Source organism: Elephas maximus, chromosome 19, assembly GCF_024166365.1.
Source record: "Elephas maximus indicus isolate mEleMax1 chromosome 19, mEleMax1 primary haplotype, whole genome shotgun sequence".
NCBI classification, from domain to species: Eukaryota; Metazoa; Chordata; class Mammalia; order Proboscidea; family Elephantidae; genus Elephas; species Elephas maximus.
In genome coordinates, this window is record NC_064837.1 from 84,893,948 (window position 1) to 85,172,825 (window position 278,878).

A 278,878-nucleotide genomic window follows, 5' to 3' on the forward strand; every position below is an offset into this window, starting at 1 on the left:
TAGTGTTGTTTGTTGTTAGTGGGTTAGGGTTTTTTGTTGTTTGGTTAGGATTGTTTGTTGTTAGGTGGTTAGTGTTGTTTGTTGTTAGGGGTTTAGGGTTGTTTCTTGTTGGGGTTTAGTGGTTTTTGTTGTTAGGGTGTTAGTGTTGTTTGTTGTTACGGTGTTAGTGTTTTGTGTTGTTAGGGGGTTAGTGTTGTTTGATGTTAGGGGTTTAGGGTTGTTTGTTGTTAGGGGGTTAGTGTTGTTTGTTGTTAGGGTGTTAGGGTTGTTTGTTGTTAGTGGTTTAGGGTTGTTTGTTGTTAGTGGGTTAGTGTTTTTGGTTTTTAGGGGTTAGGGTTGTTTGTTGTTTGGGGTTAGTGTTTGTTGTTAGGGGTTAGGGTTGTTTCTTGTTAGGGTGTTAGTGTTCTTTGATGTTAGGGGTTTACTGTTGTTTGTTGTTAGGGGGTTAGTGTTGTTCGTTGTTAGGGGGTTAGGGTTGTTTCTTGTTACGGGGTTAGTGTTGTTTGTTGTTACGGGGTTAGGGTAGTTTCTTGTTCGGGGTTTAGTGTTGTTTTTTGTTAGGGGGTTAGTGTTTGTTGTTAGGGGTTTAGGGTTGTTTCTTGTTGGGGTTTAGGGGTTTTTGTTGTTAGGGTGTTAGTGTTGTTTCTTGTTAGGGTGTTAGTGTTTTGTGTTGTTAGGGGGTTAGTGTTGTTTGATGTTAGGGGTTTAGGGTTGTTTGTTGTTAGGGGGTTAGTGTTGTTTGTTGTTAGGGGGTTAGGGTTGTTTGTTGTTAGGGTGTTAGTGTTGTTTGTTGTTAGGGAGTTAGGGTTCTTTGTTGTTAAGGTGTTAGTGTTGTTTGTTGTTGGTGGGTTAGGGTTTTTTGTTGTTTGGTTAGGGTTGTTTTTTGTTAGGGGGTTAGTGTTGTTTGTTGTTAGGGGTTTAGGGCTGTTTCTTATTGGGGTTTAGTGGTTTTTGTTGTTAGGGTGTTAGTGTTTATTGTGGTTAGGGGGTTAGTGTTGTTGGTTGTTCGGGGGGTTAGGATTGTTTGTTGTTAAGGGGTTAGGGTTGTTTGTTGTTTGGGGTTTAGGGTTGTTTGTTGTTTGGAGGTTAAGTTTGTTTGTTGTTACGGTTTAGTGTTGTTTGTTGTTACGGGGTTAGGGTATTTTCTTGTTAGGGGTTCAGTGTTGTTTGTTGTTAGGGGGTTAGTGTTTGTTGTTACGGTGTTAGGGTTGTTTCTTGTTAGTGGGTTAGGTTTGTTTCTTGTTAGTGGGTTAGTGTTTTTGTTTTTAGGGGTTAGGGTTGTTTGTTGTTTGGGGGTTAGTGTTTGTTGTTAGGGTGTTAGGGTTGTTTGTTGTTAGGGTGTTAGTGTTCTTTGATGTTAGGGGTTTAGGGTTGTTTGTTGTTAGGGGGTTAGTGTTGTTTGTTGTTAGGGGGTTAGGGTTGTTTGTTGTTAGGGTGTTAGTGTTGTTTGTTGTTAGGGGGTTAGGGTTGTTTGTTGTTAGGGTGTTAGTGTTGTTTGTTGTTAGTGGGTTAGGGTTTTTTGTTGTTTGCTTAGGATTGTTTGTTGTTAGGTGGTTAGTGTTGTTTGTTGTTAGGGGTTTAGGGTTGTTTCTTGTTGGGGTTTAGGGGTTTTTGTTGTTAGGGTGTTAGTGTTGTTTCTTGTTAGGGTGTTAGTGTTTTGTGTTGTGAGGGGGTTAGTGTTGTTTGATGTTAGGGGTTTAGGGTTGTTTGTTGTTAGGGGGTTAGTGTTGTTTGTTGTTAGGTGGTTAGGGTTGTTTGTTGTCAGGGTGTTAGTGTTGTTTGTTGTTAGGGGGTTAGGGTTGTTTGTTGTTAGGGTGTTAGTGTTGTTTGTTGGTAGGGAGTTAGGGTTGTTTGTTGTTAAGGTGTTAGTGTTGTTTGTTGTTGGTGGGTTAGGGTTTTTTGTTGTTTGGTTAGGGTTGTTTCTTGTTAGGGCGTTAGTGTTGTTCGTTGTTAGGGGTTTAGGGTTGTTTCTTGTTGGGGTTTAGTGGTTTTTGTTGTTAGGGTGTTAGTGTTCATTGTGGTTAGGGGGTTAGTGTTGTTGGTTGTTCGGGGGGTTAGCATTGTTTGTTCTTAAGGGGTTAGGGTTGTTTGTTGTTTGGGGTTTAGGGTTGTTTGTTGTTTGGGGGTTAGGGTTGTTTGTTGTTACGGTGTAGTGTTGTTTGTTGTTACGGGGTTAGGGTATTTTCTTGTTAGGGGTTCAGTGTTGTTTGTTGTTAGGGGGTTAGTGTTTTTTGTTAGGGGTTTAGGGTTGTTTCTTGTTGGGGTTTAGTGGTTTCTGTTGTTAGGGTGTTAGTGTTGTTTGTTGTTAGGGTGTTAGTGTTTTGTGTTGTTAGGGGGTTAGTGTTGTTTGATGTTAGGGGGTAAGTGTTGTTTGTTGTTAGGGGGTTAGTGTTGTTTGTTGTTAGGGTGTTAGGGTTGTTTGTTGTTAGTGGGTTAGGGTTGTTTGTTGTTAGTGGGTTAGTTTTTTTGGTTTTTAGGGGTTAGGGTTGTTTGTTGTTTGGGGGTTAGTGTTTGTTGTTAGGGGGTTAGGGTTGTTTGTTGTTAGGGTGTTAGTGTTCTTTGATGTTAGGGGTTTAGGGTTGTTTGTTGTTAAGGGGTTAGTGTTGTTCGTTGTTAGGGGGTTGGGGTTGTTTCTTGTTACGGGGTTAGTGTTGTTTGTTGTTAAGGGGTTACGGTAGTTTCTTGTTCGGGGTTTAGTGTTGTTTTTTGTTAGGGGATTAGTGTTTGTTGTTAGGGGTTTAGGGTTGTTTGTTGTTAGGGTGTTAGTGTTGTTGTTAGGGAGTTAGGGTTGTTTGTTGTTAGCGTGTTAGTGTTGTTTGTTGTTAGTGGGTTAGGGTTTTTTGTTGTTTGGTTAGGGTTGTTTTTTGTTAGGGGGTTAGTGTTGTTTGTTGTTAGGGGTTTAGGGTTGTTTCTTGTTGGGGTTTAGTGGTTTTTGTTGTTAGGGTGTTAGTGTTTATTGTGGTTCGGGGGTTAGTGTTGTTTGGTTGTTCGGGGGGTTAGGATTGTTTGTTGTTAAGTGGTTAGGGTTGTTTGTTGTTTGGGGGTTAGGGTTGTTTGTTGTTTGGGGGTTAGGGTTGTTTGTTGTTATGGGTTAGTGTTGTTTGTTGTTACGGGGTTAGGGTAGTTTCTTGTTAGGGGTTCAGTGTTGTTTGTTGTTAGGGGGTTAGTGTTTGTTGTTAGGGGTTTCAGGTTGTTTCTTGTTGGGGTTTAGTTGTTTTTGTTGTTAGAGTGTTAGTGTTGTTTGTTGTTAGGGTGTTAGTGTTTTGTGTCGTTAGGGGGTTAGTGTTGTTTGATGTTAGGGGTTACGGGTTGTTTGTTGTTAGGGGGTTAGTGTTGTTTGTTGTTAGGGTGTTAGGGTTGTTTGTTGTTAGTGGGTTAGGGTTGTTTGTTGTTAGTGGGTTAGTGTTTTTGGTTTTTAGGGGTTAGGGTTGTTTGTTGTTAGGGGGTTAGTGTTTGTTGTTAGGGTGTTAGGGTTGTTTCTTGTTAGTGGGTTAGGGTTGTTTGTTGTTAGTGGGTTAGTGTTTTTGTTTTTAGGGGTTAGAGTTGTTTGTTGTTTGGGGGTTAGTGTTTGTTGTTAGGGGGTTAGGGTTGTTTGTTGTTAGGGTGTTAGTGTTCTTTGATGTTAGGGGTTTAGGGTTGTTTGTTGTTAGGGGGTTAGTGTTGTTTGTTGTTAGTGGGTTAGGGTTTTTTGTTGTTTGGTTAGGATTGTTTGTTGTTAGGTGGTTAGTGTTGTTTGTTGTTAGGGGTTTAGGGTTGTTTCTTGTTGGGGTTTAGTGGTTTTTGTTGTTAGGGTGTTAGTGTTGTTTGTTGTTACGGTGTTAGTGTTTTGTGTTGTTAGGGGGTTAGTGTTGTTTGATTTTAGGGGTTTAGGGTTGTTTGTTGTTAGGGGGTTAGTGTTGTTTGTTGTTAGGGTGTTAGGGTTGTTTGTTGTTAGTGGTTTAGGGTTTTTTGTGTTAGTGGGTTAGTGTTTTTGGTTTTTAGGGGTTAGGGTTGTTTGTTGTTTGGGGGTTAGTGTTTGTTGTTAGGGGGTTAGGGTTGTTTGTTGTTAGGGTGTTAGTGTTCTTTGATGTTAGGGGTTTAGTGTTTGTTGTTAGGCGGTTAGTGTTGTTCGTTGTTAGGGGGTTAGGGTTGTTTCTTGTTACGGGGTTAGTGTTGTTTGTTGTTACGGGGTTAGGGTAGTTTCTTGTTCGGGGTTTAGTGTTGTTTTTTGTTAGGGCGTTAGTGTTTGTTGTTAGGGGTTTAGGGTTGTTTCTTGTTGGGGTTTAGGGGTTTTTGTTGTTAGGGTGTTAGTGTTCTTTCTTGTTAGGGTGTTAGTGTTTTGTGTTGTGAGGGGGTTAGTGTTGTTTGATGTTAGGGGTTTAGGGTTGTTTGTTGTTAGGGGGTTAGTGTTGTTTGTTGTTAGGGGGTTAGGGTTGTTTGTTGTTAGGGTGTTAGTGTTGTTTGTTGTTAGGGAGTTAGGGTTGTTTGTTGTTAAGGTGTTAGTGTTGTTTGTTGTTGGTGGGTTAGGGTTTTTTGTTGTTTGGTTAGGGTTGTTTTTTGTTAGGGGGTTAGTGTTGTTCGTTGTTAGGGGTTTAGGGTTGTTTCTTGTTGGGGTTTAGTGGTTTTTGTTGTTAGGGTGTTAGTGTTCATTGTGGTTAGGGGGTTAGTGTTGTTGGTTGTTCGGGGGGTTAGCATTGTTTGTTCTTAAGGGGTTAGGGTTGTTTGTTGTTTGGGGTTTAGGGTTGTTTGTTGTTTGGGGGTTAGGGTTGTTTGTTGTTACGGTGTAGTGTTGTTTGTTGTTACGGGGTTAGGGTATTTTCTTGTTAGGGGTTCAGTGTTGTTTGTTGTTAGGGCGTTAGTGTTTTTTGTTAGGGGTTTAGGGTTGTTTCTTGTTGGGGTTTAGTGGTTTCTGTTGTTAGGGTGTTAGTGTTGTTTGTTGTTAGGGTGTTAGTGTTTTGTGTTGTTAGGGGGTTAGTGTTGTTTGATGTTAGGGGGTAAGTGTTGTTTGTTGTTAGGGGGTTAGTGTTGTTTGTTGTTAGGGTGTTAGGGTTGTTTGTTGTTAGTGGGTTAGGGTTGTTTGTTGTTAGTGGGTTAGTGTTTTTGGTTTTTAGGGGTTAGGGTTGTTTGTTGTTTGGGGGTTAGTGTTTGTTGTTAGGGGGTTAGGGTTGTTTGTTGTTAGGGTGTTAGTGTTCTTTGATGTTAGGGGTTTAGGGTTGTTTGTTGTTAAGGGGTTAGTGTTGTTCGTTGTTAGGGGGTTGGGGTTGTTTCTTGTTACGGGGTTAGTGTTGTTTGTTGTTAAGGGGTTACGGTAGTTTCTTGTTCGGGGTTTAGTGTTGTTTTTTGTTAGGGGATTAGTGTTTGTTGTTAGGGGTTTAGGGTTGTTTGTTGTTAGGGTGTTAGTGTTGTTTGTTGTTAGGGAGTTAGGGTTGTTTGTTGTTAGGGTGTTAGTGTTGTTTGTTGTTAGTGGCTTAGGGTTTTTTTTGTTTGGTTAGGGTTGTTTTTTGTTAGGGGGTTAGTGTTGTTTGTTGTTAGGGGTTTAGGGTTGTTTCTTGTTGGGGTTTAGTGGTTTTTGTTGTTAGGGTGTTAGTGTTTATTGTGGTTAGGGGGTTAGTGTTGTTTGGTTTTTCGGGGGGTTAGGATTGTTTGTTGTTAAGGGGTTAGGGTTGTTTGTTGTTTGGGGGTTAGGGTTGTTTGTTGTTTGGGGGTTAGGGTTGTTTGTTGTTATGGGTTAGTGTTGTTTGTTGTTACGGGGTTAGGGTAGTTTCTTCTTAGGGGTTCAGTGTTCTTTGTTGTTAGGGGGTTAGTGTTTGTTGTTAGGGGTTTCGGGTTGTTTCTTCTTGGGGTTTAGTTGTTTTTGTTGTTAGAGTGTTAGTGTTGTTTGTTGTTAGGGTGTTAGTGTTTTGTGTCGTTAGGGGGTTAGTGTTGTTTGATGTTAGGGGTTATGGGTTGTTTGTTGTTAGGGGGTTAGTGTTGTTTGTTGTTAGGGTGTTAGGGTTGTTTGTTGTTAGTGGGTTAGGTTTGTTTGTTGTTAGTGGGTTAGTGTTTTTGGTTTTTAGGGGTTAGGGTTGTTTGTTGTTTGGGGGTTAGTGTTTGTAGTTAGGGGGTTAGGGTTGTTTGTTGTTAGGTGGTTAGTGTTGTTTGTTGTTAGGGGTTTAGGGTTGTTTCTTGCTGGGGTTTAGTGGTTTTTGTTGTTAGGGTGTTAGTGTTTATTGTGGTTAGGGGGTTAGTGTTGTTGGTTGTTCGGGGGGTTAGGATTGTTTGTTGTTAAGGGGTTAGGGTTGTTTGTTGTTTGGGGTTTAGGGTTGTTTGTTGTTTGGGGGTTAGGTTTGTTTGTTGTTACGGTTTAGTGTTGTTTGTTGTTACGGGGTTAGGGTATTTTCTTGTTAGGGGTTCAGTGTTGTTTGTTGTTAGGGGGTTAGTGTTTGTTGTTAGGGTGTTAGGGTTGTTTCTTGTTAGTGGGTTAGGGTTGTTTGTTGTTAGTGGGTTAGTGTTTTTGTTTTTAGGGGTTAGGGTTGTTTGTTGTTTGGGGGTTAGTGTTTGTTGTTAGGGGGTTAGGGTTGTTTGTTGTTAGGGTGTTAGTGTTCTTTGATGTTAGGGGTTTAGGGTTGTTTGTTGTTAGGGGGTTAGTGTTGTTTGTTTTTAGGGGGTTAGGGTTGTTTGTTGTTAGGGTATTAGTGTTGTTTGTTGTTAGGGGGTTAGGGTTGCTTGTTGTTAGGGTGTTAGTGTTGTTTGTTGTTAGTGGGTTAGGGTTTTTTGTTTTTTTGGTTAGGATTGTTTGTTGTTAGGTGGTTAGTGTTGTTTGTTGTTAGGGGTTTAGGGATGTTTCTTGTTGGGGTTTAGTGGTTTTTGTTGTTAGGGTGTTAGTGTTGTTTGTTGTTACGGTGTTAGTGTTTTGTGTTGTTAGGGGGTTAGTGTTGTTTGATGTTAGGGGTTTAGGGTTGTTTGTTGTTAGGGGGTTAGTGTTGTTTGTTGTTAGGGTGTTAGGGTTGTTTGTTGTTAGTGGTTTAGGGTTGTTTGTTGTTAGTGGGTTAGTGTTTTTGGTTTTTAGGGGTTAGGGTTGTTTGTTGTTTGGGGGTTAGTGTTTGTTGTTAGGGGTTAGGGTTGTTTGTTGTTAGGGTGTTAGTGTTCTTTGATGTTAGGGGTTTAGTGTTGTTTGTTGTTAGGGGGTTAGTGTTGTTCGTTGTTAAGGGGTTAGGGTTGTTTCTTGTTACGGGGTTAGTGTTGTTTGTTGTTACGGGGTTAGGGTAGTTTCTTGTTCGGGGTTTAGTGTTGTTTTTTGTTAGGGGGTTAGTGTTTGTTGTTAGGGGTTTAGGGTTGTTTCTTGTTGGGGTTTAGGGGTTTTTGTTGTTAGGGTGTTAGTGTTGTTTCTTGTTAGGGTGTTAGTGTTTTGTGTTGTGAGGGGGTTAGTGTTGTTTGATGTTAGGGGTTTAGGGTTGTTTGTTGTTAGGGGGTTAGTGTTGTTTGTTGTTAGGGTCTTAGGGTTGTTTTTTGTCAGGGTGTTAGTGTTGTTTGTTGTTAGGGAGTTAGGGTTGTTTGTTGTTAAGGTGTTAGTGTTGTTTGTTGTTGGTGGGTTAGGGTTTTTTGTTGTTTGGTTTGGGTTGTTTTTTGTTAGGGGGTTAGTGTTGTTCGTTGCTAGGGGTTTAGGGTTGTTTCTTGTTGGGGTTTAGTGGTTTTTGTTGTTAGAGTGTTAGTGTTCATTGTGGTTAGGGGGTTAGTGTTGTTGGTTGTTTGGGGGGTTAGCATTGTTTGTTCTTAAGGGGTTAGGGTAGTTTGTTGTTTGGGGTTTAGGGTTGTTTGTTGTTTGGGGGTTAGGGTTGTTTGTTGTTACGGTGTAGTGTTGTTTGTTGTTACGGGGTTAGGGTATTTTCTTGTTAGGGGTTCAGTGTTGTTTGTTGTTAGGGGGTTAGTGTTTTTTGTTAGGGGTTTAGGGTTGTTTCTTGTTGGGGTTTAGTGGTTTCTGTTGTTAGGGTGTTAGTGTTGTTTGTTGTTAGGGTGTTAGTGTTTTGTGTTGTTAGGGGGTTAGTGTTGTTTGATGTTAGGGGGTAAGTGTTGTTTGTTGTTAGGGGGTTAGTGTTGTTTGTTGTTAGGGTGTTAGGGTTGTTTGTTGTTAGTGGGTTAGGGTTGTTTGTTGTTAGTGGGTTAGTTTTTTTGGTTTTTAGGGGTTAGGGTTGTTTGTTGTTTGGGGGTTAGTGTTTGTTGTTAGGGGGTTAGGGTTGTTTGTTGTTAGGGTGTTAGTGTTCTTTGATGTTAGGGGTTTAGGGTTGTTTGTTGTTAAGGGGTTAGTGTTGTTCGTTGTTAGGGGGTTGGGGTTGTTTCTTGTTACGGGGTTAGTGATGTTTGTTGTTAGGGTGTTAGGGTTGTTTGTTGTTAGTGGGTTAGGGTTGTTTGTTGTTAGTGGGTTAGTGTTTTTGGTTTTTAGGGGTTAGGGTTGTTTGTTGTTAGGGGGTTAGTGTTTGTTGTTAGGGTGTTAGGGTTGTTTCTTGTTAGTGGGTTAGGGTTGTTTGTTGTTAGTGGGTTAGTGTTTTTGTTTTTAGGGGTTAGAGTTGTTTGTTGTTTGGGGGTTAGTGTTTGTTGTTAGGGGGTTAGGGTTGTTTGTTGTTAGGGTGTTAGTGTTCTTTGATGTTAGGGGTTTAGGGTTGTTTGTTGTTAGGGGGTTAGTGTTGTTTGTTGTTAGTGGGTTAGGGTTTTTTGTTGTTTGGTTAGGATTGTTTGTTGTTAGGTGGTTAGTGTTGTTTGTTGTTAGGGGTTTAGGGTTGTTTCTTGTTGGTGTTTAGTGGTTTTTGTTGTTAGGGTGTTAGTGTTGTTTGTTGTTACGGTGTTAGTGTTTTGTGTTGTTAGGGGGTTAGTGTTGTTTGATTTTAGGGGTTTAGGGTTGTTTGTTGTTAGGGGGTTAGTGTTGTTTGTTGTTAGGGTGTTAGGGTTGTTTGTTGTTGGTGGTTTAGGGTTTTTTGTGTTAGTGGGTTAGTGTTTTTGGTTTTTAGGGGTTAGGGTTGTTTGTTGTTTGGGGGTTAGTGTTTGTTGTTAGGGGGTTAGGGTTGTTTGTTGTTAGGGTGTTAGTGTTCTTTGATGTTAGGGGTTTAGTGTTTGTTGTTAGGCGGTTAGTGTTGTTCGTTGTTAGGGGGTTAGGGTTGTTTCTTGTTACGGGGTTAGTGTTGTTTGTTGTTACGGGGTTAGGGTAGTTTCTTGTTCGGGGTTTAGTGTTGTTTTTTGTTAGGGCGTTAGTGTTTGTTGTTAGGGGTTTAGGGTTGTTTCTTGTTGGGGTTTAGGGGTTTTTGTTGTTAGGGTGTTAGTGTTCTTTCTTGTTAGGGTGTTAGTGTTTTGTGTTGTGAGGGGGTTAGTGTTGTTTGATGTTAGGGGTTTAGGGTTGTTTGTTGTTAGGGGGTTAGTGTTGTTTGTTGTTAGGGGGTTAGGGTTGTTTGTTGTTAGGGTGTTAGTGTTGTTTGTTGTTAGGGAGTTAGGGTTGTTTGTTGTTAAGGTGTTAGTGTTGTTTGTTGTTGGTGGGTTAGGGTTTTTTGTTGTTTGGTTAGGGTTGTTTTTTGTTAGGGGGTTAGTGTTGTTCGTTGTTAGGGGTTTAGGGTTGTTTCTTGTTGGGGTTTAGTGGTTTTTGTTGTTAGGGTGTTAGTGTTCATTGTGGTTAGGGGGTTAGTGTTGTTGGTTGTTCGGGGGGTTAGCATTGTTTGTTCTTAAGGGGTTAGGGTTGTTTGTTGTTTGGGGTTTAGGGTTGTTTGTTGTTTGGGGGTTAGGGTTGTTTGTTGTTACGGTGTAGTGTTGTTTGTTGTTACGGGGTTAGGGTATTTTCTTGTTAGGGGTTCAGTGTTGTTTGTTGTTAGGGGGTTAGTGTTTTTTGTTAGGGGTTTAGGGTTGTTTCTTGTTGGGGTTTAGTGGTTTCTGTTGTTAGGGTGTTAGTGTTGTTTGTTGTTAGGGTGTTAGTGTTTTGTGTTGTTAGGGGGTTAGTGTTGTTTGATGTTAGGGGGTAAGTGTTGTTTGTTGTTAGGGGGTTAGTGTTGTTTGTTGTTAGGGTGTTAGGGTTGTTTGTTGTTAGTGGGTTAGGGTTGTTTGTTGTTAGTGGGTTAGTGTTTTTGGTTTTTAGGGGTTAGGGTTGTTTGTTGTTTGGGGGTTAGTGTTTGTTGTTAGGGGGTTAGGGTTGTTTGTTGTTAGGGTGTTAGTGTTCTTTGATGTTAGGGGTTTAGGGTTGTTTGTTGTTAAGGGGTTAGTGTTGTTCGTTGTTAGGGGGTTGGGGTTGTTTCTTGTTACGGGGTTAGTGTTGTTTGTTGTTAAGGGGTTACGGTAGTTTCTTGTTCGGGGTTTAGTGTTGTTTTTTGTTAGGGGATTAGTGTTTGTTGTTAGGGGTTTAGGGTTGTTTGTTGTTAGGGTGTTAGTGTTGTTTGTTGTTAGGGAGTTAGGGTTGTTTGTTGTTAGGGTGTTAGTGTTGTTTGTTGTTAGTGGCTTAGGGTTTTTTTTGTTTGGTTAGGGTTGTTTTTTGTTAGGGGGTTAGTGTTGTTTGTTGTTAGGGGTTTAGGGTTGTTTCTTGTTGGGGTTTAGTGGTTTTTGTTGTTAGGGTGTTAGTGTTTATTGTGGTTAGGGGGTTAGTGTTGTTTGGTTTTTCGGGGGGTTAGGATTGTTTGTTGTTAAGGGGTTAGGGTTGTTTGTTGTTTGGGGGTTAGGGTTGTTTGTTGTTTGGGGGTTAGGGTTGTTTGTTGTTATGGGTTAGTGTTGTTTGTTGTTACGGGGTTAGGGTAGTTTCTTCTTAGGGGTTCAGTGTTCTTTGTTGTTAGGGGGTTAGTGTTTGTTGTTAGGGGTTTCGGGTTGTTTCTTCTTGGGGTTTAGTTGTTTTTGTTGTTAGAGTGTTAGTGTTGTTTGTTGTTAGGGTGTTAGTGTTTTGTGTCGTTAGGGGGTTAGTGTTGTTTGATGTTAGGGGTTATGGGTTGTTTGTTGTTAGGGGGTTAGTGTTGTTTGTTGTTAGGGTTTATGGGTTGTTTGTTGTTAGTGGGTTAGGGTTGTTTGTTGTTAGTGGGTTAGTGTTTTTGGTTTTTAGGGGTTAGGGTTGTTTGTTGTTTGGGGGTTAGTGTTTGTAGTTAGGGGGTTAGGGTTGTTTGTTGTTAGGTGGTTAGTGTTGTTTGTTGTTAGGGGTTTAGGGTTGTTTCTTGCTGGGGTTTAGTGGTTTTTGTTGTTAGGGTGTTAGTGTTTATTGTGGTTAGGGGGTTAGTGTTGTTGGTTGTTCGGGGGGTTAGGATTGTTTGTTGTTAAGGGGTTAGGGTTGTTTGTTGTTTGGGGTTTAGGGTTGTTTGTTGTTTGGGGGTTAGGTTTGTTTGTTGTTACGGTTTAGTGTTGTTTGTTGTTACGGGGTTAGGGTATTTTCTTGTTAGGGGTTCAGTGTTGTTTGTTGTTAGGGGGTTAGTGTTTGTTGTTAGGGTGTTAGGGTTGTTTCTTGTTAGTGGGTTAGGGTTGTTTGTTGTTAGTGGGTTAGTGTTTTTGTTTTTAGGGGTTAGGGTTGTTTGTTGTTTGGGGGTTAGTGTTTGTTGTTAGGGGGTTAGGGTTGTTTGTTGTTAGGGTGTTAGTGTTCTTTGATGTTAGGGGTTTAGGGTTGTTTGTTGTTAGGGGGTTAGTGTTGTTTGTTGTTAGGGGGTTAGGGTTGTTTGTTGTTAGGGTATTAGTGTTGTTTGTTGTTAGGGGGTTAGGGTTGCTTGTTGTTAGGGTGTTAGTGTTGTTTGTTGTTAGTGGGTTAGGGTTTTTTGTTTTTTGGTTAGGATTGTTTGTTGTTAGGTGGTTAGTGTTGTTTGTTGTTAGGGGTTTAGGGATGTTTCTTGTTGGGGTTTAGTGGTTTTTGTTGTTAGGGTGTTAGTGTTGTTTGTTGTTACGGTGTTAGTGTTTTGTGTTGTTAGGGGGTTAGTGTTGTTTGATGTTAGGGGTTTAGGGTTGTTTGTTGTTAGGGGGTTAGTGTTGTTTGTTGTTAGGGTGTTAGGGTTGTTTGTTGTTAGTGGTTTAGGGTTGTTTGTTGTTAGTGGGTTAGTGTTTTTGGTTTTTAGGGGTTAGGGTTGTTTGTTGTTTGGGGGTTAGTGTTTGTTGTTAGGGGTTAGGGTTGTTTGTTGTTAGGGTGTTAGTGTTCTTTGATGTTAGGGGTTTAGTGTTGTTTGTTGTTAGGGGGTTAGTGTTGTTCGTTGTTAAGGGGTTAGGGTTGTTTCTTGTTACGGGGTTAGTGTTGTTTGTTGTTACGGGGTTAGGGTAGTTTCTTGTTCGGGGTTTAGTGTTGTTTTTTGTTAGGGGGTTAGTGTTTGTTGTTAGGGGTTTAGGGTTGTTTCTTGTTGGGGTTTAGGGGTTTTTGTTGTTAGGGTGTTAGTGTTGTTTCTTGTTAGGGTGTTAGTGTTTTGTGTTGTGAGGGGGTTAGTGTTGTTTGATGTTAGGGGTTTAGGGTTGTTTGTTGTTAGGGGGTTAGTGTTGTTTGTTGTTAGGGTCTTAGGGTTGTTTTTTGTCAGGGTGTTAGTGTTGTTTGTTGTTAGGGAGTTAGGGTTGTTTGTTGTTAAGGTGTTAGTGTTGTTTGTTGTTGGTGGGTTAGGGTTTTTTGTTGTTTGGTTTGGGTTGTTTTTTGTTAGGGGGTTAGTGTTGTTCGTTGCTAGGGGTTTAGGGTTGTTTCTTGTTGGGGTTTAGTGGTTTTTGTTGTTAGAGTGTTAGTGTTCATTGTGGTTAGGGGGTTAGTGTTGTTGGTTGTTTGGGGGGTTAGCATTGTTTGTTCTTAAGGGGTTAGGGTAGTTTGTTGTTTGGGGTTTAGGGTTGTTTGTTGTTTGGGGGTTAGGGTTGTTTGTTGTTACGGTGTAGTGTTGTTTGTTGTTACGGGGTTAGGGTATTTTCTTGTTAGGGGTTCAGTGTTGTTTGTTGTTAGGGGGTTAGTGTTTTTTGTTAGGGGTTTAGGGTTGTTTCTTGTTGGGGTTTAGTGGTTTCTGTTGTTAGGGTGTTAGTGTTGTTTGTTGTTAGGGTGTTAGTGTTTTGTGTTGTTAGGGGGTTAGTGTTGTTTGATGTTAGGGGGTAAGTGTTGTTTGTTGTTAGGGGGTTAGTGTTGTTTGTTGTTAGGGTGTTAGGGTTGTTTGTTGTTAGTGGGTTAGGGTTGTTTGTTGTTAGTGGGTTAGTTTTTTTGGTTTTTAGGGGTTAGGGTTGTTTGTTGTTTGGGGGTTAGTGTTTGTTGTTAGGGGGTTAGGGTTGTTTGTTGTTAGGGTGTTAGTGTTCTTTGATGTTAGGGGTTTAGGGTTGTTTGTTGTTAAGGGGTTAGTGTTGTTCGTTGTTAGGGGGTTGGGGTTGTTTCTTGTTACGGGGTTAGTGTTGTTTGTTGTTAAGGGGTTACGGTAGTTTCTTGTTCGGGGTTTAGTGTTGTTTTTTGTTAGGGGATTAGTGTTTGTTGTTAGGGGTTTAGGGTTGTTTGTTGTTAGGGTGTTAGTGTTGTTTGTTGTTAGGGAGTTAGGGTTGTTTGTTGTTAGGGTGTTAGTGTTGTTTGTTGTTAGTGGGTTAGGGTTTTTTGTTGTTTGGTTAGGGTTGTTTTTTGTTAGGGGGTTAGTGTTGTTTGTTGTTAGGGGTTTAGGGTTGTTTCTTGTTGGGGTTTAGTGGTTTTTGTTGTTAGGGTGTTAGTGTTTATTGTGGTTAGGGGGTTAGTGTTGTTTGGTTGTTCGGGGGGTTAGGATTGTTTGTTGTTAAGGGGTTAGGGTTGTTTGTTGTTTGGGGGTTAGGGTTGTTTGTTGTTTGGGGGTTAGGGTTGTTTGTTGTTATGGGTTAGTGTTGTTTGTTGTTACGGGGTTAGGGCAGTTTCTTGTTAGGGGTTCAGTGTTGTTTGTTGTTAGGGGTTTAGTGTTTGTTGTTAGGGGTTTCAGGTTGTTTCTTGTTGGGGTTTAGTTGTTTTTGTTGTTAGAGTGTTAGTGTTGTTTGTTGTTAGGGTGTTAGTGTTTTGTGTCGTTATGGGGTTAGTGTTGTTTGATGTTAGGGGTTACGGGTTGTTTGTTGTTAGGGGGTTAGTGTTGTTTGTTGTTAGGGTGTTAGGGTTGTTTGTTGTTAGTGGGTTAGGGTTGTTTGTTGTTAGTGGGTTAGTGTTTTTGGTTTTTAGGGGTTAGGGTTGTTTGTTGTTAGGGGGTTAGTGTTTGTTGTTAGGGTGTTAGGGTTGTTTCTTTTTAGTGGGTTAGGGTTGTTTGTTGTTAATGGGTTAGTGTTTTTGTTTTTAGGGGTTAGGGTTGTTTGTTGTTTGGGGGTTAGTTTTTGTAGTTAGGGGTTTAGGGTTGTTTGTTGTTAGGGTGTTAGTGTTCTTTGATGTTAGGGGTTTAGGGTTGTTTGTTGTTAGGGTGTTAGTGTTGTTTTTTGTTAGTGGGTTAGGGTTTTTTGTTGTTTGGTTAGGGTTGTTTGCTGTTAGGGGGTTAGTGTTGTTTGTTGTTAGGGGGTTAGTGTTGTTTCCTGTTATTGGGTTACTGTTGTTTCTTGTTAGGGGGTTAGTGTTGTTTGTTGTTAGTCAGTTAGGGCTTTTTGTTGTTTGGTTAGGGTTGTTTGTTGTTAGGGGGTTAGGGTTGTTTGTTCTTAGGGTGTTAGGGTTGTTTGCTGTTAGTGGTTTAGGGTTGTTTGTTGTTAGTGGGTTAGTGTTTTTGATTTTTAGGGGTTTGGGTTGTTTGTTGTTTGGGGGTTAGGGTTTGTTGTTAGGGGGTTAGGGTTGTTTGTTGTTAGGGTGTTAGTGTTCTTTGATGTTAGGGGTTTAGGGTTGTTTGTTGTTAGGGGGTTAATGTTGTTTGTTGTTAGGGGGTTAGGGTAGTTTCTTGTTAGGGGTTTAGTGTTGTTTTTTGTTAGGGGGTTAGTGTTTGTTGTTAGGGGTTTAGTGTTGTTTCTTGTTAGGGTTTAGTGGTTTTTTTTGTTAGGGTGTTAGTGTTGTTTGTTGTTAGGGTGTTATTGTTTTATGTTGTTGGGGGTTAGTGTTGTTTGTTTTTAGTGGGTTAGGGTTGTTTGTTGTTAGTGGGTTAGTGTTTTTGGTTTTCAGGGGTTAGGGTTGTTTGTTGTTTGGGGGTTAGGGTTGTTTGTTGTTAGGGTGTTAGTGTTGTTTGTTGTTAGGGGGTTAGGGTTGCTTGTTGTTAGGGTGTTTGTGTTGTTTGTTGTTAGGGAGTTAGGGTTGTTTGTTGTTAGGGTGTTAGTGTTGTTTGTTGTTGGTGGGTTAGGGTTTTTTGTTGTTTGGTTAGGGTTGTTTTTTGTTAGGGGGTTAGTGTTGTTTGTTGTTAGGGGTTTAGGGTTGTTTCTTGTTGGGGTTTAGTGGTTTTTGTTGTTAGGGTGTTAGTGTTTATTGTGGTTAGGGGGTTAGTGTTGTTTGGTTGTTCGGGGGGTTAGGATTGTTTGTTGTTAAGGGGTTAGGGTTGTTTGTTGTTTGGGGGTTAGGGTTGTTTGTTGTTTGGGGGTTAGGGTTGTTTGTTGTTATGGGTTAGTGTTGTTTGTTGTTACGGGGTTAGGGTAGTTTCTTGTTAGGGGTTCAGTGTTGTTTGTTGTTAGGGGGTTAGTGTTTGTTGTTAGGGGTTTCAGGTTGTTTCTTGTTGGGGTTTAGTTGTTTTTGTTGTTAGAGTGTTAGTGTTGTTTGTTGTTAGGGTGTTAGTGTTTTGTGTCGTTAGGGGGTTAGTGTTGTTTGATGTTAGGGGTTACGGGTTGTTTGTTGTTAGGGGGTTAGTGTTGTTTGTTGTTAGGGTGTTAGGGTTGTTTGTTGTTAGTGGCTTAGGGTTGTTTGTTGTTAGTGGGTTAGTGTTTTTGGTTTTTAGGGGTTAGGGTTGTTTGTTGTTAGGGGGTTAGTGTTTGTTGTTAGGGTGTTAGGGTTGTTTCTTGTTAGTGGGTTAGGGTTGTTTGTTGTTAGTGGGTTAGAGTTTTTGTTTTTAGGGGTTAGAGTTGTTTGTTGTTTGGGGGTTAGTGTTTGTTGTTAGGGGTTTAGGGTTGTTTGTTGTTAGGGTGTTAGTGTTCTTTGATGTTAGGGGTTTAGGGTTGTTTGTTGTTAGGGGGTTAGTGTTGTTTGTTGTTAGTGGGTTAGGGTTTTTTGTTGTTTGGTTACGATTGTTTGTTGTTAGGTGGTTAGTGTTGTTTGTTGTTAGGGGTTTAGGGTTGTTTCTTGTTGGGGTTTAGTGGTTTTTGTTGTTAGGGTGTTAGTGTTGTTTGTTGTTACGGTGTTAGTGTTTTGTGTTGTTAGGGGGTTAGTGTTGTTTGATTTTAGGGGTTTAGGGTTGTTTGTTGTTAGGGGGTTAGTGTTGTTTGTTGTTAGGGTGTTAGGGTTCTTTGTTGTTAGTGGGTTAGGGTTGTTTGTTGATAAGAGGTTAGGTTTTGTGTTGTTAGGGGGTTAGTATTGTTCGTTTCTGGGGGTTAGTGTTGTTTGTTCTTACGGCGTTAGTGTTGTTTGTTCTTAGGGGTTAGGGTTGGTTGTTGTTAGGGTGTTAGTGTTGTTTGTTGTTAGGGGGTTAGTGTTGTTTCTTGTTAGGGGTTTAGGGTTGTTTCTTGTTGGGGTTTAGTGGTTTTTGTTTTTAGGGTGTTAGTCTTTATTGTGGTTAGGGGGTTAGTGTTGTTGGTTGTTCGGGGGTTAGGATTGTTTGTTGTTAGGGGGTTAGGGTTGTTTGTTGTTTGGGGGTTAGTGTTTGTTGTTAGGGGGTTAGGGTTGTTTGTTGTTAGGATGTTAGTGTTGTTTGTTGTTAGTGGGTTAGGGTTTTTTGTTGTTTGGTTAGGGTTGTTTGTTGTTAGGGGGTTAGTGCTGTTTGTTCTTAGGGGTTTAGGGTTGTTTCTTGTTGGGGTTTAGTGGTTTTTGTTGTTAGGGTGTTAGTGTAGTTTGTTGTTAGGGTGTTAGTGTTTTGTGATGTTAGGGGGTTAGTGTTGTTTGATGTTAGGGGTTTAGGGTTGTTTGTTGTTAGGGGGTGAGTGTTGTTTGTTGTTAGCGTGTTAGGGTTGTTTGTTGTTAGTGGGTTAGGGTTGTTTGTTGTTAGTGGATTAGTGTTTTTGGTTTTTAGGGGTTAGGGTTGTTTGTTGTTTGGGGGTTAGTGTTTGTTGTTAGGGGGTTAGGGTTGTTTGTTGTTAGGGTGTTAGTGTTCTTTGATGCTAGGGGTTTAGGGTTGTTTGTTGTTAGGGGGATAGTGTTGTTTGTTGTTAGGGAGTTAGGGTTGTTTGTTGTTAGGGTGTTAGTGTTGTTTGTTGTTAGGGGGTTAGGGTTGTTTGTTGTTATGGTGTTAGTGTTGTTTGTTGATAGTGGGTTAGGGTTTTTTGTTGTTTGGTTAGGATTGTTTGTTGTTAGGGGTTAGTGTTGTTTGTTGTTAGGGGGTAGTGTTGTTTGTTGTTAGGGGTTTAGGGTTGTTTCTTGTTGGGGTTTAGTGGTTTTATTTTGTTAGGGTGTTAGTCTTTATTGTGGTTAGGGGGTTAGTGTTGTTGGTTGTTCGGGGGTTAGGATTGTTTGTTGTTAGTTGGTTAGGGTTGTTAGTTGTTTGGGGGTTAGGGCTGTTTGTTGTTACGGGGTTAGTGTTGTTTGTTGTTATGGGGTTAGGGTAGTTTCTTGTTAGGGGTTTAGTGTTGTTTGTTGTTAGGGGGTTAGTGTTTGTTGTTAGGGGTTTCGGGTTGTTTCTTTTTGGGGTTTAGTGGTTTTTGCTGTTAGGGTGTTAGTGTTGTTTGTTGTTAGGGTGTTAGTGTTCATTGTGGTTAGGGGGTTATTGTTGTTGGTTGTTCGGGGGGTTAGCATTGTTTGTTCTTAAGGGTTTAGGGTTGTTTGTTGTTTGGGGTTTAGGGTTGTTTGTTGTTTGGGGGTTAGGGTTGTTTGTTGTTACGGTGTAGTGTTGTTTGTTGTTACGGGGTTAGGGTATTTTCTTGTTAGGGGTTCAGTGTTGTTCGTTGTTAGGGGGTTAGGGTTGTTTCTTGTTACGGGGTTAGTGTTGTTTGTTCTTACGGGGTTAGGGTAGTTTCTTGTTCGGGGTTTAGGGTTGTTTTTTGTTAGGGGTTAGTGTTTGTTGTTAGGGGTTTAGGGTTGTTTGTTGTTAGGGTGTTAGTGTTTGTTGTTAGGGAGTTAGGGTTGTTTGTTGTTAGGGTGTTAGTGTTGTTTGTTGTTAGTGGGTTAGGGTTTTTTGTTGTTTGGTTAGGGTTGTTTTTTGTTAGGGGGTTAGTGTTGTTTGTTTTTAGGGGTTTAGGGCTGTTTCTTGTTGGGGTTTAGTGGTTTCTGTTGTTAGGGTGTTAGTGTTGTTTGTTGTTAGGGTGTTAGTGTTTTGTGTTGTTAGGGGGTTAGTGTTGTTTGATGTTAGGGGTTTACGGTAGTTTGTTGTTAGGGGGTAAGTGTTGTTTGTTGTTAGGGTGTTAGGGTTGTTTGTTGTTAGTGGGTTAGGGTTGTTTGTTGTTAGTGGGTTAGACTTTTTGGTTTTTAGGGGTTAGGGTTGTTTGTTGTTTGGGGGTTAGTGTTTGTTGTTAGGGCGTTAGGGTTGTTTGTTGTTAGGGTGTTAGTGTTCTTTGATGTTAGGTGTTTAGGGTTGTTTGTTGTTAGGGGGTTAGTGTTGTTTGTTGTTAGGGGTTAGGGTTGTTTGTTGTTAGGGTGTTAGTGTTGTTTGTTGTTAGGGTGTTAGTGTTTTGTGTTGTTAGGGGGTTAGTGTTGTTTGATGTTAGGGGTTTAGGGTTGTTTGTTGTTAGGGGGTTAGTGTTGTTTGTTGTTAGCGTGTTAGGGTTGTTTGTTGTTAGATGTTTAGGGTTGTTTGTTTTTAGTGGGTTAGTGTTTTTGGTTTTTAGGGGTTAGGGTTGTTTGTTGTTTGGGGGTTAGTGTTTGTTGTTAGGGGTTAGGGTTGTTTGTTGTTAGGGTGTTAGTGTTCTTTGATGTTAGGGGTTTAGGGTTGTTTGTTGTTAGGGGGTTAGTGTTGTTCGTTGTTAGGGGGTTAGGGTTGTTTCTTGTTACGGGGTTAGTGTTGTTTGTTGTTACGGGGTTAGGGTAGTTTCTTGTTAGGGGTTTAGTGTTGTTTTTTGATAGGGGGTTAGTGTTTGTTGTTAGGGGTTTTGGGTTGTTTCTTGTTGGGGTTTAGGGGTTTTTGTTGTTAGGGTATTAGTGTTGTTTGTTGTTAGGGTGTTAGTGTTTTGTGTTGTTAGGGGGTTAGTGTTGTTTGATGTTAGGGGTTTAGGGTTGTTTGTTGTTAGGGGGTTAGTGTTGTTTGTTGTTAGGGGGTTAGGGTTGTTTGTTGTTAGGGTGTTTGTGTTGTTTGTTGTTAGGGAGTTAGGGTTGTTTGTTGTAAGGGTGTTAGTGTTGTTTGTTGTTGGTGGGTTAGGGTTTTTTGTTGTTTGGTTAGGGTTGTTTTTTGTTAGGGGGTTAGTGTTGTTTGTTGTTAGGGGTTTAGGGTTGTTTCTTGTTGGGGTTTAGTGGTTTTTGTTGTTAGGGTGTTAGTGTTTATTGTGGTTAGGGGGTTAGTGTTGTTGGTTGTTCGGGGGGTTAGGATTGTTTGTTGTTAAGGGGTTAGGGTTGTTTGTTGTTTGGGGTTTAGGGTTGTTGGTTGTTTGGGGGTTAGGTTTGTTTGTTGTTACGGTTTAGTGTTGTTTGTTGTTACGGGGTTAGGGTATTTTCTTGTTAGGGGTTCAGTGTTGTTTGTTGTTAGGGGGTTAGTGTTTGTTGTTAGGGTGTTAGGGTTGTTTCTTGTTAGTGGGTTAGGGTTGTTTGTTGTTAGTGGGTTAGTGTTTTTGTTTTTAGGGGTTAGGGTTGTTTGTTGTTTGGGGGTTAGTGTTTGTTGTTAGGGGGTTAGGGTTTTTTGTTGTTAGGGTGTTAGTGTTCTTTGATATTAGGGGTTTAGGGTTGTTTGTTGTTAGGGGGTTAGGGTTGTTTGTTGTTAGGGTGTTAGTGTTGTTTGTTGTTAGGGGGTTAGGGTTGCTTGTTGTTAGGGTGTTAGTGTTGTTTGTTGTTAGTGGGTTAGGGTTTTTTGTTGTTTGGTTAGGATTGTTTGTTGTTAGGTGGTTAGTGTTGTTTGTTGTTAGGGGTTTAGGGTTGTTTCTTGTTGGGGTTTAGTGGTTTTTGTTGTTAGGGTGTTAGTGTTGTTTGTTGTTACGGTGTTAGTGTTTTGTGTTGTTAGGGGGTTAGTGTTGTTTGATGTTAGGGGTTTAGGGTTGTTTGTTGTTAGGGGGTTAGTGTTGTTTGTTGTTAGGGTGTTAGGGTTGTTTTTTGTTAGTGGGGTAGGGTTGTTTGTTGATAAGGGGTTAGGTTTTGTGTTGTTAGGGGGTTAGTATTGTTCGTTTCTGGGGGTTAGTGTTGTTTGTTCTTACGGCGTTAGTGTTGTTTGTTCTTAGGGGTTAGGGTTGGTTGTTGTTAGGGTGTTAGTGTTGTTTGTTGTTAGGGGGTTAGTGTTGTTTCTTGTTAGGGGTTTAAGGTTGTTTCTTGTTGGGGTTTAGTGGTTTTTGTTTTTAGGGTGTTAGTCTTATTGTGGTTAGGGGGTTAGTGTTGTTGGTTGTTCGGGGGTTAGGATTGTTTGTTGTTAGGGGGTTAGGGTTGTTTGTTGTTTGGGGGTTAATGATTGTTGTTAGGGGGTTAGGGTTGTTTGTTGTTAGGATGTTAGTGTTGTTTGTTGTTAGTGGGTTAGGGTTCTTTGTTGTGTGGTTAGGGTTGTTTGTTGTTAGGGGGTTAGTGCTGTTTGTTCTTAGGGGTTTAGGGTTGTTTCTTGTTGGGGTTTAGTGGTTTTTGTTGTTAGGGTGTTAGTGTAGTTTGTTGTTAGGGTGTTAGTGTTTTGTGATGTTAGGGGGTTAGTGTTGTTTGATGTTAGGGGTTTAGGGTTGTTTGTTGTTAGGGGGTGAGTGTTGTTTGTTGTTAGGGTGTTAGGGTTGTTTGTTGTTAGAGGTTTAGGGTTGTTTGTTTTTAGTGGGTTAGTGTTTTTGGTTTTTAGGGGTTAGGGTTGTTTGTTGTTTGGGGGTTAGTGTTTGTTGTTAGGGGGTTAGGGTTGTTTGTTGTTAGGGTGTTAGTGTTCTTTGATGCTAGGGGTTTAGGGTTGTTTGTTGTTAGGGGGAAAGTGTTGTTTGTTGTTAGGGAGTTAGGGTTGTTTGTTGTTAGGGTGTTAGTGTTGTTTGTTGTTAGGGGGTTAGGGTTGTTTGTTGTTAGGGTGTAAGTGTTGTTTGTTGATAGTGGGTTAGGGTTTTTTGTTGTTTGGTTAGGATTGTTTGTTGTTAGGGGTTAGTGTTGTTTGTTGTTGGGGTTTAGTGGTTTTATTTTGTTAGGGTGTTAGTCTTTATTGTGGTTAGGGGGTTAGGGTTGTTTGTTGTTTGGGGGTTAGTGTTTGTTGTTAGGGGGTTAGGGTTGTTTGTTGTTAGGGTGTTAGTGTTCTTTGATGCTAGGGGTTTAGGGTTGTTTGTTGTTAGGGGGATAGTGTTGTTTGTTGTTAGGGAGTTAGGGTTGTTTGTTGTTAGGGTGTTAGTGTTGTTTGTTGATAGTGGGTTAGGGTTTTTTGTTGTTTGGTTAGGATTGTTTGTTGTTAGGGGTTAGTGTTGTTTGTTGTTGGGGTTTAGTGGTTTTATTTTGTTAGGGTGTTAGTCTTTATTGTGGTTAGGGGGTTAGTGTTGTTGGTTGTTCGGGGGTTAGGATTGTTTGTTGTTAGTTGGTTAGGGTTGTTAGTTGTTTGGGGGTTAGGGCTGTTTGTTGTTACGGGGTTAGTGTTGCTTGTTGTTACGCGGTTAGGGTAGTTTCTTGTTAGGGGTTTAGTGTTGTTTGTTGTTAGGGGGTTAGTGTTTGTTGTTAGGGGTTTCGGGTTGTTTCTTGTTGGGGTTTAGAGGTTTTTGTTGTTAGGGTGTTAGTGTTGTTTGTTGTGACGGTGTTAGTGTTTTGTGTTGTTAGGGGGTTAGTGTTGTTTGATGTTAGGGGTTTAGGGTTGTTTGTTGTTAGGGGGTTAGTGTTGTTTGTTGTTAGGGTGTTAGGGTTGTTTGTTGTTAGTGGTTTAGGGTTGTTTGTTGTTAGTGGGTTAGTGTTTTTGGTTTTGAGGGGTTAGGGTTGTTTGTTCTTTGGGGGTTAGTGTTTGTTGTTAGGGGGTTAGGGTTGTTTGTTGTTAGGGTGTTAGTGTTGTTTGTTGTTGGTGGGTTAGGGTTTTTTGTTGTTTGGTTAGGGTTGTTTTTTGTTAGGGGGTTAGTGTTGTTTGTTGTTAGGGGTTTAGGGCTGTTTCTTGTTGGGGTTTAGTGGTTTCTGTTGTTAGGGGGTTAGTGTTGTTCGTTGTTAGGGTGTTAGGGTTGTTTCTTGTTACGGGGTTAGTGTTGTTTGTTGTTACGGGGTTAGGGTAGTTTCTTGTTAGGGGTTTAGTGTTGTTTTTTGATAGGGGGTTAGTGTTTGTTGTTAGGGGTTTTGGGTTGTTTCTTGTTGGGGTTTAGGGGTTTTTGTTGTTAGGGTATTAGTGTTGTTTGTTGTTAGGGTGTTAGTGTTTTGTGTTGTTAGGGGGTTAGTGTTGTTTGATGTTAGGGGTTTAGGGTTGTTTGTTGTTAGGGGGTTAGTGTTGTTTGTTGTTAGGGGGTTAGGGTTGTTTGTTGTTAGGGTGTTTGTGTTGTTTGTTGTTAGGGAGTTAGGGTTGTTTGTTGTAAGGGTGTTAGTGTTGTTTGTTGTTGGTGGGTTAGGGTTTTTTGTTGTTTGGTTAGGGTTGTTTTTTGTTAGGGGGTTAGTGTTGTTTGTTGTTAGGGGTTTAGGGTTGTTTCTTGTTGGGGTTTAGTGGTTTTTGTTGTTAGGGTGTTAGTGTTTATTGTGGTTAGGGGGTTAGTGTTGTTGGTTGTTCGGGGGGTTAGGATTGTTTGTTGTTAAGGGGTTAGGGTTGTTTGTTGTTTGGGGTTTAGGGTTGTTTGTTGTTTGGGGGTTAGGTTTGTTTGTTGTTACGGTTTAGTGTTGTTTGTTGTTACGGGGTTAGGGTATTTTCTTGTTAGGGGTTCAGTGTTGTTTGTTGTTAGGGGGTTAGTGTTTGTTGTTAGGGTGTTAGGGTTGTTTCTTGTTAGTGGGTTAGGGTTGTTTGTTGTTAGTGGGTTAGTGTTTTTGTTTTTAGGGGTTAGGGTTGTTTGTTGTTTGGGGGTTACTGTTTGTTGTTAGGGGGTTAGGGTTGTTTGTTGTTAGGGTGTTAGTGTTCTTTGATGTTAGGGGTTTAGGGTTGTTTGTTGTTAGGGGGTTAGTGTTGTTTGTTGTTAGGGGGTTAGGGTTGTTTGTTGTTAGGGTGTTAGTGTTGTTTGTTGTTAGGCGGTTAGGGTTGCTTGTTGTTAGGGTGTTAGTGTTGTTTGTTGTTAGTGGGTTAGGGTTTTTTGTTGTTTGGTTAGGATTGTTTGTTGTTAGGTGGTTTGTGTTGTTTGTTGTTAGGGGTTTAGGGTTGTTTCTTGTTGGGGTTTAGTGGTTTTTGTTGTTAGGGTGTTAGTGTTGTTTGTTGTTACGGTGTTAGTGTCTTGTGTTGTTAGGGGGTTAGTGTTGTTTGATGTTAGGGGTTTAGGGTTGTTTGTTGTTAGGGGGTTAGTGTTGTTTGTTGTTAGGGTGTTAGGGTTGTTTGTTGTTAGTGGTTTAGGGTTGTTTGTTGTTAGTGGGTTAGTGTTTTTGGTTTTTAGGGGTTAGGGTTGTTTGTTGTTTGGGGGTTAGTGTTTGTTGTTAGGGGGTTAGGGTTGTTTGTTGTTAGGGTGTTAGTGTTCTTTGATGTTAGGGGTTTAGTGTTGTTTGTTGTTAGGGGGTTAGTGTTGTTCGTTGTTAGGGGGTTAGGGTTGTTTCTTGTTATGGGGTTAGTGTTGTTTGTTGTTACGGGGTTAGGGTAGTTTCTTGTTCGGGGTTTAGTGTTGTTTTTTGTTAGGGGGTTAGTGTTTGTTGTTAGGGGTTTAAGGTTGTTTCTTGTTGGGGTTTAGGGGTTTTTGTTGTTAGGGTGTTAGTGTTGTTTCTTGTTAGGGTGTTAGTGTTTTGTGTTGTGAGGGGGTTAGTGTTGTTTGATGTTAGGGGTTTAGGGTTGTTTGTTGTTAGGGGGTTAGTGTTGTTTGTTGTTAGGGGGTTAGGGTTGTTTGTTGTCAGGGTGTTAGTGTTGTTTGTTGTTAGGGAGTTAGGGTTGTTTGTTGTTAAGGTGTTAGTGTTGTTTGTTGTTGGTGGTTTAGTTTTTTTGGTTTTTAGGGGTTAGGGTTGTTTGTTGTTTGGGGGTTAGTGTTTGTTGTTAGGGGGTTAGGGTTGTTTGTTGTTAGGGTGTTAGTGTTCTTTGATGTTAGGGGTTTAGGGTTGTTTGTTGTTAAGGGGTTAGTGTTGTTCCATGTTAGGGGGTTGGGGTTGTTTCTTGTTACGGGGTTAGTGTTGTTTGTTGTTAAGGGGTTACGGTAGTTTCTTGTTCGGGGTTTAGTGTTGTTTTTTGTTAGGGGATTAGTGTTTGTTGTTAGGGGTTTAGGGTTGTTTGTTGTTAGGGTGTTAGTGTTGTTTGTTGTTAGTGGGTTAGGGTTTTTTGTTGTTTGGTTAGGGTTGTTTTTTGTTAGGGGGTTAGTGTTGTTTGTTGTTAGGGGTTTAGGGTTGTTTCTTGTTGGGGTTTAGTGGTTTTTGTTGTTAGGGTGTTAGTGTTTATTGTGGTTAGGGGGTTAGTGTTGTTTGGTTGTTCGGGGGGTTAGGATTGTTTGTTGTTAAGGGGTTAGGGTTGTTTGTTGTTTGGGGGTTAGGGTTGTTTGTTGTTTGGGGGTTAGGGTTGTTTGTTGTTATGGGTTAGTGTTGTTTGTTGTTACGGGGTTAGGGTAGTTTCTTGTTAGGGGTTCAGTGTTGTTTGTTGTTAGGGGGTTAGTGTTTGTTGTTAGGGGTTTCAGGTTGTTTCTTGTTGGGGTTTAGTTGTTTTTGTTGTTAGAGTGTTAGTGCTGTTTGTTGTTAGGGTGTTAGTGTTTTGTGTCATTAGGGGGTTAGTGTTGTTTGATGTTAGGGGTTACGGGTTGTTTGTTGTTAGGGGCTTAGTGTTGTTTGTTGTTAGGGTGTTAGGGTTGTTTGTTGTTAGTGGGTTAGGGTTGTTTGTTATTAGTGGGTTAGTGTTTTTGGTTTTTAGGGGTTAGGGTTGTTTGTTGTTAGGGGGTTAGTGTTTGTTGTTAGGGTGTTAGGGTTGTTTCTTGTTAGTGGGTTAGGGTTGTTTGTTGTTAGTGGGTTAGTGTTTTTGTTTTTAGGGGTTAGGGTTGTTTGTTGTTTGGGGGTTAGTGTTTGTTGTTAGGGTGTTAGTGTTCTTTGATGTTAGGGGTTTAGGGTTGTTTGTTGTTAGGGGGTTAGTGTTGTTTGTTGTTAGGGGGTTAGGGTTGTTTGTTGTTAGGGTGTTAGTGTTGTTTGTTGTTAGGGGGTTAGGGTTTTTTGTTGTTTTTTTAGGATTGTTTGTTGTTAGGGGGTTAGTGTTGTTTGTTGTTAGGGGTTTAGGGTTGTTTCTTGTTGGGGTTTAGTGGTTTTTGTTGTTAGGTGTTAGTGTTTATTGTGGTTAGGGAGTTAGTGTTGTTGGTTGTTCGGGGGTTAGGATTGTTTGTTGTTAGGGGGTTAGGGTTGTTTGTTGTTTGGGGGTTAGTGTTTGTTGTTAGGGGGTTAGGGTTGTTTGTTGTTAGGGTGTTAGTCTTCTTTGATGTTAGGGGTTCAGTGTTGTTTGTTGTTAGGGGGTTAGTGTTTGTTGTTAGGGTGTTAGGGTTGTTTCTTGTTAGTGGGTTACGTTTGTTTGTTGTTAGTGGGTTCGTGTTTTTGTTTTTAGGGGTTAGGGTTGTTTGTTGTTTGGGGGTTAGTGTTTGTTGTTAGGGGGTTAGGGTTGTTTGTTGTTAGGGTGTTAGTGTTCTTTGATGTTAGGTGTTTAGGGTTGTTTGTTGTTAGGGGGTTAGTGTTGTTTGTTGTTAGGGGGTTAGGGTTGTTTGTTGTTAGGGTGTTAGTGTTGTTTGTTGTTAGGGGGTTAGGGTTGTTTGTTGTTAGGGTGTTAGTGTTGTTTGTTGTTAGTGGGTTAGGGTTTTTTGTTGTTTGGTTAGGATTGTTTGTTGTTAGGTGGTTAGTGTTGTTTGTTGTTAGGGGTTTAGGGTTGTTTCTTGTTGGGGTTTAGTGGTTTTTGTTGTTAGGGTGTTAGTGTTGTTTGTTGTTACGGTGTTAGTGTTTTGTGTTGTTAGGGGGTTAGTGTTGTTTGATGTTAGGGGTTTAGGGTTGTTTGTTGTTAGGGGGTTAGTGTTGTTTGTTGTTAGGGTGTTAGGGTTGTTTGTTGTTAGTGGTTTAGGGTTGTTTGTTGTTAGTGGGTTAGTGTTTTTGGTTTTTAGGGGTTAGGGTTGTTTGTTGTTTGGGGTTAGTGTTTGTTGTTAGGGGTTAGGGTTGTTTGTTGTTAGGGTGTTAGTGTTCTTTGATGTTAGGGGTTTAGTGTTGTTTGTTGTTAGGGGGTTAGTGTTGTTCGTTGTTAGGGGGTTAGGGTTGTTTCTTGTTACGGGGTTAGTGTTGTTTGTTGTTACGGGGTTAGGGTAGTTTCTTGTTCGGGGTTTAGTGTTGTTTTTTGTTAGGGGGTTAGTGTTTGTTGTTAGGGGTTTAGGGTTGTTTCTTGTTGGGGTTTAGGGGTTTTTGTTGTTAGGGTGTTAGTGTTGTTTCTTGTTAGGGTGTTAGTGTTTTGTGTTGTTAGGGGGTTAGTGTTGTTTGATGTTAGGGGTTTAGGGTTGTTTGTTGTTAGGGGGTTAGTGTTGTTTGTTGTTAGGGGGTTAGGGTTGTTTGTTGTTAGGGTGTTAGTGTTGTTTGTTGTTAGGGAGTTAGGGTTCTTTGTTGTTAAGGTGTTAGTGTTGTTTGTTGTTGGTGGGTTAGGGTTTTTTGTTGTTTGGTTAGGGTTGTTTTTTGTTAGGGCGTTAGTGTTGTTTGTTGTTAGGGGTTTAGGGCTGTTTCTTATTGGGGTTTAGTGGTTTTTGTTGTTAGGGTGTTAGTGTTTATTGTGGTTAGGGGGTTAGTGTTGTTGGTTGTTCGGGGGGTTAGGATTGTTTGTTGTTAAGGGGTTAGGGTTGTTTGTTGTTTGGGGTTTAGGGTTGTTTGTTGTTTGGGGGTTAAGTTTGTTTGTTGTTACGGTTTAGTGTTGTTTGTTGTTACGGGGTTAGGGTATTTTCTTGTTAGGGGTTCAGTGTTGTTTGTTGTTAGGGGGTTAGTGTTTGTTGTTACGGTGTTAGGGTTGTTTCTTGTTAGTGGGTTAGGTTTGTTTCTTGTTAGTGGGTTAGTGTTTTTGTTTTTAGGGGTTAGGGTTGTTTGTTGTTTGGGGGTTAGTGTTTGTTGTTAGGGGGTTAGGGTTGTTTGTTGTTAGGGTGTTAGTGTTCTTTGATGTTAGGGGTTTAGGGTTGTTTGTTGTTAGGGGGTTAGTGTTGTTTGTTGTTAGGGGGTTAGGGTTGTTTGTTGTTAGGGTGTTAGTGTTGTTTGTTGTTAGGGGGTTAGGGTTGTTTGTTGTTAGGGTGTTAGTGTTGTTTGTTGTTAGTGGGTTAGGGTTTTTTGTTGTTTGGTTAGGATTGTTTGTTGTTAGGTGGTTAGTGTTGTTTGTTGTTAGGGGTTTAGGGTTGTTTCTTGTTGGGGTTTAGTGGTTTTTGTTGTTAGGGTGTTAGTGTTGTTTGTTGTTACGTGGTTAGGGTAGTTTCTTGTTCGGGGTTTAGTGTTGTTTTTTGTTAGGGGGTTAGTGTTTGTTGTTAGGGGTTTAGGGTTGTTTCTTGTTGGGGTTTAGGGGTTTTTGTTGTTAGGGTGTTAGTGTTGTTTCTTGTTAGGGTGTTAGTGTTTTGTGTTGTGAGGGGGTTAGTGTTGTTTGATGTTAGGGGTTTAGGGTTGTTTGTTGTTAGGGGGTTAGTGTTGTTTGTTGTTAGGGGGTTAGGGTTGTTTGTTGTCAGGGTGTTAGTGTTGTTTGTTGTTGGTGGGTTAGGGTTTTTTGTTGTTTGGTTAGGGTTGTTTCTTGTTAGGGGGTTAGTGTTGTTCGTTGTTAGGGGTTTAGGGTTGTTTCTTGTTGGGGTTTAGTGGTTTTTGTTGTTAGGGTGTTAGTGTTCATTGTGGTTAGGGGGTTAGTGTTGTTGGTTGTTCGGGGGGTTAGCATTGTTTGTTCTTAAGGGGTTAGGGTTGTTTGTTGTTTGGGGTTTAGGGTTGTTTGTTGTTTGGGGGTTAGGGTTGTTTGTTGTTACGGTGTAGTGTTGTTTGTTGTTACGGGGTTAGGGTATTTTCTTGTTAGGGGTTCAGTGTTGTTTGTTGTTAGGGGGTTAGTGTTTTTTGTTAGGGGTTTAGGGTTGTTTCTTGTTGGGGTTTAGTGGTTTCTGTTGTTAGGGTGTTAGTGTTGTTTGTTGTTAGGGTGTTAGTGTTTTGTGTTGTTAGGGGGTTAGTGTTGTTTGATGTTAGGGGGTAAGTGTTGTTTGTTGTTAGGGGGTTAGTGTTGTTTGTTGTTAGGGTGTTAGGGTTGTTTGTTGTTAGTGGGTTAGGGTTGTTTGTTGTTAGTGGGTTAGTTTTTTTGGTTTTTAGGGGTTAGGGTTGTTTGTTGTTTGGGGGTTAGTGTTTGTTGTTAGGGGGTTAGGGTTGTTTGTTGTTAGGGTGTTAGTGTTCTTTGATGTTAGGGGTTTAGGGTTGTTTGTTGTTAAGGGGTTAGTGTTGTTCGTTGTTAGGGGGTTGGGGTTGTTTCTTGTTACGGGGTTAGTGCTGTTTGTTGTTAAGGGGTTACGGTAGTTTCTTGTTCGGGGTTTAGTGTTGTTTTTTGTTAGGGGATTAGTGTTTGTTGTTAGGGGTTTAGGGTTGTTTGTTGTTAGGGTGTTAGTGTTGTTGTTAGGGAGTTAGGGTTGTTTGTTGTTAGGGTGTTAGTGTTGTTTGTTGTTAGTGGGTTAGGGTTTTTTGTTGTTTGGTTAGGGTTGTTTTTTGTTAGGGGGTTAGTGTTGTTTGTTGTTAGGGGTTTAGGGTTGTTTCTTGTTGGGGTTTATTGGTTTTTGTTGTTAGGGTGTTAGTGTTTATTGTGGTTAGGGGGTTAGTGTTGTTTGGTTGTTCGGGGGGTTAGGATTGTTTGTTGTTAAGGGGTTAGGGTTGTTTGTTGTTTGGGGGTTAGGGTTGTTTGTTGTTTGGGGGTTAGGGTTGTTTGTTGTTATGGGTTAGTGTTGTTTGTTGTTACGGGGTTAGGGTAGTTTCTTGTTAGGGGTTCAGTGTTGTTTGTTGTTAGGGGGTTAGTGTTTGTTGTTAGGGGTTTCGGGTTGTTTCTTGTTGGGGTTTAGTTGTTTTTGTTGTTAGAGTGTTAGTGTTGTTTGTTGTTAGGGTGTTAGTGTTTTGTGTCGTTAGGGGGTTAGTGTTGTTTGATGTTAGGGGTTACGGGTTGTTTGTTGTTAGGGGGTTAGTGTTGTTTGTTGTTAGGGTGTTAGGGTTGTTTGTTGTTAGTGGGTTAGGGTTGTTTGTTGTTAGTGGGTTAGTGGTTTTGGTTTTTAGGGGTTAGGGTTGTTTGTTGTTTGGGGGTTAGTGTTTGTAGTTAGGGGGTTAGGGTTGTTTGTTGTTAGGGTGTTAGTGTTCTTTGATGTTAGGGTTTTAGGGTTGTTTCTTGTTAGGGTGTTAGTGTTGTTTGTTGTTAGTGGGTTAGGGTTTTTTGTTGTTTGGTTAGGATTGTTTGTTGTTAGGGGGTTAGTGTTGTTTGTTGTTAGGGGGTTAGTGTTGTTTCTTGTTATTGGGTTACTGTTGTTTCTTGTTAGGGGGTTAGTGTTGTTTGTTGTTAGTCAGTTAGGGCTTTTTGTTGTTTGGTTAGGGTTGTTTGTTGTTAGGGGGTTAGGGTTGTTTGTTCTTAGGGTGTTAGGGTTGTTTGCTCTTAGTGGTTTAGGGTTGTTTGTTGTTAGTGGGTTAGTGTTTTTGGTTTTTAGGGGTTTGGGTTGTTTGTTGTTTGGGGGTTAGGGTTTGTTGTTAGGGGGTTAGGGTTGTTTGTTGTTAGGGTGTTAGTGTTCTTTGATGTTAGGGGTTTAGGGTTGTTTGTTGTTTGGGGGTTAAGTTTGTTTGTTGTTACGGTTTAGTGTTGTTTGTTGTTACGGGGTTAGGGTATTTTCTTGTTAGGGGTTCAGTGTTGTTTGTTGTTAGGGGGTTAGTGTTTGTTGTTACGGTGTTAGGGTTGTTTCTTGTTAGTGGGTTAGGTTTGTTTCTTGTTAGTGGGTTAGTGTTTTTGTTTTTAGGGGTTAGGGTTGTTTGTTGTTTGGGGGTTAGTGTTTGTTGTTAGGGGGTTAGGGTTGTTTGTTGTTAGGGTGTTAGTGTTCTTTGATGTTAGGGGTTTAGGGTTGTTTGTTGTGAGGGGGTTAGTGTTGTTTGTTGTTAGGGGGTTAGGGTTGTTTGTTGTTAGGGTGTTAGTGTTGTTTGTTGTTAGGGGGTTAGGGTTGTTTGTTGTTAGGGTGTTAGTGTTGTTTGTTGTTAGTGGGTTAGGGTTTTTTGTTGTTTGGTTAGGATTGTTTGTTGTTAGGTGGTTAGTGTTGTTTGTTGTTAGGGGTTTAGGGTTGTTTCTTGTTGGGGTTTAGTGGTTTTTGTTGTTAGGGTGTTAGTGTTGTTTGTTGTTACGGGGTTAGGGTAGTTTCTTGTTCGGGGTTTAGTGTTGTTTTTTGTTAGGGGGTTAGTGTTTGTTGTTAGGGGTTTAGGGTTGTTTCTTGTTGGGGTTTAGGGGTTTTTGTTGTTAGGGTGTTAGTGTTGTTTCTTGTTAGGGTGTTAGTGTTTTGTGTTGTGAGGGGGTTAGTGTTGTTTGATGTTAGGGGTTTAGGGTTGTTTGTTGTTAGGGGGTTAGTGTTGTTTGTTGTTAGGTGGTTAGGGTTGTTTGTTGTCAGGGTGTTAGTGTTGTTTGTTGTTAGGGGGTTAGGGTTGTTTGTTGTTAGTGGGTTAGTGTTTTTGGTTTTTAGGGGTTAGGGTTGTTTGTTGTTAGGGGGTTAGTGTTTGTTGTTAGGGTGTTAGGGTTGTTTCTTGTTAGTGGGTTAGGGTTGTTTGTTGTTAGTGGGTTAGTGTTTTTGTTTTTAGGGGTTAGAGTTGTTTGTTGTTTGGGGGTTAGTGTTTGTTGTTAGGGGGTTAGGGTTGTTTGTTGTTAGGGTGTTAGTTTTCTTTGATGTTAGGGGTTTAGGGTTGTTTGTTGTTAGGGGGTTAGTGTTGTTTGTTGTTAGGGGGTTAGTGTTGTTTGTTGTTAGGGGGTTAGTTTTGTTTGTTGTTAGGGGGTTAGGGTTGTTTGTTGTTAGGGTGTTAGTGTTGTTTGTTGTTAGTGGGTTAGGGTTTGTTGTTGTTTGGTTAGGATTGTTTGTTGTTAGGTGGTTAGTGTTGTTTGTTGTTAGGGTTTTAGGGTTGTTTCTTGTTGGGGTTTAGTGGTTTTTGTTGTTAGGGTGTTAGTGTTGTTTGTTGTTACGGTGTTAGTGTTTTGTGTTGTTAGGGGGTTAGTGTTGTTTGATTTTAGGGGTTTAGGGTTGTTTGTTGTTAGGGGGTTAGTGTTGTTTGTTGTTAGGGTGTTAGGGTTGTTTGTTGTTAGTGGTTTAGGGTTTTTTGTGTTAGTGGGTTAGTGTTTTTGGTTTTTAGGGGTTAGGGTTGTTTGTTGTTTGGGGGTTAGTGTTTGTTGTTAGGGGGTTAGGGTTGTTTGTTGTTAGGGTGTTAGTGTTCTTTGATGTTAGGGGTTTAGTGTTTGTTGTTAGGCGGTTAGTGTTGTTCGTTGTTAGGGGGTTAGGGTTGTTTCTTGTTACGGGGTTAGTGTTGTTTGTTGTTACGGGGTTAGGGTAGTTTCTTGTTCGGGGTTTAGTGTTATTTTTTGTTAGGGCGTTAGTGTTTGTTGTTAGGGGTTTAGGGTTGTTTCTTGTTGGGGTTTAGGGGTTTTTGTTGTTAGGGTGTTAGTGTTCTTTCTTGTTAGGGTGTTAGTGTTTTGTGTTGTGAGGGGGTTAGTGTTGTTTGATGTTAGGGGTTTAGGGTTGTTTGTTGTTAGGGTGTTAGTGTTCTTTGATGTTAGGTGTTTAGGGTTGTTTGTTGTTAGGGGGTTAGTGTTGTTTGTTGTTAGGGGGTTAGGGTTGTTTGTTGTTAGGGTGTTAGTGTTGTTTGTTGTTAGGGGGTTAGGGTTTTTTGTTGTTTTTTTAGGATTGTTTGTTGTTAGGGGGTTAGTGTTGTTTGTTGTTAGGGGTTTAGGGTTGTTTCTTGTTGGGGTTTAGTGGTTTTTGTTGTTAGGTGTTAGTGTTTATTGTGGTTAGGGAGTTAGTGTTGTTGGTTGTTCGGGGGTTAGGATTGTTTGTTGTTAGGGGGTTAGGGTTGTTTGTTGTTTGGGGGTTAGGGCTGTTTGTTGTTACGGGGTTAGTGTTGTTTGTTGTTACGGGGTTAGGGTAGTTTCTTGTTAGGGGTTTAGTGTTGTTTGTTGTTAGGGGGTTAGTGTTTGTTGTTAGGGGTTTCGGGTTGTTTCTTCTTGGGGTTTAGTGGTTTTTGTTGTTAGGGTGTTAGTGTTGTTTGTTGTTAGGGTGTTAGTGTTTTGTGTTGTTAGGGGGTTAGTGTTGTTTGATGTTAGGGGTTTAGGGTTGTTTGTTGTTAGGGGCTTAGTGTTGTTTGTTGTTAGGGTGTTAGGGTTGTTTGTTGTTAGAGGTTTAGGGTTGTTTGTTGTTAGTGGGTTAGTGTTTTTGGTTTTTAGGGGTTAGTGTTGTTTCTTGTTTGGGGGTTAGTGTTTGTTGTTAGGGGGTTAGGGTTGTTTGTTGTTAGGGTGTTAGTCTTCTTTGATGTTAGGGGTTTAGGGTTGTTTGTTGTTAGGGGGTTAGTGTTGTTCGTTGTTAGGGGGTTAGGGTTGTTTCTTGTTACGGGGTTAGTGTTGTTTGTTGTTACGGGGTTAGGGTAGTTTCTTGTTCGGGGTTTAGTGTTGTTTTTTGATGGGGGTTAGTGTTTGTTGTTAGGGGTTATGGGTTGTTTCTTGTTGGGGTTTAGGGGTTTTTGTTGTTAGGGTGTTAGTGTTTGTTGTTACGGTGTTAGTGTTTTGTGTTGTTAGGGGGTTAGTGTTGTTTGTTGTTAGGGGGTTAGGGTTGTTTGTTGTTAGGGTGTTAGTGTTGTTTGTTGTTAGGGAGTTTGGGTTGTTTGTTGTTAGGGTGTTAGTGTTGTTTGTTGTTGGTGGGTTAGGGTTTTTTGTTGTTTGGTTAGGGTTGTTTTTTGTTAGGGTTTAGTGTTGTTTGTTGTTAGGGGTTTAGGGTTGTTTCTTGTTGGGGTTTAGTGGTTTTTGTTGTTAGGGTGTTAGTGTTTATTGTGGTTAGGGGGTTAGTGTTGTTGGTTGTTCGCGGGGTTAGGATTGTTTGCTGTTAAGGGGTTAGGGTTGTTTGTTGTTTGGGGTTTAGGGTTGTTTGTTGTTTGGGGGTTAGGTTTGTTTGTTGTTACGGTTTAGTGTTGTTTGTTGTTACGGGGTTAGGGTATTTTCTTGTTAGGGGTTCAGTGTTGTTTGTTGTTAGGGGGTTAGTGTTTGTTGTTAGGGTGTTAGGGTTGTTTCTTGTTAGTGGGTTAGGTTTGTTTGTTGTTAGTGGGTTAGTGTTTTTGTTTTTAGGGGTTAGGGTTGTTTGTTGTTTGGGGGTTACTGTTTGTTGTTAGGGGGTTAGGGTTGTTTGTTGTTAGGGTGTTAGTGTTCTTTGATGTTAGGGGTTTAGGGTTGTTTGTTGTTAGGGGGTTAGTGTTGTTTGTTGTTAGGGGGTTAGGGTTGTTTGTTGTTAGGGTGTTAGTGTTGTTTGTTGTTAGGGGGTTAGGGTTGTTTGTTGTTAGGGTGTTAGTGTTGTTTGTTGTTAGTGGGTTAGGGTTTTTTGTTGTTTGGTTAGGATTGTTTGTTGTTAGGTGGTTAGTGTTGTTTGTTGTTAGGGGTTTAGGGTTGTTTCTTGTTGGGGTTTAGTGGTTTTTGTTGTTAGGGTGTTAGTGTTGTTTGTTGTTACGGTGTTAGTGTTTTGTGTTGTTAGGGGGTTAGTGTTGTTTGATGTTAGGGGTTTAGGGTTGTTTGTTGTTAGGGGGTTAGTGTTGTTTGTTGTTAGGGTGTTAGGGTTGTTTGTTGTTAGTGGTTTAGGGTTGTTTGTTGTTAGTGGGTTAGTGTTTTTGGTTTTTAGGGGTTAGGGTTGTTTGTTGTTTGGGGTTAGTGTTTGTTGTTAGGGGTTAGGGTTGTTTCTTGTTAGGGTGTTAGTGTTCTTTGATGTTAGGCGTTTACTGTTGTTTGTTGTTAGGGGGTTAGTGTTGTTCGTTGTTAGGGGGTTAGGGTTGTTTCTTGTTACGGGGTTAGTGTTGTTTGTTGTTACGGGGTTAGGGTAGTTTCTTGTTCGGGGTTTAGTGTTGTTTTTTGTTAGGGGGTTAGTGTTTGTTGTTAGGGGTTTAGGGTTGTTTCTTGTTGGGGTTTAGGGGTTTTTGTTGTTAGGGTGTTAGTGTTGTTTCTTGTTAGGGTGTTAGTGTTTTGTGTTGTTAGGGGGTTAGTGTTGTTTGATGTTAGGGGTTTAGGGTTGTTTGTTGTTAGGGGGTTAGTGTTGTTTGTTGTTAGGGGGTTAGGGTTGTTTGTTGTTAGGGTGTTAGTGTTGTTTGTTGTTAGGGAGTTAGGGTTCTTTGTTGTTAAGGTGTTAGTGTTGTTTGTTGTTGGTGGGTTAGGGTTTTTTGTTGTTTGGTTAGGGTTGTTTTTTGTTAGGGGGTTAGTGTTGTTTGTTGTTAGGGGTTTAGGGCTGTTTCTTATTGGGGTTTAGTGGTTTTTGTTGTTAGGGTGTTAGTGTTTATTGTGGTTAGGGGGTTAGTGTTGTTGGTTGTTCGGGGGGTTAGGATTGTTTGTTGTTAAGGGGTTAGGGTTGTTTGTTGTTTGGGGTTTAGGGTTGTTTGTTGTTTGGAGGTTAAGTTTGTTTGTTGTTACGGTTTAGTGTTGTTTCTTGTTACGGGGTTAGGGTATTTTCTTGTTAGGGGTTCAGTGTTGTTTGTTGTTAGGGGGTTAGTGTTTGTTGTTACGGTGTTAGGGTTGTTTCTTGTTAGTGGGTTAGGTTTGTTTCTTGTTAGTGGGTTAGTGTTTTTGTTTTTAGGGGTTAGGGTTGTTTGTTGTTTGGGGGTTAGTGTTTGTTGTTAGGGTGTTAGGGTTGTTTGTTGTTAGGGTGTTAGTGTTCTTTGATGTTAGGGGTTTAGGGTTGTTTGTTGTTAGGGGGTTAGTGTTGTTTGTTGTTAGGGGGTTAGGGTTGTTTGTTGTTAGGGTGTTAGTGTTGTTTGTTGTTAGGGGGTTAGTGTTGTTTGTTGTTAGGGTGTTAGTGTTGTTTGTTGTTAGTGGGTTAGGGTTTTTTGTTGTTTGCTTAGGATTGTTTGTTGTTAGGTGGTTAGTGTTGTTTGTTGTTAGGGGTTTAGGGTTGTTTCTTGTTGGGGTTTAGGGGTTTTTGTTGTTAGGGTGTTAGTGTTGTTTCTTGTTAGGGTGTTAGTGTTTTGTGTTGTGAGGGGGTTAGTGTTGTTTGATGTTAGGGGTTTAGGGTTGTTTGTTGTTAGGGGGTTAGTGTTGTTTGTTGTTAGGTGGTTAGGGTTGTTTGTTGTCAGGGTGTTAGTGTTGTTTGTTGTTAGGGGGTTAGGGTTGTTTGTTGTTAGGGTGTTAGTGTTGTTTGTTGGTAGGGAGTTAGGGTTGTTTGTTGTTAAGGTGTTAGTGTTGTTTGTTGTTGGTGGGTTAGGGTTTTTTGTTGTTTGGTTAGGGTTGTTTCTTGTTAGGGCGTTAGTGTTGTTCGTTGTTAGGGGTTTAGGGTTGTTTCTTGTTGGGGTTTAGTGGTTTTTGTTGTTAGGGTGTTAGTGTTCATTGTGGTTAGGGGGTTAGTGTTGTTGGTTGTTCGGGGGGTTAGCATTGTTTGTTCTTAAGGGGTTAGGGTTGTTTGTTGTTTGGGGTTTAGGGTTGTTTGTTGTTTGGGGGTTAGGGTTGTTTGTTGTTACGGTGTAGTGTTGTTTGTTGTTACGGGGTTAGGGTATTTTCTTGTTAGGGGTTCAGTGTTGTTTGTTGTTAGGGGGTTAGTGTTTTTTGTTAGGGGTTTAGGGTTGTTTCTTGTTGGGGTTTAGTGGTTTCTGTTGTTAGGGTGTTAGTGTTGTTTGTTGTTAGGGTGTTAGTGTTTTGTGTTGTTAGGGGGTTAGTGTTGTTTGATGTTAGGGGATAAGTGTTGTTTGTTGTTAGGGGGTTAGTGTTGTTTGTTGTTAGGGTGTTAGGGTTGTTTGTTGTTAGTGGGTTAGGGTTGTTTGTTGTTAGTGGGTTAGTTTTTTTGGTTTTTAGGGGTTAGGGTTGTTTGTTGTTTGGGGGTTAGTGTTTGTTGTTAGGGGGTTAGGGTTGTTTGTTGTTAGGGTGTTAGTGTTCTTTGATGTTAGGGGTTTAGGGTTGTTTGTTGTTAAGGGGTTAGTGTTGTTCGTTGTTAGGGGGTTGGGGTTGTTTCTTGTTACGGGGTTAGTGTTGTTTGTTGTTAAGGGGTTACGGTAGTTTCTTGTTCGGGGTTTAGTGTTGTTTTTTGTTAGGGGATTAGTGTTTGTTGTTAGGGGTTTAGGGTTGTTTGTTGTTAGGGTGTTAGTGTTGTTGTTAGGGAGTTAGGGTTGTTTGTTGTTAGCGTGTTAGTGTTGTTTGTTGTTAGTGGGTTAGGGTTTTTTGTTGTTTGGTTAGGGTTGTTTTTTGTTAGGGGGTTAGTGTTGTTTGTTGTTAGGGGTTTAGGGTTGTTTCTTGTTGGGGTTTAGTGGTTTTTGTTGTTAGGGTGTTAGTGTTTATTGTGGTTAGGGGGTTAGTGTTGTTTGGTTGTTCGGGGGGTTAGGATTGTTTGTTGTTAAGTGGTTAGGGTTGTTTGTTGTTTGGGGGTTAGGGTTGTTTGTTGTTTGGGGGTTAGGGTTGTTTGTTGTTATGGGTTAGTGTTGTTTGTTGTTACGGGGTTAGGGTAGTTTCTTGTTAGGGGTTCAGTGTTGTTTGTTGTTAGGGGGTTAGTGTTTGTTGTTAGGGGTTTCAGGTTGTTTCTTGTTGGGGTTTAGTTGTTTTTGTTGTTAGAGTGTTAGTGTTGTTTGTTGTTAGGGTGTTAGTGTTTTGTGTCGTTAGGGGGTTAGTGTTGTTTGATGTTAGGGGTTACGGGTTGTTTGTTGTTAGGGGGTTAGTGTTGTTTGTTGTTAGGGTGTTAGGGTTGTTTGTTGTTAGTGGGTTAGGGTTGTTTGTTGTTAGTGGGTTAGTGTTTTTGGTTTTTAGGGGTTAGGGTTGTTTGTTGTTAGGGGGTTAGTGTTTGTTGTTAGGGTGTTAGGGTTGTTTCTTGTTAGTGGGTTAGGGTTGTTTGTTGTTAGTGGGTTAGTGTTTTTGTTTTTAGGGGTTAGAGTTGTTTGTTGTTTGGGGGTTAGTGTTTGTTGTTAGGGGGTTAGGGTTGTTTGTTGTTAGGGTGTTAGTGTTCTTTGATGTTAGGGGTTTAGGGTTGTTTGTTGTTAGGGGGTTAGTGTTGTTTGTTGTTAGTGGGTTAGGGTTTTTTGTTGTTTGGTTATGATTGTTTGTTGTTAGGTGGTTAGTGTTGTTTGTTGTTAGGGGTTTAGGGTTGTTTCTTGTTGGGGTTTAGTGGTTTTTGTTGTTAGGGTGTTAGTGTTGTTTGTTGTTACGGTGTTAGTGTTTTGTGTTGTTAGGGGGTTAGTGTTGTTTGATTTTAGGGGTTTAGGGTTGTTTGTTGTTAGGGGGTTAGTGTTGTTTGTTGTTAGGGTGTTAGGGTTGTTTGTTGTTAGTGGTTTAGGGTTTTTTGTGTTAGTGGGTTAGTGTTTTTGGTTTTTAGGGGTTAGGGTTGTTTGTTGTTTGGGGGTTAGTGTTTGTTGTTAGGGGGTTAGGGTTGTTTGTTGTTAGGGTGTTAGTGTTCTTTGATGTTAGGGGTTTAGTGTTTGTTGTTAGGCGGTTAGTGTTGTTCGTTGTTAGGGGGTTAGGGTTGTTTCTTGTTACGGGGTTAGTGTTGTTTGTTGTTACGGGGTTAGGGTAGTTTCTTGTTCGGGGTTTAGTGTTGTTTTTTGTTAGGGCGTTAGTGTTTGTTGTTAGGGGTTTAGGGTTGTTTCTTGTTGGGGTTTAGGGGTTTTTGTTGTTAGGGTGTTAGTGTTCTTTCTTGTTAGGGTGTTAGTGTTTTGTGTTGTGAGGGGGTTAGTGTTGTTTGATGTTAGGGGTTTAGGGTTGTTTGTTGTTAGGGGGTTAGTGTTGTTTGTTGTTAGGGGGTTAGGGTTGTTTGTTGTTAGGGTGTTAGTGTTGTTTGTTGTTAGGGAGTTAGGGTTGTTTGTTGTTAAGGTGTTAGTGTTGTTTGTTGTTGGTGGGTTAGGGTTTTTTGTTGTTTGGTTAGGGTTGTTTTTTGTTAGGGGGTTAGTGTTGTTCGTTGTTAGGGGTTTAGGGTTGTTTCTTGTTGGGGTTTAGTGGTTTTTGTTGTTAGGGTGTTAGTGTTCATTGTGGTTAGGGGGTTAGTGTTGTTGGTTGTTCGGGGGGTTAGCATTGTTTGTTCTTAAGGGGTTAGGGTTGTTTGTTGTTTGGGGTTTAGGGTTGTTTGTTGTTTGGGGGTTAGGGTTGTTTGTTGTTACGGTGTAGTGTTGTTTGTTGTTACGGGGTTAGGGTATTTTCTTGTTAGGGGTTCAGTGTTGTTTGTTGTTAGGGCGTTAGTGTTTTTTGTTAGGGGTTTAGGGTTGTTTCTTGTTGGGGTTTAGTGGTTTCTGTTGTTAGGGTGTTAGTGTTGTTTGTTGTTAGGGTGTTAGTGTTTTGTGTTGTTAGGGGGTTAGTGTTGTTTGATGTTAGGGGGTAAGTGTTGTTTGTTGTTAGGGGGTTAGTGTTGTTTGTTGTTAGGGTGTTAGGGTTGTTTGTTGTTAGTGGGTTAGGGTTGTTTGTTGTTAGTGGGTTAGTGTTTTTGGTTTTTAGGGGTTAGGGTTGTTTGTTGTTTGGGGGTTAGTGTTTGTTGTTAGGGGGTTAGGGTTGTTTGTTGTTAGGGTGTTAGTGTTCTTTGATGTTAGGGGTTTAGGGTTGTTTGTTGTTAAGGGGTTAGTGTTGTTCGTTGTTAGGGGGTTGGGGTTGTTTCTTGTTACGGGGTTAGTGTTGTTTGTTGTTAAGGGGTTACGGTAGTTTCTTGTTCGGGGTTTAGTGTTGTTTTTTGTTAGGGGATTAGTGTTTGTTGTTAGGGGTTTAGGGTTGTTTGTTGTTAGGGTGTTAGTGTTGTTTGTTGTTAGGGAGTTAGGGTTGTTTGTTGTTAGGGTGTTAGTGTTGTTTGTTGTTAGTGGCTTAGGGTTTTTTTTGTTTGGTTAGGGTTGTTTTTTGTTAGGGGGTTAGTGTTGTTTGTTGTTAGGGGTTTAGGGTTGTTTCTTGTTGGGGTTTAGTGGTTTTTGTTGTTAGGGTGTTAGTGTTTATTGTGGTTAGGGGGTTAGTGTTGTTTGGTTTTTCGGGGGGTTAGGATTGTTTGTTGTTAAGGGGTTAGGGTTGTTTGTTGTTTGGGGGTTAGGGTTGTTTGTTGTTTGGGGGTTAGGGTTGTTTGTTGTTATGGGTTAGTGTTGTTTGTTGTTACGGGGTTAGGGTAGTTTCTTCTTAGGGGTTCAGTGTTCTTTGTTGTTAGGGGGTTAGTGTTTGTTGTTAGGGGTTTCGGGTTGTTTCTTCTTGGGGTTTAGTTGTTTTTGTTGTTAGAGTGTTAGTGTTGTTTGTTGTTAGGGTGTTAGTGTTTTGTGTCGTTAGGGGGTTAGTGTTGTTTGATGTTAGGGGTTATGGGTTGTTTGTTGTTAGGGGGTTAGTGTTGTTTGTTGTTAGGGTGTTAGGGTTGTTTGTTGTTAGTGGGTTAGGTTTGTTTGTTGTTAGTGGGTTAGTGTTTTTGGTTTTTAGGGGTTAGGGTTGTTTGTTGTTTGGGGGTTAGTGTTTGTAGTTAGGGGGTTAGGGTTGTTTGTTGTTAGGTGGTTAGTGTTGTTTGTTGTTAGGGGTTTAGGGTTGTTTCTTGCTGGGGTTTAGTGGTTTTTGTTGTTAGGGTGTTAGTGTTTATTGTGGTTAGGGGGTTAGTGTTGTTGGTTGTTCGGGGGGTTAGGATTGTTTGTTGTTAAGGGGTTAGGGTTGTTTGTTGTTTGGGGTTTAGGGTTGTTTGTTGTTTGGGGGTTAGGTTTGTTTGTTGTTACGGTTTAGTGTTGTTTGTTGTTACGGGGTTAGGGTATTTTCTTGTTAGGGGTTCAGTGTTGTTTGTTGTTAGGGGGTTAGTGTTTGTTGTTAGGGTGTTAGGGTTGTTTCTTGTTAGTGGGTTAGGGTTGTTTGTTGTTAGTGGGTTAGTGTTTTTGTTTTTAGGGGTTAGGGTTGTTTGTTGTTTGGGGGTTAGTGTTTGTTGTTAGGGGGTTAGGGTTGTTTGTTGTTAGGGTGTTAGTGTTCTTTGATGTTAGGGGTTTAGGGTTGTTTGTTGTTAGGGGGTTAGTGTTGTTTGTTGTTAGGGGGTTAGGGTTGTTTGTTGTTAGGGTATTAGTGTTGTTTGTTGTTAGGGGGTTAGGGTTGCTTGTTGTTAGGGTGTTAGTGTTGTTTGTTGTTAGTGGGTTAGGGTTTTTTGTTTTTTGGTTAGGATTGTTTGTTGTTAGGTGGTTAGTGTTGTTTGTTGTTAGGGGTTTAGGGATGTTTCTTGTTGGGGTTTAGTGGTTTTTGTTGTTAGGGTGTTAGTGTTGTTTGTTGTTACGGTGTTAGTGTTTTGTGTTGTTAGGGGGTTAGTGTTGTTTGATGTTAGGGGTTTAGGGTTGTTTGTTGTTAGGGGGTTAGTGTTGTTTGTTGTTAGGGTGTTAGGGTTGTTTGTTGTTAGTGGTTTAGGGTTGTTTGTTGTTAGTGGGTTAGTGTTTTTGGTTTTTAGGGGTTAGGGTTGTTTGTTGTTTGGGGGTTAGTGTTTGTTGTTAGGGGTTAGGGTTGTTTGTTGTTAGGGTGTTAGTGTTCTTTGATGTTAGGGGTTTAGTGTTGTTTGTTGTTAGGGGGTTAGTGTTGTTCGTTGTTAAGGGGTTAGGGTTGTTTCTTGTTACGGGGTTAGTGTTGTTTGTTGTTACGGGGTTAGGGTAGTTTCTTGTTCGGGGTTTAGTGTTGTTTTTTGTTAGGGGGTTAGTGTTTGTTGTTAGGGGTTTAGGGTTGTTTCTTGTTGGGGTTTAGGGGTTTTTGTTGTTAGGGTGTTAGTGTTGTTTCTTGTTAGGGTGTTAGTGTTTTGTGTTGTGAGGGGGTTAGTGTTGTTTGATGTTAGGGGTTTAGGGTTGTTTGTTGTTAGGGGGTTAGTGTTGTTTGTTGTTAGGGTCTTAGGGTTGTTTTTTGTCAGGGTGTTAGTGTTGTTTGTTGTTAGGGAGTTAGGGTTGTTTGTTGTTAAGGTGTTAGTGTTGTTTGTTGTTGGTGGGTTAGGGTTTTTTGTTGTTTGGTTTGGGTTGTTTTTTGTTAGGGGGTTAGTGTTGTTCGTTGCTAGGGGTTTAGGGTTGTTTCTTGTTGGGGTTTAGTGGTTTTTGTTGTTAGAGTGTTAGTGTTCATTGTGGTTAGGGGGTTAGTGTTGTTGGTTGTTTGGGGGGTTAGCATTGTTTGTTCTTAAGGGGTTAGGGTAGTTTGTTGTTTGGGGTTTAGGGTTGTTTGTTGTTTGGGGGTTAGGGTTGTTTGTTGTTACGGTGTAGTGTTGTTTGTTGTTACGGGGTTAGGGTATTTTCTTGTTAGGGGTTCAGTGTTGTTTGTTGTTAGGGGGTTAGTGTTTTTTGTTAGGGGTTTAGGGTTGTTTCTTGTTGGGGTTTAGTGGTTTCTGTTGTTAGGGTGTTAGTGTTGTTTGTTGTTAGGGTGTTAGTGTTTTGTGTTGTTAGGGGGTTAGTGTTGTTTGATGTTAGGGGGTAAGTGTTGTTTGTTGTTAGGGGGTTAGTGTTGTTTGTTGTTAGGGTGTTAGGGTTGTTTGTTGTTAGTGGGTTAGGGTTGTTTGTTGTTAGTGGGTTAGTTTTTTTGGTTTTTAGGGGTTAGGGTTGTTTGTTGTTTGGGGGTTAGTGTTTGTTGTTAGGGGGTTAGGGTTGTTTGTTGTTAGGGTGTTAGTGTTCTTTGATGTTAGGGGTTTAGGGTTGTTTGTTGTTAAGGGGTTAGTGTTGTTCGTTGTTAGGGGGTTGGGGTTGTTTCTTGTTACGGGGTTAGTGATGTTTGTTGTTAGGGTGTTAGGGTTGTTTGTTGTTAGTGGGTTAGGGTTGTTTGTTGTTAGTGGGTTAGTGTTTTTGGTTTTTAGGGGTTAGGGTTGTTTGTTGTTAGGGGGTTAGTGTTTGTTGTTAGGGTGTTAGGGTTGTTTCTTGTTAGTGGGTTAGGGTTGTTTGTTGTTAGTGGGTTAGTGTTTTTGTTTTTAGGGGTTAGAGTTGTTTGTTGTTTGGGGGTTAGTGTTTGTTGTTAGGGGGTTAGGGTTGTTTGTTGTTAGGGTGTTAGTGTTCTTTGATGTTAGGGGTTTAGGGTTGTTTGTTGTTAGGGGGTTAGTGTTGTTTGTTGTTAGTGGGTTAGGGTTTTTTGTTGTTTGGTTAGGATTGTTTGTTGTTAGGTGGTTAGTGTTGTTTGTTGTTAGGGGTTTAGGGTTGTTTCTTGTTGGTGTTTAGTGGTTTTTGTTGTTAGGGTGTTAGTGTTGTTTGTTGTTACGGTGTTAGTGTTTTGTGTTGTTAGGGGGTTAGTGTTGTTTGATTTTAGGGGTTTAGGGTTGTTTGTTGTTAGGGGGTTAGTGTTGTTTGTTGTTAGGGTGTTAGGGTTGTTTGTTGTTGGTGGTTTAGGGTTTTTTGTGTTAGTGGGTTAGTGTTTTTGGTTTTTAGGGGTTAGGGTTGTTTGTTGTTTGGGGGTTAGTGTTTGTTGTTAGGGGGTTAGGGTTGTTTGTTGTTAGGGTGTTAGTGTTCTTTGATGTTAGGGGTTTAGTGTTTGTTGTTAGGCGGTTAGTGTTGTTCGTTGTTAGGGGGTTAGGGTTGTTTCTTGTTACGGGGTTAGTGTTGTTTGTTGTTACGGGGTTAGGGTAGTTTCTTGTTCGGGGTTTAGTGTTGTTTTTTGTTAGGGCGTTAGTGTTTGTTGTTAGGGGTTTAGGGTTGTTTCTTGTTGGGGTTTAGGGGTTTTTGTTGTTAGGGTGTTAGTGTTCTTTCTTGTTAGGGTGTTAGTGTTTTGTGTTGTGAGGGGGTTAGTGTTGTTTGATGTTAGGGGTTTAGGGTTGTTTGTTGTTAGGGGGTTAGTGTTGTTTGTTGTTAGGGGGTTAGGGTTGTTTGTTGTTAGGGTGTTAGTGTTGTTTGTTGTTAGGGAGTTAGGGTTGTTTGTTGTTAAGGTGTTAGTGTTGTTTGTTGTTGGTGGGTTAGGGTTTTTTGTTGTTTGGTTAGGGTTGTTTTTTGTTAGGGGGTTAGTGTTGTTCGTTGTTAGGGGTTTAGGGTTGTTTCTTGTTGGGGTTTAGTGGTTTTTGTTGTTAGGGTGTTAGTGTTCATTGTGGTTAGGGGGTTAGTGTTGTTGGTTGTTCGGGGGGTTAGCATTGTTTGTTCTTAAGGGGTTAGGGTTGTTTGTTGTTTGGGGTTTAGGGTTGTTTGTTGTTTGGGGGTTAGGGTTGTTTGTTGTTACGGTGTAGTGTTGTTTGTTGTTACGGGGTTAGGGTATTTTCTTGTTAGGGGTTCAGTGTTGTTTGTTGTTAGGGGGTTAGTGTTTTTTGTTAGGGGTTTAGGGTTGTTTCTTGTTGGGGTTTAGTGGTTTCTGTTGTTAGGGTGTTAGTGTTGTTTGTTGTTAGGGTGTTAGTGTTTTGTGTTGTTAGGGGGTTAGTGTTGTTTGATGTTAGGGGGTAAGTGTTGTTTGTTGTTAGGGGGTTAGTGTTGTTTGTTGTTAGGGTGTTAGGGTTGTTTGTTGTTAGTGGGTTAGGGTTGTTTGTTGTTAGTGGGTTAGTGTTTTTGGTTTTTAGGGGTTAGGGTTGTTTGTTGTTTGGGGGTTAGTGTTTGTTGTTAGGGGGTTAGGGTTGTTTGTTGTTAGGGTGTTAGTGTTCTTTGATGTTAGGGGTTTAGGGTTGTTTGTTGTTAAGGGGTTAGTGTTGTTCGTTGTTAGGGGGTTGGGGTTGTTTCTTGTTACGGGGTTAGTGTTGTTTGTTGTTAAGGGGTTACGGTAGTTTCTTGTTCGGGGTTTAGTGTTGTTTTTTGTTAGGGGATTAGTGTTTGTTGTTAGGGGTTTAGGGTTGTTTGTTGTTAGGGTGTTAGTGTTGTTTGTTGTTAGGGAGTTAGGGTTGTTTGTTGTTAGGGTGTTAGTGTTGTTTGTTGTTAGTGGCTTAGGGTTTTTTTTGTTTGGTTAGGGTTGTTTTTTGTTAGGGGGTTAGTGTTGTTTGTTGTTAGGGGTTTAGGGTTGTTTCTTGTTGGGGTTTAGTGGTTTTTGTTGTTAGGGTGTTAGTGTTTATTGTGGTTAGGGGGTTAGTGTTGTTTGGTTTTTCGGGGGGTTAGGATTGTTTGTTGTTAAGGGGTTAGGGTTGTTTGTTGTTTGGGGGTTAGGGTTGTTTGTTGTTTGGGGGTTAGGGTTGTTTGTTGTTATGGGTTAGTGTTGTTTGTTGTTACGGGGTTAGGGTAGTTTCTTCTTAGGGGTTCAGTGTTCTTTGTTGTTAGGGGGTTAGTGTTTGTTGTTAGGGGTTTCGGGTTGTTTCTTCTTGGGGTTTAGTTGTTTTTGTTGTTAGAGTGTTAGTGTTGTTTGTTGTTAGGGTGTTAGTGTTTTGTGTCGTTAGGGGGTTAGTGTTGTTTGATGTTAGGGGTTATGGGTTGTTTGTTGTTAGGGGGTTAGTGTTGTTTGTTGTTAGGGTGTTAGGGTTGTTTGTTGTTAGTGGGTTAGGGTTGTTTGTTGTTAGTGGGTTAGTGTTTTTGGTTTTTAGGGGTTAGGGTTGTTTGTTGTTTGGGGGTTAGTGTTTGTAGTTAGGGGGTTAGGGTTGTTTGTTGTTAGGTGGTTAGTGTTGTTTGTTGTTAGGGGTTTAGGGTTGTTTCTTGCTGGGGTTTAGTGGTTTTTGTTGTTAGGGTGTTAGTGTTTATTGTGGTTAGGGGGTTAGTGTTGTTGGTTGTTCGGGGGGTTAGGATTGTTTGTTGTTAAGGGGTTAGGGTTGTTTGTTGTTTGGGGTTTAGGGTTGTTTGTTGTTTGGGGGTTAGGTTTGTTTGTTGTTACGGTTTAGTGTTGTTTGTTGTTACGGGGTTAGGGTATTTTCTTGTTAGGGGTTCAGTGTTGTTTGTTGTTAGGGGGTTAGTGTTTGTTGTTAGGGTGTTAGGGTTGTTTCTTGTTAGTGGGTTAGGGTTGTTTGTTGTTAGTGGGTTAGTGTTTTTGTTTTTAGGGGTTAGGGTTGTTTGTTGTTTGGGGGTTAGTGTTTGTTGTTAGGGGGTTAGGGTTGTTTGTTGTTAGGGTGTTAGTGTTCTTTGATGTTAGGGGTTTAGGGTTGTTTGTTGTTAGGGGGTTAGTGTTGTTTGTTGTTAGGGGGTTAGGGTTGTTTGTTGTTAGGGTATTAGTGTTGTTTGTTGTTAGGGGGTTAGGGTTGCTTGTTGTTAGGGTGTTAGTGTTGTTTGTTGTTAGTGGGTTAGGGTTTTTTGTTTTTTGGTTAGGATTGTTTGTTGTTAGGTGGTTAGTGTTGTTTGTTGTTAGGGGTTTAGGGATGTTTCTTGTTGGGGTTTAGTGGTTTTTGTTGTTAGGGTGTTAGTGTTGTTTGTTGTTACGGTGTTAGTGTTTTGTGTTGTTAGGGGGTTAGTGTTGTTTGATGTTAGGGGTTTAGGGTTGTTTGTTGTTAGGGGGTTAGTGTTGTTTGTTGTTAGGGTGTTAGGGTTGTTTGTTGTTAGTGGTTTAGGGTTGTTTGTTGTTAGTGGGTTAGTGTTTTTGGTTTTTAGGGGTTAGGGTTGTTTGTTGTTTGGGGGTTAGTGTTTGTTGTTAGGGGTTAGGGTTGTTTGTTGTTAGGGTGTTAGTGTTCTTTGATGTTAGGGGTTTAGTGTTGTTTGTTGTTAGGGGGTTAGTGTTGTTCGTTGTTAAGGGGTTAGGGTTGTTTCTTGTTACGGGGTTAGTGTTGTTTGTTGTTACGGGGTTAGGGTAGTTTCTTGTTCGGGGTTTAGTGTTGTTTTTTGTTAGGGGGTTAGTGTTTGTTGTTAGGGGTTTAGGGTTGTTTCTTGTTGGGGTTTAGGGGTTTTTGTTGTTAGGGTGTTAGTGTTGTTTCTTGTTAGGGTGTTAGTGTTTTGTGTTGTGAGGGGGTTAGTGTTGTTTGATGTTAGGGGTTTAGGGTTGTTTGTTGTTAGGGGGTTAGTGTTGTTTGTTGTTAGGGTCTTAGGGTTGTTTTTTGTCAGGGTGTTAGTGTTGTTTGTTGTTAGGGAGTTAGGGTTGTTTGTTGTTAAGGTGTTAGTGTTGTTTGTTGTTGGTGGGTTAGGGTTTTTTGTTGTTTGGTTTGGGTTGTTTTTTGTTAGGGGGTTAGTGTTGTTCGTTGCTAGGGGTTTAGGGTTGTTTCTTGTTGGGGTTTAGTGGTTTTTGTTGTTAGGGTGTTAGTGTTCATTGTGGTTAGGGGGTTAGTGTTGTTGGTTGTTCGGGGGGTTAGCATTGTTTGTTCTTAAGGGGTTAGGGTTGTTTGTTGTTTGGGGTTTAGGGTTGTTTGTTGTTTGGGGGTTAGGGTTGTTTGTTGTTACGGTGTAGTGTTGTTTGTTGTTACGGGGTTAGGGTATTTTCTTGTTAGGGGTTCAGTGTTGTTTGTTGTTAGGGGGTTAGTGTTTTTTGTTAGGGGTTTAGGGTTGTTTCTTGTTGGGGTTTAGTGGTTTCTGTTGTTAGGGTGTTAGTGTTGTTTGTTGTTAGGGTGTTAGTGTTTTGTGTTGTTAGGGGGTTAGTGTTGTTTGATGTTAGGGGGTAAGTGTTGTTTGTTGTTAGGGGGTTAGTGTTGTTTGTTGTTAGGGTGTTAGGGTTGTTTGTTGTTAGTGGGTTAGGGTTGTTTGTTGTTAGTGGGTTAGTTTTTTTGGTTTTTAGGGGTTAGGGTTGTTTGTTGTTTGGGGGTTAGTGTTTGTTGTTAGGGGGTTAGGGTTGTTTGTTGTTAGGGTGTTAGTGTTCTTTGATGTTAGGGGTTTAGGGTTGTTTGTTGTTAAGGGGTTAGTGTTGTTCGTTGTTAGGGGGTTGGGGTTGTTTCTTGTTACGGGGTTAGTGTTGTTTGTTGTTAAGGGGTTACGGTAGTTTCTTGTTCGGGGTTTAGTGTTGTTTTTTGTTAGGGGATTAGTGTTTGTTGTTAGGGGTTTAGGGTTGTTTGTTGTTAGGGTGTTAGTGTTGTTTGTTGTTAGGGAGTTAGGGTTGTTTGTTGTTAGGGTGTTAGTGTTGTTTGTTGTTAGTGGGTTAGGGTTTTTTGTTGTTTGGTTAGGGTTGTTTTTTGTTAGGGGGTTAGTGTTGTTTGTTGTTAGGGGTTTAGGGTTGTTTCTTGTTGGGGTTTAGTGGTTTTTGTTGTTAGGGTGTTAGTGTTTATTGTGGTTAGGGGGTTAGTGTTGTTTGGTTGTTCGGGGGGTTAGGATTGTTTGTTGTTAAGGGGTTAGGGTTGTTTGTTGTTTGGGGGTTAGGGTTGTTTGTTGTTTGGGGGTTAGGGTTGTTTGTTGTTATGGGTTAGTGTTGTTTGTTGTTACGGGGTTAGGGCAGTTTCTTGTTAGGGGTTCAGTGTTGTTTGTTGTTAGGGGTTTAGTGTTTGTTGTTAGGGGTTTCAGGTTGTTTCTTGTTGGGGTTTAGTTGTTTTTGTTGTTAGAGTGTTAGTGTTGTTTGTTGTTAGGGTGTTAGTGTTTTGTGTCGTTATGGGGTTAGTGTTGTTTGATGTTAGGGGTTACGGGTTGTTTGTTGTTAGGGGGTTAGTGTTGTTTGTTGTTAGGGTGTTAGGGTTGTTTGTTGTTAGTGGGTTAGGGTTGTTTGTTGTTAGTGGGTTAGTGTTTTTGGTTTTTAGCGGTTAGGGTTGTTTGTTGTTAGGGGGTTAGTGTTTGTTGTTAGGGTGTTAGGGTTGTTTCTTTTTAGTGGGTTAGGGTTGTTTGTTGTTAATGGGTTAGTGTTTTTGTTTTTAGGGGTTAGGGTTGTTTGTTGTTTGGGGGTTAGTTTTTGTAGTTAGGGGTTTAGGGTTGTTTGTTGTTAGGGTGTTAGTGTTCTTTGATGTTAGGGGTTTAGGGTTGTTTGTTGTTAGGGTGTTAGTGTTGTTTTTTGTTAGTGGGTTAGGGTTTTTTGTTGTTTGGTTAGGGTTGTTTGCTGTTAGGGGGTTAGTGTTGTTTGTTGTTAGGGGGTTAGTGTTGTTTCCTGTTATTGGGTTACTGTTGTTTCTTGTTAGGGGGTTAGTGTTGTTTGTTGTTAGTCAGTTAGGGCTTTTTGTTGTTTGGTTAGGGTTGTTTGTTGTTAGGGGGTTAGGGTTGTTTGTTCTTAGGGTGTTAGGGTTGTTTGCTGTTAGTGGTTTAGGGTTGTTTGTTGTTAGTGGGTTAGTGTTTTTGATTTTTAGGGGTTTGGGTTGTTTGTTGTTTGGGGGTTAGGGTTTGTTGTTAGGGGGTTAGGGTTGTTTGTTGTTAGGGTGTTAGTGTTCTTTGATGTTAGGGGTTTAGGGTTGTTTGTTGTTAGGGGGTTAATGTTGTTTGTTGTTAGGGGGTTAGGGTAGTTTCTTGTTAGGGGTTTAGTGTTGTTTTTTGTTAGGGGGTTAGTGTTTGTTGTTAGGGGTTTAGTGTTGTTTCTTGTTAGGGTTTAGTGGTTTTTTTTGTTAGGGTGTTAGTGTTGTTTGTTGTTAGGGTGTTATTGTTTTATGTTGTTGGGGGTTAGTGTTGTTTGTTTTTAGTGGGTTAGGGTTGTTTGTTGTTAGTGGGTTAGTGTTTTTGGTTTTCAGGGGTTAGGGTTGTTTGTTGTTTGGGGGTTAGGGTTGTTTGTTGTTAGGGTGTTAGTGTTGTTTGTTGTTAGGGGGTTAGGGTTGCTTGTTGTTAGGGTGTTTGTGTTGTTTGTTGTTAGGGAGTTAGGGTTGTTTGTTGTTAGGGTGTTAGTGTTGTTTGTTGTTGGTGGGTTAGGGTTTTTTGTTGTTTGGTTAGGGTTGTTTTTTGTTAGGGGGTTAGTGTTGTTTGTTGTTAGGGGTTTAGGGTTGTTTCTTGTTGGGGTTTAGTGGTTTTTGTTGTTAGGGTGTTAGTGTTTATTGTGGTTAGGGGGTTAGTGTTGTTTGGTTGTTCGGGGGGTTAGGATTGTTTGTTGTTAAGGGGTTAGGGTTGTTTGTTGTTTGGGGGTTAGGGTTGTTTGTTGTTTGGGGGTTAGGGTTGTTTGTTGTTATGGGTTAGTGTTGTTTGTTGTTACGGGGTTAGGGTAGTTTCTTGTTAGGGGTTCAGTGTTGTTTGTTGTTAGGGGGTTAGTGTTTGTTGTTAGGGGTTTCAGGTTGGTTCTTGTTGGGGTTTAGTTGTTTTTGTTGTTAGAGTGTTAGTGTTGTTTGTTGTTAGGGTGTTAGTGTTTTGTGTCGTTAGGGGGTTAGTGTTGTTTGATGTTAGGGGTTACGGGTTGTTTGTTGTTAGGGGGTTAGTGTTGTTTGTTGTTAGGGTGTTAGGGTTGTTTGTTGTTAGTGGCTTAGGGTTGTTTGTTGTTAGTGGGTTAGTGTTTTTGGTTTTTAGGGGTTAGGGTTGTTTGTTGTTAGGGGGTTAGTGTTTGTTGTTAGGGTGTTAGGGTTGTTTCTTGTTAGTGGGTTAGGGTTGTTTGTTGTTAGTGGGTTAGAGTTTTTGTTTTTAGGGGTTAGAGTTGTTTGTTGTTTGGGGGTTAGTGTTTGTTGTTAGGGGTTTAGGGTTGTTTGTTGTTAGGGTGTTAGTGTTCTTTGATGTTAGGGGTTTAGGGTTGTTTGTTGTTAGGGGGTTAGTGTTGTTTGTTGTTAGTGGGTTAGGGTTTTTTGTTGTTTGGTTACGATTGTTTGTTGTTAGGTGGTTAGTGTTGTTTGTTGTTAGGGGTTTAGGGTTGTTTCTTGTTGGGGTTTAGTGGTTTTTGTTGTTAGGGTGTTAGTGTTGTTTGTTGTTACGGTGTTAGTGTTTTGTGTTGTTAGGGGGTTAGTGTTGTTTGATTTTAGGGGTTTAGGGTTGTTTGTTGTTAGGGGGTTAGTGTTGTTTGTTGTTAGGGTGTTAGGGTTGTTTGTTGTTAGTGGTTTAGGGTTTTTTGTGTTAGTGGGTTAGTGTTTTTGGTTTTTAGGGGTTAGGGTTGTTTGTTGTTTGGGGGTTAGTGTTTGTTGTTAGGGGGTTAGGGTTGTTTGTTGTTAGGGTGTTAGTGTTCTTTGATGTTAGGGGTTTAGTGTTTGTTGTTAGGCGGTTAGTGTTGTTCGTTGTTAGGGGGTTAGGGTTGTTTCTTGTTGGGGTTTAGGGGTTTTTGTTGTTAGGGTGTTAGTGTTCTTTCTTGTTAGGGTGTTAGTGTTTTGTGTTGTTAGGGGGTTAGTGTTGTTTGATTTTAGGGGTTTAGGGTTGTTTGTTGTTAGGGGGTTAGTGTTGTTTGTTGTTAGGGTGTTAGGGTTGTTTGTTGTTAGTGGGTTAGGGTTGTTTGTTGTTAGTGGGTTAGTGTTTTTGGTTTTTAGGGGTTAGGGTTGTTTGTTGTTTGGGGGTTAGTGTTTGTAGTTAGGGGGTTAGGGTTGTTTGTTGTTAGGTGGTTAGTGTTGTTTGTTGTTAGGGGTTTAGGGTTGTTTCTTGCTGGGGTTTAGTGATTTTTGTTGTTAGGGTGTTAGTGTTTATTGTGGTTAGGGGGTTAGTGTTGTTGGTTGTTCGGGGGGTTAGGATTGTTTGTTGTTAAGGGGTTAGGGTTGTTTGTTGTTTGGGGTTTAGGGTTGTTTGTTGTTTGGGGGTTAGGTTTGTTTGTTGTTACGGTTTAGTGTTGTTTGTTGTTACGGGGTTAGGGTATTTTCTTGTTAGGGGTTCAGTGTTGTTTGTTGTTAGGGGGTTAGTGTTTGTTGTTAGGGTGTTAGGGTTGTTTCTTGTTAGTGGGTTAGGGTTGTTTGTTGTTAGTGGGTTAGTGTTTTTGTTTTTAGGGGTTAGGGTTGTTTGTTGTTTGGGGGTTAGTGTTTGTTGTTAGGGGGTTAGGGTTGTTTGTTGTTAGGGTGTTAGTGTTCTTTGATGTTAGGGGTTTAGGGTTGTTTGTTGTTAGGGGGTTAGTGTTGTTTGTTGTTAGGGGGTTAGGGTTGTTTGTTGTTAGGGTATTAGTGTTGTTTGTTGTTAGGGGGTTAGGGTTGCTTGTTGTTAGGGTGTTAGTGTTGTTTGTTGTTAGTGGGTTAGGGTTTTTTGTTTTTTGGTTAGGATTGTTTGTTGTTAGGTGGTTAGTGTTGTTTGTTGTTAGGGGTTTAGGGATGTTTCTTGTTGGGGTTTAGTGGTTTTTGTTGTTAGGGTGTTAGTGTTGTTTGTTGTTACGGTGTTAGTGTTTTGTGTTGTTAGGGGGTTAGTGTTGTTTGATGTTAGGGGTTTAGGGTTGTTTGTTGTTAGGGGGTTAGTGGTGTTTGTTGTTAGGGTGTTAGGGTTGTTTGTTGTTAGTGGTTTAGGGTTGTTTGTTGTTAGTGGGTTAGTGTTTTTGGTTTTTAGGGGTTAGGGTTGTTTGTTGTTTGGGGGTTAGTGTTTGTTGTTAGGGGTTAGGGTTGTTTGTTGTTAGGGTGTTAGTGTTCTTTGATGTTAGGGGTTTAGTGTTGTTTGTTGTTAGGGGGTTAGTGTTGTTCGTTGTTAAGGGGTTAGGGTTGTTTCTTGTTACGGGGTTAGTGTTGTTTGTTGTTACGGGGTTAGGGTAGTTTCTTGTTCGGGGTTTAGTGTTGTTTTTTGTTAGGGGGTTAGTGTTTGTTGTTAGGGGTTTAGGGTTGTTTCTTGTTGGGGTTTAGGGGTTTTTGTTGTTAGGGTATTAGTGTTGTTTCTTGTTAGGGTGTTAGTGTTTTGTGTTGTGAGGGGGTTAGTGTTGTTTGATGTTAGGGGTTTAGGGTTGTTTGTTGTTAGGGGGTTAGTGTTGTTTGTTGTTAGGGTCTTAGGGTTGTTTTTTGTCAGGGTGTTAGTGTTGTTTGTTGTTAGGGAGTTAGGGTTGTTTGTTGTTAAGGTGTTAGTGTTGTTTGTTGTTGGTGGGTTAGGGTTTTTTGTTGTTTGGTTTGGGTTGTTTTTTGTTAGGGGGTTAGTGTTGTTCGTTGTTAGGGGTTTAGGGTTGTTTCTTGTTGGGGTTTAGTGGTTTTTGTTGTTAGGGTGTTAGTGTTGTTTGTTGTTAGGGGGTTAGGGTTGTTTGTTGTTATGGTGTTAGTGTTGTTTGTTGATAGTGGGTTAGGGTTTTTTGTTGTTTGGTTAGGATTGTTTGTTGTTAGGGGTTAGTGTTGTTTGTTGTTACGGTGTAGTGTTGTTTGTTGTTACGGGGTTAGGGTATTTTCTTGTTAGGGGTTCAGTGTTGTTTGTTGTTAGGGGGTTAGTGTTTTTTGTTAGGGGTTTAGGGTTGTTTCTTGTTGGGGTTTAGTGGTTTCTGTTGTTAGGGTGTTAGTGTTGTTTGTTGTTAGGGTGTTAGTGTTTTGTGTTGTTAGGGGGTTAGTGTTGTTTGATGTTAGGGGGTAAGTGTTGTTTGTTGTTAGGGGGTTAGTGTTGTTTGTTGTTAGGGTGTTAGGGTTGTTTGTTGTTAGTGGGTTAGGGTTCTTTGTTGTTAGTGGGTTAGTTTTTTTGGTTTTTAGGGGTTAGGGTTGTTTGTTGTTTGGGGGTTAGTGTTTGTTGTTAGGGGGTTAGGGTTGTTTGTTGTTAGGGTGTTAGTGTTCTTTGATGTTAGGGGTTTAGGGTTGTTTGTTGTTAAGGGGTTAGTGTTGTTCGTTGTTAGGGGGTTGGGGTTGTTTCTTGTTACGGGGTTAGTGTTGTTTGTTGTTAAGGGGTTACGGTAGTTTCTTGTTCGGGGTTTAGTGTTGTTTTTTGTTAGGGGATTAGTGTTTGTTGTTAGGGGTTTAGGGTTGTTTGTTGTTAGGGTGTTAGTGTTGTTTGTTGTTAGGGAGTTAGGGTTGTTTGTTGTTAGGGTGTTAGTGTTGTTTGTTGTTAGTGGGTTAGGGTTTTTTTTGTTTGGTTAGGGTTGTTTTTTGTTAGGGGGTTAGTGTTGTTTGTTGTTAGGGGTTTAGGGTTGTTTCTTGTTGGGGTTTAGTGGTTTTTGTTGTTAGGGTGTTAGTGTTTATTGTGGTTAGGGGGTTAGTGTTGTTTGGTTGTTCGGGGGGTTAGGATTGTTTGTTGTTAAGGGGTTAGGGTTGTTTGTTGTTTGGGGGTTAGGGTTGTTTGTTGTTTGGGGGTTAGGGTTGTTTGTTGTTATGGGTTAGTGTTGTTTGTTGTTACGGGGTTAGGGCAGTTTCTTGTTAGGGGTTCAGTGTTGTTTGTTGTTAGGGGGTTAGTGTTTGTTGGTAGGGGTTTCAGGTTGTTTCTTGTTGGGGTTTAGTTGTTTTTGTTGTTAGAGTGTTAGTGTTGTTTGTTGTTAGGGTGTTAGTGTTTTGTGTCGTTATGGGGTTAGTGTTGTTTGATGTTAGGGGTTACGGGTTGTTTGTTGTTAGGGGGTGAGTGTTGTTTGTTGTTAGGGTGTTAGGGTTGTTTGTTGTTAGTGGGTTAGGGTTGTTTGTTGTTAGTGGGTTAGTGTTTTTGGTTTTTAGGGGTTAGGGTTGTTTGTTGTTAGGGGGTTAGTGTTTGTTGTTAGGGTGTTAGGGTTGTTTCTTTTTAGTGGGTTAGGGTTGTTTGTTGTTAATGGGTTAGTGTTTTTGTTTTTAGGGGTTAGGGCTGTTTGTTGTTTGGGGGTTAGTTTTTGTAGTTAGGGGTTTAGGGTTGTTTGTTGTTAGGGTGTTAGTGTTCTTTGATGTTAGGGGTTTAGGGTTGTTTGTTGTTAGGGTGTTAGTGTTGTTTTTTGTTAGTGGGTTAGGGTTTTTTGTTGTTTGGTTAGGATTGTTTGTTGTTAGGGGGTTAGTGTTGTTTGTTGTTAGGGGGTTAGTGTTGTTTCCTGTTATTGGGTTACTGTTGTTTCTTGTTAGGGGGTTAGTGTTGTTTGTTGTTAGTCAGTTAGGGCTTTTTGTTGTTTGGTTAGGGTTGTTTGTTGTTAGGGGGTTAGGGTTGTTTGTTCTTAGGGTGTTAGGGTTGTTTGCTGTTAGTGGTTTAGGGTTGTTTGTTGTTAGTGGGTTAGTGTTTTTGATTTTTAGGGGTTTGGGTTGTTTGTTGTTTGGGGGTTAGGGTTTGTTGTTAGGGGGTTAGGGTTGTTTGTTGTTAGGGTGTTAGTGTTCTTTGATGTTAGGGGTTTAGGGTTGTTTGTTGTTAGGGGGTTAGTGTTGTTTGTTGTTAGGGGGTTAGGGTAGTTTCTTGTTAGGGGTTTAGTGTTGTTTTTTGTTAGGGGGTTAGTGTTTGTTGTTAGGGGTTTAGTGTTGTTTCTTGTTAGGGTTTAGTGGTTTTTTTTGTTAGTGTGTTAGTGTTGTTTGTTGTTAGGGTGTTATTGTTTTATGTTGTTGGGGGTTAGTGTTGTTTGTTTTTAGTGGGTTAGGGTTGTTTGTTGTTAGTGGGTTAGTGTTTTTGGTTTTTAGGGGTTAGGGTTGTTTGTTGTTTGGGGGTTAGTGTTTGTTGTTAGGGGTTAGGGTTGTTTGTTGTTAGGGTGTTAGTGTTCTTTGATGTTAGGGGTTTAGTGTTGTTTGTTGTTAGGGGGTTAGTGTTGTTCGTTGTTAGGGGGTTAGGGTTGTTTCTTGTTACGGGGTTAGTGTTGTTTGTTGTTACGGGGTTAGGGTAGTTTCTTGTTCGGGGTTTAGTGTTGTTTTTTGTTAGGGGGTTAGTGTTTGTTTTTAGGGGTTTAGGGTTGTTTCTTGTTGGGGTTTAGGGGTTTTTGTTGTTAGGGTGTTAGTGTTGTTTCTTGTTAGGGTGTTAGTCTTTTGTGTTGTGAGGGGGTTAGTGTTGTTTGATGTTAGGGGTTTAGGGTTGTTTGTTGTTAGGGGGTTAGTGTTGTTTGTTGTTAGGGTCTTAGGGTTGTTTTTTGTCAGGGTGTTAGTGTTGTTTGTTGTTAGGGAGTTAGGGTTGTTTGTTGTTAAGGTGTTAGTGTTGTTTGTTGTTGGTGGGTTAGGGTTTTTTGTTGTTTGGTTAGGGTTGTTTTTTGTTAGGGGGTTAGTGTTGTTCGTTGTTAGGGGTTTAGGGTTATTTCTTGTTGGGGTTTAGTGGTTTTTGTTGTTAGGGTGTTAGTGTTCATTGTGGTTAGGGGGTTAGTGTTGTTGGTTGTTTGGGGGGTTAGCATTGTTTGTTCTTAAGGGGTTAGGGTAGTTTGTTGTTTGGGGTTTAGGGTTGTTTGTTGTTTGGGGGTTAGGGTTGTTTGTTGTTACGGTGTAGTGTTGTTTGTTGTTACGGGGTTAGGGTATTTTCTTGTTAGGGGTTCAGTGTTGTTTGTTGTTAGGGGGTTAGTGTTTTTTGTTAGGGGTTTAGGGTTGTTTCTTGTTGGGGTTTAGTGGTTTCTGTTGTTAGGGTGTTAGTGTTGTTTGTTGTTAGGGTGTTAGTGTTTTGTGTTGTTAGGGGGTTAGTGTTGTTTGATGTTAGGGGGTAAGTGTTGTTTGTTGTTAGGGGGTTAGTGTTGTTTGTTGTTAGGGTGTTAGGGTTGTTTGTTGTTAGTGGGTTAGGGTTGTTTGTTGTTAGTGGGTTAGTTTTTTTGGTTTTTAGGGGTTAGGGTTGTTTGTTGTTTGGGGGTTAGTGTTTGTTGTTAGGGGGTTAGGGTTGTTTGTTGTTAGGGTGTTAGTGTTCTTTGATGTTAGGGGTTTAGGGTTGTTTGTTGTTAAGGGGTTAGTGTTGTTCGTTGTTAGGGGGTTGGGGTTGTTTCTTGTTACGGGGTTAGTGTTGTTTGTTGTTAAGGGGTTACGGTAGTTTCTTGTTCGGGGTTTAGTGTTGTTTTTTGTTAGGGGATTAGTGTTTGTTGTTAGGGGTTTAGGGTTGTTTGTTGTTAGGGTGTTAGTGTTGTTTGTTGTTAGGGAGTTAGGGTTGTTTGTTGTTAGGGTGTTAGTGTTGTTTGTTGTTAGTGGGTTAGGGTTTTTTGTTGTTTGGTTAGGGTTGTTTTTTGTTAGGGGGTTAGTGTTGTTTGTTGTTAGGGGTTTAGGGTTGTTTCTTGTTGGGGTTTAGTGGTTTTTGTTGTTAGGGTGTTAGTGTTTATTGTGGTTAGGGGGTTAGTGTTGTTTGGTTGTTCGGGGGGTTAGGATTGTTTGTTGTTAAGGGGTTAGGGTTGTTTGTTGTTTGGGGGTTAGGGTTGTTTGTTGTTTGGGGGTTAGGGTTGTTTGTTGTTATGGGTTAGTGTTGTTTGTTGTTACGCGGTTAGGGCAGTTTCTTGTTAGGGGTTCAGTGTTGTTTGTTGTTAGGGGGTTAGTGTTTGTTGTTAGGGGTTTCAGGTTGTTTCTTGTTGGGGTTTAGTTGTTTTTGTTGTTAGAGTGTTAGTGTTGTTTGTTGTTAGGGTGTTAGTGTTTTGTGTCGTTATGGGGTTAGTGTTGTTTGATGTTAGGGGTTACGGGTTGTTTGTTGTTAGGGGGTTAGTGTTGTTTGTTGTTAGGGTGTTAGGGTTGTTTGTTGTTAGTGGGTTAGGGTTGTTTGTTGTTAGTGGGTTAGTGTTTTTGGTTTTTAGGTGTTAGGGTTGTTTGTTGTTAGGGGGTTAGTGTTTGTTGTTAGGGTGTTAGGGTTGTTTCTTTTTAGTGGGTTAGGGTTGTTTGTTGTTAATGGGTTAGTGTTTTTGTTTTTAGGGGTTAGGGTTGTTGTTTGGGGGTTAGTTTTTGTAGTTAGGGGTTTAGGGTTGTTTGTTGTTAGGGTGTTAGTGTTCTTTGATGTTAGGGGTTTAGGGTTGTTTGTTGTTAGGGTGTTAGTGTTGTTTTTTGTTAGTGGGTTAGGGTTTTTTGTTGTTTGGTTAGGATTGTTTGTTGTTAGGGGGTTAGTGTTGTTTGTTGTTAGGGGGTTAGTGTTGTTTCCTGTTATTGGGTTACTGTTGTTTCTTGTTAGGGGGTTAGTGTTGTTTGTTGTTAGTCAGTTAGGGCTTTTTGTTGTTTGGTTAGGGTTGTTTGTTGTTAGGGGGTTAGGGTTGTTTGTTCTTAGGGTGTTAGGGTTGTTTGCTGTTAGTGGTTTAGGGTTGTTTGTTGTTAGTGGGTTAGTGTTTTTGATTTTTAGGGGTTTGGGTTGTTTGTTGTTTGGGGGTTAGGGTTTGTTGTTAGGGGGTTAGGGTTGTTTGTTGTTAGGGTGTTAGTGTTCTTTGATGTTAGGGGTTTAGGGTTGTTTGTTGTTAGGGGGTTAGTGTTGTTTGTTGTTAGGGGGTTAGGGTAGTTTCTTGTTAGGGGTTTAGTGTTGTTTTTTGTTAGGGGGTTAGTGTTTGTTGTTAGGGGTTTAGTGTTGTTTCTTGTTAGGGTTTAGTGGTTTTTTTTGTTAGGGTGTTAGTGTTGTTTGTTGTTAGGGTGTTATTGTTTTATGTTGTTGGGGGTTAGTGTTTGTTTTTAGTGGGTTAGGGTTGTTTGTTTTTAGTGGGTTAGTGTTTTTGGTTTTCAGGGGTTAGGGTTGTTTGTTGTTTGGGGGTTAGTGTTTGTTGTTAGGGGGTTAGGGTTGTTTGTTGTTAGGGTGTTAGTGTTCTTTGATGTTAGGGGTTTAGGGTTGTTTGTTGTTAGGGGGTTAGTGTTGTTTGTTGTTAGGGGGTTAGGGTTGTTTCTGGTTAGGGTGTTACTGTTGTTTGTTGTTAGGGGGTTAGGGTTGTTTGTTGTTAGGGTGTTAGTGTTGTTTTTTGTTAGTGGGTTAGAGTTGTTTGTTGTTTGGTTAGGGTTGTTTGTTGTTAGGGGGTTAGTGTTGTTTGTTGTTACGGGTTCAGGGTTGTTTCTTGTTGGGGTTTAGTGGTTTTTGTTGTTAGGGTGTTAGTGTTTATTGTGGTTAGGGGTTAGTGTTGTTGGTTGTTCGGGGGTTAGGATTGTTTGTTGTTAGGGGGTTAGGGTTGTTTGTTGTTTGGGGGTTAGGGTTGTTTGTTGTTCCGGGGTTAGTGTTGTTTGTTGTTACGGGGTTACGGTAGTTTCTTGTTAGGGGTTTAGTGTTGTTTGTTGTTAGGGGGTTAGTGTTTGTTGTTAGGGGTTTAGGGTTGTTTCTTGTTGGGGTTTAGTGGCTTTTGTTGTTAGGGTGTTAGTGTTGTTTGTTGTTAGGGTGTTAGTGTTTTGTGTTGTTAGGGGGATAGTGTTGTTTGATGTTAGGCGTTTAGGGTTGTTTGTTGTTAGGGGGTTAGGGTTGTTTGTTGTTAGTGGGTTAGGGTTGTTTGTTGTTAGTGGGTTAGTGTTTTTGGTTTTTAGGGGTTAGGGTTGTTTGTTGTTTGGGGGTTAGTGTTTGTTGTTAGGGGGCTAGGGTTGTTTGTTGTTAGGGTGTTAGTGTTCTTTGATGTTAGGGGTTTAGGGTTGTTTGTTGTTAGGCGGTTAGTGTTGTTTGTTGTTAGGGTGTTAGGGTTGTTTGTTGTTAGTGGGTTAGGGTTGTTTGTTGATAAGAGGTTAGGTTTTGTGTTGTTAGGGGGTTAGTATTGTTCGTTTCTGGGGGTTAGTGTTGTTTGTTCTTACGGCGTTAGTGTTGTATGTTCTTAGGGGTTAGGGTTGGTTGTTGTTAGGGTGTTAGTGTTGTTTGTTGTTAGGGGGTTAGTGTTGTTTCTTGTTAGGGGTTTAGGGTTGTTTCTTGTTGGGGTTTAGTGGTTTTTGTTTTTAGGGTGTTAGTCTTTATTGTGGTTAGGGGGTTAGTGTTGTTGGTTGTTCGGGGGTTAGGATTGTTTGTTGTTAGGGGGTTAGGGTTGTTTGTTGTTTGGGGGTTAGTGTTTGTTGTTAGGGGGTTAGGGTTGTTTGTTGTTAGGATGTTAGTGTTGTTTGTTGTTAGTGGGTTAGGGTTTTTTGTTGTTTGGTTAGGGTTGTTTGTTGTTAGGGGGTTAGTGCTGTTTGTTCTTAGGGGTTTAGGGTTGTTTCTTGTTGGGGTTTAGTGGTTTTTGTTGTTAGGGTGTTAGTGTAGTTTGTTGTTAGGGTGTTAGTGTTTTGTGATGTTAGGGGGTTAGTGTTGTTTGATGTTAGGGGTTTAGGGTTGTTTGTTGTTAGGGGGTGAGTGTTGTTTGTTGTTAGCGTGTTAGGGTTGTTTGTTGTTAGTGGGTTAGGGTTGTTTGTTGTTAGTGGATTAGTGTTTTTGGTTTTTAGGGGTTAGGGTTGTTTGTTTTTTGGGGGTTAGTGTTTGTTGTTAGGGGGTTAGGGTTGTTTGTTGTTAGGGTGTTAGTGTTCTTTGATGCTAGGGGTTTAGGGTTGTTTGTTGTTAGGGGGATAGTGTTGTTTGTTGTTAGGGAGTTAGGGTTGTTTGTTGTTAGGGTGTTAGTGTTGTTTGTTGTTAGGGGGTTAGGGTTGTTTGTTGTTATGGTGTTAGTGTTGTTTGTTGATAGTGGGTTAGGGTTTTTTGTTGTTTGGTTAGGATTGTTTGTTGTTAGGGGTTAGTGTTGTTTGTTGTTAGGGGGTAGTGTTGTTTGTTGTTAGGGGTTTAGGGTTGTTTCTTGTTGGGGTTTAGTGGTTTTATTTTGTTAGGGTGTTAGTCTTTATTGTGGTTAGGGGGTTAGTGTTGTTGGTTGTTCGGGGGTTAGGATTGTTTGTTGTTAGTTGGTTAGGGTTGTTAGTTGTTTGGGGGTTAGGGCTGTTTGTTGTTACGGGGTTAGTGTTGTTTGTTGTTATGGGGTTAGGGTAGTTTCTTGTTAGGGGTTTAGTGTTGTTTGTTGTTAGGGGGTTAGTGTTTGTTGTTAGGGGTTTCGGGTTGTTTCTTTTTGGGGTTTAGTGGTTTTTGCTGTTAGGGTGTTAGTGTTGTTTGTTGTTAGGGTGTTAGTGTTCATTGTGGTTAGGGGGTTATTGTTGTTGGTTGTTCGGGGGGTTAGCATTGTTTGTTCTTAAGGGTTTAGGGTTGTTTGTTGTTTGGGGTTTAGGGTTGTTTGTTGTTTGGGGGTTAGGGTTGTTTGTTGTTACGGTGTAGTGTTGTTTGTTGTTACGGGGTTAGGGTATTTTCTTGTTAGGGGTTCAGTGTTGTTCGTTGTTAGGGGGTTAGGGTTGTTTCTTGTTACGGGGTTAGTGTTGTTTGTTGTTACGGGGTTAGGGTAGTTTCTTGTTCGGGGTTTAGGGTTGTTTTTTGTTAGGGGTTAGTGTTTGTTGTTAGGGGTTTAGGGTTGTTTGTTGTTAGGGTGTTAGTGTTTGTTGTTAGGGAGTTAGGGTTGTTTGTTGTTAGGGTGTTAGTGTTGTTTGTTGTTAGTGGGTTAGGGTTTTTTGTTGTTTGGTTAGGGTTGTTTTTTGTTAGGGGGTTAGTGTTGTTTGTTTTTAGGGGTTTAGGGCTGTTTCTTGTTGGGGTTTAGTGGTTTCTGTTGTTAGGGTGTTAGTGTTGTTTGTTGTTAGGGTGTTAGTGTTTTGTGTTGTTAGGGGGTTAGTGTTGTTTGATGTTAGGGGTTTACGGTAGTTTGTTGTTAGGGGGTAAGTGTTGTTTGTTGTTAGGGTGTTAGGGTTGTTTGTTGTTAGTGGGTTAGGGTTGTTTGTTGTTAGTGGGTTAGACTTTTTGGTTTTTAGGGGTTAGGGTTGTTTGTTGTTTGGGGGTTAGTGTTTGTTGTTAGGGCGTTAGGGTTGTTTGTTGTTAGGGTGTTAGTGTTCTTTGATGTTAGGTGTTTAGGGTTGTTTGTTGTTAGGGGGTTAGTGTTGTTTGTTGTTAGGGGTTAGGGTTGTTTGTTGTTAGGGTGTTAGTGTTGTTTGTTGTTAGGGTGTTAGTGTTTTGTGTTGTTAGGGGGTTAGTGTTGTTTGATGTTAGGGGTTTAGGGTTGTTTGTTGTTAGGGGGTTAGTGTTGTTTGTTGTTAGCGTGTTAGGGTTGTTTGTTGTTAGATGTTTAGGGTTGTTTGTTTTTAGTGGGTTAGTGTTTTTGGTTTTTAGGGGTTAGGGTTGTTTGTTGTTTGGGGGTTAGTGTTTGTTGTTAGGGGTTAGGGTTGTTTGTTGTTAGGGTGTTAGTGTTCTTTGATGTTAGGGGTTTAGGGTTGTTTGTTGTTAGGGGGTTAGTGTTGTTCGTTGTTAGGGGGTTAGGGTTGTTTCTTGTTACGGGGTTAGTGTTGTTTGTTGTTACGGGGTTAGGGTAGTTTCTTGTTAGGGGTTTAGTGTTGTTTTTTGATAGGGGGTTAGTGTTTGTTGTTAGGGGTTTTGGGTTGTTTCTTGTTGGGGTTTAGGGGTTTTTGTTGTTAGGGTATTAGTGTTGTTTGTTGTTAGGGTGTTAGTGTTTTGTGTTGTTAGGGGGTTAGTGTTGTTTGATGTTAGGGGTTTAGGGTTGTTTGTTGTTAGGGGGTTAGTGTTGTTTGTTGTTAGGGGGTTAGGGTTGTTTGTTGTTAGGGTGTTTGTGTTGTTTGTTGTTAGGGAGTTAGGGTTGTTTGTTGTAAGGGTGTTAGTGTTGTTTGTTGTTGGTGGGTTAGGGTTTTTTGTTGTTTGGTTAGGGTTGTTTTTTGTTAGGGGGTTAGTGTTGTTTGTTGTTAGGGGTTTAGGGTTGTTTCTTGTTGGGGTTTAGTGGTTTTTGTTGTTAGGGTGTTAGTGTTTATTGTGGTTAGGGGGTTAGTGTTGTTGGTTGTTCGGGGGGTTAGGATTGTTTGTTGTTAAGGGGTTAGGGTTGTTTGTTGTTTGGGGTTTAGGGTTGTTGGTTGTTTGGGGGTTAGGTTTGTTTGTTGTTACGGTTTAGTGTTGTTTGTTGTTACGGGGTTAGGGTATTTTCTTGTTAGGGGTTCAGTGTTGTTTGTTGTTAGGGGGTTAGTGTTTGTTGTTAGGGTGTTAGGGTTGTTTCTTGTTAGTGGGTTAGGGTTGTTTGTTGTTAGTGGGTTAGTGTTTTTGTTTTTAGGGGTTAGGGTTGTTTGTTGTTTGGGGGTTAGTGTTTGTTGTTAGGGGGTTAGGGTTTTTTGTTGTTAGGGTGTTAGTGTTCTTTGATATTAGGGGTTTAGGGTTGTTTGTTGTTAGGGGGTTAGGGTTGTTTGTTGTTAGGGTGTTAGTGTTGTTTGTTGTTAGGGGGTTAGGGTTGCTTGTTGTTAGGGTGTTAGTGTTGTTTGTTGTTAGTGGGTTAGGGTTTTTTGTTGTTTGGTTAGGATTGTTTGTTGTTAGGTGGTTAGTGTTGTTTGTTGTTAGGGGTTTAGGGTTGTTTCTTGTTGGGGTTTAGTGGTTTTTGTTGTTAGGGTGTTAGTGTTGTTTGTTGTTACGGTGTTAGTGTTTTGTGTTGTTAGGGGGTTAGTGTTGTTTGATGTTAGGGGTTTAGGGTTGTTTGTTGTTAGGGGGTTAGTGTTGTTTGTTGTTAGGGTGTTAGGGTTGTTTGTTGTTAGTGGTTTAGGGTTGTTTGTTGTTAGTGGGTTAGTGTTTTTGGTTTTTAGGGGTTAGGGTTGTTTGTTGTTTGGGGGTTAGTGTTTGTTGTTAGGGGGTTAGGGTTGTTTGTTGTTAGGGTGTTAGTGTTCTTTGATGTTAGGGGTTTAGTGTTGTTTGTTGTTAGGGGGTTAGTGTTGTTCGTTGTTAGGGGGTTAGGGTTGTTTCTTGTTACGGGGTTAGTGTTGTTTGTTGTTACGGGGTTAGGGTAGTTTCTTGTTCGGGGTTTAGTGTTGTTTTTTGTTAGGGGGTTAGTGTTTGTTGTTAGGGGTTTAGGGTTGTTTCTTGTTGGGGTTTAGGGGTTTTTGTTGTTAGGGTGTTAGTGTTGTTTCTTGTTAGGGTGTTAGTGTTTTGTGTTGTGAGGGGGTTAGTGTTGTTTGATGTTAGGGGTTTAGGGTTGTTTGTTGTTAGGGGGTTAGTGTTGTTTGTTGTTAGGGGGTTAGGGTTGTTTGTTGTCAGGGTGTTAGTGTTGTTTGTTGTTAGGGAGTTAGGGTTGTTTGTTGTTAAGGTGTTAGTGTTGTTTGTTGTTGGTGGGTTAGGGTTTTTTTTGTTTGGTTAGGGTTGTTTTTTGTTAGGGGGTTAGTGTTGTTTGTTGTTAGGGGTTTAGGGTTGTTTCTTGTTGGGGTTTAGTGGTTTTTGTTGTTAGGGTGTTAGTGTTCATTGTGGTTAGGGGGTTAGTGTTGTTGGTTGTTCGGGGGGTTAGGATTGTTTGTTGTTAAGGGGTTAGGGTTGTTTGTTGTTTGGGGTTTAGGGTTGTTTGTTGTTTGGGGGTTAGGTTTGTTTGTTGTTACGGTTTAGTGTTGTTTGTTGTTACGGGGTTAGGGTATTTTCTTGTTAGGGGTTCAGTGTTGTTTGTTGTTAGGGGGTTAGTGTTTGTTGTTAGGGTGTTAGGGTTGTTTCTTGTTAGTGGGTTAGGGTTGTTTGTTGTTAGTGGGTTAGTGTTTTTGTTTTTAGGGGTTAGGGTTTTTTGTTGTTTGGGGGTTAGTGTTTGTTGTTAGGGGGTTAGGGTTGTTTGTTGTTAGGGTGTTAGTGTTCTTTGATGTTAGGGGTTTAGGGTCGTTTGTTGTTAGGGGGTTAGTGTTGTTTGTTGTTAGGGGGTTAGGGTTGTTTGTTGTTAGGGTGTTAGTGTTGTTTGTTGTTAGGGGGTTATGGTTGTTTGTTGTTAGGGTGTTAGTGTTGTTTGTTGTTAGGGGGTTAGGGTTGTTTTTTGTTAGGGGGTTAGTGTTGTTTGTTGTTAGGGGTTTAGGGTTGTTTCTTGTTGGGGTTTAGTGGTTTTTGTTGTTAGGGTGTTAGTGTTTATTGTGGTTAGGGGGTTAGTGTTGTTGGTTGTTCGTGGGGTTAGGATTGTTTGTTGTTAAGGGGTTAGGGTTGTTTGTTGTTTGGGGTTTATGGTTGTTTGTTGTTTGGGGGTTAGGGTTGTTTGTTGTTACGGTTTAGTGTTGTTTGTTGTTACGGGGTTAGGGTATTTTCTTGTTAGGGGTTCAGTGTTGTTTGTTGTTAGGGGGTTAGTGTTTGTTGTTAGGGGTTTAGGGTTGTTTCTTGTTGGGGTTTAGTGGTTTCTGTTGTTAGGCGGTTAGTGTTGTTTGATGTTAGGGGTTTAGGGTTGTTTGTTGTTAGGGTGTTAGGGTTGTTCGTTGTTAGTGGATTAGGGTTGTTTGTTGTTAGTGGGTTAATGTTTTTGGTTTTTAGGGGTTAGGGTTGTTTGTTTGGAGGTGAGTGTGTGTCGTTAGGGGGTTAGGGTTGTTTTTTGTTAGGGTGTTAGTGTTCTTTGATGTTAGGGGTTTAGGGTTGTTTGTTGTTAGAGGGTTAGTGTTGTTTGTTGTTAGGGGTTTAGGGTTGTTTGTTGTTAGGGAGTTAGTGTTGTTTGTTGTTAGGGTGTTAGTGTTGTTTGTTGTTAGGGTGTTAGGGTTTTGTGTTGTTAGGGGGTTAGTGTTGTTTGATGTTAGGGGTTTAGGGTTGTTTGTTGTTAGGGGGTTAGTGTTGTTTGTTGTTAGGGGGTTAGGGTTGTTTGTTGTTAGGGTGCTAGTGTTTTGTGTTGTTAGGGGGTTAGTGTTGTTTGATGTTAGGGGTTTACGGTAGTTTGTTGTTAGGGGGTAAGTGTTGTTTGTTGTTAGGGTGGTAGGGTTGTTTGTTGTTAGTGGGTTAGGGTTGTTTGTTGTTAGTGGGTTAGACTTTTTGGTTTTTAGGGGTTAGGGTTGTTTGTTGTTTGGGGGTTAGTGTTTGTTGTTAGGGCGTTAGGGTTGTTTGTTGTTAGGGTGTTAGTGTTCTTTGATGTTAGGTGTTTAGGGTTGTTTGTTGTTAGGGGGTTAGTGCTGTTTGTTGTTAGGGGTTAGGGTTGTTTGTTGTTAATGGGTTAGTGTTTTTGTTTTTAGGGGTTAGGGTTGTTGTTTGGGGGTTAGTTTTTGTAGTTAGGGGTTTAGGGTTGTTTGTTGTTAGGGTGTTAGTGTTCTTTGATGTTAGGGGTTTAGGGTTGTTTGTTGTTAGGGTGTTAGTGTTGTTTTTTGTTAGTGGGTTAGGGTTTTTTGTTGTTTGGTTAGGATTGTTTGTTGTTAGGGGGTTAGTGTTGTTTGTTGTTAGGGGGTTAGTGTTGTTTCCTGTTATTGGGTTACTGTTGTTTCTTGTTAGGGGGTTAGTGTTGTTTGTTGTTTGTCAGTTAGGGCTTTTTGTTGTTTGGTTAGGGTTGTTTGTTGTTAGGGGGTTAGGGTTGTTTGTTCTTAGGGTGTTAGGGTTGTTTGCTGTTAGTGGTTTAGGGTTGTTTGTTGTTAGTGGGTTAGTGTTTTTGATTTTTAGGGGTTTGGGTTGTTTGTTGTTTGGGGGTTAGGGTTTGTTGTTAGGGGGTTAGGGTTGTTTGTTGTTAGGGTGTTAGTGTTCTTTGATGTTAGGGGTTTAGGGTTGTTTGTTGTTAGGGGGTTAGTGTTGTTTGTTGTTAGGGGGTTAGGGTAGTTTCTTGTTAGGGGTTTAGTGTTGTTTTTTGTTAGGGGGTTAGTGTTTGTTGTTAGGGGTTTAGTGTTGTTTCTTGTTAGGGTTTAGTGGTTTTTTTTGTTAGGGTGTTAGTGTTGTTTGTTGTTAGGGTGTTATTGTTTTATGTTGTTGGGGGTTAGTGTTGTTTGTTTTTAGTGGGTTAGGGTTGTTTGTTTTTAGTGGGTTAGTGTTTTTGGTTTTCAGGGGTTAGGGTTGTTTGTTGTTTGGGGGTTAGTGTTTGTTGTTAGGGGGTTAGGGTTGTTTGTTGTTAGGGTGTTAGTGTTCTTTGATGTTAGGGGTTTAGGGTTGTTTGTTGTTAGGGGGTTAGTGTTGTTTGTTGTTAGGGGGTTAGGGTTGTTTCTGGTTAGGGTGTTACTGTTGTTTGTTGTTAGGGGGTTAGGGTTGTTTGTTGTTAGGGTGTTAGTGTTGTTTTTTGTTAGTGGGTTAGAGTTGTTTGTTGTTTGGTTAGGGTTGTTTGTTGTTAGGGGGTTAGTGTTTGTTGTTAGGGGTTTAGGGTTGTTTCTTGTTGGGGTTTAGTGGTTTCTGTTGTTAGGCGGTTAGTGTTGTTTGATGTTAGGGGTTTAGGGTTGTTTGTTGTTAGGGTGTTAGGGTTGTTCGTTGTTAGTGGATTAGGGTTGTTTGTTGTTAGTGGGTTAATGTTTTTGGTTTTTAGGGGTTAGGGTTGTTTGTTTGGAGGTGAGTGTGTGTCGTTAGGGGGTTAGGGTTGTTTTTTGTTAGGGTGTTAGTGTTCTTTGATGTTAGGGGTTTAGGGTTGTTTGTTGTTAGAGGGTTAGTGTTGTTTGTTGTTAGGGGTTTAGGGTTGTTTGTTGTTAGGGAGTTAGTGTTGTTTGTTGTTAGGGTGTTAGTGTTGTTTGTTGTTAGGGTGTTAGGGTTTTGTGTTGTTAGGGGGTTAGTGTTGTTTGATGTTAGGGGTTTAGGGTTGTTTGTTGTTAGGGGGTTAGTGTTGTTTGTTGTTAGGGGGTTAGGGTTGTTTGTTGTTAGGGTGCTAGTGTTTTGTGTTGTTAGGGGGTTAGTGTTGTTTGATGTTAGGGGTTTACGGTAGTTTGTTGTTAGGGGGTAAGTGTTGTTTGTTGTTAGGGTGGTAGGGTTGTTTGTTGTTAGTGGGTTAGGGTTGTTTGTTGTTAGTGGGTTAGACTTTTTGGTTTTTAGGGGTTAGGGTTGTTTGTTGTTTGGGGGTTAGTGTTTGTTGTTAGGGCGTTAGGGTTGTTTGTTGTTAGGGTGTTAGTGTTCTTTGATGTTAGGTGTTTAGGGTTGTTTGTTGTTAGGGGGTTAGTGCTGTTTGTTGTTAGGGGTTAGGGTTGTTTGTTGTTAATGGGTTAGTGTTTTTGTTTTTAGGGGTTAGGGTTGTTGTTTGGGGGTTAGTTTTTGTAGTTAGGGGTTTAGGGTTGTTTGTTGTTAGGGTGTTAGTGTTCTTTGATGTTAGGGGTTTAGGGTTGTTTGTTGTTAGGGTGTTAGTGTTGTTTTTTGTTAGTGGGTTAGGGTTTTTTGTTGTTTGGTTAGGATTGTTTGTTGTTAGGGGGTTAGTGTTGTTTGTTGTTAGGGGGTTAGTGTTGTTTCCTGTTATTGGGTTACTGTTGTTTCTTGTTAGGGGGTTAGTGTTGTTTGTTGTTTGTCAGTTAGGGCTTTTTGTTGTTTGGTTAGGGTTGTTTGTTGTTAGGGGGTTAGGGTTGTTTGTTCTTAGGGTGTTAGGGTTGTTTGCTGTTAGTGGTTTAGGGTTGTTTGTTGTTAGTGGGTTAGTGTTTTTGATTTTTAGGGGTTTGGGTTGTTTGTTGTTTGGGGGTTAGGGTTTGTTGTTAGGGGGTTAGGGTTGTTTGTTGTTAGGGTGTTAGTGTTCTTTGATGTTAGGGGTTTAGGGTTGTTTGTTGTTAGGGGGTTAGTGTTGTTTGTTGTTAGGGGGTTAGGGTAGTTTCTTGTTAGGGGTTTAGTGTTGTTTTTTGTTAGGGGGTTAGTGTTTGTTGTTAGGGGTTTAGTGTTGTTTCTTGTTAGGGTTTAGTGGTTTTTTTTGTTAGGGTGTTAGTGTTGTTTGTTGTTAGGGTGTTATTGTTTTATGTTGTTGGGGGTTAGTGTTGTTTGTTTTTAGTGGGTTAGGGTTGTTTGTTTTTAGTGGGTTAGTGTTTTTGGTTTTCAGGGGTTAGGGTTGTTTGTTGTTTGGGGGTTAGTGTTTGTTGTTAGGGGGTTAGGGTTGTTTGTTGTTAGGGTGTTAGTGTTCTTTGATGTTAGGGGTTTAGGGTTGTTTGTTGTTAGGGGGTTAGTGTTGTTTGTTGTTAGGGGGTTAGGGTTGTTTCTGGTTAGGGTGTTACTGTTGTTTGTTGTTAGGGGGTTAGGGTTGTTTGTTGTTAGGGTGTTAGTGTTGTTTTTTGTTAGTGGGTTAGAGTTGTTTGTTGTTTGGTTAGGGTTGTTTGTTGTTAGGGGGTTAGTGTTGTTTGTTGTTACGGGTTCAGGGTTGTTTCTTGTTGGGGTTTAGTGGTTTTTGTTGTTAGGGTGTTAGTGTTTATTGTGGTTAGGGGGTTAGTGTTGTTGGTTGTTCGGGGGTTAGGATTGTTTGTTGTTAGGGGGTTAGGGTTGTTTGTTGTTTGGGGGTTAGGGTTGTTTGTTGTTCCGGGGTTAGTGTTGTTTGTTGTTACGGGGTTACGGTAGTTTCTTGTTAGGGGTTTAGTGTTGTTTGTTGTTAGGGGGTTAGTGTTTGTTGTTAGGGGTTTAGGGTTGTTTCTTGTTGGGGTTTAGTGGTTTTTGTTGTTAGGGTGTTAGTGTTGTTTGTTGTTAGGGTGTTAGTGTTTTGTGTTGTTAGGGGGATAGTGTTGTTTGATGTTAGGCGTTTAGGGTTGTTTGTTGTTAGGGGGTTAGGGTTGTTTGTTGTTAGTGGGTTAGGGTTGTTTGTTGTTAGTGGGTTAGTGTTTTTGGTTTTTAGGGGTTAGGGTTGTTTGTTGTTTGGGGGTTAGTGTTTGTTGTTAGGGGGCTAGGGTTGTTTGTTGTTAGGGTGTTAGTGTTCTTTGATGTTAGGGGTTTAGGGTTGTTTGTTGTTAGGCGGTTAGTGTTGTTTGTTGTTAGGGTGTTAGGGTTGTTTGTTGTTAGTGGGTTAGGGTTGTTTGTTGATAAGGGGTTAGGTTTTGTGTTGTTAGGGGGTTAGTATTGTTCGTTTCTGGGGGTTAGTGTTGTTTGTTCTTACGGCGTTAGTGTTGTTTGTTCTTAGGGGTTAGGGTTGGTTGTTGTTAGGGTGTTAGTGTTGTTTGTTGTTAGGGGGTTAGTGTTGTTTCTTGTTAGGGGTTTAGGGTTGTTTCTTGTTGGGGTTTAGTGGTTTTTGTTTTTAGGGTGTTAGTCTTTATTGTGGTTAGGGGGTTAGTGTTGTTGGTTGTTCGGGGGTTAGGATTGTTTGTTGTTAGGGGGTTAGGGTTGTTTGTTGTTTGGGGGTTAGTGTTTGTTGTTAGGGGGTTAGGGTTGTTTGTTGTTAGGATGTTAGTGTTGTTTGTTGTTAGTGGGTTAGGGTTTTTTGTTGTTTGGTTAGGGTTGTTTGTTGTTAGGGGGTTAGTGCTGTTTGTTCTTAGGGGTTTAGGGTTGTTTCTTGTTGGGGTTTAGTGGTTTTTGTTGTTAGGGTGTTAGTGTAGTTTGTTGTTAGGGTGTTAGTGTTTTGTGATGTTAGGGGGTTAGTGTTGTTTGATGTTAGGGGTTTAGGGTTGTTTGTTGTTAGGGGGTGAGTGTTGTTTGTTGTTAGCGTGTTAGGGTTGTTTGTTGTTAGTGGGTTAGGGTTGTTTGTTGTTAGTGGGTTAGTGTTTTTGGTTTTTAGGGGTTAGGGTTGTTTGTTGTTTGGGGGTTAGTGTTTGTTGTTAGGGGGTTAGGGTTGTTTGTTGTTAGGGTGTTAGTGTTCTTTGATGCTAGGGGTTTAGGGTTGTTTGTTGTTAGGGGGATAGTGTTGTTTGTTGTTAGGGAGTTAGGGTTGTTTGTTGTTAGGGTGTTAGTGTTGTTTGTTGTTAGGGGGTTAGGGTTGTTTGTTGTTAGGGTGTTAGTGTTGTTTGTTGATAGTGGGTTAGGGTTTTTTGTTGTTTGGTTAGGATTGTTTGTTGTTAGGGGTTAGTGTTGTTTGTTGTTAGGGGGTAGTGTTGTTTGTTGTTAGGGGTTTAGGGTTGTTTCTTGTTGGGGTTTAGTGGTTTTATTTTGTTAGGGTGTTAGTCTTTATTGTGGTTAGGGGGTTAGTGTTGTTGGTTGTTCGGGGGTTAGGATTGTTTGTTGTTAGTTGGTTAGTGTTGTTCGTTGTTAGGGGGTTAGGGTTGTTTCTTGTTATGGGGTTAGTGTTGTTTGTTGTTACGGGGTTAGGGTAGTTTCTTGTTCGGGGTTTAGTGTTGTTTTTTGTTAGGGGGTTAGTGTTTGTTGTTAGGGGTTTAAGGTTGTTTCTTGTTGGGGTTTAGGGGTTTTTGTTGTTAGGGTGTTAGTGTTGTTTCTTGTTAGGGTGTTAGTGTTTTGTGTTGTGAGGGGGTTAGTGTTGTTTGATGTTAGGGGTTTAGGGTTGTTTGTTGTTAGGGGGTTAGTGTTGTTTGTTGTTAGGGGGTTAGGGTTGTTTGTTGTCAGGGTGTTAGTGTTGTTTGTTGTTAGGGAGTTAGGGTTGTTTGTTGTTAAGGTGTTAGTGTTGTTTGTTGTTGGTGGTTTAGTTTTTTTGGTTTTTAGGGGTTAGGGTTGTTTGTTGTTTGGGGGTTAGTGTTTGTTGTTAGGGGGTTAGGGTTGTTTGTTGTTAGGGTGTTAGTGTTCTTTGATGTTAGGGGTTTAGGGTTGTTTGTTGTTAAGGGGTTAGTGTTGTTCCATGTTAGGGGGTTGGGGTTGTTTCTTGTTACGGGGTTAGTGTTGTTTGTTGTTAAGGGGTTACGGTAGTTTCTTGTTCGGGGTTTAGTGTTGTTTTTTGTTAGGGGATTAGTGTTTGTTGTTAGGGGTTTAGGGTTGTTTGTTGTTAGGGTGTTAGTGTTGTTTGTTGTTAGTGGGTTAGGGTTTTTTGTTGTTTGGTTAGGGTTGTTTTTTGTTAGGGGGTTAGTGTTGTTTGTTGTTAGGGGTTTAGGGTTGTTTCTTGTTGGGGTTTAGTGGTTTTTGTTGTTAGGGTGTTAGTGTTTATTGTGGTTAGGGGGTTAGTGTTGTTTGGTTGTTCGGGGGGTTAGGATTGTTTGTTGTTAAGGGGTTAGGGTTGTTTGTTGTTTGGGGGTTAGGGTTGTTTGTTGTTTGGGGGTTAGGGTTGTTTGTTGTTATGGGTTAGTGTTGTTTGTTGTTACGGGTTTAGGGTAGTTTCTTGTTAGGGGTTCAGTGTTGTTTGTTGTTAGGGGGTTAGTGTTTGTTGTTAGGGGTTTCAGGTTGTTTCTTGTTGGGGTTTAGTTGTTTTTGTTGTTAGAGTGTTAGTGCTGTTTGTTGTTAGGGTGTTAGTGTTTTGTGTCATTAGGGGGTTAGTGTTGTTTGATGTTAGGGGTTACGGGTTGTTTGTTGTTAGGGGGTTAGTGTTGTTTGTTGTTAGGGTGTTAGGGTTGTTTGTTGTTAGTGGGTTAGGGTTGTTTGTTATTAGTGGGTTAGTGTTTTTGGTTTTTAGGGGTTAGGGTTGTTTGTTGTTAGGGGGTTAGTGTTTGTTGTTAGGGTGTTAGGGTTGTTTCTTGTTAGTGGGTTAGGGTTGTTTGTTGTTAGTGGGTTAGTGTTTTTGTTTTTAGGGGTTAGGGTTGTTTGTTGTTTGGGGGTTAGTGTTTGTTGTTAGGGTGTTAGTGTTCTTTGATGTTAGGGGTTTAGGGTTGTTTGTTGTTAGGGGGTTAGTGTTGTTTGTTGTTAGGGGGTTAGGGTTGTTTGTTGTTAGGGTGTTAGTGTTGTTTGTTGTTAGGGGGTTAGGGTTTTTTGTTGTTTTTTTAGGATTGTTTGTTGTTAGGGGGTTAGTGTTGTTTGTTGTTAGGGGTTTAGGGTTGTTTCTTGTTGGGGTTTAGTGGTTTTTGTTGTTAGGTGTTAGTGTTTATTGTGGTTAGGGAGTTAGTGTTGTTGGTTGTTCGGGGGTTAGGATTGTTTGTTGTTAGGGGGTTAGGGTTGTTTGTTGTTTGGGGGTTAGTGTTTGTTGTTAGGGGGTTAGGGTTGTTTGTTGTTAGGGTGTTAGTCTTCTTTGATGTTAGGGGTTTAGGGTTGTTTGTTGTTAGGGGGTTAGTGTTGTTCGTTGTAGGGGGTTAGGGTTGTTTCTTGTTACGGGGTTAGTGTTGTTTGTTGTTACGGGGTTAGGGTAGTTTCTTGTTCGGGGTTTAGTGTTGTTTTTTGATAGGGGGTTAGTGTTTGTTGTTAGGGGTTATGGGTTGTTTCTTGTTGGGGTTTAGGGGTTTTTGTTGTTAGGGTGTTAGTGTTGTTTGTTGTTACGGTGTTAGTGTTTTGTGTTGTTAGGGGGTTAGTGTTGTTTGTTGTTAGGGGGTTAGGGTTGTTTGTTGTTAGGGTGTTAGTGTTGTTTGTTGTTAGGGAGTTAGGGTTGTTTGTTGTTAGGGTGTTAGTGTTGTTTGTTGTTGGTGGGTTAGGGTTTTTTGTTGTTTGGTTAGGGTTGTTTTTTGTTAGGGTTTAGTGTTCTTTGTTGTTAGGGGTTTAGGGTTGTTTCTTGTTGGGGTTTAGTGGTTTTTGTTGTTAGGGTGTTAGTGTTTATTGTGGTTAGGGGGTTAGTGTTGTTGGTTGTTCGCGGGGTTAGGATTGTTTGCTGTTAAGGGGTTAGGGTTGTTTGTTGTTTGGGGTTTAGGGTTGTTTGTTGTTTGGGGGTTAGGTTTGTTTGTTGTTACGGTTTAGTGTTGTTTGTTGTTACGGGGTTAGGGTATTTTCTTGTTAGGGGTTCAGTGTTGTTTGTTGTTAGGGGGTTAGTGTTTGTTGTTAGGGTGTTAGGGTTGTTTCTTGTTAGTGGGTTACGTTTGTTTGTTGTTAGTGGGTTCGTGTTTTTGTTTTTAGGGGTTAGGGTTGTTTGTTGTTTGGGGGTTAGTGTTTGTTGTTAGGGGGTTAGGGTTGTTTGTTGTTAGGGTGTTAGTGTTCTTTGATGTTAGGTGTTTAGGGTTGTTTGTTGTTAGGGGGTTAGTGTTGTTTGTTGTTAGGGGGTTAGGGTTGTTTGTTGTTAGGGTGTTAGTGTTGTTTGTTGTTAGGGGGTTAGGGTTGTTTGTTGTTAGGGTGTTAGTGTTGTTTGTTGTTAGTGGGTTAGGGTTTTTTGTTGTTTGGTTAGGATTGTTTGTTGTTAGGTGGTTAGTGTTGTTTGTTGTTAGGGGTTTAGGGTTGTTTCTTGTTGGGGTTTAGTGGTTTTTGTTGTTAGGGTGTTAGTGTTGTTTGTTGTTACGGTGTTAGTGTTTTGTGTTGTTAGGGGGTTAGTGTTGTTTGATGTTAGGGGTTTAGGGTTGTTTGTTGTTAGGGGGTTAGTGTTGTTTGTTGTTAGGGTGTTAGGGTTGTTTGTTGTTAGTGGTTTAGGGTTGTTTGTTGTTAGTGGGTTAGTGTTTTTGGTTTTTAGGGGTTAGGGTTGTTTGTTGTTTGGGGTTAGTGTTTGTTGTTAGGGGTTAGGGTTGTTTGTTGTTAGGGTGTTAGTGTTCTTTGATGTTAGGGGTTTAGTGTTGTTTGTTGTTAGGGGGTTAGTGTTGTTCGTTGTTAGGGGGTTAGGGTTGTTTCTTGTTACGGGGTTAGTGTTGTTTGTTGTTACGGGGTTAGGGTAGTTTCTTGTTCGGGGTTTAGTGTTGTTTTTTGTTAGGGGGTTAGTGTTTGTTGTTAGGGGTTTAGGGTTGTTTCTTGTTGGGGTTTAGGGGTTTTTGTTGTTAGGGTGTTAGTGTTGTTTCTTGTTAGGGTGTTAGTGTTTTGTGTTGTTAGGGGGTTAGTGTTGTTTGATGTTAGGGGTTTAGGGTTGTTTGTTGTTAGGGGGTTAGTGTTGTTTGTTGTTAGGGGGTTAGGGTTGTTTGTTGTTAGGGTGTTAGTGTTGTTTGTTGTTAGGGAGTTAGGGTTCTTTGTTGTTAAGGTGTTAGTGTTGTTTGTTGTTGGTGGGTTAGGGTTTTTTGTTGTTTGGTTAGGGTTGTTTTTTGTTAGGGCGTTAGTGTTGTTTGTTGTTAGGGGTTTAGGGCTGTTTCTTATTGGGGTTTAGTGGTTTTTGTTGTTAGGGTGTTAGTGTTTATTGTGGTTAGGGGGTTAGTGTTGTTGGTTGTTCGGGGGGTTAGGATTGTTTGTTGTTAAGGGGTTAGGGTTGTTTGTTGTTTGGGGTTTAGGGTTGTTTGTTGTTTGGGGGTTAAGTTTGTTTGTTGTTACGGTTTAGTGTTGTTTGTTGTTACGGGGTTAGGGTATTTTCTTGTTAGGGGTTCAGTGTTGTTTGTTGTTAGGGGGTTAGTGTTTGTTGTTACGGTGTTAGGGTTGTTTCTTGTTAGTGGGTTAGGTTTGTTTCTTGTTAGTGGGTTAGTGTTTTTGTTTTTAGGGGTTAGGGTTGTTTGTTGTTTGGGGGTTAGTGTTTGTTGTTAGGGGGTTAGGGTTGTTTGTTGTTAGGGTGTTAGTGTTCTTTGATGTTAGGGGTTTAGGGTTGTTTGTTGTTAGGGGGTTAGTGTTGTTTGTTGTTAGGGGGTTAGGGTTGTTTGTTGTTAGGGTGTTAGTGTTGTTTGTTGTTAGGGGGTTAGGGTTGTTTGTTGTTAGGGTGTTAGTGTTGTTTGTTGTTAGTGGGTTAGGGTTTTTTGTTGTTTGGTTAGGATTGTTTGTTGTTAGGTGGTTAGTGTTGTTTGTTGTTAGGGGTTTAGGGTTGTTTCTTCTTGGGGTTTAGTGGTTTTTGTTGTTAGGGTGTTAGTGTTGTTTGTTGTTACGGGGTTAGGGTAGTTTCTTGTTCGGGGTTTAGTGTTGTTTTTTGTTAGGGGGTTAGTGTTTGTTGTTAGGGGTTTAGGGTTGTTTCTTGTTGGGGTTTAGGGGTTTTTGTTGTTAGGGTGTTAGTGTTGTTTCTTGTTAGGGTGTTAGTGTTTTGTGTTGTGAGGGGGTTAGTGTTGTTTGATGTTAGGGGTTTAGGGTTGTTTGTTGTTAGGGGGTTAGTGTTGTTTGTTGTTAGGGGGTTAGGGTTGTTTGTTGTCAGGGTGTTAGTGTTGTTTGTTGTTAGGGGGTTAGGGTTGTTTGTTGTTAGGGTGTTAGTGTTGTTTGTTGTTAGGGAGTTAGGGTTGTTTGTTGTTAAGGTGTTAGTGTTGTTTGTTGTTGGTGCGTTAGGGTTTTTTGTTGTTTGGTTAGGGTTGTTTCTTGTTAGGGGGTTAGTGTTGTTCGTTGTTAGGGGTTTAGGGTTGTTTCTTGTTGGGGTTTAGTGGTTTTTGTTGTTAGGGTGTTAGTGTTCATTGTGGTTAGGGGGTTAGTGTTGTTGGTTGTTCGGGGGGTTAGCATTGTTTGTTCTTAAGGGGTTAGGGTTGTTTGTTGTTTGGGGTTTAGGGTTGTTTGTTGTTTGGGGGTTAGGGTTGTTTGTTGTTACGGTGTAGTGTTGTTTGTTGTTACGGGGTTAGGGTATTTTCTTGTTAGGGGTTCAGTGTTGTTTGTTGTTAGGGGGTTAGTGTTTTTTGTTAGGGGTTTAGGGTTGTTTCTTGTTGGGGTTTAGTGGTTTCTGTTGTTAGGGTGTTAGTGTTGTTTGTTGTTAGGGTGTTAGTGTTTTGTGTTGTTAGGGGGTTAGTGTTGTTTGATGTTAGGGGGTAAGTGTTGTTTGTTGTTAGGGGGTTAGTGTTGTTTGTTGTTAGGGTGTTAGGGTTGTTTGTTGTTAGTGGGTTAGGGTTGTTTGTTGTTAGTGGGTTAGTTTTTTTGGTTTTTAGGGGTTAGGGTTGTTTGTTGTTTGGGGGTTAGTGTTTGTTGTTAGGGGGTTAGGGTTGTTTGTTGTTAGGGTGTTAGTGTTCTTTGATGTTAGGGGTTTAGGGTTGTTTGTTGTTAAGGGGTTAGTGTTGTTCGTTGTTAGGGGGTTGGGGTTGTTTCTTGTTACGGGGTTAGTGCTGTTTGTTGTTAAGGGGTTACGGTAGTTTCTTGTTCGGGGTTTAGTGTTGTTTTTTGTTAGGGGATTAGTGTTTGTTGTTAGGGGTTTAGGGTTGTTTGTTGTTAGGGTGTTAGTGTTGTTGTTAGGGAGTTAGGGTTGTTTGTTGTTAGGGTGTTAGTGTTGTTTGTTGTTAGTGGGTTAGGGTTTTTTGTTGTTTGGTTAGGGTTGTTTTTTGTTAGGGGGTTAGTGTTGTTTGTTGTTAGGGGTTTAGGGTTGTTTCTTGTTGGGGTTTAGTGGTTTTTGTTGTTAGGGTGTTAGTGTTTATTGTGGTTAGGGGGTTAGTGTTGTTTGGTTGTTCGGGGGGTTAGGATTGTTTGTTGTTAAGGGGTTAGGGTTGTTTGTTGTTTGGGGGTTAGGGTTGTTTGTTGTTTGGGGGTTAGGGTTGTTTGTTGTTATGGGTTAGTGTTGTTTGTTGTTACGGGGTTAGGGTAGTTTCTTGTTAGGGGTTCAGTGTTGTTTGTTGTTAGGGGGTTAGTGTTTGTTGTTAGGGGTTTCGGGTTGTTTCTTGTTGGGGTTTAGTTGTTTTTGTTGTTAGAGTGTTAGTGTTGTTTGTTGTTAGGGTGTTAGTGTTTTGTGTCGTTAGGGGGTTAGTGTTGTTTGATGTTAGGGGTTACGGGTTGTTTGTTGTTAGGGGGTTAGTGTTGTTTGTTGTTAGGGTGTTAGGGTTGTTTGTTGTTAGTGGGTTAGGGTTGTTTGTTGTTAGTGGGTTAGTGGTTTTGGTTTTTAGGGGTTAGGGTTGTTTGTTGTTTGGGGGTTAGTGTTTGTAGTTAGGGGGTTAGGGTTGTTTGTTGTTAGGGTGTTAGTGTTCTTTGATGTTAGGGTTTTAGGGTTGTTTCTTGTTAGGGTGTTAGTGTTGTTTGTTGTTAGTGGGTTAGGGTTTTTTGTTGTTTGGTTAGGATTGTTTGTTGTTAGGGGGTTAGTGTTGTTTGTTGTTAGGGGGTTAGTGTTGTTTCTTGTTATTGGGTTACTGTTGTTTCTTGTTAGGGGGTTAGTGTTGTTTGTTGTTAGTCAGTTAGGGCTTTTTGTTGTTTGGTTAGGGTTGTTTGTTGTTAGGGGGTTAGGGTTGTTTGTTCTTAGGGTGTTAGGGTTGTTTGCTCTTAGTGGTTTAGGGTTGTTTGTTGTTAGTGGGTTAGTGTTTTTGGTTTTTAGGGGTTTGGGTTGTTTGTTGTTTGGGGGTTAGGGTTTGTTGTTAGGGGGTTAGGGTTGTTTGTTGTTAGGGTGTTAGTGTTCTTTGATGTTAGGGGTTTAGGGTTGTTTGTTGTTTGGGGGTTAAGTTTGTTTGTTGTTACGGTTTAGTGTTGTTTGTTGTTACGGGGTTAGGGTATTTTCTTGTTAGGGGTTCAGTGTTGTTTGTTGCTAGGGGGTTAGTGTTTGTTGTTACGGTGTTAGGGTTGTTTCTTGTTAGTGGGTTAGGTTTGTTTCTTGTTAGTGGGTTAGTGTTTTTGTTTTTAGGGGTTAGGGTTGTTTGTTGTTTGGGGGTTAGTGTTTGTTGTTAGGGGGTTAGGGTTGTTTGTTGTTAGGGTGTTAGTGTTCTTTGATGTTAGGGGTTTAGGGTTGTTTGTTGTGAGGGGGTTAGTGTTGTTTGTTGTTAGGGGGTTAGGGTTGTTTGTTGTTAGGGTGTTAGTGTTGTTTGTTGTTAGGGGGTTAGGGTTGTTTGTTGTTAGGGTGTTAGTGTTGTTTGTTGTTAGTGGGTTAGGGTTTTTTGTTGTTTGGTTAGGATTGTTTGTTGTTAGGTGGTTAGTGTTGTTTGTTGTTAGGGGTTTAGGGTTGTTTCTTGTTGGGGTTTAGTGGTTTTTGTTGTTAGGGTGTTAGTGTTGTTTGTTGTTACGGGGTTAGGGTAGTTTCTTGTTCGGGGTTTAGTGTTGTTTTTTGTTAGGGGGTTAGTGTTTGTTGTTAGGGGTTTAGGGTTGTTTCTTGTTGGGGTTTAGGGGTTTTTGTTGTTAGGGTGTTAGTGTTGTTTCTTGTTAGGGTGTTAGTGTTTTGTGTTGTGAGGGGGTTAGTGTTGTTTGATGTTAGGGGTTTAGGGTTGTTTGTTGTTAGGGGGTTAGTGTTGTTTGTTGTTAGGTGGTTAGGGTTGTTTGTTGTCAGGGTGTTAGTGTTGTTTGTTGTTAGGGGGTTAGGGTTGTTTGTTGTTAGTGGGTTAGTGTTTTTGGTTTTTAGGGGTTAGGGTTGTTTGTTGTTAGGGGGTTAGTGTTTGTTGTTAGGGTGTTAGGGTTGTTTCTTGTTAGTGGGTTAGGGTTGTTTGTTGTTAGTGGGTTAGTGTTTTTGTTTTTAGGGGTTAGAGTTGTTTGTTGTTTGGGGGTTAGTGTTTGTTGTTAGGGGGTTAGGGTTGTTTGTTGTTAGGGTGTTAGTGTTCTTTGATGTTAGGGGTTTAGGGTTGTTTGTTGTTAGGGGGTTAGTGTTGTTTGTTGTTAGGGGGTTAGTGTTGTTTGTTGTTAGGGGGTTAGTTTTGTTTGTTGTTAGGGGGTTAGGGTTGTTTGTTGTTAGGGTGTTAGTGTTGTTTGTTGTTAGTGGGTTAGGGTTTTTTGTTGTTTGGTTAGGATTGTTTGTTGTTAGGTGGTTAGTGTTGTTTGTTGTTAGGGTTTTAGGGTTGTTTCTTGTTGGGGTTTAGTGGTTTTTGTTGTTAGGGTGTTAGTGTTGTTTGTTGTTACGGTGTTAGTGTTTTGTGTTGTTAGGGGGTTAGTATTGTTTGATTTTAGGGGTTTAGGGTTGTTTGTTGTTAGGGGGTTAGTGTTGTTTGTTGTTAGGGTGTTAGGGTTGTTTGTTGTTAGTGGTTTAGGGTTTTTTGTGTTAGTGGGTTAGTGTTTTTGGTTTTTAGGGGTTAGGGTTGTTTGTTGTTTGGGGGTTAGTGTTTGTTGTTAGGGGGTTAGGGTTGTTTGTTGTTAGGGTGTTAGTGTTCTTTGATGTTAGGGGTTTAGTGTTTGTTGTTAGGCGGTTAGTGTTGTTCGTTGTTAGGGGGTTAGGGTTGTTTCTTGTTACGGGGTTAGTGTTGTTTGTTGTTACGGGGTTAGGGTAGTTTCTTGTTCGGGGTTTAGTGTTATTTTTTGTTAGGGCGTTAGTGTTTGTTGTTAGGGGTTTAGGGTTGTTTCTTGTTGGGGTTTAGGGGTTTTTGTTGTTAGGGTGTTAGTGTTCTTTCTTGTTAGGGTGTTAGTGTTTTGTGTTGTGAGGGGGTTAGTGTTGTTTGATGTTAGGGGTTTAGGGTTGTTTGTTGTTAGGGTGTTAGTGTTCTTTGATGTTAGGTGTTTAGGGTTGTTTGTTGTTAGGGGGTTAGTGTTGTTTGTTGTTAGGGGGTTAGGGTTGTTTGTTGTTAGGGTGTTAGTGTTGTTTGTTGTTAGGGGGTTAGGGTTTTTTGTTGTTTATTTAGGATTGTTTGTTGTTAGGGGGTTAGTGTTGTTTGTTGTTAGGGGTTTAGGGTTGTTTCTTGTTGGGGTTTAGTGGTTTTTGTTGTTAGGTGTTAGTGTTTATTGTGGTTAGGGAGTTAGTGTTGTTGGTTGTTCGGGGGTTAGGATTGTTTGTTGTTAGGGGGTTAGGGTTGTTTGTTGTTTGGGGGTTAGGGCTGTTTGTTGTTACGGGGTTAGTGTTGTTTGTTGTTACGGGGTTAGGGTAGTTTCTTGTTAGGGGTTTAGTGTTGTTTGTTGTTAGGGGGTTAGTGTTTGTTGTTAGGGGTTTCGGGTTGTTTCTTCTTGGGGTTTAGTGGTTTTTGTTGTTAGGGTGTTAGTGTTGTTTGTTGTTAGGGTGTTAGTGTTTTGTGTTGTTAGGGGGTTAGTGTTGTTTGATGTTAGGGGTTTAGGGTTGTTTGTTGTTAGGGGCTTAGTGTTGTTTGTTGTTAGGGTGTTAGGGTTGTTTGTTGTTAGAGGTTTAGGGTTGTTTGTTGTTAGTGGGTTAGTGTTTTTGGTTTTTAGGGGTTAGTGTTGTTTCTTGTTTGGGGGTTAGTGTTTGTTGTTAGGGGGTTAGGGTTGTTTGTTGTTAGGGTGTTAGTCTTCTTTGATGTTAGGGGTTTAGGGTTGTTTGTTGTTAGGGGGTTAGTGTTGTTCGTTGTTAGGGGGTTAGGGTTGTTTCTTGTTACGGGGTTAGTGTTGTTTGTTGTTACGGGGTTAGGGTAGTTTCTTGTTCGGGGTTTAGTGTTGTTTTTTGATGGGGGTTAGTGTTTGTTGTTAGGGGTTATGGGTTGTTTCTTGTTGGGGTTTAGGGGTTTTTGTTGTTAGGGTGTTAGTGTTTGTTGTTACGGTGTTAGTGTTTTGTGTTGTTAGGGGGTTAGTGTTGTTTGTTGTTAGGGGGTTAGGGTTGTTTGTTGTTAGGGTGTTAGTGTTGTTTGTTGTTAGGGAGTTAGGGTTGTTTGTTGTTAGGGTGTTAGTGTTGTTTGTTGTTGGTGGGTTAGGGTTTTTTGTTGTTTGGTTAGGGTTGTTTTTTGTTAGGGTTTAGTGTTGTTTGTTGTTAGGGGTTTAGGGTTGTTTCTTGTTGGGGTTTAGTGGTTTTTGTTGTTAGGGTGTTAGTGTTTATTGTGGTTAGGGGGTTAGTGTTGTTGGTTGTTCGCGGGGTTAGGATTGTTTGCTGTTAAGGGGTTAGGGTTGTTTGTTGTTTGGGGTTTAGGGTTGTTTGTTGTTTGGGGGTTAGGTTTGTTTGTTGTTACGGTTTAGTGTTGTTTGTTGTTACGGGGTTAGGGTATTTTCTTGTTAGGGGTTCAGTGTTGTTTGTTGTTAGGGGGTTAGTGTTTGTTGTTAGGGTGTTAGGGTTGTTTCTTGTTAGTGGGTTAGGTTTGTTTGTTGTTAGTGGGTTAGTGTTTTTGTTTTTAGGGGTTAGGGTTGTTTGTTGTTTGGGGGTTACAGTTTGTTGTTAGGGGGTTAGGGTTGTTTGTTGTTAGGGTGTTAGTGTTCTTTGATGTTAGGGGTTTAGGGTTGTTTGTTGTTAGGGGGGTAGTGTTGTTTGTTGTTAGGGGGTTAGGGTTGTTTGTTGTTAGGGTGTTAGTGTTGTTTGTTGTTAGGGGGTTAGGGTTGTTTGTTGTTAGGGTGTTAGTGTTGTTTGTTGTTAGTGGGTTAGGGTTTTTTGTTGTTTGGTTAGGATTGTTTGTTGTTAGGTGGTTAGTGTTGTTTGTTGTTAGGGGTTTAGGGTTGTTTCTTGTTGGGGTTTAGTGGTTTTTGTTGTTAGGGTGTTAGTGTTGTTTGTTGTTACGGTGTTAGTGTTTTGTGTTGTTAGGGGGTTAGTGTTGTTTGATGTTAGGGGTTTAGGGTTGTTTGTTGTTAGGGGGTTAGTGTTGTTTGTTGTTAGGGTGTTAGGGTTGTTTGTTGTTAGTGTTTTAGGGTTGTTTGTTGTTAGTGGGTTAGTGTTTTTGGTTTTTAGGGGTTAGGGTTGTTTGTTGTTTGGGGTTAGTGTTTGTTGTTAGGGGTTAGGGTTGTTTCTTGTTAGGGTGTTAGTGTTCTTTGATGTTAGGGGTTTACTGTTGTTTGTTGTTAGGGGGTTAGTGTTGTTCGTTGTTAGGGGGTTAGGGTTGTTTCTTGTTACGGGGTTAGTGTTGTTTGTTGTTACGGGGTTAGGGTAGTTTCTTGTTCGGGGTTTAGTGTTGTTTTTTGTTAGGGGGTTAGTGTTTGTTGTTAGGGGTTTAGGGTTGTTTCTTGTTGGGGTTTAGGGGTTTTTGTTGTTAGGGTGTTAGTGTTGTTTCTTGTTAGGGTGTTAGTGTTTTGTGTTGTTAGGGGGTTAGTGTTGTTTGATGTTAGGGGTTTAGGGTTGTTTGTTGTTAGGGGGTTAGTGTTGTTTGTTGTTAGGGGGTTAGGGTTGTTTGTTGTTAGGGTGTTAGTGTTGTTTGTTGTTAGGGAGTTAGGGTTCTTTGTTGTTAAGGTGTTAGTGTTGTTTGTTGTTGGTGGGTTAGGGTTTTTTGTTGTTTGGTTAGGGTTGTTTTTTGTTAGGGGGTTAGTGTTGTTTGTTGTTAGGGGTTTAGGGCTGTTTCTTATTGGGGTTTAGTGGTTTTTGTTGTTAGGGTGTTAGTGTTTATTGTGGTTAGGGGGTTAGTGTTGTTGGTTGTTCGGGGGGTTAGGATTGTTTGTTGTTAAGGGGTTAGGGTTGTTTGTTGTTTGGGGTTTAGGGTTGTTTGTTGTTTGGAGGTTAAGTTTGTTTGTTGTTACGGTTTAGTGTTGTTTGTTGTTACGGGGTTAGGGTATTTTCTTGTTAGGGGTTCAGTGTTGTTTGTTGTTAGGGGGTTAGTGTTTGTTGTTACGGTGTTAGGGTTGTTTCTTGTTAGTGGGTTAGGTTTGTTTCTTGTTAGTGGGTTAGTGTTTTTGTTTTTAGGGGTTAGGGTTGTTTGTTGTTTGGGGGTTAGTGTTTGTTGTTAGGGTGTTAGGGTTGTTTGTTGTTAGGGTGTTAGTGTTCTTTGATGTTAGGGGTTTAGGGTTGTTTGTTGTTAGGGGGTTAGTGTTGTTTGTTGTTAGGGGGTTAGGGTTGTTTGTTGTTAGGGTGTTAGTGTTGTTTGTTGTTAGGGGGTTAGGGTTGTTTGTTGTTAGGGTGTTAGTGTTGTTTGTTGTTAGTGGGTTAGGGTTTTTTGTTGTTTGCTTAGGATTGTTTGTTGTTAGGTGGTTAGTGTTGTTTGTTGTTAGGGGTTTAGGGTTGTTTCTTGTTGGGGTTTAGGGGTTTTTGTTGTTAGGGTGTTAGTGTTGTTTCTTGTTAGGGTGTTAGTGTTTTGTGTTGTGAGGGGGTTAGTGTTGTTTGATGTTAGGGGTTTAGGGTTGTTTGTTGTTAGGGGGTTAGTGTTGTTTGTTGTTAGGTGGTTAGGGTTGTTTGTTGTCAGGGTGTTAGTGTTGTTTGTTGTTAGGGGGTTAGGGTTGTTTGTTGTTAGGGTGTTAGTGTTGTTTGTTGGTAGGGAGTTAGGGTTGTTTGTTGTTAAGGTGTTAGTGTTGTTTGTTGTTGGTGGGTTAGGGTTTTTTGTTGTTTGGTTAGGGTTGTTTCTTGTTAGGGCGTTAGTGTTGTTCGTTGTTAGGGGTTTAGGGTTGTTTCTTGTTGGGGTTTAGTGGTTTTTGTTGTTAGGGTGTTAGTGTTCATTGTGGTTAGGGGGTTAGTGTTGTTGGTTGTTCGGGGGGTTAGCATTGTTTGTTCTTAAGGGGTTAGGGTTGTTTGTTGTTTGGGGTTTAGGGTTGTTTGTTGTTTGGGGGTTAGGGTTGTTTGTTGTTACGGTGTAGTGTTGTTTGTTGTTACGGGGTTAGGGTATTTTCTTGTTAGGGGTTCAGTGTTGTTTGTTGTTAGGGGGTTAGTGTTTTTTGTTAGGGGTTTAGGGTTGTTTCTTGTTGGGGTTTAGTGGTTTCTGTTGTTAGGGTGTTAGTGTTGTTTGTTGTTAGGGTGTTAGTGTTTTGTGTTGTTAGGGGGTTAGTGTTGTTTGATGTTAGGGGGTAAGTGTTGTTTGTTGTTAGGGGGTTAGTGTTGTTTGTTGTTAGGGTGTTAGGGTTGTTTGTTGTTAGTGGGTTAGGGTTGTTTGTTGTTAGTGGGTTAGTTTTTTTGGTTTTTAGTGGTTAGGGTTGTTTGTTGTTTGGGGGTTAGTGTTTGTTGTTAGGGGGTTAGGGTTGTTTGTTGTTAGGGTGTTAGTGTTCTTTGATGTTAGGGGTTTAGGGTTGTTTGTTGTTAAGGGGTTAGTGTTGTTCGTTGTTAGGGGGTTGGGGTTGTTTCTTGTTACGGGGTTAGTGTTGTTTGTTGTTAAGGGGTTACGGTAGTTTCTTGTTCGGGGTTTAGTGTTGTTTTTTGTTAGGGGATTAGTGTTTGTTGTTAGGGGTTTAGGGTTGTTTGTTGTTAGGGTGTTAGTGTTGTTGTTAGGGAGTTAGGGTTGTTTGTTGTTAGCGTGTTAGTGTTGTTTGTTGTTAGTGGGTTAGGGTTTTTTGTTGTTTGGTTAGGGTTGTTTTTTGTTAGGGGGTTAGTGTTGTTTGTTGTTAGGGGTTTAGGGTTGTTTCTTGTTGGGGTTTAGTGGTTTTTGTTGTTAGGGTGTTAGTGTTTATTGTGGTTAGGGGGTTAGTGTTGTTTGGTTGTTCGGGGGGTTAGGATTGTTTGTTGTTAAGTGGTTAGGGTTGTTTGTTGTTTGGGGGTTAGGGTTGTTTGTTGTTTGGGGGTTAGGGTTGTTTGTTGTTATGGGTTAGTGTTGTTTGTTGTTACGGGGTTAGGGTAGTTTCTTGTTAGGGGTTCAGTGTTGTTTGTTGTTAGGGGGTTAGTGTTTGTTGTTAGGGGTTTCAGGTTGTTTCTTGTTGGGGTTTAGTTGTTTTTGTTGTTAGAGTGTTAGTGTTGTTTGTTGTTAGGGTGTTAGTGTTTTGTGTCGTTAGGGGGTTAGTGTTGTTTGATGTTAGGGGTTACGGGTTGTTTGTTGTTAGGGGGTTAGTGTTGTTTGTTGTTAGGGTGTTAGGGTTGTTTGTTGTTAGTGGGTTAGGGTTGTTTGTTGTTAGTGGGTTAGTGTTTTTGGTTTTTAGGGGTTAGGGTTGTTTGTTGTTAGGGGGTTAGTGTTTGTTGTTAGGGTGTTAGGGTTGTTTCTTGTTAGTGGGTTAGGGTTGTTTGTTGTTAGTGGGTTAGTGTTTTTGTTTTTAGGGGTTAGAGTTGTTTGTTGTTTGGGGGTTAGTGTTTGTTGTTAGGGGGTTAGGGTTGTTTGTTGTTAGGGTGTTAGTGTTCTTTGATGTTAGGGGTTTAGGGTTGTTTGTTGTTAGGGGGTTAGTGTTGTTTGTTGTTAGTGGGTTAGGGTTTTTTGTTGTTTGGTTAGGATTGTTTGTTGTTAGGTGGTTAGTGTTGTTTGTTGTTAGGGGTTTAGGGTTGTTTCTTGTTGGGGTTTAGTGGTTTTTGTTGTTAGGGTGTTAGTGTTGTTTGTTGTTACGGTGTTAGTGTTTTGTGTTGTTAGGGGGTTAGTGTTGTTTGATTTTAGGGGTTTAGGGTTGTTTGTTGTTAGGGGGTTAGTGTTGTTTGTTGTTAGGGTGTTAGGGTTGTTTGTTGTTAGTGGTTTAGGGTTTTTTGTGTTAGTGGGTTAGTGTTTTTGGTTTTTAGGGGTTAGGGTTGTTTGTTGTTTGGGGGTTAGTGTTTGTTGTTAGGGGGTTAGGGTTGTTTGTTGTTAGGGTGTTAGTGTTCTTTGATGTTAGGGGTTTAGTGTTTGTTGTTAGGCGGTTAGTGTTGTTCGTTGTTAGGGGGTTAGGGTTGTTTCTTGTTACGGGGTTAGTGTTGTTTGTTGTTACGGGGTTAGGGTAGTTTCTTGTTCGGGGTTTAGTGTTGTTTTTTGTTAGGGCGTTAGTGTTTGTTGTTAGGGGTTTAGGGTTGTTTCTTGTTGGGGTTTAGGGGTTTTTGTTGTTAGGGTGTTAGTGTTCTTTCTTGTTAGGGTGTTAGTGTTTTGTGTTGTGAGGGGGTTAGTGTTGTTTGATGTTAGGGGTTTAGGGTTGTTTGTTGTTAGGGGGTTAGTGTTGTTTGTTGTTAGGGGGTTAGGGTTGTTTGTTGTTAGGGTGTTAGTGTTGTTTGTTGTTAGGGAGTTAGGGTTGTTTGTTGTTAAGGTGTTAGTGTTGTTTGTTGTTGGTGGGTTAGGGTTTTTTGTTGTTTGGTTAGGGTTGTTTTTTGTTAGGGGGTTAGTGTTGTTCGTTGTTAGGGGTTTAGGGTTGTTTCTTGTTGGGGTTTAGTGGTTTTTGTTGTTAGGGTGTTAGTGTTCATTGTGGTTAGGGGGTTAGTGTTGTTGGTTGTTCGGGGGGTTAGCATTGTTTGTTCTTAAGGGGTTAGGGTTGTTTGTTGTTTGGGGTTTAGGGTTGTTTGTTGTTTGGGGGTTAGGGTTGTTTGTTGTTACGGTGTAGTGTTGTTTGTTGTTACGGGGTTAGGGTATTTTCTTGTTAGGGGTTCAGTGTTGTTTGTTGTTAGGGCGTTAGTGTTTTTTGTTAGGGGTTTAGGGTTGTTTCTTGTTGGGGTTTAGTGGTTTCTGTTGTTAGGGTGTTAGTGTTGTTTGTTGTTAGGGTGTTAGTGTTTTGTGTTGTTAGGGGGTTAGTGTTGTTTGATGTTAGGGGGTAAGTGTTGTTTGTTGTTAGGGGGTTAGTGTTGTTTGTTGTTAGGGTGTTAGGGTTGTTTGTTGTTAGTGGGTTAGGGTTGTTTGTTGTTAGTGGGTTAGTGTTTTTGGTTTTTAGGGGTTAGGGTTGTTTGTTGTTTGGGGGTTAGTGTTTGTTGTTAGGGGGTTAGGGTTGTTTGTTGTTAGGGTGTTAGTGTTCTTTGATGTTAGGGGTTTAGGGTTGTTTGTTGTTAAGGGGTTAGTGTTGTTCGTTGTTAGGGGGTTGGGGTTGTTTCTTGTTACGGGGTTAGTGTTGTTTGTTGTTAAGGGGTTACGGTAGTTTCTTGTTCGGGGTTTAGTGTTGTTTTTTGTTAGGGGATTAGTGTTTGTTGTTAGGGGTTTAGGGTTGTTTGTTGTTAGGGTGTTAGTGTTGTTTGTTGTTAGGGAGTTAGGGTTGTTTGTTGTTAGGGTGTTAGTGTTGTTTGTTGTTAGTGGCTTAGGGTTTTTTTTGTTTGGTTAGGGTTGTTTTTTGTTAGGGGGTTAGTGTTGTTTGTTGTTAGGGGTTTAGGGTTGTTTCTTGTTGGGGTTTAGTGGTTTTTGTTGTTAGGGTGTTAGTGTTTATTGTGGTTAGGGGGTTAGTGTTGTTTGGTTTTTCGGGGGGTTAGGATTGTTTGTTGTTAAGGGGTTAGGGTTGTTTGTTGTTTGGGGGTTAGGGTTGTTTGTTGTTTGGGGGTTAGGGTTGTTTGTTGTTATGGGTTAGTGTTGTTTGTTGTTACGGGGTTAGGGTAGTTTCTTCTTAGGGGTTCAGTGTTCTTTGTTGTTAGGGGGTTAGTGTTTGTTGTTAGGGGTTTCGGGTTGTTTCTTCTTGGGGTTTAGTTGTTTTTGTTGTTAGAGTGTTAGTGTTGTTTGTTGTTAGGGTGTTAGTGTTTTGTGTCGTTAGGGGGTTAGTGTTGTTTGATGTTAGGGGTTATGGGTTGTTTGTTGTTAGGGGGTTAGTGTTGTTTGTTGTTAGGGTGTTAGGGTTGTTTGTTGTTAGTGGGTTAGGTTTGTTTGTTGTTAGTGGGTTAGTGTTTTTGGTTTTTAGGGGTTAGGGTTGTTTGTTGTTTGGGGGTTAGTGTTTGTAGTTAGGGGGTTAGGGTTGTTTGTTGTTAGGTGGTTAGTGTTGTTTGTTGTTAGGGGTTTAGGGTTGTTTCTTGCTGGGGTTTAGTGGTTTTTGTTGTTAGGGTGTTAGTGTTTATTGTGGTTAGGGGGTTAGTGTTGTTGGTTGTTCGGGGGGTTAGGATTGTTTGTTGTTAAGGGGTTAGGGTTGTTTGTTGTTTGGGGTTTAGGGTTGTTTGTTGTTTGGGGGTTAGGTTTGTTTGTTGTTACGGTTTAGTGTTGTTTGTTGTTACGGGGTTAGGGTATTTTCTTGTTAGGGGTTCAGTGTTGTTTGTTGTTAGGGGGTTAGTGTTTGTTGTTAGGGTGTTAGGGTTGTTTCTTGTTAGTGGGTTAGGGTTGTTTGTTGTTAGTGGGTTAGTGTTTTTGTTTTTAGGGGTTAGGGTTGTTTGTTGTTTGGGGGTTAGTGTTTGTTGTTAGGGGGTTAGGGTTGTTTGTTGTTAGGGTGTTAGTGTTCTTTGATGTTAGGGGTTTAGGGTTGTTTGTTGTTAGGGGGTTAGTGTTGTTTGTTGTTAGGGGGTTAGGGTTGTTTGTTGTTAGGGTATTAGTGTTGTTTGTTGTTAGGGGGTTAGGGTTGCTTGTTGTTAGGGTGTTAGTGTTGTTTGTTGTTAGTGGGTTAGGGTTTTTTGTTTTTTGGTTAGGATTGTTTGTTGTTAGGTGGTTAGTGTTGTTTGTTGTTAGGGGTTTAGGGATGTTTCTTGTTGGGGTTTAGTGGTTTTTGTTGTTAGGGTGTTAGTGTTGTTTGTTGTTACGGTGTTAGTGTTTTGTGTTGTTAGGGGGTTAGTGTTGTTTGATGTTAGGGGTTTAGGGTTGTTTGTTGTTAGGGGGTTAGTGTTGTTTGTTGTTAGGGTGTTAGGGTTGTTTGTTGTTAGTGGTTTAGGGTTGTTTGTTGTTAGTGGGTTAGTGTTTTTGGTTTTTAGGGGTTAGGGTTGTTTGTTGTTTGGGGGTTAGTGTTTGTTGTTAGGGGTTAGGGTTGTTTGTTGTTAGGGTGTTAGTGTTCTTTGATGTTAGGGGTTTAGTGTTGTTTGTTGTTAGGGGGTTAGTGTTGTTCGTTGTTAAGGGGTTAGGGTTGTTTCTTGTTACGGGGTTAGTGTTGTTTGTTGTTACGGGGTTAGGGTAGTTTCTTGTTCGGGGTTTAGTGTTGTTTTTTGTTAGGGGGTTAGTGTTTGTTGTTAGGGGTTTAGGGTTGTTTCTTGTTGGGGTTTAGGGGTTTTTGTTGTTAGGGTGTTAGTGTTGTTTCTTGTTAGGGTGTTAGTGTTTTGTGTTGTGAGGGGGTTAGTGTTGTTTGATGTTAGGGGTTTAGGGTTGTTTGTTGTTAGGGGGTTAGTGTTGTTTGTTGTTAGGGTCTTAGGGTTGTTTTTTGTCAGGGTGTTAGTGTTGTTTGTTGTTAGGGAGTTAGGGTTGTTTGTTGTTAAGGTGTTAGTGTTGTTTGTTGTTGGTGGGTTAGGGTTTTTTGTTGTTTGGTTTGGGTTGTTTTTTGTTAGGGGGTTAGTGTTGTTCGTTGCTAGGGGTTTAGGGTTGTTTCTTGTTGGGGTTTAGTGGTTTTTGTTGTTAGAGTGTTAGTGTTCATTGTGGTTAGGGGGTTAGTGTTGTTGGTTGTTTGGGGGGTTAGCATTGTTTGTTCTTAAGGGGTTAGGGTAGTTTGTTGTTTGGGGTTTAGGGTTGTTTGTTGTTTGGGGGTTAGGGTTGTTTGTTGTTACGGTGTAGTGTTGTTTGTTGTTACGGGGTTAGGGTATTTTCTTGTTAGGGGTTCAGTGTTGTTTGTTGTTAGGGGGTTAGTGTTTTTTGTTAGGGGTTTAGGGTTGTTTCTTGTTGGGGTTTAGTGGTTTCTGTTGTTAGGGTGTTAGTGTTGTTTGTTGTTAGGGTGTTAGTGTTTTGTGTTGTTAGGGGGTTAGTGTTGTTTGATGTTAGGGGGTAAGTGTTGTTTGTTGTTAGGGGGTTAGTGTTGTTTGTTGTTAGGGTGTTAGGGTTGTTTGTTGTTAGTGGGTTAGGGTTGTTTGTTGTTAGTGGGTTAGTTTTTTTGGTTTTTAGGGGTTAGGGTTGTTTGTTGTTTGGGGGTTAGTGTTTGTTGTTAGGGGGTTAGGGTTGTTTGTTGTTAGGGTGTTAGTGTTCTTTGATGTTAGGGGTTTAGGGTTGTTTGTTGTTAAGGGGTTAGTGTTGTTCGTTGTTAGGGGGTTGGGGTTGTTTCTTGTTACGGGGTTAGTGATGTTTGTTGTTAGGGTGTTAGGGTTGTTTGTTGTTAGTGGGTTAGGGTTGTTTGTTGTTAGTGGGTTAGTGTTTTTGGTTTTTAGGGGTTAGGGTTGTTTGTTGTTAGGGGGTTAGTGTTTGTTGTTAGGGTGTTAGGGTTGTTTCTTGTTAGTGGGTTAGGGTTGTTTGTTGTTAGTGGGTTAGTGTTTTTGTTTTTAGGGGTTAGAGTTGTTTGTTGTTTGGGGGTTAGTGTTTGTTGTTAGGGGGTTAGGGTTGTTTGTTGTTAGGGTGTTAGTGTTCTTTGATGTTAGGGGTTTAGGGTTGTTTGTTGTTAGGGGGTTAGTGTTGTTTGTTGTTAGTGGGTTAGGGTTTTTTGTTGTTTGGTTAGGATTGTTTGTTGTTAGGTGGTTAGTGTTGTTTGTTGTTAGGGGTTTAGGGTTGTTTCTTGTTGGTGTTTAGTGGTTTTTGTTGTTAGGGTGTTAGTGTTGTTTGTTGTTACGGTGTTAGTGTTTTGTGTTGTTAGGGGGTTAGTGTTGTTTGATTTTAGGGGTTTAGGGTTGTTTGTTGTTAGGGGGTTAGTGTTGTTTGTTGTTAGGGTGTTAGGGTTGTTTGTTGTTGGTGGTTTAGGGTTTTTTGTGTTAGTGGGTTAGTGTTTTTGGTTTTTAGGGGTTAGGGTTGTTTGTTGTTTGGGGGTTAGTGTTTGTTGTTAGGGGGTTAGGGTTGTTTGTTGTTAGGGTGTTAGTGTTCTTTGATGTTAGGGGTTTAGTGTTTGTTGTTAGGCGGTTAGTGTTGTTCGTTGTTAGGGGGTTAGGGTTGTTTCTTGTTACGGGGTTAGTGTTGTTTGTTGTTACGGGGTTAGGGTAGTTTCTTGTTCGGGGTTTAGTGTTGTTTTTTGTTAGGGCGTTAGTGTTTGTTGTTAGGGGTTTAGGGTTGTTTCTTGTTGGGGTTTAGGGGTTTTTGTTGTTAGGGTGTTAGTGTTCTTTCTTGTTAGGGTGTTAGTGTTTTGTGTTGTGAGGGGGTTAGTGTTGTTTGATGTTAGGGGTTTAGGGTTGTTTGTTGTTAGGGGGTTAGTGTTGTTTGTTGTTAGGGGGTTAGGGTTGTTTGTTGTTAGGGTGTTAGTGTTGTTTGTTGTTAGGGAGTTAGGGTTGTTTGTTGTTAAGGTGTTAGTGTTGTTTGTTGTTGGTGGGTTAGGGTTTTTTGTTGTTTGGTTAGGGTTGTTTTTTGTTAGGGGGTTAGTGTTGTTCGTTGTTAGGGGTTTAGGGTTGTTTCTTGTTGGGGTTTAGTGGTTTTTGTTGTTAGGGTGTTAGTGTTCATTGTGGTTAGGGGGTTAGTGTTGTTGGTTGTTCGGGGGGTTAGCATTGTTTGTTCTTAAGGGGTTAGGGTTGTTTGTTGTTTGGGGTTTAGGGTTGTTTGTTGTTTGGGGGTTAGGGTTGTTTGTTGTTACGGTGTAGTGTTGTTTGTTGTTACGGGGTTAGGGTATTTTCTTGTTAGGGGTTCAGTGTTGTTTGTTGTTAGGGGGTTAGTGTTTTTTGTTAGGGGTTTAGGGTTGTTTCTTGTTGGGGTTTAGTGGTTTCTGTTGTTAGGGTGTTAGTGTTGTTTGTTGTTAGGGTGTTAGTGTTTTGTGTTGTTAGGGGGTTAGTGTTGTTTGATGTTAGGGGGTAAGTGTTGTTTGTTGTTAGGGGGTTAGTGTTGTTTGTTGTTAGGGTGTTAGGGTTGTTTGTTGTTAGTGGGTTAGGGTTGTTTGTTGTTAGTGGGTTAGTGTTTTTGGTTTTTAGGGGTTAGGGTTGTTTGTTGTTTGGGGGTTAGTGTTTGTTGTTAGGGGGTTAGGGTTGTTTGTTGTTAGGGTGTTAGTGTTCTTTGATGTTAGGGGTTTAGGGTTGTTTGTTGTTAAGGGGTTAGTGTTGTTCGTTGTTAGGGGGTTGGGGTTGTTTCTTGTTACGGGGTTAGTGTTGTTTGTTGTTAAGGGGTTACGGTAGTTTCTTGTTCGGGGTTTAGTGTTGTTTTTTGTTAGGGGATTAGTGTTTGTTGTTAGGGGTTTAGGGTTGTTTGTTGTTAGGGTGTTAGTGTTGTTTGTTGTTAGGGAGTTAGGGTTGTTTGTTGTTAGGGTGTTAGTGTTGTTTGTTGTTAGTGGCTTAGGGTTTTTTTTGTTTGGTTAGGGTTGTTTTTTGTTAGGGGGTTAGTGTTGTTTGTTGTTAGGGGTTTAGGGTTGTTTCTTGTTGGGGTTTAGTGGTTTTTGTTGTTAGGGTGTTAGTGTTTATTGTGGTTAGGGGGTTAGTGTTGTTTGGTTTTTCGGGGGGTTAGGATTGTTTGTTGTTAAGGGGTTAGGGTTGTTTGTTGTTTGGGGGTTAGGGTTGTTTGTTGTTTGGGGGTTAGGGTTGTTTGTTGTTATGGGTTAGTGTTGTTTGTTGTTACGGGGTTAGGGTAGTTTCTTCTTAGGGGTTCAGTGTTCTTTGTTGTTAGGGGGTTAGTGTTTGTTGTTAGGGGTTTCGGGTTGTTTCTTCTTGGGGTTTAGTTGTTTTTGTTGTTAGAGTGTTAGTGTTGTTTGTTGTTAGGGTGTTAGTGTTTTGTGTCGTTAGGGGGTTAGTGTTGTTTGATGTTAGGGGTTATGGGTTGTTTGTTGTTAGGGGGTTAGTGTTGTTTGTTGTTAGGGTTTATGGGTTGTTTGTTGTTAGTGGGTTAGGGTTGTTTGTTGTTAGTGGGTTAGTGTTTTTGGTTTTTAGGGGTTAGGGTTGTTTGTTGTTTGGGGGTTAGTGTTTGTAGTTAGGGGGTTAGGGTTGTTTGTTGTTAGGTGGTTAGTGTTGTTTGTTGTTAGGGGTTTAGGGTTGTTTCTTGCTGGGGTTTAGTGGTTTTTGTTGTTAGGGTGTTAGTGTTTATTGTGGTTAGGGGGTTAGTGTTGTTGGTTGTTCGGGGGGTTAGGATTGTTTGTTGTTAAGGGGTTAGGGTTGTTTGTTGTTTGGGGTTTAGGGTTGTTTGTTGTTTGGGGGTTAGGTTTGTTTGTTGTTACGGTTTAGTGTTGTTTGTTGTTACGGGGTTAGGGTATTTTCTTGTTAGGGGTTCAGTGTTGTTTGTTGTTAGGGGGTTAGTGTTTGTTGTTAGGGTGTTAGGGTTGTTTCTTGTTAGTGGGTTAGGGTTGTTTGTTGTTAGTGGGTTAGTGTTTTTGTTTTTAGGGGTTAGGGTTGTTTGTTGTTTGGGGGTTAGTGTTTGTTGTTAGGGGGTTAGGGTTGTTTGTTGTTAGGGTGTTAGTGTTCTTTGATGTTAGGGGTTTAGGGTTGTTTGTTGTTAGGGGGTTAGTGTTGTTTGTTGTTAGGGGGTTAGGGTTGTTTGTTGTTAGGGTATTAGTGTTGTTTGTTGTTAGGGGGTTAGGGTTGCTTGTTGTTAGGGTGTTAGTGTTGTTTGTTGTTAGTGGGTTAGGGTTTTTTGTTTTTTGGTTAGGATTGTTTGTTGTTAGGTGATTAGTGTTGTTTGTTGTTAGGGGTTTAGGGATGTTTCTTGTTGGGGTTTAGTGGTTTTTGTTGTTAGGGTGTTAGTGTTGTTTGTTGTTACGGTGTTAGTGTTTTGTGTTGTTAGGGGGTTAGTGTTGTTTGATGTTAGGGGTTTAGGGTTGTTTGTTGTTAGGGGGTTAGTGTTGTTTGTTGTTAGGGTGTTAGGGTTGTTTGTTGTTAGTGGTTTAGGGTTGTTTGTTGTTAGTGGGTTAGTGTTTCTGGTTTTTAGGGGTTAGGGTTGTTTGTTGTTTGGGGGTTAGTGTTTGTTGTTAGGGGTTAGGGTTGTTTGTTGTTAGGGTGTTAGTGTTCTTTGATGTTAGGGGTTTAGTGTTGTTTGTTGTTAGGGGGTTAGTGTTGTTCGTTGTTAAGGGGTTAGGGTTGTTTCTTGTTACGGGGTTAGTGTTGTTTGTTGTTACGGGGTTAGGGTAGTTTCTTGTTCGGGGTTTAGTGTTGTTTTTTGTTAGGGGGTTAGTGTTTGTTGTTAGGGGTTTAGGGTTGTTTCTTGTTGGGGTTTAGGGGTTTTTGTTGTTAGGGTGTTAGTGTTGTTTCTTGTTAGGGTGTTAGTGTTTTGTGTTGTGAGGGGGTTAGTGTTGTTTGATGTTAGGGGTTTAGGGTTGTTTGTTGTTAGGGGGTTAGTGTTGTTTGTTGTTAGGGTCTTAGGGTTGTTTTTTGTCAGGGTGTTAGTGTTGTTTGTTGTTAGGGAGTTAGGGTTGTTTGTTGTTAAGGTGTTAGTGTTGTTTGTTGTTGGTGGGTTAGGGTTTTTTGTTGTTTGGTTTGGGTTGTTTTTTGTTAGGGGGTTAGTGTTGTTCGTTGCTAGGGGTTTAGGGTTGTTTCTTGTTGGGGTTTAGTGGTTTTTGTTGTTAGAGTGTTAGTGTTCATTGTGGTTAGGGGGTTAGTGTTGTTGGTTGTTTGGGGGGTTAGCATTGTTTGTTCTTAAGGGGTTAGGGTAGTTTGTTGTTTGGGGTTTAGGGTTGTTTGTTGTTTGGGGGTTAGGGTTGTTTGTTGTTACGGTGTAGTGTTGTTTGTTGTTACGGGGTTAGGGTATTTTCTTGTTAGGGGTTCAGTGTTGTTTGTTGTTAGGGGGTTAGTGTTTTTTGTTAGGGGTTTAGGGTTGTTTCTTGTTGGGGTTTAGTGGTTTCTGTTGTTAGGGTGTTAGTGTTGTTTGTTGTTAGGGTGTTAGTGTTTTGTGTTGTTAGGGGGTTAGTGTTGTTTGATGTTAGGGGGTAAGTGTTGTTTGTTGTTAGGGGGTTAGTGTTGTTTGTTGTTAGGGTGTTAGGGTTGTTTGTTGTTAGTGGGTTAGGGTTGTTTGTTGTTAGTGGGTTAGTTTTTTTGGTTTTTAGGGGTTAGGGTTGTTTGTTGTTTGGGGGTTAGTGTTTGTTGTTAGGGGGTTAGGGTTGTTTGTTGTTAGGGTGTTAGTGTTCTTTGATGTTAGGGGTTTAGGGTTGTTTGTTGTTAAGGGGTTAGTGTTGTTCGTTGTTAGGGGGTTGGGGTTGTTTCTTGTTACGGGGTTAGTGTTGTTTGTTGTTAAGGGGTTACGGTAGTTTCTTGTTCGGGGTTTAGTGTTGTTTTTTGTTAGGGGATTAGTGTTTGTTGTTAGGGGTTTAGGGTTGTTTGTTGTTAGGGTGTTAGTGTTGTTTGTTGTTAGGGAGTTAGGGTTGTTTGTTGTTAGGGTGTTAGTGTTGTTTGTTGTTAGTGGGTTAGGGTTTTTTGTTGTTTGGTTAGGGTTGTTTTTTGTTAGGGGGTTAGTGTTGTTTGTTGTTAGGGGTTTAGGGTTGTTTCTTGTTGGGGTTTAGTGGTTTTTGTTGTTAGGGTGTTAGTGTTTATTGTGGTTAGGGGGTTAGTGTTGTTTGGTTGTTCGGGGGGTTAGGATTGTTTGTTGTTAAGGGGTTAGGGTTGTTTGTTGTTTGGGGGTTAGGGTTGTTTGTTGTTTGGGGGTTAGGGTTGTTTGTTGTTATGGGTTAGTGTTGTTTGTTGTTACGGGGTTAGGGCAGTTTCTTGTTAGGGGTTCAGTGTTGTTTGTTGTTAGGGGTTTAGTGTTTGTTGTTAGGGGTTTCAGGTTGTTTCTTGTTGGGGTTTAGTTGTTTTTGTTGTTAGAGTGTTAGTGTTGTTTGTTGTTAGGGTGTTAGTGTTTTGTGTCGTTATGGGGTTAGTGTTGTTTGATGTTAGGGGTTACGGGTTGTTTGTTGTTAGGGGGTTAGTGTTGTTTGTTGTTAGGGTGTTAGGGTTGTTTGTTGTTAGTGGGTTAGGGTTGTTTGTTGTTAGTGGGTTAGTGTTTTTGGTTTTTAGGGGTTAGGGTTGTTTGTTGTTAGGGGGTTAGTGTTTGTTGTTAGGGTGTTAGGGTTGTTTCTTTTTAGTGGGTTAGGGTTGTTTGTTGTTAATGGGTTAGTGTTTTTGTTTTTAGGGGTTAGGGTTGTTTGTTGTTTGGGGGTTAGTTTTTGTAGTTAGCGGTTTAGGGTTGTTTGTTGTTAGGGTGTTAGTGTTCTTTGATGTTAGGGGTTTAGGGTTGTTTGTTGTTAGGGTGTTAGTGTTGTTTTTTGTTAGTGGGTTAGGGTTTTTTGTTGTTTGGTTAGGGTTGTTTGCTGTTAGGGGGTTAGTGTTGTTTGTTGTTAGGGGGTTAGTGTTGTTTCCTGTTATTGGGTTACTGTTGTTTCTTGTTAGGGGGTTAGTGTTGTTTGTTGTTAGTCAGTTAGGGCTTTTTGTTGTTTGGTTAGGGTTGTTTGTTGTTAGGGGGTTAGGGTTGTTTGTTCTTAGGGTGTTAGGGTTGTTTGCTGTTAGTGGTTTAGGGTTGTTTGTTGTTAGTGGGTTAGTGTTTTTGATTTTTAGGGGTTTGGGTTGTTTGTTGTTTGGGGGTTAGGGTTTGTTGTTAGGGGGTTAGGGTTGTTTGTTGTTAGGGTGTTAGTGTTCTTTGATGTTAGGGGTTTAGGGTTGTTTGTTGTTAGGGGGTTAATGTTGTTTGTTGTTAGGGGGTTAGGGTAGTTTCTTGTTAGGGGTTTAGTGTTGTTTTTTGTTAGGGGGTTAGTGTTTGTTGTTAGGGGTTTAGTGTTGTTTCTTGTTAGGGTTTAGTGGTTTTTTTTGTTAGGGTGTTAGTGTTGTTTGTTGTTAGGGTGTTATTGTTTTATGTTGTTGGGGGTTAGTGTTGTTTGTTTTTAGTGGGTTAGGGTTGTTTGTTGTTAGTGGGTTAGTGTTTTTGGTTTTCAGGGGTTAGGGTTGTTTGTTGTTTGGGGGTTAGGGTTGTTTGTTGTTAGGGTGTTAGTGTTGTTTGTTGTTAGGGGGTTAGGGTTGCTTGTTGTTAGGGTGTTTGTGTTGTTTGTTGTTAGGGAGTTAGGGTTGTTTGTTGTTAGGGTGTTAGTGTTGTTTGTTGTTGGTGGGTTAGGGTTTTTTGTTGTTTGGTTAGGGTTGTTTTTTGTTAGGGGGTTAGTGTTGTTTGTTGTTAGGGGTTTAGGGTTGTTTCTTGTTGGGGTTTAGTGGTTTTTGTTGTTAGGGTGTTAGTGTTTATTGTGGTTAGGGGGTTAGTGTTGTTTGGTTGTTCGGGGGGTTAGGATTGTTTGTTGTTAAGGGGTTAGGGTTGTTTGTTGTTTGGGGGTTAGGGTTGTTTGTTGTTTGGGGGTTAGGGTTGTTTGTTGTTATGGGTTAGTGTTGTTTGTTGTTACGGGGTTAGGGTAGTTTCTTGTTAGGGGTTCAGTGTTGTTTGTTGTTAGGGGGTTAGTGTTTGTTGTTAGGGGTTTCAGGTTGTTTCTTGTTGGGGTTTAGTTGTTTTTGTTGTTAGAGTGTTAGTGTTGTTTGTTGTTAGGGTGTTAGTGTTTTGTGTCGTTAGGGGGTTAGTGTTGTTTGATGTTAGGGGTTACGGGTTGTTTGTTGTTAGGGGGTTAGTGTTGTTTGTTGTTAGGGTGTTAGGGTTGTTTGTTGTTAGTGGCTTAGGGTTGTTTGTTGTTAGTGGGTTAGTGTTTTTGGTTTTTAGGGGTTAGGGTTGTTTGTTGTTAGGGGGTTAGTGTTTGTTGTTAGGGTGTTAGGGTTGTTTCTTGTTAGTGGGTTAGGGTTGTTTGTTGTTAGTGGGTTAGAGTTTTTGTTTTTAGGGGTTAGAGTTGTTTGTTGTTTGGGGGTTAGTGTTTGTTGTTAGGGGTTTAGGGTTGTTTGTTGTTAGGGTGTTAGTGTTCTTTGATGTTAGGGGTTTAGGGTTGTTTGTTGTTAGGGGGTTAGTGTTGTTTGTTGTTAGTGGGTTAGGGTTTTTTGTTGTTTGGTTACGATTGTTTGTTGTTAGGTGGTTAGTGTTGTTTGTTGTTAGGGGTTTAGGGTTGTTTCTTGTTGGGGTTTAGTGGTTTTTGTTGTTAGGGTGTTAGTGTTGTTTGTTGTTACGGTGTTAGTGTTTTGTGTTGTTAGGGGGTTAGTGTTGTTTGATTTTAGGGGTTTAGGGTTGTTTGTTGTTAGGGGGTTAGTGTTGTTTGTTGTTAGGGTGTTAGGGTTGTTTGTTGTTAGTGGTTTAGGGTTTTTTGTGTTAGTGGGTTAGTGTTTTTGGTTTTTAGGGGTTAGGGTTGTTTGTTGTTTGGGGGTTAGTGTTTGTTGTTAGGGGGTTAGGGTTGTTTGTTGTTAGGGTGTTAGTGTTCTTTGATGTTAGGGGTTTAGTGTTTGTTGTTAGGCGGTTAGTGTTGTTCGTTGTTAGGGGGTTAGGGTTGTTTCTTGTTGGGGTTTAGGGGTTTTTGTTGTTAGGGTGTTAGTGTTCTTTCTTGTTAGGGTGTTAGTGTTTTGTGTTGTGAGGGGGTTAGTGTTGTTTGATGTTAGGGGTTATGGGTTGTTTGTTGTTAGGGGGTTAGTGTTGTTTGTTGTTAGGGTGTTAGGGTTGTTTGTTGTTAGTGGGTTAGGGTTGTTTGTTGTTAGTGGGTTAGTGTTTTTGGTTTTTAGGGGTTAGGGTTGTTTGTTGTTTGGGGGTTAGTGTTTGTAGTTAGGGGGTTAGGGTTGTTTGTTGTTAGGTGGTTAGTGTTGTTTGTTGTTAGGGGTTTAGGGTTGTTTCTTGCTGGGGTTTAGTGGTTTTTGTTGTTAGGGTGTTAGTGTTTATTGTGATTAGGGGGTTAGTGTTGTTGGTTGTTCGGTGGGTTAGGATTGTTTGTTGTTAAGGGGTTAGGGTTGTTTGTTGTTTGGGGTTTAGGGTTGTTTGTTGTTTGGGGGTTAGGTTTGTTTGTTGTTACGGTTTAGTGTTGTTTGTTGTTACGGGGTTAGGGTATTTTCTTGTTAGGGGTTCAGTGTTGTTTGTTGTTAGGGGGTTAGTGTTTGTTGTTAGGGTGTTAGGGTTGTTTCTTGTTAGTGGGTTAGGGTTGTTTGTTGTTAGTGGGTTAGTGTTTTTGTTTTTAGGGGTTAGGGTTGTTTGTTGTTTGGGGTTTAGTGTTTGTTGTTAGGGGGTTAGGGTTGTTTGTTGTTAGGGTGTTAGTGTTCTTTGATGTTAGGGGTTTAGGGTTGTTTGTTGTTAGGGGGTTAGTGTTGTTTGTTGTTAGGGGGTTAGGGTTGTTTGTTGTTAGGGTATTAGTGTTGTTTGTTGTTAGGGGGTTAGGGTTGCTTGTTGTTAGGGTGTTAGTGTTGTTTGTTGTTAGTGGGTTAGGGTTTTTTGTTTTTTGGTTAGGATTGTTTGTTGTTAGGTGGTTAGTGTTGTTTGTTGTTAGGGGTTTAGGGATGTTTCTTGTTGGGGTTTAGTGGTTTTTGTTGTTAGGGTGTTAGTGTTGTTTGTTGTTACGGTGTTAGTGTTTTGTGTTGTTAGGGGGTTAGTGTTGTTTGATGTTAGGGGTTTAGGGTTGTTTGTTGTTAGGGGGTTAGTGGTGTTTGTTGTTAGGGTGTTAGGGTTGTTTGTTGTTAGTGGTTTAGGGTTGTTTGTTGTTAGTGGGTTAGTGTTTTTGGTTTTTAGGGGTTAGGGTTGTTTGTTGTTTGGGGGTTAGTGTTTGTTGTTAGGGGTTAGGGTTGTTTGTTGTTAGGGTGTTAGTGTTCTTTGATGTTAGGGGTTTAGTGTTGTTTGTTGTTAGGGGGTTAGTGTTGTTCGTTGTTAAGGGGTTAGGGTTGTTTCTTGTTACGGGGTTAGTGTTGTTTGTTGTTACGGGGTTAGGGTAGTTTCTTGTTCGGGGTTTAGTGTTGTTTTTTGTTAGGGGGTTAGTGTTTGTTGTTAGGGGTTTAGGGTTGTTTCTTGTTGGGGTTTAGGGGTTTTTGTTGTTAGGGTATTAGTGTTGTTTCTTGTTAGGGTGTTAGTGTTTTGTGTTGTGAGGGGGTTAGTGTTGTTTGATGTTAGGGGTTTAGGGTTGTTTGTTGTTAGGGGGTTAGTGTTGTTTGTTGTTAGGGTCTTAGGGTTGTTTTTTGTCAGGGTGTTAGTGTTGTTTGTTGTTAGGGAGTTAGGGTTGTTTGTTGTTAAGGTGTTAGTGTTGTTTGTTGTTGGTGGGTTAGGGTTTTTTGTTGTTTGGTTTGGGTTGTTTTTTGTTAGGGGGTTAGTGTTGTTCGTTGTTAGGGGTTTAGGGTTGTTTCTTGTTGGGGTTTAGTGGTTTTTGTTGTTAGGGTGTTAGTGTTCATTGTGGTTAGGGGGTTAGTGTTGTTGGTTGTTTGGGGGGTTAGCATTGTTTGTTCTTAAGGGGTTAGGGTAGTTTGTTGTTTGGGGTTTAGGGTTGTTTGTTGTTTGGGGGTTAGGGTTGTTTGTTGTTACGGTGTAGTGTTGTTTGTTGTTACGGGGTTAGGGTATTTTCTTGTTAGGGGTTCAGTGTTGTTTGTTGTTAGGGGGTTAGTGTTTTTTGTTAGGGGTTTAGGGTTGTTTCTTGTTGGGGTTTAGTGGTTTCTGTTGTTAGGGTGTTAGTGTTGTTTGTTGTTAGGGTGTTAGTGTTTTGTGTTGTTAGGGGGTTAGTGTTGTTTGATGTTAGGGGGTAAGTGTTGTTTGTTGTTAGGGGGTTAGTGTTGTTTGTTGTTAGGGTGTTAGGGTTGTTTGTTGTTAGTGGGTTAGGGTTCTTTGTTGTTAGTGGGTTAGTTTTTTTGGTTTTTAGGGGTTAGGGTTGTTTGTTGTTTGGGGGTTAGTGTTTGTTGTTAGGGGGTTAGGGTTGTTTGTTGTTAGGGTGTTAGTGTTCTTTGATGTTAGGGGTTTAGGGTTGTTTGTTGTTAAGGGGTTAGTGTTGTTCGTTGTTAGGGGGTTGGGGTTGTTTCTTGTTACGGGGTTAGTGTTGTTTGTTGTTAAGGGGTTACGGTAGTTTCTTGTTCGGGGTTTAGTGTTGTTTTTTGTTAGGGGATTAGTGTTTGTTGTTAGGGGTTTAGGGTTGTTTGTTGTTAGGGTGTTAGTGTTGTTTGTTGTTAGGGAGTTAGGGTTGTTTGTTGTTAGGGTGTTAGTGTTGTTTGTTGTTAGTGGGTTAGGGTTTTTTTTGTTTGGTTAGGGTTGTTTTTTGTTAGGGGGTTAGTGTTGTTTGTTGTTAGGGGTTTAGGGTTGTTTCTTGTTGGGGTTTAGTGGTTTTTGTTGTTAGGGTGTTAGTGTTTATTGTGGTTAGGGGGTTAGTGTTGTTTGGTTGTTCGGGGGGTTAGGATTGTTTGTTGTTAAGGGGTTAGGGTTGTTTGTTGTTTGGGGGTTAGGGTTGTTTGTTGTTTGGGGGTTAGGGTTGTTTGTTGTTATGGGTTAGTGTTGTTTGTTGTTACGGGGTTAGGGCAGTTTCTTGTTAGGGGTTCAGTGTTGTTTGTTGTTAGGGGGTTAGTGTTTGTTGGTAGGGGTTTCAGGTTGTTTCTTGTTGGGGTTTAGTTGTTTTTGTTGTTAGAGTGTTAGTGTTGTTTGTTGTTAGGGTGTTAGTGTTTTGTGTCGTTATGGGGTTAGTGTTGTTTGATGTTAGGGGTTACGGGTTGTTTGTTGTTAGGGGGTTAGTGTTGTTTGTTGTTAGGGTGTTAGGGTTGTTTGTTGTTAGTGGGTTAGGGTTGTTTGTTGTTAGTGGGTTAGTGTTTTTGGTTTTTAGGGGTTAGGGTTGTTTGTTGTTAGGGGGTTAGTGTTTGTTGTTAGGGTGTTAGGGTTGTTTCTTTTTAGTGGGTTAGGGTTGTTTGTTGTTAATGGGTTAGTGTTTTTGTTTTTAGGGGTTAGGGCTGTTTGTTGTTTGGGGGTTAGTTTTTGTAGTTAGGGGTTTAGGGTTGTTTGTTGTTAGGGTGTTAGTGTTCTTTGATGTTAGGGGTTTAGGGTTGTTTGTTGTTAGGGTGTTAGTGTTGTTTTTTGTTAGTGGGTTAGGGTTTTTTGTTGTTTGGTTAGGATTGTTTGTTGTTAGGGGGTTAGTGTTGTTTGTTGTTAGGGGGTTAGTGTTGTTTCCTGTTATTGGGTTACTGTTGTTTCTTGTTAGGGGGTTAGTGTTGTTTGTTGTTAGTCAGTTAGGGCTTTTTGTTGTTTGGTTAGGGTTGTTTGTTGTTAGGGGGTTAGGGTTGTTTGTTCTTAGGGTGTTAGGGTTGTTTGCTGTTAGTGGTTTAGGGTTGTTTGTTGTTAGTGGGTTAGTGTTTTTGATTTTTAGGGGTTTGGGTTGTTTGTTGTTTGGGGGTTAGGGTTTGTTGTTAGGGGGTTAGGGTTGTTTGTTGTTAGGGTGTTAGTGTTCTTTGATGTTAGGGGTTTAGGGTTGTTTGTTGTTAGGGGGTTAGTGTTGTTTGTTGTTAGGGGGTTAGGGTAGTTTCTTGTTAGGGGTTTAGTGTTGTTTTTTGTTAGGGGGTTAGTGTTTGTTGTTAGGGGTTTAGTGTTGTTTCTTGTTAGGGTTTAGTGGTTTTTTTTGTTAGGGTGTTAGTGTTGTTTGTTGTTAGGGTGTTATTGTTTTATGTTGTTGGGGGTTAGTGTTGTTTGTTTTTAGTGGGTTAGGGTTGTTTGTTGTTAGTGGGTTAGTGTTTTTGGTTTTCAGGGGTTAGGGTTGTTTGTTGTTTGGTGGTTAGGGTTGTTTGTTGTTAGGGTGTTAGTGTTGTTTGTTGTTAGGGGGTTAGGGTTGCTTGTTGTTAGGGTGTTAGTGTTGTTTGTTGTTAGTGGGTTAGGGTTTTTTGTTGTTTGGTTAGGATTGTTTGTTGTTAGGTGGTTAGTGTTGTTTGTTGTTAGGGGTTTAGGGATGTTTCTTGTTGGGGTTTAGTGGTTTTTGTTGTTAGGGTGTTAGTGTTGTTTGTTGTTACGGTGTTAGTGTTTTGTGTTGTTAGGGTGTTAGGGTTGTTTGTTGTTAGTGGTTTAGGGTTGTTTGTTGTTAGTGGGTTAGTGTTTTTGGTTTTTAGGGGTTAGGGTTGTTTGTTGTTTGGGGGTTAGTGTTTGTTGTTAGGGGTTAGGGTTGTTTGTTGTTAGGGTGTTAGTGTTCTTTGATGTTAGGGGTTTAGTGTTGTTTGTTGTTAGGGGGTTAGTGTTGTTCGTTGTTAGGGGGTTAGGGTTGTTTCTTGTTACGGGGTTAGTGTTGTTTGTTGTTACGGGGTTAGGGTAGTTTCTTGTTCGGGGTTTAGTGTTGTTTTTTGTTAGGGGGTTAGTGTTTGTTTTTAGGGGTTTAGGGTTGTTTCTTGTTGGGGTTTAGGGGTTTTTGTTGTTAGGGTGTTAGTGTTGTTTCTTGTTAGGGTGTTAGTCTTTTGTGTTGTGAGGGGGTTAGTGTTGTTTGATGTTAGGGGTTTAGGGTTGTTTGTTGTTAGGGGGTTAGTGTTGTTTGTTGTTAGGGTCTTAGGGTTGTTTTTTGTCAGGGTGTTAGTGTTGTTTGTTGTTAGGGAGTTAGGGTTGTTTGTTGTTAAGGTGTTAGTGTTGTTTGTTGTTGGTGGGTTAGGGTTTTTTGTTGTTTGGTTAGGGTTGTTTTTTGTTAGGGGGTTAGTGTTGTTCGTTGTTAGGGGTTTAGGGTTATTTCTTGTTGGGGTTTAGTGGTTTTTGTTGTTAGGGTGTTAGTGTTCATTGTGGTTAGGGGGTTAGTGTTGTTGGTTGTTTGGGGGGTTAGCATTGTTTGTTCTTAAGGGGTTAGGGTAGTTTGTTGTTTGGGGTTTAGGGTTGTTTGTTGTTTGGGGGTTAGGGTTGTTTGTTGTTACGGTGTAGTGTTGTTTGTTGTTACGGGGTTAGGGTATTTTCTTGTTAGGGGTTCAGTGTTGTTTGTTGTTAGGGCGTTAGTGTTTTTTGTTAGGGGTTTAGGGTTGTTTCTTGTTGGGGTTTAGTGGTTTCTGTTGTTAGGGTGTTAGTGTTGTTTGTTGTTAGGGTGTTAGTGTTTTGTGTTGTTAGGGGGTTAGTGTTGTTTGATGTTAGGGGGTAAGTGTTGTTTGTTGTTAGGGGGTTAGTGTTGTTTGTTGTTAGGGTGTTAGGGTTGTTTGTTGTTAGTGGGTTAGGGTTGTTTGTTGTTAGTGGGTTAGTTTTTTTGGTTTTTAGGGGTTAGGGTTGTTTGTTGTTTGGGGGTTAGTGTTTGTTGTTAGGGGGTTAGGGTTGTTTGTTGTTAGGGTGTTAGTGTTCTTTGATGTTAGGGGTTTAGGGTTGTTTGTTGTTAAGGGGTTAGTGTTGTTCGTTGTTAGGGGGTTGGGGTTGTTTCTTGTTACGGGGTTAGTGTTGTTTGTTGTTAAGGGGTTACGGTAGTTTCTTGTTCGGGGTTTAGTGTTGTTTTTTGTTAGGGGATTAGTGTTTGTTGTTAGGGGTTTAGGGTTGTTTGTTGTTAGGGTGTTAGTGTTGTTTGTTGTTAGGGAGTTAGGGTTGTTTGTTGTTAGGGTGTTAGTGTTGTTTGTTGTTAGTGGGTTAGGGTTTTTTGTTGTTTGGTTAGGGTTGTTTTTTGTTAGGGGGTTAGTGTTGTTTGTTGTTAGGGGTTTAGGGTTGTTTCTTGTTGGGGTTTAGTGGTTTTTGTTGTTAGGGTGTTAGTGTTTATTGTGGTTAGGGGGTTAGTGTTGTTTGGTTGTTCGGGGGGTTAGGATTGTTTGTTGTTAAGGGGTTAGGGTTGTTTGTTGTTTGGGGGTTAGGGTTGTTTGTTGTTTGGGGGTTAGGGTTGTTTGTTGTTATGGGTTAGTGTTGTTTGTTGTTACGGGGTTAGGGCAGTTTCTTGTTAGGGGTTCAGTGTTGTTTGTTGTTAGGGGGTTAGTGTTTGTTGTTAGGGGTTTCAGGTTGTTTCTTGTTGGGGTTTAGTTGTTTTTGTTGTTAGAGTGTTAGTGTTGTTTGTTGTTAGGGTGTTAGTGTTTTGTGTCGTTATGGGGTTAGTGTTGTTTGATGTTAGGGGTTACGGGTTGTTTGTTGTTAGGGGGTTAGTGTTGTTTGTTGTTAGGGTGTTAGGGTTGTTTGTAGTTAGTGGGTTAGGGTTGTTTGTTGTTAGTGGGTTAGTGTTTTTGGTTTTTAGGTGTTAGGGTTGTTTGTTGTTAGGGGGTTAGTGTTTGTTGTTAGGGTGTTAGGGTTGTTTCTTTTTAGTGGGTTAGGGTTGTTTGTTGTTAATGGGTTAGTGTTTTTGTTTTTAGGGGTTAGGGTTGTTGTTTGGGGGTTAGTTTTTGTAGTTAGGGGTTTAGGGTTGTTTGTTGTTAGGGTGTTAGTGTTCTTTGATGTTAGGGGTTTAGGGTTGTTTGTTGTTAGGGGGTTAGTGTTGTTTGTTGTTAGGGGGTTAGGGTAGTTTCTTGTTAGGGGTTTAGTGTTGTTTTTTGTTAGGGGGTTAGTGTTTGTTGTTAGGGGTTTAGTGTTGTTTCTTGTTAGGGTTTAGTGGTTTTTTTTGTTAGGGTGTTAGTGTTGTTTGTTGTTAGGGTGTTATTGTTTTATGTTGTTGGGGGTTAGTGTTTGTTTTTAGTGGGTTAGGGTTGTTTGTTTTTAGTGGGTTAGTGTTTTTGGTTTTCAGGGGTTAGGGTTGTTTGTTGTTTGGGGGTTAGTGTTTGTTGTTAGGGGGTTAGGGTTGTTTGTTGTTAGGGTGTTAGTGTTCTTTGATGTTAGGGGTTTAGGGTTGTTTGTTGTTAGGGGGTTAGTGTTGTTTGTTGTTAGGGGGTTAGGGTTGTTTCTGGTTAGGGTGTTACTGTTGTTTGTTGTTAGGGGGTTAGGGTTGTTTGTTGTTAGGGTGTTAGTGTTGTTTTTTGTTAGTGGGTTAGAGTTGTTTGTTGTTTGGTTAGGGTTGTTTGTTGTTAGGGGGTTAGTGTTGTTTGTTGTTACGGGTTCAGGGTTGTTTCTTGTTGGGGTTTAGTGGTTTTTGTTGTTAGGGTGTTAGTGTTTATTGTGGTTAGGGGTTAGTGTTGTTGGTTGTTCGGGGGTTAGGATTGTTTGTTGTTAGGGGGTTAGGGTTGTTTGTTGTTTGGGGGTTAGGGTTGTTTGTTGTTCCGGGGTTAGTGTTGTTTGTTGTTACGGGGTTACGGTAGTTTCTTGTTAGGGGTTTAGTGTTGTTTGTTGTTAGGGGGTTAGTGTTTGTTGTTAGGGGTTTAGGGTTGTTTCTTGTTGGGGTTTAGTGGCTTTTGTTGTTAGGGTGTTAGTGTTGTTTGTTGTTAGGGTGTTAGTGTTTTGTGTTGTTAGGGGGATAGTGTTGTTTGATGTTAGGCGTTTAGGGTTGTTTGTTGTTAGGGGGTTAGGGTTGTTTGTTGTTAGTGGGTTAGGGTTGTTTGTTGTTAGTGGGTTAGTGTTTTTGGTTTTTAGGGGTTAGGGTTGTTTGTTGTTTGGGGGTTAGTGTTTGTTGTTAGGGGGCTAGGGTTGTTTGTTGTTAGGGTGTTAGTGTTCTTTGATGTTAGGGGTTTAGGGTTGTTTGTTGTTAGGCGGTTAGTGTTGTTTGTTGTTAGGGTGTTAGGGTTGTTTGTTGTTAGTGGGTTAGGGTTGTTTGTTGATAAGGGGTTAGGTTTTGTGTTGTTAGGGGGTTAGTATTGTTCGTTTCTGGGGGTTAGTGTTGTTTGTTCTTACGGCGTTAGTGTTGTTTGTTCTTAGGGGTTAGGGTTGGTTGTTGTTAGGGTGTTAGTGTTGTTTGTTGTTAGGGGGTTAGTGTTGTTTCTTGTTAGGGGTTTAGGGTTGTTTCTTGTTGGGGTTTAGTGGTTTTTGTTTTTAGGGTGTTAGTCTTTATTGTGGTTAGGGGGTTAGTGTTGTTGGTTGTTCGGGGGTTAGGATTGTTTGTTGTTAGGGGGTTAGGGTTGTTTGTTGTTTGGGGGTTAGTGTTTGTTGTTAGGGGGTTAGGGTTGTTTGTTGTTAGGATGTTAGTGTTGTTTGTTGTTAGTGGGTTAGGGTTTTTTGTTGTTTGGTTAGGGTTGTTTGTTGTTAGGGGGTTAGTGCTGTTTGTTCTTAGGGGTTTAGGGTTGTTTCTTGTTGGGGTTTAGTGGTTTTTGTTGTTAGGGTGTTAGTGTAGTTTGTTGTTAGGGTGTTAGTGTTTTGTGATGTTAGGGGGTTAGTGTTGTTTGATGTTAGGGGTTTAGGGTTGTTTGTTGTTAGGGGGTGAGTGTTGTTTGTTGTTAGCGTGTTAGGGTTGTTTGTTGTTAGTGGGTTAGGGTTGTTTGTTGTTAGTGGATTAGTGTTTTTGGTTTTTAGGGGTTAGGGTTGTTTGTTGTTTGGGGGTTAGTGTTTGTTGTTAGGGGGTTAGGGTTGTTTGTTGTTAGGGTGTTAGTGTTCTTTGATGCTAGGGGTTTAGGGTTGTTTGTTGTTAGGGGGATAGTGTTGTTTGTTGTTAGGGAGTTAGGGTTGTTTGTTGTTAGGGTGTTAGTGTTGTTTGTTGTTAGGGGGTTAGGGTTGTTTGTTGTTATGGTGTTAGTGTTGTTTGTTGATAGTGGGTTAGGGTTTTTTGTTGTTTGGTTAGGATTGTTTGTTGTTAGGGGTTAGTGTTGTTTGTTGTTAGGGGGTAGTGTTGTTTGTTGTTAGGGGTTTAGGGTTGTTTCTTGTTGGGGTTTAGTGGTTTTATTTTGTTAGGGTGTTAGTCTTTATTGTGGTTAGGGGGTTAGTGTTGTTGGTTGTTCGGGGGTTAGGATTGTTTGTTGTTAGTTGGTTAGGGTTGTTAGTTGTTTGGGGGTTAGGGCTGTTTGTTGTTACGGGGTTAGTGTTGTTTGTTGTTATGGGGTTAGGGTAGTTTCTTGTTAGGGGTTTAGTGTTGTTTGTTGTTAGGGGGTTAGTGTTTGTTGTTAGGGGTTTCGGGTTGTTTCTTTTTGGGGTTTAGTGGTTTTTGCTGTTAGGGTGTTAGTGTTGTTTGTTGTTAGGGTGTTAGTGTTCATTGTGGTTAGGGGGTTATTGTTGTTGGTTGTTCGGGGGGTTAGCATTGTTTGTTCTTAAGGGTTTAGGGTTGTTTGTTGTTTGGGGTTTAGGGTTGTTTGTTGTTTGGGGGTTAGGGTTGTTTGTTGTTACGGTGTAGTGTTGTTTGTTGTTACGGGGTTAGGGTATTTTCTTGTTAGGGGTTCAGTGTTGTTCGTTGTTAGGGGGTTAGGGTTGTTTCTTGTTACGGGGTTAGTGTTGTTTGTTCTTACGGGGTTAGGGTAGTTTCTTGTTCGGGGTTTAGGGTTGTTTTTTGTTAGGGGTTAGTGTTTGTTGTTAGGGGTTTAGGGTTGTTTGTTGTTAGGGTGTTAGTGTTTGTTGTTAGGGAGTTAGGGTTGTTTGTTGTTAGGGTGTTAGTGTTGTTTGTTGTTAGTGGGTTAGGGTTTTTTGTTGTTTGGTTAGGGTTGTTTTTTGTTAGGGGGTTAGTGTTGTTTGTTTTTAGGGGTTTAGGGCTGTTTCTTGTTGGGGTTTAGTGGTTTCTGTTGTTAGGGTGTTAGTGTTGTTTGTTGTTAGGGTGTTAGTGTTTTGTGTTGTTAGGGGGTTAGTGTTGTTTGATGTTAGGGGTTTACGGTAGTTTGTTGTTAGGGGGTAAGTGTTGTTTGTTGTTAGGGTGTTAGGGTTGTTTGTTGTTAGTGGGTTAGGGTTGTTTGTTGTTAGTGGGTTAGACTTTTTGGTTTTTAGGGGTTAGGGTTGTTTGTTGTTTGGGGGTTAGTGTTTGTTGTTAGGGCGTTAGGGTTGTTTGTTGTTAGGGTGTTAGTGTTCTTTGATGTTAGGTGTTTAGGGTTGTTTGTTGTTAGGGGGTTAGTGTTGTTTGTTGTTAGGGGTTAGGGTTGTTTGTTGTTAGGGTGTTAGTGTTGTTTGTTGTTAGGGTGTTAGTGTTTTGTGTTGTTAGGGGGTTAGTGTTGTTTGATGTTAGGGGTTTAGGGTTGTTTGTTGTTAGGGGGTTAGTGTTGTTTGTTGTTAGCGTGTTAGGGTTGTTTGTTGTTAGATGTTTAGGGTTGTTTGTTTTTAGTGGGTTAGTGTTTTTGGTTTTTAGGGGTTAGGGTTGTTTGTTGTTTGGGGGTTAGTGTTTGTTGTTAGGGGTTAGGGTTGTTTGTTGTTAGGGTGTTAGTGTTCTTTGATGTTAGGGGTTTAGGGTTGTTTGTTGTTAGGGGGTTAGTGTTGTTCGTTGTTAGGGGGTTAGGGTTGTTTCTTGTTACGGGGTTAGTGTTGTTTGTTTTTACGGGGTTAGGGTAGTTTCTTGTTAGGGGTTTAGTGTTGTTTTTTGATAGGGGGTTAGTGTTTGTTGTTAGGGGTTTTGGGTTGTTTCTTGTTGGGGTTTAGGGGTTTTTGTTGTTAGGGTATTAGTGTTGTTTGTTGTTAGGGTGTTAGTGTTTTGTGTTGTTAGGGGGTTAGTGTTGTTTGATGTTAGGGGTTTAGGGTTGTTTGTTGTTAGGGGGTTAGTGTTGTTTGTTGTTAGGGGGTTAGGGTTGTTTGTTGTTAGGGTGTTTGTGTTGTTTGTTGTTAGGGAGTTAGGGTTGTTTGTTGTAAGGGTGTTAGTGTTGTTTGTTGTTGGTGGGTTAGGGTTTTTTGTTGTTTGGTTAGGGTTGTTTTTTGTTAGGGGGTTAGTGTTGTTTGTTGTTAGGGGTTTAGGGTTGTTTCTTGTTGGGGTTTAGTGGTTTTTGTTGTTAGGGTGTTAGTGTTTATTGTGGTTAGGGGGTTAGTGTTGTTGGTTGTTCGGGGGGTTAGGATTGTTTGTTGTTAAGGGGTTAGGGTTGTTTGTTGTTTGGGGTTTAGGGTTGTTGGTTGTTTGGGGGTTAGGTTTGTTTGTTGTTACGGTTTAGTGTTGTTTGTTGTTACGGGGTTAGGGTATTTTCTTGTTAGGGGTTCAGTGTTGTTTGTTGTTAGGGGGTTAGTGTTTGTTGTTAGGGTGTTAGGGTTGTTTCTTGTTAGTGGGTTAGGGTTGTTTGTTGTTAGTGGGTTAGTGTTTTTGTTTTTAGGGGTTAGGGTTGTTTGTTGTTTGGGGGTTAGTGTTTGTTGTTAGGGGGTTAGGGTTTTTTGTTGTTAGGGTGTTAGTGTTCTTTGATATTAGGGGTTTAGGGTTGTTTGTTGTTAGGGGGTTAGGGTTGTTTGTTGTTAGGGTGTTAGTGTTGTTTGTTGTTAGGGGGTTAGGGTTGCTTGTTGTTAGGGTGTTAGTGTTGTTTGTTGTTAGTGGGTTAGGGTTTTTTGTTGTTTGGTTAGGATTGTTTGTTGTTAGGTGGTTAGTGTTGTTTGTTGTTAGGGGTTTAGGGTTGTTTCTTGTTGGGGTTTAGTGGTTTTTGTTGTTAGGGTGTTAGTGTTGTTTGTTGTTACGGTGTTAGTGTTTTGTGTTGTTAGGGGGTTAGTGTTGTTTGATGTTAGGGGTTTAGGGTTGTTTGTTGTTAGGGGGTTAGTGTTGTTTGTTGTTAGGGTGTTAGGGTTGTTTGTTGTTAGTGGTTTAGGGTTGTTTGTTGTTAGTGGGTTAGTGTTTTTGGTTTTTAGGGGTTAGGGTTGTTTGTTGTTTGGGGGTTAGTGTTTGTTGTTAGGGGGTTAGGGTTGTTTGTTGTTAGGGTGTTAGTGTTCTTTGATGTTAGGGGTTTAGTGTTGTTTGTTGTTAGGGGGTTAGTGTTGTTCGTTGTTAGGGGGTTAGGGTTGTTTCTTGTTACGGGGTTAGTGTTGTTTGTTGTTACGGGGTTAGGGTAGTTTCTTGTTCGGGGTTTAGTGTTGTTTTTTGTTAGGGGGTTAGTGTTTGTTGTTAGGGGTTTAGGGTTGTTTCTTGTTGGGGTTTAGGGGTTTTTGTTGTTAGGGTGTTAGTGTTGTTTCTTGTTAGGGTGTTAGTGTTTTGTGTTGTGAGGGGGTTAGTGTTGTTTGATGTTAGGGGTTTAGGGTTGTTTGTTGTTAGGGGGTTAGTGTTGTTTGTTGTTAGGGGGTTAGGGTTGTTTGTTGTCAGGGTGTTAGTGTTGTTTGTTGTTAGGGAGTTAGGGTTGTTTGTTGTTAAGGTGTTAGTGTTGTTTGTTGTTGGTGGGTTAGGGTTTTTTTTGTTTGGTTAGGGTTGTTTTTTGTTAGGGGGTTAGTGTTGTTTGTTGTTAGGGGTTTAGGGTTGTTTCTTGTTGGGGTTTAGTGGTTTTTGTTGTTAGGGTGTTAGTGTTCATTGTGGTTAGGGGGTTAGTGTTGTTGGTTGTTCGGGGGGTTAGGATTGTTTGTTGTTAAGGGGTTAGGGTTGTTTGTTGTTTGGGGTTTAGGGTTGTTTGTTGTTTGGGGGTTAGGTTTGTTTGTTGTTACGGTTTAGTGTTGTTTGTTGTTACGGGGTTAGGGTATTTTCTTGTTAGGGGTTCAGTGTTGTTTGTTGTTAGGGGGTTAGTGTTTGTTGTTAGGGTGTTAGGGTTGTTTCTTGTTAGTGGGTTAGGGTTGTTTGTTGTTAGTGGGTTAGTGTTTTTGTTTTTAGGGGTTAGGGTTTTTTGTTGTTTGGGGGTTAGTGTTTGTTGTTAGGGGGTTAGGGTTGTTTGTTGTTAGGGTGTTAGTGTTCTTTGATGTTAGGGGTTTAGGGTCGTTTGTTGTTAGGGGGTTAGTGTTGTTTGTTGTTAGGGGGTTAGGGTTGTTTGTTGTTAGGGTGTTAGTGTTGTTTGTTGTTAGGGGGTTATGGTTGTTTGTTGTTAGGGTGTTAGTGTTGTTTGTTGTTAGGGGGTTAGGGTTGTTTTTTGTTAGGGGGTTAGTGTTGTTTGTTGTTAGGGGTTTAGGGTTGTTTCTTGTTGGGGTTTAGTGGTTTTTGTTGTTAGGGTGTTAGTGTTTATTGTGGTTAGGGGGTTAGTGTTGTTGGTTGTTCGTGGGGTTAGGATTGTTTGTTGTTAAGGGGTTAGGGTTGTTTGTTGTTTGGGGTTTATGGTTGTTTGTTGTTTGGGGGTTAGGGTTGTTTGTTGTTACGGTTTAGTGTTGTTTGTTGTTACGGGGTTAGGGTATTTTCTTGTTAGGGGTTCAGTGTTGTTTGTTGTTAGGGGGTTAGTGTTTGTTGTTAGGGGTTTAGGGTTGTTTCTTGTTGGGGTTTAGTGGTTTCTGTTGTTAGGCGGTTAGTGTTGTTTGATGTTAGGGGTTTAGGGTTGTTTGTTGTTAGGGTGTTAGGGTTGTTCGTTGTTAGTGGATTAGGGTTGTTTGTTGTTAGTGGGTTAATGTTTTTGGTTTTTAGGGGTTAGGGTTGTTTGTTTGGAGGTGAGTGTGTGTCGTTAGGGGGTTAGGGTTGTTTTTTGTTAGGGTGTTAGTGTTCTTTGATGTTAGGGGTTTAGGGTTGTTTGTTGTTAGAGGGTTAGTGTTGTTTGTTGTTAGGGGTTTAGGGTTGTTTGTTGTTAGGGAGTTAGTGTTGTTTGTTGTTAGGGTGTTAGTGTTGTTTGTTGTTAGGGTGTTAGGGTTTTGTGTTGTTAGGGGGTTAGTGTTGTTTGATGTTAGGGGTTTAGGGTTGTTTGTTGTTAGGGGGTTAGTGTTGTTTGTTGTTAGGGGGTTAGGGTTGTTTGTTGTTAGGGTGTTAGTGTTTTGTGTTGTTAGGGGGTTAGTGTTGTTTGATGTTAGGGGTTTACGGTAGTTTGTTGTTAGGGGGTAAGTGTTGTTTGTTGTTAGGGTGGTAGGGTTGTTTGTTGTTAGTGGGTTAGGGTTGTTTGTTGTTAGTGGGTTAGACTTTTTGGTTTTTAGGGGTTAGGGTTGTTTGTTGTTTGGGGGTTAGTGTTTGTTGTTAGGGCGTTAGGGTTGTTTGTTGTTAGGGTGTTAGTGTTCTTTGATGTTAGGTGTTTAGGGTTGTTTGTTGTTAGGGGGTTAGTGCTGTTTGTTGTTAGGGGTTAGGGTTGTTTGTTGTTAATGGGTTAGTGTTTTTGTTTTTAGGGGTTAGGGTTGTTGTTTGGGGGTTAGTTTTTGTAGTTAGGGGTTTAGGGTTGTTTGTTGTTAGGGTGTTAGTGTTCTTTGATGTTAGGGGTTTAGGGTTGTTTGTTGTTAGGGTGTTAGTGTTGTTTTTTGTTAGTGGGTTAGGGTTTTTTGTTGTTTGGTTAGGATTGTTTGTTGTTAGGGGGTTAGTGTTGTTTGTTGTTAGGGGGTTAGTGTTGTTTCCTGTTATTGGGTTACTGTTGTTTCTTGTTAGGGGGTTAGTGTTGTTTGTTGTTTGTCAGTTAGGGCTTTTTGTTGTTTGGTTAGGGTTGTTTGTTGTTAGGGGGTTAGGGTTGTTTGTTCTTAGGGTGTTAGGGTTGTTTGCTGTTAGTGGTTTAGGGTTGTTTGTTGTTAGTGGGTTAGTGTTTTTGATTTTTAGGGGTTTGGGTTGTTTGTTGTTTGGGGGTTAGGGTTTGTTGTTAGGGGGTTAGGGTTGTTTGTTGTTAGGGTGTTAGTGTTCTTTGATGTTAGGGGTTTAGGGTTGTTTGTTGTTAGGGGGTTAGTGTTGTTTGTTGTTAGGGGGTTAGGGTAGTTTCTTGTTAGGGGTTTAGTGTTGTTTTTTGTTAGGGGGTTAGTGTTTGTTGTTAGGGGTTTAGTGTTGTTTCTTGTTAGGGTTTAGTGGTTTTTTTTGTTAGGGTGTTAGTGTTGTTTGTTGTTAGGGTGTTATTGTTTTATGTTGTTGGGGGTTAGTGTTGTTTGTTTTTAGTGGGTTAGGGTTGTTTGTTTTTAGTGGGTTAGTGTTTTTGGTTTTCAGGGGTTAGGGTTGTTTGTTGTTTGGGGGTTAGTGTTTGTTGTTAGGGGGTTAGGGTTGTTTGTTGTTAGGGTGTTAGTGTTCTTTGATGTTAGGGGTTTAGGGTTGTTTGTTGTTAGGGGGTTAGTGTTGTTTGTTGTTAGGGGGTTAGGGTTGTTTCTGGTTAGGGTGTTACTGTTGTTTGTTGTTAGGGGGTTAGGGTTGTTTGTTGTTAGGGTGTTAGTGTTGTTTTTTGTTAGTGGGTTAGAGTTGTTTGTTGTTTGGTTAGGGTTGTTTGTTGTTAGGGGGTTAGTGTTGTTTGTTGTTACGGGTTCAGGGTTGTTTCTTGTTGGGGTTTAGTGGTTTTTGTTGTTAGGGTGTTAGTGTTTATTGTGGTTAGGGGGTTAGTGTTGTTGGTTGTTCGGGGGTTAGGATTGTTTGTTGTTAGGGGGTTAGGGTTGTTTGTTGTTTGGGGGTTAGGGTTGTTTGTTGTTCCGGGGTTAGTGTTGTTTGTTGTTACGGGGTTACGGTAGTTTCTTGTTAGGGGTTTAGTGTTGTTTGTTGTTAGGGGGTTAGTGTTTGTTGTTAGGGGTTTAGGGTTGTTTCTTGTTGGGGTTTAGTGGTTTTTGTTGTTAGGGTGTTAGTGTTGTTTGTTGTTAGGGTGTTAGTGTTTTGTGTTGTTAGGGGGATAGTGTTGTTTGATGTTAGGCGTTTAGGGTTGTTTGTTGTTAGGGGGTTAGGGTTGTTTGTTGTTAGTGGGTTAGGGTTGTTTGTTGTTAGTGGGTTAGTGTTTTTGGTTTTTAGGGGTTAGGGTTGTTTGTTGTTTGGGGGTTAGTGTTTGTTGTTAGGGGGCTAGGGTTGTTTGTTGTTAGGGTGTTAGTGTTCTTTGATGTTAGGGGTTTAGGGTTGTTTGTTGTTAGGCGGTTAGTGTTGTTTGTTGTTAGGGTGTTAGGGTTGTTTGTTGTTAGTGGGTTAGGGTTGTTTGTTGATAAGGGGTTAGGTTTTGTGTTGTTAGGGGGTTAGTATTGTTCGTTTCTGGGGGTTAGTGTTGTTTGTTCTTACGGCGTTAGTGTTGTTTGTTCTTAGGGGTTAGGGTTGGTTGTTGTTAGGGTGTTAGTGTTGTTTGTTGTTAGGGGGTTAGTGTTTCTTGTTAGGGGTTTAGGGTTGTTTCTTGTTGGGGTTTAGTGGTTTTTGTTTTTAGGGTGTTAGTCTTTATTGTGGTTAGGGGGTTAGTGTTGTTGGTTGTTCGGGGGTTAGGATTGTTTGTTGTTAGGGGGTTAGGGTTGTTTGTTGTTTGGGGGTTAGTGTTTGTTGTTAGGGGGTTAGGGTTGTTTGTTGTTAGGATGTTAGTGTTGTTTGTTGTTAGTGGGTTAGGGTTTTTTGTTGTTTGGTTAGGGTTGTTTGTTGTTAGGGGGTTAGTGCTGTTTGTTCTTAGGGGTTTAGGGTTGTTTCTTGTTGGGGTTTAGTGGTTTTTGTTGTTAGGGTGTTAGTGTAGTTTGTTGTTAGGGTGTTAGTGTTTTGTGATGTTAGGGGGTTAGTGTTGTTTGATGTTAGGGGTTTAGGGTTGTTTGTTGTTAGGGGGTGAGTGTTGTTTGTTGTTAGCGTGTTAGGGTTGTTTGTTGTTAGTGGGTTAGGGTTGTTTGTTGTTAGTGGGTTAGTGTTTTTGGTTTTTAGGGGTTAGGGTTGTTTGTTGTTTGGGGGTTAGTGTTTGTTGTTAGGGGGTTAGGGTTGTTTGTTGTTAGGGTGTTAGTGTTCTTTGATGCTAGGGGTTTAGGGTTGTTTGTTGTTAGGGGGATAGTGTTGTTTGTTGTTAGGGAGTTAGGGTTGTTTGTTGTTAGGGTGTTAGTGTTGTTTGTTGTTAGGGGGTTAGGGTTGTTTGTTGTTAGGGTGTTAGTGTTGTTTGTTGATAGTGGGTTAGGGTTTTTTGTTGTTTGGTTAGGATTGTTTGTTGTTAGGGGTTAGTGTTGTTTGTTGTTAGGGGGTAGTGTTGTTTGTTGTTAGGGGTTTAGGGTTGTTTCTTGTTGGGGTTTAGTGGTTTTATTTTGTTAGGGTGTTAGTCTTTATTGTGGTTAGGGGGTTAGTGTTGTTGGTTGTTCGGGGGTTAGGATTGTTTGTTGTTAGTTGGTTAGGGTTGTTAGTTGTTTGGGGGTTAGGGCTGTTTGTTGTTACGGGGTTAGTGTTGTTTGTTGTTATGGGGTTAGGGTAGTTTCTTGTTAGGGGTTTAGTGTTGTTTGTTGTTAGGGGGTTAGTGTTTGTTGTTAGGGGTTTCGGGTTGTTTCTTTTTGGGGTTTAGTGGTTTTTGCTGTTAGGGTGTTAGTGTTGTTTGTTGTTAGGGTGTTAGTGTTCATTGTGGTTAGGGGGTTATTGTTGTTGGTTGTTCGGGGGGTTAGCATTGTTTGTTCTTAAGGGTTTAGGGTTGTTTGTTGTTTGGGGTTTAGGGTTGTTTGTTGTTTGGGGGTTAGGGTTGTTTGTTGTTACGGTGTAGTGTTGTTTGTTGTTACGGGGTTAGGGTATTTTCTTGTTAGGGGTTCAGTGTTGTTCGTTGTTAGGGGGTTAGGGTTGTTTCTTGTTACGGGGTTAGTGTTGTTTGTTGTTACGGGGTTAGGGTAGTTTCTTGTTCGGGGTTTAGGGTTGTTTTTTGTTAGGGGTTAGTGTTTGTTGTTAGGGGTTTAGGGTTGTTTGTTGTTAGGGTGTTAGTGTTTGTTGTTAGGGAGTTAGGGTTGTTTGTTGTTAGGGTGTTAGTGTTGTTTGTTGTTAGTGGGTTAGGGTTTTTTGTTGTTTGGTTAGGGTTGTTTTTTGTTAGGGGGTTAGTGTTGTTTGTTTTTAGGGGTTTAGGGCTGTTTCTTGTTGGGGTTTAGTGGTTTCTGTTGTTAGGGTGTTAGTGTTGTTTGTTGTTAGGGTGTTAGTGTTTTGTGTTGTTAGGGGGTTAGTGTTGTTTGATGTTAGGGGTTTACGGTAGTTTGTTGTTAGGGGGTAAGTGTTGTTTGTTGTTAGGGTGTTAGGGTTGTTTGTTGTTAGTGGGTTAGGGTTGTTTGTTGTTAGTGGGTTAGACTTTTTGGTTTTTAGGGGTTAGGGTTGTTTGTTGTTTGGGGGTTAGTGTTTGTTGTTAGGGCGTTAGGGTTGTTTGTTGTTAGGGTGTTAGTGTTCTTTGATGTTAGGTGTTTAGGATTGTTTGTTGTTAGGGGGTTAGTGTTGTTTGTTGTTAGGGGTTAGGGTTGTTTGTTGTTAGGGTGTTAGTGTTGTTTGTTGTTAGGGTGTTAGTGTTTTGTGTTGTTAGGGGGTTAGTGTTGTTTGATGTTAGGGGTTTAGGGTTGTTTGTTGTTAGGGGGTTAGTGTTGTTTGTTGTTAGCGTGTTAGGGTTGTTTGTTGTTAGATGTTTAGGGTTGTTTGTTTTTAGTGGGTTAGTGTTTTTGGTTTTTAGGGGTTAGGGTTGTTTGTTTTTTGGGGGTTAGTGTTTGTTGTTAGGGGTTAGGGTTGTTTGTTGTTAGGGTGTTAGTGTTCTTTGATGTTAGGGGTTTAGGGTTGTTTGTTGTTAGGGGGTTAGTGTTGTTCGTTGTTAGGGGGTTAGGGTTGTTTCTTGTTACGGGGTTAGTGTTGTTTGTTGTTACGGGGTTAGGGTAGTTTCTTGTTAGGGGTTTAGTGTTGTTTTTTGATAGGGGGTTAGTGTTTGTTGTTAGGGGTTTTGGGTTGTTTCTTGTTGGGGTTTAGGGGTTTTTGTTGTTAGGGTATTAGTGTTGTTTGTTGTTAGGGTGTTAGTGTTTTGTGTTGTTAGGGGGTTAGTGTTGTTTGATGTTAGGGGTTTAGGGTTGTTTGTTGTTAGGGGGTTAGTGTTGTTTGTTGTTAGGGGGTTAGGGTTGTTTGTTGTTAGGGTGTTTGTGTTGTTTGTTGTTAGGGAGTTAGGGTTGTTTGTTGTAAGGGTGTTAGTGTTGTTTGTTGTTGGTGGGTTAGGGTTTTTTGTTGTTTGGTTAGGGTTGTTTTTTGTTAGGGGGTTAGTGTTGTTTGTTGTTAGGGGTTTAGGGTTGTTTCTTGTTGGGGTTTAGTGGTTTTTGTTGTTAGGGTGTTAGTGTTTATTGTGGTTAGGGGGTTAGTGTTGTTGGTTGTTCGGGGGGTTAGGATTGTTTGTTGTTAAGGGGTTAGGGTTGTTTGTTGTTTGGGGTTTAGGGTTGTTGGTTGTTTGGGGGTTAGGTTTGTTTGTTGTTACGGTTTAGTGTTGTTTGTTGTTACGGGGTTAGGGTATTTTCTTGTTAGGGGTTCAGTGTTGTTTGTTGTTAGGGGGTTAGTGTTTGTTGTTAGGGTGTTAGGGTTGTTTCTTGTTAGTGGGTTAGGGTTGTTTGTTGTTAGTGGGTTAGTGTTTTTGTTTTTAGGGGTTAGGGTTGTTTGTTGTTTGGGGGTTAGTGTTTGTTGTTAGGGGGTTAGGGTTTTTTGTTGTTAGGGTGTTAGTGTTCTTTGATATTAGGGGTTTAGGGTTGTTTGTTGTTAGGGGGTTAGGGTTGTTTGTTGTTAGGGTGTTAGTGTTGTTTGTTGTTAGGGGGTTAGGGTTGCTTGTTGTTAGGGTGTTAGTGTTGTTTGTTGTTAGTGGGTTAGGGTTTTTTGTTTGGTTAGGATTGTTTGTTGTTAGGTGGTTAGTGTTGTTTGTTGTTAGGGGTTTAGGGTTGTTTCTTGTTGGGGTTTAGTGGTTTTTGTTGTTAGGGTGTTAGTGTTGTTTGTTGTTACGGTGTTAGTGTTTTGTGTTGTTAGGGGGTTAGTGTTGTTTGATGTTAGGGGTTTAGGGTTGTTTGTTGTTAGGGGGTTAGTGTTGTTTGTTGTTAGGGTGTTAGGGTTGTTTGTTGTTAGTGGTTTAGGGTTGTTTGTTGTTAGTGGGTTAGTGTTTTTGGTTTTTAGGGGTTAGGGTTGTTTGTTGTTTGGGGGTTAGTGTTTGTTGTTAGGGGGTTAGGGTTGTTTGTTGTTAGGGTGTTAGTGTTCTTTGATGTTAGGGTTTTAGTGTTGTTTGTTGTTAGGGGGTTAGTGTTGTTCGTTGTTAGGGGGTTAGGGTTGTTTCTTGTTACGGGGTTAGTGTTGTTTGTTGTTACGGGGTTAGGGTAGTTTCTTGTTCGGGGTTTAGTGTTGTTTTTTGTTAGGGGGTTAGTGTTTGTTGTTAGGGGTTTAGGGTTGTTTCTTGTTGGGGTTTAGGGGTTTTTGTTGTTAGGGTGTTAGTGTTGTTTCTTGTTAGGGTGTTAGTGTTTTGTGTTGTGAGGGGGTTAGTGTTGTTTGATGTTAGCGGTTTAGGGTTGTTTGTTGTTAGGGGGTTAGTGTTGTTTGTTGTTAGGGGGTTAGGGTTGTTTGTTGTCAGGGTGTTAGTGTTGTTTGTTGTTAGGGAGTTAGGGTTGTTTGTTGTTAAGGTGTTAGTGTTGTTTGTTGTTGGTGGGTTAGGGTTTTTTTTGTTTGGTTAGGGTTGTTTTTTGTTAGGGGGTTAGTGTTGTTTGTTGTTAGGGGTTTAGGGTTGTTTCTTGTTGGGGTTTAGTGGTTTTTGTTGTTAGGGTGTTAGTGTTCATTGTGGTTAGGGGGTTAGTGTTGTTGGTTGTTCGGGGGGTTAGGATTGTTTGTTGTTAAGGGGTTAGGGTTGTTTGTTGTTTGGGGTTTAGGGTTGTTTGTTGTTTGGGGGTTAGGTTTGTTTGTTGTTACGGTTTAGTGTTGTTTGTTGTTACGGGGTTAGGGTATTTTCTTGTTAGGGGTTCAGTGTTGTTTGTTGTTAGGGGGTTAGTGTTTGTTGTTAGGGTGTTAGGGTTGTTTCTTGTTAGTGGGTTAGGGTTGTTTGTTGTTAGTGGGTTAGTGTTTTTGTTTTTAGGGGTTAGGGTTGTTTGTTGTTTGGGGGTTAGTGTTTGTTGTTAGGGGGTTAGGGTTGTTTGTTGTTAGGGTGTTAGTGTTCTTTGATGTTAGGGGTTTAGGGTTGTTTGTTGTTAGGGGGTTAGTGTTGTTTGTTGTTAGGGGGTTAGGGTTGTTTGTTGTTAGGGTGTTAGTGTTGTTTGTTGTTAGGGGGTTATGGTTGTTTGTTGTTAGGGTGTTAGTGTTGTTTGTTGTTAGGGGGTTAGGGTTGTTTTTTGTTAGGGGGTTAGTGTTGTTTGTTGTTAGGGGTTTAGGGTTGTTTCTTGTTGGGGTTTAGTGGTTTTTGTTGTTAGGGTGTTAGTGTTTATTGTGGTTAGGGGGTTAGTGTTGTTGGTTGTTCGTGGGGTTAGGATTGTTTGTTGTTAAGGGGTTAGGGTTGTTTGTTGTTTGGGGTTTATGGTTGTTTGTTGTTTGGGGGTTAGGGTTGTTTGTTGTTACGGTTTAGTGTTGTTTGTTGTTACGGGGTTAGGGTATTTTCTTGTTAGGGGTTCAGTGTTGTTTGTTGTTAGGGGGTTAGTGTTTGTTGTTAGGGGTTTAGGGTTGTTTCTTGTTGGGGTTTAGTGGTTTCTGTTGTTAGGCGGTTAGTGTTGTTTGATGTTAGGGGTTTAGGGTTGTTTGTTGTTAGGGTGTTAGGGTTGTTCGTTGTTAGTGGATTAGGGTTGTTTGTTGTTAGTGGGTTAATGTTTTTGGTTTTTAGGGGTTAGGGTTGTTTGTTTGGAGGTGAGTGTGTGTCGTTAGGGGGTTAGGGTTGTTTTTTGTTAGGGTGTTAGTGTTCTTTGATGTTAGGGGTTTAGGGTTGTTTGTTGTTAGAGGGTTAGTGTTGTTTGTTGTTAGGGGTTTAGGGTTGTTTGTTGTTAGGGAGTTAGTGTTGTTTGTTGTTAGGGTGTTAGTGTTGTTTGTTGTTAGGGTGTTAGGGTTTTGTGTTGTTAGGGGGTTAGTGTTGTTTGATGTTAGGGGTTTAGGGTTGTTTGTTGTTAGGGGGTTAGTGTTGTTTGTTGTTAGGGGGTTAGGGTTGTTTGTTGTTAGGGTGTTAGTGTTTTGTGTTGTTAGGGGGTTAGTGTTGTTTGATGTTAGGGGTTTACGGTAGTTTGTTGTTAGGGGGTAAGTGTTGTTTGTTGTTAGGGTGTTAGGGTTGTTTGTTGTTAGTGGGTTAGGGTTGTTTGTTGTTAGTGGGTTAGACTTTTTGGTTTTTAGGGGTTAGGGTTGTTTGTTGTTTGGGGGTTAGTGTTTGTTGTTAGGGCGTTAGGGTTGTTTGTTGTTAGGGTGTTAGTGTTCTTTGATGTTAGGTGTTTAGGGTTGTTTGTTGTTAGGGGGTTAGTGTTGTTTGTTGTTAGGGGTTAGGGTTGTTTGTTGTTAGGGTGTTAGTGTTGTTTGTTGTTAGGGTGTTAGTGTTTTGTGTTGTTAGGGGGTTAGTGTTGTTTGATGTTAGGGGTTTAGGGTTGTTTGTTGTTAGGGGGTTAGTGTTGTTTGTTGTTAGCGTGTTAGGGTTGTTTGTTGTTAGATGTTTAGGGTTGTTTGTTTTTAGTGGGTTAGTGTTTTTGGTTTTTAGGGGTTAGGGTTGTTTGTTGTTTGGGGGTTAGTGTTTGTTGTTAGGGGTTAGGGTTGTTTGTTGTTAGGGTGTTAGTGTTCTTTGATGTTAGGGGTTTAGGGTTGTTTGTTGTTAGGGGGTTAGTGTTGTTCGTTGTTAGGGGGTTAGGGTTGTTTCTTGTTACGGGGTTAGTGTTGTTTGTTGTTACGGGGTTAGGGTAGTTTCTTGTTAGGGGTTTAGTGTTGTTTTTTGATAGGGGGTTAGTGTTTGTTGTTAGGGGTTTTGGGTTGTTTCTTGTTGGGGTTTAGGGGTTTTTGTTGTTAGGGTATTAGTGTTGTTTGTTGTTAGGGTGTTAGTGTTTTGTGTTGTTAGGGGGTTAGTGTTGTTTGATGTTAGGGGTTTAGGGTTGTTTGTTGTTAGGGGGTTAGTGTTGTTTGTTGTTAGGGGGTTAGGGTTGTTTGTTGTTAGGGTGTTTGTGTTGTTTGTTGTTAGGGAGTTAGGGTTGTTTGTTGTAAGGGTGTTAGTGTTGTTTGTTGTTGGTGGGTTAGGGTTTTTTGTTGTTTGGTTAGGGTTGTTTTTTGTTAGGGGGTTAGTGTTGTTTGTTGTTAGGGGTTTAGGGTTGTTTCTTGTTGGGGTTTAGTGGTTTTTGTTGTTAGGGTGTTAGTGTTTATTGTGGTTAGGGGGTTAGTGTTGTTGGTTGTTCGGGGGGTTAGGATTGTTTGTTGTTAAGGGGTTAGGGTTGTTTGTTGTTTGGGGTTTAGGGTTGTTGGTTGTTTGGGGGTTAGGTTTGTTTGTTGTTACGGTTTAGTGTTGTTTGTTGTTACGGGGTTAGGGTATTTTCTTGTTAGGGGTTCAGTGTTGTTTGTTGTTAGGGGGTTAGTGTTTGTTGTTAGGGTGTTAGGGTTGTTTCTTGTTAGTGGGTTAGGGTTGTTTGTTGTTAGTGGGTTAGTGTTTTTGTTTTTAGGGGTTAGGGTTGTTTGTTGTTTGGGGGTTAGTGTTTGTTGTTAGGGGGTTAGGGTTTTTTGTTGTTAGGGTGTTAGTGTTCTTTGATATTAGGGGTTTAGGGTTGTTTGTTGTTAGGGGGTTAGGGTTGTTTGTTGTTAGGGTGTTAGTGTTGTTTGTTGTTAGGGGGTTAGGGTTGCTTGTTGTTAGGGTGTTAGTGTTGTTTGTTGTTAGTGGGTTAGGGTTTTTTGTTGTTTGGTTAGGATTGTTTGTTGTTAGGTGGTTAGTGTTGTTTGTTGTTAGGGGTTTAGGGTTGTTTCTTGTTGGGGTTTAGTGGTTTTTGTTGTTAGGGTGTTAGTGTTGTTTGTTGTTACGGTGTTAGTGTTTTGTGTTGTTAGGGGGTTAGTGTTGTTTGATGTTAGGGGTTTAGGGTTGTTTGTTGTTAGGGGGTTAGTGTTGTTTGTTGTTAGGGTGTTAGGGTTGTTTGTTGTTAGTGGTTTAGGGTTGTTTGTTGTTAGTGGGTTAGTGTTTTTGGTTTTTAGGGGTTAGGGTTGTTTGTTGTTTGGGGGTTAGTGTTTGTTGTTAGGGGGTTAGGGTTGTTTGTTGTTAGGGTGTTAGTGTTCTTTGATGTTAGGGGTTTAGTGTTGTTTGTTGTTAGGGGGTTAGTGTTGTTCGTTGTTAGGGGGTTAGGGTTGTTTCTTGTTACGGGGTTAGTGTTGTTTGTTGTTACGGGGTTAGGGTAGTTTCTTGTTCGGGGTTTAGTGTTGTTTTTTGTTAGGGGGTTAGTGTTTGTTGTTAGGGGTTCAGGGTTGTTTCTTGTTGGGGTTTAGGGGTTTTTGTTGTTAGGGTGTTAGTGTTGTTTCTTGTTAGGGTGTTAGTGTTTTGTGTTGTGAGGGGGTTAGTGTTGTTTGATGTTAGGGGTTTAGGGTTGTTTGTTGTTAGGGGGTTAGTGTTGTTTGTTGTTAGGGGGTTAGGGTTGTTTGTTGTCAGGGTGTTAGTGTTGTTTGTTGTTAGGGAGTTAGGGTTGTTTGTTGTTAAGGTGTTAGTGTTGTTTGTTGTTGGTGGGTTAGGGTTTTTTTTGTTTGGTTAGGGTTGTTTTTTGTTAGGGGGTTAGTGTTGTTTGTTGTTAGGGGTTTAGGGTTGTTTCTTGTTGGGGTTTAGTGGTTTTTGTTGTTAGGGTGTTAGTGTTTATTGTGGTTAGGGGGTTAGTGTTGTTGGTTGTTCGGGGGGTTAGGATTGTTTGTTGTTAAGGGGTTAGGGTTGTTTGTTGTTTGGGGTTTAGGGTTGTTTGTTGTTTGGGGTTTAGGTTTGTTTGTTGTTACGGTTTAGTGTTGTTTGTTGTTACGGGGTTAGGGTATTTTCTTGTTAGGGGTTCAGTGTTGTTTGTTGTTAGGGGGTTAGTGTTTGTTGTTAGGGTGTTAGGGTTGTTTCTTGTTAGTGGGTTAGGGTTGTTTGTTGTTAGTGGGTTAGTGTTTTTGTTTTTAGGGGTTAGGGTTGTTTGTTGTTTGGGGGTTAGTGTTTGTTGTTAGGGGGTTAGGGTTGTTTGTTGTTAGGGTGTTAGTGTTCTTTCATGTTAGGGGTTTAGGGTTGTTTGTTGTTAGGGGGTTAGTGTTGTTTGTTGTTAGGGGGTTAGGGTTGTTTGTTGTTAGGGTGTTAGTGTTGTTTGTTGTTAGGGGGTTATGGTTGTTTGTTGTTAGGGTGTTAGTGTTGTTTGTTGTTAGGGGGTTAGGGTTGTTTTTTGTTAGGGGGTTAGTGTTGTTTGTTGTTAGGGGTTTAGGGTTGTTTCTTGTTGGGGTTTAGTGGTTTTTGTTGTTAGGGTGTTAGTGTTTATTGTGGTTAGGGGGTTAGTGTTGTTGGTTGTTCGTGGGGTTAGGATTGTTTGTTGTTAAGGGGTTAGGGTTGTTTGTTGTTTGGGGTTTATGGTTGTTTGTTGTTTGGGGGTTAGGGTTGTTTGTTGTTACGGTTTAGTGTTGTTTGTTGTTACGGGGTTAGGGTATTTTCTTGTTAGGGGTTCAGTGTTGTTTGTTGTTAGGGGGTTAGTGTTTGTTGTTAGGGGTTTAGGGTTGTTTCTTGTTGGGGTTTAGTGGTTTCTGTTGTTAGGCGGTTAGTGTTGTTTGATGTTAGGGGTTTAGGGTTGTTTGTTGTTAGGGTGTTAGGGTTGTTCGTTGTTAGTGGATTAGGGTTGTTTGTTGTTAGTGGGTTAATGTTTTTGGTTTTTAGGGGTTAGGGTTGTTTGTTTGGAGGTGAGTGTGTGTCGTTAGGGGGTTAGGGTTGTTTTTTGTTAGGGTGTTAGTGTTCTTTGATGTTAGGGGTTTAGGGTTGTTTGTTGTTAGAGGGTTAGTGTTGTTTGTTGTTAGGGGTTTAGGGTTGTTTGTTGTTAGGGAGTTAGTGTTGTTTGTTGTTAGGGTGTTAGTGTTGTTTGTTGTTAGGGTGTTAGGGTTTTGTGTTGTTAGGGGGTTAGTGTTGTTTGATGTTAGGGGTTTAGGGTTGTTTGTTGTTAGGGGGTTAGTGTTGTTTGTTGTTAGGGGGTTAGGGTTGTTTGTTGTTAGGGTGTTAGTGTTTTGTGTTGTTAGGGGGTTAGTGTTGTTTGATGTTAGGGGTTTACAGTAGTTTGTTGTTAGGGGGTAAGTGTTGTTTGTTGTTAGGGTGTTAGGGTTGTTTGTTGTTAGTGGGTTAGGGTTGTTTGTTGTTAGTGGGTTAGACTTTTTGGTTTTTAGGGGTTAGGGTTGTTTGTTGTTTGGGGGTTAGTGTTTGTTGTTAGGGCGTTAGGGTTGTTTGTTGTTAGGGTGTTAGTGTTCTTTGATGTTAGGTGTTTAGGGTTGTTTGTTGTTAGGGGGTTAGTGCTGTTTGTTGTTAGGGGTTAGGGTTGTTTGTTGTTAGGGTGTTAGTGTTGTTTGTTGTTAGGGTGTTAGTGTTTTGTGTTGTTAGGGGTTAGTGTTGTTTGATGTTAGGGGTTTAGGGTTGTTTGTTGTTAGGGGGTTAGTGTTGTTTGTTGTTAGGGTGTTAGGGTTGTTTGTTGTTAGAGGTTTAGGGTTGTTTGTTTTTAGTGGGTTAGTGTTTTTGGTTTTTAGGGGTTAGGGTTGTTTGTTGTTTGGGGGTTAGTGTTTGTTGTTAGGGGGTTAGGGTTGTTTGTTGTTAGGGTGTTAGTGTTCTTTGATGTTAGGGGTTTAGGGTTGTTTGTTGTTAGGGGGTTAGTGTTGTTCGTTGTTAGGGGGTTAGGGTTGTTTCTTGTTACGGGGTTAGTGTTGTTTGTTGTTACGGGGTTAGGGTGGTTTCTTGTTCGGGGTTTAGTGTTGTTTTTTGATAGGGGGTTAGTGTTTGTTGTTAGGGGTTTTGGGTTGTTTCTTGTTGGGGTTTAGGGGTTTTTGTTGTTAGGGTATTAGTGTTGTTTGTTGTTAGGGTGTTAGTGTTTTGTGTTGTTAGGGGGTTAGTGTTGTTTGATGTTAGGGGTTTAGGGTTGTTTGTTGTTAGGTGGTTAGTGTTGTTTGTTGTTAGGGGGTTAGGGTTGTTTGTTGTTAGGGTGTTTGTGTTGTTTGTTGTTAGGGAGTTAGGGTTGTTTGTTGTTAGGGTGTTAGTGTTGTTTGTTGTTGGTGGGTTAGGGTTTTTTGTTGTTTGGTTAGGGTTGTTTTTTGTTAGGGGGTTAGTGTTGTTTGTTGTTAGGGGTTTAGGGTTGTTTCTTGTTGGGGTTTAGTGGTTTTTGTTGTTAGGATGTTAGTGTTTATTGTGGTTAGGGGGTTAGTGTTGTTGGTTGTTCGGGGGGTTAGGATTGTTTGTTGTTAAGGGGTTAGGGTTGTTTGTTGTTTGGGGTTTAGGGTTGTTTGTTGTTTGGGGGTTAGGTTTGTTTGTTGTTACGGTTTAGTGTTGTTTGTTGTTACGGGGTTAGGGTATTTTCTTGTTAGGGGTTCAGTGTTGTTTGTTGTTAGGGGGTTAGTGTTTGTTGTTAGGGTGTTAGGGTTGTTTCTTGTTAGTGGGTTAGGGTTGTTTGTTGTTAGTGGGTTAGTGTTTTTGTTTTTAGGGGTTAGGGTTGTTTGTTGTTTGGGGGTTAGTGTTTGTTGTTAGGGGGTTAGGGTTGTTTGTTGTTAGGGTGTTAGTGTTCTTTGATGTTAGGGGTTTAGGGTTGTTTGTTGTTAGGGGGTTAGTGTTGTTTGTTGTTAGGGGGTTAGGGTTGTTTGTTGTTAGGGTGTTAGTGTTGTTTGTTGTTAGGGGGTTAGGGTTGTTTGTTGTTGGGGTTTAGTGGTTTTTGTTGTTAGGGTGTTAGTGTTTATTGTGGTTAGGGGGTTAGTGTTGTTGGTTGTTCGTGGGGTTAGGATTGTTTGTTGTTAAGGGGTTAGGGTTGTTTGTTGTTTGGGGTTTATGGTTGTTTGTTGTTTGGGGGTTAGGGTTGTTTGTTGTTACGGTTTAGTGTTGTTTGTTGTTACGGGGTTAGGGTATTTTCTTGTTAGGGGTTCAGTGTTGTTTGTTGTTAGGGGGTTAGTGTTTGTTGTTAGGGGTTTAGGGTTGTTTCTTGTTGGGGTTTAGTGGTTTCTGTTGTTAGGCGGTTAGTGTTGTTTGATGTTAGGGGTTTAGGGTTGTTTGTTGTTAGGGTGTTAGGGTTGTTCGTTGTTAGTGGATTAGGGTTGTTTGTTGTTAGTGGGTTAATGTTTTTGGTTTTTAGGGGTTAGGGTTGTTTGTTTGGAGGTGAGTGTGTGTCGTTAGGGGGTTAGGGTTGTTTTTTGTTAGGGTGTTAGTGTTCTTTGATGTTAGGGGTTTAGGGTTGTTTGTTTTTAGAGGGTTAGTGTTGTTTGTTGTTAGGGGTTTAGGGTTGTTTGTTGTTAGGGAGTTAGTGTTGTTTGTTGTTAGGGTGTTAGTGTTGTTTGTTGTTAGGGTGTTAGGGTTTTGTGTTGTTAGGGGGTTAGTGTTGTTTGATGTTAGGGGTTTAGGGTTGTTTGTTGTTAGGGGGTTAGTGTTGTTTGTTGTTAGGGGGTTAGGGTTGTTTGTTGTTAGGGTGTTAGTGTTTTGTGTTGTTAGGGGGTTAGTGTTGTTTGATGTTAGGGGTTTACGGTAGTTTGTTGTTAGGGGGTAAGTGTTGTTTGTTGTTAGGGTGTTAGGGTTCTTTGTTGTTAGTGGGTTAGGGTTGTTTGTTGTTAGTGGGTTAGACTTTTTGGTTTTTAGGGGTTAGGGTTGTTTGTTGTTTGGGGGTTAGTGTTTGTTGTTAGGGCGTTAGGGTTGTTTGTTGTTAGGGTGTTAGTGTTCTTTGATGTTAGGTGTTTAGGGTTGTTTGTTGTTAGGGGGTTAGTGTTTTTTGTTGTTAGGGTGTTAGTGTTTTGTGTTGTTAGGGGGTTAGTGTTGTTTGATGTTAGGGGTTTAGGGTTGTTTGTTGTTAGGGGGTTAGTGTTGTTTGTTGTTAGGGTGTTAGGGTTGTTTGTTGTTAGAGGTTTAGGGTTGTTTGTTTTTAGTGGGTTAGTGTTTTTGGTTTTTAGGGGTTAGGGTTGTTTGTTGTTTGGGGGTTAGTGTTTGTTGTTAGGGGGTTAGGGTTGTTTGTTGTTAGGGTGTTAGTGTTCTTTGATGTTAGGGGTTTAGGGTTGTTTGTTGTTAGGGGGTTAGTGTTGTTCGTTGTTAGGGGGTTAGGTTTGTTTGTTGTTACGGTTTAGTGTTGTTTGTTGTTACGGGGTTAGGGTATTTTCTTGTTAGGGGTTCAGTGTTGTTTGTTGTTAGGGGGTTAGTGTTTGTTGTTAGGGTGTTAGGGTTGTTTCTTGTTAGTGGGTTAGGGTTGTTTGTTGTTAGTGGGTTAGTGTTTTTGTTTTTAGGGGTTAGGGTTGTTTGTTGTTTGGGGGTTAGTGTTTGTTGTTAGGGGGTTAGGGTTGTTTGTTGTTAGGGTGTTAGTGTTCTTTGATGTTAGGGGTTTAGGGTTGTTTGTTGTTAGGGGGTTAGTGTTGTTTGTTGTTAGGGGGTTAGGGTTGTTTGTTGTTAGGGTGTTAGTGTTGTTTGTTGTTAGGGGGTTAGGGTTGTTTGTTGTTAGGGTGTTAGTGTTGTTTGTTGTTAGGGGGTTAGGGTTGTTTTTTGTTAGGGGGTTAGTGTTGTTTGTTGTTAGGGGTTTAGGGTTGTTTCTTGTTGGGGTTTAGTGGTTTTTGTTGTTAGGGTGTTAGTGTTTATTGTGGTTAGGGGGTTAGTGTTGTTGGTTGTTCGTGGGGTTAGGATTGTTTGTTGTTAAGGGGTTAGGGTTGTTTGTTGTTTGGGGTTTATGGTTGTTTGTTGTTTGGGGGTTAGGGTTGTTTGTTGTTACGGTTTAGTGTTGTTTGTTGTTACGGGGTTAGGGTATTTTCTTGTTAGGGGTTCAGTGTTGTTTGTTGTTAGGGGGTTAGTGTTTGTTGTTAGGGGTTTAGGGTTGTTTCTTGTTGGGGTTTAGTGGTTTCTGTTGTTAGGCGGTTAGTGTTGTTTGATGTTAGGGGTTTAGGGTTGTTTGTTGTTAGGGTGTTAGGGTTGTTCGTTGTTAGTGGATTAGGGTTGTTTGTTGTTAGTGGGTTAATGTTTTTGGTTTTTAGGGGTTAGGGTTGTTTGTTTGGAGGTGAGTGTGTGTCGTTAGGGGGTTAGGGTTGTTTTTTGTTAGGGTGTTAGTGTTCTTTGATGTTAGGGGTTTAGGGTTGTTTGTTGTTAGAGGGTTAGTGTTGTTTGTTGTTAGGGGTTTAGGGTTGTTTGTTGTTAGGGAGTTAGTGTTGTTTGTTGTTAGGGTGTTAGTGTTGTTTGTTGTTAGGGTGTTAGGGTTTTGTGTTGTTAGGGGGTTAGTGTTGTTTGATGTTAGGGGTTTAGGGTTGTTTGTTGTTAGGGGGTTAGTGTTGTTTGTTGTTAGGGGGTTAGGGTTGTTTGTTGTTAGGGTGTTAGTGTTTTGTGTTGTTAGGGGGTTAGTGTTGTTTGATGTTAGGGGTTTACGGTAGTTTGTTGTTAGGGGGTAAGTGTTGTTTGTTGTTAGGGTGGTAGGGTTGTTTGTTGTTAGTGGGTTAGGGTTGTTTGTTGTTAGTGGGTTAGACTTTTTGGTTTTTAGGGGTTAGGGTTGTTTGTTGTTTGGGGGTTAGTGTTTGTTGTTAGGGCGTTAGGGTTGTTTGTTGTTAGGGTGTTAGTGTTCTTTGATGTTAGGTGTTTAGGGTTGTTTGTTGTTAGGGGGTTAGTGTTGTTTGTTGTTAGGGGTTAGGGTTGTTTGTTGTTAGGGTGTTAGTGTTGTTTGTTGTTAGGGTGTTAGTGTTTTGTGTTGTTAGGGGGTTAGTGTTGTTTGATGTTAGGGGTTTAGGGTTGTTTGTTGTTAGGGGGTTAGTGTTGTTTGTTGTTAGGGTGTTAGGGTTGTTTGTTGTTAGAGGTTTAGGGTTGTTTGTTTTTAGTGGGTTAGTGTTTTTGGTTTTTAGGGGTTAGGGTTGTTTGTTGTTTGGGGGTTAGTGTTTGTTGTTAGGGGGTTAGGGTTGTTTGTTGTTAAGGTGTTAGTGTTCTTTGATGTTAGGGGTTTAGGGTTGTTTGTTGTTAGGGGGTTAGTGTTGTTCGTTGTTAGGGGGTTAGGGTTGTTTCTTGTTACGGGGTTAGTGTTGTTTGTTGTTACGGGGTTAGGGTAGTTTCTTATTTGGGGTTTAGTGTTGTTTTTTGATAGGGGGTTAGTGTTTGTTGTTAGGGGTTTTGGGTTGTTTCTTGTTGGGGTTTAGGGGTTTTTGTTGTTAGGGTATTAGTGTTGTTTGTTGTTAGGGTGTTAGTGTTTTGTGTTGTTAGGGGGTTAGTGTTGTTTGATGTTAGGGGTTTAGGGTTGTTTGTTGTTAGGGGGTTAGTGTTGTTTGTTGTTAGGGGGTTAGGGTTGTTTGTTGTTAGGGTGTTTGTGTTGTTTGTTGTTAGGGAGTTAGGGTTGTTTGTTGTTAGGGTGTTAGTGTTGTTTGTTGTTGGTGGGTTAGGGTTTTTTGTTGTTTGGTTAGGGTTGTTTTTTCTTAGGGGGTTAGTGTTGTTTGTTGTTAGGGGTTTAGGGTTGTTTCTTGTTGGGGTTTAGTGGTTTTTGTTGTTAGGGTGTTAGTGTTTATTGTGGTTAGGGGGTTAGTGTTGTTGGTTGTTCGGGGGGTTAGGATTGTTTGTTGTTAAGGGGTTAGGGTTGTTTGTTGTTTGGGGTTTAGGGTTGTTTGTTGTTTGGGGGTTAGGTTTGTTTGTTGTTACGGTTTAGTGTTGTTTGTTGTTACGGGGTTAGGGTATTTTCTTGTTAGGGGTTCAGTGTTGTTTGTTGTTAGGGGGTTAGTGTTTGTTGTTAGGGGTTTAGGGTTGTTTCTTGTTGGGGTTTAGTGGTTTCTGTTGTTAGGCGGTTAGTGTTGTTTGATGTTAGGGGTTTAGGGTTGTTTGTTGTTAGGGTGTTAGGGTTGTTCGTTGTTAGTGGATTAGGGTTGTTTGTTGTTAGTGGGTTAATGTTTTTGGTTTTTAGGGGTTAGGGTTGTTTGTTTGGAGGTGAGTGTGTGTCGTTAGGGGGTTAGGGTTGTTTTTTGTTAGGGTGTTAGTGTTCTTTGATGTTAGGGGTTTAGGGTTGTTTGTTTTTAGAGGGTTAGTGTTGTTTGTTGTTAGGGGTTTAGGGTTGTTTGTTGTTAGGGAGTTAGTGTTGTTTGTTGTTAGGGTGTTAGTGTTGTTTGTTGTTAGGGTGTTAGGGTTTTGTGTTGTTAGGGGGTTAGTGTTGTTTGATGTTAGGGGTTTAGGGTTGTTTGTTGTTAGGGGGTTAGTGTTGTTTGTTGTTAGGGGGTTAGGGTTGTTTGTTGTTAGGGTGTTAGTGTTTTGTGTTGTTAGGGGGTTAGTGTTGTTTGATGTTAGGGGTTTACGGTAGTTTGTTGTTAGGGGGTAAGTGTTGTTTGTTGTTAGGGTGTTAGGGTTGTTTGTTGTTAGTGGGTTAGGGTTGTTTGTTGTTAGTGGGTTAGACTTTTTGGTTTTTAGGGGTTAGGGTTGTTTGTTGTTTGGGGGTTAGTGTTTGTTGTTAGGGCGTTAGGGTTGTTTGTTGTTAGGGTGTTAGTGTTCTTTGATGTTAGGTGTTTAGGGTTGTTTGTTGTTAGGGGGTTAGTGTTGTTTGTTGTTAGGGGTTAGGGTTGTTTGTTGTTAGGGTGTTAGTGTTGTTTGTTGTTAGGGTGTTAGTGTTTTGTGTTGTTAGGGGGTTAGTGTTGTTTGATGTTAGGGGTTTAGGGTTGTTTGTTGTTAGGGGGTTAGTGGTGTTTGTTGTTAGGGTGTTAGGGTTGTTTGTTGTTAGAGGTTTAGGGTTGTTTGTTTTTAGTGGGTTAGTGTTTTTGGTTTTTAGGGGTTAGGGTTGTTTGTTGTTTGGGGGTTAGTGTTTGTTGTTAGGGGGTTAGGGTTGTTTGTTGTTAGGGTGTTAGTGTTCTTTGATGTTAGGGGTTTAGGGTTGTTTGTTGTTAGGGGGTTAGTGTTGTTCGTTGTTAGGGGGTTAGGGTTGTTTCTTGTTACGGGGTTAGTGTTGTTTGTTGTTACGGGGTTAGGGTAGTTTCTTGTTCGGGGTTTAGTGTTGTTTTTTGATAGGGGGTTAGTGTTTGTTGTTAGGGGTTTTGGGTTGTTTCTTGTTGGGGTTTAGGGGTTTTTGTTGTTAGGGTATTAGTGTTGTTTGTTGTTAGGGTGTTAGTGTTTTGTGTTGTTAGGGGGTTAGTGTTGTTTGATGTTAGGGGTTTAGGGTTGTTTGTTGTTAGGGGGTTAGTGTTGTTTGTTGTTAGGGGGTTAGGGTTGTTTGTTGTTAGGGTGTTTGTGTTGTTTGTTGTTAGGGAGTTAGGGTTGTTTGTTGTTAGGGTGTTAGTGTTGTTTGTTGTTGGTGGGTTAGGGTTTTTTGTTGTTTGGTTAGGGTTGTTTTTTGTTAGGGGGTTAGTGTTGTTTGTTGTTAGGGGTTTAGGGTTGTTTCTTGTTGGGGTTTAGTGGTTTTTGTTGTTAGGGTGTTAGTGTTTATTGTGGTTTGGGGGTTAGTGTTGTTGGTTGTTCGGGGGGTTAGGATTGTTTGTTGTTAAGGGGTTAGGGTTGTTTGTTGTTTGGGGTTTAGGGTTGTTTGTTGTTTGGGGGTTAGGTTTGTTTGTTGTTACGGTTTAGTGTTGTTTGTTGTTACGGGGTTAGGGTATTTTCTTGTTAGGGGTTCAGTGTTGTTTGTTGTTAGGGGGTTAGTGTTTGTTGTTAGGGTGTTAGGGTTGTTTCTTGTTAGTGGGTTAGGGTTGTTTGTTGTTAGTGGGTTAGTGTTTTTGTTTTTAGGGGTTAGGGTTGTTTGTTGTTTGGGGGTTAGTGTTTGTTGTTAGGGGGTTAGGGTTGTTTGTTGTTAGGGTGTTAGTGTTCTTTGATGTTAGGGGTTTAGGGTTGTTTGTTGTTAGGGGGTTAGTGTTGTTTGTTGTTAGGGGGTTAGGGTTGTTTGTTGTTAGGGTGTTAGTGTTGTTTGTTGTTAGGGGGTTAGAGTTGTTTGTTGTTGGGGTTTAGTGGTTTTTGTTGTTAGGGTGTTAGTGTTTATTGTGGTTAGGGGGTTAGTGTTGTTGGTTGTTCCTGGGGTTAGGATTGTTTGTTGTTAAGGGGTTAGGGTTGTTTGTTGTTTGGGGTTTATGGTTGTTTGTTGTTTGGGGGTTAGGGTTGTTTGTTGTTACGGTTTAGTGTTGTTTGTTGTTACGGGGTTAGGGTATTTTCTTGTTAGGGGTTCAGTGTTGTTTGTTGTTAGGGGGTTAGTGTTTGTTGTTAGGGGTTTAGGGTTGTTTCTTGTTGGGGTTTAGTGGTTTCTGTTGTTAGGCGGTTAGTGTTGTTTGATGTTAGGGGTTTAGGGTTGTTTGTTGTTAGGGTGTTAGGGTTGTTCGTTGTTAGTGGATTAGGGTTGTTTGTTGTTAGTGGGTTAATGTTTTTGGTTTTTAGGGGTTAGGGTTGTTTGTTTGGAGGTGAGTGTGTGTCGTTAGGGGGTTAGGGTTGTTTTTTGTTAGGGTGTTAGTGTTCTTTGATGTTAGGGGTTTAGGGTTGTTTGTTGTTAGAGGGTTAGTGTTGTTTGTTGTTAGGGGTTTAGGGTTGTTTGTTGTTAGGGAGTTAGTGTTGTTTGTTGTTAGGGTGTTAGTGTTGTTTGTTGTTAGGGTGTTAGGGTTTTGTGTTGTTAGGTGTTAGTGTTCTTTGATGTTAGGGGTTTAGGGTTGTTTGTTGTTAGGGGGTTAGTGTTGTTTGTTGTTAGGGGGTTAGGGTTGTTTGTTGTTAGGGTGTTTGTGTTGTTTGTTGTTAGGGAGTTAGGGTTGTTTGTTGTTAGGGTGTTAGTGTTGTTTGTTGTTGGTGGGTTAGGGTTTTTTGTTGTTTGGTTAGGGTTGTTTTTTGTTAGGGGGTTAGTGTTGTTTGTTGTTAGGGGTTTAGGTTTGTTTCTTGTTGGAGTTTAGTGGTTTTTGTTGTTAGGGTGTTAGTGTTTATTGTGGTTAGGGGGTTAGTGTTGTTGGTTGTTCGTGGGGTTAGGATTGTTTGTTGTTAAGGGGTTACGGTTGTTTGTTGTTTGGGGTTTAGGGTTGTTTGTTGTTTGGGGGTTAGGTTTGTTTGTTGTTACGGTTTAGTGTTGTTTGTTGTTACGGGGTTAGGGTATTTTCTTGTTAGGGGTTCAGTGTTGTTTGTTGTTAGGGGGTTAGTGTTTGTTGTTAGGGTGTTAGGGTTGTTTCTTGTTAGTGGGTTAGGGTTGTTTGTTGTTAGTGGGTTAGTGTTTTTGTTTTTAGGGGTTAGGGTTGTTTGTTGTTTGGGGGTTAGTGTTTGTTGTTAGGGGGTTAGGGTTGTTTGTTGTTAGGGTGTTAGTGTTCTTTGATGTTAGGGGTTTAGGGTTGTTTGTTGTTAGGGGGTTAGGGTTGTTTGTTGTTAGGGTGTTAGTGTTGTTTGTTGTTAGGGGGTTAGGGTTGTTTGTTGTTGGGGTTTAGTGGTTTTTGTTGTTAGGGAGTTAGTGTTTATTGTGGTTAGGGGGTTAGTGTTGTTGGTTGTTCCTGGGGTTAGGATTCTTTGTTGTTAAGGGGTTAGGGTTGTTTGTTGTTTGGGGTTTATGGTTGTTTGTTGTTTGGGGGTTAGGGTTGTTTGTTGTTACGGTTTAGTGTTGTTTGTTGTTACGGGGTTAGGGTATTTTCTTGTTAGGGGTTCAGTGTTGTTTGTTGTTAGGGGGTTAGTGTTTGTTGTTAGGGGTTTAGGGTTGTTTCTTGTTGGGGTTTAGTGGTTTCTGTTGTTAGGCGGTTAGTGTTGTTTGATGTTAGGGGTTTAGGGTTGTTTGTTGTTAGGGTGTTAGGGTTGTTCGTTGTTAGTGGATTAGGGTTGTTTGTTGTTAGTGGGTTAATGTTTTTGGTTTTTAGGGGTTAGGGTTGTTTGTTTGGAGGTGAGTGTGTGTCGTTAGGGGGTTAGGGTTGTTTTTTGTTAGGGTGTTAGTGTTCTTTGATGTTAGGGGTTTAGGGTTGTTTGTTGTTAGAGGGTTAGTGTTGTTTGTTGTTAGGGGTTTAGGGTTGTTTGTTGTTAGGGAGTTAGTGTTGTTTGTTGTTAGGGTGTTAGTGTTGTTTGTTGTTAGGGTGTTAGGGTTTTGTGTTGTTAGGGGGTTAGTGTTGTTTGATGTTAGGGGTTTAGGGTTGTTTGTTGTTAGGGGGTTAGTGTTGTTTGTTGTTAGGGGGTTAGGGTTGTTTGTTGTTAGGGTGTTAGTGTTTTGTGTTGTTAGGGGGTTAGTGTTGTTTGATGTTAGGGGTTTACGGTAGTTTGTTGTTAGGGGGTAAGTGTTGTTTGTTGTTAGGGTGTTAGGGTTGTTTGTTGTTAGTGGGTTAGGGTTGTTTGTTGTTAGTGGGTTAGACTTTTTGGTTTTTAGGGGTTAGGGTTGTTTGTTGTTTGGGGGTTAGTGTTTGTTGTTAGGGCGTTAGGGTTGTTTGTTGTTAGGGTGTTAGTGTTCTTTGATGTTAGGTGTTTAGGGTTGTTTGTTGTTAGGGGGTTAGTGTTTTTTGTTGTTAGGGTGTTAGTGTTTTGTGTTGTTAGGGGGTTAGTGTTGTTTGATGTTAGGGGTTTAGGGTTCTTTGTTGTTAGGGGGTTAGTGTTTTTTGTTGTTAGGGTGTTAGGGTTGTTTGTTGTTAGAGGTTTAGGGTTGTTTGTTTTTAGTGGGTTAGTGTTTTTGGTTTTTAGGGGTTAGGGTTGTTTGTTGTTTGGGGGTTAGTGTTTGTTGTTAGGGGGTTAGGGTTGTTTGTTGTTAGGGTGTTAGTGTTCTTTGATGTTAGGGGTTTAGGGTTGTTTGTTGTTAGGGGGTTAGTGTTGTTCGTTGTTAGGGGGTTAGGGTTGTTTCTTGTTACGGGGTTAGTGTTGTTTGTTGTTACGGGGTTAGGGTAGTTTCTTGTTCGGGGTTTAGTGTTGTTTTTTGATAGGGGGTTAGTGTTTGTTGTTAGGGGTTTTGGGTTGTTTCTTGTTGGGGTTTAGGGGTTTTTGTTGTTAGGGTATTAGTGTTGTTTGTTGTTAGGGTGTTAGTGTTTTGTGTTGTTAGGGGGTTAGTGTTGTTTGTTGTTAGGGGTTTAGGGTTGTTTGTTGTTAGGGGGTAAGTGTTGTTTGTTGTTAGGGGGTTAGGGTTGTTTGTTGTTAGGGTGTTTGTGTTGTTTGTTGTTAGGGAGTTAGGGTTGTTTGTTGTTAGGGTGTTAGTGTTGTTTGTTTTTGGTGGGTTAGTGTTTTTTGTTGTTTGGTTAGGGTTGTTTTTTGTTAGGGGGTTAGTGTTGTTTGTTGTTAGGGGTTTAGGGTTGTTTCTTGTTGGGGTTTAGTGGTTTTTGTTGTTAGGGTGTTAGTGTTTATTGTGGTTAGGGGGTTAGTGTTGTTGGTTGTTCGGGGGGTTAGGATTGTTTGTTGTTAAGGGGTTAGGGTTGTTTGTTGTTTGGGGTTTAGGGTTGTTTGTTTTTTGGGGGTTAGGTTTCTTTGTTGTTACGGTTTAGTGTTGTTTGTTGTTACGGGGTTAGGGTATTTTCTTGTTAGGGGTTCAGTGTTGTTTGTTGTTAGGGGGTTAGTGTTTGTTGTTAGGGTGTTAGGGTTGTTTCTTGTTAGTGGGTTAGGGTTGTTTGTTGTTAGTGGGTTAGTGTTTTTGTTTTTAGGGGTTAGGGTTGTTTGTTGTTTGGGGGTTAGTGTTTGTTGTTAGGGGGTTAGGGTTGTTTGTTGTTAGGGTGTTAGTGTTCTTTGATGTTAGGGGTTTAGGGTTGTTTGTTGTTAGGGGGTTAGTGTTGTTTGTTGTTAGGGGGTTAGGGTTGTTTGTTGTTAGGGTGTTAGTGTTGTTTGTTGTTAGGGGGTTAGGGTTGTTTGTTGTTGGGGTTTAGTGGTTTTTGTTGTTAGGGTGTTAGTGTTTATTGTGGTTAGGGGGTTAGTGTTGTTGGTTGTTCCTGGGGTTAGGATTGTTTGTTGTTAAGGGGTTAGGGTTGTTTGTTGTTTGGGGTTTATGGTTGTTTGTTGTTTGGGGGTTAGGGTTGTTTGTTGTTACGGTTTAGTGTTGTTTGTTGTTACGGGGTTAGGGTATTTTCTTGTTAGGGGTTCAGTGTTGTTTGTTGTTAGGGGGTTAGTGTTTGTTGTTAGGGGTTTAGGGTTGTTTCTTGTTGGGGTTTAGTGGTTTCTGTTGTTAGGCGGTTAGTGTTGTTTGATGTTAGGGGTTTAGGGTTGTTTGTTGTTAGGGTGTTAGGGTTGTTCGTTGTTAGTGGATTAGGGTTGTTTGTTGTTAGTGGGTTAATGTTTTTGGTTTTTAGGGGTTAGGGTTGTTTGTTTGGAGGTGAGTGTGTGTCGTTAGGGGGTTAGGGTTGTTTTTTGTTAGGGTGTTAGTGTTCTTTGATGTTAGGGGTTTAGGGTTGTTTGTTGTTAGAGGGTTAGTGTTGTTTGTTGTTAGGGGTTTAGGGTTGTTTGTTGTTAGGGAGTTAGTGTTGTTTGTTGTTAGGGTGTTAGTGTTGTTTGTTGTTAGGGTGTTAGGGTTTTGTGTTGTTAGGGGGTTAGTGTTGTTTGATGTTAGGGGTTTAGGGTTGTTTGTTGTTAGGGGGTTAGTGTTGTTTGTTGTTAGGGGGTTAGGGTTGTTTGTTGTTAGGGTGTTAGTGTTTTGTGTTGTTAGGGGGTTAGTGTTGTTTGATGTTAGGGGTTTACGGTAGTTTGTTGTTAGGGGGTAAGTGTTGTTTGTTGTTAGGGTGTTAGGGTTGTTTGTTGTTAGTGGGTTAGGGTTGTTTGTTGTTAGGGGGTTAGACTTTTTGGTTTTTAGGGGTTAGGGTTGTTTGTTGTTTGGGGGTTAGTGTTTGTTGTTAGGGCGTTAGGGTTGTTTGTTGTTAGGGTGTTAGTGTTCTTTGATGTTAGGTGTTTAGGGTTGTTTGTTGTTAGGGGGTTAGTGTTGTTTGTTGTTAGGGGTTAGGGTTGTTTGTTGTTAGGGTGTTAGTGTTGTTTGTTGTTAGGGTGTTAGTGTTTTGTGTTGTTAGGGGGTTAGTGTTGTTTGATGTTAGGGGTTTAGGGTTGTTTGTTGTTAGGGGGTTAGTGTTGTTTGTTGTTAGGGTGTTAGGGTTGTTTGTTGTTAGAGGTTTAGGGTTGTTTGTTTTTAGTGGGTTAGTGTTTTTGGTTTTTAGGGGTTAGGGTTGTTTGTTGTTTGGGGGTTAGTGTTTGTTGTTAGGGGGTTAGGGTTGTTTGTTGTTAGGGTGTTAGTGTTCTTTGATGTTAGGGGTTTAGGGTTGTTTGTTGTTAGGGGGTTAGTGTTGTTCGTTGTTAGGGGGTTAGGGTTGTTTCTTGTTACGGGGTTAGTGTTCTTTGTTGTTACGGGGTTAGGGTAGTTTCTTGTTCGGGGTTTAGTGTTGTTTTTTGATAGGGGGTTAGTGTTTGTTGTTAGGGGTTTTGGGTTGTTTCTTGTTGGGGTTTAGGGGTTTTTGTTGTTAGGGTATTAGTGTTGTTTGTTGTTAGGGTGTTAGTGTTTTGTGTTGTTAGGGGGTTAGTGTTGTTTGATGTTAGGGGTTTAGGGTTGTTTGTTGTTAGGGGGTTAGTGTTGTTTGTTGTTAGGGGGTTAGGGTTGTTTGTTGTTAGGGTGTTTGTGTTGTTTGTTGTTAGGGAGTTAGGGTTGTTTGTTGTTAGGGTGTTAGTGTTGTTTGTTGGTGGTGGGTTAGGGTTTTTTGTTGTTTGGTTAGGGTTGTTTTTTGTTAGGGGGTTAGTGTTGTTTGTTGTTAGGGGTTTAGGGTTGTTTCTTGTTGGGGTTTAGTGGTTTTTGTTGTTAGGGTGTTAGTGTTTATTGTGGTTAGGGGGTTAGTGTTGTTGGTTGTTCGGGGGTTAGGATTGTTTGTTGTTAAGGGGTTAGGGTTGTTTGTTGTTTGGGGTTTAGGGTTGTTTGTTGTTTGGGGGTTAGGTTTGTTTGTTGTTACGGTTTAGTGTTGTTTGTTGTTACGGGGTTAGGGTATTTTCTTGTTAGGGGTTCAGTGTTGTTTGTTGTTAGGGGGTTAGTGTTTGTTGTTAGGGTGTTAGGGTTGTTTCTTGTTAGTGGGTTAGGGTTGTTTGTTGTTAGTGGGTTAGTGTTTTTGTTTTTAGGGGTTAGGGTTGTTTGTTGTTTGGGGGTTAGTGTTTGTTGTTAGGGGGTTAGGGTTGTTTGTTGTTAGGGTGTTAGTGTTCTTTGATGTTAGGGGTTTAGGGTTGTTTGTTGTTAGGGGGTTAGTGTTGTTTGTTGTTAGGGGGTTAGGGTTGTTTGTTGTTAGGGTGTTAGTGTTGTTTGTTGTTAGGGGGTTAGGGTTGTTTGTTGTTAGGGTGTTAGTGTTGTTTGTTGTTAGTGGGTTAGGGTTTTTTGTTGTTTGGTTAGGATTGTTTGTTGTTAGGTGGTTAGTGTTGTTTGTTGTTAGGGGTTTAGGGTTGGTTCTTGTTGGGGTTTAGTGGTTTTTGTTGTTAGGGTGTTAGTGTTGTTTGTTGTGACGGTGTTAGTGTTTTGTGTTGTTAGGGGGTTAGTGTTGTTTGATGTTAGGGGTTTAGGGTTGTTTGTTGTTAGGGGGTTAGTGTTGTTTGTTGTTAGGGTGTTAGGGTTGTTTGTTGTTAGTGGTTTAGGGTTGTTTGTTGTTAGTGGGTTAGTGTTTTTGGTTTTTAGGGGTTAGGGTTGTTTGTTGTTTGGGGGTTAGTGTTTGTTGTTAGGGGGTTAGGGTTGTTTGTTGTTAGGGTGTTAGTGTTCTTTGATGTTAGGGGTTTAGGGTTGTTTGTTGTTAGGGGATTAGTGTTGTTCGTTGTTAGGGGGTTAGGGTTGATTCTTGTTACGGGGTTAGTGTTGTTTGTTGTTACGGGGTTAGGGTAGTTTCTTGTTCGGGGTTTAGTGTTGTTTTTTGATAGGGGGTTAGTGTTTGTTGTTAGGGGTTTTGGGTTGTTTCTTGTTGGGGTTTAGGGGTTTTTGTTGTTAGGGTATTAGTGTTGTTTGTTGTTAGGGTGTTAGTGTTTTGTGTTGTTAGGGGGTTAGTGTTGTTTGATGTTAGGGGTTTAGGGTTGTTTGTTGTTAGGGGGTTAGTGTTGTTTGTTGTTAGGGGGTTAGGGTTGTTTGTTGTTAGGGTGTTTGTGTTGTTTGTTGTCAGGGAGTTAGGGTTGTTTGTTGTTAGGGTGTTAGTGTTGTTTGTTGTTGGTGGGTTAGGGTTTTTTGTTGTTTGGTTAGGGTTGTTTTTTGTTAGGGGGTTAGTGTTGTTTGTTGTTAGGGGTTTAGGGTTGTTTCTTGTTGGGGTTTAGTGGTTTTTGTTGCTAGGGTGTTAGTGTTTATTGTGGTTAGGGGGTTAGTGTTGTTGGTTGTTCGGGGGTTAGGATTGTTTGTTGTTAAGGGGTTAGGGTTGTTTGTTGTTTGGGGTTTAGGGTTGTTTGTTGTTTGGGTGTTAGGTTTGTTTGTTGTTACGGTTTAGTGTTGTTTGTTGTTACGGGGTTAGGGTATTTTCTTGTTAGGGGTTCAGTGTTGTTTGTTGTTAGGGGGTTAGTGTTTGTTGTTAGGGTGTTAGGGTTGTTTCTTGTTAGTGGGTTAGGGTTGTTTGTTGTTAGTGGGTTAGTGTTTTTGTTTTTAGGGGTTAGGGTTGTTTGTTGTTTGGGGGTTAGTGTTTGTTGTTAGGGGGTTAGGGTTGTTTGTTGTTAGGGTGTTAGTGTTCTTTGATGTTAGGGGTTTAGGGTTGTTTGTTGTTAGGGGGTTAGTGTTGTTTGTTGTTAGGGGGTTAGGGTTGTTTGTTGTTAGGGTGTTAGTGTTGTTTGTTGTTAGGGGGTTAGGGTTGTTTGTTGTTAGGGTGTTAGTGTTGTTTGTTGTTAGTGGGTTAGGGTTTTTTGTTGTTTGGTTAGGATTGTTTGTTGTTAGGTGGTTAGTGTTGTTTGTTGTTAGGGGTTTAGGGTTGGTTCTTGTTGGGGTTTAGTGGTTTTTGTTGTTAGGGTGTTAGTGTTGTTTGTTGTGACGGTGTTAGTGTTTTGTGTTGTTAGGGGGTTAGTGTTGTTTGATGTTAGGGGTTTAGGGTTGTTTGTTGTTAGGGGGTTAGTGTTGTTTGTTGTTAGGGTGTTAGGGTTGTTTGTTGTTAGTGGTTTAGTGTTGTTTGTTGTTAGTGGGTTAGTGTTTTTCGTTTTTAGGGGTTAGGGTTGTTTGTTGATTGGGGGTTAGTGTTTGTTGTTAGGGGGTTAGGGTTGTTTGTTGTTAGGGTGTTAGTGTTCTTTGATGTTAGGGGTTTAGGGTTGTTTGTTGTTAGGGGGTTAGTGTTGTTCGTTGTTAGGGTGTTAGGGTTGTTTGTTGTTAGGGTGTTAGTGTTTTGTGTTGTTAGGGGGTTAGTGTTGTTTGATGTTAGGGGTTTAGGGTTGTTTGTTGTTAGGGGATTAGTGTTGTTTGGTTGTTCGGGGGGTTAGGATTGTTTGTTGTTAAGGGGTTAGGGTTGTTTGTTGTTTGGGGTTTATGGTTGTTTGTTGTTTGGGGGTTAGGGTTGTTTGTTGTTACGGTTTAGTGTTGTTTGTTGTTACGGGGTTAGGGTAGTTTCTTGTTCGGGGTTTAGTGTTGTTTTTTGATAGGGGGTTAGTGTTTGTTGTTAGGGGTTTTGGGTTGTTTCTTGTTGGGGTTTAGGGGTTTTTGTTGTTAGGGTATTAGTGTTGTTTGTTGTTAGGGTGTTAGTGTTTTGTGTTGTTAGGGGGTTAGTGTTGTTTGATGTTAGGGGTTTAGGGTTGTTTGTTGTTAGGGGGTTAGTGTTGTTTGTTGTTAGGGGGTTAGGGTTGTTTGTTGTTAGGGTGTTTGTGTTGTTTGTTGTCAGGGAGTTAGGGTTGTTTGTTGTTAGGGTGTTAGTGTTGTTTGTTGTTGGTGGGTTAGGGTTTTTTGTTGTTTGGTTAGGGTTGTTTTTTGTTAGGGGGTTAGTGTTGTTTGTTGTTAGGGGTTTAGGGTTGTTTCTTGTTGGGGTTTAGTGGTTTTTGTTGTTAGGGTGTTAGTGTTTATTCTGGTTAGGGGGTTAGTGTTGTTGGTTGTTCGGGGGGTTAGGATTGTTTGTTGTTAAGGGGTTAGGGTTGTTTGTTGTTTGGGGTTTAGGGTTGTTTGTTGTTTGGGGGTTAGGTTTGTTTGTTGTTACGGTTTAGTGTTGTTTGTTGTTACGGGGTTAGGGTATTTTCTTGTTAGGGGTTCAGTGTTGTTTGTTGTTAGGGGGTTAGTGTTTGTTGTTAGGGTGTTAGGGTTGTTTCTTGTTAGTGGGTTAGGGTTGTTTGTTGTTAGTGGGTTAGTGTTTTTGTTTTTAGGGGTTAGGGTTGTTTGTTGTTTGGGGGTTAGTGTTTGTTGTTAGGGGGTTAGGGTTGTTTGTTGTTAGGGTGTTAGTGTTCTTTGATGTTAGGGGTTTAGGGTTGTTTGTTGTTAGGGGGTTAGTGTTGTTTGTTGTTAGGGGGTTAGGGTTGTTTGTTGTTAGGGGGTTAGTGTTGTTTGTTGTTAGGGGGTTAGGGTTGTTTGTTGTTAGGGTGTTAGTGTTGTTTGTTGTTAGGGTGTTAGGGTTGTTTTTTGTTAGGGGGTTAGTGTTGTTTGTTGTTAGGGGTTTAGGGTTGTTTCTTGTTGGGGTTTAGTGGTTTTTGTTGTTAGGGTGTTACTGTTTATTGTGGTTAGGGGGTTAGTGTTGTTGGTTGTTCGTGGGGTTAGGATTGTTTGTTGTTAAGGGGTTAGGGTTGTTTGTTGTTTGGGGTTTATGGTTGTTTGTTGTTTGGGGGTTAGGGTTGTTTGTTGTTACGGTTTAGTGTTGTTTGTTGTTACGGGGTTAGGGTATTTTCTTGTTAGGGGTTCAGTGTTGTTTGTTGTTAGGGGGTTAGTGTTTGTTGTTAGGGGTTTAGGGTTGTTTCTTGTTGGGGTTTAGTGGTTTCTGTTGTTAGGCGGTTAGTGTTGTTTGATGTTAGGGGTTTAGGGTTGTTTGTTGTTAGGGTGTTAGGGTTGTTCGTTGTTAGTGGATTAGGGTTGTTTGTTGTTAGTGGGTTAATGTTTTTGGTTTTTAGGGGTTAGGGTTGTTTGTTTGGAGGTGAGTGTGTGTCGTTAGGGGGTTAGGGTTTTTTTTTGTTAGGGTGTTAGTGTTCTTTGATGTTAGGGGTTTAGGGTTGTTTGTTGTTAGAGGGTTAGTGTTGTTTGTTGTTAGGGGTTTAGGGTTGTTTGTTGTTAGGGAGTTAGTGTTGTTTGTTGTTAGGGTGTTAGTGTTGTTTGTTGTTAGGGTGTTAGGGTTTTGTGTTGTTAGGGGGTTAGTGTTGTTTGATGTTAGGGGTTTAGGGTTGTTTGTTGTTAGGGGGTTAGTGTTGTTGTTAGGGGGTTAGGGTTGTTTGTTGTTAGGGTGTTAGTGTTTTGTGTTGTTAGGGGGTTAGTGTTGTTTGATGTTAGGGGTTTACGGTAGTTTGTTGTTAGGGGGTAAGTGTTGTTTGTTGTTAGGGTGTTAGGGTTGTTTGTTGTTAGTGGGTTAGGGTTGTTTGTTGTTAGTGGGTTAGACTTTTTGGTTTTTAGGGGTTAGGGTTGTTTGTTGTTTGGGGGTTAGTGTTTGTTGTTAGGGCGTTAGGGTTGTTTGTTGTTAGGGTGTTAGTGTTCTTTGATGTTAGGTGTTTAGGGTTGTTTGTTGTTAGGTGGTTAGTGTTGTTTGTTGTTAGGGGTTAGGGTTGTTTGTTGTTAGGGTGTTAGTGTTGTTTGTTGTTAGGGTGTTAGTGTTTTGTGTTGTTAGGGGGTTAGTGTTGTTTGATGTTAGGGGTTTAGGATTGTTTGTTGTTAGAGGGTTAGTGTTGTTTGTTGTTAGGGTGTTAGGGTTGTTTGTTGTTAGAGGTTTAGGGTTGTTTGTTTTTAGTGGGTTAGTGTTTTTGGTTTTTAGGGGTTAGGGTTGTTTGTTGTTTGGGGGTTAGTGTTTGTTGTTAGGGGGTTAGGGTTGTTTGTTGTTAGGGTGTTAGTGTTCTTTGATGTTAGGGGTTTAGGGTTGTTTGTTGTTAGGGGGTTAGTGTTGTTCGTTGTTAGGGGGTTAGGGTTGTTTCTTGTTACGGGGTTAGTGTTGTTTGTTGTTACGGGGTTAGAGTAGTTTCTTGTTCGGGGTTTAGTGTTGTTTTTTGATAGGGGGTTAGTGTTTGTTGTTAGGGGTTTTGGGTTGTTTCTTGTTGGGGTTTAGGGGTTTTTGTTGTTAGGGTATTAGTGTTGTTTGTTGTTAGGGTGTTAGTGTTTTGTGTTGTTAGGGGGTTAGTGTTGTTTGATGTTAGGGGTTTAGGGTTGTTTGTTGTTAGGGGGTTAGTGTTGTTTGTTGTTAGGGGGTTAGGGTTGTTTGTTGTTAGGGTGTTTGTGTTGTTTGTTGTTAGGGAGTTAGGGTTGTTTGTTGTTAGGGTGTTAGTGTTGTTTGTTGTTGGTGGGTTAGGGTTTTTTGTTGTTTGGTTAGGGTTGTTTTTTGTTAGGGGGTTAGTGTTGTTTGTTGTTGGGGTTTAGGGTTTTGTCTTGTTGGGGTTTAGTGGTTTTTGTTGTTAGGGTGTTAGTGTTTATTGTGGTTAGGGGGTTAGTGTTGTTGGTTGTTCGGGGGGTTAGGATTGTTTGTTGTTAAGGGGTTAGGGTTGTTTGTTGTTTGGGGTTTAGGGTTGTTTGTTGTTTGGGGTTAGGTTTGTTTGTTGTTACGGTTTAGTGTTGTTTGTTGTTACGGGGTTAGGGTATTTTGTTGTTAGGGGTTCAGTGTTGTTTGTTGTTAGGGGGTTAGTGTTTGTTGTTAGGGTGTTAGGGTTGTTTCTTGTTAGTGGGTTAGGTTTGTTTGTTGTTAGTGGGTTAGTGTTTTTGTTTTTAGGGGTTAGGGTTGTTTGTTGTTTGGGGGTTAGTGTTTGTTGTTAGGGGGTTAGGGTTGTTTGTTGTTAGGGTGTTAGTGTTCTTTGATGTTAGGGGTTTAGGGTTGTTTGTTGTTAGGGGGTTAGTGTTGTTTGTTGTTAGGGGGTTAGGGTTGTTTGTTGTTAGGGTGTTAGTGTTGTTTGTTGTTAGGGGGTTAGGGTTGTTTGTTGTTAGGGTGTTAGTGTTGTTTGTTGTTAGTGGGTTAGGGTTTTTTGTTGTTTGGTTAGGATTGTTTGTTGTTAGGTGGTTAGTGTTGTTTGTTGTTAGGGGTTTAGGGTTGTTTCTTGTTGGGGTTTAGTGGTTTTTGTTGTTAGGGTGTTAGTGTTGTTTGTTGTGACGGTGTTAGTGTTTTGTGTTGTTAGGGGGTTAGTGTTGTTTGATGTTAGGGGTTTAGGGTTGTTTGTTGTTAGGGGGTTAGTGTTGTTTGTTGTTAGGGGGTTAGGGTTGTTTGTTGTCAGGGTGTTAGTGTTGTTTGTTGTTAGGGAGTTAGGGTTGTTTGTTGTTAAGGTGTTAGTGTTGTTTGTTGTTGGTGGGTTAGGGTTTTTTGTTGTTTGGTTAGGGTTGTTTTTTGTTAGGGGGTTAGTGTTGTTCGTTGTTAGGGGGTTGGGGTTGTTTCTTGTTACGGGGTTAGTGTTGTTTGTTGTTAAGGGGTTACGGTAGTTTCTTGTTCGGGGTTTAGTGTTGTTTTTTGTTAGGGGATTAGTGTTTGTTGTTAGGGGTTTAGGGTTGTTTTTTGTTAGGGGGTTAGTGTTGTTTGTTGTTAGGGGTTTAGGGTTGTTTCTTGTTGGGGTTTAGTGGTTTTTGTTGTTAGGGTGTTAGTGTTGTTTGTTGTTAGGGTGTTATTGTTTTATGTTGTTGGGGGTTAGTGTTGTTTGTTTTTAGTGGGTTAGGGTTGTTTGTTGTTAGTGGGTTAGTGTTTTTGGTTTTCAGGGGTTAGGGTTGTTTGTTGTTTGGGGGTTAGTGTTTGTTGTTAGGGGGTTAGGGTTGTTTGTTGTTAGGGTGTTAATGTTCTTTGATGTTAGGGGTTTAGGGTTGTTTGTTGTTAGGGGGTTAGTGTTGTTTGTTGTTAGGGGGTTAGGGTTGTTTCTGGTTAGGGTGTTACTGTTGTTTGTTGTTAGGGGGTTAGGGTTGTTTGTTGTTAGGGTGTTAGTGTTGTTTTTTGTTAGTGGGTTAGAGTTGTTTGTTGTTTGGTTAGGGTTGTTTGTTGTTAGGGGGTTAGTGTTGTTTGTTGTTACGGGTTTAGGGTTGTTTCTTGTTGGGGTTTAGTGGTTTTTGTTGTTAGGGTGTTAGTGTTTATTGTGGTTAGGGGGTTAGTGTTGTTGGTTGTTCGGGGGTTAGGATTGTTTGTTGTTAGGGGGTTAGGGTTGTTTGTTGTTTGGGGGTTAGGGCTGTTTGTTCTTAGGGGTTTAGGGTTGTTTCTTGTTGGGGTTTAGTGGTTTTTGTTGTTAGGGTGTTAGTGTAGTTTGTTGTTAGGGTGTTAGTGTTTTGTGATGTTAGGGGGTTAGTGTTGTTTGATGTTAGGGGTTTAGGGTTGTTTGTTGTTAGGGGGTGAGTGTTGTTTGTTGTTAGGGTGTTAGGTTTCTTTGTTGTTAGTGGGTTAGGGTTGTTTGTTGTTAGTGGGTTAGTGTTTTTGGTTTTTAGGGGTTAGGGTTGTTTGTTGTTTGGGGGTTAGTGTTTGTTGTTAGGGGGTTAGGGTTGTTTGTTGTTAGGGTGTTAGTGTTCTTTGATGTTAGGGGTTTAGTGTTGTTTGTTGTTAGGGGGTTAGTGTTGTTCGTTGTTAGGGGGTTAGGGTTGTTTCTTGTTACGGGGTTAGTGTTGTTTGTTGTTACGGGGTTAGGGTAGTTTCTTGTTCGGGGTTTAGTGTTGTTTTTTGTTAGGGGGTTAGTGTTTGTTGTTAGGGGTTTAGGGTTGTTTCTTCTTGGGGTTTAGGGGTTTTTGTTGTTAGGGTGTTAGTGTTGTTTCTTGTTAGGGTGTTAGTGTTTTGTATTGTGAGGGGGTTAGTGTTGTTTGATGTTAGGGGTTTAGGGTTGTTTGTTGTTAGGGGGTTAGTGTTGTTTTTTGTTAGGGGGTTAGGGTTGTTTGTTGTCAGGGTGTTAGTGTTGTTTGTTGTTAGGGAGTTAGGGTTGTTTGTTGTTAAGGTGTTAGTGTTGTTTGTTGTTGGTGGGTTAGGGTTTTTTGTTGTTTGGTTAGGGTTGTTTTTTGTTAGGGGGTTAGTGTTGTTCGTTGTTAGGGGTTTAGGGTTGTTTCTTGTTGGGGTTTAGTGGTTTTTGTTGTTAGGGTGTTAGTGTTCATTGTGTTTAGGGGGTTAGTGTTGTTGGTTGTTCGGGGGGTTAGCATTGTTTGTTCTTAAGGGGTTAGGGTTGTTTGTTGTTTGGGGTTTAGGGTTGTTTGTTGTTTGGGGGTTAGGGTTGTTTGTTGTTACGGTGTAGTGTTGTTTGTTGTTACGGGGTTAGGGTATTTTCTTGTTAGGGGTTCAGTGTTGTTTGTTGTTAGGGGGTTAGTGTTTTTTGTTAGGGGTTTAGGGTTGTTTCTTGTTGGGGTTTAGTGGTTTCTGTTGTTAGGGTGTTAGTGTTGTTTGTTGTTAGGGTGTTAGTGTTTTGTGTTGTTAGGGGGTTAGTGTTGTTTGATGTTAGGGGGTAAGTGTTGTTTGTTGTTAGGGGGTTAGTGTTGTTTGTTGTTAGGGTGTTAGGGTTGTTTCTTGTTAGTGGGTTAGGGTTGTTTGTTGTTAGTGGGTTAGTTTTTTTGGTTTTTAGGGGTTAGGGTTGTTTGTTGTTTGGGGGTTAGTGTTTGTTGTTAGGGGGTTAGGGTTGTTTGTTGTTAGGGTGTTAGTGTTCTTTGATGTTAGGGGTTTAGGGTTGTTTGTTGTTAAGGGGTTAGTGTTGTTCGTTGTTAGGGGGTTGGGGTTGTTTCTTGTTACGGGGTTAGTGTTGTTTGTTGTTAAGGGGTTACGGTAGTTTCTTGTTCGGGGTTTAGTGTTGTTTTTTGTTAGGGGATTAGTGTTTGTTGTTAGGGGTTTAGGGTTGTTTGTTGTTAGGGTGTTAGTGTTGTTTGTTGTTAGGGAGTTAGGGTTGTTTGTTGTTAGGGTGTTAGTGATGTTTGTTGTTAGTGGGTTAGGGTTTTTTGTTGTTTGGTTAGGGTTGTTTTTTGTTAGGGGGTTAGTGTTGTTTGTTGTTAGGGGTTTAGGGTTGTTTCTTGTTGGGGTTTAGTGGTTTTTGTTGTTAGGGTGTTAGTGTTCATTGTGGTTAGGGGGTTAGTGTTGTTTGGTTGTTCGGGGGGTTAGGATTGTTTGCTGTTAAGGGGTTAGGGTTGTTTGTTGTTTGGGGGTTAGGGTTGTTTGTTGTTTGGGGGTTAGGGTTGTTTGTTGTTATGGGTTAGTGTTGTTTGTTGTTACGGGGTTAGGGTAGTTTCTTGTTAGGGGTTCAGTGTTGTTTGTTGTTAGGGGGTTAGTGTTTGTTGTTAGGGGTTTAGGGTTGTTTCTTGTTGGGGTTTAGTTGTTTTTGTTGTTAGAGTGTTAGTGTTGTTTGTTGTTAGGGTGTTAGTGTTTTGTGTTGTTAGGGGGTTAGTGTTGTTTGATGTTAGGGGGTAAGTGTTGTTTGTTGTTAGGGGGTTAGTGTTGTTTGTTGTTAGGGTGTTAGGGTTGTTTGTTGTTAGTGGGTTAGGGTTGTTTGTTGTTAGTGGGTTAGTTTTTTTGGTTTTTAGGGGTTAGGGTTGTTTGTTGTTTGGGGGTTAGTGTTTGTTGTTAGGGGGTTAGGGTTGTTTGTTGTTAGGGTGTTAGTGTTCTTTGATGTTAGGGGTTTAGGGTTGTTTGTTGTTATGGGGTTAGTGTTGTTCGTTGTTAGGGGGTTGGGGTTGTTTCTTGTTACGGGGTTAGTGTTGTTTGTTGTTAAGGGGTTACGGTAGTTTCTTGTTCGGGGTTTAGTGTTGTTTTTTGTTAGGGGATTAGTGTTTGTTGTTAGGGGTTTAGGGTTGTTTGTTGTTAGGGTGTTAGTGTTGTTTGTTTTTAGGGAGTTAGGGTTGTTTGTTGTTAGGGTGTTAGTGTTGTTTGTTAGTGGGTTAGGGTTTTTTTTGTTTGGTTAGGGTTGTTTTTTGTTAGGGGGTTACTGTTGTTTGTTGTTAGGGTTTTAGGGTTGTTTCTTGTTGGGGTTTAGTGGTTTTTGTTGTTAGGGTGTTAGTGTTTATTGTGGTTAGGGGGTTAGTGTTGTTTGGTTGTTCGGGGGGTTTAGGATTGTTTGTTGTTAAGGGGTTAGGGTTGTTTGTTGTTTGGGGGTTAGGGTTGTTTGTTGTTTGGGGGTTAGGGTTGTTTGTTGTTATGGGTTAGTGTTGTTTGTTGTTACGGGGTTAGGGTAGTTTCTTGTTAGGGGTTCAGTGTTGTTTGTTGTTAGGGGGTTAGTGTTTGTTGTTAGGGGTTTCGGGTTGTTTCTTGTTGGGGTTTAGTTGTTTTTGTTGTTAGAGTGTTAGTGTTGTTTGTTGTTAGGGTGTTATTGTTTTGTGTCGTTAGGGGGTTAGTGTTGTTTGATGTTAGGGGTTACGGGTTGTTTGTTGTTAGGGGGTTAGTGTTGTTTGATGTTAGGGGTTACGGGTTGTTTGTTGTTAGGGGGTTAGTGTTGTTTGATGTTAGGGGGTAAGTGTTGTTTGTTGTTAGGGGGTTAGTGTTGTTTGTTGTTAGGGTGTTAGGGTTGTTTCTTGTTAGTGGGTTAGGGTTGTTTGTTGTTAGTGGGTTAGTTTTTTTGGTTTTTAGGGGTTAGGGTTGTTTGTTGTTTGGGGGTTAGTGTTTGTTGTTAGGGGGTTAGGGTTGTTTGTTGTTAGGGTGTTAGTGTTCTTTGATGTTAGGGGTTTAGGGTTGTTTGTTGTTAAGGGGTTAGTGTTGTTCGTTGTTAGGGGGTTGGGGTTGTTTCTTGTTACGGGGTTAGTGTTGTTTGTTGTTAAGGGGTTACGGTAGTTTCTTGTTCGGGGTTTAGTGTTGTTTTTTGTTAGGGGATTAGTGTTTGTTGTTAGGGGTTTAGGGTTGTTTGTTGTTAGGGTGTTAGTGTTGTTTGTTGTTAGGGAGTTAGGGTTGTTTGTTGTTAGGGTGTTAGTGATGTTTGTTGTTAGTGGGTTAGGGTTTTTTGTTGTTTGGTTAGGGTTGTTTTTTGTTAGGGGGTTAGTGTTGTTTGTTGTTAGGGGTTTAGGGTTGTTTCTTGTTGGGGTTTAGTGGTTTTTGTTGTTAGGGTGTTAGTGTTCATTGTGGTTACGGGGTTAGTGTTGTTTGGTTGTTCGGGGGGTTAGGATTGTTTGCTGTTAAGGGGTTAGGGTTGTTTGTTGTTTGGGGGTTAGGGTTGTTTGTTGTTTGGGGGTTAGGGTTGTTTGTTGTTATGGGTTAGTGTTGTTTGTTGTTACGGGGTTAGGGTAGTTTCTTGTTAGGGGTTCAGTGTTGTTTGTTGTTAGGGGGTTAGTGTTTGTTGTTAGGGGTTTAGGGTTGTTTCTTGTTGGGGTTTAGTTGTTTTTGTTGTTAGAGTGTTAGTGTTGTTTGTTGTTAGGGTGTTAGTGTTTTGTGTTGTTAGGGGGTTAGTGTTGTTTGATGTTAGGGGGTAAGTGTTGTTTGTTGTTAGGGGGTTAGTGTTGTTTGTTGTTAGGGTGTTAGGGTTGTTTGTTGTTAGTGGGTTAGGGTTGTTTGTTGTTAGTGGGTTAGTTTTTTTGGTTTTTAGGGGTTAGGGTTGTTTGTTGTTTGGGGGTTAGTGTTTGTTGTTAGGGGGTTAGGGTTGTTTGTTGTTAGGGTGTTAGTGTTCTTTGATGTTAGGGGTTTAGGGTTGTTTGTTGTTATGGGGTTAGTGTTGTTCGTTGTTAGGGGGTTGGGGTTGTTTCTTGTTACGGGGTTAGTGTTGTTTGTTGTTAAGGGGTTACGGTAGTTTCTTGTTCGGGGTTTAGTGTTGTTTTTTGTTAGGGGATTCGTGTTTGTTGTTAGGGGTTTAGGGTTGTTTGTTGTTAGGGTGTTAGTGTTGTTTGTTTTTAGGGAGTTAGGGTTGTTTGTTGTTAGGGTGTTAGTGTTGTTTGTTAGTGGGTTAGGGTTTTTTTTGTTTGGTTAGGGTTGTTTTTTGTTAGGGGGTTACTGTTGTTTGTTGTTAGGGTTTTAGGGTTGTTTCTTGTTGGGGTTTAGTGGTTTTTGTTGTTAGGGTGTTAGTGTTTATTGTGGTTAGGGGGTTAGTGTTGTTTGGTTGTTCGGGGGGTTTAGGATTGTTTGTTGTTAAGGGGTTAGGGTTGTTTGTTGTTTGGGGGTTAGGGTTGTTTGTTGTTTGGGGGTTAGGGTTGTTTGTTGTTATGGGTTAGTGTTGTTTGTTGTTACGGGGTTAGGGTAGTTTCTTGTTAGGGGTTCAGTGTTGTTTGTTGTTAGGGGGTTAGTGTTTGTTGTTAGGGGTTTCGGGTTGTTTCTTGTTGGGGTTTAGTTGTTTTTGTTGTTAGAGTGTTAGTGTTGTTTGTTGTTAGGGTGTTATTGTTTTGTGTCGTTAGGGGGTTAGTGTTGTTTGATGTTAGGGGTTACGGGTTGTTTGTTGTTAGGGGGTTAGTGTTGTTTGTTGTTAGGGTGTTAGGGTTGTTTGTTGTTAGTGGGTTAGGGTTGTTTGTTGTTAGTGGGTTAGTGTTTTTGGTTTTTAGGGGTTAGGGTTGTTTGTTGTTTGGGGGTTAGTGTTTGTAGTTAGGGGGTTAGGGTTGTTTGTTGTTAGGGTGTTAGTGTTCTTTGATGTTAGGGGTTTAGGGTTGTTTGTTGTTAGGGTGTTAGTGTTGTTTGTTGTTAGTGGGTTAGGGTTTTTTGTTGTTTGGTTAGGATTGTTTGTTGTTAGGGGGTTAGTGTTGTGTGTTGTTAGGGGGTTAGTGTTGTTTGTTGTTAGGGTGTTAGGGTTGTTTGTTGTTAGTGGTTTAGGTTATTTTGTTGTTAGTGGGTTAGTGTTTTTTGTTATTTGGTTAGGATTGTTTGTTGTTAGGGGGTAGTGTTGTTTGTTGTTAGGGGTTTAGGGTTGTTTCTTGTTGGGGTTTAGTGGTTTTTGTTGTTAGGGTGTTAGTCTTTATTGTGGTTAGGGGGTTAGTGTTGTTGGTTGTTCGGGGGTTAGGATTGTTTGTTGTTAGTTGGTTAGGGTTGTTAGTTGTTTGGGGGTTCGGGCTGTTTGTTGTTACGGGGTTAGTGTTGTTTGTTGTTACGGGGTTAGGGTAGTTTCTTGTTAGGGGTTTAGTGTTGTTTGTTGTTAGGGGGTTAGTGTTTGTTGTTAGGGGTTTCGGGTTGTTTGTTGTTAGGCGGTTAGTGTTGTTTGTTGTTAGGGTGTTAGGGTTGTTTGTTGTTAGTGGTTTAGGTTATTTTGTTGTTAGTGGGTTAGTGTTTTTGGTTTTGAGGGGTTAGGGTTGTTTCTTGTTACGGGGTTGGTGTTGTTTGTTGTTACGGGGTTAGGGTAGTTTCTTGTTCGGGGTTTAGTGTTGTTTTTTGTTAGGGGGTTAGTGTTTGTTGTTAGGGGTTTAGGGTTGTTTATTGTTAGGGTGTTAGTGTTGTTTGTTGTTAGGGAGTTAGGGTTGTTTGTTGTTAGGGTGTTAGTGTTGTTTGTTGTTAGTAGGTTAGGGTTTTTTGTTGTTTGGTTAGGGTTGTTTTTTGTTAGGGGGTTAGTGTTGTTTGTTGTTAGGGGTTTAGGGCTGTTTCTTGTTGGGGTTTAGTGGTTTCTGTTGTTAGGGGGTTAGTGTTGTTTGTTGTTAGGGGGTTAGTGTTTTGTGTTGTTAGGGGGTTAGTGTTGTTTGATGTTAGGGGTTTAGGGTTGTTTGTTGTTAGGGGGTTAGGGTTTTTTGTTGTTTTTTTAGGATTGTTTGTTGTTAGGGGGTTAGTGTTGATTGTTGTTTGGGGGTTAGGGCTGTTTGTTGTTACGGGGTTAGGGTAGTTTCTTGTTAGGGGTTTAGTGTTGTTTGTTGTTAGGGGGTTAGTGTTTGTTGTTAGGGGTTTCGGGTTGTTTCTTCTTGGGGTTTAGTGGTTTTTGTTGTTAGGGTGTTAGTGTTGTTTGTTGTTAGGGTGTTAGTGTTTTGTGTTGTTAGGGGGTTAGTGTTGTTTGATGTTAGGGGTTTAGGGTTGTTTGTTGTTAGGGGGTTAGTGTTGTTTGTTGTTAGGATGTTAGGGTTGTTTGTTGTTAGAGGTTTAGGCTTGTTTGTTGTTAGTGGGTTAGTGTTTTTGGTTTTTAGGGGTTAGTGTTGTTTCTTGTTTGGGGGTTAGTGTTTGTTGTTAGGGGGTTAGGGTTGTTTGTTGTTAGGGTGTTAGTCTTCTTTGATGTTAGGGGTTTAGGGTTGTTTGTTGTTACGGGGTTAGTGTTGTTTGTTGTTACGGGGTTAGGGTAGATTCTTGTTCGGGGTTTAGTGTTGTTTTTTGATAGAGGGTTAGTGTTTGTTGTTAGGGGTTATGGGTTGTTTCTTGTTGGGGTTTAGGGGTTTTTGTTGTTAGGGTATTAGTGTTGTTTGTTGTTAGGGTGTTAGTGTTTTGTGTTGTTAGGGGGTTAGTGTTGTTTGATGTTAGGGGTTTAGGGTTGTTTGTTGTTAGGGGGTTAGTGTTGTTTGTTGTTAGGGGGTTAGGGTTGTTTGTTGTTAGGGTGTTAGTGTTGTTTGTTGTTAGGGAGTTAGGGTTGTTTGTTGTTAGGGTGTTAGTGTTGTTTGTTGTTGGTGGGTTAGGGTTTTTTGTTGTTTGGTTAGGGTTGTTTTTTGTTAGGGGGTTAGTGTTCTTTGTTGTTAGGGGTTTAGGGTTGTTTCTTGTTGGGATTTAGTGGTTTTTGTTGTTAGGGTGTTAGTGTTTATTGTGGTTAGGGGGTTAGTGTTGTTGGTTGTTCACGGGGTTAGGATTGTTTGCTGTTAAGGGGTTAGGGTTGTTTGTTGTTTGGGGTTTACGGTTGTTTGTTGTTTGGGGGTTAGGTTTGTTTGTTGTTACGGTTTAGTGTTGTTTGTTGTTACGGGGTTAGGGTATTTTTTGTTAGGGGTTCAGTGTTGTTTGTTGTTAGGGGGTTAGTGTTTGTTGTTAGGGTGTTAGGGTTGTTTCTTGTTAGTGGGTTAGGTTTGTTTGTTGTTAGTGGGTTAGTGTTTTTGTTTTTAGGGGTTAGGGTTGTTTGTTGTTTGGGGGTTAGTGTTTGTTGTTAGGGGGTTAGGGTTGTTTGTTGTTAGGGTGTTAGTGTTGTTTGTTGTTAGTGGGTTAGGGTTTTTTGTTGTTTGGTTAGGGTTGTTTGTTGTTAGGTGGTTAGTGTTGTTTGTTGTTAGGGGTTTAGGGTTGTTTCTTGTTGGGGTTTAGTGGTTTTTGTTGTTAGGGTGTTAGTGTTGTTTGTTGTTACGGTGTTAGTGTTTTGTGTTGTTAGGGGGTTAGTGTTGTTTGATGTTAGGGGTTTAGGGTTGTTTGTTGTTAGGGGGTTAGTGTTGTTTGTTGTTAGGGTGTTAGGGTTGTTTGTTGTTAGTGGTTTAGGGTTGTTTGTTGTTAGTGGGTTAGTGTTTTTGGTTTTTAGGGGTTAGGGTTGTTTGTTGTTTGGGGGTTAGTGTTTGTTGTTAGGGGTTAGGGTTGTTTGTTGTTAGGGTGTTAGTGTTCTTTGATGTTAGGGGTTTAGTGTTGTTTGTTGTTAGGGGGTTAGTGTTCTTCGTTGTTAGGGGGTTAGGGTTGTTTCTTGTTACGGGGTTAGTGTTGTTTGTTGTTACGGGGTTAGGGTAGTTTCTTGTTCGGGGTTTAGTGTTGTTTTTTGTTAGGGGGTTAGTGTTTGTTGTTAGGGGTTTAGGGTTGTTTCTTGTTGGGGTTTAGGGGTTTTTGTTGTTAGGGTGTTAGTGTTGTTTCTTGTTAGGGTGTTAGTGTTTTGTGTTGTTAGGGGGTTAGTGTTGTTTGATGTTAGGGGTTTAGGGTTGTTTGTTGTTAGGGGGTTAGTGTTGTTTGTTGTTAGGGGGTTAGGGTTGTTTGTTGTTAGGGTGTTAGTGTTGTTTGTTGTTAGGGAGTTAGGGTTCTTTGTTGTTAAGGTGTTAGTGTTGTTTGTTGTTGGTGGGTTAGGGTTTTTTGTTGTTTGGTTAGGGTTGTTTTTTGTTAGGGGGTTAGTGTTGTTTGTTGTTAGGGGTTTAGGGCTGTTTCTTGTTGGGGTTTAGTGGTTTTTGTTCTTAGGGTGTTAGTGTTTATTGTGGTTAGGGGGTTAGTGTTGTTGGTTGTTCGGGGGGTTAGGATTGTTTGTTGTTAAGGGGTTAGGGTTGTTTGTTGTTTGGGGTTTAGGGTTGTTTGTTGTTTGGGGGTTAAGTTTGTTTGTTGTTACGGTTTAGTGTTGTTTGTTGTTACGGGGTTAGGGTATTTTCTTGTTAGGGGTTCAGTGTTGTTTGTTGTTAGGGGGTTAGTGTTTGTTGTTAGGGGGTTAGGGTTGTTTGTTGTTAGGGTGTTAGTGTTCTTTGATGTTAGGTGTTTAGGGTTGTTTGTTGTTAGGGGGTTAGTGTTGTTTGTTGTTAGGGGGTTAGGGTTGTTTGTTGTTAGGGTGTTAGTGTTGTTTGTTGGTAGGGGGTTAGGGTTGTTTGTTGCTAGGGTGTTAGTGTTGTTTGTTGTTAGTGGGTTAGGGTTTTTTGTTGTTTGGTTAGGATTGTTTGTTGTTAGGTGGTTAGTGTTGTTTGTTGTTAGGGGTTTAGGGTTGTTTCTTGTTGGGGTTTAGTGGTTTTTGTTGTTAGGGTGTTAGTGTTGTTTGTTGTTACGGGGTTAGGGTAGTTTCTTGTTCGGGGTTTAGTGTTGTTTTTTGTTAGGGGGTTAGTGTTTGTTGTTAGGGGTTTAGGGTTGTTTCTTGTTGGGGTTTAGGGGTTTTTGTTGTTAGGGTGTTAGTGTTGTTTCTTGTTAGGGTGTTAGTGTTTTGTGTTGTGAGGGGGTTAGTGTTGTTTGATGTTAGGGGTTTAGGGTTGTTTGTTGTTAGGGGGTTAGTGTTGTTTGTTGTTAGGGGGTTAGGGTTGTTTGTTGTCAGGGTGTTAGTGTTGTTTGTTGTTAGGGAGTTAGGGTTGTTTGTTGTTAAGGTGTTAGTGTTGTTTGTTGTTGGTGGGTTAGGGTTTTTTGTTGTTTGGTTAGGGTTGTTTTTTGTTAGGGGGTTAGTGTTGTTCGTTGTTAGGGGTTTAGGGTTGTTTCTTGTTGGGGTTTAGTGGTTTTTGTTGTTAGGGTGTTAGTGTTCATTGTGGTTAGGGGGTTAGTGTTGTTGGTTGTTCGGGGGGTTAGCATTGTTTGTTCTTAAGGGGTTAGGGTTGTTTGTTGTTTGGGGTTTAGGGTTGTTTGTTGTTTGGGGGTTAGGGTTGTTTGTTGTTACGGTGTAGTGTTGTTTGTTGTTACGGGGTTAGGGTATTTTCTTGTTAGGGGTTCAGTGTTGTTTGTTGTTAGGGGGTTAGTGTTTTTTGTTAGGGGTTTAGGGTTGTTTCTTGTTGGGGTTTAGTGGTTTCTGTTGTTAGGGTGTTAGTGTTGTTTGTTGTTAGGGTGTTAGTGTTTTGTGTTGTTAGGGGGTTAGTGTTGTTTGATGTTAGGGGGTAAGTGTTGTTTGTTGTTAGGGGGTTAGTGTTGTTTGTTGTTAGGGTGTTAGGGTTGTTTGTTGTTAGTGGGTTAGGTTTGTTTCTTGTTAGTGGGTTAGTGTTTTTGTTTTTAGGGGTTAGGGTTGTTTGTTGTTTGGGGGTTAGTGTTTGTTGTTAGGGCGTTAGGGTTGTTTGTTGTTAGGGTGTTAGTGTTCTTTGATGTTAGGGGTTTAGTGTTGTTTGTTGTTAGGGGGTTAGTGTTGTTCCTTGTTAGGGGGTTAGGGTTGTTTCTTGTTACGGGGTTAGTGTTGTTTGTTGTTACGGGGTTAGGGTAGTTTCTTGTTCGGGGTTTAGTGTTGTTTTTTGTTAGGGGGTTAGTGTTTGTTGTTAGGGGTTTAGGGTTGTTTCTTGTTGGGGTTTAGGGGTTTTTGTTGTTAGGGTGTTAGTGTTGTTTCTTGTTAGGGTGTTAGTGTTTTGTGTTGTGAGGGGGTTAGTGTTGTTTGATGTTAGGGGTTTAGGGTTGTTTGTTGTTAGGGGGTTAGTGTTGTTTGTTATTAGGGGGTTAGGGTTGTTTGTTGTCAGGGTGTTAGTGTTGTTTGTTGTTAGGGAGTTAGGGTTGTTTGTTGTTAAGGTGTTAGTGTTTGTTGTTGGTGGGTTAGGGTTTTTTGTTGTTTGGTTAGGGTTGTTTTTTGTTAGGGGGTTAGTGTTGTTCGTTGTTAGGGGTTTAGGGTTGTTTCTTGTTGGGGTTTAGTGGTTTTTGTTGTTAGGGTGTTAGTGTTCATTGTGGTTAGGGGGTTAGTGTTGTTGGTTGTTCGGGGGGTTAGCATTGTTTGTTCTTAAGGGGTTAGGGTTGTTTGTTGTTTGGGGTTTAGGGTTGTTTGTTGTTTGGGGGTTAGGGTTGTTTGTTGTTACGGTGTAGTGTTGTTTGTTGTTACGGGGTTAGGGTATTTTCTTGTTAGGGGTTCAGTGTTGTTTGTTGTTAGGGGGTTAGTGTTTTTTGTTCGGGGTTTAGGGTTGTTTCTTGTTGGGGTTTAGTGGTTTCTGTTGTTAGGGTGTTAGTGTTGTTTGTTGTTAGGGTGTTAGTGTTTTGTGTTGTTAGAGGGTTAGTGTTGTTTGATGTTAGGGGGTAAGTGTTGTTTGTTGTTAGGGGGTTAGTGTTGTTTGTTGTTAGGGTGTTAGGGTTGTTTGTTGTTAGTGGGTTAGGGTTGTTTGTTGTTAGTGGGTTAGTTTTTTTGGTTTTTACGGGTTAGGGTTGTTTGTTGTTTGGAGGTTAGTGTTTGTTGTTAGGGGGTTAGGGTTGTTTGTTGTTAGGGTGTTAGTGTTCTTTGATGTTAGGGGTTTAGGGTTGTTTGTTGTTAAGGGGTTAGTGTTGTTCGTTGTTAGGGGGTTGGGGTTGTTTCTTGTTACGGGGTTAGTGTTGTTTGTTGTTACGGGGTTAGGGTAGTTTCTTGTTCGGGGTTTAGTGTTGTTTTTTGTTAGGGGGTTAGTGTTTGTTGTTAGGGGTTTAGGGTTGTTTATTGTTAGGGTGTTAGTGTTGTTTGTTGTTAGGGAGTTAGGGTTGTTTGTTGTTAGGGTGTTAGTGTTGTTTGTTGTTAGTGGGTTAGGGTTTTTTGTTGTTTGGTTAGGGTTGTTTTTTGTTAGGGGGTTAGTGTTGTTTGTTGTTAGGGGTTTAGGGCTGTTTCTTGTTGGGGTTTAGTGGTTTCTGTTGTTAGGGGGTTAGTGTTGTTTGTTGTTAGGGGGTTAGTGTTTTGTGTTGTTAGGGGTTTAGTGTTGTTTGATGTTAGGGGTTTAGGGTTGTTTGTTGTTAGGGGGTAAGTGTTTTGTGTTGTTAGGGGGTTAGTGTTGTTTGATGTTACGGGTTTAGGGTTGTTTGTTGTTAGGGGGTTAGTGTTGTTTGTTGTTAGGGTGTTAGGGTTGTTTGTTGTTAGTGGGTTACTGTTTTTGGTTTTCAGGGGTTAGGTTGTTTGTTGTTTGGGGGTTAGTGTTTGTTGTTAGGGGTTTAGGGTTAATTGTTGTTAGGGTGTTAGTGTTCTTTGATGTTAGGGGTTTAGGGTTGATTGTTGTTAGGGGGTTAGTGTTGTTTGTTGTTAGAGGGTTAGGGTTGTTTGTTGTTAGGGTGTTAGTGTTGTTTGTTGTTAGGGGGTTAGGGTTGTTTGTTGTTAGGGTGTTAGTGTTGTTTGTTGTTAGTGGGTTAGGTTTGTTTGTTGTTTGGTTAGGTTTGTTTGTTGTTAGGGGGTTAGTGTTGTTTGTTGTTAGGGGTTTAGGGTTGTTTCTTGTTGGGGTTTAGTGGTTTTTGTTGTTAGGGTGTTAGTGTTTATTGTGGTTAGGGCGTTAGTGTTGTTGGTTGTTCGGGGGTTAGGATTGTTTGTTGTTAGGGGGTTAGGGTTGTTTTTTATTTGGGTGTTACTGTTGTTTGTTGTTCCCGGGTTGGTGTTGTTTGTTGTTACGGGGTTAGGGTAGTTTCTTGTTAGGCGTTTAGTGTTGTTTGTTGTTAGGGGGTTGGGGTTTGTTTTTAGGGGTTTAGGGTTGTTTCTTGTTGGGGTTTAGTGGTTTTTGTTGTTAGGGTGTTAGTGGTGTTTTTTGTTAGGGTGTTAGTGTTTTGTGTTGTTAGGGGGTTAGTGTTGTTTGTTGTTAGGGGGTTAGTGTTGTTTGTTGTTAGGGTGTTAGGGTTGTTTGTTGTTAGTGGGTTAGGGTTGTTTGTTGTTAGTGGGTTAGTGTTTTTGGTTTTTAGGGGTTAGGGTTGTTTGTTGTTTGGGGGTTAGTGTTTGTTGTTAGGGGGCTAGGGTTGTTTGTTGTTAGGGTGTTAGTGTTCTTTGATGTTAGGGGGTTAGGGTTGTTTGGTGTTAGGGGGTTAGTGTTGTTTGTTGTTAGGGTGTTAGGGTTGTTTGTTGTTAGTGGGTTAGGGTTGTTTGTTGATAAGGGGTTAGGTTTTGTGTTGTTAGGGGGTTAGTATTGTTCGTTGCTGGGGGTTAGCGTTGTTTGTTCTTCGGGCGTTAGTGTTGTTTGTTCTTAGGGGTTAGGGTTGGTTGTTGTTAGGGTGTTAATGTTGTTTGTTGTTAGGGGGTTAGTGTTGTTTGTTGTTGGGGGTTTAGGGTTGTTTCTTGTTAGGGGGTTAGTGTTGTTTGTTGTTAGGGGCTTAGGGTTGTTTCTTGTTGGGGTTTAGTGGTGTTTGTTGTTCGGGTGTTAGTGTTGTTTGTTGTTAGGGGCTTAGTGTTGTTTGTTTTTAGGGGTTCAGTGTTGTTTGCTTTTAGGGTTTTAGGGTTGTTTGTTTTTTAGGGGTGAGTGTTGTTTGTTGTTAGGGGGTTAGGACTGTTTGTTTTTAGGGGGTTAGTGTTGTTTGTGGTAAGGGCGTTACTGTTGGATGTTGTTAGCGGGTTAGTGTTTTTTGTTGTTAGTGGGTTAGTGCTGTTTGTTGTTATTGGCTTAGTGTTGTTTGTTTTTAGGGGTTCAGTGTTGTTTGTTTTTAGGGGTTCAGTGTTGTTTGTTTTTAGGGTTTTAGGGTTGTTTGTTTTTAGGGGGTTAGTGTTGTTTGTTTTTAGGGAGTTAGGATTGTTTGCTGTTAGGGGGTTAGTGTTGGTTGTTGTTAGCGTGTCAGTGTTTTTTGTTGTTAGAGTGTTAGTGCTGTTTGTTGTTAGGGGCTTAGTGTTGTTTGTTTTAAGGGGTTCAGTGTTGTTTGTTTTAGGGTTGTTTGTTTTTAGGGGGTTAGTGTTGTTTGTTGTTAGGGGGTTAGTGTTTTTGTTCTTAGGGGTTAGTGTTCTTTGTTGTTAGAGGGTTAGTGTTGTTTGTTCTTAGGGGATGAGTGTTGTTTGTTTTTAGGGGTTTATTGTTGTTTCTTTTTAGGGGGTTAGTGTTGTTTGTTGTTAGGTGGTTAGGACTGTTGTTAGTGGGTTAGTTTTTTTGGTTTTTAGGGGTTAGGGTTGTTTGTTGTTTGGCGGTTAGTGTTTGTTGTTAGGGGTTTAGGGTTGTTTCTTGTTGGGGTTTAGTGGTTTTTGTTGTTAGGGTGTTAGTGTTTATTGTGGTTAGGGGGTTAGTGTTGTTGGTTGTTCGGGGGTTAGGATTGTTTGTTGTTAGGGGGTTAGTGTTTGTTGTTAGGGGATTAGGGTTGTTTGTTGTTAGGGTGTTAGTGTTCTTTGATGTTAGGGGTTTAGGGTTGTTTGTTGTTACGGGATTAGTGTTGTTTGTTGTTATGGTGTTAGGGTTGTTTTTTGTTAGTGGGTTAGGGTTGTTTGTTGATAAGGTGTTAGGTTTTGTGTTGTTAGGGGGTTGTATTGTTCGTTGCTGGGGGTTAGTGTTGTTTGTTCTTAGGGCGTTAGTGTTGTTTCTTCTTAGGGGTTAGGGTTGGTTGTTGTTAGGGTGTTAGTGTTCTTTGTTGTTAGGGGGTTAGTGTTGTTTGTTGTTAGGGGTTTATGGTTGTTTCTTGTTAGGCGGTTAGTGTTGTTTGTTGTTAGGGGCTTAGGGTTGTTTCTTTTTGGGGTTTAGTGGTGTTTGTTGTTCGGGTGTTAGTGTTGTTTGTTGTTAGGGGCTTAGTGTTGTTTGTTTTTAGGGGTTCAGTGTTGTTTGCTTTTAGGGTTTTAGGGTTGTTTGTTTTTTAGGGGTGAGTGTTGTTTGTTGTTTGGGGGTTAGGATTGTTTGTTTTTAGGGGGTTAGTGTTGTTTGTTGTTAGGGGGTTCGTGTTTTTGTTCTTAGGGGTAGTGTTGTTTCTTGTTAGAGGGTTAGTGTTGTTTGTTCTTAGGGGATGAGTGTTGTTTGTTTTTAGGGGTTTATTGTTGTTTCTTTTTAGGGGGTTAGTGTTGTTTGTTGTTAGGGGATTAGGGTTGTTTGTTGTTAGGGTGTTAGTGTTGTCTGTTTTTAGGGGGTTAGGGTTGTTTGTTGTTAGGGTGTTAGTGTTGTTTGTTGTTAGTGGGTTAGGGTTTTTTGTTGTTTGGTTAGGATGGTTTGTTGTTAGGGGGTTAGTGTTGTTTGTTGTTAGGGGTTTAGGGTTGTTTCTTGTTCGGGTTTAGTGGTTTTTGTTGTTAGGGTGTTAGTCTTTATTGTGGTTAGGAGGTTAGTGTTGTTGGTTGTTCGGGGGTTAGAATTGTTTGTTGTTAGGGGGTTAGGGTTGTTTGTTGTTTGGGGGTTAGGGCTGTTTGTTGTTACGGGGTTAGTGTTGTTTGTTGTTACGTGGTTAGGGTAGTTTCTTGTTAGGGGTTTAGAGTTGTTTGTTGTTAGGGGGTTAGTGTTTGTTGTTAGGGGTTTCGGGTTGTTTCTTGTTGGGGTTTAGTGGTTTTTGTTGTGAGGGTTTTAGTGTTGTTTGTTGTTAGGGTGTTAGTGTTTTGTGTTGTTAGGGGGTTAGTGTTGTTTGATGTTAGGGGTTTAGGGTTGTTTGTTGTTAGGGGGTTAGTGTTGTTTGTTGTTAGGGTGTTAGGGTTGTTTGTTGTTAGTGGTTTAGTGTAGTTTGTTGTTAGTGGGTTAGTGTTTTTGGTTTTTAGGGGTTAGGGTTGTTTGTTGTTTGGGGGTTAGTGTTTGTTGTTAGGGGGTAACCGTTGTTTGTTGTTAGGGTGTTAGTGTTCTTTGATGTTAGGGTTTTAGGGTTCTTTGTTGTTAGGGGGTTAGTGTTGTTCGTTGTTAGGGGGTTAGGGTTGTTTCTTGTTACGGGGTTAGTGTTGTTTGTTGTTACGGGGTTAGGGTAGTTTCTTGTTCGGTGTTTAGTGTTGTTTTTTGTTACGGGGTTAATGTTTGTTGTTAGGGGTTTAGGGTTGTTTGTTGTTAGGGTGTTAGTGTTGTTTGTTGTTAGGGAGTTAGTGTTGTTTGTTGTTAGGGTGTTAGTGTTGTTTGTTGTTAGGGGGTTAGGGTTTTTTGTTGTTTGTTTAGGGTTGTTTTTTGTTAGGGGGTTAGTGTTGTTTGTTGTTAGGGGTTTAGGGTTGTTTCTTGTTGGGGTTTAGTGGTTTTTGTTGTAAGGGTGTTAGTGTTTATTGTGGTTAGGGGGTTAGTGTTGTTCGTTGTTTGGGGGGTTAACATTGTTTGCTGTTAAGCGTTTAGGGTTGTTTGTTGTTTGGGGGTTAGGGTTGTTTGTTGTTTCGGGGTTAGGGATGTTTGTTGTTACGGGTTAGTGTTGTTTGTTGTTACGGGGTTAGGGTACTTTCTTGTTAGGGGTTCAGTGTTGTTCGTTGTTAGGGGGTTAGTGTTTGTTGTTAGGGGTTTAGGGTTGTTTCTTGTTGGGGTTTAGTGGTTTTTGTTGTTAGGGTGTTAGTGTTGTTTGTTGTTAGGGTGTTAGTGTTTTGTGTTGTTAGGGGCTTAGTGTTGTTTGATGTTAGGGCTTTAGGGTTGTTTGTTGTTAGGGGGTTAGTGTTGTTTGTTGTTAGGGTGTTAGGGTTGTTCGTTGTTAGTGGGTTAGGGTTGTTTGTTGTTAGTGGGTTAGTGTTTTTGGTTTTTAGGGGTTAGGGTTGCTTGTTGTTTGGGGTTTAGTGTTTCTTGTTAGGGGCTTAGGGTTGTTTGTTGTGAGGGTGTTAGTGTTCTTTGATGTTAGGGGTTTAAGGTTGTTTGTTGTTAGAGGGTTAGTGTTGTTTGTTGTTAGGGGGTTAGGGTTGTATGTTGTTAGGGTGTTAGGGTTGTTTTTTGTTAGTGGGTTAGGGTTGTTTGTTGATAAGGGGTTAGGTTTTGTGTTGTTAGGGGGTTAGTATTGTTCGTTGTTGGGGGTTAGTGTTGTTTGTTCTTAGGGGGTTAGTGTCGTTTGTTCTTAGGAGGTTAGGGTTGGTTGTTGTTAGGGTGTTAGTGTTGTTTGTTGTTAGGTGGTTAGTGCTGTTTGTTTTTAGGGGGTTAGTGTTGTTTCTTCTTAGGGTTTTAGTGTTGTTTGTTGTTAGTGTGTTAGGGTTGTTTGTTGTTTGGTTAGGGTTGTTTGTTTTTAGGGGGCTATGGTTGTTTGTTTTTAGGGGTTAGGGTTGTTTGTGGTTTGGTTAGGGTTGTTTGTTGTTAGGGGGTTAGTGTTGTTTGTTGTTAGGGTGTTAGGGTTGTTTGTTGTAAGTGGGTTAGGGTTATTTGTTGTTAGTGGGTTAGTGTTTTTGGTTTTTAGTTGTTAGGGTTGTTTGTTGTTTGGGGGTTAGTGTTTGTTGTTAGGGGGTTAGGGTTGTTTGTTGTTAGGGTGTTAGTGTTCTTTGATGTTAGGGGTTTAGGGTTGTTTGTTGTTAGGGGGTTAGTGTTGTTTGTTTTTAGGGGGTTAGGGTTGTTTGTTGTTAGGGTGTTAGTGTTTGTTGTTAGGGGGTTACTGTTGTTTGTTGTTAGGGGGTTAGTGTTTTGTGTTGTTAGGGGGTTAGTGTTGTTTGATGTTACGGGTTTAGGGTTGTTTGTTGTTAGGGGGTTAGTGTTGTTTGTTGTTAGGGTGTTAGGGTTGTTTGTTGTTAGTGGGTTACTGTTTTTGGTTTTCAGGGGTTAGGTTGTTTGTTGTTTGGGGGTTAGTGTTTGTTGTTAGGGGTTTAGGGTTAATTGTTGTTAGGGTGTTAGTGTTCTTTGATGTTAGGGGTTTAGGGTTGATTGTTGTTAGGGGGTTAGTGTTGTTTGTTGTTAGAGGGTTAGGGTTGTTTGTTGTTAGGGTGTTAGTGTTGTTTGTTGTTAGGGGGTTAGGGTTGTTTGTTGTTAGGGTGTTAGTGTTGTTTGTTGTTAGTGGGTTAGGTTTGTTTGTTGTTTGGTTAGGTTTGTTTGTTGTTAGGGGGTTAGTGTTGTTTGTTGTTAGGGGTTTAGGGTTGTTTCTTGTTGGGGTTTAGTGGTTTTTGTTGTTAGGGTGTTAGTGTTTATTGTGGTTAGGGCGTTAGTGTTGTTGGTTGTTCGGGGGTTAGGATTGTTTGTTGTTAGGGGGTTAGGGTTGTTTTTTATTTGGGTGTTACTGTTGTTTGTTGTTCCCGGGTTGGTGTTGTTTGTTGTTACGGGGTTAGGGTAGTTTCTTGTTAGGCGTTTAGTGTTGTTTGTTGTTAGGGGGTTAGGGTTTGTTTTTAGGGGTTTAGGGTTGTTTCTTGTTGGGGTTTAGTGGTTTTTGTTGTTAGGGTGTTAGTGGTGTTTTTTGTTAGGGTGTTAGTGTTTTGTGTTGTTAGGGGGTTAGTGTTGTTTGTTGTTAGGGGGTTAGTGTTGTTTGTTGTTAGGGTGTTTGGGTTGTTTGTTGTTAGTGGGTTAGGGTTGTTTGTTGTTAGTGGGTTAGTGTTTTTGGTTTTTAGGGGTTAGGGTTGTTTGTTGTTTGGGGGTTAGTGTTTGTTGTTAGGGGGCTAGGGTTGTTTGTTGTTAGGGTGTTAGTGTTCTTTGATGTTAGGGGTTTAGGGTTGTTTGGTGTTAGGGGGTTAGTGTTGTTTGTTGTTAGGGTGTTAGGGTTGTTTGTTGTTAGTGGGTTAGGGTTGTTTGTTGATAAGGGGTTAGGTTTTGTGTTGTTAGGGGGTTAGTATTGTTCGTTGCTGGGGGTTAGCGTTGTTTGTTCTTCGGGCGTTAGTGTTGTTTGTTCTTAGGGGTTAGGGTTGGTTGTTGTTAGGGTGTTAATGTTGTTTGTTGTTAGGGGGTTAGTGTTGTTTGTTGTTGGGGGTTTAGGGTTGTTTCTTGTTAGGGGGTTAGTGTTGTTTGTTGTTAGGGGCTTAGGGTTGTTTCTTGTTGGGGTTTAGTGGTGTTTGTTGTTCGGGTGTTAGTGTTGTTTGTTGTTAGGGGCTTAGTGTTGTTTGTTTTTAGGGGTTCAGTGTTGTTTGCTTTTAGGGTTTTAGGGTTCTTTGTTTTTTAGGGGTGAGTGTTGTTTGTTGTTAGGGGGTTAGGACTGTTTGTTTTTAGGGGGTTAGTGTTGTTTGTGGTTAGGGCGTTACTGTTGGATGTTGTTAGCGGGTTAGTGTTTTTTGTTGTTAGTGGGTTAGTGCTGTTTGTTGTTATTGGCTTAGTGTTGTTTGTTTTTAGGGGTTCAGTGTTGTTTGTTTTTAGGGGTTCAGTGTTGTTTGTTTTTAGGGTTTTAGGGTTGTTTGTTTTTAGGGGGTTAGTGTTGTTTGTTTTTAGGGAGTTAGGATTGTTTGCTGTTAGGGGGTTAGTGTTGGTTGTTGTTAGCGTGTCAGTGTTTTTTGTTGTTAGAGTGTTAGTGCTGTTTGTTGTTAGGGGCTTAGTGTTGTTTGTTTTAAGGGGTTCAGTGTTGTTTGTTTTAGGGTTGTTTGTTTTTAGGGGGTTAGTGTTGTTTGTTGTTAGGGGGTTAGTGTTTTTGTTCTTAGGGGTTAGTGTTCTTTGTTGTTAGAGGGTTAGTGTTGTTTGTTCTTAGGGGATGAGTGTTGTTTGTTTTTAGGGGTTTATTGTTGTTTCTTTTTAGGGGGTTAGTGTTGTTTGTTGTTAGGTGGTTAGGACTGTTGTTAGTGGGTTAGTTTTTTTGGTTTTTAGGGGTTAGGGTTGTTTGTTGTTTGGCGGTTAGTGTTTGTTGTTAGGGGTTTAGGGTTGTTTCTTGTTGGGGTTTAGTGGTTTTTGTTGTTAGGGTGTTAGTGTTTATTGTGGTTAGGGGGTTAGTGTTGTTGGTTGTTCGGGGGTTAGGATTGTTTGTTGTTAGGGGGTTAGTGTTTGTTGTTAGGGGATTAGGGTTGTTTGTTTTTAGGGTGTTAGTGTTCTTTGATGTTAGGGGTTTAGGGTTGTTTGTTGTTACGGGATTAGTGTTGTTTGTTGTTACGGTGTTAGGGTTGTTTTTTGTTAGTGGGTTAGGGTTGTTTGTTGATAAGGTGTTAGGTTTTGTGTTGTTAGGGGGTTGTATTGTTCGTTGCTGGGGGTTAGTGTTGTTTGTTCTTAGGGCGTTAGTGTTGTTTCTTCTTAGGGGTTAGGGTTGGTTGTTGTTAGGGTGTTAGTGTTCTTTGTTGTTAGGGGGTTAGTGTTGTTTGTTGTTAGGGGTTTATGGTTGTTTCTTGTTAGGCGGTTAGTGTTGTTTGTTGTTAGGGGCTTAGGGTTGTTTCTTTTTGGGGTTTAGTGGTGTTTGTTGTTCGGGTGTTAGTGTTGTTTGTTGTTAGGGGCTTAGTGTTGTTTGTTTTTAGGGGTTCAGTGTTGTTTGCTTTTAGGGTTTTAGGGTTGTTTGTTTTTTAGGGGTGAGTGTTGTTTGTTGTTTGGGGGTTAGGATTGTTTGTTTTTAGGCGGTTAGTGTTGTTTGTTGTTAGGGGGTTCGTGTTTTTGTTCTTAGGGGTTAGTGTTGTTTCTTGTTAGAGGGTTAGTGTTGTTTGTTCTTAGGGGATGAGTGTTGTTTGTTTTTAGGGGTTTATTGTTGTTTCTTTTTAGGGGGTTAGTGTTGTTTGTTGTTAGGGGATTAGGGTTGTTTGTTGTTAGGGTGTTAGTGTTGTCTGTTTTTAGGGGGTTAGGGTTGTTTGTTGTTAGGGTGTTAGTGTTGTTTGTTGTTAGTGGGTTAGGGTTTTTTGTTGTTTGGTTAGGATGGTTTGTTGTTAGGGGGTTAGTGTTGTTTGTTGTTAGGGGTTTAGGGTTGTTTCTTGTTCGGGTTTAGTGGTTTTTGTTGTTAGGGTGTTAGTCTTTATTGTGGTTAGGAGGTTAGTGTTGTTGGTTGTTCGGGGGTTAGAATTGTTTGTTGTTAGGGGGTTAGGGTTGTTTGTTGTTTGGGGGTTAGGGCTGTTTGTTGTTACGGGGTTAGTGTTGTTTGTTGTTACGTGGTTAGGGTAGTTTCTTGTTAGGGGTTTAGAGTTGTTTGTTGTTAGGGGGTTAGTGTTTGTTGTTAGGGGTTTCGGGTTGTTTCTTGTTGGGGTTTAGTGGTTTTTGTTGTGAGGGTTTTAGTGTTGTTTGTTGTTAGGGTGTTAGTGTTTTGTGTTGTTAGGGGGTTAGTGTTGTTTGATGTTAGGGGTTTAGGGTTGTTTGTTGTTAGGGGGTTAGTGTTGTTTGTTGTTAGGGTGTTAGGGTTGTTTGTTGTTAGTGGTTTAGTGTAGTTTGTTGTTAGTGGGTTAGTGTTTTTGGTTTTTAGGGTTTAGGGTTGTTTGTTGTTTGGGGGTTAGTGTTTGTTGTTAGGGGGTAACCGTTGTTTGTTGTTAGGGTGTTAGTGTTCTTTGATGTTAGGGGTTTAGGGTTCTTTGTTGTTAGGGGGTTAGTGTTGTTCGTTGTTAGGGGGTTAGGGTTGTTTCTTGTTACGGGGTTAGTGTTGTTTGTTGTTACGGGGTTAGGGTAGTTTCTTGTTCGGTGTTTAGTGTTGTTTTTTGTTACGGGGTTAATGTTTGTTGTTAGGGGTTTAGGGTTGTTTGTTGTTAGGGTGTTAGTGTTGTTTGTTGTTAGGGAGTTAGTGTTGTTTGTTGTTAGGGTGTTAGTGTTGTTTGTTGTTAGGGGGTTAGGGTTTTTTGTTGTTTGTTTAGGGTTGTTTTTTGTTAGGGGGTTAGTGTTGTTTGTTGTTAGGGGTTTAGGGTTGTTTCTTGTTGGGGTTTAGTGGTTTTTGTTGTAAGGGTGTTAGTGTTTATTGTGGTTAGGGGGTTAGTGTTGTTCGTTGTTTGGGGGGTTAACATTGTTTGCTGTTAAGCGTTTAGGGTTGTTTGTTGTTTGGGGGTTAGGGTTGTTTGTTGTTTCGGGGTTAGGGATGTTTGTTGTTACGGGTTAGTGTTGTTTGTTGTTACGGGGTTAGGGTACTTTCTTGTTAGGGGTTCAGTGTTGTTCGTTGTTAGGGGGTTAGTGTTTGTTGTTAGGGGTTTAGGGTTGTTTCTTGTTGGGGTTTAGTGGTTTTTGTTGTTAGGGTGTTAGTGTTGTTTGTTGTTAGGGTGTTAGTGTTTTGTGTCGTTAGGGGGTTAGTGTTGTTTGTTGTTAGGGTGTTAGGGTTGTTTATTGTTAGTGGTTTACTTTTGTTTGTTGTTAGTGGGTTAGTGTTTTTGGTTTTTAGGGGTTAGGGTTGTTTGTTGTTTGGGGGTTAGGGTTTGTTGTTAGGGGGTTAGGGTTGTTTGTTGTTAGGGTGTTAGTGTTCTTTGATGTTAGGTGTTTAGGGTTGTTTGTTGTTAGGGGGTTAGTGTTGTTTGTTGTCAGGGGGTTAGGGTCGTTTCTTGTTAGGGTGTTAGTGTTGTTTGTTGTTAGGTTGTCAGGGTTGTTTGTTGTTAGGGTGTTTGTGTTGTTTGTTGTTAGTGGGTTAGGGTTTTTTGTTGTTTGGTTAGGGTTGTTTGTTGTTAGGGGGTTAGTGTTTTTTGTTCTTAGGGGTTTAGGGTTGTTTCTTGTTGGGGTTTAGTGGTTTTTGTTGTTAGGGTGTAAGTGTTGTTTGTTGTTAGGGTGTTAGTGTTTTGTGATGTTAGCGGGTTAGTGTTGTTTGATGTTAGGGGTTTAGGGTTGTTTGTTGTTAGGGTGTTAGTGTTTGTTGTTAGGGTGTTAGGGTTGTTTGTTGTTAGTGGGTCAGGGTTGTTTGTTGTTAGTGGGTTAGTGTTTTTGGTTTTTAGGGGTTAGGCTTGTTTGTTTTTTGGGGGTTAATGTTTGTTGTTACGGGGTTAGTGTTGTTTGTTGTTAGGGTGTTAGTGTTCTTTGATGTTAGGGGTTAGGGATGTTTGTTGTTAGGGGGTTAGTGTTGTTTGTTGTTAGGGGGTTAGGGTTGTTTGTTGTTAGGGTGTTAGTGTTGTTTGTTGTTAGTGGGTTAGGGTTTTTTGTTGTTTGGTTAGGATTGTTTGTTGTTAGGGGGTTAGTGTTGTTTGTTATTAGGGGGTTAGTGTTGTTTGTTGTTAGGGGTTGAGGGTTGTTTCTTGTTGGGGTTTAGTGGTTTTTGTTGTTAGGGTGTTAGTCTTTATTGTGGTTAGGTGGTTAGTGTTGTTGGTTGTTCGGAGGTTAGGATTGTTTGTTTTTAGGGGGTTAGGATTGTTTGTTGTTAGGGGGTTAGTGTTGGTTGTTGTTAGCGTGTCAGTGTTTTTGGTTGTTCTACTGTTAGTGCTGTTTGTTCTTAGGGGCTTAGTGTTTTTTGTTTTAAGGGGTTCAGTGTTGTTTGTTTTTAGGGTTTTAGGGTTGTTTGTTTTTAGGGGGTTAGTGTTGTTTGTTGTTAGGGGGTTAGTGTTTTTGTTCTTAGGGGTTAGTGTTGTTTGTTGTTAGAGGGTTAGTGTTGTTTGTTCTTAGGGGATCAGTGTTGTTTGTTTTTAGGGGTTTATTGTTTTTTCTTTTAGGGGGTTAGTGTTGTTTGCTGTTAGGTGGTTAGGACTGTTGTTAGGGGGTTAGTGTTGTTTGTTCTTACGGGGTTAGTGTTGTTTGTGGTTAGGGGGTTAGTGTTGTAGGTTGTTAGGGGGTTAGGATTGTTTGTTGTTAGGGGTTTAGGGGTGTTTGTTGTTAGGGGGTTAAGGTTGTTTGTTGTTAGGAGGTTAGTGTTGTTTGTTGTTACGGGGTTAGGTTAGTTTCTTGTTAGGGGTTTAGTGTTGTTTGTTTTTAGGGGGTTAGTGTTTGGTGTTAGGGGTTTAGGGTTGTTTCTTATTGGGGTTTAGTGGTTTTTGTTGTTAGGGTGTTAGTGTTGTTTGTTGTTAGGGTTTTAGTGTTGTTTGTTGTTAGGGGGTTAGTGTTGATTGATGTTAGGGGTTTAGGGTTGTTTGTTGTTAGGGGGTTAGGGTTTTTTGTTGTTAGTGGGGTAGTGCTTTTCGTTTTTAGGGGTTAGGGTTGTTTGTTGTTTGGGGTTTAGTGTTGTTTGTTGTTAGGGTTTTAGGGTTGTTTGTTGTTAGGGTGTTCTTGTTCTTTGATGTTAGGGGTTTAGGGTTGTTTGTTGTTTGGGGGTTAGGGTTGTTTGTTGTTACGGGTTAGTTTTGTTTGTTGTTACGGGGTTAGGGTATTTTCTTGTTAGGGGTTCAGTGTTGTTTGTTGTTAGGGGCTTAGTGTTTGTTGTTAGGGGTTTAGGGTTGTTTCTTGTTGGGGTTTAGTGGTTTCTGTTGTTAGGGTGTTAGTGTTGTTTGTTGTTAGGGTGTTAGTGTTTTGTGTTGTTAGGGGGTTAGTGTTGTTTGATGTTAGGGGTTAAGGGTTGTTTGTTGTTAGAGGGTTAGTGTTGTTTCTTGTTAGGGGGTTAGGGTTGTTTGTTGTTAGGGTGTTAGGGTTGTTTGTTGTTAGTGGTTTAGGGTAGTTTGTTGTTAGGGGGTTCGTGTTTTTGGTTTTTAGGGGTTAGGGTTGTTTGTTGTTTGGGGGTTAGTGTTTGTTGTTAGGGGGTAAGCGTTGTTTGTTGTTAGGGTGTTAGTGTTCTTTGATGTTAGGGGTTTAGGGTCGTTTGTTGTTAGGGGGTTAGTGTTGTTCGTTGTTAGGGGGTTAGGGTTGTTTCTTGTTACGGGGTTAGTGTTGTTTGTTGTTACGGGGTTAGGGTAGTTTCTTGTTCGGGGTTTAGTGTTGTTTTTTGTTACGGGGTTAATGTTTGTTGTTAGGGGTTTAGGGTTGTTTGTTGTTAGGGTGTTAGTGTTGTTTGTTGTTAGGGAGTTAGGGTTGTTTGTTGTTAGTGGGTTAGGGTTTTTTGTTGTTTGGTTAGGGTTGTTTTTTGTTAGGGGGTTAGTGTTGTTTGTTGTTAGGGGTTTAGGGTTGTTTCTTGTTGGGGTTTAGTGGTTTTTGTTGTGAGGGTGTTAGTGTTTATTGTGGTTAGGGGGTTAGTGTTGTTGGTTGTTTGGGGGGTTAAGATTGTTTGTTGTTAAGGGGTTAGGGTTGTTTGTTGTTTGGGGGTTAGGGTTGTTTGTTGTTTGGGGGTTAGGGATGTTTGTTGTTACGGGTTAGTGTTGTTTGTTGTTACGGGGTTAGGGTACTTTCTTGTTAGGGGTTCAGTGTTGTTCGTTGTTAGGGGGTTAGTGTTTGTTGTTAGGGGTTTAGGGTTGTTTCTTGTTAGGGGGTTAGTGTTGTTTGTTTTTAGGGGCTTAGGGTTTTTTCTTGTTGGGGTTTAGTGGTGTTTGTTGTTAGGGTGTTAGTGTTGTTTGTTGTTAGGGTGTTAGTGTTTTGTGTCGTTAGGGGGTTAGTGTTGTTTGATGTTAGGGGTTAAGGGTTGTTTTTTGTTAGGGGGTTAGTGTTGTTTGTTGTTAGGGTGTTAGGGTTGTTTGTTGTTAGTGGGTTAGTGTTGTTTGTTGTTACGGGGTTAGGGTAGTTTCTTGTTAGGGGTTTAGTGTTGTTTGTTGTTAGGGGGATAGTGTTTGTTGTTAGGGGTTTAGGGTTGTTTCTTGTTCGGGTTTAGTTTTTTTTGTTGTTAGGGTGTTAGTGTTGTTTGTTGTTAGGGTGTTAGTGTTTTGTGTTTTTAGGGGGTTAGTGTTGTTTGATGTTCGGGGGTTAGGATTGTTTCTTGTTAGGGGGTTAGGGTTGTTTGTTGTTTGGGGGTTAGGGTTGTTTGTTGTTACGGGGTTAGTGTTGTTTGTTGTTACGGGGTTAGGTTAGTTTCTTGTTAGGGGTTTAGTGTTGTTTGTTGTTAGGGGGTTAGTGTTGTTTGTTGTTGGGGGTTAGGGTTGTTTGTTGTTAGTGGGTTAGGGTTTTTGGTTTTTAGGGGTTAGTGTTGTTTGTTGTTTGGGGGTTAGTGTTTGTTGTTAGGGCGTTAGGGTTGTTTGTTGTTAGGGGGTTAGTGTTGTTTGTTGTTATGGGTTTAGGGTTGTTTCTTGTTGGGGTTTAGTGTTTTTTCTTGTTAGGGTGTTAGTGTTTATTGTGGTTAGGGGGTTTGTGTTGTTGGTTGTTCGGGGTTTACGGTTCTTGGTTGTTAGGGGGTTAGGGTTGTTTATTGTTAGGGGGTTAGTGTTGTTTGATGTTAGGGGTTTAGGGTTGTTTGTTGTTAGGGGGTTAGTGTTGTTTGTTGTTAGGGTGTTGGGGTTGTTTGTTGTTAGTGGGTTAGGGTTGTTTGTTGTTAGTGGTTTAGTGTTTTTGGTTTTCAGGGGTTAGGGTCGTTTGTTGTTTGGGGGTTAGTGTTTGTTGTTAGGGGTTTGGGTTTGATTGTTGTTAGGGTGTTAGTGTTCTTTGATGTTAGGGGTTTAGGGTTGTTTGTTGTTAGGGGGTTAGTGTTGTTTGTTGTTAGGGGGTTAGGGTTGTTTGTTGTTAGGGGGTTAGTGTTGTTTGTTGTTAGGGGGTTAGGGTTGTTTGTTGTTAGGGTGTTAGTGTTGTTTGTTGTTAGTGGGTTAGGTTTGTTTGTTGTTTGTTTAGGGTTGTTTGTTGTTAGGGGGTTAGTGTTGTTTGTTGTTAGGGTGTTAGGGTTGTTTGTTGTTAGTGGGTTAGGGTTGTTTGTTGTTAGTGGGTTAGTGTTTTTGGTTTTTAGGGGTTAGGGTTGTTTGGTGGTTAGTGTTTGTTGTTAGGGGGCTAGGGTTGTTTGTTGTTAGGGTTTTAGTGTTCTTTGATGTTAGGGGTTTAGGGTTGTTTGTTGTTAGAGGGTTAGTGTTGTTTGTTGTTACGGTGTTAGGGTTGTTTTTTGTTTGTGGGTTAGGGTTGTTTGTTGATAAGGTGTTAGGTTTTGTGTTGTTAGGGGGTTAGTATTGTTCGTTGCTGGGGGTTAGTGTTGTTTGTTCTTAGGGCGTTAGTGTTGTTTGTTCTTAGGGGTTAGGGTTGGTTGTTGTTAGGGTGTTAGTGTTGTTTGTTGTTAGGGGGTTAGTGTTGTTTGTTGTTAGGGGTTTAGGGTTGTTTCTTGTTAGGGGGTTAGTGTTGTTTGTTTTTAGGGGCTTAGGGTTTTTTCTTGTTGGGGTTTAGTGGTGTTTGTTGTTCGGGTGTTAGTGTTGTTTGTTGTTAGGGGCTTAGTGTTGTTTGTTTTTAGGGGTTCAGTGTTGTTTGCTTTTAGGGTTTTAGGGTTGTTTGTTTTTCAGGGGTGAGTGTTGTTTGTTGTTTGGGGGTTAGGATTGTTTGTTTTTAGGGGGTTAGTGTTGTTTGTGGTTAGGGCGTTACTGTTGGATGTTGTTAGCGGGTTAGTGTTTTTTGTTGTTAGTGGGTTAGTGCTGTTTGTTCTTATTGGCTTAGTGTTGTTTGTTTTTAGGGGTTCAGTGTTGTTTGTTTTTAGGGTTTTAGGGTTGTTTGTTTTTGGGGGTTAGTGTTGTTTGTTTTAAGACGTTCAGTGTTGTTTGCTTTTAGGGTTTTAGGGTTGTTTGTTTTTAGGGGGTTAGTGTTGTTTGTTGTTAGGGGGTTAGTGTTGGTTGTTGTTAGCGTGTCAGTGTTTTTTGTTGTTATAGTGTTAGTGCTGTTTGTTGTTAGGGGCTTAGTGTTGTTTGTTTTAAGACGTTCAGTGTTGTTTGCTTTTAGGGTTTTAGGGTTATTTGTTTTTAGGGGGTTAGTGTTGTTTGTTGTGAGGGGGTTAGTGTTTCTGTTCTTAGGGGTTAGTGTTGTTTGTTGTTAGAGGGTTAGTGTTGTTTGTTCTTAGGGGATGAGTGTTGTTTGTTTTTAGGGGTTTATTGTTGTTTCTTTTTAGGGGGTTAGTGTTGTTTGTTGTTAGGTGGTTAGGACTGTTGTTAGGGGGTTAGTGTTTGTTCTTACGGGGTTAGTGTTGTTTGTGGTTAGGGGGTTAGTGTTGTAAGTTGTTAGGGGGTTAGGATTGTTTGTTGTTAGGGGTTTAGGGGTGTTTGTTGTTAGGGGGTTAAGGTTGTTTGTTGTTAGGAGGTTAGTGTTGTTTGTTGTTACGAGGTTAGGTTAGTTTCTTGTTAGGGGTTTAGTGTTGTTTGTTTTTAGGGGGTTATTGTTGTTTCTTCTTAGGGTTTTAGTGTTGTTTGTTGTTAGTGTGTTAGGGTTCTTTGTTGTTTGGTTAGGGTTGTTTGTTTTTAGGGGGTTATGGTTGTTTGTTTTTAGTGGTTAGGGTTGTTTGTGGTTTGGTTAGGGTTGTTGATTGTTAGGGGGTTAGTGTTGTTTGTTGTTAGGGGGTTAGTGTTTGTTGTTAGGGGTTGAGGGTTGTTTCTTGTTGGGGTTTAGTGGTTTTTATTGTTAGGGTGTTAGTGTTGTTTGTTGTTAGGATGTTAGTGTTTTGTGTTGTTAAGGGGTTAGTGTTGTTTGATGTTAGGGGTTTAGGTTTGTTTGTTGTTAGGGGATTACTGTTGTTTGTTGTTAGGGTGTTAGGGTTGTTTGTTTTAAGTGGGTTAGGGTTGTTTGTTGTTAGTGGGTTAGTGTTTTTGGTTTTTAGTTGTTAGGGTTGTTTGTTGTTTGGGGGTTAGTGTTTGTTGTTAGGGGGTTAGTGTTGTTTGTTGTTAGGGGGTTAGTGTTTTTGTTCTTAGGGGTTAGTGTTCTTTGTTGTTAGAGGGTTAGTGTTGTTTGTTCTTAGGGGATGAGTGTTGTTTGTTTTTAGGGGTTTATTGTTGTTTCTTTTTAGGGGGTTAGTGTTGTTTGTTGTTAGGTGGTTAGGACTGTTGTTAGTGGGTTAGTTTTTTTGGTTTTTAGGGGTTAGGGTTGTTTGTTGTTTGGCGGTTAGTGTTTGTTGTTAGGGGTTTAGGGTTGTTTCTTGTTGGGGTTTAGTGGTTTTTGTTGTTAGGGTGTTAGTGTTTATTGTGGTTAGGGGGTTAGTGTTGTTGGTTGTTCGGGGGTTAGGATTGTTTGTTGTTAGGTGGTTAGTGTTTGTTGTTAGGGGATTAGGGTTGTTTGTTTTTAGGGTGTTAGTGTTCTTTGATGTTAGGGGTTTAGGGTTGTTTGTTGTTACGGGATTAGTGTTGTTTGTTGTTACGGTGTTAGGGTTGTTTTTTGTTAGTGGGTTAGGGTTGTTTGTTGATAAGGTGTTAGGTTTTGTGTTGTTAGGGGGTTGTATTGTTCGTTGCTGGGGGTTAGTGTTGTTTGTTCTTAGGGCGTTAGTGTTGTTTCTTCTTAGGGGTTAGGGTTGGTTGTTGTTAGGGTGTTAGTGTTCTTTGTTGTTAGGGGGTTAGTGTTGTTTGTTGTTAGGGGTTTATGGTTGTTTCTTGTTAGGCGGTTAGTGTTGTTTGTTGTTAGGGGCTTAGGGTTGTTTCTTTTTGGGGTTTAGTGGTGTTTGTTGTTCGGGTGTTAGTGTTGTTTGTTGTTAGGGGCTTAGTGTTGTTTGTTTTTAGGGGTTCAGTGTTGTTTGCTTTTAGGGTTTTAGGGTTGTTTGTTTTTTAGGGGTGAGTGTTGTTTGTTGTTTGGGGGTTAGGATTGTTTGTTTTTAGGGGGTTAGTGTTGTTTGTTGTTAGGGGGTTCGTGTTTTTGTTCTTAGGGGTTAGTGTTGTTTCTTGTTAGAGGGTTAGTGTTGTTTGTTCTTAGGGGATGAGTGTTGTTTGTTTTTAGGGGTTTATTGTTGTTTCTTTTTAGGGGGTTAGTGTTGTTTGTTGTTAGGGGATTAGGGTTGTTTGTTGTTAGGGTGTTAGTGTTGTCTGTTTTTAGGGGGTTAGGGTTGTTTGTTGTTAGGGTGTTAGTGTTGTTTGTTGTTAGTGGGTTAGGGTTTTTTGTTGTTTGGTTAGGATGGTTTGTTGTTAGGGGGTTAGTGTTGTTTGTTGTTAGGGGTTTAGGGTTGTTTCTTGTTCGGGTTTAGTGGTTTTTGTTGTTAGGGTGTTAGTCTTTATTGTGGTTAGGAGGTTAGTGTTGTTGGTTGTTCGGGGGTTAGAATTGTTTGTTGTTAGGGGGTTAGGGTTGTTTGTTGTTTGGGGGTTAGGGCTGTTTGTTGTTACGGGGTTAGTGTTGTTTGTTGTTACGTGGTTAGGGTAGTTTCTTGTTAGGGGTTTAGAGTTGTTTGTTGTTAGGGGGTTAGTGTTTGTTGTTAGGGGTTTCGGGTTGTTTCTTGTTGGGGTTTAGTGGTTTTTGTTGTGAGGGTTTTAGTGTTGTTTGTTGTTAGGGTGTTAGTGTTTTGTGTTGTTAGGGGGTTAGTGTTGTTTGATGTTAGGGGTTTAGGGTTGTTTGTTGTTAGGGGGTTAGTGTTGTTTGTTGTTAGGGTGTTAGGGTTGTTTGTTGTTAGTGGTTTAGTGTAGTTTGTTGTTAGTGGGTTAGTGTTTTTGGTTTTTAGGGGTTAGGGTTGTTTGTTGTTTGGGGGTTAGTGTTTGTTGTTAGGGGGTAACCGTTGTTTGTTGTTAGGGTGTTAGTGTTCTTTGATGTTAGGGGTTTAGGGTTCTTTGTTGTTAGGGGGTTAGTGTTGTTCGTTGTTAGGGGGTTAGGGTTGTTTCTTGTTACGGGGTTAGTGTTGTTTGTTGTTACGGGGTTAGGGTAGTTTCTTGTTCGGTGTTTAGTGTTGTTTTTTGTTACGGGGTTAATGTTTGTTGTTAGGGGTTTAGGGTTGTTTGTTGTTAGGGTGTTAGTGTTGTTTGTTGTTAGGGAGTTAGTGTTGTTTGTTGTTAGGGTGTTAGTGTTGTTTGTTGTTAGTGGGTTAGGGTTTTTTGTTGTTTGTTTAGGGTTGTTTTTTGTTAGGGGGTTAGTGTTGTTTGTTGTTAGGGGTTTAGGGTTGTTTCTTGTTGGGGTTTAGTGGTTTTTGTTGTAAGGGTGTTAGTGTTTATTGTGGTTAGGGGGTTAGTGTTGTTCGTTGTTTGGGGGGTTAACATTGTTTGCTGTTAAGCGTTTAGGGTTGTTTGTTGTTTGGGGATTAGGGTTGTTTGTTGTTTCGGGGTTAGGGATGTTTGTTGTTACGGGTTAGTGTTGTTTGTTGTTACGGGGTTAGGGTACTTTCTTGTTAGGGGTTCAGTGTTGTTCGTTGTTAGGGGGTTAGTGTTTGTTGTTAGGGGTTTAGGGTTGTTTCTTGTTGGGGTTTAGTGGTTTTTGTTGTTAGGGTGTTAGTGTTGTTTGTTGTTAGGGTGTTAGTGTTTTGTGTCGTTAGGGGGTTAGTGTTGTTTGTTGTTAGGGTGTTAGGGTTGTTTATTGTTAGTGGTTTACTTTTGTTTGTTGTTAGTGGGTTAGTGTTTTTGGTTTTTAGGGGTTAGGGTTGTTTGTTGTTTGGGGGTTAGGGTTTGTTGTTAGGGGGTTAGGGTTGTTTGTTGTTAGGGTGTTAGTGTTCTTTGATGTTAGGTGTTTAGGGTTGTTTGTTGTTAGGGGGTTAGTGTTGTTTGTTGTCAGGGGGTTAGGGTCGTTTCTTGTTAGGGTGTTAGTGTTGTTTGTTGTTAGGTTGTCAGGGTTGTTTGTTGTTAGGGTGTTTGTGTTGTTTGTTGTTAGTGGGTTAGGGTTTTTTGTTGTTTGGTTAGGGTTGTTTGTTGTTAGGGGGTTAGTGTTTTTTGTTCTTAGGGGTTTAGGGTTGTTTCTTGTTGGGGTTTAGTGGTTTTTGTTGTTAGGGTGTAAGTGTTGTTTGTTGTTAGGGTGTTAGTGTTTTGTGATGTTAGCGGGTTAGTGTTGTTTGATGTTAGGGGTTTAGGGTTGTTTGTTGTTAGGGTGTTAGTGTTTGTTGTTAGGGTGTTAGGGTTGTTTGTTGTTAGTGGGTCAGGGTTGTTTGTTGTTAGTGGGTTAGTGTTTTTGGTTTTTAGGGGTTAGGCTTGTTTGTTTTTTGGGGGTTAATGTTTGTTGTTACGGGGTTAGTGTTGTTTGTTGTTAGGGTGTTAGTGTTCTTTGATGTTAGGGGTTAGGGATGTTTGTTGTTAGGGGGTTAGTGTTGTTTGTTGTTAGGGGGTTAGGGTTGTTTGTTGTTAGGGTGTTAGTGTTGTTTGTTGTTAGTGGGTTAGGGTTTTTTGTTGTTTGGTTAGGATTGTTTGTTGTTAGGGGGTTAGTGTTGTTTGTTATTAGGGGGTTAGTGTTGTTTGTTGTTAGGGGTTGAGGGTTGTTTCTTGTTGGGGTTTAGTGGTTTTTGTTGTTAGGGTGTTAGTCTTTATTGTGGTTAGGTGGTTAGTGTTGTTGGTTGTTCGGAGGTTAGGATTGTTTGTTTTTAGGGGGTTAGGATTGTTTGTTGTTAGGGGGTTAGTGTTGGTTGTTGTTAGCGTGTCAGTGTTTTTGGTTGTTATACTGTTAGTGCTGTTTGTTCTTAGGGGCTTAGTGTTTTTTGTTTTAAGGGGTTCAGTGTTGTTTGTTTTTAGGGTTTTAGGGTTGTTTGTTTTTAGGGGGTTAGTGTTGTTTGTTGTTAGGGGGTTAGTGTTTTTGTTCTTAGGGGTTAGTGTTGTTTGTTGTTAGAGGGTTAGTGTTGTTTGTTCTTAGGGGATCAGTGTTGTTTGTTTTTAGGGGTTTATTGTTTTTTCTTTTAGGGGGTTAGTGTTGTTTGTTGTTAGGTGGTTAGGACTGTTGTTAGGGGGTTAGTGTTGTTTGTTCTTACGGGGTTAGTGTTGTTTGTGGTTAGGGGGTTAGTGTTGTAGGTTGTTAGGGGGTTAGGATTGTTTGTTGTTAGGGGTTTAGGGGTGTTTGTTGTTAGGGGGTTAAGGTTGTTTGTTGTTAGGAGGTAAGTGTTGTTTGTTGTTACGGGGTTAGGTTAGTTTCTTGTTAGGGGTTTAGTGTTGTTTGTTTTTAGGGGGTTAGTGTTTGGTGTTAGGGGTTTAGGGTTGTTTCTTATTGGGGTTTAGTGGTTTTTGTTGTTAGGGAGTTAGTGTTGTTTGTTGTTAGGGTTTTAGTGTTGTTTGTTGTTAGGGGGTTAGTGTTGATTGATGTTAGGGGTTTAGGGTTGTTTGTTGTTAGGGGGTTAGGGTTTTTTGTTGTTAGTGGGGTAGTGCTTTTCGTTTTTAGGGGTTAGGGTTGTTTGTTGTTTGGGGTTTAGTGTTGTTTGTTGTTAGGGTTTTAGGGTTGTTTGTTGTTAGGGTGTTCTTGTTCTTTGATGTTAGGGGTTTAGGGTTGTTTGTTGTTTGGGGGTTAGGGTTGTTTGTTGTTACGGGTTAGTTTTGTTTGTTGTTACGGGGTTAGGGTATTTTCTTGTTAGGGGTTCAGTGTTGTTTGTTGTTAGGGGCTTAGTGTTTGTTGTTAGGGGTTTAGGGTTGTTTCTTGTTGGGGTTTAGTGGTTTCTGTTGTTAGGGTGTTAGTGTTGTTTGTTGTTAGGGTGTTAGTGTTTTGTGTTGTTAGGGGGTTAGTGTTGTTTGATGTTAGGGGTTAAGGGTTGTTTGTTGTTAGAGGGTTAGTGTTGTTTCTTGTTAGGGGGTTAGGGTTGTTTGTTGTTAGGGTGTTAGGGTTGTTTGTTGTTAGTGGTTTAGGGTAGTTTGTTGTTAGGGGGTTCGTGTTTTTGGTTTTTAGGGGTTAGGGTTGTTTGTTGTTTGGGGGTTAGTGTTTGTTGTTAGGGGGTAAGCGTTGTTTGTTGTTAGGGTGTTAGTGTTCTTTGATGTTAGGGGTTTAGGGTCGTTTGTTGTTAGGGGGTTAGTGTTGTTCGTTGTTAGGGGGTTAGGGTTGTTTCTTGTTACGGGGTTAGTGTTGTTTGTTGTTACGGGGTTAGGGTAGTTTCTTGTTCGGGGTTTAGTGTTGTTTTTTTTACGGGGTTAATGTTTGTTGTTAGGGGTTTAGGGTTGTTTGTTGTTAGGGTGTTAGTGTTGTTTGTTGTTAGGGAGTTAGGGTTGTTTGTTGTTAGTGGGTTAGGGTTTTTTGTTGTTTGGTTAGGGTTGTTTTTTGTTAGGGGGTTAGTGTTGTTTGTTGTTAGGGGTTTAGGGTTGTTTCTTGTTGGGGTTTAGTGGTTTTTGTTGTGAGGGTGTTAGTGTTTATTGTGGTTAGGGGGTTAGTGTTGTTGGTTGTTTGGGGGGTTAAGATTGTTTGTTGTTAAGGGGTTAGGGTTGTTTGTTGTTTGGGGGTTAGGGTTGTTTGTTGTTTGGGGGTTAGGGATGTTTGTTGTTACGGGTTAGTGTTGTTTGTTGTTACGGGGTTAGGGTACTTTCTTGTTAGGGGTTCAGTGTTGTTCGTTGTTAGGGGGTTAGTGTTTGTTGTTAGGGGTTTAGGGTTGTTTCTTGTTAGGGGGTTAGTGTTGTTTGTTTTTAGGGGCTTAGGGTTTTTTCTTGTTGGGGTTTAGTGGTGTTTGTTGTTAGGGTGTTAGTGTTGTTTGTTGTTAGGGTGTTAGTGTTTTGTGTCGTTAGGGGGTTAGTGTTGTTTGATGTTAGGGGTTAAGGGTTGTTTTTTGTTAGGGGGTTAGTGTTGTTTGTTGTTAGGGTGTTAGGGTTGTTTGTTGTTAGTGGGTTAGTGTTGTTTGTTGTTACGGGGTTAGGGTAGTTTCTTGTTAGGGGTTTAGTGTTGTTTGTTGTTAGGGGGATAGTGTTTGTTGTTAGGGGTTTAGGGTTGTTTCTTGTTCGGGTTTAGTTTTTTTTGTTGTTAGGGTGTTAGTGTTGTTTGTTGTTAGGGTGTTAGTGTTTTGTGTTTTTAGGGGGTTAGTGTTGTTTGATGTTCGGGGGTTAGGATTGTTTCTTGTTAGGGGGTTAGGGTTGTTTGTTGTTTGGGGGTTAGGGTTGTTTGTTGTTACGGGGTTAGTGTTGTTTGTTGTTACGGGGTTAGGTTAGTTTCTTGTTAGGGGTTTAGTGTTGTTTGTTGTTAGGGGGTTAGTGTTGTTTGTTGTTGGGGGTTAGGGTTGTTTGTTGTTAGTGGGTTAGGGTTTTTGGTTTTCAGGGGTTAGTGTTGTTTGTTGTTTGGGGGTTAGTGTTTGTTGTTAGGGCGTTAGGGTTGTTTGTTGTTAGGGGGTTAGTGTTGTTTGTTGTTATGGGTTTAGGGTTGTTTCTTGTTGGGGTTTAGTGTTTTTTCTTGTTAGGGTGTTAGTGTTTATTGTGGTTAGGGGGTTTGTGTTGTTGGTTGTTCGGGGTTTACGGTTCTTGGTTGTTAGGGGGTTAGGGTTGTTTATTGTTAGGGGGTTAGTGTTGTTTGATGTTAGGGGTTTAGGGTTGTTTGTTGTTAGGGGGTTAGTGTTGTTTGTTGTTAGTGGGTTAGGGTTGTTTGTTGTTAGTGGGTTAGTGTTTTTGGTTTTTAGGGGTTAGTGTTGTTTGTTGTTTGGGGGTTAGTGTTTGTTGTTAGGGGGTTAGGGTTGTTTGTTGTTAGGGTGTTAGTGTTCTTTGATGTTAGGGGTTTAGGGTTGTTTGTTTTTTAGGGGGTTAGTGTTGTTTGTTGTTGGGGGTTAGGGTTGTTTGTTGTTAGGGTGTTAGGGATGTTTTTTGTTAGTGGGTTAGGGTTGTTTGTTGATAAGGGGTTAGGTTTTGTGTTGTTAGGGGTTTAGTGTTGTTCGTTGTTAGGGGGGTAGTGTTGTTTGTTGTTACAGGGTTAGGGTAGTTTCTTATTAGGGGTTTAGTGTTGCTTGTTGTTAGGGTGTTAGTTTTGTTTGTGGTTAGGGGGTTAGTGTTGTTGGTTGTTAGGGGGTTAGTTTTGTTCGTTGTTAGGGGGTTAGGGTTGTTTGTTGTTAGGGGGTAAGGGTTGTTTGTTGTTGGGGGTTCGTGTTGTTTGTTTTTAGGGGGTTAGCATTGTTTGCTTTTAGGGGGTTAGGGATGTTTGTTGTTAGGGTGTTAATGTTGTTTGTTGTTAGGGGGTTAGTGTTGCTTGTTGTTATGGGTTTAGGGTTGTTTCTTGTTGCGGTTTAGTATTGTTGTTCGGGTGTTAGTGCTGTTTGTTGTTAGGGGGTTAGTGTTGGCTGTTGTTAGTGGGTTGTGTTTTTTGTTTTTAGTCGCTTAGTACTATTTGTTGTTAGGGGCTTACTGTTGTTTGTTTTTAGGGTTTTAGGGTAATTTGTTTTTTGGGGGTGACTGTTGTTTGTTGTTATTTGGTTAGGATTGTTTGTTCTTAGGGGGTTAGAGTTGTTTGTTGTTAGGGGGTTAATGTTGGTTGTTGTTAGGGGGTTAGTGTTGTTTGTTGTTAGGGGTTTAAAACACACTGCCTAGAGAAATCCTAGCAAACCCCTGTGTTTCCCCACAGGAATGTATGTCCATTTCACTTCTTTGCCAGCAACGCACCTCAGAGGCAACGTCAGATTGTGTGTATCTCAGTGAGAGAAAGAACAATGTGACTTCTCCAATTCCTCTGACGAAAGCAGTTAGAGGGAGAATACCGTCCTTTGCTTTCGCTTTCCCGCAATGAGCTCGACAGATCTGCCCTTCGCGAAGGGCCGTTTTCCCCCGGAGAACTGCCTCGCCGTAGCCCTGTTCTGGAAGTGGAACGAGTATGCAGTGTTAGCGTTCAGCTATTGTGAAGGCTCGCTTTGGCCCAGGGCAAACGAAACGCCGGGGGAAATCTTAGCAGAGCCCGGCGCCTTTCCACGGTTCAAAGCGTGGAACTGCAGACTCTTTTGCAAAAAAGAGAGCGCACAGGCAACAGCAGCCTGCACGTTTCTCAGTGAAAGGGAGAACTCCCTGACTTCATCCAGTCCTCTGAGCAAAGCAGGCAGAAGGAGAGAAACTTTCTTTGCTTCCTCTTTCCTGCAAAGAATTCCTCATTTGCTCTTGCAAATGCAAGGCTTCTTCTGAAAAACTATGTCACGGTGCAGGAATCCTTCCAGAGGAGCAACGACATAGTTTTAGCTGGAAGGGCTTGGCAGAGCAGCCGGGGAGAAAAGGCCTCTTGTTATTCTCTTTTCTTTCTAACGCAAACCCTAACGCAAACCCTAAAATAAAACACCAAAACCTAACCTAAACTTTAACACTATCCCTCACCCTAACTCTAACACTAATCCGAAACCTAATCATAAACCTAACCCTAACACTGAACCAAACTTAACCATGACCAGAACCACAATGCCTAACCGAAACCCTCACCCAAACCCTAACCCTAAACTACACCTCTACACCCTAACACCTTACCATAACCATAATCCTAACTCTACCCAACCCTAACCATAAACCTAACACTCACCCAAACCACAATGCCTAACACAAATCATAACCCTAACTGTTACACTTAACCCTAACCTAAAATCTAACCCTAACCCTAAAACTAAACACAACCCATAAACTTAACCCTAACCCTAAACATAAACTTAACAGTAACCTGAAAACGAACCCAAACCTTAGCCATAACCCTAACCCTCACCCTACTTTACTTCATCCTATCCCTAACCTAAAGCTAACCCTAACTTTAACCCTAATCCTACCCCTAAACCTAACCCTAACCTTCACCTTCGCCCATCTGTAACCCTAAACCTAACCCTTATAATAACTCTGACACTAACCCTCGCCCGAAACCTAATTCTAATCCTAACCCTGACCCTAACCCTAACCTAACCTTAACCCTAACTTTAAGCCTACCATAAACTTAACCTAAACCTAACCCCTAACCCAACTCTCACCCTAAACTTAGCCCTAACCCTAACCGTAACAGTTACGCAAAACCCTCACCTTAACTGTAAACGTAAATCTAACTCTTACCGTAACCCTAAACTTAACCCTAATTATAACCCTATCCTAAACCTAACTGAAACACTAACCACTAACCCTAACTCTAACCCTAATGCTTAGCCTAAACCTAACCTTAACCACTAACCCTAACTCTAACCCTAACCCGAAACCAAACCCTCACACTTAACCAAAATTTCAACCTAACCATAATCCTAAACCTACCCTAACTTCATTCAAACCCTAACCCTAAGCTAAACTGACACTAAACCTAACCCTAACCCTAAACCTAAATCTAACCCTAACCCTGAATCTAACCTGAACTCTAAACCCAAACCCTAAACCTGACCCTAACATTAATCCAAACACCTACCCCAACCCTAACCCTCATCCTTAACCTAAATTTCACCCTAAACCTAAGCCTAAAGCACTATCACCATACTCTAGCCCTAACTCCAAACCTAACCTAACTCTAACCCTGAACCTTACTGTAACACCCAAAAACATCAGCTTAATATAAACATAACACTAATCCTCACACGAAACCCTAACCATTTCCCTAACCCTATCCCTCATCCTAACCCTAAACCTGACGTAAACATAACTCTTACCTTAAACTTAAACTTAACCTTAACCTTAACTCTACCCTAACCTTAACCGTAAACCTAACAATAACTCTAAACCTGACCTTAACCCTAACCCTAAACCCTAGCACTAACTCTAAACCTAATCCTAACCTAGCCTTACACTTTACCGTAAACATAGTCTTAACCCTAACCTGACCGCTACCTTAACCCTAACCTAAACCTAACCCTAACACTAACCTTAACCCTAAATCTAACATTAACCCTGAACCCCACTATTAACTGAATCTTCACCATGACCCTAACTCTAACCCTAACCATAACAATTACCCTAAACCCTCACCTTAACTGTAAACCTAAACCTAACCCTCACCATATCCCCAACCCTCACCCTAACCCCTAACTATATTCCTAACCCTAAACCTAATGCTATCCCTAACCCTAACTGTACCCCTAACACAAACAGTAACCCTAATCTAACACTAACCCTAACATTAACCCTAAACTTAAACCTACCCTAACCATAAACCTAAAACTAGCACCCTAAACCTAACGTCTAACACTAACCCTAATCCTAACCCTAACCCTAACTCTCACCCTTAACCTAAACTTCACACTCACCCTAAACCTAAAACTAACCCTAACACTAAGCATAACCCCTAAACCTAAACTGGACGCTAAATCTAACCATAACACTAACCTGAACACAAACCCAAACTCTAGCCCTAACCCTAAAAGTAACCCTCAGCCTATGCTAAACTTCAACCAAATCCTAACCCTAACCATAACCGTAAACGTAAACCTAGCCCAAACCCTAACTTAAACCTAACTCTAACCGTAAAGCTAGTCCATCTGTAACCCTAAACCTAAGCCTTACAATAGCTCTGAACCTAACCCTAATCCTAAGCCCAACAATAGACCTAATCCTAAACCTAACCCGAACTCTAAACTTGACCCTAAATAGAACACTAACTCTAACCCTAAACCAGGACTTAAACCTAAAACTTACCCTGCACCTAACCCTGCACCTAACCCTAACTCTAACTCTAACCCTAATCCTAACACTTGCCCTAAAACCTAACCTTAACTGCAATACTAACTGTAACCCTCACCTAACCCCTAACCGTACCCCCAAAAGCTAACCCTAATGCTATCCCTAACCCTAACCCTAACACTCACCTGAAAACCTAAGCCCTAGCGATAACCCTAACCCTAACCCAAAACCTAACCCCTAGCACCAAAGCCTAACCCTAACTCTAACACTAACCCGAAACCTAATCATAAAACTAACCCTAACCCTAAACCAAACCTAACCATGACCAGAACCACAATGCCTAACCGGAACCCTCACCCAAGCCCTAACCCAAAACTACTCCTCTAATCCCTAACACCTTACCATAGCCATAATCCTAACCCTACCCAACCCTAATCCTAAACCTAATCCTCACACCAACCACAATGCCTAACACAAACCGTAAACCTAACCCTAACCGTAACACTGAACTTAACCCTAACCTAAAATCTAACCCTAACCCTAAAAGTAAACAGAACCCATAAACTTATTCCTAACCCTAAACATAACCTTAACACTAACCTGAAAACTCAAGCAAACCTTAGCCATAACCCTAACCCTCACCCTATCTTAAACTTCACCCTATCCCTAATCTAAAGCACACCCTAACTTTAACCCTGACCCTAACCTTAACCTTGACCCACCTGTAACCCCAAACCTAACCCTTACAATAACTCTGACCCTAACCCTCACCCTAAACCTAATCCTAATCCTAACCCTGACCCTAACCCTAACCAAACCTTAACCCTAACTTTACCCTACCATAAACTTGAACCTAACCCTAACCTGTAACCTGAAATCTAAACCTAACCCTAGCCCTAGCCCTAAACCTAACCCTAACCCTAAATGTAACACTTACCCAAAACCCTCACCTTAACTGTAAACATAAATCTAACTCTTAACCTAAACCTAAATATAACCCTACCCTAAACCTAACCGAAACACTAACACCTAACTTGGAATCAAATCCTGATGTTTAGCCTAAACCTAACCTTAACCCTAAGCCTAACCCTAACCACTAACCCTAATTCTAATCCGAACCCTAAGCCTGATCCTAAACCGAACCCTAACCCTTACCCTAAACCTGACCCTAACATTAAACGAAACACCTAACCCTAACCCAAACCCTAAACCTAACCCTAACCTTAACCCAAACACCTAACCCTAACGCTAACCCTAACCCTCATCCTTAACATAAATTTCAAGATAAACCTAAGCCTAACCTTAACCCTAAAACTAAACCTAACCCTAAACTATCCCCTAAATATAGCCCTAAACCTAAACCTCATCCTAACCCTAACTACAACCCTGACCTAACCGTAACACTGTAAAACATCAGCTTAAGTGTAAACCTAACACTAACCCTCCCACGAACACCTAACCCTTTCCCTAACCCTAACCCTATCCCTAATCCTAACCTTAACCCTGACCTAAACCTAACACTTACCCTAACGCTAAGCTTATCCTTAACTCCACCCTAAAACTAACAAAAACTCTAAACCTGACCCTACCTCTTACCCTAAACCCTAGTACTAGCTCTAACTCTAAACCTAACCCTAACCTAGCCCTACCCTTTACCGTAAACCTAACCTTACCCCTAACCTTACCCCTACCCTAACCCTAACACTAAACTTAACCCTAACTGTAATCTTAACCCTAACCCTTACCCTGACCCTGACTATTAACTGAAACTTCACCCTAAACCTAACCCAAACCCTAACTCGAACCCTAACTATAACACTTACCCTAAACCCTCACCTTAACTGTAAACCTAACCCTAACCCACACCCTAACCACAACCCTCACCCTAACCCCTAACCGTATCCCCAACCCTAAACCTAATGCTATCCCTAACCCTATCCCTAACCCAAACACGAACATTAAACCTAATCTAACCCTAACTCTAACATTAACCCAACCCTAACCATAAACCTAACGTTAGCATCCTAAATCTAACCTCTAACACTAACTATAATCCTAACCCTAATTCTAACTCTTATCCTAACCCTCACCCTTAACCTAAACTTCACACTAACCCTAAACCAAAACATAACCCTAACCCTAAACATAACCCCTAACCCTAACCTGAACCCTAGCCTTAAAGCTAACCTGAACACAAACCCAAACTCTAGCCCTAACCATAAAAATAACCCTCACCCTATCCTAAACTTCATCCAAACTCTAACACTACCTTAAACCTAAACCTAACCCAAACCCTAACCTTAAACCTACCTCTAACCATAGCGCTAGTCCATCTGTAACCCTAAACCTAACCCTTACAATAGCCCTGAAATTAACCATAAACCTAATCCTAGCCCTAGACCTAATCCTAACCTAACCCTAACTGCACCCTTGACCCTAAAGAGAACACTAACTCTAACCCTAAACCTGGACCTAAACCTAAATCTTCCCCTACACCTAACCCTAAACCTAAAAATAACTCCAACTCTAACCCTAATCATAACACTTATCCTAAACCCACACTCTAACTGTAAAACTAACCGTAACCCTCACCCTAACCCCTAACCGTATCCCCAAACCTAACCCTAATGCAATCCCTAACCTTAACCCTAAAACTAACCTGAAACCCCTGAGCCCTAACGATAACCCTAACTCTAACACAAACCCTAACCCCTAACACCAAAGCCTAATCCAAACCTTAACCCTAACTCTCACCCTAACTCTAACACTAACCCGAAACCTAATCATAAACCTAAACCAAACCCAACCATGACCAGAACCACAATTCCTAACCGGAACCCTCACCCAAACCCTAACCCTAAACTACACCTCTAACCACTAACACCTTACCATAAACCTAATCCTAACCTTTATCCTAACCCTCACCCTTAACCTAAACTTCACACTAACCCTAAACCAAAGCGTAACCCAAACCCTAAACATAACCCCTAACCCAAAACCGAACCCTAAACCTAACCTTAACACTAAGCTGAACACAAAACCAAACTTTAGCCCAAACCATAAAAATAACCCTCACCCTATCCTAAACTTCATCCAAACCCTAACCTTAAACCTAAACCTAACCCAAACCCTATCCTTGAACATAACTCTAACCATAATGCTAGTCCAAATGTAACCCTAAACCTAACCCTTACAATAGCCCTGAACCTAACCCTAAACCTAATCCTAACCCTAGACCTAAACCTAACCCTAACCCTAAATCTAACCTTGACCCTAAATTGAACACTGACTCTAACACTAAACCGGCACCTAAACCTAAATATTGCCCTACACCTAACCATAACCCTAACTCTAACCCTAATGATGATACTTAACCTAAACCCTCACCTAAACTGTAAAAGTAACCGTAACCCTCACCCTAACCCCTAACCTTATCCCCAACCCTAACCCTAATGCTATCCGTAACCCTAACCCTAACACTAACCTGAACCCCTGAGCCCTAACAATAACCCTAACCCTAACCCAAACCCTAACCCCTAACGCCAAAGCCTAACCCAAACCTTAACTCTAACTCGAACACTAACCTGAAACCTAATCATAAACCTAACCGTAACCCTAAACCAAACCTAACCATGGTCAGAACCACAATGCTTTACCAGAACCCTCACCCACCCCTAACCCTAAACTACACTTCTAACCCCTAACACCTTACCATAACCATAATCCTAAGCATACACAACCCTAACCCTAAACCTAAACCTCACCCCAACCTCAATGCCTAACACAAACCGTAACCTTAGCTGTTTACACTAAACTTAACCCTAACCTAAAATCTAACCCTAACCCTAAAACTAAACACAACCCATAAACTTAACCCTAACCCTAAACATAACCTTAACACTAACCTGAAAACTAACCCAAACCTTAGCCATAACCCTAACCCTCACCCTATCTTAAACTTCATCCTATCCCTAACCTAAAGCTAACCCTAACTTTAACCCTAAACCTAACCCTAACCTTAACCATGGCCCACTTGTAACCCTAAACCTAACCCTTACAATATCTCTGACCCTAACCCTCACCCTAAACCTAATCCTAACCCTGACCCTAACCCTAACCTAACCTTAACCTAACATTAAGGCTACCATAAACTTACACCTAACCCTAACCTCTAACCCTAACTCTAACTGTAACCCTAGCCCTAACCCTAACAGTAACACCCAAAACACTCAACTGTAAATGGAACTCTAACTCTTACCCTAACACTATTCTTAACCCTAAACAGAACCCTACCCTAAACCTTACCGAATCAATAACCCCTAACCCTAACTCTAAACCTAATCATTAGCCTAAACCTAAACTTAACCTTAAACCTAAACCTAAACACTCACCCGAACTCTAACCCTAACCCTAAACCTAAAACAAACCCTCACCCTTAAACAAAATTTCACCCTAACCATAACGCTAAACCTACCTTAAATTCATTCAAACCCTAACCAAAACTAAAACTAACCCTAACGCTAACACTAACCCCAAACCTAAAACTAAACATAACCTAACCCTAACCCCTAACCCTAAACCTCATAATTAAAATAAACTTCACAATAAGCCTACCCCTAAAACTAAAAAAACAACCTAAACATGACACTAAATCTCCACCTAACCCTGACCCTAACCCTAATCCTAAGCATAAACCTAATCCTAACCCTAACTCTAACTCTAACCCTAACTGTAACAAACTAAAACATCAGCTTAACTGTAAACCTGACACTAACCCTCACACGAATCCCTAACCCATCCCCCAATCCTAACCCTATCCCTAATCCTAGCCCTATCCCTGAACTAAACCTAACCCTTACCCTAACCCTAAAATTAACCCTAACATTAACTCTACCCTAACCCTAAACTTAAGCCTAACAATAACTCTAAACGTAACCCTAACCCTAACCCAGCACTACCCTTTACTGTAAACCTAGCCTTCACAGTAACCTTACCCCTACCGTAACCCTAACCCTAAACCTAACCCTGACACTAACCTTAACCCTAACTCTAACCTTAACCCTAACACTCACTATTAACTGAAACTTCACCCTAACCCTAACCCTAACTCTAACTCTTACCCTAACCATAACAATTAACCTAAACCCTCTCCTTAACGGTAAACCTAACACTAACACACACCCTAACCCTTAACCGTGTCCCCAACCCTAAACCTAATGCTATCCCTAAACTTATCCCTAATCCTAACTCTAACACGAAGAGTAACCCTAATCTAATCCTAACCCTAACATTAACCTTAAACTTAAGACTAGCCTAACCATGAACCTAAACCTAACACCCTAAACCTAATGTCTAACATTATAATTCTAACCCTAATCCTAACCCTTATCCTAACCCTCCCACTTAACCTGAACTTCACACTAATACTAACCCTGTTCGTAAATCTAACCCTAAACATAACCCCTAACCCTAATCCAAACCCTAAACCTGACCTTAAAAGTAACGTGAGCACAAACCCAAACTCCAGCCCTAACCATAAAAATAACCCTCACCCTAGCCTAAACATCATCCAAACCCTAACCCTAACCTTAGCCCTAACCTAAACCTAAGCAAAACCATTACCTTAAACCTAACTCTAACCATAACACTAGTCCATCTGAAACCCTAAACCTAACCCTAACGATAGCCCTGAACCTAACCCTAACCCTAAACATAATCCTAATCCTAAACCTAACCCTAACTCTAAACTTGACCCTAAATAGAACACTAGCTCTGACCCTAAATACAGCACTAACTCTAACCCTAAACTTGGACGTAAACCTAAATATTACCCTACACCTAACCCTAACCCTAAACATAACCCTAACTCGAACTCTAACCCTAATCATAACACTTACCCTAAACCCTCACCTTAACTGTAAAACTAACCGTAACCTTCACTCTAACCCCTAACCGTAGCCCACAACCCTAACCCTAATGCTAACCCTAGCCCTAACCACAACACTAACCTGAAACCCCTAAGCCATAAAGATAACACTAACCCTAACGCAAACCCTAACCTATAACACCAAAACCTAAGCTAAACCTTAACACTATCCCTCACCCTAACTCTAACACTAACCCGAAACCTAATCATAAACCTAACCCTAACACTGAACCAAACTTAACCATGACCAGAACCACAATGCCTAACCGAAACCCTCACCCAAACCCTAACCCTAAACTACACCTCTAAACCCTAACACCTTACCATAACCATAATCCTAAATCTACCAACCCTAACCATAAACCTAACACTCACCCCAACCACAATGCCTAACACAAATCGTAAACCTAACTGTTACACTTAACTTAACCCTAACCTAAAATCTAACCCTAACCCTAAAAGTAAACAGAACCCATAAACTTATTCCTAACCCTAAACATAACCTTAACACTAACCTGAAAACTCAAGCAAACCTTAGCCATAACCCTAACCCTCACCCTATCTTAAACTTCACCCTATCCCTAATCTAAAGCACACCCTAACTTTAACCCTGACCCTAACCTTAACCTTGACCCACCTGTAACCCCAAACCTAACCCTTACAATAACTCTGACCCTAACCCTCACCCTAAACCTAATCCTAATCCTAACCCTGACCCTAACCCTAACCAAACCTTAACCCTAACTTTACCCTACCATAAACTTGAACCTAACCCTAACCTGTAACCTGAAATCTAAACCTAAACCTAGCCCTAGCCCTAAACCTAACCCTAACCCTAAATGTAACACTTACCCAAAACCCTCACCTTAACTGTAAACATAAATCTAACTCTTAACCTAAACCTAAATATAACCCTACCCTAAACCTAACCGAAACACTAACACCTAACTTGGAATCAAATCCTGATGTTTAGCCTAAACCTAACCTTAACCCTAAGCCTAACCCTAACCACTAACCCTAATTCTAATCCGAACCCTAAGCCTGATCCTAAACCGAACCCTAACCCTTACCCTAAACCTGACCCTAACATTAAACGAAACACCTAACCCTAACCCAAACCCTAAACCTAACCCTAACCTTAACCCAAACACCTAACCCTAACGCTAACCCTAACCCTCATCCTTAACATAAATTTCAAGATAAACCTAAGCCTAACCTTAACCCTAAAACTAAACCTAACCCTAAACTATCCCCTAAATATAGCCCTAAACCTAAACCTCATCCTAACCCTAACTACAACCCTGACCTAACCGTAACACTGTAAAACATCAGCTTAAGTGTAAACCTAACACTAACCCTCCCACGAACACCTAACCCTTTCCCTAACCCTAACCCTATCCCTAATCCTAACCTTAACCCTGACCTAAACCTAACACTTACCCTAACGCTAAGCTTATCCTTAACTCCACCCTAAAACTAACAAAAACTCTAAACCTGACCCTACCTCTTACCCTAAACCCTAGTACTAGCTCTAACTCTAAACCTAACCCTAACCTAGCCCTACCCTTTACCGTAAACCTAACCTTACCCCTAACCTTACCCCTACCCTAACCCTAACACTAAACTTAACCCTAACTGTAATCTTAACCCTAACCCTTACCCTGACCCTGACTATTAACTGAAACTTCACCCTAAACCTAACCCAAACCCTAACTCGAACCCTAACTATAACACTTACCCTAAACCCTCACCTTAACTGTAAACCTAACCCTAACCCACACCCTAACCACAACCCTCACCCTAACCCCTAACCGTATCCCCAACCCTAAACCTAATGCTATCCCTAACCCTATCCCTAACCCAAACACGAACATTAAACCTAATCTAACCCTAACTCTAACATTAACCCAACCCTAACCATAAACCTAACGTTAGCATCCTAAATCTAACCTCTAACACTAACTATAATCCTAACCCTAATTCTAACTCTTATCCTAACCCTCACCCTTAACCTAAACTTCACACTAACCCTAAACCAAAACATAACCCTAACCCTAAACATAACCCCTAACCCTAACCTGAACCCTAGCCTTAAAGCTAACCTGAACACAAACCCAAACTCTAGCCCTAACCATAAAAATAACCCTCACCCTATCCTAAACTTCATCCAAACTCTAACACTACCTTAAACCTAAACCTAACCCAAACCCTAACCTTAAACCTACCTCTAACCATAGCGCTAGTCCATCTGTAACCCTAAACCTAACCCTTACAATAGCCCTGAAATTAACCATAAACCTAATCCTAGCCCTAGACCTAATCCTAACCTAACCCTAACTGCACCCTTGACCCTAAAGAGAACACTAACTCTAACCCTAAACCTGGACCTAAACCTAAATCTTCCCCTACACCTAACCCTAAACCTAAAAATAACTCCAACTCTAACCCTAATCATAACACTTATCCTAAACCCACACTCTAACTGTAAAACTAACCGTAACCCTCACCCTAACCCCTAACCGTATCCCCAAACCTAACCCTAATGCAATCCCTAACCTTAACCCTAAAACTAACCTGAAACCCCTGAGCCCTAACGATAACCCTAACTCTAACACAAACCCTAACCCCTAACACCAAAGCCTAATCCAAACCTTAACCCTAACTCTCACCCTAACTCTAACACTAACCCGAAACCTAATCATAAACCTAAACCAAACCCAACCATGACCAGAACCACAATTCCTAACCGGAACCCTCACCCAAACCCTAACCCTAAACTACACCTCTAACCACTAACACCTTACCATAAACCTAATCCTAACCTTTATCCTAACCCTCACCCTTAACCTAAACTTCACACTAACCCTAAACCAAAGCGTAACCCAAACCCTAAACATAACCCCTAACCCAAAACCGAACCCTAAACCTAACCTTAACACTAAGCTGAACACAAAACCAAACTTTAGCCCAAACCATAAAAATAACCCTCACCCTATCCTAAACTTCATCCAAACCCTAACCTTAAACCTAAACCTAACCCAAACCCTATCCTTGAACATAACTCTAACCATAATGCTAGTCCAAATGTAACCCTAAACCTAACCCTTACAATAGCCCTGAACCTAACCCTAAACCTAATCCTAACCCTAGACCTAAACCTAACCCTAACCCTAAATCTAACCTTGACCCTAAATTGAACACTGACTCTAACACTAAACCGGCACCTAAACCTAAATATTGCCCTACACCTAACCATAACCCTAACTCTAACCCTAATGATGATACTTAACCTAAACCCTCACCTAAACTGTAAAAGTAACCGTAACCCTCACCCTAACCCCTAACCTTATCCCCAACCCTAACCCTAATGCTATCCGTAACCCTAACCCTAACACTAACCTGAACCCCTGAGCCCTAACAATAACCCTAACCCTAACCCAAACCCTAACCCCTAACGCCAAAGCCTAACCCAAACCTTAACTCTAACTCGAACACTAACCTGAAACCTAATCATAAACCTAACCGTAACCCTAAACCAAACCTAACCATGGTCAGAACCACAATGCTTTACCAGAACCCTCACCCACCCCTAACCCTAAACTACACTTCTAACCCCTAACACCTTACCATAACCATAATCCTAAGCATACACAACCCTAACCCTAAACCTAAACCTCACCCCAACCTCAATGCCTAACACAAACCGTAACCTTAGCTGTTTACACTAAACTTAACCCTAACCTAAAATCTAACCCTAACCCTAAAACTAAACACAACCCATAAACTTAACCCTAACCCTAAACATAACCTTAACACTAACCTGAAAACTAACCCAAACCTTAGCCATAACCCTAACCCTCACCCTATCTTAAACTTCATCCTATCCCTAACCTAAAGCTAACCCTAACTTTAACCCTAAACCTAACCCTAACCTTAACCATGGCCCACTTGTAACCCTAAACCTAACCCTTACAATATCTCTGACCCTAACCCTCACCCTAAACCTAATCCTAACCCTGACCCTAACCCTAACCTAACCTTAACCTAACATTAAGGCTACCATAAACTTACACCTAACCCTAACCTCTAACCCTAACTCTAACTGTAACCCTAGCCCTAACCCTAACAGTAACACCCAAAACACTCAACTGTAAATGGAACTCTAACTCTTACCCTAACACTATTCTTAACCCTAAACAGAACCCTACCCTAAACCTTACCGAATCAATAACCCCTAACCCTAACTCTAAACCTAATCATTAGCCTAAACCTAAACTTAACCTTAAACCTAAACCTAAACACTCACCCGAACTCTAACCCTAACCCTAAACCTAAAACAAACCCTCACCCTTAAACAAAATTTCACCCTAACCATAACGCTAAACCTACCTTAAATTCATTCAAACCCTAACCAAAACTAAAACTAACCCTAACGCTAACACTAACCCCAAACCTAAAACTAAACATAACCTAACCCTAACCCCTAACCCTAAACCTCATAATTAAAATAAACTTCACAATAAGCCTACCCCTAAAACTAAAAAAACAACCTAAACATGACACTAAATCTCCACCTAACCCTGACCCTAACCCTAATCCTAAGCATAAACCTAATCCTAACCCTAACTCTAACTCTAACCCTAACTGTAACAAACTAAAACATCAGCTTAACTGTAAACCTGACACTAACCCTCACACGAATCCCTAACCCATCCCCCAATCCTAACCCTATCCCTAATCCTAGCCCTATCCCTGAACTAAACCTAACCCTTACCCTAACCCTAAAATTAACCCTAACATTAACTCTACCCTAACCCTAAACTTAAGCCTAACAATAACTCTAAACGTAACCCTAACCCTAACCCAGCACTACCCTTTACTGTAAACCTAGCCTTCACAGTAACCTTACCCCTACCGTAACCCTAACCCTAAACCTAACCCTGACACTAACCTTAACCCTAACTCTAACCTTAACCCTAACACTCACTATTAACTGAAACTTCACCCTAACCCTAACCCTAACTCTAACTCTTACCCTAACCATAACAATTAACCTAAACCCTCTCCTTAACGGTAAACCTAACACTAACACACACCCTAACCCTTAACCGTGTCCCCAACCCTAAACCTAATGCTATCCCTAAACTTATCCCTAATCCTAACTCTAACACGAAGAGTAACCCTAATCTAATCCTAACCCTAACATTAACCTTAAACTTAAGACTAGCCTAACCATGAACCTAAACCTAACACCCTAAACCTAATGTCTAACATTATAATTCTAACCCTAATCCTAACCCTTATCCTAACCCTCCCACTTAACCTGAACTTCACACTAATACTAACCCTGTTCGTAAATCTAACCCTAAACATAACCCCTAACCCTAATCCAAACCCTAAACCTGACCTTAAAAGTAACGTGAGCACAAACCCAAACTCCAGCCCTAACCATAAAAATAACCCTCACCCTAGCCTAAACATCATCCAAACCCTAACCCTAACCTTAGCCCTAACCTAAACCTAAGCAAAACCATTACCTTAAACCTAACTCTAACCATAACACTAGTCCATCTGAAACCCTAAACCTAACCCTAACGATAGCCCTGAACCTAACCCTAACCCTAAACATAATCCTAATCCTAAACCTAACCCTAACTCTAAACTTGACCCTAAATAGAACACTAGCTCTGACCCTAAATACAGCACTAACTCTAACCCTAAACTTGGACGTAAACCTAAATATTACCCTACACCTAACCCTAACCCTAAACATAACCCTAACTCGAACTCTAACCCTAATCATAACACTTACCCTAAACCCTCACCTTAACTGTAAAACTAACCGTAACCTTCACTCTAACCCCTAACCGTAGCCCACAACCCTAACCCTAATGCTAACCCTAGCCCTAACCACAACACTAACCTGAAACCCCTAAGCCATAAAGATAACACTAACCCTAACGCAAACCCTAACCTATAACACCAAAACCTAAGCTAAACCTTAACACTATCCCTCACCCTAACTCTAACACTAACCCGAAACCTAATCATAAACCTAACCCTAACACTGAACCAAACTTAACCATGACCAGAACCACAATGCCTAACCGAAACCCTCACCCAAACCCTAACCCTAAACTACACCTCTAAACCCTAACACCTTACCATAACCATAATCCTAAATCTACCAACCCTAACCATAAACCTAACACTCACCCCAACCACAATGCCTAACACAAATCGTAAACCTAACTGTTACACTTAACTTAACCCTAACCTAAAATCTAACCCTAACCCTAAAAGTAAACAGAACCCATAAACTTATTCCTAACCCTAAACATAACCTTAACACTAACCTGAAAACTCAAGCAAACCTTAGCCATAACCCTAACCCTCACCCTATCTTAAACTTCACCCTATCCCTAATCTAAAGCACACCCTAACTTTAACCCTGACCCTAACCTTAACCTTGACCCACCTGTAACCCCAAACCTAACCCTTACAATAACTCTGACCCTAACCCTCACCCTAAACCTAATCCTAATCCTAACCCTGACCCTAACCCTAACCAAACCTTAACCCTAACTTTACCCTACCATAAACTTGAACCTAACCCTAACCTGTAACCTGAAATCTAAACCTAAACCTAGCCCTAGCCCTAAACCTAACCCTAACCCTAAATGTAACACTTACCCAAAACCCTCACCTTAACTGTAAACATAAATCTAACTCTTAACCTAAACCTAAATATAACCCTACCCTAAACCTAACCGAAACACTAACACCTAACTTGGAATCAAATCCTGATGTTTAGCCTAAACCTAACCTTAACCCTAAGCCTAACCCTAACCACTAACCCTAATTCTAATCCGAACCCTAAGCCTGATCCTAAACCGAACCCTAACCCTTACCCTAAACCTGACCCTAACATTAAACGAAACACCTAACCCTAACCCAAACCCTAAACCTAACCCTAACCTTAACCCAAACACCTAACCCTAACGCTAACCCTAACCCTCATCCTTAACATAAATTTCAAGATAAACCTAAGCCTAACCTTAACCCTAAAACTAAACCTAACCCTAAACTATCCCCTAAATATAGCCCTAAACCTAAACCTCATCCTAACCCTAACTACAACCCTGACCTAACCGTAACACTGTAAAACATCAGCTTAAGTGTAAACCTAACACTAACCCTCCCACGAACACCTAACCCTTTCCCTAACCCTAACCCTATCCCTAATCCTAACCTTAACCCTGACCTAAACCTAACACTTACCCTAACGCTAAGCTTATCCTTAACTCCACCCTAAAACTAACAAAAACTCTAAACCTGACCCTACCTCTTACCCTAAACCCTAGTACTAGCTCTAACTCTAAACCTAACCCTAACCTAGCCCTACCCTTTACCGTAAACCTAACCTTACCCCTAACCTTACCCCTACCCTAACCCTAACACTAAACTTAACCCTAACTGTAATCTTAACCCTAACCCTTACCCTGACCCTGACTATTAACTGAAACTTCACCCTAAACCTAACCCAAACCCTAACTCGAACCCTAACTATAACACTTACCCTAAACCCTCACCTTAACTGTAAACCTAACCCTAACCCACACCCTAACCACAACCCTCACCCTAACCCCTAACCGTATCCCCAACCCTAAACCTAATGCTATCCCTAACCCTATCCCTAACCCAAACACGAACATTAAACCTAATCTAACCCTAACTCTAACATTAACCCAACCCTAACCATAAACCTAACGTTAGCATCCTAAATCTAACCTCTAACACTAACTATAATCCTAACCCTAATTCTAACTCTTATCCTAACCCTCACCCTTAACCTAAACTTCACACTAACCCTAAACCAAAACATAACCCTAACCCTAAACATAACCCCTAACCCTAACCTGAACCCTAGCCTTAAAGCTAACCTGAACACAAACCCAAACTCTAGCCCTAACCATAAAAATAACCCTCACCCTATCCTAAACTTCATCCAAACTCTAACACTACCTTAAACCTAAACCTAACCCAAACCCTAACCTTAAACCTACCTCTAACCATAGCGCTAGTCCATCTGTAACCCTAAACCTAACCCTTACAATAGCCCTGAAATTAACCATAAACCTAATCCTAGCCCTAGACCTAATCCTAACCTAACCCTAACTGCACCCTTGACCCTAAAGAGAACACTAACTCTAACCCTAAACCTGGACCTAAACCTAAATCTTCCCCTACACCTAACCCTAAACCTAAAAATAACTCCAACTCTAACCCTAATCATAACACTTATCCTAAACCCACACTCTAACTGTAAAACTAACCGTAACCCTCACCCTAACCCCTAACCGTATCCCCAAACCTAACCCTAATGCAATCCCTAACCTTAACCCTAAAACTAACCTGAAACCCCTGAGCCCTAACGATAACCCTAACTCTAACACAAACCCTAACCCCTAACACCAAAGCCTAATCCAAACCTTAACCCTAACTCTCACCCTAACTCTAACACTAACCCGAAACCTAATCATAAACCTAAACCAAACCCAACCATGACCAGAACCACAATTCCTAACCGGAACCCTCACCCAAACCCTAACCCTAAACTACACCTCTAACCACTAACACCTTACCATAAACCTAATCCTAACCTTTATCCTAACCCTCACCCTTAACCTAAACTTCACACTAACCCTAAACCAAAGCGTAACCCAAACCCTAAACATAACCCCTAACCCAAAACCGAACCCTAAACCTAACCTTAACACTAAGCTGAACACAAAACCAAACTTTAGCCCAAACCATAAAAATAACCCTCACCCTATCCTAAACTTCATCCAAACCCTAACCTTAAACCTAAACCTAACCCAAACCCTATCCTTGAACATAACTCTAACCATAATGCTAGTCCAAATGTAACCCTAAACCTAACCCTTACAATAGCCCTGAACCTAACCCTAAACCTAATCCTAACCCTAGACCTAAACCTAACCCTAACCCTAAATCTAACCTTGACCCTAAATTGAACACTGACTCTAACACTAAACCGGCACCTAAACCTAAATATTGCCCTACACCTAACCATAACCCTAACTCTAACCCTAATGATGATACTTAACCTAAACCCTCACCTAAACTGTAAAAGTAACCGTAACCCTCACCCTAACCCCTAACCTTATCCCCAACCCTAACCCTAATGCTATCCGTAACCCTAACCCTAACACTAACCTGAACCCCTGAGCCCTAACAATAACCCTAACCCTAACCCAAACCCTAACCCCTAACACCAAAGCCTAACCCAAACCTTAACTCTAACTCGAACACTAACCTGAAACCTAATCATAAACCTAACCGTAACCCTAAACCAAACCTAACCATGGTCAGAACCACAATGCTTTACCAGAACCCTCACCCACCCCTAACCCTAAACTACACTTCTAACCCCTAACACCTTACCATAACCATAATCCTAAGCATACACAACCCTAACCCTAAACCTAAACCTCACCCCAACCTCAATGCCTAACACAAACCGTAACCTTAGCTGTTTACACTAAACTTAACCCTAACCTAAAATCTAACCCTAACCCTAAAACTAAACACAACCCATAAACTTAACCCTAACCCTAAACATAACCTTAACACTAACCTGAAAACTAACCCAAACCTTAGCCATAACCCTAACCCTCACCCTATCTTAAACTTCATCCTATCCCTAACCTAAAGCTAACCCTAACTTTAACCCTAAACCTAACCCTAACCTTAACCATGGCCCACTTGTAACCCTAAACCTAACCCTTACAATATCTCTGACCCTAACCCTCACCCTAAACCTAATCCTAACCCTGACCCTAACCCTAACCTAACCTTAACCTAACATTAAGGCTACCATAAACTTACACCTAACCCTAACCTCTAACCCTAACTCTAACTGTAACCCTAGCCCTAACCCTAACAGTAACACCCAAAACACTCAACTGTAAATGGAACTCTAACTCTTACCCTAACACTATTCTTAACCCTAAACAGAACCCTACCCTAAACCTTACCGAATCAATAACCCCTAACCCTAACTCTAAACCTAATCATTAGCCTAAACCTAAACTTAACCTTAAACCTAAACCTAAACACTCACCCGAACTCTAACCCTAACCCTAAACCTAAAACAAACCCTCACCCTTAAACAAAATTTCACCCTAACCATAACGCTAAACCTACCTTAAATTCATTCAAACCCTAACCAAAACTAAAACTAACCCTAACGCTAACACTAACCCCAAACCTAAAACTAAACATAACCTAACCCTAACCCCTAACCCTAAACCTCATAATTAAAATAAACTTCACAATAAGCCTACCCCTAAAACTAAAAAAACAACCTAAACATGACACTAAATCTCCACCTAACCCTGACCCTAACCCTAATCCTAAGCATAAACCTAATCCTAACCCTAACTCTAACTCTAACCCTAACTGTAACAAACTAAAACATCAGCTTAACTGTAAACCTGACACTAACCCTCACACGAATCCCTAACCCATCCCCCAATCCTAACCCTATCCCTAATCCTAGCCCTATCCCTGAACTAAACCTAACCCTTACCCTAACCCTAAAATTAACCCTAACATTAACTCTACCCTAACCCTAAACTTAAGCCTAACAATAACTCTAAACGTAACCCTAACCCTAACCCAGCACTACCCTTTACTGTAAACCTAGCCTTCACAGTAACCTTACCCCTACCGTAACCCTAACCCTAAACCTAACCCTGACACTAACCTTAACCCTAACTCTAACCTTAACCCTAACACTCACTATTAACTGAAACTTCACCCTAACCCTAACCCTAACTCTAACTCTTACCCTAACCATAACAATTAACCTAAACCCTCTCCTTAACGGTAAACCTAACACTAACACACACCCTAACCCTTAACCGTGTCCCCAACCCTAAACCTAATGCTATCCCTAAACTTATCCCTAATCCTAACTCTAACACGAAGAGTAACCCTAATCTAATCCTAACCCTAACATTAACCTTAAACTTAAGACTAGCCTAACCATGAACCTAAACCTAACACCCTAAACCTAATGTCTAACATTATAATTCTAACCCTAATCCTAACCCTTATCCTAACCCTCCCACTTAACCTGAACTTCACACTAATACTAACCCTGTTCGTAAATCTAACCCTAAACATAACCCCTAACCCTAATCCAAACCCTAAACCTGACCTTAAAAGTAACGTGAGCACAAACCCAAACTCCAGCCCTAACCATAAAAATAACCCTCACCCTAGCCTAAACATCATCCAAACCCTAACCCTAACCTTAGCCCTAACCTAAACCTAAGCAAAACCATTACCTTAAACCTAACTCTAACCATAACACTAGTCCATCTGAAACCCTAAACCTAACCCTAACGATAGCCCTGAACCTAACCCTAACCCTAAACATAATCCTAATCCTAAACCTAACCCTAACTCTAAACTTGACCCTAAATAGAACACTAGCTCTGACCCTAAATACAGCACTAACTCTAACCCTAAACTTGGACGTAAACCTAAATATTACCCTACACCTAACCCTAACCCTAAACATAACCCTAACTCGAACTCTAACCCTAATCATAACACTTACCCTAAACCCTCACCTTAACTGTAAAACTAACCGTAACCTTCACTCTAACCCCTAACCGTAGCCCACAACCCTAACCCTAATGCTAACCCTAGCCCTAACCACAACACTAACCTGAAACCCCTAAGCCATAAAGATAACACTAACCCTAACGCAAACCCTAACCTATAACACCAAAACCTAAGCTAAACCTTAACACTATCCCTCACCCTAACTCTAACACTAACCCGAAACCTAATCATAAACCTAACCCTAACACTGAACCAAACTTAACCATGACCAGAACCACAATGCCTAACCGAAACCCTCACCCAAACCCTAACCCTAAACTACACCTCTAAACCCTAACACCTTACCATAACCATAATCCTAAATCTACCAACCCTAACCATAAACCTAACACTCACCCCAACCACAATGCCTAACACAAATCGTAAACCTAACTGTTACACTTAACTTAACCCTAACCTAAAATCTAACCCTAACCCTAAAAGTAAACAGAACCCATAAACTTAACTCTAACCCTAAACATAAACTTAACACTAACCTGAAAACGAACCCAAACCTTAGCCATAACCCTAACCCTCACCCTACTTTACTTCACCCTATCCCTAACCTAAAGCTAACCCTAACTTTAACCCTAATCCTACCCCTAAACCTAACCCTAACCTTAACCTTGGCCCATCTGTAACCCTAAACCTAACCCTTATAATAACTCTGACACTAACCCTCGCCCGAAACCTAATTCTAATCCTAACCCTGACCCTAACCCTAACCTAACCTTAACCCTAACTTTAAGCCTACCATAAACTTAACCGAAACCTAACCCCTAACCCAACTCTCACCCTAAACCTAGCCCTAACCCTAACCGTAACAGTTACGCAAAACCCTCACCTTAACTGTAAACGGAAATCTAACTCTTACCGTAACCCTAAACTTAAACCTAATTATAACCCTATCCTAAACCTAACTGAAACACTAACCACTAACCCTAACTCTAACCCTAATGCTTAGCCTAAACCTAACCTTAACCCTAAACCTAACCTTAACCACTAACCCTAACTCTAACCCTAACCCGAAACCAAACCCTCACACTTAACCAAAATTTCAACCTAACCATAACCCTAAACCTACCCTAACTTCATTCAAACCCTAACCCTAAGCTAAACTAACACTAAACCTAACCCTAAACCTAAATCTAACCCTAACCCTGAATTTAACCTGAACTCTAAACCAAAACCCTAAACCTGACCCTAACATTAATCCAAACACCTACCCCAACCCTAACCCTCATCCTTAACCTAAATTCCACCCTAAACCTAAGCCTAAAGCACTATCACCATACTCTAGCCCTAACTCTAAACCTAACCTAACTCTAACCCTAAACCTTACTGTAACACCCAAAAAGATCAGCTTAATGTAAACGTAACACTAATCCTCACACGAAACCCTAACCATTTCCCTAACCCTAACCCTATCCCTCATCCTAACCCTAAACCTGACGTAAACCTAACTCTTACCCTAACCTTCAACTTAACCTTAACCTTAACTCTACCCTAACCTTAACCGTAAACCTAACAATAACTCTAAACCTGACCTTAACCCTAACCCTAAACCCTAGCACTAACTCTAAACCTAACCCCAACCTAGCCTTACACTTTACCGTAAACCTAGTCTTAACCCTAACCTGACCGCTACCTTAACCCTAACCTAATCCTAACCCTAACACAAACCTTAACCCTAAATCTAACATTAACCCTGAACCCCACTATTAACTGAAACTTCACCATGACCCTAACTCTAACCCTAACCATAACAATTACCCTAAACCCTCACCTTAACTGTAAACCTAAACCTAACCCTCACCATATCCCCAACCCTCACCCTAAACCCTAACTATATTCCTAACACTAAACCTAATGCTATCCCTAACCCTAACTGTAACCCTAACACGAACAGTAACCCTAATCGAACACTAACCCTAACATTAACCCTAAACTTAAACCTACCCTAAGCATAAACCTAAAACTAGCACCCTAAACCTAACGTCTAACACTAACCCTAATCCTAACCCTAACCCTAACTCTCACCCTTAACCTAAACTTCACACTCACCCTAAACCTAAAACTAACCCTAACACTAAGCATAACCCTTAAACCTAAACTGGACCCTAAATCTAACCATAACACTAACCTGAACACAAACCCAAACTCTAGCCCTAACCCTAAAAGTAACCCTCAGCCTATGCTAAACTTCAACCAAATCCTAACCCTAACCATAACCGTAAACGTAAACCTAGCCCAAACCCTAACTTAAACCTAACTCTAACCGTAAAGCTAGTCCATCTGTAACCCTAAACCTAAGCCTTACAATAGCTCTGAACCTAACCCTAATCCTAAGCCCAACAATAGACCTAATCCTAAACCTAACCCGAACTCTAAACTTGACCCTAAATAGAACACTAACTCTAACCCTAAACCAGGACTTGAACCTAAAACTTACCCTGCACCTAACCCTGCACCTAACCCTAACTCTAACTCTAACCCTAATCCTAACACTTGCCCTAAAACCTAACCTTAACTGCAATACTAACTGTAACCCTCACCTAACCCCTAACCGTACCCCCAAAAGCTAACCCTAATGCTATCCCTAACCCTAACACTCACCTGAAAACCTAAGCCCTAGCGATAACCCTAACCCTAACCCAAAACCTAACCCCTAGCACCAAAGCCTAACCCTAACTCTAACACTAACCCGAAACCTAATCATAAAACTAACCCTAACCCTAAACCAAACCTAACCATGACCAGAACCACAATGCCTAACCGGAACCCTCACCCAAGCCCTAACCCCAAGCTTCTCCTCTAATCCCTAACACCTTACCATAACCATAATCCTAACCCTACCCAACCCTAATCCTAAACCTAATCCTCACACCAACCACAATGCCTAACACAAACCGTAAACCTAACCCTAACCGTAACACTGAACTTAACCCTAACCTAAAATCTACCCCAACCCTAAAAGTAAACAGAACCCATAAACTTATTCCTAACCCTAAACATAACCTTAACACTAACCTGAAAACTCAAGCAAACCTTAGCCATAACCCTAACCCTCACCCTATCTTAAACTTCACCCTATCCCTAATCTAAAGCACACCCTAACTTTAACCCTGACCGTAACCTTAACCTTGACCCACCTGTAACCCCAAACCTAACCCTTACAATAACTCTGACCCTAACCCTCACCCTAAACCTAATCCTAATCCTAACCCTGACCCTAACCCTAACCAAACCTTAACCCTAACTTTACCCTACCATAAACTTAAACCTAACCCTAACCGGTAACCCGAAATCTAAACCTAACCCTAGCCCTAGCCCTACACCTAACCCTAACCCTAAATGTAACACTTACTCAAAACCCTCACCTTAACTGTAAACATAAATCTAACTCTTAACCTAACCTTAAATATAAACCTACCCTAAACCTAACCGAAACACTAACACCTAACTCGAAATCAAATCCTGATGTTTAGCCTAAACCTAACCTTAACCCTAAGCCTAACCCTAACCACTAACCCTAATTCTAACCCTAACCCTAAGCCTGATCCTATACCGAACCCTAACCCTTACCCTAAACCTGACCCTAACATTAACCGAAACACCGAACCCTAACCCAAACCCTAAACCTAACCCTAACCTTAACCCAAACACCTAACCCTAACGCTAACCCTAACCCTCATCCTTAACATAAATTTCAAGATAAACCTAAGCCTAACCTTAACCCTAAAACTAAACCTAACCCTAAACTATCCCCTAAATATAGCCCTAAACCTAAACCTCATCCTAACCCTAACTACAACCCTGACCTAACCGTAACACTGTAAAACATCAGCTTAAGTGTAAACCTAACACTAACCCTCCCACGAACACCTAACCCTTTCCCTAACCCTAACCCTAATCCTAACCTTAACCCTGACCTAAACCTAACACTTACCCTAACGCTAAGCTTAACCTTAACTCCACCCTAAAACTAACAAAAACTCTAAACCTGACCCTACCTCTTACCCTAAACCCTAGTACTAGCTCTAACTCTAAACCTAACCCTAACCTAGCCCTACCCTTTACCGTAAACCTAGCCTTAACCCTAACCTTACCCCTACCGTAACCCTAACCCTAACACTAAACTTAACCCTAACTGTAATCTTAGCCCTAACCCTTACCCTGACCCTGACTATTAACTGAAACTTCACCCTAAACCTAACCCAAACCCTAACTCGAACCCTAACTATAACACTTACCCTAAACCCTCACCTTAACTGTAAACCTAACCCTAACCCACACCCTAACCACAACCCTCACCCTAACCCCTAACCGTATCCCCAAACCTAAACCTAATGCTATCCGTAACCCTATCCCTAACCCAAACACGAGCATTAAACCTAATCTAACCCTAACTCTAACATGAACCCAACCCTAACCATAAACCTAACGTTAGCATCCTAAATCTAACCTCTAACACTAACTATAATCCTAACCCTAATTCTAACTCTTATCCTAACCCTCACCCTTAACCTAAACTTCACACTAACCCTAAACCAAAACATAACCCTAACCCTAAACATAACCCCTAACCCTAACCTGAACCCTAGCCTTAAAGCTAACCTGAACACAAACCCAAACTCTAGCCCTAACCATAAAAATAACCCTCACCCTATCCTAAACTTCACCCAAACTCTAACACTACCTTAAACCTAAACCTAACCCAAACCCTAACCTTAAACCTACCTCTAACCATAGCGCTAGTCCATCTGTAACCCTAAACCTAACCGTTACAATAGCCCTGAAATTAACCCTAAACCTAATCCTAGCCCTAGGCCTAATCCTAACCTAACCCTAACTGCACCCTTGACCCTAGAGAGAACACTAACTCTAACCCTAAACCTGGACCTAAACCTAAATCTTCCCCTACACCTAACCCTAAACCTAAAAATAACTCCAACTCTAACCCTAATCATAACACTTATCCTAAACCCACACTTTAACTGTAAAACTAACCGTAACCCTCACCCTAACCCCTAACCGTATCCCCCAAACCTAACCCTAATGCAATCCCTAACCTTAACCCTAAAACTAACCTGAAACCCCTGAGCCCTAACGATAACCCTAACTCTAACACAAACCCTAACCCCTAACACCAAAGCCTAATCCAAACCTTAACCCTAACTCTCACCCTAACTCTAACACTAACCCGAAACCGAATCATAAACCTAAACCAAACCCAATCATGACCAGAACCACAATTCCTAACCGGAACCCTCACCCAAACCCTAACCCTAAACTACACCTCTAACCACTAACACCTTACCATAAACCTAATCCTAACCTTTATCCTAACCCTCACCCTTAACCTAAACTTCACACTAACCCTAAACCAAAGCGTAACCCAAACCCTAAACATAACCCCTAACCCAAAACCGAACCCTAAACCTAACCTTAACACTAAGCTGAACACAAAACCAAACTTTAGCCCAAACCATAAAAATAACCCTCACCCTATCCTAAACTTCATCCAAACCCTAACCCTAAACCTAAACCTAACCCAAACCCTATCCTTGAACATAACTCTAACCATAATGCTAGTCCAAATGTAACCCTAAACCTAACCCTTACAATAGCCCTGAACCTAACCCTAAACCTAATCCTAACCCTAGACCTAAACCTAACCCTAACCCTAAATCTAACCTTGACCCTAAATTGAACACTGACTCTAACACTAAACCGGCACCTAAACCTAAATATTGCCCTACACCTAACCATAACCCAAACCCTAACCCCTAACACCAAAGCCTAACCCAAACCTTAACTCTAACTCGAACACTAACCTGAAACCTAATCATAAACCTAACCGTAACCCTAAACCAAACCTAACCATGGTCAGAACCACAATGCTTTACCAGAACCCTCACCCACCCCTAACCCTAAACTACACTTCTAACCCCTAACACCTTACCATAACCATAATCCTAAGCATACACAACCCTAACCCTAAACCTAAACCTCACGCCAACCACAATGCCTAACACAAACCGTAACCTTAGCTGTTTACACTAAACTTAACCCTAACCTAAAATCTAACCCTAACCCTAAAACTAAACACAACCCATAAACTTAACCCTAACCCTAAACATAACCTTAACACTAACCTGAAAACTAACCCAAACCTTAGCCATAACCCTAACCCTCACCCTATCTTAAACTTCATCCTATCCCTAACCTAAAGCTAACCCTAACTTTAACCCTAAACCTAACCCTAACCTTAACCATGGCCCACTTGTAACCCTAAACCTAACCCTTACAATATCTCTGACCCTAACCCTCACCCTAAACCTAATCCTAACCCTGACCCTAACCCTAACCTAACCTTAACCTAACATTAAGGCTACCATAAACTTACACCTAACCCTAACCTCTAACCCTAACTCTAACTCTAACCCTAGCCCTAACCCTAACAGTAACACCCAAAACACTCAACTGTAAATGGAACTCTAACTCTTACCCTAACACTATTCTTAACCCTAAACAGAACCCTACCCTAAACCTTACCGAAACAATAACCCCTAACCCTAACTCTAAACCTAATCATTAGCCTAAACCTAAACTTAACCTTAAACCTAAAACATAAACACTCACCAGAACTCTAACCCTAACCCTAAACCTAAAACAAACCCTCACCCTTAACCAAAATTGCACCCTAACCATAACGCTAAACCTACCTTAAATTCATTCAAACCCTAACCAAAACTAAAACTAACCCTAACGCTAACACTAACCCCAAACCTAAAACTAAACATAACCTAAGCCTAACCCCTAACCCTAAACCTCATAATTAAAATAAACTTCACACTAAGCCTAACCCTAAAACTAAAAAAACAACCTAAACATGACACTAAAACTCCACCTAACCCTGACCCTAACCCTAACCCTAATCCTAAGCATAAACCTAATCCTAACCCTAACTCTAACCCTAACCCTAACTGTAACACCCTAAAACATCAGCTTAACTGTAAACCTGACACCAACCCTCACAAGAATCCCTAACCCATCCCCCAATCCTAACCCTATCCCTAATCCTAGCCCTAACCCTGAACTAAATCTAACCCTTACCCTAACCCTAAAATTAACCCTAACATTAACTCTACCCTAACCCTAAACTTAAGCCTAACAATAACTCTAAACGTAACCCTAACCCTAACCCAGCACTACCCTTTACTGTAAACCTAGCCTTCACAGTAACCTTACCCCTACCGTAACCCTAACCCTAAACCTAACCCTGACACTAACCTTAACCCTAACTCTAACCTTAACCCTAACCCTCACTATTAACTGAAACTTCACCCTAACCCTAACCCTAACTCTAACTCTAACCCTAACCATAACAATTAACCTAAACCCTCTCCTTAACGGTAAAACTAACACTAACACACACCCTAACCCTTAACCGTGTCCCCAACCCTAAACCTAATGCTATCCCTAAACTTATCCCTAACCCTAACTCTAACACGAAGAGTAACCCTAATCTAATCCTAACCCTAACATTAACCTTAAACTTAAGACTAGCCTAACCATGAACCTAAACCTAACACCCTAAACCTAATGTCTAACATTATAATTCTAACCCTAATCCTAACCCTTATCCTAACCCTCCCACTTAACCTGAACTTCACACTAATACTAACCCTGTTCGTAAATCTAACCCTAAACATAACCCCTAACCCTAATCCAAACCCTAAACCTGACCTTAAAAGTAACGTGAGCACAAACCCAAACTCCAGCCCTAACCATAAAAATAACCCTCACCCTAGCCTAAACATCATCCAAACCCTAACCCTAACCTTAGCCCTAACCTAAACCTAAGCAAAACCCTTACCTTAAACCTAACTCTAACCATAACACTAGTCCATCTGAAACCCTAAACCTAACCCTTACGATAGCCCTGAACCTAACCCTAACCCTAAACATAATCCTAATCCTAAACCTAACCCTAACTCTAAACTTGACCCTAAATAGAACACTAGCTCTGACCCTAAATACAGCACTAACTCTAACCCTAAACTTGGACGTAAACCTAAATATTACCCTACACCTAACCCTAACCCGAAACCTAACCCTAACTCGAACTCTAACCCTAATCATAACACTTACCCTAAACCCTCACCTTAACTGTAAAACTAACCGTAGCCTTCACTCTAACCCCTAACCGTAGCCCACAACCCTAACCCTAATGCTAACCCTAGCCCTAACCACAACACTAACCTGAAACCCCTAAGCCATAAAGATAACACTAACCCTAACGCAAACCCTAACCTATAACACCAAAACCTAAGCTAAACCTTAACACTATCCCTCACCCTAACTCTAACACTAACCCGAAACCTAATCATAAACCTAACCCTAACACTGAACCAAACTTAACCATGACCACAACCACAATGCCTAACCGAAACCCTCACCCAAACCCTAACCCTAAACTACACCTCTAAACCCTAACACCTTACCATAACCATAATCCTAACTCTACCCAACCCTAACCATAAACCTAACACTCACCCCAACCACAATGCCTAACACAAATCGTAACCCTAACTGTTACACTTAACTTAACCCTAACCTAAAATCTAACCCTAACCCTAAAACTAAACACAACCCATAAACTTAACCTTAACCCTAAACATAAACTTAACACTAACCTGAAAACGAACCCAAACCTTAGCCATAACCCTAACCCTCACCCTACTTTACTTCACCCTATCCCTAACCTAAAGCTAACCCTAACTTTAACCCTAATCCTACCCCTAAACCTAACCCTAACCTTAACCTTGGCCCATCTCTAACCCTCAACCTAACCCTTATAATAACTCTGACACTAACCCTCGCCCGAAACCTAATTCTAATCCTAACCCGGACGTAACCCTAACCTAACCTTAACCCTAACTTTAAGCCTACCATAAACTTAACCTAAACCTAACCCCTAACCCAACTCTAACCCTAAACCTAGCCCTAACCCTAACCGTAACAGTTACGCAAAACCCTCACCTTAACTGTAAACGTAAATCTAACTCTTACCGTAACCCTAAACTTAACCCTAATTATAACCCTATCCTAAACCTAACTGAAACACTAACCACTAACCCTAACTCTAACCCTAATGCTTAGCCTAAACCTAACCTTAACCCTAAACCTAACCTTAACCACTAATCCTAACTCTAACCCTAACCCGAAACCAAACCCTCACACTTAACCAAAATTTCAACCTAACCATAACCCTAAACCTACCCTAACTTCATTCAAACCCTAACCCTAAGCTAAACTAACACTAAACCTAACCCTAACCCTAAACCTAAATCTAACCCTAACCCTGAATCTAACCTGAACTCTAAACCCAAAGCCTAAACCTGACCCTAACATTAATCCAAACACCTACCCCAACCCTAACCCTCATCCTTAACCTAAATTTCACCCTAAACCTAAGCCTAAAGCACTATCACCATACTCTAGCCCTAACTCTAAACTAACCTAACTCTAACCCTGAACCTTACTGTAGCACCCAAAAACATCAGCTTAATGTAAACATAACACTAATCCTCACACGAAACCCTAACCCTTTCCCTAACCCTATCCCTCATCCTAACCCTAAACCTGACGTAAACCTAACTCTTACCCTAACCTTAAACTTAACCTTAACCTTAACTCTACCCTAACCTTAACCGTAAACCTAACAATAACTCTAAACCTGACCTTAACCCTAACCCTAAGGCCTAGCACTAACTCTAAACCTAACCCTAACCTAGCCGTACACTTTACCGTAAACCTAGTCTTAACCCTAACCTGACCGCTACCTTATCCCTAATCTAAACCTAACCCTAACACTAACCTTAACCCTAAATCTAACATTAACCCTGAACCCCACTATTACCTGAAACTTCACCATGACCCTAACTCTAACCCTAACCATAACAATTACCCTAAACCCTCACCTTAACTGTAAACCTAAACCTAACCCTCACCATATCCCCAACCCTCACCCTAACGCCTAACTATATTCCTAACACTAAACCTAATGCTATCCCTAACCCTAACTGTAACCCTAACACGAACAGTAACCCTAATCGAACACTAACCCTAACATTCACCCTAATCTTAAACCTACCCTAACCATAAACCTAAAACTAGCACCCTAAACCTAACGTCTAACACTAACCCTAATCCTAACCCTAACCCTAACTCTCACCCTTAACCTAAACTTCACACTAACCCTAAACCTAAAAGTAACCCTAACACTAAACCTAACCCCTAACCCTAAACTGGACCCTAAATGTAACCATAATACTAACCTGTACACAAACCCAAACTCTAGCCCTAACCCTAAAAGTAACCCTTAGCCTATGCTAAGCTTCAACCAAATCTTAACCCTAACCATAACCGTAAACGTAAACCTAGCCCAAACCCTAACCTTAAACCTAACTCTAACCGTAAAGCTAGTCCATCTGTAACCCTAAACCTAAGCCTTACAAAAGCTCTGAACCTAACCCTAATCCTAAGCCGAACAATAGACCTAATCCTAAACCTAACCCGAACTCTAAACTTGACCCTAAATAGAACACTAACTCTAACCCTAAACCAGGACTTGAACCTAAAACTTACCCTGCACCTAACCCTGCACCTAACCCTGCACCTAACCCTAACTCTAACTCTAACCCTAATCCTAACACTTGCCCTAAAACCTAACCTTAACTGCAATACTAACTGTAACCCTCACCTAACCCCTAACCGTACCCCCAAAAGCTAACCCTAATGCTATCCCTAACCCTAACCCTAACACTCACCTGAAAACCTAAGCCCTAACGATAACCCTAACCCAAAACCTAACCCCTAGCACCAAAGCCTAACCCTAACTCTAACACTAACCCGAAACCTAATCATAAAACTAACCCTAACCCTAAACCAAACCTAACCATGACCAGAACCACAATGCCTAACCGGAACCCTCACCCAAGCCCTAACCCCAAACTACTCCTCTAATCCCTAACACCTTACCATAACCATAATCCTAACCCTACCCAACCCTAATCCTAAACCTAATCCTCACATCAACCACAATGCCTAACACAAACCGTAAACCTAACCCTAACCATAACACTGAACTTAACCCTAACCTAAAATCTACCCCTAACCCTAAAAGTAAACAGAACCCATAAACTTATTCCTAACCCTAAACATAACCTTAACACTAACCTGAAAACTCAAGCAAACCTTAGCCATAACCCTAACCCTCACCCTATCTTAAACTTCACCCTATCCCTAATCTAAAGCACACCCTAACTTTAACCCTGACCGTAACCTTAACCTTGACCCACCTGTAACCCCAAACCTAACCCTTACAATAACTCTGACCCTAACCCTCACCCTAAACCTAATCCTAATCCTAACCCTGACCCTAACCCTAACCAAACCTTAACCCTAACTTTACCCTACCATAAACTTAAACCTAACCCTAACCGGTAACCCGAAATCTAAACCTAACCCTAGCCCTAGCCCTACACCTAACCCTAACCCTAAATGTAACACTTACTCAAAACCCTCACCTTAACTGTAAACATAAATCTAACTCTTAACCTAACCTTAAATATAAACCTACCCTAAACCTAACCGAAACACTAACACCTAACTCGAAATCAAATCCTGATGTTTAGCCTAAACCTAACCTTAACCCTAAGCCTAACCCTAACCACTAACCCTAATTCTAACCCTAACCCTAAGCCTGATCCTATACCGAACCCTAACCCTTACCCTAAACCTGACCCTAACATTAACCGAAACACCGAACCCTAACCCAAACCCTAAACCTAACCCTAACCTTAACCCAAACACCTAACCCTAACGCTAACCCTAACCCTCATCCTTAACATAAATTTCAAGATAAACCTAAGCCTAACCTTAACCCTAAAACTAAACCTAACCCTAAACTATCCCCTAAATATAGCCCTAAACCTAAACCTCATCCTAACCCTAACTACAACCCTGACCTAACCGTAACACTGTAAAACATCAGCTTAAGTGTAAACCTAACACTAACCCTCCCACGAACACCTAACCCTTTCCCTAACCCTAACCCTAATCCTAACCTTAACCCTGACCTAAACCTAACACTTACCCTAACGCTAAGCTTAACCTTAACTCCACCCTAAAACTAACAAAAACTCTAAACCTGACCCTACCTCTTACCCTAAACCCTAGTACTAGCTCTAACTCTAAACCTAACCCTAACCTAGCCCTACCCTTTACCGTAAACCTAGCCTTAACCCTAACCTTACCCCTACCGTAACCCTAACCCTAACACTAAACTTAACCCTAACTGTAATCTTAGCCCTAACCCTTACCCTGACCCTGACTATTAACTGAAACTTCACCCTAAACCTAACCCAAACCCTAACTCGAACCCTAACTATAACACTTACCCTAAACCCTCACCTTAACTGTAAACCTAACCCTAACCCACACCCTAACCACAACCCTCACCCTAACCCCTAACCGTATCCCCAAACCTAAACCTAATGCTATCCGTAACCCTATCCCTAACCCAAACACGAGCATTAAACCTAATCTAACCCTAACTCTAACATGAACCCAACCCTAACCATAAACCTAACGTTAGCATCCTAAATCTAACCTCTAACACTAACTATAATCCTAACCCTAATTCTAACTCTTATCCTAACCCTCACCCTTAACCTAAACTTCACACTAACCCTAAACCAAAACATAACCCTAACCCTAAACATAACCCCTAACCCTAACCTGAACCCTAGCCTTAAAGCTAACCTGAACACAAACCCAAACTCTAGCCCTAACCATAAAAATAACCCTCACCCTATCCTAAACTTCACCCAAACTCTAACACTACCTTAAACCTAAACCTAACCCAAACCCTAACCTTAAACCTACCTCTAACCATAGCGCTAGTCCATCTGTAACCCTAAACCTAACCGTTACAATAGCCCTGAAATTAACCCTAAACCTAATCCTAGCCCTAGGCCTAATCCTAACCTAACCCTAACTGCACCCTTGACCCTAGAGAGAACACTAACTCTAACCCTAAACCTGGACCTAAACCTAAATCTTCCCCTACACCTAACCCTAAACCTAAAAATAACTCCAACTCTAACCCTAATCATAACACTTATCCTAAACCCACACTTTAACTGTAAAACTAACCGTAACCCTCACCCTAACCCCTAACCGTATCCCCCAAACCTAACCCTAATGCAATCCCTAACCTTAACCCTAAAACTAACCTGAAACCCCTGAGCCCTAACGATAACCCTAACTCTAACACAAACCCTAACCCCTAACACCAAAGCCTAATCCAAACCTTAACCCTAACTCTCACCCTAACTCTAACACTAACCCGAAACCGAATCACAAACCTAAACCAAACCCAATCATGACCAGAACCACAATTCCTAACCGGAACCCTCACCCAAACCCTAACCCTAAACTACACCTCTAACCACTAACACCTTACCATAAACCTAATCCTAACCTTTATCCTAACCCTCACCCTTAACCTAAACTTCACACTAACCCTAAACCAAAGCGTAACCCAAACCCTAAACATAACCCCTAACCCAAAACCGAACCCTAAACCTAACCTTAACACTAAGCTGAACACAAAACCAAACTTTAGCCCAAACCATAAAAATAACCCTCACCCTATCCTAAACTTCATCCAAACCCTAACCCTAAACCTAAACCTAACCCAAACCCTATCCTTGAACATAACTCTAACCATAATGCTAGTCCAAATGTAACCCTAAACCTAACCCTTACAATAGCCCTGAACCTAACCCTAAACCTAATCCTAACCCTAGACCTAAACCTAACCCTAACCCTAAATCTAACCTTGACCCTAAATTGAACACTGACTCTAACACTAAACCGGCACCTAAACCTAAATATTGCCCTACACCTAACCATAACCCAAACCCTAACCCCTAACACCAAAGCCTAACCCAAACCTTAACTCTAACTCGAACACTAACCTGAAACCTAATCATAAACCTAACCGTAACCCTAAACCAAACCTAACCATGGTCAGAACCACAATGCTTTACCAGAACCCTCACCCACCCCTAACCCTAAACTACACTTCTAACCCCTAACACCTTACCATAACCATAATCCTAAGCATACACAACCCTAACCCTAAACCTAAACCTCACGCCAACCACAATGCCTAACACAAACCGTAACCTTAGCTGTTTACACTAAACTTAACCCTAACCTAAAATCTAACCCTAACCCTAAAACTAAACACAACCCATAAACTTAACCCTAACCCTAAACATAACCTTAACACTAACCTGAAAACTAACCCAAACCTTAGCCATAACCCTAACCCTCACCCTATCTTAAACTTCATCCTATCCCTAACCTAAAGCTAACCCTAACTTTAACCCTAAACCTAACCCTAACCTTAACCATGGCCCACTTGTAACCCTAAACCTAACCCTTACAATATCTCTGACCCTAACCCTCACCCTAAACCTAATCCTAACCCTGACCCTAACCCTAACCTAACCTTAACCTAACATTAAGGCTACCATAAACTTACACCTAACCCTAACCTCTAACCCTAACTCTAACTCTAACCCTAGCCCTAACCCTAACAGTAACACCCAAAACACTCAACTGTAAATGGAACTCTAACTCTTACCCTAACACTATTCTTAACCCTAAACAGAACCCTACCCTAAACCTTACCGAAACAATAACCCCTAACCCTAACTCTAAACCTAATCATTAGCCTAAACCTAAACTTAACCTTAAACCTAAAACATAAACACTCACCAGAACTCTAACCCTAACCCTAAACCTAAAACAAACCCTCACCCTTAACCAAAATTGCACCCTAACCATAACGCTAAACCTACCTTAAATTCATTCAAACCCTAACCAAAACTAAAACTAACCCTAACGCTAACACTAACCCCAAACCTAAAACTAAACATAACCTAAGCCTAACCCCTAACCCTAAACCTCATAATTAAAATAAACTTCACACTAAGCCTAACCCTAAAACTAAAAAAACAACCTAAACATGACACTAAAACTCCACCTAACCCTGACCCTAACCCTAACCCTAATCCTAAGCATAAACCTAATCCTAACCCTAACTCTAACCCTAACCCTAACTGTAACACCCTAAAACATCAGCTTAACTGTAAACCTGACACCAACCCTCACAAGAATCCCTAACCCATCCCCCAATCCTAACCCTATCCCTAATCCTAGCCCTAACCCTGAACTAAATCTAACCCTTACCCTAACCCTAAAATTAACCCTAACATTAACTCTACCCTAACCCTAAACTTAAGCCTAACAATAACTCTAAACGTAACCCTAACCCTAACCCAGCACTACCCTTTACTGTAAACCTAGCCTTCACAGTAACCTTACCCCTACCGTAACCCTAACCCTAAACCTAACCCTGACACTAACCTTAACCCTAACTCTAACCTTAACCCTAACCCTCACTATTAACTGAAACTTCACCCTAACCCTAACCCTAACTCTAACTCTAACCCTAACCATAACAATTAACCTAAACCCTCTCCTTAACGGTAAAACTAACACTAACACACACCCTAACCCTTAACCGTGTCCCCAACCCTAAACCTAATGCTATCCCTAAACTTATCCCTAACCCTAACTCTAACACGAAGAGTAACCCTAATCTAATCCTAACCCTAACATTAACCTTAAACTTAAGACTAGCCTAACCATGAACCTAAACCTAACACCCTAAACCTAATGTCTAACATTATAATTCTAACCCTAATCCTAACCCTTATCCTAACCCTCCCACTTAACCTGAACTTCACACTAATACTAACCCTGTTCGTAAATCTAACCCTAAACATAACCCCTAACCCTAATCCAAACCCTAAACCTGACCTTAAAAGTAACGTGAGCACAAACCCAAACTCCAGCCCTAACCATAAAAATAACCCTCACCCTAGCCTAAACATCATCCAAACCCTAACCCTAACCTTAGCCCTAACCTAAACCTAAGCAAAACCCTTACCTTAAACCTAACTCTAACCATAACACTAGTCCATCTGAAACCCTAAACCTAACCCTTACGATAGCCCTGAACCTAACCCTAACCCTAAACATAATCCTAATCCTAAACCTAACCCTAACTCTAAACTTGACCCTAAATAGAACACTAGCTCTGACCCTAAATACAGCACTAACTCTAACCCTAAACTTGGACGTAAACCTAAATATTACCCTACACCTAACCCTAACCCGAAACCTAACCCTAACTCGAACTCTAACCCTAATCATAACACTTACCCTAAACCCTCACCTTAACTGTAAAACTAACCGTAGCCTTCACTCTAACCCCTAACCGTAGCCCACAACCCTAACCCTAATGCTAACCCTAGCCCTAACCACAACACTAACCTGAAACCCCTAAGCCATAAAGATAACACTAACCCTAACGCAAACCCTAACCTATAACACCAAAACCTAAGCTAAACCTTAACACTATCCCTCACCCTAACTCTAACACTAACCCGAAACCTAATCATAAACCTAACCCTAACACTGAACCAAACTTAACCATGACCACAACCACAATGCCTAACCGAAACCCTCACCCAAACCCTAACCCTAAACTACACCTCTAAACCCTAACACCTTACCATAACCATAATCCTAACTCTACCCAACCCTAACCATAAACCTAACACTCACCCCAACCACAATGCCTAACACAAATCGTAACCCTAACTGTTACACTTAACTTAACCCTAACCTAAAATCTAACCCTAACCCTAAAACTAAACACAACCCATAAACTTAACCTTAACCCTAAACATAAACTTAACACTAACCTGAAAACGAACCCAAACCTTAGCCATAACCCTAACCCTCACCCTACTTTACTTCACCCTATCCCTAACCTAAAGCTAACCCTAACTTTAACCCTAATCCTACCCCTAAACCTAACCCTAACCTTAACCTTGGCCCATCTCTAACCCTCAACCTAACCCTTATAATAACTCTGACACTAACCCTCGCCCGAAACCTAATTCTAATCCTAACCCGGACGTAACCCTAACCTAACCTTAACCCTAACTTTAAGCCTACCATAAACTTAACCTAAACCTAACCCCTAACCCAACTCTAACCCTAAACCTAGCCCTAACCCTAACCGTAACAGTTACGCAAAACCCTCACCTTAACTGTAAACGTAAATCTAACTCTTACCGTAACCCTAAACTTAACCCTAATTATAACCCTATCCTAAACCTAACTGAAACACTAACCACTAACCCTAACTCTAACCCTAATGCTTAGCCTAAACCTAACCTTAACCCTAAACCTAACCTTAACCACTAATCCTAACTCTAACCCTAACCCGAAACCAAACCCTCACACTTAACCAAAATTTCAACCTAACCATAACCCTAAACCTACCCTAACTTCATTCAAACCCTAACCCTAAGCTAAACTAACACTAAACCTAACCCTAACCCTAAACCTAAATCTAACCCTAACCCTGAATCTAACCTGAACTCTAAACCCAAAGCCTAAACCTGACCCTAACATTAATCCAAACACCTACCCCAACCCTAACCCTCATCCTTAACCTAAATTTCACCCTAAACCTAAGCCTAAAGCACTATCACCATACTCTAGCCCTAACTCTAAACTAACCTAACTCTAACCCTGAACCTTACTGTAGCACCCAAAAACATCAGCTTAATGTAAACATAACACTAATCCTCACACGAAACCCTAACCCTTTCCCTAACCCTATCCCTCATCCTAACCCTAAACCTGACGTAAACCTAACTCTTACCCTAACCTTAAACTTAACCTTAACCTTAACTCTACCCTAACCTTAACCGTAAACCTAACAATAACTCTAAACCTGACCTTAACCCTAACCCTAAGGCCTAGCACTAACTCTAAACCTAACCCTAACCTAGCCGTACACTTTACCGTAAACCTAGTCTTAACCCTAACCTGACCGCTACCTTATCCCTAATCTAAACCTAACCCTAACACTAACCTTAACCCTAAATCTAACATTAACCCTGAACCCCACTATTACCTGAAACTTCACCATGACCCTAACTCTAACCCTAACCATAACAATTACCCTAAACCCTCACCTTAACTGTAAACCTAAACCTAACCCTCACCATATCCCCAACCCTCACCCTAACGCCTAACTATATTCCTAACACTAAACCTAATGCTATCCCTAACCCTAACTGTAACCCTAACACGAACAGTAACCCTAATCGAACACTAACCCTAACATTCACCCTAATCTTAAACCTACCCTAACCATAAACCTAAAACTAGCACCCTAAACCTAACGTCTAACACTAACCCTAATCCTAACCCTAACCCTAACTCTCACCCTTAACCTAAACTTCACACTAACCCTAAACCTAAAAGTAACCCTAACACTAAACCTAACCCCTAACCCTAAACTGGACCCTAAATGTAACCATAATACTAACCTGTACACAAACCCAAACTCTAGCCCTAACCCTAAAAGTAACCCTTAGCCTATGCTAAGCTTCAACCAAACCTTAACCCTAACCATAACCGTAAACGTAAACCTAGCCCAAACCCTAACCTTAAACCTAACTCTAACCGTAAAGCTAGTCCATCTGTAACCCTAAACCTAAGCCTTACAAAAGCTCTGAACCTAACCCTAATCCTAAGCCGAACAATAGACCTAATCCTAAACCTAACCCGAACTCTAAACTTGACCCTAAATAGAACACTAACTCTAACCCTAAACCAGGACTTGAACCTAAAACTTACCCTGCACCTAACCCTGCACCTAACCCTGCACCTAACCCTAACTCTAACTCTAACCCTAATCCTAACACTTGCCCTAAAACCTAACCTTAACTGCAATACTAACTGTAACCCTCACCTAACCCCTAACCGTACCCCCAAAAGCTAACCCTAATGCTATCCCTAACCCTAACCCTAACACTCACCTGAAAACCTAAGCCCTAACGATAACCCTAACCCAAAACCTAACCCCTAGCACCAAAGCCTAACCCTAACTCTAACACTAACCCGAAACCTAATCATAAAACTAACCCTAACCCTAAACCAAACCTAACCATGACCAGAACCACAATGCCTAACCGGAACCCTCACCCAAGCCCTAACCCCAAACTACTCCTCTAATCCCTAACACCTTACCATAACCATAATCCTAACCCTACCCAACCCTAATCCTAAACCTAATCCTCACATCAACCACAATGCCTAACACAAACCGTAAACCTAACCCTAACCATAACACTGAACTTAACCCTAACCTAAAATCTACCCCTAACCCTAAAAGTAAACAGAACCCATAAACTTATTCCTAACCCTAAACATAACCTTAACACTAACCTGAAAACTCAAGCAAACCTTAGCCATAACCCTAACCCTCACCCTATCTTAAACTTCACCCTATCCCTAATCTAAAGCACACCCTAACTTTAACCCTGACCGTAACCTTAACCTTGACCCACCTGTAACCCCAAACCTAACCCTTACAATAACTCTGACCCTAACCCTCACCCTAAACCTAATCCTAATCCTAACCCTGACCCTAACCCTAACCAAACCTTAACCCTAACTTTACCCTACCATAAACTTAAACCTAACCCTAACCGGTAACCCGAAATCTAAACCTAACCCTAGCCCTAGCCCTACACCTAACCCTAACCCTAAATGTAACACTTACTCAAAACCCTCACCTTAACTGTAAACATAAATCTAACTCTTAACCTAACCTTAAATATAAACCTACCCTAAACCTAACCGAAACACTAACACCTAACTCGAAATCAAATCCTGATGTTTAGCCTAAACCTAACCTTAACCCTAAGCCTAACCCTAACCACTAACCCTAATTCTAACCCTAACCCTAAGCCTGATCCTATACCGAACCCTAACCCTTACCCTAAACCTGACCCTAACATTAACCGAAACACCGAACCCTAACCCAAACCCTAAACCTAACCCTAACCTTAACCCAAACACCTAACCCTAACGCTAACCCTAACCCTCATCCTTAACATAAATTTCAAGATAAACCTAAGCCTAACCTTAACCCTAAAACTAAACCTAACCCTAAACTATCCCCTAAATATAGCCCTAAACCTAAACCTCATCCTAACCCTAACTACAACCCTGACCTAACCGTAACACTGTAAAACATCAGCTTAAGTGTAAACCTAACACTAACCCTCCCACGAACACCTAACCCTTTCCCTAACCCTAACCCTAATCCTAACCTTAACCCTGACCTAAACCTAACACTTACCCTAACGCTAAGCTTAACCTTAACTCCACCCTAAAACTAACAAAAACTCTAAACCTGACCCTACCTCTTACCCTAAACCCTAGTACTAGCTCTAACTCTAAACCTAACCCTAACCTAGCCCTACCCTTTACCGTAAACCTAGCCTTAACCCTAACCTTACCCCTACCGTAACCCTAACCCTAACACTAAACTTAACCCTAACTGTAATCTTAGCCCTAACCCTTACCCTGACCCTGACTATTAACTGAAACTTCACCCTAAACCTAACCCAAACCCTAACTCGAACCCTAACTATAACACTTACCCTAAACCCTCACCTTAACTGTAAACCTAACCCTAACCCACACCCTAACCACAACCCTCACCCTAACCCCTAACCGTATCCCCAAACCTAAACCTAATGCTATCCGTAACCCTATCCCTAACCCAAACACGAGCATTAAACCTAATCTAACCCTAACTCTAACATGAACCCAACCCTAACCATAAACCTAACGTTAGCATCCTAAATCTAACCTCTAACACTAACTATAATCCTAACCCTAATTCTAACTCTTATCCTAACCCTCACCCTTAACCTAAACTTCACACTAACCCTAAACCAAAACATAACCCTAACCCTAAACATAACCCCTAACCCTAACCTGAACCCTAGCCTTAAAGCTAACCTGAACACAAACCCAAACTCTAGCCCTAACCATAAAAATAACCCTCACCCTATCCTAAACTTCATCCAAACTCTAACACTACCTTAAACCTAAACCGAACCCAAACCCTAACCTTAAACCTACCTCTAACCATAGCGCTAGTCCATCTGTAACCCTAAACCTAACCGTTACAATAGCCCTGAAATTAACCCTAAACCTAATCCTAGCCCTAGGCCTAATCCTAACCTAACCCTAACTGCACCCTTGACCCTAGAGAGAACACTAACTCTAACCCTAAACCTGGACCTAAACCTAAATCTTCCCCTACACCTAACCCTAAACCTAAAAATAACTCCAACTCTAACCCTAATCATAACACTTATCCTAAACCCACACTTTAACTGTAAAACTAACCGTAACCCTCACCCTAACCCCTAACCGTATCCCCCAAACCTAACCCTAATGCAATCCCTAACCTTAACCCTAAAACTAACCTGAAACCCCTGAGCCCTAACGATAACCCTAACTCTAACACAAACCCTAACCCCTAACACCAAAGCCTAATCCAAACCTTAACCCTAACTCTCACCCTAACTCTAACACTAACCCGAAACCGAATCATAAACCTAAACCAAACCCAATCATGACCAGAACCACAATTCCTAACCGGAACCCTCACCCAAACCCTAACCCTAAACTACACCTCTAACCACTAACACCTTACCATAAACCTAATCCTAACCTTTATCCTAACCCTCACCCTTAACCTAAACTTCACACTAACCCTAAACCAAAGCGTAACCCAAACCCTAAACATAACCCCTAACCCAAAACCGAACCCTAAACCTAACCTTAACACTAAGCTGAACACAAAACCAAACTTTAGCCCAAACCATAAAAATAACCCTCACCCTATCCTAAACTTCATCCAAACCCTAACCCTAAACCTAAACCTAACCCAAACCCTATCCTTGAACATAACTCTAACCATAATGCTAGTCCAAATGTAACCCTAAACCTAACCCTTACAATAGCCCTGAACCTAACCCTAAACCTAATCCTAACCCTAGACCTAAACCTAACCCTAACCCTAAATCTAACCTTGACCCTAAATTGAACACTGACTCTAACACTAAACCGGCACCTAAACCTAAATATTGCCCTACACCTAACCATAACCCAAACCCTAACCCCTAACACCAAAGCCTAACCCAAACCTTAACTCTAACTCGAACACTAACCTGAAACCTAATCATAAACCTAACCGTAACCCTAAACCAAACCTAACCATGGTCAGAACCACAATGCTTTACCAGAACCCTCACCCACCCCTAACCCTAAACTACACTTCTAACCCCTAACACCTTACCATAACCATAATCCTAAGCATACACAACCCTAACCCTAAACCTAAACCTCACCCCAACCACAATGCCTAACACAAACCGTAACCTTAGCTGTTTACACTAAACTTAACCCTAACCTAAAATCTAACCCTAACCCTAAAACTAAACACAACCCATAAACTTAACCCTAACCCTAAACATAACCTTAACACTAACCTGAAAACTAACCCAAACCTTAGCCATAACCCTAAGCCTCACCCTATCTTAAACTTCATCCTATCCCTAACCTAAAGCTAACCCTAACTTTAACCCTAAACCTAACCCTAACCTTAACCATGGCCCACTTGTAACCCTAAACCTAACCCTTACAATATCTCTGACCCTAACCCTCACCCTAAACCTAATCCTAACCCTGACCCTAACCCTAACCTAACCTTAACCTAACATTAAGGCTACCATAAACTTACACCTAACCCTAACCTCTAACCCTAACTCTAACTGTAACCCTAGCCCTAACCCTAACAGTAACACCCAAAACACTCAACTGTAAATGGAACTCTAACTCTTACCCTAACACTATTCTTAACCCTAAACAGAACCCTACCCTAAACCTTACCGAAACAATAACCCCTAACCCTAACTCTAAACCTAATCATTAGCCTAAACCTAAACTTAACCTTAAACCTAAAACATAAACACTCACCCGAACTCTAACCCTAACCCTAAACCTAAAACAAACCCTCACCCTTAACCAAAATTTCACCCTAACCATAACGCTAAACCTACCTTAAATTCATTCAAACCCTAACCAAAACTAAAACTAACCCTAACGCTAACACTAACCCCAAACCTAAAACTAAACATAACCTAAGCCTAACCCCTAACCCTAAACCTCATAATTAAAATAAACTTCACACTAAGCCTAACCCTAAAACTAAAAAAACAACCTAAACATGACACTAAAACTCCACCTAACCCTGACCCTAACCCTAACCCTAATCCTAACCATAAACCTAATCCTAACCCTAACTCTAACCCTAACCCTAACTGTAACACCCTAAAACATCAGCTTAACTGTAAACCTGACACCAACCCTCACAAGAATCCCTAACCCATCCCCCAATCCTAACCCTATCCCTAATCCTAGCCCTAACCCTGAACTAAATCTAACCCTTACCCTAACCCTAAAATTAACCCTAACATTAACTCTACCCTAACCCTAAACTTAAGCCTAACAATAACTCTAAACGTAACCCTAACCCTAACCCAGCACTACCCTTTACTGTAAACCTAGCCTTCACAGTAACCTTACCCCTACCGTAACCCTAACCCTAAACCTAACCCTGACACTAACCTTAACCCTAACTCTAACCTTAACCCTAACCCTCACTATTAACTGAAACTTCACCCTAACCCTAACCCTAACTCTAACTCTAACCCTAACCATAACAATTAACCTAAACCCTCTCCTTAACGGTAAAACTAACACTAACACACACCCTAACCCTTAACCGTGTCCCCAACCCTAAACCTAATGCTATCCCTAAACTTATCCCTAACCCTAACTCTAACACGAAGAGTAACCCTAATCTAATCCTAACCCTAACATTAACCTTAAACTTAAGACTAGCCTAACCATGAACCTAAACCTAACACCCTAAACCTAATGTCTAACATTATAATTCTAACCCTAATCCTAACCCTTATCCTAACCCTCCCACTTAACCTGAACTTCACACTAATACTAACCCTGTTCGTAAATCTAACCCTAAACATAACCCCTAACCCTAATCCAAACCCTAAACCTGACCTTAAAAGTAACGTGAGCACAAACCCAAACTCCAGCCCTAACCATAAAAATAACCCTCACCCTAGCCTAAACATCATCCAAACCCTAACCCTAACCTTAGCCCTAACCTAAACCTAAGCAAAACCCTTACCTTAAACCTAACTCTAACCATAACACTAGTCCATCTGAAACCCTAAACCTAACCCTTACGATAGCCCTGAACCTAACCCTAACCCTAAACATAATCCTAATCCTAAACCTAACCCTAACTCTAAACTTGACCCTAAATAGAACACTAGCTCTGACCCTAAATACAGCACTAACTCTAACCCTAAACTTGGACGTAAACCTAAATATTACCCTACACCTAACCCTAACCCAAAACCTAACCCTAACTCGAACTCTAACCCTAATCATAACACTTACCCTAAACCCTCACCTTAACTGTAAAACTAACCGTAGCCTTCACTCTAACCCCTAACCGTAGCCCACAACCCTAACCCTAATGCTAACCCTAGCCCTAACCACAACACTAACCTGAAACCCCTAAGCCATAAAGATAACACTAACCCTAACGCAAACCCTAACCTATAACACCAAAACCTAAGCTAAACCTTAACACTATCCCTCATCCTAACTCTAACACTAACCCGAAACCTAATCATAAACCTAACCCTAACACTGAACCAAACTTAACCATGACCAGAACCACAATGCCTAACCGAAACCCTCACCCAAACCCTAACCCTAAACTACACCTCTAAACCCTAACACCTTACCATAACCATAATCCTAACTCTACCCAACCCTAACCATAAACCTAACACTCACCCCAACCACAATGCCTAACACAAATCGTAACCCTAACTGTTACACTAAACTTAACCCTAACCTAAAATCTAACCCTAACCCTAAAACTAAAGACAACCCATAAACTTAACCCTAACCCTAAACATAAACTTAACACTAACCTGAAAACGAACCCAAACCTTAGCCATAACCCTAACCCTCACCCTACTTTACTTCACCCTATCCCTAACCTAAAGCTAACCCTAACTTTAACCCTAATCCTACCCCTAAACCTAACCCTAACCTTAACCTTGGCCCATCTGTAACCCTCAACCTAACCCTTATAATAACTCTGACACTAACCCTCGCCCGAAACCTAATTCTAATCCTAACCCTGACGTAACCCTAACCTAACCTTAACCCTAACTTTAAGCCTACCATAAACTTAACCTAAACCTAACCCCTAACCCAACTCTAACCCTAAACCTAGCCCTAACCCTAACCGTAACAGTTACGCAAAACCCTCACCTTAACTGTAAACGTAAATCTAACTCTTACCGTAACCCTAAACTTAAACCTAATTATAACCCTATCCTAAACCTAACTGAAACACTAACCACTAACCCTAACTCTAACCCTAATGCTTAGCCTAAACCTAACCTTAACCCTAAACCTAACCTTAACCACTAATCCTAACTCTAACCCTAACCCGAAACCAAACCCTCACACTTAACCAAAATTTCAACCTAACCATAACCCTAAACCTACCCTAACTTCATTCAAACCCTAACCCTAAGCTAAACTAACACTAAACCTAACCCTAACCCTAAACCTAAATCTAACCCTAACCCTGAATCTAACCTGAACTCTAAACCCAAACCCTAAACCTGACCCTAACATTAATCCAAACACCTACCCCAACCCTAACCCTCATCCTTAACCTAAATTTCACCCTAAACCTAAGCCTAAAGCACTATCACCATACTCTAGCCCTAACTCTAAACTAACCTAACTCTAACCCTGAACCTTACTGTAGCACCCAAAAACATCAGCTTAATGTAAACATAACACTAATCCTCACACGAAACCCTAACCCTTTCCCTAACCCTATCCCTCATCCTAACCCTAAACCTGACGTAAACCTAACTCTTACCCTAACCTTAAACTTAACCTTAACCTTAACTCTACCCTAACCTTAACCGTAAACATAACAATAACTCTAAACCTGACCTTAACCCTAACCCTAAGCCCTAGCACTAACTCTAAACCTAACCCTAACCTAGCCTTACACTTTACCGTAAACTTAGTCTTAACCCTAACCTGACCGCTACCTTAACCCTAATCTAAACCTAACCCTAACACTAACCTTAACCCTAAATCTAACATTAACCCTGAACCCCACTATTACCTGAAACTTCACCATGACCCTAACTCTAACCCTAACCATAACAATTACCCTAAACCCTCACCTTAACTGTAAACCTAAACCTAACCCTCACCATATCCCCAACCCTCACCCTAACGCCTAACTATATTCCTAACACTAAACCTAATGCTATCCCTAACCCTAACTATAACCCTAACACGAACAGTAACCCTAATCGAACACTAACCCTAACATTCACCCTAAACTTAAACCTACCCTAACCATAAACCTAAAACTAGCACCCTAAACCTAACGTCTAACCCTAACCCTAATCCTAACCCTAACCCTAACTCTCACCCTTAACCTAAACTTCACACTAACCCTAAACCTAAAACTAACCCTAACACTAAACCTAACCCCTAACCCTAAACTGGACCCTAAATCTAACCATAACACTAACCTGAACACAAACCCAAACTCTAGCCCTAACCCTAAAAGTAACCCTCAGCCTATGCTAAGCTTCAACCAAATCCTAACCCTAACCATAACCGTAAACGTAAACCTAGCCCAAACCCTAACCTTAAACCTAACTCTTACCGTAAAGCTAGTCCATCTGTAACCCTAAACCTAAGCCTTACAATAGCTCTGAACCTAACCCTAATCCTAAGCCCAACAATAGACCTAATCCTAAACCTAACCCGAACTCTAAACTTGACCCTAAATAGAACACTAACTCTAACCCTAAACCAGGACTTGAACCTAAAACTTACCCTGCACCTAACCCTGCACCTAACCCTAACTCTAACTCTAACCCTAATCCTAACACTTGCCCTAAAACCTAACCCTAACTGCAATACTAACTGTAACCCTCACCTAACCCCTAACCGTACCCCCAAAAGCGAACCCTAATGCTATCCCTAACCCTAACCCTAACACTCACCTGAAAACCTAAGCCCTAACGATAACCCTAACCCAAAACCTAACCCCTAGCACCAAAGCCTAACCCTAACTCTAACACTAACCCTAAACCTAATCATAAAACTAACCGTAACCCTAAACCAAACCTAACCATGACCAGAACCACAATGCCTAACTGGAACCCTCACCCAAGCCCTAACCCCAAACTTCTCCTCTAATCCCTAACACCTTACCATAACCATAATCCTAACCCTACCCAACCCTAATCCTAAACCTAATCCTCACACCAACCACAATGCCTAACACAAACCGTAAACCTAACCCTAACCGTAACACTGAACTTAACCCTAACCTAAAATCTACCCCTAACCCTAAAAGTAAACAGAACCCATAAACTTATTCCTAACCCTAAACATAACCTTAACACTAACCTGAAAACTCAAGCAAACCTTAGCCATAACCCTAACCCTCACCCTATCTTAAACTTCACCCTATCCCTAATCTAAAGCACACCCTAACTTTAACCCTGACCGTAACCTTAACCTTGACCCACCTGTAACCCCAAACCTAACCCTTACAATAACTCTGACCCTAACCCTCACCCTAAACCTAATCCTAATCCTAACCCTGACCCTAACCCTAACCAAACCTTAACCCTAACTTTACCCTACCATAAACTTAAACCTAACCCTAACCGGTAACCCGAAATCTAAACCTAACCCTAGCCCTAGCCCTACACCTAACCCTAACCCTAAATGTAACACTTACTCAAAACCCTCACCTTAACTGTAAACATAAATCTAACTCTTAACCTAACCTTAAATATAAACCTACCCTAAACCTAACCGAAACACTAACACCTAACTCGAAATCAAATCCTGATGTTTAGCCTAAACCTAACCTTAACCCTAAGCCTAACCCTAACCACTAACCCTAATTCTAACCCTAACCCTAAGCCTGATCCTATACCGAACCCTAACCCTTACCCTAAACCTGACCCTAACATTAACCGAAACACCGAACCCTAACCCAAACCCTAAACCTAACCCTAACCTTAACCCAAACACCTAACCCTAACGCTAACCCTAACCCTCATCCTTAACATAAATTTCAAGATAAACCTAAGCCTAACCTTAACCCTAAAACTAAACCTAACCCTAAACTATCCCCTAAATATAGCCCTAAACCTAAACCTCATCCTAACCCTAACTACAACCCTGACCTAACCGTAACACTGTAAAACATCAGCTTAAGTGTAAACCTAACACTAACCCTCCCACGAACACCTAACCCTTTCCCTAACCCTAACCCTAATCCTAACCTTAACCCTGACCTAAACCTAACACTTACCCTAACGCTAAGCTTAACCTTAACTCCACCCTAAAACTAACAAAAACTCTAAACCTGACCCTACCTCTTACCCTAAACCCTAGTACTAGCTCTAACTCTAAACCTAACCCTAACCTAGCCCTACCCTTTACCGTAAACCTAGCCTTAACCCTAACCTTACCCCTACCGTAACCCTAACCCTAACACTAAACTTAACCCTAACTGTAATCTTAGCCCTAACCCTTACCCTGACCCTGACTATTAACTGAAACTTCACCCTAAACCTAACCCAAACCCTAACTCGAACCCTAACTATAACACTTACCCTAAACCCTCACCTTAACTGTAAACCTAACCCTAACCCACACCCTAACCACAACCCTCACCCTAACCCCTAACCGTATCCCCAACCCTAAACCTAATGCTATCGGTAACCCTATCCCTAACCCAAACACGAGCATTAAACCTAATCTAACCCTAACTCTAACATGAACCCAACCCTAACCATAAACCTAACGTTAGCATCCTAAATCTAACCTCTAACACTAACTATAATCCTAACCCTAATTCTAACTCTTATCCTAACCCTCACCCTTAACCTAAACTTCACACTAACCCTAAACCAAAACATAACCCTAACCCTAAACATAACCCCTAACCCTAACCTGAACCCTAGCCTTAAAGCTAACCTGAACACAAACCCAAACTCTAGCCCTAACCATAAAAATAACCCTCACCCTATCCTAAACTTCATCCAAACTCTAACACTACCTTAAACCTAAACCGAACCCAAACCCTAACCTTAAACCTACCTCTAACCATAGCGCTAGTCCATCTGTAACCCTAAACCTAACCGTTACAATAGCCCTGAAATTAACCCTAAACCTAATCCTAGCCCTAGGCCTAATCCTAACCTAACCCTAACTGCACCCTTGACCCTAGAGAGAACACTAACTCTAACCCTAAACCTGGACCTAAACCTAAATCTTCCCCTACACCTAACCCTAAACCTAAAAATAACTCCAACTCTAACCCTAATCATAACACTTATCCTAAACCCACACTTTAACTGTAAAACTAACCGTAACCCTCACCCTAACCCCTAACCGTATCCCCCAAACCTAACCCTAATGCAATCCCTAACCTTAACCCTAAAACTAACCTGAAACCCCTGAGCCCTAACGATAACCCTAACTCTAACACAAACCCTAACCCCTAACACCAAAGCCTAATCCAAACCTTAACCCTACCTCTCACCCTAACTCTAACACTAACCCGAAACCGAATCACAAACCTAAACCAAACCCAATCATGACCAGAACCACAATTCCTAACCGGAACCCTCACCCAAACCCTAACCCTAAACTACACCTCTAACCACTAACACCTTACCATAAACCTAATCCTAACCTTTATCCTAACCCTCACCCTTAACCTAAACTTCACACTAACCCTAAACCAAAGCGTAACCCAAACCCTAAACATAACCCCTAACCCAAAACCGAACCCTAAACCTAACCTTAACACTAAGCTGAACACAAAACCAAACTTTAGCCCAAACCATAAAAATAACCCTCACCCTATCCTAAACTTCATCCAAACCCTAACCCTAAACCTAAACCTAACCCAAACCCTATCCTTGAACATAACTCTAACCATAATGCTAGTCCAAATGTAACCCTAAACCTAACCCTTACAATAGCCCTGAACCTAACCCTAAACCTAATCCTAACCCTAGACCTAAACCTAACCCTAACCCTAAATCTAACCTTGACCCTAAATTGAACACTGACTCTAACACTAAACCGGCACCTAAACCTAAATATTGCCCTACACCTAACCATAACCCAAACCCTAACCCCTAACACCAAAGCCTAACCCAAACCTTAACTCTAACTCGAACACTAACCTGAAACCTAATCATAAACCTAACCGTAACCCTAAACCAAACCTAACCATGGTCAGAACCACAATGCTTTACCAGAACCCTCACCCACCCCTAACCCTAAACTACACTTCTAACCCCTAACACCTTACCATAACCATAATCCTAAGCATACACAACCCTAACCCTAAACCTAAACCTCACCCCAACCACAATGCCTAACACAAACCGTAACCTTAGCTGTTTACACTAAACTTAACCCTAACCTAAAATCTAACCCTAACCCTAAAACTAAACACAACCCATAAACTTAACCCTAACCCTAAACATAACCTTAACACTAACCTGAAAACTAACCCAAACCTTAGCCATAACCCTAAGCCTCACCCTATCTTAAACTTCATCCTATCCCTAACCTAAAGCTAACCCTAACTTTAACCCTAAACCTAACCCTAACCTTAACCATGGCCCACTTGTAACCCTAAACCTAACCCTTACAATATCTCTGACCCTAACCCTCACCCTAAACCTAATCCTAACCCTGACCCTAACCCTAACCTAACCTTAACCTAACATTAAGGCTACCATAAACTTACACCTAACCCTAACCTCTAACCCTAACTCTAACTGTAACCCTAGCCCTAACCCTAACAGTAACACCCAAAACACTCAACTGTAAATGGAACTCTAACTCTTACCCTAACACTATTCTTAACCCTAAACAGAACCCTACCCTAAACCTTACCGAAACAATAACCCCTAACCCTAACTCTAAACCTAATCATTAGCCTAAACCTAAACTTAACCTTAAACCTAAAACATAAACACTCACCCGAACTCTAACCCTAACCCTAAACCTAAAACAAACCCTCACCCTTAACCAAAATTGCACCCTAACCATAACGCTAAACCTACCTTAAATTCATTCAAACCCTAACCAAAACTAAAACTAACCCTAACGCTAACACTAACCCCAAACCTAAAACTAAACATAACCTAAGCCTAACCCCTAACCCTAAACCTCATAATTAAAATAAACTTCACACTAAGCCTAACCCTAAAACTAAAAAAACAACCTAAACATGACACTAAAACTCCACCTAACCCTGACCCTAACCCTAACCCTAATCCTAACCATAAACCTAATCCTAACCCTAACTCTAACCCTAACCCTAACTGTAACACCCTAAAACATCAGCTTAACTGTAAACCTGACACCAACCCTCACAAGAATCCCTAACCCATCCCCCAATCCTAACCCTATCCCTAATCCTAGCCCTAACCCTGAACTAAACCTAACCCTTACCCTAACCCTAAAATTAACCCTAACATTAACTCTACCCTAACCCTAAACTTAAGCCTAACAATAACTCTAAACGTAACCCTAACCCTAACCCAGCACTACCCTTTACTGTAAACCTAGCCTTCACAGTAACCTTACCCCTACCGTAACCCTAACCCTAAACCTAACCCTGACACTAACCTTAACCCTAACTCTAACCTTAACCCTAACCCTCACTATTAACTGAAACTTCACCCTAACCCTAACCCTAACTCTAACTCTAACCCTAACCATAACAATTAACCTAAACCCTCTCCTTAACGGTAAAACTAACACTAACACACACCCTAACCCTTAACCGTGTCCCCAACCCTAAACCTAATGCTATCCCTAAACTTATCCCTAACCCTAACTCTAACACGAAGAGTAACCCTAATCTAATCCTAACCCTAACATTAACCTTAAACTTAAGACTAGCCTAACCATGAACCTAAACCTAACACCCTAAACCTAATGTCTAACATTATAATTCTAACCCTAATCCTAACCCTTATCCTAACCCTCCCACTTAACCTGAACTTCACACTAATACTAACCCTGTTCGTAAATCTAACCCTAAACATAACCCCTAACCCTAATCCAAACCCTAAACCTGACCTTAAAAGTAACGTGAGCACAAACCCAAACTCCAGCCCTAACCATAAAAATAACCCTCACCCTAGCCTAAACATCATCCAAACCCTAACCCTAACCTTAGCCCTAACCTAAACCTAAGCAAAACCCTTACCTTAAACCTAACTCTAACCATAACACTAGTCCATCTGAAACCCTAAACCTAACCCTTACGATAGCCCTGAACCTAACCCTAACCCTAAACATAATCCTAATCCTAAACCTAACCCTAACTCTAAACTTGACCCTAAATAGAACACTAGCTCTGACCCTAAATACAGCACTAACTCTAACCCTAAACTTGGACGTAAACCTAAATATTACCCTACACCTAACCCTAACCCTAAACCTAACCCTAACTCGAACTCTAACCCTAATCATAACACTTACCCTAAACCCTCACCTTAACTGTAAAACTAACCGTAGCCTTCACTCTAACCCCTAACCGTAGCCCACAACCCTAACCCTAATGCTAACCCTAGCCCTAACCACAACACTAACCTGAAACCCCTAAGCCATAAAGATAACACTAACCCTAACGCAAACCCTAACCTATAACACCAAAACCTAAGCTAAACCTTAACACTATCCCTCACCCTAACTCTAACACTAACCCGAAACCTAATCATAAACCTAACCCTAACACTGAACCAAACTTAACCATGACCAGAACCACAATGCCTAACCGAAACCCTCACCCAAACCCTAACCCTAAACTACACCTCTAAACCCTAACACCTTACCATAACCATAATCCTAACTCTACCCAACCCTAACCATAAACCTAACACTCACCCCAACCACAATGCCTAACACAAATCGTAACCCTAACTGTTACACTTAACTTAACCCTAACCTAAAATCTAACCCTAACCCTAAAACTAAAGACAACCCATAAACTTAACCCTAACCCTAAACATAAACTTAACACTAACCTGAAAACGAACCCAAACCTTAGCCATAACCCTAACCCTCACCCTACTTTACTTCACCCTATCCCTAACCTAAAGCTAACCCTAACTTTAACCCTAATCCTACCCCTAAACCTAACCCTAACCTTAACCTTGGCCCATCTGTAACCCTCAACCTAACCCTTATAATAACTCTGACACTAACCCTCGCCCGAAACCTAATTCTAATCCTAACCCTGACGTAACCCTAACCTAACCTTAACCCTAACTTTAAGCCTACCATAAACTTAACCTAAACCTAACCCCTAACCCAACTCTAACCCTAAACCTAGCCCTAACCCTAACCGTAACAGTTACGCAAAACCCTCACCTTAACTGTAAACGTAAATCTAACTCTTACCGTAACCCTAAACTTAACCCTAATTATAACCCTATCCTAAACCTAACTGAAACACTAACCACTAACCCTAACTCTAACCCTAATGCTTAGCCTAAACCTAACCTTAACCCTAAACCTAACCTTAACCACTAATCCTAACTCTAACCCTAACCCGAAACCAAACCCTCACACTTAACCAAAATTTCAACCTAACCATAACCCTAAACCTACCCTAACTTCATTCAAACCCTAACCCTAAGCTAAACTAACACTAAACCTAACCCTAACCCTAAACCTAAATCTAACCCTAACCCTGAATCTAACCTGAACTCTAAACCCAAAGCCTAAACCTGACCCTAACATTAATCCAAACACCTACCCCAACCCTAACCCTCATCCTTAACCTAAATTTCACCCTAAACCTAAGCCTAAAGCACTATCACCATACTCTAGCCCTAACTCTAAACTAACCTAACTCTAACCCTGAACCTTACTGTAGCACCCAAAAACATCAGCTTAATGTAAACATAACACTAATCCTCACACGAAACCCTAACCCTTTCCCTAACCCTATCCCTCATCCTAACCCTAAACCTGACGTAAACCTAACTCTTACCCTAACCTTAAACTTAACCTTAACCTTAACTCTACCCTAACCTTAACCGTGAACCTAACAATAACTCTAAACCTGACCTTAACCCTAACCCTAAGCCCTAGCACTAACTCTAAACCTAACCCTAACCTAGCCTTACACTTTACCGTAAACCTAGTCTTAACCCTAACCTGACCGCTACCTTAACCCTAATCTAAACCTAACCCTAACACTAACCTTAACCCTAAATCTAACATTAACCCTGAACCCCACTATTACCTGAAACTTCACCATGACCCTAACTCTAACCCTAACCATAACAATTACCCTAAACCCTCACCTTAACTGTAAACCTAAACCTAAACCTCACCATATCCCCAACCCTCACCCTAACGCCTAACTATATTCCTAACACTAAACCTAATGCTATCCCTAACCCTAACTGTAACCCTAACACGAACAGTAACCCTAATCGAACACTAACCCTAACATTCACCCTAAACTTAAACCTACCCTAACCATAAACCTAAAACTAGCACCCTAAACCTAACGTCTAACACTAACCCTAATCCTAACGCTAACCCTAACTCTCACCCTTAACCTAAACTTCACACTAACCCTAAACCTAAAACTAACCCTAACACTAAACCTAACCCCTAACCCTAAACTGGACCCTAAATCTAACCATAACACTAACCTGAACACAAACCCAAACTCTAGCCCTAACCCTAAAAGTAACCCTCAGCCTATGCTAAGCTTCAACCAAATCCTAACCCTAACCATAACCGTAAACGTAAACCTAGCCCAAACCCTAACCTTAAACCTAACTCTAACCGTAAAGCTAGTCCATCTGTAACCCTAAACCTAAGCCTTACAATAGCTCTGAACCTAACCCTAATCCTAAGCCCAACAATAGACCTAATCCTAAACCTAACCCGAACTCTAAACTTGACCCTAAATAGAACACTAACTCTAACCCTAAACCAGGACTTGAACCTAAAACTTACCCTGCACCTAACCCTAACTCTAACTCTAACCCTAATCCTAACACTTGCCCTAAAACCTAACCTTAACTGCAATACTAACTGTAACCCTCACCTAACCCCTAACCGTACCCCCAAAAGCTAACCCTAATGCTATCCCTAACCCTAACCCTAACACTCACCTGAAAACCTAAGCCCTAACGATAACCCTAACCCAAAACCTAACCCCTAGCACCAAAGCCTAACCCTAACTCTAACACTGACCCTAAACCTAATCATAAAACTAACCTTAACCCTAAACCAAACCTAACCATGACCAGAACCACAATGCCTAACCGGAACCCTCACCCAAGCCCTAACCCCAAGCTTCTCCTCTAATCCCTAACACCTTACCATAACCATAATCCTAACCCTACCCAACCCTAATCCTAAACCTAATCCTCACACCAACCACAATGCCTAACACAAACCGTAAACCTAACCCTAACCGTAACACTGAACTTAACCCTAACCTAAAATCTACCCCTAACCCTAAAAGTAAACAGAACCCATAAACTTATTCCTAACCCTAAACATAACCTTAACACTAACCTGAAAACTCAAGCAAACCTTAGCCATAACCCTAACCCTCACCCTATCTTAAACTTCACCCTATCCCTAATCTAAAGCACACCCTAACTTTAACCCTGACCGTAACCTTAACCTTGACCCACCTGTAACCCCAAACCTAACCCTTACAATAACTCTGACCCTAACCCTCACCCTAAACCTAATCCTAATCCTAACCCTGACCCTAACCCTAACCAAACCTTAACCCTAACTTTACCCTACCATAAACTTAAACCTAACCCTAACCGGTAACCCGAAATCTAAACCTAACCCTAGCCCTAGCCCTACACCTAACCCTAACCCTAAATGTAACACTTACTCAAAACCCTCACCTTAACTGTAAACATAAATCTAACTCTTAACCTAACCTTAAATATAAACCTACCCTAAACCTAACCGAAACACTAACACCTAACTCGAAATCAAATCCTGATGTTTAGCCTAAACCTAACCTTAACCCTAAGCCTAACCCTAACCACTAACCCTAATTCTAACCCTAACCCTAAGCCTGATCCTATACCGAACCCTAACCCTTACCCTAAACCTGACCCTAACATTAACCGAAACACCGAACCCTAACCCAAACCCTAAACCTAACCCTAACCTTAACCCAAACACCTAACCCTAACGCTAACCCTAACCCTCATCCTTAACATAAATTTCAAGATAAACCTAAGCCTAACCTTAACCCTAAAACTAAACCTAACCCTAAACTATCCCCTAAATATAGCCCTAAACCTAAACCTCATCCTAACCCTAACTACAACCCTGACCTAACCGTAACACTGTAAAACATCAGCTTAAGTGTAAACCTAACACTAACCCTCCCACGAACACCTAACCCTTTCCCTAATCCTAACCCTAATCCTAACCTTAACCCTGACCTAAACCTAACACTTACCCTAACGCTAAGCTTAACCTTAACTCCACCCTAAAACTAACAAAAACTCTAAACCTGACCCTACCTCTTACCCTAAACCCTAGTACTAGCTCTAACTCTAAACCTAACCCTAACCTAGCCCTACCCTTTACCGTAAACCTAGCCTTAACCCTAACCTTACCCCTACCGTAACCCTAACCCTAACACTAAACTTAACCCTAACTGTAATCTTAGCCCTAACCCTTACCCTGACCCTGACTATTAACTGAAACTTCACCCTAAACCTAACCCAAACGCTAACTCGAACCCTAACTATAACACTTACCCTAAACCCTCACCTTAACTGTAAACCTAACCCTAACCCACACCCTAACCACAACCCTCACCCTAACCCCTAACCGTATCCCCAAACCTAAACCTAATGCTATCCCTAACCCTATCCCTAACCCAAACACGAACATTAAACCTAATCTAACCCTAACTCTAACATGAACCCAACCCTAACCATAAACCTAACGTTAGCATCCTAAATCTAACCTCTAACACTAACTATAATCCTAACCCTAATTCTAACTCTTATCCTAACCCTCACCCTTAACCTAAACTTCACACTAACCCTAAACCAAAACATAACCCTAACCCTAAACATAACCCCTAACCCTAACCTGAACCCTAGCCTTAAAGCTAACCTGAACACAAACCCAAACTGTAGCCCTAACCATAAAAATAACCCTCACCCTATCCTAAACTTCATCCAAACTCTAACACTACCTTAAACCTAAACCTAACCCAAACCCTAACCTTAAACCTACCTCTAACCATAGCGCTAGTCCATCTGTAACCCTAAACCTAACCGTTACAATAAAAAAAAAAAAAAATTTTTTTTTCCCTGAAATTAACCCTAAACCTAATCCTAGCCCTAGGCCTAATCCTAACCTAACCCTAACTGCACCCTTGACCCTAGAGAGAACACTAACTCTAACCCTAAACCTGGACCTAAACCTAAATCTTCCCCTACACCTAACCCTAAACCTAAAAATAACTCCAACTCTAACCCTAATCATAACACTTATCCTAAACCCACACTTTAACTGTAAAACTAACCGTAACCCTCACCCTAACCCCTAACCGTATCCCCCAAACCTAACCCTAATGCAATCCCTAACCTTAACCCTAAAACTAACCTGAAACCCCTGAGCCCTAACGATAACCCTAACTCTAACACAAACCCTAACCCCTAACACCAAAGCCTAATCCAAACCTTAACCCTACCTCTCACCCTAACTCTAACACTAACCCGAAACCGAATCACAAACCTAAACCAAACCCAATCATGACCAGAACCACAATTCCTAACCGGAACCCTCACCCAAACCCTAACCCTAAACTACACCTCTAACCACTAACACCTTACCATAAACCTAATCCTAACCTTTATCCTAACCCTCACCCTTAACCTAAACTTCACACTAACCCTAAACCAAAGCGTAACCCAAACCCTAAACATAACCCCTAACCCAAAACCGAACCCTAAACCTAACCTTAACACTAAGCTGAACACAAAACCAAACTTTAGCCCAAACCATAAAAATAACCCTCACCCTATCCTAAACTTCATCCAAACCCTAACCCTAAACCTAAACCTAACCCAAACCCTATCCTTGAACATAACTCTAACCATAATGCTAGTCCAAATGTAACCCTAAACCTAACCCTTACAATAGCCCTGAACCTAACCCTAAACCTAATCCTAACCCTAGACCTAAACCTAACCCTAACCCTAAATCTAACCTTGACCCTAAATTGAACACTGACTCTAACACTAAACCGGCACCTAAACCTAAATATTGCCCTACACCTAACCATAACCCAAACCCTAACCCCTAACACCAAAGCCTAACCCAAACCTTAACTCTAACTCGAACACTAACCTGAAACCTAATCATAAACCTAACCGTAACCCTAAACCAAACCTAACCATGGTCAGAACCACAATGCTTTACCAGAACCCTCACCCACCCCTAACCCTAAACTACACTTCTAACCCCTAACACCTTACCATAACCATAATCCTAAGCATACACAACCCTAACCCTAAACCTAAACCTCACCCCAACCACAATGCCTAACACAAACCGTAACCTTAGCTGTTTACACTAAACTTAACCCTAACCTAAAATCTAACCCTAACCCTAAAACTAAACACAACCCATAAACTTAACCCTAACCCTAAACATAACCTTAACACTAACCTGAAAACTAACCCAAACCTTAGCCATAACCCTAAGCCTCACCCTATCTTAAACTTCATCCTATCCCTAACCTAAAGCTAACCCTAACTTTAACCCTAAACCTAACCCTAACCTTAACCATGGCCCACTTGTAACCCTAAACCTAACCCTTACAATATCTCTGACCCTAACCCTCACCCTAAACCTAATCCTAACCCTGACCCTAACCCTAACCTAACCTTAACCTAACATTAAGGCTACCATAAACTTACACCTAACCCTAACCTCTAACCCTAACTCTAACTGTAACCCTAGCCCTAACCCTAACAGTAACACCCAAAACACTCAACTGTAAATGGAACTCTAACTCTTACCCTAACACTATTCTTAACCCTAAACAGAACCCTACCCTAAACCTTACCGAAACAATAACCCCTAACCCTAACTCTAAACCTAATCATTAGCCTAAACCTAAACTTAACCTTAAACCTAAAACATAAACACTCACCCGAACTCTAACCCTAACCCTAAACCTAAAACAAACCCTCACCCTTAACCAAAATTGCACCCTAACCATAACGCTAAACCTACCTTAAATTCATTCAAACCCTAACCAAAACTAAAACTAACCCTAACGCTAACACTAACCCCAAACCTAAAACTAAACATAACCTAAGCCTAACCCCTAACCCTAAACCTCATAATTAAAATAAACTTCACACTAAGCCTAACCCTAAAACTAAAAAAACAACCTAAACATGACACTAAAACTCCACCTAACCCTGACCCTAACCCTAACCCTAATCCTAACCATAAACCTAATCCTAACCCTAACTCTAACCCTAACCCTAACTGTAACACCCTAAAACATCAGCTTAACTGTAAACCTGACACCAACCCTCACAAGAATCCCTAACCCATCCCCCAATCCTAACCCTATCCCTAATCCTAGCCCTAACCCTGAACTAAACCTAACCCTTACCCTAACCCTAAAATTAACCCTAACATTAACTCTACCCTAACCCTAAACTTAAGCCTAACAATAACTCTAAACGTAACCCTAACCCTAACCCAGCACTACCCTTTACTGTAAACCTAGCCTTCACAGTAACCTTACCCCTACCGTAACCCTAACCCTAAACCTAACCCTGACACTAACCTTAACCCTAACTCTAACCTTAACCCTAACCCTCACTATTAACTGAAACTTCACCCTAACCCTAACCCTAACTCTAACTCTAACCCTAACCATAACAATTAACCTAAACCCTCTCCTTAACGGTAAAACTAACACTAACACACACCCTAACCCTTAACCGTGTCCCCAACCCTAAACCTAATGCTATCCCTAAACTTATCCCTAACCCTAACTCTAACACGAAGAGTAACCCTAATCTAATCCTAACCCTAACATTAACCTTAAACTTAAGACTAGCCTAACCATGAACCTAAACCTAACACCCTAAACCTAATGTCTAACATTATAATTCTAACCCTAATCCTAACCCTTATCCTAACCCTCCCACTTAACCTGAACTTCACACTAATACTAACCCTGTTCGTAAATCTAACCCTAAACATAACCCCTAACCCTAATCCAAACCCTAAACCTGACCTTAAAAGTAACGTGAGCACAAACCCAAACTCCAGCCCTAACCATAAAAATAACCCTCACCCTAGCCTAAACATCATCCAAACCCTAACCCTAACCTTAGCCCTAACCTAAACCTAAGCAAAACCCTTACCTTAAACCTAACTCTAACCATAACACTAGTCCATCTGAAACCCTAAACCTAACCCTTACGATAGCCCTGAACCTAACCCTAACCCTAAACATAATCCTAATCCTAAACCTAACCCTAACTCTAAACTTGACCCTAAATAGAACACTAGCTCTGACCCTAAATACAGCACTAACTCTAACCCTAAACTTGGACGTAAACCTAAATATTACCCTACACCTAACCCTAACCCGAAACCTAACCCTAACTCGAACTCTAACCCTAATCATAACACTTACCCTAAACCCTCACCTTAACTGTAAAACTAACCGTAGCCTTCACTCTAACCCCTAACCGTAGCCCACAACCCTAACCCTAATGCTAACCCTAGCCCTAACCACAACACTAACCTGAAACCCCTAAGCCATAAAGATAACACTAACCCTAACGCAAACCCTAACCTATAACACCAAAACCTAAGCTAAACCTTAACACTATCCCTCACCCTAACTCTAACACTAACCCGAAACCTAATCATAAACCTAACCCTAACACTGAACCAAACTTAACCATGACCAGAACCACAATGCCTAACCGAAACCCTCACCCAAACCCTAACCCTAAACTACACCTCTAAACCCTAACACCTTACCATAACCATAATCCTAACTCTACCCAACCCTAACCATAAACCTAACACTCACCCCAACCACAATGCCTAACACAAATCGTAACCCTAACTGTTACACTTAACTTAACCCTAACCTAAAATCTAACCCTAACCCTAAAACTAAACACAACCCATAAACTTAACCCTAACCCTAAACATAAACTTAACACTAACCTGAAAACGAACCCAAACCTTAGCCATAACCCTAACCCTCACCCTACTTTACTTCACCCTATCCCTAACCTAAAGCTAACCCTAACTTTAACCCTAATCCTACCCCTAAACCTAACCCTAACCTTAACCTTGGCCCATCTGTAACCCTCAACCTAACCCTTATAATAACTCTGACACTAACCCTCGCCCGAAACCTAATTCTAATCCTAACCCTGACGTAACCCTAACCTAACCTTAACCCTAACTTTAAGCCTACCATAAACTTAACCTAAACCTAACCCCTAACCCAACTCTAACCCTAAACCTAGCCCTAACCCTAACCGTAACAGTTACGCAAAACCCTCACCTTAACTGTAAACGTAAATCTAACTCTTACCGTAACCCTAAACTTAACCCTAATTATAACCCTATCCTAAACCTAACTGAAACACTAACCACTAACCCTAACTCTAACCCTAATGCTTAGCCTAAACCTAACCTTAACCCTAAACCTAACCTTAACCACTAATCCTAACTCTAACCCTAACCCGAAACCAAACCCTCACACTTAACCAAAATTTCAACCTAACCATAACCCTAAACCTACCCTAACTTCATTCAAACCCTAACCCTAAGCTAAACTAACACTAAACCTAACCCTAACCCTAAACCTAAATCTAACCCTAACCCTGAATCTAACCTGAACTCTAAACCCAAAGCCTAAACCTGACCCTAACATTAATCCAAACACCTACCCCAACCCTAACCCTCATCCTTAACCTAAATTTCACCCTAAACCTAAGCCTAAAGCACTATCACCATACTCTAGCCCTAACTCTAAACTAACCTAACTCTAACCCTGAACCTTACTGTAGCACCCAAAAACATCAGCTTAATGTAAACATAACACTAATCCTCACACGAAACCCTAACCCTTTCCCTAACCCTATCCCTCATCCTAACCCTAAACCTGACGTAAACCTAACTCTTACCCTAACCTTAAACTTAACCTTAACCTTAACTCTACCCTAACCTTAACCGTGAACCTAACAATAACTCTAAACCTGACCTTGACCCTAACCCTAAGCCCTAGCACTAACTCTAAACCTAACCCTAACCTAGCCTTACACTTTACCGTAAACCTAGTCTTAACCCTAACCTGACCGCTACCTTAACCCTAATCTAAACCTAACCCTAACACTAACCTTAACCCTAAATCTAACATTAACCCTGAACCCCACTATTACCTGAAACTTCACCATGACCCTAACTCTAACCCTAACCATAACAATTACCCTAAACCCTCACCTTAACTGTAAACCTAAACCTAAACCTCACCATATCCCCAACCCTCACCCTAACGCCTAACTATATTCCTAACACTAAACCTAATGCTATCCCTAACCCTAACTGTAACCCTAACACGAACAGTAACCCTAATCGAACACTAACCCTAACATTCACCCTAAACTTAAACCTACCCTAACCATAAACCTAAAACTAGCACCCTAAACCTAACGTCTAACACTAACCCTAATCCTAACGCTAACCCTAACTCTCACCCTTAACCTAAACTTCACACTAACCCTAAACCTAAAACTAACCCTAACACTAAACCTAACCCCTAACCCTAAACTGGACCCTAAATCTAACCATAACACTAACCTGAACACAAACCCAAACTCTAGCCCTAACCCTAAAAGTAACCCTCAGCCTATGCTAAGCTTCAACCAAATCCTAACCCTAACCATAACCGTAAACGTAAACCTAGCCCAAACCCTAACCTTAAACCTAACTCTAACCGTAAAGCTAGTCCATCTGTAACCCTAAACCTAAGCCTTACAATAGCTCTGAACCTAACCCTAATCCTAAGCCCAACAATAGACCTAATCCTAAACCTAACCCGAACTCTAAACTTGACCCTAAATAGAACACTAACTCTAACCCTAAACCAGGACTTGAACCTAAAACTTACCCTGCACCTAACCCTAACTCTAACTCTAACCCTAATCCTAACACTTGCCCTAAAACCTAACCTTAACTGCAATACTAACTGTAACCCTCACCTAACCCCTAACCGTACCCCCAAAAGCTAACCCTAATGCTATCCCTAACCCTAACCCTAACACTCACCTGAAAACCTAAGCCCTAACGATAACCCTAACCCAAAACCTAACCCCTAGCACCAAAGCCTAACCCTAACTCTAACACTGACCCTAAACCTAATCATAAAACTAACCTTAACCCTAAACCAAACCTAACCATGACCAGAACCACAATGCCTAACCGGAACCCTCACCCAAGCCCTAACCCCAAGCTTCTCCTCTAATCCCTAACACCTTACCATAACCATAATCCTAACCCTACCCAACCCTAATCCTAAACCTAATCCTCACACCAACCACAATGCCTAACACAAACCGTAAACCTAACCCTAACCGTAACACTGAACTTAACCCTAACCTAAAATCTACCCCTAACCCTAAAAGTAAACAGAACCCATAAACTTATTCCTAACCCTAAACATAACCTTAACACTAACCTGAAAACTCAAGCAAACCTTAGCCATAACCCTAACCCTCACCCTATCTTAAACTTCACCCTATCCCTAATCTAAAGCACACCCTAACTTTAACCCTGACCGTAACCTTAACCTTGACCCACCTGTAACCCCAAACCTAACCCTTACAATAACTCTGACCCTAACCCTCACCCTAAACCTAATCCTAATCCTAACCCTGACCCTAACCCTAACCAAACCTTAACCCTAACTTTACCCTACCATAAACTTAAACCTAACCCTAACCGGTAACCCGAAATCTAAACCTAACCCTAGCCCTAGCCCTACACCTAACCCTAACCCTAAATGTAACACTTACTCAAAACCCTCACCTTAACTGTAAACATAAATCTAACTCTTAACCTAACCTTAAATATAAACCTACCCTAAACCTAACCGAAACACTAACACCTAACTCGAAATCAAATCCTGATGTTTAGCCTAAACCTAACCTTAACCCTAAGCCTAACCCTAACCACTAACCCTAATTCTAACCCTAACCCTAAGCCTGATCCTATACCGAACCCTAACCCTTACCCTAAACCTGACCCTAACATTAACCGAAACACCGAACCCTAACCCAAACCCTAAACCTAACCCTAACCTTAACCCAAACACCTAACCCTAACGCTAACCCTAACCCTCATCCTTAACATAAATTTCAAGATAAACCTAAGCCTAACCTTAACCCTAAAACTAAACCTAACCCTAAACTATCCCCTAAATATAGCCCTAAACCTAAACCTCATCCTAACCCTAACTACAACCCTGACCTAACCGTAACACTGTAAAACATCAGCTTAAGTGTAAACCTAACACTAACCCTCCCACGAACACCTAACCCTTTCCCTAATCCTAACCCTAATCCTAACCTTAACCCTGACCTAAACCTAACACTTACCCTAACGCTAAGCTTAACCTTAACTCCACCCTAAAACTAACAAAAACTCTAAACCTGACCCTACCTCTTACCCTAAACCCTAGTACTAGCTCTAACTCTAAACCTAACCCTAACCTAGCCCTACCCTTTACCGTAAACCTAGCCTTAACCCTAACCTTACCCCTACCGTAACCCTAACCCTAACACTAAACTTAACCCTAACTGTAATCTTAGCCCTAACCCTTACCCTGACCCTGACTATTAACTGAAACTTCACCCTAAACCTAACCCAAACGCTAACTCGAACCCTAACTATAACACTTACCCTAAACCCTCACCTTAACTGTAAACCTAACCCTAACCCACACCCTAACCACAACCCTCACCCTAACCCCTAACCGTATCCCCAAACCTAAACCTAATGCTATCCCTAACCCTATCCCTAACCCAAACACGAACATTAAACCTAATCTAACCCTAACTCTAACATGAACCCAACCCTAACCATAAACCTAACGTTAGCATCCTAAATCTAACCTCTAACACTAACTATAATCCTAACCCTAATTCTAACTCTTATCCTAACCCTCACCCTTAACCTAAACTTCACACTAACCCTAAACCAAAACATAACCCTAACCCTAAACATAACCCCTAACCCTAACCTGAACCCTAGCCTTAAAGCTAACCTGAACACAAACCCAAACTGTAGCCCTAACCATAAAAATAACCCTCACCCTATCCTAAACTTCATCCAAACTCTAACACTACCTTAAACCTAAACCTAACCCAAACCCTAACCTTAAACCTACCTCTAACCATAGCGCTAGTCCATCTGTAACCCTAAACCTAACCGTTACAATAAAAAAAAAAAAAAATTTTTTTTTCCCTGAAATTAACCCTAAACCTAATCCTAGCCCTAGGCCTAATCCTAACCTAACCCTAACTGCACCCTTGACCCTAGAGAGAACACTAACTCTAACCCTAAACCTGGACCTAAACCTAAATCTTCCCCTACACCTAACCCTAAACCTAAAAATAACTCCAACTCTAACCCTAATCATAACACTTATCCTAAACCCACACTTTAACTGTAAAACTAACCGTAACCCTCACCCTAACCCCTAACCGTATCCCCCAAACCTAACCCTAATGCAATCCCTAACCTTAACCCTAAAACTAACCTGAAACCCCTGAGCCCTAACGATAACCCTAACTCTAACACAAACCCTAACCCCTAACACCAAAGCCTAATCCAAACCTTAACCCTACCTCTCACCCTAACTCTAACACTAACCCGAAACCGAATCACAAACCTAAACCAAACCCAATCATGACCAGAACCACAATTCCTAACCGGAACCCTCACCCAAACCCTAACCCTAAACTACACCTCTAACCACTAACACCTTACCATAAACCTAATCCTAACCTTTATCCTAACCCTCACCCTTAACCTAAACTTCACACTAACCCTAAACCAAAGCGTAACCCAAACCCTAAACATAACCCCTAACCCAAAACCGAACCCTAAACCTAACCTTAACACTAAGCTGAACACAAAACCAAACTTTAGCCCAAACCATAAAAATAACCCTCACCCTATCCTAAACTTCATCCAAACCCTAACCCTAAACCTAAACCTAACCCAAACCCTATCCTTGAACATAACTCTAACCATAATGCTAGTCCAAATGTAACCCTAAACCTAACCCTTACAATAGCCCTGAACCTAACCCTAAACCTAATCCTAACCCTAGACCTAAACCTAACCCTAACCCTAAATCTAACCTTGACCCTAAATTGAACACTGACTCTAACACTAAACCGGCACCTAAACCTAAATATTGCCCTACACCTAACCATAACCCAAACCCTAACCCCTAACACCAAAGCCTAACCCAAACCTTAACTCTAACTCGAACACTAACCTGAAACCTAATCATAAACCTAACCGTAACCCTAAACCAAACCTAACCATGGTCAGAACCACAATGCTTTACCAGAACCCTCACCCACCCCTAACCCTAAACTACACTTCTAACCCCTAACACCTTACCATAACCATAATCCTAAGCATACACAACCCTAACCCTAAACCTAAACCTCACCCCAACCACAATGCCTAACACAAACCGTAACCTTAGCTGTTTACACTAAACTTAACCCTAACCTAAAATCTAACCCTAACCCTAAAACTAAACACAACCCATAAACTTAACCCTAACCCTAAACATAACCTTAACACTAACCTGAAAACTAACCCAAACCTTAGCCATAACCCTAAGCCTCACCCTATCTTAAACTTCATCCTATCCCTAACCTAAAGCTAACCCTAACTTTAACCCTAAACCTAACCCTAACCTTAACCATGGCCCACTTGTAACCCTAAACCTAACCCTTACAATATCTCTGACCCTAACCCTCACCCTAAACCTAATCCTAACCCTGACCCTAACCCTAACCTAACCTTAACCTAACATTAAGGCTACCATAAACTTACACCTAACCCTAACCTCTAACCCTAACTCTAACTGTAACCCTAGCCCTAACCCTAACAGTAACACCCAAAACACTCAACTGTAAATGGAACTCTAACTCTTACCCTAACACTATTCTTAACCCTAAACAGAACCCTACCCTAAACCTTACCGAAACAATAACCCCTAACCCTAACTCTAAACCTAATCATTAGCCTAAACCTAAACTTAACCTTAAACCTAAAACATAAACACTCACCCGAACTCTAACCCTAACCCTAAACCTAAAACAAACCCTCACCCTTAACCAAAATTGCACCCTAACCATAACGCTAAACCTACCTTAAATTCATTCAAACCCTAACCAAAACTAAAACTAACCCTAACGCTAACACTAACCCCAAACCTAAAACTAAACATAACCTAAGCCTAACCCCTAACCCTAAACCTCATAATTAAAATAAACTTCACACTAAGCCTAACCCTAAAACTAAAAAAACAACCTAAACATGACACTAAAACTCCACCTAACCCTGACCCTAACCCTAACCCTAATCCTAAGCATAAACCTAATCCTAACCCTAACTCTAACCCTAACCCTAACTGTAACACCCTAAAACATCAGCTTAACTGTAAACCTGACACCAACCCTCACAAGAATCCCTAACCCATCCCCCAATCCTAACCCTATCCCTAATCCTAGCCCTAACCCTGAACTAAACCTAACCCTTACCCTAACCCTAAAATTAACCCTAACATTAACTCTACCCTAACCCTAAACTTAAGCCTAACAATAACTCTAAACGTAACCCTAACCCTAACCCAGCACTACCCTTTACTGTAAACCTAGCCTTCACAGTAACCTTACCCCTACCGTAACCCTAACCCTAAACCTAACCCTGACACTAACCTTAACCCTAACTCTAACCTTAACCCTAACCCTCACTATTAACTGAAACTTCACCCTAACCCTAACCCTAACTCTAACTCTAACCCTAACCATAACAATTAACCTAAACCCTCTCCTTAACGGTAAAACTAACACTAACACACACCCTAACCCTTAACCGTGTCCCCAACCCTAAACCTAATGCTATCCCTAAACTTATCCCTAACCCTAACTCTAACACGAAGAGTAACCCTAATCTAATCCTAACCCTAACATTAACCTTAAACTTAAGACTAGCCTAACCATGAACCTAAACCTAACACCCTAAACCTAATGTCTAACATTATAATTCTAACCCTAATCCTAACCCTTATCCTAACCCTCCCACTTAACCTGAACTTCACACTAATACTAACCCTGTTCGTAAATCTAACCCTAAACATAACCCCTAACCCTAATCCAAACCCTAAACCTGACCTTAAAAGTAACGTGAGCACAAACCCAAACTCCAGCCCTAACCATAAAAATAACCCTCACCCTAGCCTAAACATCATCCAAACCCTAACCCTAACCTTAGCCCTAACCTAAACCTAAGCAAAACCCTTACCTTAAACCTAACTCTAACCATAACACTAGTCCATCTGAAACCCTAAACCTAACCCTTACGATAGCCCTGAACCTAACCCTAACCCTAAACATAATCCTAATCCTAAACCTAACCCTAACTCTAAACTTGACCCTAAATAGAACACTAGCTCTGACCCTAAATACAGCACTAACTCTAACCCTAAACTTGGACGTAAACCTAAATATTACCCTACACCTAACCCTAACCCGAAACCTAACCCTAACTCGAACTCTAACCCTAATCATAACACTTACCCTAAACCCTCACCTTAACTGTAAAACTAACCGTAGCCTTCACTCTAACCCCTAACCGTAGCCCACAACCCTAACCCTAATGCTAACCCTAGCCCTAACCACAACACTAACCTGAAACCCCTAAGCCATAAAGATAACACTAACCCTAACGCAAACCCTAACCTATAACACCAAAACCTAAGCTAAACCTTAACACTATCCCTCACCCTAACTCTAACACTAACCCGAAACCTAATCATAAACCTAACCCTAACACTGAACCAAACTTAACCATGACCAGAACCACAATGCCTAACCGAAACCCTCACCCAAACCCTAACCCTAAACTACACCTCTAAACCCTAACACCTTACCATAACCATAATCCTAACTCTACCCAACCCTAACCATAAACCTAACACTCACCCCAACCACAATGCCTAACACAAATCGTAACCCTAACTGTTACACTTAACTTAACCCTAACCTAAAATCTAACCCTAACCCTAAAACTAAAGACAACCCATAAACTTAACCCTAACCCTAAACATAAACTTAACACTAACCTGAAAACGAACCCAAACCTTAGCCATAACCCTAACCCTCACCCTACTTTACTTCACCCTATCCCTAACCTAAAGCTAACCCTAACTTTAACCCTAATCCTACCCCTAAACCTAACCCTAACCTTAACCTTGGCCCATCTGTAACCCTCAACCTAACCCTTATAATAACTCTGACACTAACCCTCGCCCGAAACCTAATTCTAATCCTAACCCTGACGTAACCCTAACCTAACCTTAACCCTAACTTTAAGCCTACCATAAACTTAACCTAAACCTAACCCCTAACCCAACTCTAACCCTAAACCTAGCCCTAACCCTAACCGTAACAGTTACGCAAAACTCTCACCTTAACTGTAAACGTAAATCTAACTCTTACCGTAACCCTAAACTTAACCCTAATTATAACCCTATCCTAAACCTAACTGAAACACTAACCACTAACCCTAACTCTAACCCTAATGCTTAGCCTAAACCTAACCTTAACCCTAAACCTAACCTTAACCACTAATCCTAACTCTAACCCTAACCCGAAACCAAACCCTCACACTTAACCAAAATTTCAACCTAACCATAACCCTAAACCTACCCTAACTTCATTCAAACCCTAACCCTAAGCTAAACTAACCCTAAACCTAACCCTAACCCTAAACCTAAATCTAACCCTAACCCTGAATCTAACCTGAACTCTAAACCCAAACCCTAAACCTGACCCTAACATTAATCCAAACACCTACTCCAACCCTAACCCTCATCCTTAACCTAAATTTCACCCTAAACCTAAGCCTAAAGCACTATCACCATACTCTAGCCCTAACTCTAAACTAACCTAACTCTAACCCTGAACCTTACTGTAGCACCCAAAAACATCAGCTTAATGTAAACATAACACTAATCCTCACACGAAACCCTAACCCTTTCCCTAACCCTATCCCTCATCCTAACCCTAAACCTGACGTAAACCTAACTCTTACCCTAACCTTAAACTTAACCTTAACCTTAACTCTACCCTAACCTTAACCGTGAACCTAACAATAACTCTAAACCTGACCTTGACCCTAACCCTAAGCCCTAGCACTAACTCTAAACCTAACCCTAACCTAGCCTTACACTTTACCGTAAACCTAGTCTTAACCCTAACCTGACCGCTACCTTAACCCTAATCTAAACCTAACCCTAACACTAACCTTAACCCTAAATCTAACATTAACCCTGAACCCCACTATTACCTGAAACTTCACCATGACCCTAACTCTAACCCTAACCATAACAATTACCCTAAACCCTCACCTTAACTGTAAACCTAAACCTAACCCTCACCATATCCCCAACCCTCACCCTAACGCCTAACTATATTCCTAACACTAAACCTAATGCTATCCCTAACCCTAACTGTAACCCTAACACGAACAGTAACCCTAATCGAACACTAACCCTAACATTCACCCTAAACTTAAACCTACCCTAACCATAAACCTAAAACTAGCACCCTAAACCTAACGTCTAACCCTAACCCTAATCCTAACCCTAACCCTAACTCTCACCCTTAACCTAAACTTCACACTAACCCTAAACCTAAAACTAACCCTAACACTAAACCTAACCCCTAACCCTAAACTGGACCCTAAATCTAACCATAACACTAACCTGAACACAAACCCAAACTCTAGCCCTAACCCTAAAAGTAACCCTCAGCCTATGCTAAGCTTCAACCAAATCCTAACCCTAACCATAACCGTAAACGTAAACCTAGCCCAAACCCTAACCTTAAACCTAACTCTAACCGTAAAGCTAGTCCATCTGTAACCCTAAACCTAAGCCTTACAATAGCTCTGAACCTAACCCTAATCCTAAGCCCAACAATAGACCTAATCCTAAACCTAACCCGAACTCTAAACTTGACCCTAAATAGAACACTAACTCTAACCCTAAACCAGGACTTGAACCTAAAACTTACCCTGCACCTAACCCTGCACCTAACCCTAACTCTAACTCTAACCCTAATCCTAACACTTGCCCTAAAACCTAACCTTAACTGCAATACTAACTGTAACCCTCACCTAACCCCTAATCGTACCCCCAAAAGCGAACCCTAATGCTATCCCTAACCCTAACCCTAACACTCACCTGAAAACCTAAGCCCTAACGATAACCCTAACCCAAAACCTAACCCCTAGCACCAAAGCCTAACCCTAACTCTAACACTAACCCTAAACCTAATCATAAAACTAACCCTAACCCTAAACCAAACCTAACCATGACCAGAACCACAATGCCTAACCGGAACCCTCACCCAAGCCCTAACCCCAAACTACTCCTCTAATCCCTAACACCTTACCATAACCATAATCCTAACCCTACCCAACCCTAATCCTAAACCTAATCCTCACACCAACCACAATGCCTAACACAAACCGTAAACCTAACCCTAACCGTAACACTGAACTTAACCCTAACCTAAAATCTACCCCAACCCTAAAAGTAAACAGAACCCATAAACTTATTCCTAACCCTAAACATAACCTTAACACTAACCTGAAAACTCAAGCAAACCTTAGCCATAACCCTAACCCTCACCCTATCTTAAACTTCACCCTATCCCTAATCTAAAGCACACCCTAACTTTAACCCTGACCGTAACCTTAACCTTGACCCACCTGTAACCCCAAACCTAACCCTTACAATAACTCTGACCCTAACCCTCACCCTAAACCTAATCCTAATCCTAACCCTGACCCTAACCCTAACCAAACCTTAACCCTAACTTTACCCTACCATAAACTTAAACCTAACCCTAACCGGTAACCCGAAATCTAAACCTAACCCTAGCCCTAGCCCTACACCTAACCCTAACCCTAAATGTAACACTTACTCAAAACCCTCACCTTAACTGTAAACATAAATCTAACTCTTAACCTAACCTTAAATATAAACCTACCCTAAACCTAACCGAAACACTAACACCTAACTCGAAATCAAATCCTGATGTTTAGCCTAAACCTAACCTTAACCCTAAGCCTAACCCTAACCACTAACCCTAATTCTAACCCTAACCCTAAGCCTGATCCTATACCGAACCCTAACCCTTACCCTAAACCTGACCCTAACATTAACCGAAACACCGAACCCTAACCCAAACCCTAAACCTAACCCTAACCTTAACCCAAACACCTAACCCTAACGCTAACCCTAACCCTCATCCTTAACATAAATTTCAAGATAAACCTAAGCCTAACCTTAACCCTAAAACTAAACCTAACCCTAAACTATCCCCTAAATATAGCCCTAAACCTAAACCTCATCCTAACCCTAACTACAACCCTGACCTAACCGTAACACTGTAAAACATCAGCTTAAGTGTAAACCTAACACTAACCCTCCCACGAACACCTAACCCTTTCCCTAACCCTAACCCTAATCCTAACCTTAACCCTGACCTAAACCTAACACTTACCCTAACGCTAAGCTTAACCTTAACTCCACCCTAAAACTAACAAAAACTCTAAACCTGACCCTACCTCTTACCCTAAACCCTAGTACTAGCTCTAACTCTAAACCTAACCCTAACCTAGCCCTACCCTTTACCGTAAACCTAGCCTTAACCCTAACCTTACCCCTACCGTAACCCTAACCCTAACACTAAACTTAACCCTAACTGTAATCTTAGCCCTAACCCTTACCCTGACCCTGACTATTAACTGAAACTTCACCCTAAACCTAACCCAAACGCTAACTCGAACCCTAACTATAACACTTACCCTAAACCCTCACCTTAACTGTAAACCTAACCCTAACCCACACCCTAACCACAACCCTCACCCTAACCCCTAACCGTATCCCCAAACCTAAACCTAATGCTATCCGTAACCCTATCCCTAACCCAAACACGAACATTAAACCTAATCTAACCCTAACTCTAACATGAACCCAACCCTAACCATAAACCTAACGTTAGCATCCTAAATCTAACCTCTAACACTAACTATAATCCTAACCCTAATTCTAACTCTTATCCTAACCCTCACCCTTAACCTAAACTTCACACTAACCCTAAACCAAAACATAACCCTAACCCTAAACATAACCCCTAACCCTAACCTGAACCCTAGCCTTAAAGCTAACCTGAACACAAACCCAAACTCTAGCCCTAACCATAAAAATAACCCTCACCCTATCCTAAACTTCATCCAAACTCTAACACTACCTTAAACCTAAACCGAACCCAAACCCTAACCTTAAACCTACCTCTAACCATAGCGCTAGTCCATCTGTAACCCTAAACCTAACCGTTACAATAGCCCTGAAATTAACCCTAAACCTAATCCTAGCCCTAGGCCTAATCCTAACCTAACCCTAACTGCACCCTTGACCCTAGAGAGAACACTAACTCTAACCCTAAACCTGGACCTAAACCTAAATCTTCCCCTACACCTAACCCTAAACCTAAAAATAACTCCAACTCTAACCCTAATCATAACACTTATCCTAAACCCACACTTTAACTGTAAAACTAACCGTAACCCTCACCCTAACCCCTAACCGTATCCCCCAAACCTAACCCTAATGCAATCCCTAACCTTAACCCTAAAACTAACCTGAAACCCCTGAGCCCTAACGATAACCCTAACTCTAACACAAACCCTAACCCCTAACACCAAAGCCTAATCCAAACCTTAACCCTAACTCTCACCCTAACTCTAACACTAACCCGAAACCGAATCACAAACCTAAACCAAACCCAATCATGACCAGAACCACAATTCCTAACCGGAACCCTCACCCAAACCCTAACCCTAAACTACACCTCTAACCACTAACACCTTACCATAAACCTAATCCTAACCTTTATCCTAACCCTCACCCTTAACCTAAACTTCACACTAACCCTAAACCAAAGCATAACCCAAACCCTAAACATAACCCCTAACCCAAAACCGAACCCTAAACCTAACCTTAACACTAAGCTGAACACAAAACCAAACTTTAGCCCAAACCATAAAAATAACCCTCACCCTATCCTAAACTTCATCCAAACCCTAACCCTAAACCTAAACCTAACCCAAACCCTATCCTTGAACATAACTCTAACCATAATGCTAGTCCAAATGTAACCCTAAACCTAACCCTTACAATAGCCCTGAACCTAACCCTAAACCTAATCCTAACCCTAGACCTAAACCTAACCCTAACCCTAAATCTAACCTTGACCCTAAATTGAACACTGACTCTAACACTAAACCGGCACCTAAACCTAAATATTGCCCTACACCTAACCATAACCCAAACCCTAACCCCTAACACCAAAGCCTAACCCAAACCTTAACTCTAACTCGAACACTAACCTGAAACCTAATCATAAACCTAACCGTAACCCTAAACCAAACCTAACCATGGTCAGAACCACAATGCTTTACCAGAACCCTCACCCACCCCTAACCCTAAACTACACTTCTAACCCCTAACACCTTACCATAACCATAATCCTAAGCATACACAACCCTAACCCTAAACCTAAACCTCACCCCAACCACAATGCCTAACACAAACCGTAACCTTAGCTGTTTACACTAAACTTAACCCTAACCTAAAATCTAACCCTAACCCTAAAACTAAACACAACCCATAAACTTAACCCTAACCCTAAACATAACCTTAACACTAACCTGAAAACTAACCCAAACCTTAGCCATAACCCTAAGCCTCACCCTATCTTAAACTTCATCCTATCCCTAACCTAAAGCTAACCCTAACTTTAACCCTAAACCTAACCCTAACCTTAACCATGGCCCACTTGTAACCCTAAACCTAACCCTTACAATATCTCTGACCCTAACCCTCACCCTAAACCTAATCCTAACCCTGACCCTAACCCTAACCTAACCTTAACCTAACATTAAGGCTACCATAAACTTACACCTAACCCTAACCTCTAACCCTAACTCTAACTGTAACCCTAGCCCTAACCCTAACAGTAACACCCAAAACACTCAACTGTAAATGGAACTCTAACTCTTACCCTAACACTATTCTTAACCCTAAACAGAACCCTACCCTAAACCTTACCGAAACAATAACCCCTAACCCTAACTCTAAACCTAATCATTAGCCTAAACCTAAACTTAACCTTAAACCTAAAACATAAACACTGACCCGAACTCTAACCCTAACCCTAAACCTAAAACAAACCCTCACCCTTAACCAAAATTGCACCCTAACCATAACGCTAAACCTACCTTAAATTCATTCAAACCCTAACCAAAACTAAAACTAACCCTAACGCTAACACTAACCCCAAACCTAAAACTAAACATAACCTAAGCCTAACCCCTAACCCTAAACCTCATAATTAAAATAAACTTCACACTAAGCCTAACCCTAAAACTAAAAAAACAACCTAAACATGACACTAAAACTCCACCTAACCCTGACCCTAACCCTAACCCTAATCCTAAGCATAAACCTAATCCTAACCCTAACTCTAACCCTAACCCTAACTGTAACACCCTAAAACATCAGCTTAACTGTAAACCTGACACCAACCCTCACAAGAATCCCTAACCCATCCCCCAATCCTAACCCTATCCCTAATCCTAGCCCTAACCCTGAACTAAACCTAACCCTTACCCTAACCCTAAAATTAACCCTAACATTAACTCTACCCTAACCCTAAACTTAAGCCTAACAATAACTCTAAACGTAACCCTAACCCTAACCCAGCACTACCCTTTACTGTAAACCTAGCCTTCACAGTAACCTTACCCCTACCGTAACCCTAACCCTAAACCTAACCCTGACACTAACCTTAACCCTAACTCTAACCTTAACCCTAACCCTCACTATTAACTGAAACTTCACCCTAACCCTAACCCTAACTCTAACTCTAACCCTAACCATAACAATTAACCTAAACCCTCTCCTTAACGGTAAAACTAACACTAACACACACCCTAACCCTTAACCGTGTCCCCAACCCTAAACCTAATGCTATCCCTAAACTTATCCCTAACCCTAACTCTAACACGAAGAGTAACCCTAATCTAATCCTAACCCTAACATTAACCTTAAACTTAAGACTAGCCTAACCATGAACCTAAACCTAACACCCTAAACCTAATGTCTAACATTATAATTCTAACCCTAATCCTAACCCTTATCCTAACCCTCCCACTTAACCTGAACTTCACACTAATACTAACCCTGTTCGTAAATCTAACCCTAAACATAACCCCTAACCCTAATCCAAACCCTAAACCTGACCTTAAAAGTAACGTGAGCACAAACCCAAACTCCAGCCCTAACCATAAAAATAACCCTCACCCTAGCCTAAACATCATCCAAACCCTAACCCTAACCTTAGCCCTAACCTAAACCTAAGCAAAACCCTTACCTTAAACCTAACTCTAACCATAACACTAGTCCATCTGAAACCCTAAACCTAACCCTTACGATAGCCCTGAACCTAACCCTAACCCTAAACATAATCCTAATCCTAAACCTAACCCTAACTCTAAACTTGACCCTAAATAGAACACTAGCTCTGACCCTAAATACAGCACTAACTCTAACCCTAAACTTGGACGTAAACCTAAATATTACCCTACACCTAACCCTAACCCGAAACCTAACCCTAACTCGAACTCTAACCCTAATCATAACACTTACCCTAAACCCTCACCTTAACTGTAAAACTAACCGTAGCCTTCACTCTAACCCCTAACCGTAGCCCACAACCCTAACCCTAATGCTAACCCTAGCCCTAACCACAACACTAACCTGAAACCCCTAAGCCATAAAGATAACACTAACCCTAACGCAAACCCTAACCTATAACACCAAAACCTAAGCTAAACCTTAACACTATCCCTCACCCTAACTCTAACACTAACCCGAAACCTAATCATAAACCTAACCCTAACACTGAACCAAACTTAACCATGACCAGAACCACAATGCCTAACCGAAACCCTCACCCAAACCCTAACCCTAAACTACACCTCTAAACCCTAACACCTTACCATAACCATAATCCTAACTCTACCCAACCCTAACCATAAACCTAACACTCACCCCAACCACAATGCCTAACACAAATCGTAACCCTAACTGTTACACTTAACTTAACCCTAACCTAAAATCTAACCCTAACCCTAAAACTAAACACAACCCATAAACTTAACCCTAACCCTAAACATAAACTTAACACTAACCTGAAAACGAACCCAAACCTTAGCCATAACCCTAACCCTCACCCTACTTTACTTCACCCTATCCCTAACCTAAAGCTAACCCTAACTTTAACCCTAATCCTACCCCTAAACCTAACCCTAACCTTAACCTTGGCCCATCTGTAACCCTCAACCTAACCCTTATAATAACTCTGACACTAACCCTCGCCCGAAACCTAATTCTAATCCTAACCCTGACGTAACCCTAACCTAACCTTAACCCTAACTTTAAGCCTACCATAAACTTAACCTAAACCTAACCCCTAACCCAACTCTAACCCTAAACCTAGCCCTAACCCTAACCGTAACAGTTACGCAAAACCCTCACCTTAACTGTAAACGTAAATCTAACTCTTACCGTAACCCTAAACTTAACCCTAATTATAACCCTATCCTAAACCTAACTGAAACACTAACCACTAACCCTAACTCTAACCCTAATGCTTAGCCTAAACCTAACCTTAACCCTAAACCTAACCTTAACCACTAATCCTAACTCTAACCCTAACCCGAAACCAAACCCTCACACTTAACCAAAATTTCAACCTAACCATAACCCTAAACCTACCCTAACTTCATTCAAACCCTAACCCTAAGCTAAACTAACCCTAAACCTAACCCTAACCCTAAACCTAAATCTAACCCTAACCCTGAATCTAACCTGAACTCTAAACCCAAACCCTAAACCTGACCCTAACATTAATCCAAACACCTACTCCAACCCTAACCCTCATCCTTAACCTAAATTTCACCCTAAACCTAAGCCTAAAGCACTATCACCATACTCTAGCCCTAACTCTAAACTAACCTAACTCTAACCCTGAACCTTACTGTAGCACCCAAAAACATCAGCTTAATGTAAACATAACACTAATCCTCACACGAAACCCTAACCCTTTCCCTAACCCTATCCCTCATCCTAACCCTAAACCTGACGTAAACCTAACTCTTACCCTAACCTTAAACTTAACCTTAACCTTAACTCTACCCTAACCTTAACCGTGAACCTAACAATAACTCTAAACCTGACCTTGACCCTAACCCTAAGCCCTAGCACTAACTCTAAACCTAACCCTAACCTAGCCTTACACTTTACCGTAAACCTAGTCTTAACCCTAACCTGACCGCTACCTTAACCCTAATCTAAACCTAACCCTAACACTAACCTTAACCCTAAATCTAACATTAACCCTGAACCCCACTATTACCTGAAACTTCACCATGACCCTAACTCTAACCCTAACCATAACAATTACCCTAAACCCTCACCTTAACTGTAAACCTAAACCTAACCCTCACCATATCCCCAACCCTCACCCTAACGCCTAACTATATTCCTAACACTAAACCTAATGCTATCCCTAACCCTAACTGTAACCCTAACACGAACAGTAACCCTAATCGAACACTAACCCTAACATTCACCCTAAACTTAAACCTACCCTAACCATAAACCTAAAACTAGCACCCTAAACCTAACGTCTAACACTAACCCTAATCCTAACGCTAACCCTAACTCTCACCCTTAACCTAAACTTCACACTAACCCTAAACCTAAAACTAACCCTAACACTAAACCTAACCCCTAACCCTAAACTGGACCCTAAATCTAACCATAACACTAACCTGAACACAAACCCAAACTCTAGCCCTAACCCTAAAAGTAACCCTCAGCCTATGCTAAGCTTCAACCAAATCCTAACCCTAACCATAACCGTAAACGTAAACCTAGCCCAAACCCTAACCTTAAACCTAACTCTAACCGTAAAGCTAGTCCATCTGTAACCCTAAACCTAAGCCTTACAATAGCTCTGAACCTAACCCTAATCCTAAGCCCAACAATAGACCTAATCCTAAACCTAACCCGAACTCTAAACTTGACCCTAAATAGAACACTAACTCTAACCCTAAACCAGGACTTGAACCTAAAACTTACCCTGCACCTAACCCTGCACCTAACCCTAACTCTAACTCTAACCCTAATCCTAACACTTGCCCTAAAACCTAACCTTAACTGCAATACTAACTGTAACCCTCACCTAACCCCTAACCGTACCCCCAAAAGCGAACCCTAATGCTATCCCTAACCCTAACCCTAACACTCACCTGAAAACCTAAGCCCTAACGATAACCCTAACCCAAAACCTAACCCCTAGCACCAAAGCCTAACCCTAACTCTAACACTAACCCTAAACCTAATCATAAAACTAACCCTAACCCTAAACCAAACCTAACCATGACCAGAACCACAATGCCTAACTGGAACCCTCACCCAAGCCCTAACCCCAAACTTCTCCTCTAATCCCTAACACCTTGCCATAACCATAATCCTAACCCTACCCAACCCTAATCCTAAACCTAATCCTCACACCAACCACAATGCCTAACACAAACCGTAAACCTAACCCTAACCGTAACACTGAACTTAACCCTAACCTAAAATCTACCCCTAACCCTAAAAGTAAACAGAACCCATAAACTTATTCCTAACCCTAAACATAACCTTAACACTAACCTGAAAACTCAAGCAAACCTTAGCCATAACCCTAACCCTCACCCTATCTTAAACTTCACCCTATCCCTAATCTAAAGCACACCCTAACTTTAACCCTGACCGTAACCTTAACCTTGACCCACCTGTAACCCCAAACTTAACCCTTACAATAACTCTGACCCTAACCCTCACCGTAAACCTAATCCTAATCCTAACCCTGACCCTAACCCTAACCAAACCTTAACCCTAACTTTACCCTACCATAAACTTAAACCTAACCCTAACCGGTAACCCGAAATCTAAACCTAACCCTAGCCCTAGCCCTACACCTAACCCTAACCCTAAATGTAACACTTACTCAAAACCCTCACCTTAACTGTAAACATAAATCTAACTCTTAACCTAACCTTAAATATAAACCTACCCTAAAACTAACCGAAACACTAACACCTAACTCGAAATCAAATCCTGATGTTTAGCCTAAACCTAACCTTAACCCTAAGCCTAACCCTAACCACTAACCCTAATTCTAACCCTAACCCTAAGCCTGATCCTATACCGAACCCTAACCCTTACCCTAAACCTGACCCTAACATTAACCGAAACACCGAACCCTAACCCAAACCCTAAACCTAACCCTAACCTTAACCCAAACACCTAACCCTAACGCTAACCCTAACCCTCATCCTTAACATAAATTTCAAGATAAACCTAAGCCTAACCTTAACCCTAAAACTAAACCTAACCCTAAACTATCCCCTAAATATAGCCCTAAACCTAAACCTCATCCTAACCCTAACTACAACCCTGACCTAACCGTAACACTGTAAAACATCAGCTTAAGTGTAAACCTAACACTAACCCTCCCACGAACACCTAACCCTTTCCCTAACCCTAACCCTAATCCTAACCTTAACCCTGACCTAAACCTAACACTTACCCTAACGCTAAGCTTAACCTTAACTCCACCCTAAAACTAACAAAAACTCTAAACCTGACCCTACCTCTTACCCTAAACCCTAGTACTAGCTCTAACTCTAAACCTAACCCTAACCTAGCCCTACCCTTTACCGTAAACCTAGCCTTAACCCTAACCTTACCCCTACCGTAACCCTAACCCTAACACTAAACTTAACCCTAACTGTAATCTTAGCCCTAACCCTTACCCTGACCCTGACTATTAACTGAAACTTCACCCTAAACCTAACCCAAACCCTAACTCGAACCCTAACTATAACACTTACCCTAAACCCTCACCTTAACTGTAAACCTAACCCTAACCCACACCCTAACCACAACCCTCACCCTAACCCCTAACCGTATCCCCAAACCTAAACCTAATGCTATCTGTAACCCTATCCCTAACCCAAACACGAGCATTAAACCTAATCTAACCCTAACTCTAACATGAACCCAACCCTAACCATAAACCTAACGTTAGCATCCTAAATCTAACCTCTAACACTAACTATAATCCTAACCCTAATTCTAACTCTTATCCTAACCCTCACCCTTAACCTAAACTTCACACTAACCCTAAACCAAAACATAACCCTAACCCTAAACATAACCCCTAACCCTAACCTGAACCCTAGCCTTAAAGCTAACCTGAACACAAACCCAAACTCTAGCCCTAACCATAAAAATAACCCTCACCCTATCCTAAACTTCATCCAAACTCTAACACTACCTTAAACCTAAACCGAACCCAAACCCTAACCTTAAACCTACCTCTAACCATAGCGCTAGTCCATCTGTAACCCTAAACCTAACCGTTACAATAGCCCTGAAATTAACCCTAAACCTAATCCTAGCCCTAGGCCTAATCCTAACCTAACCCTAACTGCACCCTTGACCCTAGAGAGAACACTAACTCTAACCCTAAACCTGGACCTAAACCTAAATCTTCCCCTACACCTAACCCTAAACCTAAAAATAACTCCAACTCTAACCCTAATCATAACACTTATCCTAAACCCACACTTTAACTGTAAAACTAACCGTAACCCTCACCCTAACCCCTAACCGTATCCCCCAAACCTAACCCTAATGCAATCCCTAACCTTAACCCTAAAACTAACCTGAAACCCCTGAGCCCTAACGATAACCCTAACTCTAACACAAACCCTAACCCCTAACACCAAAGCCTAATCCAAACCTTAACCCTACCTCTCACCCTAACTCTAACACTAACCCGAAACCGAATCACAAACCTAAACCAAACCCAATCATGACCAGAACCACAATTCCTAACCGGAACCCTCACCCAAACCCTAACCCTAAACTACACCTCTAACCACTAACACCTTACCATAAACCTAATCCTAACCTTTATCCTAACCCTCACCCTTAACCTAAACTTCACACTAACCCTAAACCAAAGCGTAACCCAAACCCTAAACATAACCCCTAACCCAAAACCGAACCCTAAACCTAACCTTAACACTAAGCTGAACACAAAACCAAACTTTAGCCCAAACCATAAAAATAACCCTCACCCTTTCCTAAACTTCATCCAAACCCTAACCCTAAACCTAAACCTAACCCAAACCCTATCCTTGAACATAACTCTAACCATAATGCTAGTCCAAATGTAACCCTAAACCTAACCCTTACAATAGCCCTGAACCTAACCCTAAACCTAATCCTAACCCTAGACCTAAACCTAACCCTAACCCTAAATCTAACCTTGACCCTAAATTGAACACTGACTCTAACACTAAACCGGCACCTAAACCTAAATATTGCCCTACACCTAACCATAACCCAAACCCTAACCCCTAACACCAAAGCCTAACCCAAACCTTAACTCTAACTCGAACACTAACCTGAAACCTAATCATAAACCTAACCGTAACCCTAAACCAAACCTAACCATGGTCAGAACCACAATGCTTTACCAGAACCCTCACCCACCCCTAACCCTAAACTACACTTCTAACCCCTAACACCTTACCATAACCATAATCCTAAGCATACACAACCCTAACCCTAAACCTAAACCTCACCCCAACCACAATGCCTAACACAAACCGTAACCTTAGCTGTTTACACTAAACTTAACCCTAACCTAAAATCTAACCCTAACCCTAAAACTAAACACAACCCATAAACTTAACCCTAACCCTAAACATAACCTTAACACTAACCTGAAAACTAACCCAAACCTTAGCCATAACCCTAAGCCTCACCCTATCTTAAACTTCATCCTATCCCTAACCTAAAGCTAACCCTAACTTTAACCCTAAACCTAACCCAAACCTTAACCATGGCCCACTTGTAACCCTAAACCTAACCCTTACAATATCTCTGACCCTAACCCTCACCCTAAACCTAATCCTAACCCTGACCCTAACCCTAACCTAACCTTAACCTAACATTAAGGCTACCATAAACTTACACCTAACCCTAACCTCTAACCCTAACTCTAACTGTAACCCTAGCCCTAACCCTAACAGTAACACCCAAAACACTCAACTGTAAATGGAACTCTAACTCTTACCCTAACACTATTCTTAACCCTAAACAGAACCCTACCCTAAACCTTACCGAAACAATAACCCCTAACCCTAACTCTAAACCTAATCATTAGCCTAAACCTAAACTTAACCTTAAACCTAAAACATAAACACTGACCCGAACTCTAACCCTAACCCTAAACCTAAAACAAACCCTCACCCTTAACCAAAATTGCACCCTAACCATAACGCTAAACCTACCTTAAATTCATTCAAACCCTAACCAAAACTAAAACTAACCCTAACGCTAACACTAACCCCAAACCTAAAACTAAACATAACCTAAGCCTAACCCCTAACCCTAAACCTCATAATTAAAATAAACTTCACACTAAGCCTAACCCTAAAACTAAAAAAACAACCTAAACATGACACTAAAACTCCACCTAACCCTGACCCTAACCCTAACCCTAATCCTAAGCATAAACCTAATCCTAACCCTAACTCTAACCCTAACCCTAACTGTAACACCCTAAAACATCAGCTTAACTGTAAACCTGACACCAACCCTCACAAGAATCCCTAACCCATCCCCCAATCCTAACCCTATCCCTAATCCTAGCCCTAACCCTGAACTAAACCTAACCCTTACCCTAACCCTAAAATTAACCCTAACATTAACTCTACCCTAACCCTAAACTTAAGCCTAACAATAACTCTAAACGTAACCCTAACCCTAACCCAGCACTACCCTTTACTGTAAACCTAGCCTTCACAGTAACCTTACCCCTACCGTAACCCTAACCCTAAACCTAACCCTGACACTAACCTTAACCCTAACTCTAACCTTAACCCTAACCCTCACTATTAACTGAAACTTCACCCTAACCCTAACCCTAACTCTAACTCTAACCCTAACCATAACAATTAACCTAAACCCTCTCCTTAACGGTAAAACTAACACTAACACACACCCTAACCCTTAACCGTGTCCCCAACCCTAAACCTAATGCTATCCCTAAACTTATCCCTAACCCTAACTCTAACACGAAGAGTAACCCTAATCTAATCCTAACCCTAACATTAACCTTAAACTTAAGACTAGCCTAACCATGAACCTAAACCTAACACCCTAAACCTAATGTCTAACATTATAATTCTAACCCTAATCCTAACCCTTATCCTAACCCTCCCACTTAACCTGAACTTCACACTAATACTAACCCTGTTCGTAAATCTAACCCTAAACATAACCCCTAACCCTAATCCAAACCCTAAACCTGACCTTAAAAGTAACGTGAGCACAAACCCAAACTCCAGCCCTAACCATAAAAATAACCCTCACCCTAGCCTAAACATCATCCAAACCCTAACCCTAACCTTAGCCCTAACCTAAACCTAAGCAAAACCCTTACCTTAAACCTAACTCTAACCATAACACTAGTCCATCTGAAACCCTAAACCTAACCCTTACGATAGCCCTGAACCTAACCCTAACCCTAAACATAATCCTAATCCTAAACCTAACCCTAACTCTAAACTTGACCCTAAATAGAACACTAGCTCTGACCCTAAATACAGCACTAACTCTAACCCTAAACTTGGACGTAAACCTAAATATTACCCTACACCTAACCCTAACCCGAAACCTAACCCTAACTCGAACTCTAACCCTAATCATAACACTTACCCTAAACCCTCACCTTAACTGTAAAACTAACCGTAGCCTTCACTCTAACCCCTAACCGTAGCCCACAACCCTAACCCTAATGCTAACCCTAGCCCTAACCACAACACTAACCTGAAACCCCTAAGCCATAAAGATAACACTAACCCTAACGCAAACCCTAACCTATAACACCAAAACCTAAGCTAAACCTTAACACTATCCCTCACCCTAACTCTAACACTAACCCGAAACCTAATCATAAACCTAACCCTAACACTGAACCAAACTTAACCATGACCAGAACCACAATGCCTAACCGAAACCCTCACCCAAACCCTAACCCTAAACTACACCTCTAAACCCTAACACCTTACCATAACCATAATCCTAACTCTACCCAACCCTAACCATAAACCTAACACTCACCCCAACCACAATGCCTAACACAAATCGTAACCCTAACTGTTACACTTAACTTAACCCTAACCTAAAATCTAACCCTAACCCTAAAACTAAAGACAACCCATAAACTTAACCCTAACCCTAAACATAAACTTAACACTAACCTGAAAACGAACCCAAACCTTAGCCATAACCCTAACCCTCACCCTACTTTACTTCACCCTATCCCTAACCTAAAGCTAACCCTAACTTTAACCCTAATCCTACCCCTAAACCTAACCCTAACCTTAACCTTGGCCCATCTGTAACCCTCAACCTAACCCTTATAATAACTCTGACACTAACCCTCGCCCGAAACCTAATTCTAATCCTAACCCGGACGTAACCCTAACCTAACCTTAACCCTAACTTTAAGCCTACCATAAACTTAACCTAAACCTAACCCCTAACCCAACTCTAACCCTAAACCTAGCCCTAACCCTAACCGTAACAGTTACGCAAAACCCTCACCTTAACTGTAAACGTAAATCTAACTCTTACCGTAACCCTAAACTTAACCCTAATTATAACCCTATCCTAAACCTAACTGAAACACTAACCACTAACCCTAACTCTAACCCTAATGCTTAGCCTAAACCTAACCTTAACCCTAAACCTAACCTTAACCACTAATCCTAACTCTAACCCTAACCCGAAACCAAACCCTCACACTTAACCAAAATTTCAACCTAACCATAACCCTAAACCTACCCTAACTTCATTCAAACCCTAACCCTAAGCTAAACTAACCCTAAACCTAACCCTAACCCTAAACCTAAATCTAACCCTAACCCTGAATCTAACCTGAACTCTAAACCCAAACCCTAAACCTGACCCTAACATTAATCCAAACACCTACTCCAACCCTAACCCTCATCCTTAACCTAAATTTCACCCTAAACCTAAGCCTAAAGCACTATCACCATACTCTAGCCCTAACTCTAAACTAACCTAACTCTAACCCTGAACCTTACTGTAGCACCCAAAAACATCAGCTTAATGTAAACATAACACTAATCCTCACACGAAACCCTAACCCTTTCCCTAACCCTATCCCTCATCCTAACCCTAAACCTGACGTAAACCTAACTCTTACCCTAACCTTAAACTTAACCTTAACCTTAACTCTACCCTAACCTTAACCGTGAACCTAACAATAACTCTAAACCTGACCTTGACCCTAACCCTAAGCCCTAGCACTAACTCTAAACCTAACCCTAACCTAGCCTTACACTTTACCGTAAACCTAGTCTTAACCCTAACCTGACCGCTACCTTAACCCTAATCTAAACCTAACCCTAACACTAACCTTAACCCTAAATCTAACATTAACCCTGAACCCCACTATTACCTGAAACTTCACCATGACCCTAACTCTAACCCTAACCATAACAATTACCCTAAACCCTCACCTTAACTGTAAACCTAAACCTAACCCTCACCATATCCCCAACCCTCACCCTAACGCCTAACTATATTCCTAACACTAAACCTAATGCTATCCCTAACCCTAACTGTAACCCTAACACGAACAGTAACCCTAATCGAACACTAACCCTAACATTCACCCTAAACTTAAACCTACCCTAACCATAAACCTAAAACTAGCACCCTAAACCTAACGTCTAACACTAACCCTAATCCTAACGCTAACCCTAACTCTCACCCTTAACCTAAACTTCACACTAACCCTAAACCTAAAACTAACCCTAACACTAAACCTAACCCCTAACCCTAAACTGGACCCTAAATCTAACCATAACACTAACCTGAACACAAACCCAAACTCTAGCCCTAACCCTAAAAGTAACCCTCAGCCTATGCTAAGCTTCAACCAAATCCTAACCCTAACCATAACCGTAAACGTAAACCTAGCCCAAACCCTAACCTTAAACCTAACTCTAACCGTAAAGCTAGTCCATCTGTAACCCTAAACCTAAGCCTTACAATAGCTCTGAACCTAACCCTAATCCTAAGCCCAACAATAGACCTAATCCTAAACCTAACCCGAACTCTAAACTTGACCCTAAATAGAACACTAACTCTAACCCTAAACCAGGACTTGAACCTAAAACTTACCCTGCACCTAACCCTGCACCTAACCCTAACTCTAACTCTAACCCTAATCCTAACACTTGCCCTAAAACCTAACCTTAACTGCAATACTAACTGTAACCCTCACCTAACCCCTAACCGTACCCCCAAAAGCGAACCCTAATGCTATCCCTAACCCTAACCCTAACACTCACCTGAAAACCTAAGCCCTAACGATAACCCTAACCCAAAACCTAACCCCTAGCACCAAAGCCTAACCCTAACTCTAACACTAACCCTAAACCTAATCATAAAACTAACCCTAACCCTAAACCAAACCTAACCATGACCAGAACCACAATGCCTAACCGGAACCCTCACCCAAGCCCTAACCCCAAACTTCTCCTCTAATCCCTAACACCTTGCCATAACCATAATCCTAACCCTACCCAACCCTAATCCTAAACCTAATCCTCACACCAACCACAATGCCTAACACAAACCGTAAACCTAACCCTAACCGTAACACTGAACTTAACCCTAACCTAAAATCTACCCCTAACCCTAAAAGTAAACAGAACCCATAAACTTATTCCTAACCCTAAACATAACCTTAACACTAACCTGAAAACTCAAGCAAACCTTAGCCATAACCCTAACCCTCACCCTATCTTAAACTTCACCCTATCCCTAATCTAAAGCACACCCTAACTTTAACCCTGACCGTAACCTTAACCTTGACCCACCTGTAACCCCAAACCTAACCCTTACAATAACTCTGACCCTAACCCTCACCCTAAACCTAATCCTAATCCTAACCCTGACCCTAACCCTAACCAAACCTTAACCCTAACTTTACCCTACCATAAACTTAAACCTAACCCTAACCGGTAACCCGAAATCTAAACCTAACCCTAGCCCTAGCCCTACACCTAACCCTAACCCTAAATGTAACACTTACTCAAAACCCTCACCTTAACTGTAAACATAAATCTAACTCTTAACCTAACCTTAAATATAAACCTACCCTAAACCTAACCGAAACACTAACACCTAACTCGAAATCAAATCCTGATGTTTAGCCTAAACCTAACCTTAACCCTAAGCCTAACCCTAACCACTAACCCTAATTCTAACCCTAACCCTAAGCCTGATCCTATACCGAACCCTAACCCTTACCCTAAACCTGACCCTAACATTAACCGAAACACCGAACCCTAACCCAAACCCTAAACCTAACCCTAACCTTAACCCAAACACCTAACCCTAACGCTAACCCTAACCCTCATCCTTAACATAAATTTCAAGATAAACCTAAGCCTAACCTTAACCCTAAAACTAAACCTAACCCTAAACTATCCCCTAAATATAGCCCTAAACCTAAACCTCATCCTAACCCTAACTACAACCCTGACCTAACCGTAACACTGTAAAACATCAGCTTAAGTGTAAACCTAACACTAACCCTCCCACGAACACCTAACCCTTTCCCTAACCCTAACCCTAATCCTAACCTTAACCCTGACCTAAACCTAACACTTACCCTAACGCTAAGCTTAACCTTAACTCCACCCTAAAACTAACAAAAACTCTAAACCTGACCCTACCTCTTACCCTAAACCCTAGTACTAGCTCTAACTCTAAACCTAACCCTAACCTAGCCCTACCCTTTACCGTAAACCTAGCCTTAACCCTAACCTTACCCCTACCGTAACCCTAACCCTAACACTAAACTTAACCCTAACTGTAATCTTAGCCCTAACCCTTACCCTGACCCTGACTATTAACTGAAACTTCACCCTAAACCTAACCCAAACCCTAACTCGAACCCTAACTATAACACTTACCCTAAACCCTCACCTTAACTGTAAACCTAACCCTAACCCACACCCTAACCACAACCCTCACCCTAACCCCTAACCGTATCCCCAAACCTAAACCTAATGCTATCCGTAACCCTATCCCTAACCCAAACACGAGCATTAAACCTAATCTAACCCTAACTCTAACATGAACCCAACCCTAACCATAAACCTAACGTTAGCATCCTAAATCTAACCTCTAACACTAACTATAATCCTAACCCTAATTCTAACTCTTATCCTAACCCTCACCCTTAACCTAAACTTCACACTAACCCTAAACCAAAACATAACCCTAACCCTAAACATAACCCCTAACCCTAACCTGAACCCTAGCCTTAAAGCTAACCTGAACACAAACCCAAACTCTAGCCCTAACCATAAAAATAACCCTCACCCTATCCTAAACTTCATCCAAACTCTAACACTACCTTAAACCTAAACCGAACCCAAACCCTAACCTTAAACCTACCTCTAACCATAGCGCTAGTCCATCTGTAACCCTAAACCTAACCGTTACAATAGCCCTGAAATTAACCCTAAACCTAATCCTAGCCCTAGGCCTAATCCTAACCTAACCCTAACTGCACCCTTGACCCTAGAGAGAACACTAACTCTAACCCTAAACCTGGACCTAAACCTAAATCTTCCCCTACACCTAACCCTAAACCTAAAAATAACTCCAACTCTAACCCTAATCATAACACTTATCCTAAACCCACACTTTAACTGTAAAACTAACCGTAACCCTCACCCTAACCCCTAACCGTATCCCCCAAACCTAACCCTAATGCAATCCCTAACCTTAACCCTAAAACTAACCTGAAACCCCTGAGCCCTAACGATAACCCTAACTCTAACACAAACCCTAACCCCTAACACCAAAGCCTAATCCAAACCTTAACCCTACCTCTCACCCTAACTCTAACACTAACCCGAAACCGAATCACAAACCTAAACCAAACCCAATCATGACCAGAACCACAATTCCTAACCGGAACCCTCACCCAAACCCTAACCCTAAACTACACCTCTAACCACTAACACCTTACCATAAACCTAATCCTAACCTTTATCCTAACCCTCACCCTTAACCTAAACTTCACACTAACCCTAAACCAAAGCGTAACCCAAACCCTAAACATAACCCCTAACCCAAAACCGAACCCTAAACCTAACCTTAACACTAAGCTGAACACAAAACCAAACTTTAGCCCAAACCATAAAAATAACCCTCACCCTTTCCTAAACTTCATCCAAACCCTAACCCTAAACCTAAACCTAACCCAAACCCTATCCTTGAACATAACTCTAACCATAATGCTAGTCCAAATGTAACCCTAAACCTAACCCTTACAATAGCCCTGAACCTAACCCTAAACCTAATCCTAACCCTAGACCTAAACCTAACCCTAACCCTAAATCTAACCTTGACCCTAAATTGAACACTGACTCTAACACTAAACCGGCACCTAAACCTAAATATTGCCCTACACCTAACCATAACCCAAACCCTAACCCCTAACACCAAAGCCTAACCCAAACCTTAACTCTAACTCGAACACTAACCTGAAACCTAATCATAAACCTAACCGTAACCCTAAACCAAACCTAACCATGGTCAGAACCACAATGCTTTACCAGAACCCTCACCCACCCCTAACCCTAAACTACACTTCTAACCCCTAACACCTTACCATAACCATAATCCTAAGCATACACAACCCTAACCCTAAACCTAAACCTCACCCCAACCACAATGCCTAACACAAACCGTAACCTTAGCTGTTTACACTAAACTTAACCCTAACCTAAAATCTAACCCTAACCCTAAAACTAAACACAACCCATAAACTTAACCCTAACCCTAAACATAACCTTAACACTAACCTGAAAACTAACCCAAACCTTAGCCATAACCCTAAGCCTCACCCTATCTTAAACTTCATCCTATCCCTAACCTAAAGCTAACCCTAACTTTAACCCTAAACCTAACCCTAACCTTAACCATGGCCCACTTGTAACCCTAAACCTAACCCTTACAATATCTCTGACCCTAACCCTCACCCTAAACCTAATCCTAACCCTGACCCTAACCCTAACCTAACCTTAACCTAACATTAAGGCTACCATAAACTTACACCTAACCCTAACCTCTAACCCTAACTCTAACTGTAACCCTAGCCCTAACCCTAACAGTAACACCCAAAACACTCAACTGTAAATGGAACTCTAACTCTTACCCTAACACTATTCTTAACCCTAAACAGAACCCTACCCTAAACCAAACCTAATCATTAGCCTAAACCTAAACTTAACCTTAAACCTAAAACATAAACACTGACCCGAACTCTAACCCTAACCCTAAACCTAAAACAAACCCTCACCCTTAACCAAAATTGCACCCTAACCATAACGCTAAACCTACCTTAAATTCATTCAAACCCTAACCAAAACTAAAACTAACCCTAACGCTAACACTAACCCCAAACCTAAAACTAAACATAACCTAAGCCTAACCCCTAACCCTAAACCTCATAATTAAAATAAACTTCACACTAAGCCTAACCCTAAAACTAAAAAAACAACCTAAACATGACACTAAAACTCCACCTAACCCTGACCCTAACCCTAACCCTAATCCTAAGCATAAACCTAATCCTAACCCTAACTCTAACCCTAACCCTAACTGTAACACCCTAAAACATCAGCTTAACTGTAAACCTGACACCAACCCTCACAAGAATCCCTAACCCATCCCCCAATCCTAACCCTATCCCTAATCCTAGCCCTAACCCTGAACTAAACCTAACCCTTACCCTAACCCTAAAATTAACCCTAACATTAACTCTACCCTAACCCTAAACTTAAGCCTAACAATAACTCTAAACGTAACCCTAACCCTAACCCAGCACTACCCTTTACTGTAAACCTAGCCTTCACAGTAACCTTACCCCTACCGTAACCCTAACCCTAAACCTAACCCTGACACTAACCTTAACCCTAACTCTAACCTTAACCCTAACCCTCACTATTAACTGAAACTTCACCCTAACCCTAACCCTAACTCTAACTCTAACCCTAACCATAACAATTAACCTAAACCCTCTCCTTAACGGTAAAACTAACACTAACACACACCCTAACCCTTAACCGTGTCCCCAACCCTAAACCTAATGCTATCCCTAAACTTATCCCTAACCCTAACTCTAACACGAAGAGTAACCCTAATCTAATCCTAACCCTAACATTAACCTTAAACTTAAGACTAGCCTAACCATGAACCTAAACCTAACACCCTAAACCTAATGTCTAACATTATAATTCTAACCCTAATCCTAACCCTTATCCTAACCCTCCCACTTAACCTGAACTTCACACTAATACTAACCCTGTTCGTAAATCTAACCCTAAACATAACCCCTAACCCTAATCCAAACCCTAAACCTGACCTTAAAAGTAACGTGAGCACAAACCCAAACTCCAGCCCTAACCATAAAAATAACCCTCACCCTAGCCTAAACATCATCCAAACCCTAACCCTAACCTTAGCCCTAACCTAAACCTAAGCAAAACCCTTACCTTAAACCTAACTCTAACCATAACACTAGTCCATCTGAAACCCTAAACCTAACCCTTACGATAGCCCTGAACCTAACCCTAACCCTAAACATAATCCTAATCCTAAACCTAACCCTAACTCTAAACTTGACCCTAAATAGAACACTAGCTCTGACCCTAAATACAGCACTAACTCTAACCCTAAACTTGGACGTAAACCTAAATATTACCCTACACCTAACCCTAACCCGAAACCTAACCCTAACTCGAACTCTAACCCTAATCATAACACTTACCCTAAACCCTCACCTTAACTGTAAAACTAACCGTAGCCTTCACTCTAACCCCTAACCGTAGCCCACAACCCTAACCCTAATGCTAACCCTAGCCCTAACCACAACACTAACCTGAAACCCCTAAGCCATAAAGATAACACTAACCCTAACGCAAACCCTAACCTATAACACCAAAACCTAAGCTAAACCTTAACACTATCCCTCACCCTAACTCTAACACTAACCCGAAACCTAATCATAAACCTAACCCTAACACTGAACCAAACTTAACCATGACCAGAACCACAATGCCTAACCGAAACCCTCACCCAAACCCTAACCCTAAACTACACCTCTAAACCCTAACACCTTACCATAACCATAATCCTAACTCTACCCAACCCTAACCATAAACCTAACACTCACCCCAACCACAATGCCTAACACAAATCGTAACCCTAACTGTTACACTTAACTTAACCCTAACCTAAAATCTAACCCTAACCCTAAAACTAAAGACAACCCATAAACTTAACCCTAACCCTAAACATAAACTTAACACTAACCTGAAAACGAACCCAAACCTTAGCCATAACCCTAACCCTCACCCTACTTTACTTCACCCTATCCCTAACCTAAAGCTAACCCTAACTTTAACCCTAATCCTACCCCTAAACCTAACCCTAACCTTAACCTTGGCCCATCTGTAACCCTCAACCTAACCCTTATAATAACTCTGACACTAACCCTCGCCCGAAACCTAACACTAACCCTCGCCCGAAACCTAATTCTAATCCTAACCCGGACGTAACCCTAACCTAACCTTAACCCTAACTTTAAGCCTACCATAAACTTAACCTAAACCTAACCCCTAACCCAACTCTAACCCTAAACCTAGCCCTAACCCTAACCGTAACAGTTACGCAAAACCCTCACCTTAACTGTAAACGTAAATCTAACTCTTACCGTAACCCTAAACTTAACCCTAATTATAACCCTATCCTAAACCTAACTGAAACACTAACCACTAACCCTAACTCTAACCCTAATGCTTAGCCTAAACCTAACCTTAACCCTAAACCTAACCTTAACCACTAATCCTAACTCTAACCCTAACCCGAAACCAAACCCTCACACTTAACCAAAATTTCAACCTAACCATAACCCTAAACCTACCCTAACTTCATTCAAACCCTAACCCTAAGCTAAACTAACCCTAAACCTAACCCTAACCCTAAACCTAAATCTAACCCTAACCCTGAATCTAACCTGAACTCTAAACCCAAACCCTAAACCTGACCCTAACATTAATCCAAACACCTACTCCAACCCTAACCCTTCCACTACAATCCTTAACCTAAATTTCACCCTAAACCTAAGCCTAAAGCACTATCACCATACTCTAGCCCTAACTCTAAACTAACCTAACTCTAACCCTGAACCTTACTGTAGCACCCAAAAACATCAGCTTAATGTAAACATAACACTAATCCTCACACGAAACCCTAACCCTTTCCCTAACCCTATCCCTCATCCTAACCCTAAACCTGACGTAAACCTAACTCTTACCCTAACCTTAAACTTAACCTTAACCTTAACTCTACCCTAACCTTAACCGTGAACCTAACAATAACTCTAAACCTGACCTTGACCCTAACCCTAAGCCCTAGCACTAACTCTAAACCTAACCCTAACCTAGCCTTACACTTTACCGTAAACCTAGTCTTAACCCTAACCTGACCGCTACCTTAACCCTAATCTAAACCTAACCCTAACACTAACCTTAACCCTAAGTCTAACATTAACCCTGAACCCCACTATTACCTGAAACTTCACCATGACCCTAACTCTAACCCTAACCATAACAATTACCCTAAACCCTCACCTTAACTGTAAACCTAAACCTAACCCTCACCATATCCCCAACCCTCACCCTAACGCCTAACTATATTCCTAACACTAAACCTAATGCTATCCCTAACCCTAACTGTAACCCTAACACGAACAGTAACCCTAATCGAACACTAACCCTAACATTCACCCTAAACTTAAACCTACCCTAACCATAAACCTAAAACTAGCACCCTAAACCTAACGTCTAACACTAACCCTAATCCTAACGCTAACCCTAACTCTCACCCTTAACCTAAACTTCACACTAACCCTAAACCTAAAACTAACCCTAACACTAAACCTAACCCCTAACCCTAAACTGGACCCTAAATCTAACCATAACACTAACCTGAACACAAACCCAAACTCTAGCCCTAACCCTAAAAGTAACCCTCAGCCTATGCTAAGCTTCAACCAAATCCTAACCCTAACCATAACCGTAAACGTAAACCTAGCCCAAACCCTAACCTTAAACCTAACTCTAACCGTAAAGCTAGTCCATCTGTAACCCTAAACCTAAGCCTTACAATAGCTCTGAACCTAACCCTAATCCTAAGCCCAACAATAGACCTAATCCTAAACCTAACCCGAACTCTAAACTTGACCCTAAATAGAACACTAACTCTAACCCTAAACCAGGACTTGAACCTAAAACTTACCCTGCACCTAACCCTGCACCTAACCCTAACTCTAACTCTAACCCTAATCCTAACACTTGCCCTAAAACCTAACCTTAACTGCAATACTAACTGTAACCCTCACCTAACCCCTAACCGTACCCCCAAAAGCGAACCCTAATGCTATCCCTAACCCTAACCCTAACACTCACCTGAAAACCTAAGCCCTAACGATAACCCTAACCCAAAACCTAACCCCTAGCACCAAAGCCTAACCCTAACTCTAACACTAACCCTAAACCTAATCATAAAACTAACCCTAACCCTAAACCAAACCTAACCATGACCAGAACCACAATGCCTAACCGGAACCCTCACCCAAGCCCTAACCCCAAACTTCTCCTCTAATCCCTAACACCTTGCCATAACCATAATCCTAACCCTACCCAACCCTAATCCTAAACCTAATCCTCACACCAACCACAATGCCTAACACAAACCGTAAACCTAACCCTAACCGTAACACTGAACTTAACCCTAACCTAAAATCTACCCCTAACCCTAAAAGTAAACAGAACCCATAAACTTATTCCTAACCCTAAACATAACCTTAACACTAACCTGAAAACTCAAGCAAACCTTAGCCATAACCCTAACCCTCACCCTATCTTAAACTTCACCCTATCCCTAATCTAAAGCACACCCTAACTTTAACCCTGACCGTAACCTTAACCTTGACCCACCTGTAACCCCAAACCTAACCCTTACAATAACTCTGACCCTAACCCTCACCCTAAACCTAATCCTAATCCTAACCCTGACCCTAACCCTAACCAAACCTTAACCCTAACTTTACCCTACCATAAACTTAAACCTAACCCTAACCGGTAACCCGAAATCTAAACCTAACCCTAGCCCTAGCCCTACACCTAACCCTAACCCTAAATGTAACACTTACTCAAAACCCTCACCTTAACTGTAAACATAAATCTAACTCTTAACCTAACCTTAAATATAAACCTACCCTAAACCTAACCGAAACACTAACACCTAACTCGAAATCAAATCCTGATGTTTAGCCTAAACCTAACCTTAACCCTAAGCCTAACCCTAACCACTAACCCTAATTCTAACCCTAACCCTAAGCCTGATCCTATACCGAACCCTAACCCTTACCCTAAACCTGACCCTAACATTAACCGAAACACCGAACCCTAACCCAAACCCTAAACCTAACCCTAACCTTAACCCAAACACCTAACCCTAACGCTAACCCTAACCCTCATCCTTAACATAAATTTCAAGATAAACCTAAGCCTAACCTTAACCCTAAAACTAAACCTAACCCTAAACTATCCCCTAAATATAGCCCTAAACCTAAACCTCATCCTAACCCTAACTACAACCCTGACCTAACCGTAACACTGTAAAACATCAGCTTAAGTGTAAACCTAACACTAACCCTCCCACGAACACCTAACCCTTTCCCTAACCCTAACCCTAATCCTAACCTTAACCCTGACCTAAACCTAACACTTACCCTAACGCTAAGCTTAACCTTAACTCCACCCTAAAACTAACAAAAACTCTAAACCTGACCCTACCTCTTACCCTAAACCCTAGTACTAGCTCTAACTCTAAACCTAACCCTAACCTAGCCCTACCCTTTACCGTAAACCTAGCCTTAACCCTAACCTTACCCCTACCGTAACCCTAACCCTAACACTAAACTTAACCCTAACTGTAATCTTAGCCCTAACCCTTACCCTGACCCTGACTATTAACTGAAACTTCACCCTAAACCTAACCCAAACCCTAACTCGAACCCTAACTATAACACTTACCCTAAACCCTCACCTTAACTGTAAACCTAACCCTAACCCACACCCTAACCACAACCCTCACCCTAACCCCTAACCGTATCCCCAAACCTAAACCTAATGCTATCCGTAACCCTATCCCTAACCCAAACACGAGCATTAAACCTAATCTAACCCTAACTCTAACATGAACCCAACCCTAACCATAAACCTAACGTTAGCATCCTAAATCTAACCTCTAACACTAACTATAATCCTAACCCTAATTCTAACTCTTATCCTAACCCTCACCCTTAACCTAAACTTCACACTAACCCTAAACCAAAACATAACCCTAACCCTAAACATAACCCCTAACCCTAACCTGAACCCTAGCCTTAAAGCTAACCTGAACACAAACCCAAACTCTAGCCCTAACCATAAAAATAACCCTCACCCTATCCTAAACTTCATCCAAACTCTAACACTACCTTAAACCTAAACCGAACCCAAACCCTAACCTTAAACCTACCTCTAACCATAGCGCTAGTCCATCTGTAACCCTAAACCTAACCGTTACAATAGCCCTGAAATTAACCCTAAACCTAATCCTAGCCCTAGGCCTAATCCTAACCTAACCCTAACTGCACCCTTGACCCTAGAGAGAACACTAACTCTAACCCTAAACCTGGACCTAAACCTAAATCTTCCCCTACACCTAACCCTAAACCTAAAAATAACTCCAACTCTAACCCTAATCATAACACTTATCCTAAACCCACACTTTAACTGTAAAACTAACCGTAACCCTCACCCTAACCCCTAACCGTATCCCCCAAACCTAACCCTAATGCAATCCCTAACCTTAACCCTAAAACTAACCTGAAACCCCTGAGCCCTAACGATAACCCTAACTCTAACACAAACCCTAACCCCTAACACCAAAGCCTAATCCAAACCTTAACCCTACCTCTCACCCTAACTCTAACACTAACCCGAAACCGAATCACAAACCTAAACCAAACCCAATCATGACCAGAACCACAATTCCTAACCGGAACCCTCACCCAAACCCTAACCCTAAACTACACCTCTAACCACTAACACCTTACCATAAACCTAATCCTAACCTTTATCCTAA